Source organism: Oryctolagus cuniculus, chromosome 10 (assembly GCF_964237555.1).
Source record: "Oryctolagus cuniculus chromosome 10, mOryCun1.1, whole genome shotgun sequence".
Taxonomy (NCBI): domain Eukaryota; kingdom Metazoa; phylum Chordata; class Mammalia; order Lagomorpha; family Leporidae; genus Oryctolagus; species Oryctolagus cuniculus.
In genome coordinates this window covers 38278663-38567020 of record NC_091441.1, presented here as the reverse complement: position 1 = coordinate 38567020, position 288358 = coordinate 38278663, and the positions used below count along the sequence as shown (strand labels likewise).

Genomic DNA, 288358 nt, shown 5'->3' with positions numbered 1-288358 from the left:
TGCTGAGCTGGGATTTAAAAATAATAACTAATGATGACTTTTTTATCATTCTTAACAGATATTATAAAATGGATCCATAGATATTAATTGCATCCATTCCCCCAATGGCTATTGAAATCAAAGAGAACATGCTTACCAGCCTCATTTGATACATTAATAAACTAAATTTGCTAGCTAACTACATATGTAGCAAATCCAAGTGTATATCCCTGGAATCTCTACATTCAACCCAATATCCAATGTATTTTCCAATATACTGCCATATTTGCTATTTGTCTCAAGACTCAAAATCAAAATAGATGCCCTGAAGAAAATGAGCCACTTAGAATATATCATAGAGAAAAGAAAGCACATCACAAGTCAAAAAATGAACATAACTTTATTACAAAAAATTCAAGCTTACATATGATTAACACCTGTTTTAAAATCGCCTCTCATTTTTTCCATGAATTTGATAACAAAAAATACCTAAATATGTATTCCAATGAAAGCAACAAAGTGTTCCATTTCTTTTCTTCTTTCTTTTTACTTGATAGGAACTGAGAGAGGGAGAGACAGCACTCAATTTTGCACAATTATTTATATTTATTAATCATTTTTAGAAAGTTGCTTTAATTGGCTTGTACTAATTGCATACTGTAGGTGGGATATGGTTATGTGCGTAAATCTTTTAAATTCAAGCTTAAAATAAGTTGGTTTACTTCTTAGTTGTACTTAGGCTGTGTCCTCAAAATTTAAATTAAAATTCAATGTAAATATATCATATAATCATTAATTGAATTAGTTTAGCATATATATATTAAAAACACAAACTACACCTTGTTTATATGAAGAGATATGACTGACAAATGGAATTAGAGATGAATAAAGTGTGAATTTACTGATCTTTTGTTGTCATGACCATTGCGTGGATATAGAGGAGAAGGATTACCAAAGATTTTTCGTTTAATTTTATTTATTTGAAAGGCAGAGTTACAGAGAGAGAGAGAGACAGAAATAGAGGGAGAGAGATCTTCCATCTTCTGGTTTGCTACCCAAATGGCTGCAACAGCCAAGGATGGGCCCCGCTTAAGCCAGGAGCCAGCAGCTTTTTCTGGATCTCCCATATGAGTTTTAAGGATCCAAGCACTAGTGCCATCCTCCAAAGTTTTCCCAGGCACATCAGTAGGGAACTGGATCAGAAGCAGAACAGCTGGGAGTCTAACTCGTGCCCATAGGGTATGCCAGCGTTACAGGCTGTGAGTTAACATGTTATGCCACAATGTCAGTCCCAAAAGTTCATACTTAATGAATTTAAATCATGGTAACCCAAAAATGAGTAATGCAGAAAATTTAATATCCTGAAAATCTCCAGTCTACTCATTGCATCTCCTTATCTTCCAAAGAGCCCAGTGATTCCCATCATGTTGTGTCTTCTTTTCCTTTTCTCCACTTTTAATTTGTCTTTCCCCTGCTATTCAAACTTGTTATATGAAGGAAGCCCTGAAATCTTTATCTGATAGTATTCAATCTATTTTGGTTATGGTCCTAGGTTCTTCAAGGAGACAGCTCATGAGTGTAACACACACATCCAGCAGGTAACAAAAGGTAATAGGTAATATAATATTAGGCATTTTTAAAAACCTATTTAATATTCTCCTAATCATACTATGTATTGATCATTAGGGATATAGGACTCAAAATATCCTTCTGGTAAGCAAGCCTTGACTATCCCACTTACTAGCCACATAGACTCTGGTTAGCTACTTTGTTTGCCTCTATTTTCCCACCTGTGAAATATAAGTACCAATTTTATCTACTTTATGGAATTTTTATGATTCAATTACTGAATATATAATATTCTTGAAAGATGGTGTCTATCAGATTGTAATACTGTACAAGTTAAGTTATTTTGTTTTCAATGTAATAATTGCTTGTGTGTGAAAAATCTAGCAAATATTTGAGCCAGCATTTGAACTCAGATGACTACGAAAACAGCAATCAATCATTTTCTGATGATTTTGTTTGGAGATAATCACCCTCTATATGGAGAAGGTCTAAAGTTATAGCTAATAAGCTGAGATAATTTTGGAAACTGCTTCACACAGGGTATCTAGAAAAATATATGAACACACCAGCATCCTTCCAATTACATACCACAGACAGTCTTCTTTGTTTCTGTGCATGTGGGTTTAATCCCTTTTCCTAAATGTAGGTGTATGCCTTTTGTACCAAAAGTCTCAACTAAGATGCATATCACTGATGAATGCAGTTGCTAAATACATGTGTACAGAGATTACTCTTACAGTAATCTTGTCTCAGGGGAATGTGAACCCACTTATGGAAATAAACAGGAAAAAAGGAAATCCTTGACAACATAAATTAATTGTCATAAAAGCCCTAGCATTAAAGGAAGGTACTTGGGCTCTGCTTTCAACACATAACAACTTTGATTTAACATACTACACTTGATTATCTGCTTATACACATCAGAGCATATTTTAAGTTTCCAATTAGAGAAGAGATAGAGGTTTTGTTTGAATCAGGCGGAGTGACATTTGCAAGAAATTATAGGTGATAACAATAGAGTATTATACAAAAATTTCAGGCTAAAGATGAAGTATTTTTTCCAGATAGTACAGAAATAATCACAGTGGTAACTGTGAGTTATCAAGCCATGGTAAAATGATGTTTTGCATTCTCTGTGATGAGATAGCTTAGAAATATCTCCATCACACTACATTGAAATAAGCTCATTTTTGACTTGTGAAACTAGATTCTGGTTATCTGGGAAATACCCCTCTCCTTATAATGCCACATAAATTAAGTAATAATTTAGCCATGGTCTATACAGAACAAAACTGTTCTACAGTGATCATTAAGCACATACATTTTCTTGTTAAACTGAATACTCATTCAAACAGAGATTGAAATTTCACAAAGAGCTAATTCACAGGAAACATTGGTCACTATTGATAATATGCATCATCACTAGTTTTATAGATATTACATTTAATCTTCAGACTAGAGAAGGCCAACAGATATAGAATCCAGTAGAGAAAATAACTTCTCGAATTGTATTCCGTTCTTATGCTTCTTTAACTCTTAATTTGGTTCTGATTGGAAAGAAAAATCTCAGAAGATTCAGAGGTTCAAATCACATTAGCACTCAAAAGTTTGGATGTGTCTTCAAACCTCCTGGGCCTGAAAATATTGGCTGGAAATGCCACAAAAAAAAAAAAAAAAAAAAAAAAAAAAAGCTTCTTCACAGCATTTCTGGCAGTTCGACTCCTGCTCCTGGCTGGAAGTTCAAGTGCAGAGACGCATGAAATTGAACAATGATAATAATAAAAACTTTTCTGAAACCAGTTTGAAGCCTAAAAATGTTGAATTTTAGGTCTATCTAATCTGGGGGAATGGCTCAGGTACAATTTTATAGTCAAATAAGTCTATCTTCTTTCCTTCTTTTTCATTCAGTTCCCATCACATGATAATTTTACCCCTTTATTAAGGAATTCCAACTTCAGCATCACTGAACTGATACCTGCTAATTATTTGGCATTTGATTAGGTCATTGGTTGGCTTGCAAGACTTCTTTGTTCTGTCTTTTCTTTGTGAACAATGGGAAATTCAGCAACGGGAAATTTTGTTCCTCTCTCAAATAGTATGCTTATATATGCTGTGACAGAGCTTGTTAAAGTTACGGGGTAAAGTACAATGAATTTTGAAGTTTGTGTCTGCATTTCATTACTTCCACACTTTTTTCTTTGCATTATTAGTGAGGGATACAGTGTTATTGTCTACATCCAAAAACTCCATTTGGTCACTTCGGAAAAAAGAATCGGTAGAGAAAAAAAAAGACAGATACTTCAGTAGTAAAATAGTCATGAGAATTTTAAAATATGCTTGGCCCTCCATATCCATAGGTTCCTCATCAATGGATTCACCCAACTGCAGATGGAAAATATTCAGAAATAATTTCCTTTGTACTCATGCACATTTTCCCCTGTCATTATTCCCTAAACAATACAGTACAACAACTATTTACATACATTTACATTGTATTAGATATTATAAGTAATCTAGAGATGATTTAAAGTATATAGAAGAATGTGTGTGGGTTATATGAAAATTCCATGTCATTTTATATAAAGGATTTGAATATCCTTGGATTTTGCTATTTGTGGAGGGGTCCCAGAACCAGTTCCCTGTGAATACCAAGGAATAAGTGTACTCTATCTAATGCAGGAGCTGCAAAAAGGAAACAGACAGGACTTTATTTATTTGTTCCTCTTTCAGTCTGGTTCCTTTTGCTTCTCTCTAGAATCTCTACATATTATTTCTAAGATATGAAAAAAATTCTCTTAGAAGAGTAAAGGTGATTTGTTAAATTTCATAATCTTGAGACAGGGATGTTTACAGCACCTTTAACATAAGCAGATGTTACATGCTATCTCACTGTCATTCTCTCAAGAAATAAGGGGACCCTCCTCTGAAGCAAACGCTACTATGCTTACAAACTGAGAGATGCCCAGAGGATGTCTTCATGCAGAATCTCTCCATTGTGCCTGATACATGATTTAGGATGTTACAGATGGGAAGTAGTTGTCGCTCCCCCTCTTCGTGGAGGAGCAACACAGGACCCTGCGCTGTTCTTTCGTCTGCTCGGCCCTCCCCGGGTTTGCTGCTGGTTCTTCCCGGGTTGGCTACTATCCCTTCCACCTCCGTGGAAGGGCAGTTCCCCCTAGCCACATTCCCCACTTCCGCAGGGGAGCGGCACACCGCCGGCCGGCTTTCTCGGGGGCTGCACGGGTTCCCTTAGATGTTCCCCATAGATGTTCCTGGTGCATGCCGTCTCTCTCCTCCTTTATAGTCCTCCTCCGCCAATCCTAACTCGGCTGCCCACACGCCGAGTACGCTGCTCTCCAATCAGGAGCAAGTCCTACAATTTATTAGTTGAACTGGAGGCAGCTGTGCGGAAGCTGTTTACTTCTCTCCCAGCGCCATATTGTGGGAGAGCAGATGCATAGAATAAGTCTTAATTGCAGTAACTCAGTCTAGTCCGGTTTGCTCCCCACAGTAGTGAACAAAAATTTATTTATCTATTTTATATCTAAGATTTCATGCAGGCATTACCAAAATTCCTAATGTTATTTTCCAAACTCAATCATATATGGTCAGGTTCCATAACATGATATTTTTTTCAAGTTGTAAAATACTGAAGATCTTTTAATAATCCACTTGTGCATGGCATTTTGTCTGGTTGTGTAAGTGCTCTGTTCATTTTTCCTTCCAGACATATTCATTTAGTCAAGGATTATTTTTATATAGACGGATTATGGTGATTAGAAGTTTCCACAGGAGTTTGCATTCACAATAAATACTGATGATTTTAGCCTACTGGGAAGTTGTTTATAGCAGTTGTTTTCCTAGCTAGAGTCTATAAGTCTAGCTTTAGAAGCAGCAAGGGCAATAAACACTAAAAGAACTATTTTATGGGCGGTCCAGTACCTGGAATTGCTAGAAACAAGAGAAGGTAAAGAATCTGAAGAAAAAACCACTAGTGACTGGTTCCTACAGTGGGTGGCATTTGCCTTCATCTGTGGGATAACTGGACCAGGGGACTACAAATCCTTTGTGATACAAGACTTTCCTTACAAGACAGTTAATGCACCATCAGTCAGTTAGCAGGAATAGTTCTGTGTTGCAGTCTAGGTATGTTTTCATTCAGCTCATTTGCACTTCAAAGTAGGTGCAATTTGGACTATTTTCCTTTTGTAGCATATGAACACAAGCTGAGAAAATTTCTAAATTCATTTGCACAGAACATTCCTGGCTAGAGTCTGCTAAGCAGAGTGCTGCTAGTTTCCGATAGGTGAGTATTATTACTGTGAATAAATCCTCCCAGAACATGGGGTAGGGGTGCTACAGAAAAGCATGATTTGCTCTCTATTGGTGATAAAAGATTTTATTAACTGAAACATAAGGATATTCTGCTTCACAATGGATTTTCAAACATATTATCTTCAGGAAAATACTTAATGGTGAAGTAACAGGCACAGCCAGTCATCATCAGGGTTAAGAAATGTTTAGTAAATGGGAGAAAGGAAAATGTGATGAGAAAAGTGTGTTCTGTCTAGGTTGGGATAATATAGCTCAATGACTACCAGAAAGTACAGATGCCAGAGCAAAAGTATGCAGTTACAACTTTTTTAGTTCAAATATTGAGCAAAATTATCTCACTAAATTATCATGGGATAACTAAGGAATGCTTGTTTCTTTGCTTTGTTATTTTACTCAATTCCAGATTCTACTAAATTTGTTAAATAAACATTTATTTTGTGTACTGAAACCACACATCCCAAATTTCACAGGACAATCTAGCAAATAACAAAATCTATCCAACAATTCATTAATTCCACATAACTGTTACAGTCAACACAGCCATTCAGTAATCACTGCATTAGAGGATTTCACCAGCACTGACTTAGGAGCTAGTTATGTAGTTTCATTAAGTATTATCATATTAAAAAAGATCATTCATTTCATTGAATTGGGTGTTTTTGTAGGAATTATTATTTTTAAGATGTATTTATTTATTTGAAAGAGTTATAGACAGAAGTATAGACAGAAAGAGAAATCTTCAACCCACTGGTTCACCCCCCAGATGTCTACAACAGTCAGGGCTGTGCCAGGTTGAACAAAGGAGCCAGGATCTTCTTCTGGGTCTCCTAGGTGGATCCAAAGATCAAAGCAGTTGGGCCATCTTTAGCTGTTTTCCCAGATGAATTAGAAGGGAGCTGGATCAGAACTAGAGCAGCTGGGTTAGGAACCAGTGCCCATATGGGACACTGACACTGTACAGTGGCTTTATCCACTACCCCACAATGCCAAGTCCCTCATTCTTCTTGACATATTCAAAACAATTTATTTTTTATTTTTTTGACAGGCAGAGTGGACAGTGAGAGAGAGAGAGACAAAGGTCTTCCTTTTCCATTGGTTCACCCCCAAATGGTCGCTGCAGCCGGCGCACCACACTGAACTGAAGCCAGGAGCCAGGTGCTTCTCCTGGTCTCCCATGCAGGTGCAGGGCCCAAGCACTTGGGCTCCTCCACTGTACTCCCGGGCCACAGCAGAGAGCTGGACTGGAAAAGGAGCAACCAGGACAGAATCCGGCGCCCTGACCGGAACTAGAACCTGGGGTGCCAGCGCCTCAGGTGGAGGATTAGCCTATTAAGCCACAGTGCTGGCCAAAATATTCAAAACAATTTAAAGGGCATTGGAGAACATCCTCCCAAGCTTCTTCTGTAAGGCCACATTTCAAAGCCAGGAAAAGATACAAGAAAGAAAGACAAATATAGACCAATATTCTCAATGAAAATAAATGCAAAAATCTTCAACAAATTACTAGTTAATTGAATCCAAAAACACATCCAAAAATCATTCACCTAGAACAAGTGGGATTTATCCCTGGTTTGCAGAGGTGCTTTGATATATGCAAATCAGTAAACATGATACATCAAATTAACAAACTGAAGAAGAAAAACCATATAATTAACTTAAATGATATAGAGAACACATTTGATAAAATACAACAGCCTTTGATGATAAAGAAAAAAAAAATCAGGAGCCTCTTCTGGGTCTCTTGTGTGGGTGCATGAGGACCCATGGATGTGGGCCATCTTCTGCTGATTTTCCTGGGGCATTAACAGGGAGCTGGATCAGAAGTGGAGCAGCTGGGACATGAACTGGAACCCATATGAGATGCCAGTGTTGCAGGTTGCAGCTATATCTCCCAGGCCACAATGACATCCCCTGGAATTATTTTTAAGCTTTGTTTGTGTCAGGAACTGTGTAAAATATATGACCTATCTTAATAATTGCAACATTCTTATGGGCATGCACTAGCATTGTATCATTTTACAATTGAAAAGTGGGGCTCAAAAAAATTAGATGATTATGCACAGAGTTAAATCACTTGCACAACTTCTTATCAGGTCCCCTGATTCCAAGGTGAAAGCTTTCATATTACACATACTACCTTTCAGTTTGTGACACAAGATTACACATGTGTAATGTTACTTGAGATTCATGCCAGTGCTTTATTTATGGAAGATAATAGCTTCTCCAAATTGGAGAAACTCAGATTGTGATCATACTTATCTGGCTTCTCACATGATGTTTATCTTAATCCTCCCCAATTATTCTATGTGTATACTCATTCTCCAACATACATTTTTGTCTATCTTGGTCATTTTCTCATTGTTCCTTGAATACTGAATGCTCTTAGAGTTCCAGGTGTTGCCTGAAATGCTACCTCTTTCATCCTACATTCACCCTTGAATGTAAAGATTGATACTGTGTACCTACCTCACTTCTTTCTTCGTAAATGATTTTCCTTTCCCTATTTCATGTGAATTCACCATTAAATTGCATTCTGGGTCCGGCGCTGTGGTACACTTGGTTAATCCTCCGCCTGCGGCACTGGCATCCCATATGGGCGCCGGTTCTAGTCCTGGTTGCTCCTCTTCCAGTCCAGCTCTCTGCTGTGGCCCGGGAAGGCAGTGGAGGATGGCCCAAGTCCTTAGGCCCTGCACCCGCATGGGAGACCAGGAGAAGCACCTGGCTCCTAGCTTCGGATCGGCACAGTCACCGGCCATAGTGGCCATTCGGGGGCTGAACCAACAGAAGGAAGACCTTTCTCTCTCTCTCTTTCTCTCTCCCTCTCTCTCTCTCACTGTCTAACTCTGCCTAATAAAAAATAAATTAACAAATTGCATTCTATTATTGTCCAGTGCAGTTTTGGTAATCAGGGTTTTCAATAAATCTTTCCCAAATTTCATATCTGTATATATGATAATCTCATTCACATTGAGAAGGGATAATTATTTGTAATCTTCAATGACTACTAAATTTTTGCCATATATTTAATTGCCTTAGAAATACTCTGAAATAAAAGATTATAATGGCAATGTTACAGAAAAAAATGATGTTTTGAGAGATGAGTAAATTGTCTTGGATGATTGCTGCACCATCAAGAGCAACAAATATTTGACTCCAAAGCCCGAGTGTATCTCATAATATCCCAACTATGCTCAGAGATGATTTTGTTTTCACTGATACTCTCAATAGTTCATCTAACAATTTCAAAGATCTCCAATATAAGCAAAACAATTATAGAATGGTCTGAGGTTAGTTGCAGCAGTCTGAACTCCAGGCCCTTTGGGCAGATTTGGGTGGACATGGAAGCTTTCTTTAGATTGTTCTAATCCCAGCCTCTAGAGTGGGAATATATACATCAATGCAACATAGACTCCTGGTGGTCCTACCTGTGAGGAGACTTCACTTTTCTACCAGATGTTTGAATGGTAATGAAGCCCTGTGTTCCTGCAAAAATAAGGATATTTTAAGAGATGCTTACACAATGACATTTTTAAAGTTTGCATGCTTTCCTTTGTTTCAAAATCATTGCCACCATCAAATAAAAGAAACTGGTTAAATTAATCAGAGAAATTTTTAGACTAAACATCAAATTAAAAACAAAACTGCTAATTTAAGTTCCATTAGACTCTATTAGAAGCCACATCGATTGAGTCATTTAAAAGAGCGTGATCCCCTGGAGATGTTTCTGAGACAACCCAAGGCCAGGAGAGAAGCAGATGGAACTCACAGGGCCTCAAGCCTCTAATGTGGGTGATTTTTTTTTTTTCTGAATTCCCCCATTTTGCCTTCTTGTCAACAAATTCTGCCATCATTTCTCTCACATCTTTGCAGCATTTTCCAGAGCTGTTAACAGAAATCATTTCACAGAATGTGGGAAAGAATGTCATTTTGTCATTTTCTTGGGGCAGTAGTGAGGAAGAACAGGCAGTGTCTGCTTCCTAAGGTTTTCATGATTAGAAAACAAGAGGAGAATGAGGCCTGCCTGCTCATGGGGTGGAAGAAACAACTTTGCCTGGCAGCACTATGCAAAAATAGTGCCTAGAAACTCCTGAGTCAAACATTCTCCTTATTAACTAGAAGGGAGCACAGTTTGGGACCACACTGACACCCCCAAACTTATTGACACTAATGAGCAGTGTGAACTTAATCATTACATTATATCTGAGGAATAATGATCATCAGGTAACCTAATTCTTAATGCAGAAACTCCTTTTAATTACGGAATTCCTGTGAGATGGCCATTGGAAGCTCATTATTGTACTGAACTCTCTCTGTCCCATGGTTAGTCGTTTCATCTTTTAAGGAAGTCACCCTTTTTTATTGAGCTAGGACATTCATTCATTAGTATTTCTTTCACCTTTGAAGCACAAATAATAAACTGGTAATCATGGTAATGATGCTGCTGCTGATGGTGATGATGAGTGCATTGTCTTTCTCTATGTGCTAGGTATACACTAAAGCATGTGTGGGAGTTCGGTTTATCATCATGGAAATCACGGGTTGTAGGCATTCTATACACTTTCATTTTACAGAAAAGGAAGATTGCGACCTAGAATGCTTAGGTGACCTCCTTGAGGGACACAGAATTCATGGATGTTGAATAAAAGTTGGTCCCAGTTTGTTTAATTGCCAAACGCTACATAATGGATTCACACAGCAAAGCTTCTAGCTTTTACTTAACAAATTCAAAATCTACTGTCTGCTCATTCTTCTTTTCCCCAGGTGGCATATCCCAGATCCCTTAAGCATTTCTTAATTAGTATGATTTTCGGTCTCTGCATGATGTGGCAGATTTAATTTTAGGAGTTCCTAGCTTTCTTTACTATAGTATGACACCTTGGACTGGAAATATTATAGAACATAAACTTTGACATGTGCAGCATATAGGAGATTATGTTGTCATCTTCTGTCACTTGTCCTAATCCAGTGCTTGCATCTGCAAAAGTTATCAATATCAAATATAATGAAAAATAACAAAATCCAAACTCAAAGGAAATATTTACATTTGAGGAAAATCTACTGTGGCTTTCAGATCAAAAGGAAACATTGTATTTGTTTAAAACAATGTTTTCTCTATAAAACTGAATATAGAACTTAATTTAAATGATTCTCCTCATCCATTTGAAGATACAAAGCTATACTTCCCTTCATCTGCCAAAAAGTGTGGTGAATGTGCTCCTATTTCAGGTGCTCTGGGTATAAACATAGAGAGGGTACATCTTGTGAAATCAAACTTTCATTGTCAGCTATGGAAGAAGTTTTGCTAAGAGATAGATACTAGGCCTTTAGATTAGTCAAGAAGAGAAATATCAACTGGGAGTGACTGTCTTTACATGACATAGGAAAATCAGGTACCAAGGGATGCTACAGAGGAAAGTGGACTAATCCACAAATCTCACTGCTGGAGTCTTTGCTGAGACTCTCGGTAGCTCTGAAACTGATGTGGAAAGTGTGCTGAACAAGTATTGGTAGATGGAAATAGAAATTCATATGGTTTCAGTGAAATCAAACACACTGGCAAGTAACAAGACCAATGTAAATAGAGGCAACTATGCCAAATTAAAAAGGGAAAAGGGCAGGAATAGAGAAAGAGTAATAAAATTACATTAAGGTTTGAAATTGGGAAGTATATTTTTGCTCTTCTTTCCCCATTTCCCAGCATACAACTCCTAATATTCCTTTAATCTCCAAAATGATAAGCATTTTCAGAGATATAAATGAAGTGGGTGATGGCTGAGAGCAAATAGCTTAAGGAAGAAAACAGTTAACTGGAAAGACAAAGTAGAGGGTTGGGACTTGCATTCCCACCTTCTAATCATCAAAGACAAGAGAGGGACTGAAGGTGAAGTTCATCAGCAATGGTGAAGGATTTAATAATCAATTATGGGGTTGGTGCTGTGGCATAGTAGGCTAAGCCTCTGCCTGCAGCACCAGCATCTCATATGGGTGCCAGCTCCTTTCCTGGCTGCTCCATTAGCATTCAAGCTTTCTGAAAATGGCCTTAGAAAGCAGTAGAGGATGGCACAAGTACTTGGGCCCCTGCACCCATGTGGAAGACACAGATGAGACTCCTGGTTCCTAGCTTTGGATTAGCTCAGCTGCAGCTGCTGTGGCTATTTGGGGAGTGAACCAGTAGATAGAAGACCTTTCTCTCTGTATCTTCCTCTCTCTGTCTATAACCTTACCTCTCAAATAAATAAATAAAACCTCTAAAATGCATAAATAAATAATCAATCACTCAAATGGAATGAAGCCTACATAAAAATACAAAAGGACAGATTTTGGAGAGCTTCTACATTGCTAAATACATGGAGGTTCCTAGAAGTCAGAGTCCCTGGAAAGAGTCCATGTCCCTCCCCACACCCGCCCTTTGAATCTCTTTCCTTCTGGCTATTCTTCTACATCCTTTGTAATATCCTTTATAATGAACTGTAAACATAAGTAAGAGTTTCTCTGAGTACTGTGAGCCACTCAACAGACTAATTGAATCAGAGGACAGGGTTGCAGTAATCCTGATCTGTAGCTGGTGGGTCAGAAACTCAGGTAAAACACCTGGGGCTTGGAACTGGTTCTAAAGAGGAGGGGCAGTCTTGGAATTGATCCCCTAAGCTCTGGGATCTGCTGTTATCTCTTGGTAGATGATGTTGGAGCTGAAATGAAGTAGAAGACATCTGCTGGTACTCATTGGGTGTTCACTGGTTTGTTTGGTATGTGGAAGAGGATCCTTCATATCTGTTGTCAAAAGTAACAATAATGCAGAATGTCTTAAATTAAAAAAAAAGTACAACTTACCTCTTCATCTACTTCCTCAATTTTCTAGTCTGGGTTTCAAAGGTAATACTTTGTTTATTTATTTATTTTGCTTTTTATGGAGGTTACATTCATATTTTAAGCAACATGTGCATATGACTCCTTAATTTATCAAGTATAGGCATTATCATTTCATATACATTGAATGTGAAGATTTAGCTAAATTATATTAGCCCTATGTTCTATTTTCCATTTTCTACTCAATCCTTATGTCATATTTCAGCTTTTCAATGGTTATCATTGCAATTAAGCAATTTCTTTAGAAAACCTATCAATCAGTGCTCATTTCAGCAGCACATATTTTATATTAAATTGGAAAGATACAGAAATTGGAATTGCCCTGCTCAAGGATGGCATGGAAATTTGTCAAATGTCTCATCACTTTTATAGGGTATTATTCAGCCTTTAAGAAAAGAACAGGATTCTAGCATATGCTACAACGTTGATAAACTTTAAAGGCATTAAGCAAAGCCAAATCAATGAGGCAGAAAACAAATAGTCCAGTGTGGTACCTGGAATTGTCATATTAACAGGGCCAGAAAATAGAATCATGGTTTCTAAGTAATTGAGGGAAGGGGCAAGGAAGTTTTCATTTAGTGTGTAATATAGTGTCAATATGGGAAGATGAAAACGTTCTGGAGATTAATTGTGAAGATGGTTGTTGTTATAAGTTATAAGTCTCCACCAAAACTCAAGTTGAAATTTAGCTGCCAATCTATTAAGATATGGGAATTTTGGGAGGTGATTGGGCTATGAAGGCTCCACTCTCATAGGCAAGCTTGGTGACATAATAAAAGGTCATGTTTTGTTCCCTCTTACTGTCTTTCACTCCTCCCAGCTTCTACCATAGAATGGCATAGAAATCGATGCCTCGCTGGTTGCTAAGCCCAAGCCTCTGGAACTATAAGAAATAAAGTTCTCATATCCTGTTGCTGAGTAGCACGTATTCTATTACAGTTGCAGAGAATGAACTAAGACAGTTGCACAACAATGCGAATGCGCTTAATGCCAATTAAAACATAAGTAAAAGATTAAAATAATAAACATTGTGTTGCATATATTACCACAGTAAAATGTACAATGATATCTTTTTATTATTCAGCATCTGTACATATCTCTTGAGTAAAATTAACATGCTTCTTCATATCTTAACTTTCATCATACTAGAATGTGCTATACACAAACTTTCACAAAGATTCATAGAATTAACAGTTGCAGACATTGATGTTGTTCTCAAACAATATTTTTCTCTTCTCTTTCTTGTATGCCTTTGGAAGTTTAAAGGTTCGGAAACTTTCTTGGCTCTGGTAGCCATTTGATGAGGTTTGACCCACAAATCGGTAAGCCAGGAAGTTACTCATGCTCGGAACTGGGCAGTTAACTGCAGAGTTCTCATTCCTCTGACACAGTAACTGACAACTTTTAGATCGTGCTCTTTTTCTCTTTGTGCTCTGAAATTTCCAGACTAAAGGTTTAGCAGTAAGTTTCTTTCTCTTTTTTGTGTAATCTGAGTTCATATTAAATAGAAAGATTCATATCTTTCTTCCAATATGCAAAATTTCCTTTTATTTTTAGTATCTTTTTTTCCTTTCTATTTCGTACTCTCTCCTTTGAGAGCTTAGATTTGTTGTATGTTGGATATCATGGGTTGTTCTCCTCTGCCTTTCATATTTTATCACATATTTTATGTCTCTTTGTCCTTTGTGCTCTAGGTTTATGTTGAGTTCTTCAACCTTATTGTATTGATTTTTAGGTAGTATCTGTCAAATCTCTCTGAGACTATTAATTAGATTTTCTGTTTCAGTTTCATCTCCTCAAGTGGTTTTCTTTTTTTCTATCTCCACCAGAATAGTTCCATCATTTTGGTGTTACTGGTTTTCTTTATATTCCTGAATAACTTACTTACTCAAATTCAAAATAGGAAATATTGAGTTGGCTTTTACCAGGGAGTGAAGTAGTTTTCTCTGTTGCTGTATCAGTTAGACTTTGTTTCCTGTGCAAAATCTCTTCTTCAATCAGCAGCCTGAACTGGCCAGCAACACACTTAAATCACAGGGGAGCCAGGCTCTTTTTAGATTGCCAAAAGAGGAAGAATTTTTTTCTGTGGTGCCAACAACTAATTAATGCTTCTAACTCTCCCTGATTAGGTTGTAATATTTCTTTAATGTAAGCATCATCATTTTTGTTATGTAGATTATTATTTGCCTTTCTTGTCTTTTACATCTTGCCTCTATCAGTGGGTGATTTCTTGCATATTGGTTATACCAAGGATGTAGGAGAGAGAGAGGAGAGGATTATCGATGTGTTTGCTTCCTGTTCCTGAGACAGAATTTGAGACAGACCCTCTACTTCTGCCCATCTACTAATCTTGGTGCCCTTTTGTAATTTTTTTCATATTTAATCATTTTATTCCACAAAGGTAAGAGATTAATTCCCTCTTTCTCTGGTATCTCTTCCCCTGTTAATCCTGAACAGTAGATTCCACAACTTTATTTGGTCAATTTCAGAGTTGCCATCTACTTTTCAACTCCCAATAGTACTTCAAAATCTAATATTGGATGATGTCCTTTGCCCTATTGTCTTTTCTATTAAGGTTTATGAGTTTAATTTTGCTTTTATTCCCTCTATCATTTTAATGTGAATTAGAGAAAAAGGAAAGCACTTGACCACCATATTGAACTAGAAATCACTTTAGGCCTTTGCTAAAATAAAGGACTGTACTGCATTTGATGCATCTGCAATGCCATCCACTGTGCTCTCACTGAGGGCCATTGATATTGAGTTTGGATAGTTAGAACACAGGTGACATTTTTAGTGCTCCTTGAACATGAGGTACATTAACATATTTTAATGTTGTTTAAGCCATTGGAAAGAAGGCCATAGGTAAATGGAAGGCAGGTGAAAGACAGAATTTGGATCAATAGTAATTTCTCTTAATGCTATCTTTTTTTAAGAGAAAGAAAAATGGGCTTTGGAAAATGCTAGATATGACTGACCACAAATTCCATTATTAAGCTGGAATTAATTTAGTTGAAATAAAAATGAAAAACAATAATAGTTAGTATGAGTAAAACTAAAACATTTTAATAGGCTTTCTGTTTGCATTTTAGATGATGATGTACCACACAGAATTTCAAATTAAGGCTTTATTCTTATAATTTCTTGCTTTTATAAATACTACTCAAGTAATTTTCCTCAGTTCATTAAAGACTTCATATGGTGCTCCTGAAAAATATTTTCACAAGTTCATCTGATGAATTTCTTTGTGCTTAAACCCATCTTATGTTTGTTGTATAAATCTGTACATACTCAAAATGTCCAGCATTGGCAGCAGTATGGTTTTCAGAATTCATTTATACCAGCTTTGACTGTACTATTATAGTTATATGATCACTTCTCTTTACTCCACATTTCTTAGCTTTTTATAAAAGATCACACTGGTGGTTACAATCCACTTGGTTAGAGAGAAGGGGCAGGAAGTATTTTCTCTGATCTGAACTCTGTGCACCAATCAGATTGCATTTTTTTAAAGATTTGTTTCATTTATTTTTCTTTTTATTTAATGAATATAAATTTCCAAAGTACAGCTTATGGATTACAATGGCTTCCCCCTATAACGTCCCTCCCACCTGCAACCCTCCCCTTTCCCACTCCCTCTCCCCTTCCATTCACATCAAGATTCATTTTCGATTCTCTTTATATACAGAAGATCAGTTTAGCATACATTAAGTAAAGATTTCAACAGTTTGCACCCACACAGAAACACAAAGTGAAAAATACTGTTTGAGTACTAGTTATAGCATTAAATCTCAATGTACAGCACATTAAGGACAGAGATCCTACATGAGGAGTAAGTGCACAGTGACTCCTGTTGTTGACTTAACAAATTGACACTCTTGTTTATGGCATCAGTAATCACCTTAGGCTCTCGTCATGAGCTGCCGAGGCTATGGAAGCCCCCTGAGTTCACTGACTCTGATCATATTTAGACAAGGCCATGGTCAAAGTGGAAGTTCTCTCCTCCCTTCAGAGAAAGGTACCTCCTTCTTTGAAGACTTGTTCTTTCCACTGGGATCTCACTCACAGAGATCTTTCATTTAGGTTTTGTTGTTCTTGTTGTTGTTGCCCCCCGCCCCCAGAGTGTCTTGGCTTTCCATGCCTGAAATACTCTCATGGGCTTTTCAGCCAGATCTGAATGCCTTAAGGGCTGGTTCTAAGGCCAGAGTGCTGTTTAGGACATCTGCCATTCTATGGGTCTGCTCTGTATCTCACTTCCCATGTTGGATCGTTCTCTCCCTTTTTTATTCTATCAGCTAGTATTTGCAGACACTATTCTTGTTTATGTGATCTCTTTGGTTCTTAGTCCTATCATTATGATCAATTGTGAACAGAAATTGATCACTGGGACTAGTGAGATGGCATTGGTACATGCCACCTTGATGGGATTGAATTCGAATCCCCTGGTATGTTTCTAACTCTACCATTGGAGGTAAGTCAGCTTGAGCATGTCCCGAACTGCACATCTCTTCCCTCTCTTATTCCCACTCTTATATTTAACAGCGATCACTTTTCAGTTAAGTTTCAGCACTTAAGAAGAATTGTGTATTGATTACAGTATTCAACCAAAAGTATTAAGTAGAACAAACAAACAAAAAAAAAACATACTAAGAGGGATAACATATTAAGTTGTTCATCAACAGTCAGGGCGAGGGCTGATCAAGTCACCATTTCTCATAGTGTTCATTTCACTTTAACAGTTACATATAAGCAGAGAGAGAGAGAGAGAGAGAGAGAGAGAGAGGTCTTACATCTGCTGGTTCACTCTCCAGATGGCCACGATGGCTGGAGCTGCACCAGTCTGAAGCCAGGATCCAGGACCTGCTTCTTCCATGTCTCCCACTAGGGTGCAGGGGCCCAAGGACTTGGGCCATATATCACTGCTTTCCCAGACAATAACATAGATCTGGATCTGAAGAAGAGCAGCTGGGACCCATATGGGATGCCAGCGTAGCAGGCGGACAATTAACCTATTGCACCACAGTGCTGGACCCTTCTTTTTTTAATTTCATATTTTGCCTTAATTTTAATTAATTTTAACAGATCTAATATGATTTGTATATACAAGTCTAAGTTCATAATGGTATTCCTTCCTTCCCCCCCCTTTCTTCCCCCACACTTCTTCCTTCTACCTTTCTTTCCTTTCTTGTTTTGTTTTTTTTTTGAGATAACATATTTTAAATTTACATTGCAGTAAAAAGGTTTAAGACTTCACTGCATAAGAAATTTAACAAATAAAAACCAAAAAGACAAACCCTATTTTAGTCGAAACAGTCACAATTGATATAAACAATAATTGAATGGAAAAATGATCATTTCACCCATATACATGATATTTTTGGCAATTTTTATTCATAATTTCTTTCAATGAAATAAAACAAATAACAACATAACATCTACACATTTACTGTGAGGTTACACGATAATAATTAAGTCCATTTAGACTTTCAGCCATTTCCTCTCAACAATTTATAGAAATAAAAATTTTACACAAATTGCAATGCAAATAATTATACACTACATTTTTTTGTAACCTATTAGTTACCACAGATCAGAGAAAGGATATGGTATGTATCTTTTGGGGACTGGTATAATCTTTTTAGGACAGGCTTATTTTACTAACTAAATGGTTTCTAGTTGCATCCACTTTTTTGCTAAAGACAAGATTTCATTCTTTATAACAGCTGAGTAATATTCCACAGTGTATATATAAATAATTCTTTTTATCCAGTCATCAGTTGATGGACATCTGGGTTGATTTTATATCCTTGATATTGTGAATTGAGCTGCAATATACATGGGGTTACAGATAACTCTTTCATATGCTGATTTCATTTCCTTTGAGTAAAATCCCAGGAGTGGGACTGCTGGGTCAAATAGTAGAACTATTTTCAGATTTCTCGTGTATTGCCAAACTATCTTCCACAATGGCTGTACTAGTTTACATTCTCACCAAAAGTGTATTAGGGTACCTTTGTACCCACATTCTCACCAGCATTTATTGCTTATTGATATCTGCAGGAGAGAAATTCTAGCTGGAGTGAGGTGAAAACTTAGTGTGGTTTTGATTTGCATTTAACTGATTGGTAGCGATCCTGAGCAGTTTTATGTGTATCTCTTGGCCTTTTGAATTTACTTTTTGATAAATATCTGTTCAAATCCATTGTCCATTCCTTAACTGAATTGTTTGTTTTGTTTTTGAGTTTCTTGAACTGTTAATAGATTGTGGATATTAACCCTTTATCAATCACATAGTTTGCAAATAATTTCTCCAATTCTGTTAGCTGCTCCTTGACTTTGCTGAATTTTTTTTTTTTTTTTTTTTTTTTTTTGCAGTGCAGACGCTTCTCAGCTTGATGTAATCCCATTTGTCAGTTTGGGCTTGGATTGCCTGTGCTTCTGGGATATTTTCCAAGAAGTCTTTGCCTATTCTAATGTCTTTCAGAGTTCTCTCAATGTTCTCTAGTATTTTTTTGGTATTGGGTTATAGATCAGGTCATTGATCCATTTTGAGTGGATTCTTGTGTAAGGTGTAAGGTAGAGGTCTTGTTTTATACTTTTACATAAAGAGGTCCAGTTTTTCAAAAGACTTCCATAGCTTTGACAACTCATGACAAGAGCTTTGGGTGATTACTGACATGATAAATAAATAAGAGTGTCAGTTGTTAAATCAACAACAGCTCCATTTATTAAAGAGATAGTCCTTGCTCCAGGGATTGATTTTTAGCTCCTTTGTCAAAGATAAGTTGAGTGTATATGCATTGATTGAGTTTTGTAGTTTCCATTCTGTTCCATTTGTCTGTATGTCTATCCTATTTTGCTGGTACCAGGCTGTTTTGATTATACCCTTAGTATGTCTTGAAATCTCTTCTTGGGATGCCTCTGGCTTTGTTTTTTTGTTTAAGATTCTTTAGTTACTCAGGGTCTTTTTTGTTCTATATGAATTTTAGCATCATTTTTCTAAATATGATAAGATATCATTGGTATTTAGACATAGATTTTATTGAATTTAAAATTGGTTTCAGTAGGATGGACATTTTGATGATATTAATTCTTACAATCCAAGAACACGGAAGATTTTTCAATTTCTTTTGACTTCTTCTATTTATTTCTTTAATGTTTTATAAACATTTATTTTTTAAATATTTATTTATTTATTTGAAAGTCAGAGTTCCACAGAGAGGGGAGGCAGAGAAAGAGAGAGAGAGACAGAGACAGAGAGAGAGTAGTCTTCCATCTGATGGTTCACTCCCTAATCGGCCACAGTTGCCAGATCTGCACCGATCTGAAGCCAGGAGCCAGGAGATTCTTCTGGGTCTCTCATGTGGGTGCAGGGGCCCATGGACTTGGTCCATCTTCTACTGCTTCTCAGGCCACAGCAGAGAGCTGGATGGGAAGTGGAGCAGCCGAGTCTCTAACCGGCGCCCATTTGGGATGCCGGCGCTTCAGGCCAAGGCATTAACCCATTGCACCACAGCGCCAGCCCTGTAATTTTCATCACTGAGAATGTTCACCTTTTTGATTAAGTTTATTTGAAAATAATTGAAAGTTTTGTAACTTTTGTGAATGGGGTTGATCTTATAGTTTCTTTCTCAGCCATGGTTTGTCTATGTATAAAAAGGCTATTGATTTCTGTGTGTTAATTTTATATCATGCAGCTTTACCTGTTTTACGAGTTCCAATACTCTTTAATGGTCTTTCATTCCCCTATATAAAGAATCGTGTAATCAGCAAACTAGGATAATTTGACTTCTACCTGTCCAATTTGTATGCGTTTGAATTATTTTTCTTGCCTAATTGCTCCATCTAAAACTTCCAAGACTATATTGCACAGCAATGATGAAAGTGGGCAACTCAAAAGACTTCCATAGCTTTGGCAACTCATGACAAGAGCTTTGGGTGGTTATTGACATCATAAATAAATAAGAGTGTCAGTTGTTAAATCAACAACAGGTGTCACTATGCACTTGCTCCCCATATAGGACCTCTTCCTTAATGTGTTGTACTATGAGAATTAACATTAAAACTAGTCTTCAAACAGTACTTTATGTTTTGCGTCTGTGTGAGTGCAAATTGTTGAAATCTTTACTCAATAAGGTGTTGATCTTCTGTATATAAAGTTAATTAAAAATGAATCTTAATGAAGAATGGTATAGGAGAGGGAGTAGGAGATGGGATGGTTTGCAGGTGCGAGGGTGGTTATGGGGGAAAGAACAGCTATAATCCAAAAATTGTACTTTTGAAATTTATATTTATTAAATAAAAGTTTTCTGTTTTTAAAAAAGACAGTGGGTATCTTTGTCTGGTTCTGAATTTTAGTGAAAATGCTTCTGACTTTCCGCCATTCAACTTGATGCTGACTGTGTGTTTGTGGTGTATTGCCTTGATTGAGTTGAGGAATGTTCTTTCTCTACCAAATTTGCTTAAAGTTTTCATAATGAAAGAATGCTGTATATTATCAAATTCTTTCTCTGTATCTATTGAGATAATCATATGGTTTTATTCTTCAATTTTTTAATGTGATGTTTCACATTTATTGATTTGTGTATGTTGAACCATTCCAGATCACCAAGGACAATTCTCACTTTATGATGTTTAAGTTAGATTTGATCAGCTAATATTTTCTTAAGGATTTTTGCATTTATGTTCATCATGGATATTTATGTATAGTTTGCTTTCTTTGTTGCATCTTTTTCTGGTTTTGGAATTGAGGTGATGCTGATCTTATAAAAAAGGAGTTTGGGAGGATTCCCAATCTTTCAATTGCTTTGCAAGTATGAGAAGAATGGGAAATAGTTCTGCTTTAAATATCTGGTAGAATTCACCAGTGAAGCCATTCAAACCTGGGCTTTTCTTTGGAGTTTTTGGTTGTTTTTTTAAGATTTATTTATTTATATGAAAGGCAGGATTACAGAGAGTAAAAAGGAGAGACAGATCTTCCATATGCTGATTGAATCCCCAAATGGCCACAACAGCTAGAGCTGACTTGATCCACAGCCCAGATCCAGGAGCTTCTTCGAGGTCTCCCACATGGATGTAGGAGTCCAAGTACTTGGGGCACCTTCTGCTGCTTTCTCAGGAGCATTCGTAGGTGACTAGATTGGAAGCAGAGCAGCTAGGACTCTAATTGGTGCCCACAGGGAATGCTGGCACTGCAAATGGCAGTTTAACATCTTATGTACATAGTGCTGACCCTTAGGAGGGTCATTATTTTTTGGTTATCAGTCTGTTTAGGTTTTCTATGTCTTCATGACTCCATTTTGGTCGATTGTATGTGTCCTGGAACCTATCCTTTTCTTCTAGATTTTCTAATTTGTTGGCATATGGTTTTGTGTAGTGATTTTTGATAATTCTTTTGTATCAATTACCTTGTCACAAGGACAAAAGCCACCACAGCCGGTACTGGTATCCAGATGGTGCCTTTTCCCCACCAGTTGCCAGGCACCCTTGTTGGGGAATGAGAAAAAGAAATGTGCTTTTCCTTCGCTGGATTAGGTGGGTACCCTGGCCTTGGTAGGGCTGCAGGCCAGAATCAAAGTCAGTGTGCTCCAGCTCAGAGTCTGGCATTTTCTCAAGCCCTCAGCTGTGGGATTCCTTTGTGTTGTTCCTGCTCTCTGCTGCATGTCCATACTTTCCACACTGCTCCATTGCCTTCCTCCTCTTACTGAGGAATTTCCACTGAAAACATCTCCCCAGATCTCCCCTGGGTATATTGTGCCTCTAGTTTTTTTCTAGTATCTTCCCCTGTTGAGAATGGTTTTTCCCTATTCAGCCATCCTAGAATCCCCAGGCTTATATGAATGAACCTGTGGATCCTTGTGAATCTACTTTAGCCCGTGTGATTTACAAACTGCAGCTTGAGTTCACAGTTAAGCATTTGTGTATGGAGATATTTTACAAAATTAATAAAAAATATTTCAATTTGAACTTTGAGTCTCATCCCACTCACACATTGAAATAACACATGAATGTTTCATGAGTTGATCAAAGATCTAATAAATAGGTATTATGTAACGCATTTTGTTAAATATACAATCGTAAATAGCAACTAGTTGCTGTAGTTGGAGAAATCTGATATGTGACAAGTGAGTGAGAGATAAGTACAACTGTAACGAATAAATGCAAGTGGAATGGTATGTCACAATGTTTAGTAGGTGGCAGAAAAACATTATGACTGAAAGGATACAGGATATTTATGGCTGGAGTTAGTGAATAAAATAACTTTGCACTCTGACTCTTGCTGCCACATCATCAAGATCACTCTCAGTTCTATTGGAGAGTCCATGGGTGATTAGAGGTGACAAGGACAACATTCCATACAGTTCTATCATGGCTGATAGTAAGGAATATGGTAGTTTCTATTTAACAAATATCTGCTGAGGGTGGCCAGAAAAGAAATCCCTGTTCATCACTCTTGTTCGCCTCTAAAATGAGAATATTTTCCTAATAAAAATATTTCAAATTATGCCATCTGGCAAGTCATCTTGCATTATTATAAGTCCAAATCTTTCCATTGATTTTCTTCCAGAAGAATTTGAAGATACTATTGTACTCATTCAATCCTCTTTAAAAGCTAACAGGAATCATGAACCACCACTAATCCTTTGGCAGAGCTCTGTGTGTTTCTTTAGACAACTTTGCCTTTTTTAAAAAAATCTGTTTATTAATGTGTTAGGTCATCCACCTACAGTCTATTTCATTTATGGTAGAGTTTTCCATTTAGGCATCTTGCCAGAGGAAAGGTCATTTTGTGATTAATGTCACTCATCTTATTAGAGAAAACACCTCAACCACCATTATATTCTACTCAGCAGAACTGATGCTTTTCCCACTGTCATTACCTTCAGTGTTCAAAGAATCTGGAAACTTCCTCCATTTCTAGCTTCCAAATGCAGAGTGAGAGAAGGAAATGTCTTCCAGCAAGAATAGAATACAATTCAGGGTGCACCACTGAAACACAGACAAGGCCAATTGGGACCCGCTCAATTTTTGAATTGCAAGGCTCGATGAATTGTGAAGGGGAAAGAGACACTACATCTAAGGCTGTCATACTGAACACTGCACAACTTTTTGGGGTGACATTCAAGACTATAGTGAATGAGACTCTCTGTAATCCCTGGAGTACTTAAACCACCTTTATTCTTTGGCTAAAACTAGTGAAACTGAAAAGTAGAATTATGGAAAAGTAGAATTTCATTGCTACACAGAGCAGAAAGTTGCATTGAGGATTCAGGCTATTCCATATTAGTAATGTTAGAATGCACATTAGAAAAATAAGAAATGATGTTTAAAACTGAAATACCTGTCTCATCCTATCCATAGAAATCAAATCTAAATACTTAATTATTTTATCAAAGATACAATAGACACATATCATTCTCATTAAATCTTGCTAAATATTATGAAAACTCAACAATAACTCCAAGCAATAGGAAGCTGGCATAGCCTTCAAATAAACCAGGGATCAAGCAGGAAAGAGAAATAAGAGAGATAAGATGGATTGAAAATGAGGCTGGTATAAGTTGAACATAGAGATATTTAGCCTTATACAAAACAAAACCCCAAGCTTTAATATAAAGCACATATTATGTATAATAGCAAGATAGTTGATGATAAAGTTCCTTATATTCACAGAGTATTCACATGTCTTTAAATATGTCTGTCTTATGTACTTGGATATGATATTGTGTGCTTTACACAGACAATAGACATAGAAATATATACAAAACATGAGCTGAGGGTTAAAATGTGGACAGATTATGGTGAAAGGCAAAGAAATGATAAATAGATGGATTTATGAATAGATAGGTAGAAGAGAGGAAGGAAAGAAGGAAGTAAGGAAGGAAGGAAGGAAGGAAGGAAGGAAAGAAGGAAGGGAGGAAATGAAAATGGACCAAATGTATTAATGGGTTAATAACCATAAATTTGAAAAAGAGTTGATGGGTTACTAAATGATTTTTTATTTAAACTATTAGCATCAAATATAAGGATAAAGCTCTTTCTATTTTCTGATGTTGTCATTAATATACTGAAATTTAACAAGTTAAATTTTAGTCAAAGACAGTCTTGTGCCTGATAAGTGTCACGGTGATGATTATGCAAAAGTTTACTTTAAGGTAATAATTTTTAAGATAAAAAATGGAAAGTAGAATTTTGCTTATATATGTGCTCATTGTGCTGCTAATTAATACAATTTTTTCCTTGTTCTATTTCATAATACACAGAACATAAAAGATACAGACCAAATTTTCTTACATAGGCATATAAGAATGTTCATATATCAAGCAAATGATAAAATTTTACACAAATGAAAGTACAAATCACTCTTTAACTGGCATAGAAACCCCCCCCCTCCCCATTCTTTAGTCCTCTCTTTGGGGAAACTCCAGAATTTGATTCAATCTGGAGTCATGTTCCACTACACTAGCTCCCAGAGCTAGCCAATTATCTATAAAGGTTTCTTCTTGGATGCCCTCAGTTAGTTCTGTTCATTCAATGGAAAACTTGTGGTACTGAATTTATTTTAAATGACAGGCAGAAAACTCTGTGCTATTTGAATGGCAACTTAACTGTACAATGTAAGTTATTTGATCTAACTTCCCTTAAATTAATTTAATTTAGTTGTCAAAGCTCAAAAAAGATGCTTAGTGTTTCTTATGTTTCATGTGTTTTATGCGATATCTGTTTGACATACAGTGGTGTGTGTGTGTGTGTGTGTGTGAGAGAGAGAGAGAGAGAGAGAGAGACAGAGGGAGAGAAAGAGAGAGAGAAACCATACAATTTTCTTATGCTTTTACAATGAGTATTTTATTGTTTTCTTTTGCTAAATTGAGAAAATTTATATTAACCTATATATATTTGTAAAATAGTATGTAATTTATTTTTATTATAATTTGGATTACACAATTTCTAATATTGTTTCTTAGAATTCCCAATGCATATTCAGAATTATATTGTATCTTATGCTTAGACCATATAACTCCCATGCACAGAACTACAATGAATTGAAAGAACAATCATCTCTGGTGTGATCTAACACAAAGATTAAATCAATTTGTCAAACAAATGTCACATCAAATATGATCATCTCTAATATTCCCAGTTCTGTGTAAGATATTTTAGAAAACATGAAAGCATAGGATATAGTGCTAGCACTGAAGAAAGATTTCTCAGGTTGGTATTTCCCACCTTGAGAAATCCAAGTCTTCACTTAGACACATACTATTAAAATGACAGTATTAGGATGACCAACAGTGATTTAGGGATTAAGAGAATATAACTGAGAAGACTACATAGGGATGTGAGAAGTGAAAAATCTAGCAGTTTAGTATGGGTGATTTCCCTCTGGAACAGGAGGGGAAATCTCATTTTTAAAATTGTAAAATAGATGACAGACAATGACTGAGAGCAGATAATGGGTGAGAACTCTTATTTAGTAGTAAATAGCAGTGTAATGGTAAAGATTCAGTGAAGGAAAGGGAAAATGTGGAGCAAAATGTAGGGGGCATGGCTACAGTCAAAGCTTTTACCTCAAACTGGAACATGGCTCTCTCCTAAGATAAAATTCAAGAGAATCCAAATCAATTTTGTTTCAACAAACTCTCTTGAATACTAGCTGAGATATAATTTCACCATTCACATGTAATTTATATTTTGGGACACCCTCCTGTATACTTCCTTAATTACTCCTCCTCACTCTGTATTCCACAGGTGGGTACCAAGGTGATGAGATCACAATACAAAGTCCTCCTGACTTTAGACAGATCTCTTAGTCCATTTTAGCAAAAATACTTTAGACTTGGTAGTTAACAAGTAGAGAAGTATATCTGGCTCACAATTCCGGTATCAGGAAGACCCAAATAGCATAAAGCTGGCATCCTGGTGAGCCCTCTGGCCTCCCTCTGCAGTCTGCTTCAACCCACAGCACCACAATGTGGTATAGAAGTAAGAAATGACACAGTCATGTGTAGAAGATGGATGTCAAGAAGAAGGGAAGGCATTGAGGAGACTGTTTTTATTACAACCAACTCTCATGGAACTAATGCATTCCTGCAAGACCTCACGTACTCCCTTGAGAGAGCATTAATTCACTTACAAAAGTGGAGGCCCTGGACCAATTATGTTTCACCAGGTCCCAACACTTCAACACCATTATACTGGGGATCAGACTGACAACACATGACTCTTTGGAGGACAAACCCTGCGCTGACTGTAGCAGTCATGTAATATAATTTTTTAGTATGTGAGTAAGAGGTGTCTGGATATCTAAACCAAAAATAATGGAATTGTTTTAAAATGTTAGTTTTGGAGCAATATTCTTCTTAATCATCAGCATGGACACCTAAGAACCTAGTTTTTTAAAAAAGGAGAGGAGGGAGGTGGCAGGGAAGTTTGAAGCAGAAATGGAAGACAGTAAAGAGATGACAAGCATTTCCTAAAGGATATGTCCAATAAATATTTAGAAGATATTCCTGACTTCTGTAGGAAGTTAACCACCAAGGCAACCAGTTGGTATGGAAGCTGCACTGATCATTACAGCAGGCAAGGTTAATATAGGAAAATAAGTTTAGTAAACTTGCCTTTGCACACAATTCTACTTGGGTTCAGGAGTTAAAGTTTGGTTTATATAAACTTTTTCCTGTATTTCCATACTACAAAATGGAACAACAGAGTCCAACACAGGAAAACTAAAAATTTTCCCTGTGGATTTCCATGCATATATAGTACTGATGGTAGAATTCAGATGTACACTGGCTTATATTGTTATCTGTCTTTGTTAGTGATCAGTCAACCACAATGCATTCTGAGTTTGTATCTGCCATCACATACAGATGTTAATAGAGTATCTCCTATCCTCAATCTAGTAAATGAGATAAAACTTTAATATATTAAAAAACAAATGTTTATTGAATTTGTCTCATACTTGGTAACAGATGGATGCTATCTTAGACCAAAATATTGCTGGTCATAAAGAGGGCATACTTAGATTTTTGCAAATCCTCCAAATTGCCTATATAGAAATGGTCCTGCATGTCCCTCACTTGTCCAAAATCAGTTTCCTATCAAGAGGCAAGCATTCAATAGGTATGCAACTAGACTTAAAGTTTTCACTGACATTTTTTTCCCTTTCATCTGTACAGGATTTTCACCAGAAACTTTATCTGGGAAGTACTACATATGTGTCAAAGGAGGAAGCAAAACCTCATGGAGGTGGCAGGGTTTAGCAGGTGACTGGATTTTTATTCATTTGTTATGTCTCCACCTAAATATTATTGGGGCTGTTCCTCAAGGACTGTGAAATTTCATACCTTCAAAATGCCACAGAGGCATGTCTTCCGCAAAGCACAATTCAGGATTTTAAGTGCTGGATGGTAATATATTTATTTAGTCAACAAATGGGCCAGAACATTTGCCCTTTCCTAACTGATGGGACCTGATTTGTCATATTCAAAGTGACTTTTCTCTGTTGGTCCATACATCCTCTTTCTACCTAGTAGAAAGACAGAGTGACAGTGATGGGGGTGCAGAGAGAGAGAATTAATCCCTAATCCACCGTGTAACCCACAAATGGCTGCAATAGCTGGGGCTAGGCCAAACTGAAGTCAGAAGCTTGAAATCCATCCATGGAAATCTCATGTGGGTGGCAGGAGCCCAAGCACTTGATCCATCATCCACTACTTCTCTGGATGCATTAGCAGGAAACTAAATAAGGAGCAAAAGTGCTTAATTATTTGTTTAGTATTTTTTTAGTTTCTTTCCCCCACTGGCATGCCTTCCAACACTATTGGAAGTAACACAGCCCACACACTGATGCCTACCAAAGCATTTACAGCAATGAAGATTGCTACACAGCAATCACCAAGTGAAAAGCAAGTTAACATAATTTGTTTGATTTCCAATGAATGCTAAAAACAGATATCTCAATGCTGCAAATAGCTATGAAGTGAGTCTAATACTAACATTCACACTTTGTATTCAATGGGCTGGATTAATTTGTATTTTCAATTATTTATTCACTCAAAAAATTGTTACTGAGTACTTGTTCTGTGATGGTCACTGTACTTAGTGTTAACTATTAAGTGCAATTATTTTCATGTGAGAACAAACTTTAAAAAGAAAGATTTATTTATTTATTTGAAAGGCAGAGTTATAGAGAGAGAGGAGAGGCAGAGAGAGAGAGAGGGGTCTTCCATCTGCTGGTTCACTCCCCAACTGGCCACAACAGCTGCAGCTGTGCCAGTCTGAATCCAGGAGCCAGGAGCGTCTGCCAGGTCTCTCACGCAGGTGCAGGGGCCCAAGGACTTGGGCCATCTTGTACTGCTTCCCAGACCACAGCAGAGAACTAGATAGGAAGTGGAGCAGCCGGGTCTCAAACTGGTGCACATATGGGATGCTGGCGCTTCAGGCCAGGGCGTTAACCCGCTCCACCACAGCGCCAGCCCCAAGACCAAACTTTTTCAAATGCCATTGTAATGCACAGCTTCACATAAGGTGCACCAACTCCTTCCAATCCTGTATGCAGAACTGGAAATATTTTCACATAATGAGATACTAAACACAAGCATGAAATGTGTATTCCCACATGGTAAATGTGGCTGAAAGAGGAAATTAAGAGGGTAAAATCAGGGCAGTAGTTGGCACTTGATAGGAAAAGAGGCAATTTCAAAATGGCAGCATCACTTCCTCTGATTATTAATAAATAAATATTGATGTTAATTTAGCTCTTTCCATCTTCAAATCACTTTACAATTATTAATTGGTCCTCTTAGGACTATTTGAAATATAATTTCTGAAGTTTGCCTTTAAGTAGAATTTTCAGGATGGTATTTCTTGGTTTCAAGTATAACATCTTTTTGTCACTTTATTTTATTTTTATTTTTTAATTGTCAGTAAAAAAAAATCCAGAATTTAAGTCAGAAAGATGAATGCAGCTATATGGACATTCCAGGGAAGATTATTTCAGGACAGTATAATGCCAGGAGATACTGGCATATTCCCATAACTGTGGACCAAGATCTTGATTCAGTTCCTGAAAGGTCATTGGCTAATATGAAGCTACTTTCAGATCATCAAATGAACCCCACTTTGGTGACCAAACTGTAGCATGGGGTATTTTATGCCAGAAATTTTGACTCAGCCCATGGTTATTTCCTATTGTCTGCTAATATCTACGCATCTTAGTTCTATGCTTTTTTTTTTTTTTAAAGAGAAGCATTTTCTAAATTCTAGATTTTTAACTGCCATTTATCCAATGTTTCTTAAGTTAGTCAATAGAAAATAAAAAGTAAAACTACAAAAATCATCTCATAGCTCATAGACTAACAAAAGGGCAATGGATTGATTATATGAACAAGCACACCACAGTATGCTTTTGTCTACTAATAGGGTTTGGTTTTTTGAGAAATTATGTTCCACAAAATTTAGGGGAAATGTACAAAGAACTCCCATATATCCTAACAACCCCTGTATCCCCATTTTGCAATTTTCCCTGGTTATTAACATCATACATTAGTGTGGTATATCATTAAACTTGATAAGGAAATATGATACATTACTATTAACTAAAGTCCATAGTATATGTCAGGATTCACCCTTCATGTCACGTATCTCATTTGTTTAGATAAATCTTTAATGACATTTAACAATATGTATCCTGTATTATACTATAATATAAAGCAATTTATCTTCTAATGTGTCCCAGTGTGTTGACTGGTTAGAGTTCACTTACCCTGTGACTAATCACCTTCATCCAAGGCATTCCTGCAGTTCAAAGAGTTTGTGTCCCCTGATTGCACAAAATGTTTGTACAACCCCAAGACACCTATATGAATTTGAGAATGGAATAGTGACTAGAGAGGTTTAAGTCAACCAGGGTAATATCCACACTATGAAGATGATTTGCAACTAGTTCCCAGGTAACCTGCCCTTTCCGCAAACATCTACCTTGACCAAGCAAATGTCTACTGTACATCAACGAGGAGCAAGCTTTGTGTCTCAGCACAATTATAGAAACAGTGATTCACAAGCTCATTGTTTGCCTCTACTTGAATTAAAAAATTGATTATGGGAATATAATTGTATTCCTTCAATCGATTATCAATAAGACTACTGCCAGCTATTCTTTATTTTTCAGTGTGATTGATAATCACACATAAGTCTGTTTTATTTGTTACATAACTTGATGCATGTAACCACCCTTTAAGGAAAGAATAAAATCTAAAACCAAACTCAAACTTCTGGAACAGCCAACAGTGGCAACATACTTCTAGGTTTCAATCCTCAGTTTTACTAGATGAATATAAACTTTAAATTTGATTCTCTAACCAAAATGCTTATTTTAGTTGATGCCTGTTTTCTTAGGTCCACTGGGCAAGAAGTCTCTCTGTCTTGTGACAATTGCATTTCAATTATCCTGACTTAAAGATAAGACTGGGATCCAACAGTTGGTGATGAAAGAAGAACATATGCAGTTTAACTCAACTGGATTCATAAAATATGCACTGGAACACCGTGTCTGTCATGTATCTTGTCCAATCAAAGAGCTGCTAGCCATTTCTTTTAGTTTGCCACATCTATCATCTCTTTAATTTCTGAGCTGTCCAGGATCATCACAGGATCCAGGAAGAATTTCCTTTATCTACAATATTATGAATATTTCTGTTAACTCTCAGAAGACAATCACTTAAATATTTTTTAAGATTCATTTTATCTATTTGAAAGACATTTTTACAGAGAGAGGAAGAGACAAAGAGGTCTTCTATCCACTGGTTCACTCCCCAGATGGAATGCTTTCTTGCAGATTATTAAACACAAATATGCTGGCTTATAGACATTACATTTTTTTAAAGATCCGGTGAACTTTGATGGGCCAAATCTTACAGTTAGGAAACAGAAACAGTCAACACAACTTATTGTTCCCCATAGCAAAATAGGCATAAAACTACATTGCAGTTATATTGCTAATTTTGTCTCCTATTCTCCAAATTCATTTTTCCAAAAAGATTTATTTATTTATTGAAAGTGAAATTTACACACACACACACAGAGAGAGAGAGAGAGAGAGAGAGAGAGATCTTCTGTTTAGTGATTTGCTTCCTAGATGGCTGCAACAGCCAGGGTTTGGCCAAGCCAAAGCCATTTTCCAAGAGCTTCATCCAGATTTCTCACATGGGTATCTCACAGGGGTCCATACATTTGGCCCATCTTCTGCTGCTTTTATCATACCATTAGTAGGGAGCTGGAACAGCTGGGACTTGAACCAGTGCATATATGGTATGCTGGCATCACAGGTGGAAGCTATATATGCTATGCCACAATGCTGGTCCCTATACTCCAAGTACTAAAGTTGAAAGAGACTATCATTTTTATTACTCTTGGATCCCTTAAATGAGGTGATCTTTCTCTGGCACATGATAAAATATCTATTGTTGAGTGAATTTGAAAGATAAAGATAAAAAAAAATAAAAATAGATATGGAGAGTATTGCTGGTATAGAAAGTCAACTTTCTGTAATACTTCAATGAGTTGGCTTAAAAAATTAACTTTATTGCCCAATCCTCATTCCTAATCAATTTGAAATGGCACAAAGAAGATGAAAGGAAGGAAAAGGTATATTCTTATGTCTGGTAATATCATACCATGAAATCTTGCTCAGAATATTACTTCTTTCTCAAATGCAGCCCACTTTTGTCCTTGAAGTCCTTCTCTAAATGCTGCATTAAATCACTGAGGGTACAGATACTGGTACTAATAAGAGTGATTCTCTATTTCTTCAACCAGCAGACCTATCATAATGACTGATAAAGGAAATTTCAAATTCCCATCAAAGAATATCAAATCTATTCAGAATATATGGTTTCTTGGAGAATCAAAGGAAAATGGCTTCATCCTTAGGGCATTCTCAGGAAAGCTGCTATGCTCCTACTACTGGGCCAGTTACCTTACTAGGACCCCCTTAGTAAGTCATATACCCTCTCATTTTCCCATAACACTGTATTTTAATTGCCTATGCACTTATTCATCTTTTCTATCTAGGCTTAGTTTGCATTGTGAAAAAGAGCCTGTTTGCCTTGCTTGATGTTTCATTCCTTGTGCTCAACTTGATGTTTGAAATATAATATGAGGGGAGGGAAGGCGGGAAAGTAACAGATTTAGAAATAATGAATTTTCTGTAAACCAGTCCTAGTAAATTATGGTTTAAGTATTTCTCCTAAAATATTGATTAACAAGAAAGTCCTAACCTGTTCGGAAAACAAAAAGCTATTTAGCAAGAGAAAATAGCAATTCCACAGATCTTTGAACCATCCTTGACACTATGATTAGCCTTGTTTTTCCATGCCCATCTGTCTTATATTGGATGACAATGGATTTAATGACCTCAGCTATAAGTTACTGCTCTGCTCCATGGATATCTAATCACCATAGCCCAATGTGAAGATAGCCCTTGTCCTTACGAAGTATGGTGCACTGCCTTGATTTGTATTATGTTTACTTGACGCCTTTTCCTTGGTTGACACTGTGCTTTTTGGACTACATTGGTTTTGTGTCTCTTCGGTCATCTGAGAGAGTTTAACTGGCTTGTGCCCTATGGGACTTGTTATTCATCCAGTGCAGACTGTTTCTGTCTACTTACTACTGCAGATTACACCTATGTCTTATTGCTCATACTAACTGATGTCAGGTATCTTGTTATATATTGCTACATTATTCTTTCAGTGGTTAGGAATAGGCACCCAATATGTTTAAAAATGATTAAAGCTATAAAGGTACAGGGCTTGCATTGGGGAACAGGGGGTTCAGACACCACTTGGGACACCTATATCCCTTATTGGAGTACTTTGTTCATATCCCAGTTACTCTACGCTTCCTATCCAACTTCCTGGTTATGTGTCTGGGAGACATAGGATGATGGCCCTCGTGCTTGGGTTCCTGCAATGTGAAAAACCAGGATGAAGTTCCTGGTTCCTGGTTTGGTATAGTCTAGCCCTGACTATTTGACTCATTTGGGGAGTGAATCAACAGATAGAAAAAATCCATCTCTCTCTCTTCATCTGTCCATCTCTTTCTCTCTCTGTCAAACTGCCCTTCAAATAAATCAATAAATAAGTAAACAAATAAATAACTCTCTTTTGAAAAGTAAAAGGATCTGCCACCCACATGGGAGACCCCAATGAAACTCCAGGCTTGTGGCTTCAGACTGGCCCAGTGCAGGCCATTGAGGCCATGTGAGGAGTGAACCAGCAGATGGAAGATCTCTCTTTCTCTGTCTCTCCTTCTCCTCTCCCTCTATAACTCTGACTTTCAAAATAAATAAATAAATCTTTAAAAATTAGATAAAATAAAATAAAATTGATATTCTTAATATATTCAATTCATATGTGCTTTCTCCAAATCTTGAAGATTTTGGATTTATTTTATTAATTTAAGATACTCAAGAAATAGTTTTCAAAAGCCATTGATTGTATGCCTATCATTTGTATTTTCATTGGATTTAAACAAAGCATTTATGCAGGTGTTTTTGTTTTCTTTTATTTTTACATTGGACACCAAATGCCACCAGATGCCATGGCAAGCCCTACACCCTTCCCCCTATCCTCAAACATGCAGATCTGGACTCCATACACATTGGTGTCCCAAATGACATCTCAGCAGTCGAAGGGTCAGAAACAAAAAGCTCCAAGTTCACGAGATTTAAAGGCAAGTTATCAGGAGCTGGACTGGAGCTCCAAACCATACAGGCTATAAGGTCAGAGCTTAACTGTTTTTTCATTTTATTGCTCAAGGACAAGAGAACTTGATGCATGAAACCCCAGCACCATAAACTGCCCACTGAGCTGGCCATTTCATCACGTATGGTTGCAAGTTGAGTACTGACCACACAATTTAAATCGACAGCCGCAGGGCCCTGGTGCGGATGTGAGAAGCAATGTCACACACAACATCTTTTTCCTAATTATTAGGACCTGGACAGGTGGCAGGAAGGGAATGAGGGGTGTGAGTGGGGGGAGAGGGAGGGGTTGGAGGCACAGTGACATTTCCCATCTCAGGAGTACAAGATTCATTACCTCTGATGAAAAGTCACCAGGCTGTGGTGAGTCCTGACATACTCTGTGACAGGAGAAAGTGACATGGCCGTTTGACATTCAGGGCTAGAAGGTTGCCGGTCTGTAATCACTAGTTAAAATTGAATCTTGTACATTGCACCCTGCCAGCACAGCTCAACTCTTGATAATTATTTGGATGCTACTGTATTTGGATTTTATTTCCCCAGCAGAGAGGGGAAGTTGGATTTATAGTTTACTGCTGGGTTAAGATTGGAACAGGCTAGATCTTTTTTATGGTTAATATGGCAGAGCCAAATAAATCTGGAGATGTTTTTTGTCCCTATTTTAATTCAAAACTACTTGGAAGGGGGAAGGGGAGCCACAAGGAATCAAAGGGTGCGTCTTCTAATTTTTCACAAACAAGCTGTGATTCTCTCTGAGCTAACATTTTCCTCTTATTTCTTCATACTTCATGATGCTTTAAACCAGCCATCTGGACAAGGAAGGGGTTGGAAAATACTATTTTGTAACTGCTATAGCCTAATTACCTATTTATATTTCAGGACTTAGATGGTCAATGTCAATTAAACACTCACTTTTCCTTTGCCTTAAGGTCAAGGAAAGGTCAAAAGACATGTTCACAGTAGGTCATCTTAGTATAATTACAGGGTGGACTTGAACTGTTGGAGTTGCAAACTGGCATGCTAGAATCCTAAACTAGAATGTTTACCTGCCCTCTTCTACTCGTGAAACATCTGGTCGTTGCAGAAGCACAGCCATTCACACCATTAAGCCCAGAAGGATTCCTGATGTCCGGCTTGACAGGCTTCATCCAGCATTTTGAGGAGTCACAAGCCAAACGTTTGTAGAAGGGTAAAGTGATCACCACATCTAACTTTATGTATGGAAAGAATAAGTGCTGTTGGTACATGAGGGGTCAGATATGCCTTGGAATGGAAAAAAAGAAAAATATCTGATCAAAGTTATCTTTACCACTAATATGCCTCAAGGTCTGAAATTCCAACATATAATTTAAATGAAAGCATCATACTTCCAAAGATTCCTAAACATATCACCATTCTTCATAGAGAAAATAATTCTCAAACTCAGTCAAAAATAGCGGTGAGAATATTTTCAAGCAAGGTGTGCAGGTTCTGAGGATTGTTATTCACTGTTATGGAGAATTCTTTGCTGGTGCCAAAGCCTGATTTCTGTAAATTGATTGTGGTCCAATCATTCACAGAAAACTTATGTCCACTGAATTAGTAGGATTGACATAGGAATCCAAATGCTGATTTACGTAATTTACAATGAGAACTAATAATTGAATAATATTTGGAATATGCAAATTCCAAATGCCCAGCACAAACACTAAGGTAACTGAGATAAATCCACAACAAAAGATGTCCTGGTGATCAATGAATAGGAGCATTGTGAGCACAATGCATCTAACTCCTTATTTATATGGTAGGTGTGGCTTGAATATGATCTTCACCAAATATGAGCCTTAACATTCTGAGATAGTGTCTTCCATTGAAGTCCCTTTTCTCTTGAGAAACACTAGGGTGGGTAGTGCCATCTCCTCCTCTCTGTCTTCTCCTTTGTTCGATGTTCTACAGCAAAGACCTGCCCCACTGCACATCACTACTGCACACGGAGTGTATATTTTGATATCACAGTTCAGCTTTCATGAGGCTGTCCTGTTCCTGCTCTTTAGTTAGATATTATCATGAAAAGGCCTCCAAAGGGGCACAGTTTACCTCACTTGTAGATATAAAGAATTTAATGTGAGCATGCTCATAACTTGCCTTCACTCCATTAGAAAGTACATTGATAAAGTGAGTACAATTTTAGGAGAGAATTTCTCATCTAAAGCATGGATTTCTGAACAGGGAAGACTCTGGTAAAGCAGCTGAGTTGGAAAAATTGGACAATATGGTGTTAGAATGAGAATACCTAGGACAAAGACATGAACAATGAAATGAGAATAGAAAACATTGTTAGAAGAGGGACAAAAACTGATATATCAAAGGGGCAGAAATTATGCCTTCTATTTCCCAGTAGGGACACTGTGAAAAGTGACTTGGATGCTATGGGGACTGAATAATGATCCCACAGTAATGGAACTGAGATATCTGGCTTGGTTTGATGTGGTGAGCTTAAATGAATACCAAAATTTGTTAAGTCATTTTGCATATCAACTCCTCCTAGTTGTAAGACTGGATTCAGTATAGTTTCTTTCTTCCTGTAAACAGCACCTCCTTCATTTTGGAAGAATAACCTTAGTGACTGTCTAGACCACAAGGCAAAAAGGCAAAGCAGAAACAAATAAGAGATGTGGCACACAGAGTCAAGCTGTTTCCTTTGATGCTGACATCCCATATGAATGGTAGTTCTTGTCCTAGCTGCTCTTCTTCTGATCCAGCTCCATGCTAATGGCCTGGGAGAAACAGCTGAAAATGCTGAAGGTGGCCCAAGTGTTTATACACCTGTCTCCCTCTTGGGAGACCCAAATGAATCTCCTGGCTCCTGACTTTGGCCTGGCCTGGGTCATCGCTGGCTGTTGCAGCCATCTGGCCAGCAAATGGAAGATATTTCTCTTTCTCTCTCTCTCTTTCTCTCTCTCTCTCTCTCTCTCTCTCTCTCTCTCTCTCTCTCTTGACTTTGAAAATAAATAATTGAATCTTTAAAAAATAAAGATAGAAATGTCACCATCACAATTGCTCATGGAAACCAGGGGGTGTTAAAGTCTTCATATCTCTGTGCTTGAAAATGGACCATTTCTTCTTCTCTACCAAACTGAATTCCAAACATCATGTATAATCCATTTCAATTTTCCTTCTTACTTGAAATATCATGACTTCATGTAGCAAGTAGAGGTGATTAGACTTGATCAATTTTGTGTAAAATTATCTTATGTTTTTGTGTTTGATTTTAGAGTTGTTTATGGGTTTCCTATTTCAACACTTTGCTTGAATGAAGAACTGAATCCTGCAAGGACAGAAGTTTTGGAGACGTAAAAGTATTCTTTTAACATTTTGGGAACTCAATAGTCTTCTCACATAAGGAAATGTGAATATGAGCCTCAAAGCTCTCTTCCGAATTGGATGAAATGCAAAAGGACTATGGAATATATCACAAGGCAACAAAAATGTTTGTTTAATTTACAGAAGTAAATTATTTTGTTACTTTACATATTTACAAAAATTATTTTATTTTCCTTTTTAATTGCTTATTTATTTATTTGACAAGTAAAGTGAGAGAGAGAGAGAGAGAAAAGAGAGAGAGGGATCACCCATCAATTGGTTCACTCCTCAAATGATCACAACATTCAAGTCTGGTCCAGACCAAACCAGTAGCCAGAAACTTCACTATGGTCTCCCACATGGGTAGAAGGGGTCCAGTTACTTTGGCCATATTCTCCTGCCTTCCCATGCACACTAGCAGGCAGCTAGATCTGAAGTCAAGTTTCTGGGACTCAAACCAGGATATCAGTTTAGAATGTTAGCTAAGTGTTGGCTTAACAGTCTGCTCAGTCTGCAGCAACAATTTTCAATGATTTTTGCTAATGTAAATTTTCCTCAAAGTTCTTCAACCAGGCTAAAAAATCTTGAAGATGATTATACTATTTTAGTTCCAGTTTTCCTTTTCCTGAGGAACAGTGGAAGACAGGAAGGAGCAATGTGTGTTTCTTTAATTTGCACAAGTCTGTTCAATATAATTTAAGTGAAATATCATGAGTGATATGACCCTAGGCTGCAGACACATGCTGGATATATCTAAGGATAGCAACAACAAATTAACAACACCAGCAAGAACTCAGCCCAAAGCAATCACATCAAGGTGTGGATGCACCTTTATGACTGAAACACAGGAATTCTGTACTCCCAGAGCATAAAATTGTATTTTTAATATTTTCATTTAAAATTTTTGCTTATTATTCAATTTGTTTGAATGGGACAGAGGGTGGGAGAGAGAGAAAGAGAAAAAGAGTTCTAATCAGCTGATTCTCACCCCAAAGGTCTGTGTCTACCATGGATGCAGTAGGCTGACACTAAGAGCCCAGGATTCAGTTCAAGTCTTCCACCTTGATAGCAGAGACTCAACCACTTGAGACATCATGGCTGCCTCTTGGGATGTGCGTTAGCAGGAAGCTGGATTGGGAGTGGAGGTGGTACCCAAACTCAGGCACTCTGATATGGCATGAGGGCATTCTAAGTAATATCTGAACGACTAGGTCCAATATGCCAATATTTTCACATTATAATATATTATAATATTTTATCATCAGACATCTTTCAAACATCACCTTACATACATATATTTCTCAAGAAGCTAGCTTTCTAGGGGCTGGCTCTATGGCGCAGCAAATTAATGCCCTGTCCTGGGATGCCAGCATCCCATATGGGCGCTGGTTTGAGACCCAGCTGCTCCACTTCAAATCCAGCTCTCTGCTGTGGCCTGGGAAAGCAGCGGAGGATGGCCCAGGTTCTTGGGCTCCTGCACCATCATGGGAGACCTGGAGGAGGCTCCTGGCTCCTGGCTTCTGATTGGCACAGCTCCGGCCATTGCGGCCAATTGCCAAGTGAACCATCGGATGGAAGACCTCTCTCTCTCTGCTTCTCCTCTCTCTATGTAACTCTGACTTTCAAATAAATAAACAAATCTTTAAAAAAAAAAAAGAAGCTAATTTTCTGGAACCTTCCATTCAACAACTCCTAGTTGTGAACCTTTCCCACAGCTCTTGATGCGATTAGCATTCTGGAATATTGAGCAGAAGTAATTTTATCATGCAATCAAGAATGCTTCAGTGAAGGTTACACGATAGTTAGCACTGAAAATTTAAAGAAAGGAAGTATATTTCTCATAGTCAAAGCCTGCAAATATTTAGGAGCTTTGTATTTTATATTGTTATAATCTTAATATTTGTGCTAGCATCCTTTAGAAGTTTATTGATTACCTGCATTGGCATTACACAAGTGGGGATAGGATAATCAATACCTCATTGAACCGGAAGAAAGGGAGCGAATTTGTCACAGCCTCAGGTGAAGCCCAAAGATTGGGCCACCGGATTTGAATAGATTTTCTTTACTTTTTTGGAGTCTGTAGGCACCTTAGAAGGAAGATTTTTCTTGCTGAGTAGGGTCTGAGGTCATTACTAGTCTCAGGATCATTAGAAACAGGAGTCTCCTTTTCCTCAAATTCCCCTTGGGAATGTCTCTAACAATAAGGCAGCAAGCACTTTCCTTCTCTCTTCCTGGGGATGTTAATTCACATGTAGAGGGAAAATGTGGGTTTGCCTTTTCTGCTTCTCTTTTAATCAAGGTGATTTTCTGAAATGCAACTGTAGAAAATATAGTCTTTTATTTTAGGATCAACAACAGTTTTTACAGTGTTAGGCAAACCTGAGCCCCTCCTTAAAATGTCAGGAAAACAAAACCTGTTCTCACCTGAAAGGCCTCTTCACTTGTCTTCAAAGGATTTTTTAGGCTGTTCCCCTTAAGCTGCTTTCTCCTTCTGTGCAAGTTTCCAATCCCATTCACAAACTGTTGCCATGGTAAATAATTATATCACAGATGAATTGTGTACACTTCCTTTTCATAGCTGGAAGAGAAATTGTAGAGGAAAGGGAAAAAAAAATAAAAATCCTTTAAAATTATAGGGGAGATAGCTGAGGAACGATTGCCTCCTCGTTAACATAATTAGCTCCATGAATTATAAATTGGTATTAGAACTTGCTCTTCATGACAAAAGGAGTAATTATATTTACTCATGTAAAATTAAACAATACCAAAAAATTAATGGGACTCACCAGAAGCTCTCTTGACATTATCATAAAATTCAGAGATTGGAATATCCCACTCTGAAGTGATTCAAGCGGTATAAACTTTAAGGCTGCTAGAATCTGTTCTGTAGAAATATATCTCCTGGCTACTTCATAATTGAACTCTCTTGTTCAAAAATAACATAAAAACATAAACACAAACACATAGCAACAACAAACAACCCTTAAATTGCTTCTTCAATAGATTGATGTACAGAAAAGATGAAATTTTCTGAAACTAAGTGAAATCTGGGTATAATTTCCCACAAAAGGATTTTTTTGTTGACTATTTCAAAGTAAGAGCCCTCAGAATGGAGGGTGACCCATTTATTTAAACAAGTTTCAAGTGTATCTAAAAATGGAGCTGATGTGAGAAAAGGTTGATTTGTTTAGCTAGCTTTACTAGAAAGATTTCTCATGGTGGTAGAAAAGCGGTAAGGTCTGTACGTGTTGAGCTACCCAAAGATCAATAATTGCCAACGCCTCATTCCAAAAGACTGGATGACTGGCTTGATTCTAGGAGGAGAGACTAAGTAGAAAGGGCTGCTATTTGCACCAACTATGTAAGACTGTTATAGTCACAGGCAATTTTGGTTCCTTGTAAAATTGTGGGATAATGTTTACAAGTCTTCTCATTCTTTCTCATTCTCTCTCTCTCTCTCTCTCTCTCTCTCTCTCTGTCCAAGAGAATGGTTGAAGTTCTAGAGCTTATCACTCTTATTATCTTCTAGATAGTAATATTTGGTTCATTGCTCCTATATATTTTCACAATTTGCGTAAATGTTGAATTTCCTATGTTTCCTTAGTTTGGCCAGATTCTGATGTAGTACACTAGAGTTCACTTTGCAAGCTAGACACAGATTCAAAAGGCAATCACATTTCTCTCAGAAAGCAATTTCTATGGGATCCAATCACTTTCTAATACTCTGTGAATTATTCTAAAACATCCACTCACTTCTGTGTGTCATTGTGTTAGGCATTTATACCACTGTTCACTCTTGTAAAATATATGCCTCCTTTAAAATATATGACTAATTGGGCCGGCACTGCAGCTCAATAGGCTAATCCTCCACCTGCGGCACTGGCACACCAGGTTCTAATCTTGGTTGCTCCTCTTCCTGTCCAGCTCTCTGCTGTGGCCTGGGAGTGCAGTGGAGGATGGCCCAAGTGCTTGGGCTCCTGTACCCGCATGGGAGACCAGGAGAAGCACCCGGCTCCTGGCTTCGGATCAGCACGGTGCGCCAGCTGCAGTGTACTGGCCGTGGCGGCCATTGGGGGGTGAACCAATGGTAAAAAGGAAGACCTTTCTCTGTGTCTCTCTCTCAATGTCCACTCTGCCTGTCAAAAAAAAAAAATATAGATAGATAGATAGACAGATACGATTAATTGAATAAATTAGCTCTCTCATGAAGCTACTGGCTCAATTCCATGGCAGGGGAAGAAAATACCCATGCCTGGGTAGAATCCTGGTATTCTTCAATAAATTTTAATTTATGTATTCATTCAGCTACTAAGTTTTCTTATAGAAGTTCTAGAGCATGCACAACTGTACACTGCATGCTAGCAATGGGGGAAGGAGAGCAACAAATAACATCAAAAGATGCCCCCTGTGCTTTCAGAATTTATGAATCCTAGAAAGTCAGTCTATCATTTGGAATAATGTGTAGCCAAAATGATGTTTACAATGAATCCTTAAGAATATGACAAACTGATTAAATCATATGTTAAGAGAAAAGGCAAGATACAAAATTGCTATTCTAATGATGCCTGGTATGTGCATATGGTGTAGCAATCTGTCACTGCTTTGCCTCCTGGCTATCCTTCCCACTCCAGAACTTCCTAGAGTCCAGATTGAGTCACTTTACTTTTGGGAGTATTTTCTAGTTGTCTCTCAATTTGCATCTCAGAATGTTAATTTAGGCCACTTAATCAGACAACCCAAGGAAGGTTATACCTCAAGGAGGAATCAGCAACTCACACCAGAGTATCATTGAGGGTTCTTATCAGAAGGCAGATAGTGGATGACTCAGAAGGGTTAATTGAGGACAGATTATTAAAATACAGAAATAAAAAATCAATAGAGTTTAGAATAATCAGTAAGGATAATACAGTGTCCCAGGACTAGCTACAATGGCATTAATTACCATATTCTGAAGCAGCAAGGGAAGTAACTGGAAGCCACAGATTGAAGCAAGATCCTGTAGGAGAGATGAACAGAGCTGGAGCTATGGCATTTTGTATAAGCACACAGCCGATACATGGCAATGTACCCAGATGTGAAAAAGAAGAATGACTATCCTCAAGTCATCTGCCCTCTGGTGTTTTGAAGGCAATTTCTATTGGCCATACTGAACAGAAAGCTAGAGGGCCTGTGACCTGTAATTCAGTTCATGAAAATTGGTCCCATGGGACACAGAGCAACACTGGAAGAGTGTGAAGTGTGGATCTAGAAGGACAAATAGAAAATAGATCACACAAATGAATAAACAGCTGAGACCAAGAGATAACTTGTCAAAATATTAGCAAAATTTTCACCACAGAAAACAAGGTATTTCCAAATGAAAAAAATCATTTAATCTATTTTTTAAAATTTATTTTGGAACTAGAAGTATTATTGAAAAATATGAATCACACATTTAAGTCAAGTATTTATTAATCATTTGTTAAAACCCAAGTTACCTCATGAACAAGATATTTTCAAAGGCAAGTTTGTTATATGAACATATATGAGAATGAATAGTGGGTTTCTCTGAGAAAATTTTCTCTATCATTGGTAATATCCTTGATTAAATTTTCTGGTCTTTGCTCATAGTATTGCTTTCTCTACCTCTATGCCTTCCTTCTTGAGCACCCAATAAGGTTGGTCTTATATTTTGTTTATTTTTGAATAGTGTGGCATGGCTTACAATTACTATTTATTGTTTATAAGCAACTCATTAAGCATATATGTAATAGTTATTTACTGCAGCAAAAATTGATACTCCAAACATTTGTTTTTGTTCCTCCTCAACAGACTGATATAAAATATATAATAGAAAAATATTGTTGTTTGGATTTATTTTGTAACAGGTCATATTAAATTTTACAGTTTTAAAAATGACTCTCTGCTTTGTTTCCTAGACTATTTATTGAATATATATGATAGAAATCTCTGCTTAACTCTGTTTTTGTTGATGCTCTATAATTACATCAAGATTTTTTACATTTGTTTATTTTCATTTACTTTAGAGGCAGAGGTTGGGGGAGCTAGTGCAAATACCCACAATAGCTAGGGCAGACCAGGTGGTATACAGGAACCTGGAACCCCATGTGGTCTCTCACATGATGGGCAGGGACTCAAGCATTTTGGCGATCATCTGTGGCCTCCCAGGATGGATTAGCAAGAATTTGGATTGGAAGAAGAGGTGCTGTGACTTGAACCAGAACTCCAATATGGGATGTAGACATCCCAAATGGGAAGCTTATCCTATTGTGCCACAACGTGTGCCCTTCCATAAAGATTTTTTTTGATAAAATTTTTATCAAATATATGTTTATATATCATATATATATATATAGAGAGAGAGAGAGAGAGAGAGTAATGTGTTCCAAATGTGATGAATATTGAGGGCCACTAAGGAAGAAACTAGAGAGGTTATGGAGGGGAGAAGCTGCTATAATCTAAAAGTTGTACTTTGGAAATTTATATTTATTAAATAAAAGTTGAAAAATAAATAAAACAAGAAACAGAGATGCATTTTTAGATATTATATATAATTAAGCCTGATAATACACAGACAAAATAATGTCAAGTCCAGAAATTGAAAATGCTTGGCAACCCTAATAGTACATATGTACCACTCCCAAGGTGAGCACCACAGATGGCTCAGAACCCATCAAGAGTGGGAAACATTTAGCTCATGGGCTGTACAAGGATCATGGAATCATTTGGTCTGTCCCTTCCAAGGCAACGCAGGAAGGACTTGAAATTCTCTAAATCTATAGCAGGCCAAATTTTAAGTTCATAATTTCATATGTCTAACAGATGATATAAATATTCAAATCCCTTGCAGAAAATGGGTTTCCCACCCTACTACTAGATCTTGACAATTTTATAATCTTGCTCTTTCTAGTTCTATCAACATTCCAATTCCAAGGGGTCAGAACAAAAGCATAAGTTCTGCAAATGCCCAAATTATCAGAATTATTTTTCAGCCTGTCATATTCCAAAGGAAATAGCTTTTAGAAATTATACATTTGACTCTATAGTAAGTTAAATGAATGAGTTTTCTTTGGTATTGTGTTGGCGTTAAATAGGTGGTGCATGATTCAGAACTATAGAATTTGAATACAAAATATTACTTGATGCTTATTCATAATCATTGAAAGTCATCAAGAAAAGGGATTTGAAGTAGTAAAGTTTAATTTTATAATAGTATCAGCTATGGAGTATTTGATGACTACTGGCAGATTATTACCTGGTTTGAACTTGTTAAAAAGCCTAATGGGCTCTCATTACTACTCCAATGTTACAGTTTAAGAAACTGAAGTTTCAGAGAATTGTAAACATTACCTAGGCTCACTCAGCTAATACCAAATATACACTCTGTGCAATAGTAAGTATCATATATGAAGGAGATAAGTTCACAGTAATTTTATAAAATAAGTATCACATTAATGTTTGAAATGAGTAAACTGGATTGAATTTGCCAAAACCATCTGGGTGCCAGGTTCACAGCTGAGATTTGAATCTAAGGCTGTGAACTTGTTGAGCTAGATGATTTTTATCCTATCATCAACGAAGTATCTAATATCCCCATGACATTGCTTAAAAGTGTCAACATGACTTATAAATAAAAACTCATACTATATTTGACTTTAAGTTCTTTGGATCATAAATTGATTCTTCTATATGGTTCAATTTGTTCCAATTCTAGGCTGTAAAAATAAGAACACAATTCTCACTGTTATCCACCAAAAATCCAAACAAGGAAGTTCAGCTGAATCAAATCCACATGAGCATCTGGAAATAATTGATAGTAGTCATAGGGCAAAATGAAAGTGATTATCAGGGGCTGGTGCTGTGTCATAGTGGGTAAAGCTGCCACCTGCAATACCAGCATCCCATATGGGCACCGGTTCAAGACCCCGCTGCTCCACTTCTGATCCAGCTCTCTGCTATGGCCTGGGACCCACGTGGGAGACATGGAAGAAGCTCCTGGCTTCAGATCGGCACAGCTCCAACCATTGTGGCCACTTGGGGAGTGAACCGGCAGAGGGAAGACCTCGCTCTTTCTCTACCTCTCCTTCTTTCTCTGCATAACTTTTTCCAATAAATAAATAATAAAAAATAAAGTGATAATCAGATCATAATCTATAGATAAATAATAGATTGCAACATTTGAATTAATACTGCGTATGCTTCAAAGCCCCTCATTGGCTGGATGCTGAGTATCTACCTTAGTAACAAGTGTTGCTGGAGATCTGAGTGGCATGCAGGCTGGCTGCTTGCCTGCTGGCTGAAATCCTTATCAGGGCAAGCTCCAAAAAAGAAGTTATTTCACCTAAAGCCTGTCGACTCCTATTAGATCACCATGGGCATTAATTTCAATTTTCATGTTTCTGCACTATAAAAAAATGAACAAAAAAAAACTTAGTATGTGCCAAAGCTTGGCTGCCAACTGTTGGGAAAAAAATTTGATTTCTATTGAATACTGCACTTTGGAATGAAAGAAAACATTGTCTAAATGAAGCTGAGGCTTTCAGTCACCTATGCCTATATTACTGTGAAATCAATTATGTTGGGCGCTTTGGAAAGTTACTGATTGTAGCAAATTGAATGGCCTTCATTTCAGCATAATTTGGAGAGGTTGATGTAATCAGAGACCTTACACCACGATGAGATACAAGAATCGTGATATTCTGATGGGAAAAAAAGCCACAGTGGTTAAGCTTGTTTCGAACCTTCCTCTTACTAGCTGTAACGCTTTCCTAAGTACAAATGAAATTGTTTTGATGAAGGCAGCAATGGTTTTGAAGGGATGTGTGAGGGGGTAAGGGTGTGGAAATATGATTGCTGGAAATCACACAATTGTCATCAGATGCAAGGAGGCTGCAGGATCTAATCCTAGGCCTAATCACCTGCAAATGAAATACCTTAATATCAAATCTTGAGATTTGCCCCAGAGCTGAGGTTCAAGTGCAGATGTGAGGAGAGATGAACTACTTAATTTTTCTTCCCAAGTAAATGTTTGTTCTATTTCATTACTGGGGAAGTCTAGAGGCCCAAATAATTGGTCTTCAAATTATAATTTTTAATATTCAATTTTTAAGGGCAGTGAAACATTCTTGGATCAGGAAAATCTATGGCAGATTTGGTTCCATTACATTTGCCAAAATGAAAAAACACAGTATGCATTTATGTATTGGTATAATTTACAGTATTGGTATATTTACAGTCAAGAAGTCCTACTTTGTAACACATTACAATGGTTACATCATTGCCCAATGCTGAGACTATATTATTTCCCCAAATCAACTACAATGTGACCATACTCAATCAAAAGTCCATGACTTAGCTGAGCATAAGTTACTTTGCCTTTGGGAGGTTCAACATGCTCAACAGAAATGTGCTTCTAAGATGCTTAAGATACATTCTGGCTCAGAACAGTGTGGCTTCTCCCTAGAGAGAAAGACAAGAGGACTATGCCCTTTCTACGCAAAATGTTTTGCATTTCTCCTTTCTTCACCAAATCCAAAAAGCCCAGCTCAAGAACAAAGCAGGTAAATTTTTTTTCTGAATGGTGAATGCTCCCTCATTTGGACATGACTCTTGTTCAGAGTGCAGACATCTTTATTCAAATGTGGAAAAGGATGTGGATTCAATCTTAACTCTTGCTTTGAATCTTTTGCCTGACTGAATCTCAATATGTTCATTTGTACATGAGATCTATTTTGTAGGGTTTAAAGGATTATTAAGTGCATTTATGCCAATAGGCATGGATTAAAAATGAGAATACATATTAGTTATTATTTAACCAAGTATGTGATCACTGCATGACCCAATAAAAAGTGACACATACAATTCACCATAACGGATCAATCCCCTGTCATCTTGTCTTCCTTACAAAACGTCTTCAACCATACTTAATCTCCAAATAAAGACACCAAAAACATTTTAATTTCATCTACTGTGGTAAACAAAAATCCTATGTAAAACCTGAAACGCACTAAAGCCTTCCCCTAAAAGAAGAGGTAAAGACCTTGAATGATGGTTACTCTTTTGTATACTCATTAACTTAAATATGATATGAAATTAGCAAAACTTAGAAACTGTGATGTATAGTGAATATATTTTATGTTATATGATAAGGAAATAAAAGAAAAAGTGTGTAATATGCACACACAAACATATATTTATAACACGTATTTATAACATCCACATATTTACAACAAAATAAAGAGGAAAACCTATGGCCATTATAGTCCACTTTTCTGTAACTGTTTGTATGACTGTAGCTTGTGTTTACAACTACCCTCTCCTACTACCCATTCTCTATTCCTTGTATTTCCTTTTTTGTAAAAGCATGCATTTCAGCTGTTGATGGTTATTTGCCTGATAGTTTATCCAAACATCATTCCTGAAGATTCTGGGCCGTAAGTAGTCCTGATGGGATTGGGTTGTTTCAATGTCCCATTGATCATAACCAAAAGACATGATGATACTAAGAGATGCCATGAAGAATCTCCTGTATTCCAGAGATTACCTCCATTGCGGAGTAGTAATCCAATTTCCCCCGGGAAGATGGACTCAATCACTCTAACCAATATAGTAATTTCCTTTACCTTCTTTGCTTGTTGTTTTGGACACGTAAAGAGTCCAGAGTGGCTGGGAAGTCTCTTAACTTCCAGTTCAAGGGAATGACTGATGTGTTCCCAGGTGGAAGCATTCTTCAGTTTGAAGTTAAGACCTCTAGAAAAGCAGGAAATGAGGTCGCAGGAACAGGAATCAAATATTTTGCTAGTGATTTATGAGAGATATTAATGAACGGTATCCTCATATTTTTAACCACTTGATTCTGGGACCCAACATTCCTGACTACAGGATCCTAACTATAGCATCATATAGTGGAAGCTAATTCAGAGAACATTCAGCTTTCTGGGTTCCTTCACCCAAATGCTTCAGGATATTACCACCTCCGTGGCATTGTAGTTGAGTTTTCAAAATGTCACTCCACAGTTCTATGGAACCAGCTACTTCAGAGCAGTGAGGAACATGGAAAACCAGTGAATTCAATGGACATGGGTCCATTACAACTCTTCTTTGGTTGTGAAGTGAGTTCATTGATAAGATGAAGTGCTGCTTGTAATGCTGTGACGATTAATGCAGCATTCTATAAGTCCATGGACATTAGTTTTATCAGAGCTATTCTAGCCAGAAAAGATATTCAGAATATGCAGCCATCCCCATGATGAAAGCAGTCCTGTGTTCATTTCAAGGAATGTTGCCATACTGGAGGGTTAGTGTTAGTCTCTGCTATTGGTAAGTGGGGCATTGTGGGGAGCAACTGGGAGCAACTTGGACTAGACTAAGTTACTGGAATTAAGACTTATTCTATGCATCTGCTCTCCCACAATATGGCGCTGGGAGAGGAGGCAACAGCTTCTACCCAGCTGCCTCTCACCAACTTGACAAGCTGCAGGACCTGCTCCTGATTGGAGGAGAGCAGCGTACTCGGCGTGTGGGCAGCCGAGTTAGGATTGGCGGAGGAGGACTATAAAGGAGGAGAGAGACGGCATGCACCAGGAACATCTAAGGGGAACATCTACCTGAGGAACACCTGTGCAGCCCCCGAGAGAGCCGGCCGGCAGTGTGCCGCTCCCCCGCAGAAGTGGGGAAGGTGGCAGGGGGAACCGCCCTTCCACGGAGGTGGAAGGGACGGTAGCCAACCCGGGAAGAACCAGCAGCAAACCCGGGGAGGGCCGAGCAGACGAAAGAACAGCGCAGGGTCCTGTGTCGTTCCTCCACGAAGAGGGGGAGCGACAGGGCATTTATCCTTAGCTGTAGCCAGGCTAGCCTTGGTGAGTGAAAGCATTTGTTGCTAAGCCCAGGTATAATCTAGTATATACTAAGTTAATCTTCTGTATATAAAAATAAATAAAAATGAATCTTAATGAAGAGTGGGAGGGGAGAGGGAGTAGGAGATGGGATGGTTTGTGGGTGGGAGGGTGGTTATGGGGGAAAAAACACTTTATTCTAAAAGTTGTATTTTCAAAATTTATATTTATTAAATTAAAGTTTTCTATAAAAAATCTCCATCCTGGACATAATAATCACTTTGTTTAAGAGACAATTGGACCATGATAGGGGTCCCTGAGAAAACAAACTGACTGATATGCATAAAACAAGCCATCCTATCTACTTGGTTATTAAAATACTCCTCTGCTGAGATCAATCTTTATTGAGCATTCAATGGGTAAGCACACATATTGAGGTTTTTGTGTCCATTCAAAAATGTCTATTCACATACCTCTTTATCATATTCTTGTGTCACCAATTTGCTAATTGTATTCTTTCCAAATCTCTGATCATTCAGCCAAACTATAGAACAGAGGCCATCAGTCAATTTATGATCACTCATCTGTCCATTTCTCCTTCCAAGAAAGTCAGTAACCAGGTGTACTATTTAAAGTTCTGCTCACTGGAAGATTTCCTTTTATCACTGACTTCTAGGGATGACTGTAGCCCAGTCAAGTTGACTCCTAAAGTTAAGGAATATAGAGTATTCACCTACATAAGGAAAAAGTGATATTCCCACAAAGATGGAATCTCATGTCATTATTTCTCCAATTGAGATCAAGAGCTGTGCCCATGTACGATCACGAAAGTTTACCATAAATCCAAAGTTACTCTCATTTATATACTGTTTGAAATAAATATCCTTGTCATTTCTGTAGGAAAAGCTTTAAAAATAAATACTTTATCCATTTTAGTATTTTTTTTTTGTTCTGGTACCATTGGTTGAACTCTGTAATTAACACACAATTATTCTTAGGTGTTTAAATTTTAACTGAAAAGTGATCCCTGTTAGGAATTTGGAAAACATTATGCTGAGTGAAATAAGCCAATCCCAAAGGGACAAATACCACTTGTTCTCCTTGATAGGTGACAACTAACTGAGCACCAAAACGGAAACCTGTTAAAGTGAAATGAACACCATGAGAAACGGTGACTTGATCAGCCCTCACCCTGACTGTTGATGAGCACCTTAATATGTTATCCCTCTTAGTATTTTTTTTGTTTGTTCTATTTAATACTTTTGGTTGAATACTGTAATCAATACACAATTCTTCTTCAGAGCTGAAACTTAACTGAAAAGTGATCACTGTTAAATATAAGAGTGGGAATAAGAGAGGGAAGAGATGTGCAATTCGGGACATGCTCAAGCTGACTTACCTCCAACGGTAGAGTTAGAAACATACCAGGGGATTCCAATTCAATCCCATCAAGGTGGCATGTATCAATGCCATCTCACTAGCCCCAGTGATCAATTTCTGTTCACAATTGATCATAATGATAGGACTAAGAACCAAAGGGATCACATAAACAAGAATAGTGTCTGCAAATACTAGCAGATAGAATAAAAAAGGGAGAGAACGATCCAACATGGGAAGTGAGATACACAGCAGACCCATAGAATGACAGATGTCCTAAACAGCACTCTGGCCTCAGAATCAGCCCTTAAGGCATGCGGATCCAGCTGAAAAGCCCATGAGAGTATTTCAGGCATGGAAAGCCAAGACACTCTGGCAAAAAAAAAAAAAAAAAAAAAACACCTAAATGAAAGATCTCTGTGAGTGAGATCCCAGTGGAAAGAACGGGTCATCAAAGAAGGAGGTACCTTTCTCTGAAGGGAGGAGAGAGCTTCCACTTTGACCATGGCCTTGTCTAAATATGATCAGAGTCAGTGAACTCAGGGGGCTTCCATAGCCTCGGCAGCTCATGACGAGAGCCTAAGGTGATTACTGATGCCATAAACAAGAGTGTCAATTTGTTAAGTCAACAACAGGAGTCACTGTGCACTTACTCCTCATGTAGGATCTCTGTCCTTAATGTGCTGTACATTGAGATTTAATGCTATAACGAGTACTCAAACAGTATTTTTCACTTTGTGTTTCTATGGGGGTGCAAACTGTTGAAATCTTTACTTAATGTATACTAAACTGATCTTCTGTAAAAAAAAAAAAAAAAAAAGAAAGAAAGAAATTATCAATTCCCAACTTGATTCTCACTGGGATTAAACATGACAATAGGTCTGATCTGATTTCATCATCATTTAAAAATTCATCTATTATTTTTCACTTTATGTTTCTGTGTGGGAGCAAACTGTTGAAATTTTTACTTAATGTATACTAAACTGATCTTCTGTATATAAAGAGAATAGAAAATGAATCTTGATGTGAATGGAAGGGGAGAGGGAGTGGGAAAGGGGAGGGTTGCGGGTGCGAGGGATGGTATGGGGGGGAAGCCATTGTAATCCATAAGCTGTACTTTGGAAATTTATATTCATTAAATAAAAGTTTAAAAAAAATAAATAAATATTAATCAACAAAATTACAGGTATTTGTAACTACCACAAAGATAAAATTATTTGAATAATGAAGTCTGGACATAGTCACATTTTTATACAGAATATACTACACCTCATCACTCTGTTGTAGCAGATTCTAATGGATTTCTACATCAGTTGGTATTCTTTTTTTGCTTTTGTACTGAGAAGACATAGACACACACATACACACACAATTTCAATACATCAGCTACATCATTCAATCAAGTATTTACTAAAATCCAGTGACAAAGCCTTAGATATGTTTGTGTTTAGAGATTATTTTATAATCATCTAGGGAAGAAAGTCAAATCATACAAAACTTTGAGAAAAATTATACTATTTAATCCATTGTTGTATTTTACATGATAGAAAAAATTATCATAAAGAAAAGAGTCAGATAGAGACTAAAATGTTTAACAAAGCAGGGGTTGGGTCAACAAATGAACCTCAAGGGATATCTTAGAGTGGAAAGAAAGTAAGAAAATATCCTTTGAACGTTTAAAACACGCATTTACACTATATTATGTGAATGTTCATGGTATAGATTAATGTTATTTTAAAATTCAATTTGAAGCAACTTATTTCTTGGGTTGAAACACAGTCTAAACTTATCCTAGCTCATTTTACAATTGATCAGAACACTTTTTTAAACACATCTAAGTATAAACATTAATGGAAAAAAGGAATTAGAGCTAAGTTTATTTTGGTGTAAAATAATTGAAAACTGTAGGTTTTTTGTAATACACATTTCCATCGTCTTTTTGAAGTGGTTTTTATGCATGAATTTCAAAACTATTTTCACAAAAATAGATTTTAATTACTGCTTTTATAATCCTTTTGAAATATCTTCATATAATATTTATTAATGTATATAATACTAATATATAAAGTATCCAAACATGCTTTTCACGTAAATCCAAAAATTTACTTTTATTTACTTTCTTCTTATGGGTTGTGCTATGATTATTGGATTGGAAAATAACTATATTGGTTACATTTATTTCATTCTATAATGCTGTACCAAATAGTCTCCAAAGCATAAATGCTATTTGTGCTTTCAAAATCAATTTGTTGCAATCTCAAAATTCTTGAGTTGTCTTCCTGAAAATGGGATGTATGAGGGATTCAACCAATTCTGTCAGAGAAATTCATTCCTAGGTTCCTAGGCATGTTTTCTAACATAATACTGAAAAGATCAGAGAAGAAACCTAGTATCAGTATGTTATTTCTCTGATTATATAACAATATAATATTTTTAGGGAACTAGAACATTCCATCGACAGAATAAGTCAACTCATGAGTGCTCTGTTAGTGAAAGTACTCAAAGAAAATGGGGTGTCCTACTTGCTTTTTTTTTTTTTCAGGTTGCTGGAGAAGAAATGGTAATTTAGACCAGGGTTGGGACTCTAACTCTCATTTCTTTCCCATCCTTATTTTCCAGTCTCTTGCTCAGCCCTCCCTATTCACTTTCGATTTGTTCATCTTTAAAGTAGACAGAATAAAACCTGTCTCATCTTTTGTTGGGAGGATTAAATGAATCATAACTTGATACCTAATTAAGTAAGCGAGATTGATTGAAGTCTACACCTCTCACCTCATCTGTTGTTTTGTTTTCAGCTTTCTTAAAAGGTAATCACTCCTAAAGTTTGTGATGAAGTTAAGTGTGAATACTTCCAAGATTTTCCCCTGATTCCCTTTGTCAAAAATATTGCTCCCTCAACCAAACGTGTAGGTTTACTTGAACATCAGTGTTACTACTTATCATTATCTAAACATTTAATTTCCTGTACTTCATTGTCAGCTTCTTGAGAACTAGGACCATAGGACACTCACCTCAGTATCCTCAGGAAATGAATGACATGACAACAATATTGTGCATCATTGAAAACTAAAACATAGCAGCTTCTTTATCTGTGGCTCTTTTACTATTTTTAATCATCTTAGGTCAAAGCTACTATTATGATTACTGCTTTGTAAAACAAACAAAAGCCAGAAGTAAAACCCTGTTGTTTACAAAGGTGAACTTGCTATAATTACATAATTGCCAAGAACTTGACACTTATTTATTTTGAAATAAGACCATCTGATTCTGTATCTCATCTCTTAACTTGCTATGAATGTGGTATCTTCACCTGAATCTAGCCTTTGTTTGGGGTACAGTTTTCAGTTCTGCAATAATAAACCTGTTTATCTTAACTAGACATGGAAGTTAACTAGACATGGAAGTTGACATACTGCTTTTGTATTTTGGGGTTAGTAAACAACCAACCAACAAACAACAATAAGAAAAAGCTAACCAGAAGAGAATGGTGTCATCTGGGAAAGCCTAGAACCAAATACAACCACAAACATCTTCTAGTAGTAGAAAGAAGTGTTAGTGGAGGGAATCAGCAGGAAGACAGGACACTGAGTCAAGAAAGAATAGCACCAACGGTGTCTAGACAAGCCTCCAGTATCAGGCAGATCTAACAATGAGAAGGGCAAGGACCTTAGCAGGGTAATGGAGCAAGAAAATGTCTCTGAGTAAGAACCATATTTATAAATCTGGCAACATGGTATTTGAAGTGAATTCCAAGACTGCTCAGTCTCTCAGAGGGACTTATTAGGGGAAAGTAAATTTCTGCCCTTGTTAGGAACTACCAGGATACTTCAAAGAGTTCGTGGACAAATGGAACTAAAAGATAAGTATATTTTTCGTGCAAAAAATTCGAATTCATGAATTGTCTTTTTCTTACTAAGCATTTCCATGAACTCTACAGATTCTTTGTACCCACGGATTTCATTTTATGTTTGCACCCATTGTAAACTTACCTTTTAATTAAATTTTCCACAAAGTTTTTGAAATACCCTCTTATGTTTTCAGACAGGGACAAAGGTTGAGTATCAAGCAGTAATCTATTAACCACTTAAGATCAAGAAGTCACTAATGGCAAATTAGGGTCAAGGCAAGTACCTCCTATGTGAGAAAAAAGTACAAGATTAGAGACAAATTACAATCAATTCTGACATGATGCCAAGCACTGCTGAAATAATTGCATAGTATAGCCAAGATTTGGTGGAGTTTTAGTTGGGTTTGTTATGTTAATGTAATCACAGTCTTCTTGGGATAAAATAAACAAACAAAAAACTCCAAAACTAGGCATATAAACCCTGACAGGCATATTCTGTAAAGACAGTAAAACCAATTTACTGAATCCTTGGGAAAAAGGAAGGGAGGAAAGAGGGGAATGTCATTATGTTCTTACTTTGTAGGTTACATGTAGATTCTTAGATTATAGAGTGCATAATATCTGCAAATCACATTGAATTTGTTAAAATCTAATTAAAAATGAAAATAAAAATGCTAAAGGCAGAAATAAAAGAAATCAATATTAAAATTTAATACAAACACCCAAAAGAGCTGCCTGTATCCAAGATTCAGTCTCTGACAGACAAAGCAAAATCAGAGTTTACAAAGACAACATTGGTATTACTGCTTCGATTATCACATTGTTTTTCAAATTTAGCATTTCTCAAAATCACCCCAAGAGCTTGTTAAAGCACAAATTTCTGTGCCACCTACAGAGTTGCTTATTCAGAATATCAGTGGGGGAGGTTCCGTACATTAGACACTAACAAATCTCCAGGTGACATTGATAATATTCATCCAGAAATCACAATTTAAAAATCTTTGAATTAGCGTGAAACTCTTCTTAAGAGTCACTAAGGAAAATATGACTAGTAAAAATTTACCCAAAGACACCCACACTAAACAGGGAGTAAAATACAGGAGTGAGAACAGACTTATTTCAAGGTGAGATTTCTCAGTGCTACAAGAAAATTGAGAAGTCTCAAAATCTACTAGATTCACGAATTTCTGGATTCTAAACTTTGCCTGTTGATATTTGGGGCATGCACTTACACCTGCCAGACTTTTAGGCCTGGAATCTCATTTAAATTTGTAATATACAACTATATTATTAGATGGACTTCTACTACAACTCCATTAATCTACCCACATGACATCATTAAATCTACCCACATAACATCATTAAACTACATCTTCTCATGAAAGTAAAGCATCCTTCCAAACATTTTTGATTTTTCTAATTATGCATTTGAATTTACCTAAACATTTTGAAACAGATATTTAAAATAAGAAATAATATTGGTCTTCAATAACGTGGTCTTGAACAGAGGTGTTAAACAGAGATATGGGGCACAGTCACATTTCCACAAGGGGTTAAGATAAGTCAGGATTCTTTGTTACCACTAATGACAGAGTTCAGGAGCAGGTGTCCGACATTAATCCACATAGCCTCATGACGTTAATGGGAGTCCTGTGGCTTCATTCCCAAGTACCACTTTGAACATTCATCCCAAGATATGAATTAACACACTGTAGTTCCATCACTGCTGGGTCTTATTGCTTAATTAATGTGATCATAATGACAGTGGGGGACTCTAAATTTTCTGTCACTTCATGTCCTATAAAGTTTCAATAGAGTAATGAGCTTCATAAGAAGATGGGTCATTTGCATGTAAGATTTTAAGTGAGAGGCTTAGAGGCAATGTCCACCATTAAAAAGAGGTTATGCAAAGATATTGGCTAAGAAAGACATATGATGTACAAGAAATTTGAATATTTATGATGAGCATCTCTGGGCTAAATTCTGAAGAATTCATTTTCAATCAGTTGTACCATGTCTCTATTATACTCCAAAGAGAGAAACAATCTGTTAGCTTGACACAAATTGACTATCAGTTTTTTTTTTTCCTTTCAACAGGTGATTATAAACTCTGTCTATAAGCAAAGTCTTGTCCTGTAACTTGCTGCATATGGTGGAGTAGGGAAGAAATTGTTCAGTGAAACACGCCACAATTTCCCACAAAATCAAACAGAAACAAGTTCTTTCAAGTTCTTAAATTTACTATTTTTTCATTGCCCTTATCCTCTTTTACCATTGGTAAAAATTTACACTAATGTTCTGTATTCACTGTTTACTTTCCTTTTCCCTAGCCTGTAACCTCATTAAAGTGTTGTCCTCCTTTAATTACCCTACCACTCTGTATCTTTTGACTATTTCTTACTAAATAACCCATTAACCAAAGCATACCTCCAGGTTCTATCCTGACCTTCTTCTCCTAGGCCTCTTCATTACTATTTTTGGGATGTTGCATGCATTTAAAAACTTAACCTATAAGACTCAAGGAGAGGAGACCCAGAGAAGTACATTAGAAATCCAGAGAGGAAAGTGTGTGATCCAAGATATATTGACCAGGGCAACCTCTTCTGTAATACACAGTAAGGCAACACCAGAGATTTCTTTTTTAAAATAATAGCTAACACAAATAGATACAAATAATTTCATCTTTTCAAGAGATCCTGCAGCATGCCCAGTCACATACAGAATTATTGGCTAAAGGAAAATAAAACTATTTAGAAGAGCATTTCTTGGTTTCTCCATAGAATTATTAACATTTGTTTCTAGATGAATAGGTTCTCTGTGTAAGCATTCTATTTCTAGACTTGAAGGTTTTGTGTGTCCCATTTCCAAGTTGAAGATGCAGGAAAAAAGGAGAATATTGATTTTCTATAATGCATATATTTACAATGTAGTGAAAATGGCTGATTGCTTTAATCACATAGGTTGACCATGAAGGAGACTCAAGATTTCAAGGTCTGGAGTGTTGAGTCACCAGCAAGATTGTCACTTGATGTTTCATATTATTTTCCTAGTATTTGGAAAATTAAATGTGAAAATTCACAAGAAAATACAAATGGAATTTTATGTACTGTGCTTATCATTCTGATCCCTTTTAAAAAATATGGATCTTATAATCAGATAGTTTTTAAATAAGTCAGATTCAAAGCAGAAAAATTTACCTCTACCTTAAAACATATTTGCTAAAGATTTAATGTGGTGTATTAGAGTAAAATTGACATTTCGAGATTTGATGATTGTTTACAGCCATCGTCCCTGTTGAGGAAGTGTTTTACTCTTCCCAATATTTGTTGTACTCTTTACTTAACGAGGGGTTAACCTTGTGATCATTAAGTAAACAGAAAATAGATCTTTGTAAAAATTAAGAGTGGGAATAGGAGAGATGGAAGAAGAAGGGTTGGAGCATGGGCAAGAAGGAGGGTATGATGGGAAGTATCACTATGTTCCTAAATCTGTGTATATGATAATCAATTATACCACTGACAATAAATAACATTTTTGTTGCTTAAACTCTCCCCACAGTGTATTTCATTTTTGTAGTAAATAATCTAATTCAATGTATAGTGCATGTTATTTAATAATGTAATGTACAATTTCAAAATTGCCATACCCATTCATCCTTTCTTGCAGATTTCTAAAACACATTAAAACTTCACATATTTCTTTGTAATTATTCTCTAATCAAAACTAATCTGAAAGCTAGTCTCTGAAGATGTCATCTCACATGGGTTACATCAAGTGTCCAAAGGGGGAAAGAGTAGATTTTTTTATGTTGTAAATGGGTTCAAGTATTAAAGACACAGTATAAGCATATGTAATTTATCAAAATATACATCAAGCATAATGATGATGTTTGGTACTTGTCAATATCTTGGATCCCTGGTAGGATACTAAATTTCTCATATTATCAGCAGAGCAAGTATTAATCATTGGTAGAGGGCTTAGCCTAACTACCAAGGAAGGGTAACCTATTGGAAAATTCATCATAAACACCCGTCTACAAAATAATTGAAAAATCCACTTAATTGGAGCTCAACCAAAGGAAAAAAGGAATCTATTCTGAGGCACTGACCCATTCACAAAGACATGGCTTCAAATTAGACAATAGTGCAGAACATTTTGTCTTAAAGCCTGAATCTTCAGAAGACTTAAGGTGGGGAACATAATAAACAGAAGAGTAGTTTTATCAAAAACTTTTGGGGCCTTTAGTAAGGCGATACACTATTAAAATACTCAAAGTAACTATATTGTAAAGTGGAGAGAGGTGAATCCCACTTAACCTTAGACATCTATAGATCTTGGGTATCCCCAGTTATTTACATTAAAACATTTCAGGAGATGGTGGTGCTAGTAAAGTGTTGTTTGAGCTCACAGTACCCAATATCACAATGAGAGTGCCAAAAGTGAAATTCCAAAATCTACAGAGGAGCAAGACTTAGAAAAGCATGAATTTGGTTTAAAGGAAGTTCTGAAATGACTGACAGAGTGGGTGTTATAAACAGATGAGATGCAACTTGCAGATTCTTAAATATACTCTTATGTGCTCTTCTGGGAGTTTTAACCAAGAGTAGACAGAAGATGCAAATTCATCATCTATGATTTATTGCTGTGCATGAGAAATCTTTTGTACTCATAGGTGATAGAACTGGAGAAAATTTAGCTGCTACACTAAGAAGCTTTGTTTTCTACTATTTGCCTGTGAGCATGGAGATTTATAAACTGTGTAGTATCTGTTTGAATTCTTTTTACCATCCCCAGAATTCAAAATAAATATTCTAGAATGAGTACTTTCTTATTTTTTTAAAAGATTTATTTATTTATTTGAAAGTCAGAGTTACACAGAGAGAGGAGAGAGAGAGAGAGAGAGAGAGAGAGAATCTTCCATCTGATGGTTCACTCCCCAGTTGGCCGCAATGGTCAGAGCTGTGCTGATCTGAAGCCAGGAGCTTCCTGCAGATCTCCCACACAGGTGCAGGGGCCAAAGGACTTGAGCCATCCTCTACTGCTTTCCTAAGCCACAGCAGAGAGCTGGATTGGAAGTGGAGTAGCCAGGTCTCTAAGCAATGCACAAATGGGATGCAGGTGCTTCAGGCCAGGGCGTTAACCCTCTGTGCCATAGCACCAGCCCTGAATGAGGGCTTTCTTAACTACCTTAGTTCTCTAAGATCTGACTCTGTTCTCTTAATTTGCATATCAGTTCTGCACTGTGTCATTCATATACTGAGCTCATTAAGGTATTTTGTGGTGTTGTCCAGAATGCTTTAAACTGCATATTTAATCTTTTGTTTCACGTGTGTATGCTCTAGCTTTCCCACTAGACTACAAACTCTTTGAAGTTGTTGGGACTTGGCTTTCTTTGTTTACCTCAAAATAGTTTCTTCTGTGTTCTAACAATGGTAGACTATCAAAAACCCTTAAATAGATCTATGAATGAAATATTTAATTTTCCATCACTAAAGCTATGATGGTCTTCCACTAAGACATGCCCAGTTGCTGTTCCATGGTTTGGTTTATCTATTTACACATATTGTAGCCAAGAATACATAAATGACTGAATTTTTCATCTCAGTAGGGTGCAGCAATTCCCTGGGACAATTTCTTATTTGTCAGCATTGCATTTGTGTATAAGTGCATAAAGAGAAGTGAAAAAAAAATGGACAAAAATCTGCTGATAAATTTAAAATTTTTCACTAAAAACACAGCAGTAAAACAGCTGAAGCTCAAATGTAGAGAATCATGTCTCCTGAAAATAAATATCCCCCAAGCTCATAAACACCAAGGCTAGTGGTCAGGAATGAACAGATGTTTATTGCCTCATGCACCCTCTGCTACTCTGGGATAATCTCTTAAATATCCCAAATCCAGTTTGAATTTAAATTAGATTCATATTTTCTTTCACGATTATTCCATTAAAAATATCATATGATTAGCCAATTAAATGGAGGGAAAAAAATCAGTAGGAGAGCAATCCCCTTTAATATTTTCAATTAAGATGTAGTGTGGCCAATAAAAACGGCTTACATTTTCATTTTATGGGTACCTATGGAGAGCATTATGACACAAATGACTCAGAAGAAGGTAATCGTTTCAAAATATATTGTAGTGGAAGACTGTAAACAGTGCAGTGTGTTAGCTTACAAGGGATGTGATGAAAATATAAAGTTTTTTTCCAAAGGGGATTCATGTTTATTTTATAGTCTTTTAGGGTGCTTGTGCCTGCCAATTTACGGCACATATTTCTAAAATGCCACAGACTGTTCTCTCCTAAGGAAGGGTGGGGAGGTGAGGATATACCATTAGGGGATAATATGTTTTTAAGAAGAGAGTCATGTAGCAACTATATCCTATCTGTTGCTAGATTTGAAACAGAACTTTACCAGGGCATAGCATAAAATCTTATTTTCTTATAGGATCATAAGGAGAAAGATGAAAGGGCTACTAATGTCAAATGTACCAGAAATATCAAAAATTTCTATTCACAGAATAGTATCAAGTATTTTGAGGTGTATAACCACTTATGCTTGGTCTGAATTATTTGATTTTTATGACTTCTCTAGATTATGTGATTCTGATTAATAAACTTAATCCTTCTGAGTAATGACATTATAGAACAGGGATTTTTAATGCTTTTTTGTATATAATAATTTATTGAATGAAGCTGGTAGTGGTTAAATTCTCATGACACAGGGAGGTCCTCAAACATTCTGTATTAAAAAAAAAAAATGTGTATTGGGGCTAGTGCTGTGGCATAGCAGGCAAAGCTGCCGTCTGCAGTGCTGGCATCCCATATGGGCACTAGTTCAAGATCCGGCTCCTCCACTTCAGATGCAGCTCTCTGCTGTGGCCTGGGAAAGCAGTAGAAGATGGCCCAAGTCTTTGGGCCCCTGCCCCCTTGTGAGAGACATAGAAGAAGCTCCTGGATCCTTGCTTCAGATCTGCACTACTCTGGCTGTTGCTGACAGTTGGGGAGTGAGCGAGCAGATGGAAGACATCTCTGCCTCTCCCTCTCTTTCTGTGTAACTCTGACTTTCAAATAAGTAAATAAAATCTTTTTAAAAATATGTATTGTGGCTTTATTTAGTACTTGCAGATTTGATTTTGACTAAACAGGGACTTTTATTCATCTATAAAAACTGCCCAATGGTATGCAGAATACCTTTCAACAAACTGAAGCAGCAATATAAAAATAAACAAACCAACTATAGATGAAAGATATTAACTGATCATAAAATTTTAATGTTTAAAAATCTTTAATTAAAATACTATGTCTATGTACTTATCATATCAGATACTGTACTAAGACTTTAACACGCATGGCTTCTCCCAAATTTCTCCGAGTGCCGTGTTGGTCTATAGTTGATCCGATGGTTATATGTACTTGTGACTGTTTTTTAAGTACAGGGAATAACTGAGTGAATAGAGGTGATCAGAAAACCCTTCCCATGTGGAGCCTATAATCTATTTCTTTTTAACATATTCAAAATTTGATCTTCAGGTACTCGGTGTCTGTTGTTTCGGGTGAGTATGATGAATTAATAATTAATAATTAATTATGAACAAATTAATAATAAACATAAACTTTCTATTTAACTGTGGGTAGTGCTCACATAGAATCAGCCTATGTTTTCAATATACCTTTGCGTTTATCCAGCAATTATATAAATGACATCAGTAATTTGTGTAAATCCCATAATATAAGGGATAAATTATCTTTATTCTTTGTATACAGAAAGATCCAGAAGAACACTAAGGTTTTTGAGATAATTATTTTTGTCCACAGGCAAAAATGAATTCTAGAATATTTTTTGTATTTGTTTCTATGCCCCTCCACAGCTAGTTTTACATTCCCTGAAACATTGTGCTATCTTATTTTCAAAAGTTGTCAGGAAGTATCTTCAGTTTATTCACTTTACAGAGTTGAAACATCATTCTTCTGAGGAAGATTTTCATTTTCTTCATGATCAGGTTTTAAGTGGAAATTTATGTCATGCTGAAAGTGAAATTTCAAGTCCAACGCTATCAGGAAGTTGTTTGAGGCCATGGGCATCTTCACAGTTGCCCTTGACATTATATCACATAAATGGTTAATGACACTATCCACATCTACTTCAACGTTGTGCTTTTTACTGTCTCCCTTTCACTCCTCCCTGAATTTTTTTTTTTTTTCTCAATCAAGATGCACTTGGTAAAATTGACGTAATGTTTGTTGGCCCAGAATTGCTGTTTTGGAACTGATCAATTTTTTTTGGTTTATTGTACATGCTTTATTAAAATGATTCTTGTATTTACAATATCTGCAGAGTCCCTTCCAAGGTGCTCTCCCACACATCCAGCCACAGCCACACAGACATCCACACCACAGCCCCATGCACCCACACCAGTGAGATGTGAGGATCAGACTCCTAAAATTAGGCAGCTGTTGGGGGATAAGAGTTGATTGGTTTTTCAATTTTTTTGAAAAGAGAAAAGCATGGGGAATGCATTTGGCCATTACAATGTTAACTAAGTTTGTGTATATTAACATATATGGCAGTTAACACTGAATATTCCTTTTACATTCTTTACACACAGAATGATATCAAGATTTTGCGATCGACAGAATATTCTAACTTCAGTCTCAATGCTGCTTGTAGTGACTTCTGTATTCATATAGGGGCTTTCCCTAAAAATAATTCAAGTCTATGTAAGTGAAATAAGGCACAATTAATATTGATTTGACTTACGGGAAGGGATGGAATAAACAGGTTTCAAATGATCTCACTGTTGGAGAATTAACTGACTTAAACCCACTTGAAATCTCATCTCCCAATTTACAAAGATTTCTTAGAAGCATTTCTTTTTCTTTCCTCCCCTGACAAAGCCCAAACAGAAATGTTTGGGAATTCATATTTCCATTTCTCAGTAGCCTAAAGTACTCAAATTGATGTGCAACCCCTACCTTCCCTTGCCACAGTCTCTTCCCTCATCAATGCTAAAATAAACACAGCATGTGAAACAAGAGTCCCTTGCGTTTTGAGGAGATTTGTACACTTGAGTAGTAAATACATATCTGGTTGTCTTTGATATTTGAAAACTCTAAAAAAAAGAATGTGGGGGAAAATGATTATTTTAACCAATGTGATTTGAAGAATCTTCATCTAATATGCACATACCCAATCACCACCCCAACACACATGCATATGCCTTATAAAAGACTAGATATTATTTCTATCTTGTCTTTTATCTGTTTGTCATGATTTTAGATTTTGAGCAGGTTGTAGTTTTTATTGAATGGAACTGTGCACTAAAGGTCACAATTTCATATGGAATATGCTCCCCAGTCCTTGGTTTATTCATCTGTACCAGTACCAGTTATTTTGTAAATGGAGCCTGGGACTTCCGTCTTTTGAATCTTTCTTGCATCTCGTCCCTCTGCCATTGGAGATATCGTCAAGATTGGTAAATTGAAAAACGATCCAGTCTCAGAAGCAGCGAACATTCTCAGGATGCGAAGTCCAAAGACCATCTTTTACTTTACATTTTCTGATTTGTTTCCATAGTGTTCAAGACAATATCTTTTTTAGCCTTATGAGTAAGTTTGTAAATATCTCAATAATTTCCTATCATATTACCCTTTACTTCTCATATTATATTAATAATTACATTTTACTTCATTCCATTATTTCACATTATTCTATATGTATACTATAACCAAGGAAGTTGCTGTTAGTATATGTCTTTCAAAACTTTGTGTTAGTTAAATGAAATGAGAACATCAAAAATATGTAGTCTACTATTATTGACCTGAATTCAGGCTTTTTTTTTAAATTACTTGGGCTTGACAACAGACTGCTCAAAATTGAGTAAAATGTACTTTTGACAAAGAAATTTTATTCTTTTCTTGACATACAAGCTTGTAATATATTTGAATGAATCAATGGTTGAACAACTGATTAACCGGATATCCTGAATATGGATCATTATTTGAGTGAAGTTGAACACATCACTAACCTAAAACATTCTGAGTTTCAGAGTATATTTGATACATCTATAAATTACAGAAAATAACATTCTATGACCAATCAATTTGTGAAGAGAAAATGAAATAATTCAATGAAAATATTTTTAAAAATATGGTTAGGTTCCATATGGTTTGATAGTTACATTAAAAAAGCATATTTCGGGTCGGCGCCATGGCTCACTTGGTTAATCCTCCACCTGTGGCGCCGGCATCCCATATGGGCACTGGGTTCTAGTTATGGTTGCTCCTCTTCCAGTCCAGCTCTCTGCTGTGACCCGGGAGTGCAGTGGAGGATGGCCCAAGTGCTTGGGCCCTGCACCCGCATGGGAGACCAGGGGGAAACACCTGGCTCCTGGCTTCAGATCAGTGTAGTGCCAGCAGTAGCGGCCATTTGGGGAGTGAACCAATGGAAGGAAGACCTTTCTCTCTGTCTCTCTCTCTGTCTATAACTCTACCTGTCAAATAAAAATAAAAAAAAAATTAAAAAAGCATATTTCAATGTGTTGCTTACAGATGAATAAGAATAATTAAATATAAATTCCCTATTTTTCTGGTATCCTCCCATGATCAAAATCAGAGTATCCTTTTCCTTTTCACTCCTCTTAGATTCCATGGATGAATCTTAAATACATTTACTACTCATACAGCTACATATTATATGACTTTATTTAGGTAATATTCTGCAAAAGGATACACATTTACAGTTGTTATGGTGTAGTAAAGGACAATAGATTGTTTACAAGGGACTACTTCAGAACATTTTCTCAGTGGTAGAGCACAGCAGTATGGTTCCATGATGGTGAAGCCCTTCACTGCCAGAACTTTGTACCTGGTGACTCTGGGAATCCTGTGTGTGACAGGACAGGAAACTAACATGGACAAGAGTCCATGCTTGTGTGAAATCCATGGAACTGTTCATCACAAATGTTACATTTTATAGTATGAAAAAATCAATCAAGACATTGGAAGAAACCAAAAGGTAATTCATACTGTGAGAAAATGCATTTTACCATATTAAGAATTTGTGAAATTCCTGCACTGAACATGGTTATACAATAAAATACTTAAACCAATAAAATTTGGAAAAGTGTATATTCCAATTTTTTTTTTTTAATTATGGGGCCAACATTGCAGTGTAGCAGGTTAAACTGCTGCCCGCAACACCGGAATCCCATATGGGTGTCAGTTTGAATCTCGGCTACTCCACTCCCAAGCCAGCTCCTTAACAATGTACCCGGGAAAGTAGCGGAAGATGGCACAACTGTTTGGGCCCTTGCACCCATGAAGAAGACCTGGAAGAAGCTCCTGGTTCCTGGCTCCTGAGTTTGGCCTGGCCCAACCCTTGCCTTTGTGGCCATTTGGAGAGGGAACCCGTGGATGGAAGACTTTCTCTGGTGTGTACAATGTGATCCTTGAGTGCTTGTTCTTTCCAAGTGAAGCTGTGAGCAGGAAAATCCACATGAAACTGAGGCAGCTGTCCCCTAAATGCTCCTAAAATTTCATATAGACAAAGCACAGCAAAACAAGGAGAAACAGAACAAGCCAACCTGGTCATAGTCACAGAGGTTAATTTTCAGTTTTCAGAATTTCAATTTTAAAAAAAGAATAAAGTATGCTTCACAGTAAAATTAAAAGAAAATTCATGGCGAAAAGGAATGTAGTTTACTCAAATCATGAGTTTGTAATGAGAAACCAGAAATCACTGTTTTTCCATTATTTTTCTTTTCTATCAAAACATTTACCCAAATTACATATAGAAAAAAACAATAACTACAAACCCAGAACATTTTGCCCAGTAAAGTTTGCATTCATAAATGAAGGTGAAATAAAGACTTTTCAAGAAAAGAAAAACATGAAGAATATGTCACCACCAACCAGCCTTGTAAATGATACTTAAAGATATACTACACAAAGAAACAGAGAAAGAAAATAAATGTCATGAAAGAATGTGAAAGCAGAAGATCTAAGTGAGAGGATAGAAAATGATATTACATATAAATTGAAATCAAAAGTAAGTAGGAGTAGCTGTATTCATATCAGAAAAAAATAGACTTTAACACAAGAATTTGCTAAAAGAGATAAGGAAGGTCATTATATAATAATTAATAAGATTATGACTGTGGTAAATGTATATCCACCCAATGATATGGCACCCGGTTTTATAAAAAAATATTAATGAGTCTAAAGGGAGACAGATTTCATTACAACAATAATGTGGGGAGTTCAACACCTCACTTTCATCAATGGACAGTTCAACCAGACAAAAAAATCAACAAACAAAGCTAAGCTACACTATAGACAAAATGGACCTAATAAATATCTACAGAACATTCCATGTCACAGCTGCAGAATACACATTCTTTTCATTGGTGCATGGGACATTCTCTATGATAGGCCATAAAACATCTCAGCAAATTTTCAAATAATGAAATTGTATCACATCTTTCCTGACTACGAAGGAATGAAGCTGAACAACAAAAGAAACTTTAGAAAACATTCAAACTGCCTGTCTCACTTCAGATAAGGCTCCCTTTTAATGGCCTGGAAAAACCAGTGGAAATTGGCCAAGTATTTGGGTCCCTGTCACTCACATGGGAGACTGGGACAAAGCTCTTGGCTCCCGGTTTTGGCCCTGCCCACCCCGGGAGAGTGAAGCAGTGCATAGAAGAAGATAAGAAGATCTCTCTTTCTGTCTCCCCCTTTCTCTGTAGCTCTGCCTTTCAAATAAATAAAATAAATCTTAGAAAAAAATTTTTAGTTGAAAGACAAAGCTGGAGAGAGAGAGAGAAGGAGAGAGAGAGAGAGGAAGAGACACACACACACAGAGAGAGATATCCTTCATCCACTGGTTCACTCCCCAAATGGCCACAAAGGCCAGGGCTGGACAAGGCTGAAGCCAGGAGCCAGGAGCTTCCTCTGGGTCTCTTATGTGGATACAGGGGCCCAAGCTGGGCTCCGAGAAGCTGAGGGAGGTAAGGCCGGGCCCTTCCAGCCAGGGCCAGGGGAAACAGGCACCCAAGAAGCCGGACAGGTTGGGGAGGGCTCCTCCCAAACCAGGTGCAGCCAAGAAGGTCCCCAAGAAAGGCAGGAAGGCCAAGGCCAAGGATGCGGAGGCCAAAATGGGCCAGGCCAGAAAGGCATCCAGGGAGGTTAGACAAGGCCACGCAGGCCTCTGCCAGTCCCAGTGTGTGCAAAGGGAAGTCCAAGATCAAAGGTCACGTGCAAAGCCAAGGTCATGCCAAAGCCCATGGGAGAACCAGCGCTGGCAGCAAGAGCTCCAAACCCATTGCCAACAAGGTCAAGAATGGTGTCACCTCCCCAACTGGAACAAAGATCATGGCCAAGGCCCCTCTAGGAGTGGTCCCCGGGATGGGGGCGGGGCCCAAAGCCAAGGCCACCACCCCCGCTAAGGGCAGTGGGTCCAAAGCGGGGCCTACACCCCTATCTGGGAAGCCCGAGGGCCCCAGGAGCCCAAGAAAGGCTGGCTTGCCCTCTAAAGCCCTGGCATCCAAGGTGTCGGGCAAGAAGGCCAAAGCCGAGGGTGCACGTGCGTGTTTTTATTTCCCACGGAGCTGTGCTCTATCTCACTGCCACCTATTTATTAATAAAGGCTTTGTTTCTTCTTCCTTGCAACAACAACAACAACAACAACAACAACAACAACAAAAAGAGATCATCAGCTGCTTTCCCATGCGTACCAGCAAGGAGCTGGATCAGAACTGGAGCAGCAGAGACTCGAACCCCAGAAACGTGTCCACATGGGATGCCAGTGTCAAAGGTGGGGCCTTACCTGCCCCGCCACAATGCCGGGCCCCATCCTGCAGTTTTTACATCTACTGATTAAACATGTTATTTGGGAGCTTCTGTAAAGGGGGTACTTATCCCTGCACAATACTCTTTAGATAAAAATAAACATTTAAGTATATTTAACTTATTTATAATTTAAAAGAATCAAAATTCTATGAAGAGGGAGAAATAAATATTCTGCAGGTAAAATTATATAATGTGCTATTCTTGTTTTTAATAGCACTTGACACATAGTTATTTAGTAAAACATGAAACCACTGCACACGCAACTTAAAATTCATGTTCCCAGCCAACCAGATATTCCTGAAAGTATTTATCATCCTTCTTGGTTTGTAGCCCTGACTTTCAAATTAATAAATAAATATATTTTTAAAAAAATACAAGCATGTGAACACAAAACAACATACCCCTGAATAAATAGTAGGTCATAGAAGAAATCAAAAAGGAAATAAAAATTTGTTTTAAATGAAATAAATGAAAAAATAACTTATCGAAACTTATGGGATACAGCAGATGCAGTGCAATAAGTTTCTATATAAAAAATTGGAAAGGTATCAAATAAATGATCTAACAATACATCTCAAGAACCTAGAAAAACATGAACAAACCAAATGCCAAATTTGTAGAAGGAAAGAAATATTAAAATAAGAAAAGAGAGAGAGGTCTTCCATCCGCTGATTCACTCCCCAGATGACCACAATGGCCAGAGGTTCTCCGATCCGAAGCCAGGAGACAGGAGCTTCTTCTGGGTCTCCCACGTGGGTGCAGGGACTCAAGGCCTTGGGCCATCTACTACTGCTTTCCCAGGCCACAGCAGGGAGCTAGATCAGAAGTGGAGCAGCCAGGTCTTGAACCAGTGCCCACGTGGGATGCCAGCACTGCAGGTGGTGGCTTTACCTGCTATACCATAGCATCGGTCCTTTGGTTGCCCTTTTCTAATAACTATTAAAAAAGGTGTATTCAACTATCCTATATTGATAATGTGCCTTTTACACGTATCATTTAAAAAAGATATATTTGGTTTATTTGAAAGGCAGAGTGTAAAGAGATAAGGAGAGACAGAGAGAGAAAGACCTAGAGCTCCATATAGGTCTCTCACATTGGTTGCCGAGGCCCATGTACTTGGACCAACTTTGCTTCTTTCCCTTATGTTAGCAGGTAATTGAATTGAAAGCACAGCACCTTGGACAGCACTCTCATTTGAGATGCTAGCATCAGAAGTGGTCACTTAACCCCACTGCACCACAGCATCAACCCGAAATTATTATTTCTTCAATGGTTTAATCCACTTTTGTTTTACATTTTCACACTATATTATTGAGGACAAGAGATTTGGTATTTTTTTTTTCCTAATTATCTCTATAATCATTTTGTTGTGTCCCCATAATATTGCTTTTACAGAGCAGATTGCTATTAACTTATCTTGCTTATGTTTTATTTTACACAAGTACTATCTACATGTGTATTATTTATTTTCCAAATATTTAGAAACCTTCAGAATATTTCTATAATTGATTGATAATTTCTTTTTGTTGTGATAAAATAGTGACATAAAATATGACAAATTTTTTGTCATTCTATTTTTTAAATTACACACAATTTTTAATTGTCCAACTGTGGGGAGCAACTCGGACTAGACTAAGTTACTGGAATTAAGACTTATTCTATGCATCTGCTCTCCCACAACATGGCGCTGGGAGAGGAGAAAACAGCTTCTACACAGCTGCCTCCAGTTCAACCAATAAACAGCAGGACCTGCTCCTGATTGGAGGAGAGCAGCGTACTCAGCATGTGGGTAGCAGAGTTGGGATTGGTGGAAGAGGACTATAAAGGAGGAGAGAGACAACATGCACCAGGAACATCTAAAGGAACATCTAAGGGGAACATCTATCTGAAGGAACACCTGTGCAGCCCCCGAGAGAGCCGGCCAGCGGTATGCCGCTCCCCCGCGGAAGTGGGGAAAGTGGCTAGGGGGAACCACCCTTCCACGGAGGTGGAAGGGTCGGTAGCTAACCCAGGAAGAACCAGCAGCAAACCCGGGGAGGGCCGAGCAGACGAAAGAACAGCGCAGGGTCCTGTGTCTTTCCTCCACGAAGACGGGGAGCGACATAATGGTGCCGTGACTCAGATAGGAAACCTTGGAGGAAACTTAGGAGGGAAGAAACGGGAAGAAGTGGAAAATACCGGAGAGAGAGACTAGCAAAGAGCCTAGGGAAAAGCCGGACAGAAAAGGTGCCGGAAGATGCTATCGAAAGCCTAGGCATAGACTCGGATATGGACTGTGGGAAAGAAGTTAGGATTTAAAGTGAAAGCAAGAAGAAACTTAGATACGGACTGCAGGTTGAAAGTGAAAGTGAAACCTATAAGAAACTTAGACTTGGATACGGACTGTGGGGAGAGGCCAGGAGAAATGAGGGAGGAATATTGTTGGAAGAAAACTTAGGGAAACATACCAGGTAGAGAAAAATGTTAGGGAGGATGAAGCCGCGAGTGCAGGCTGAAGTGGAGACGTAAGCTATCTTGGGATTCTTCAAGTCAGCCCGGGGAGCAAAAGGCGAAAATCTGGAACCAGAGGCAGAGACGTGGGCCGCCAGGTTGGAATTCGCCAGGTTAGTCCGGGGAACTTGGACTGAATACTGGTGGTGGAAACGTGAGCTGTGCTGTGTGACTCGTGGAAGCCGCCACGCCCAGAGAGAGCGCGCGGGGCACAAGTAGATAGGGACCGGGGCTAGCGCGAGGCCATGGTACAGACACGAAGGGGTGCGGAGACCGCGGAGTGCGCACGCAAAGCCGGGAAGCCGCGCAGATGAGAGAAGTGCGGGCTGAAGCGGCTCAGAGCCGGGAAGCCGCCGAGAAGCAGCCTCGGGGTGGGCGCCAGGAAGCCGCGGGAAGTTTAGAAGTAAAATGAGAGAAATAGGAATGCTGGCAGAAGTAAAATAGGAGAAATAGGAATGCCCAGAGATAGAGAAATAGAGAAAAATAAGGCCTCCCCACAACACGGCAATGAGAGAGCTTGGATTCGGTCTGCCTGATTAGGCGATAAGCACCAGCAGGCAGCTCGACCAGAGTATGAGCTGCAGGTCACCGAAGATAGGCACGAACCAACACCAATAAGTCTCCCCACAATACGGCAATGAGAAGGCTTGGATTCGGTTTGCCTGATAGGGCTTGTAAGCACCTGCAGGCAGTTCTAGCAGAGCAGAGCATGTGCTGCAGGGCACCGAACTCAGGCACGCATCAGCGCCTAAAAACCTCCTCACAACATGGCGAAGAGAGGACCCGGATTCAGTTTGCCTGATTGGTAGGGCTTGTAAGCACCTGTGGGCAACTCTAGCAAGCAGAGCAGAGTGTGTGCCGCGGGGCACCGAAGACAGGTGCGTATCAACGCCAAAAATAAAAAGAAAGGGGGATCTGTGGGGAGCAACTCGGACTAGACTAAGTTACTGGAATTAAGACTTATTCTATGCATCTGCTCTCCCACAACATGGCGCTGGGAGAGGAGAAAACAGCTTCTACCCAGCTGCCTCCAGTTCAACCAATAAACAGCAGGACCTGCTCCTGATTGGAGGAGAGCAGCGTACTCGGCATGTGGGTAGCAGAGTTGGGATTGGTGGAAGAGGACTATAAAGGAGGAGAGAGACAACATGCACAGGGAACATCTATCTGAAGGAACACCTGTGCAGCCCCCGAGAGAGCCAGCCAGCGGTATGCCGCTCCCCCGCGAAAGTGGGGAAAGTGGCTAGGGGGAACCGCCCTTCCACGGAGGTGGAAGGGTCGGTAGCTAACCCAGGAAGAACCAGCAGCAAACCCGGGGAGGGCCGAGCAGACGAAAGAACAGCGCAGGGTCCTGTGTCGTTCCTCCACGAAGACGGGGAGCGACACCAACATTTAGTCTATTTGTGTATTTTGGTGTTATTGGTTGACATATTTCATTAAGTTAAGTTGGTGAATATTGTTCAAGGAAGCAGGAACTTCTTCCTTTTCTCCCACGTGGATGAGAAGGGCCCCAGAACTTGAACCATCTTCCACTGCTTTTCCCAGGCCATTAGAAGGAAGCTGGATTGGAAGTGGAGCACCTGAGACACTAACCAGTAGCCATATGGGTTGCCAGAGCTGCAGTCACTGGCTTCACCCATTACACCACAACACTGGCCCTGTTATGTAGATTTTATGACAGTTTCTTCTATCAGTTATTGAAAGCTTTTTTCCAACTTTTATTTAATAAATATAAATTTCCAAAGTACAACTTTTGAATTATAGTGGCTTTTCCCCCGATAACCTCCCTCCCACCCACAGCCATCTCATCTCCCACTCCCTCTCCCATCCCATTCTTCATCAAGATTCGTTTTCAATTATCTTTACATACAGATGATCAACTTAGTATATACTAAGTAAAGATTTCAACAGACTCACCCATACAGACAAAGTATAGAGTACTGTATTCAATAACTGTGGATGAATTTAATTCTCTTTGATTTTTAAAACTTAATTTATAATATTCTGAAATTTTCTTATCAGATATGTAACCACTTAGGTTTGCTGTATCCTCGTGTTCTACCAAACTCTTTAAGATTATGACATGACCTTTATACCTCAGTAGCTTTTATCCTCTATTATCCACTTTCTCTGATGTTGATATAGGCATTTCAGCTTTATTATGATTAATATTAGCAACTTTGGAGCCAGTGCTGTTTCATAGTGAGTAAAGCAGCCACCTGCAGTGCCGGCATCCCATGTTGGTGCCGTTTCGAGTCTCAGCTGTTCCATTTCCGATCCAGCTCTCTGCTATGGCCTGGGAAAGCAGTGAAGATGGCCCAAGTGCTTGGGCCCCTGCACTCACTTATTGGAGATCCAGAAGAAGCTCCTGACTCGTGACTTCAGATCAGCACAGCTCTGGCTGTTGCAGACACCAGGGGAGTGTACCAAAGGATGAAAAACCTTTCTCTGCCTCTCCTTCTCTCTCTGTGTAACTCTTTCAAATAAATAAATCTTTTTAAAAAATATTAGCAACTCATTTTTTACCTATCTTTTCACTTTTCCTTTATGTAACCTAGTACTGTCTGCTATTTACAGTACCTTTCTAATATACAGAATATAGCTGTCTTATCTATTTATTTTATCTAAAATGGATTTGTACTCTTTATATATAATGTGATTACAGATATAGTTATGTTTAAATCTTTTACCTTGTTATTGACTTTCTATATGTCCCAAATATCATTTGTTCTCCTTATTTTCCTTCTTTTTTAATGAATTAATGTTTCCTATTTTTTTCATTTGTTGACTTATTAGCTATGACTGCCTTTTTAAAGATTTACTTATTTATTTATTTGAAGAGCCGAGTGACAGAGAGAGAGAGAGAGCCAGAGACAAAGACACAAATAGAGAGATGTTCCAACCGTTGGTTCATTTCCCAAATGGTAGCGAAAGCCAAGTACAGACGTGGCCAAAGTCAGGGGCCAGCAACTCCAAGTTTCCTGCATGTGTGTCATGCTGCTGCCATCCTAAGTGCATTAGCAGGAAACATAGCAGCTGGGACTCCACCTGTACTCCAACATGTGATAGTGATATTGCTGGCTTAATCTGCTGTGCAACAACACAGGCCCTCAGATAGGACATTTTGAACTTAATATTCCCCTAAGATTTATCATGTTCATATTCAAATTTTGATGATTTACCTCCTACTGTTACTATATCAGTTTTCATAAAATATAAGAACTTTATAACAGTATACTTTCATTTCTATTTTTCTATTCTTGGTCCTATTTTCACACATATCTACAGTAGCACATTACTAATTTTTAGTGGTTATCTTTTAAAGATACTAACATGAGAAATATTTGTTTGTTGGAGTGTTTAGTTACAGTTTGGGGTGCTTCTTATTCCTTTGGATAACCTGCTACCATATCTGCTTCCCTGACTCTTCTTCCTATTGGGCTTCATTTAACATTCCTGGAAGTGAAAGTCTGATATTGAGAAATTATTTTAGTTTTTATTTGTTTAAAAAAGTCTTCAATTTACTTCAGTTTATGTTCATTGGATATTGTTTTGTTTTTCTCCTTTCAGCACTTCAAAGATGCTTTCCTTATTCTGGAGAGATTCTCAGATACTTGCTTGCCTATGAGTAATGATTGTCTTTCCCTCTGAAAAACTTTTTTCCCCAGAAACAAACTTCATGCATTTCATAAATGCAACTTTAGGAACATAGTGATTCCTCCCACCATACCGACCATGCCACCCACACTCCCACCCTTTTTCCTCTTCCCTCTCTTATTCCCATTTTTATGTTTTTACTAAGATCTATTTTCTGTTTTTTAAGATTTATTTATTTATTTGAAAGGCAGAGTTACAGAGAGGCAGAGACAAAGAGACAAAGAGAGAGAGAGAGATCTTCTATCTTCTGGTTCACTCCCCAATTGGCCGCAATAGCCAGAACTGTACTGATCCGAAGCCAGGAGGCAAGAGCTTCTTCCAGATCTCCCACCTGAGTACAGGGGCCCAAGGACTTGTGCCCTCTTCCACTGTTTTCCCTGGCCGTAGCAAAGAGCTGGATCAGAAGTGGAACAGCCAAGACTCAAACCGGCATCCGCAGGGGATGCCGATGCTGCAAGCTGTGGCTTTACCTGCTACACCACAGTGCCATCCCCAAAATCTATTTTTAATTGAAACTATTATTTGCTATTGATTTTTGAGAAATCTGACTACCGTTTACTGTGGTCTAGTATTATTTCATTTCATTTTGTGCTTGATATCTGTTGAGTTTCTTAAATACACAGGTTTAGAATTTTCAATAAATCTGGAAAATGTTGACCTCATTTATTAAAAATACTTTTTTCTCCTCTCCCTTTCTTCCTGCCATGTAGCCCTTCAGCTGAAGTTTATTCACAGATCACTGATGCTGGGTTCACTTTTAAATTTTTTTTCTATTTATCATTTCTTATGGTTTCTCTTATAATTCACTGATAGTTTCATCTACAATATCTAATCTGTCCATCTTTTACAGTTTTTTCATTTCAGCCTTACAGTTTTTATCTTCACAGTTCAATTTGCATCTTTCAATGCCTTATATATCTCTATTAATTTTTTGAACAGATATAATATAGGAAGGTACTTCAAAAAGTTTATGAGAAATGCAATTAAAAGATAACTTATTTGGTGCAAAACTTTTTGAAATACCTCAGAACTATATTCTAACATCATCACTAATTCTAGTTATCTATCAATGTTGATAGATCAGTTTTGCTTTTTTATCATGGGTTGTAATTTCCAGATCCTTTGCATAATAATTTTTCATTGGATGCCAGCTACTATGAATTTTATTATTCAGAGTGGTAGATATTTTGAAATTCTTATAATTTTGAGCTATCTTTTAGCACATAATTGAATTGCTTGTAAACACTGAAGTTTTTTGAGTCTTAAATTGTTAGGATGTACTGAATTAAAGGCTACTTATTTTCCACCCCCAACACAAGACCTGTCTGGTTATTACAGTCAATGTCACACAAATTATGAAGATTTCCGGTCATTCTGTTAAGAATAGAAACTATGCACAGGTATTTTAGTGTCACCTGCTCTTTTGCTAATTCTTTTTATTAATGTTTTCCCTGATCTCAGATAATCATCTCATATTTAAGCCTAGATCTTTAGCTTATTTAGTACTCAATCAGGACCAGCGTTATGGTAGAGGTTAAGCTGCTCCCTTAGAAGCCCACATCCCATATGGGTGCAGTTTAGGACTTGGCTGCTCCATCTCTGGCCCACCTCCCTGCTAATGTCCTGGGAAAGCAGTGGAAGATAGTCCAGGTCCTTGGGCCTCTGTACCCATGTGGGAGACCTGGATGAAGCTTCCAGGTCCTGACTTTGATCTGGTGATCCAGCCCCAGCCTTTGGGCCATTTGGGGAATGAACAAGTAGATGGAAGTTCTCTCTCTCTCTCTCTCTCTCTCTGTGTGTGTGTGTGTATGTATGTAACTCTGCCTTTCAAATAAGTAAAAAAAAAATCTTTAAAAATAAAAAGTGAATATTAACATTCAATATTCCAGCTACAGCTTCCTGTCAATGTGAACCCTTAGAGGCAACAGATGATGGCTTAAGTACTTGCAACCCTTATACTCAGTTGAGAGCCTTGGATTGTGTTCTGGGCTCTTTGCTTTGGCCCAGGTAGCCCTGGCTTTTGCAGGCTTGTGGGGAATGAACAACTGGATAAAGACTGCTGTTTGTCTATCTCCGTTTCCCTCTCTCTCTCTTCTCTCTCTCTCTCATCTCTCTTTCTCTGGCTGTCTCCCTCCCTTTCAAATAAAAATAAATTAAATAAATGAATTAATATTTTTAAAAATATTCATATCTGCTGGTGTTTCAGTTTTCTCCATATTTTGTCTCAACTCCCAGCAAGTCCTGAAAACAATCTGCTTTGATCTTCCTGCACTCTCAGATATATCTTTCCCCTTTCCCCCTCAGGGTATTTGTCTTGTTTTGCCTGTGGTACAGCTTAGAAATTCTTTTTTTAGCAGTAATCTGGCGATAAATCAGTAATCTCATTTTTAACACCTAAATTTTAAGAAACTTCTATTTCTTGTCATCCAATGTTTTTAAAAATGACTTTATTTTCTCATGAACTTTTCATTTTCCTTTTTCAAGAGAGGAGCTGGAGATCAAGCAGAATGAGGATTTGGTTGCTATTTCTCCGTGTTGGCCAGAAGCAGAAGTCCAGATCACCAGACTGGTATAATAGTTTTTAAATGACATCATTTCTGTTGGAATAATAATACAACATTTTACTTATTTGGGAGTACTGCTATATTCACCTGTTATGAAACTGTCTCTTTCATATAATAGAACCATTTTCTTTTTGCTTAGAATTCCTTTAATAAATGCCCATACTCATCTTTTTAACTCCTGACAATTGTTAAAAATATTTCTCAAAGGTGTCTTGGCCTCTTGTGTATTCCTTGAACATAGGCTGGCTTAAACTGGAGTCTGTAATTAGCAGCTTTTTATCACTATAGTGAAACACTTGAATCAATGTAACTTTATAGAGTAAATATATTTATTTTGGCTGATAGTTTTGGAAGTTTACATTCCAGGATCAGACAAGTCCCATTGGCTTTGCTTCTGGTGATGGTGTTCTTGTTGGCAGAGTCCTTTGGTGGGGCTGAATAACACACAGCAAGAGATAGGGAGTATGCAGTTCTGTCTGAGTCTGTCTCAGTGGTCTCTGATAAATTCCCTCAGATTCAATCATGGAGTCCCACTAATGACCTAATCCATTCAACTCACTTTTTAAAAGTTTCACATCTAAACACCATAATTTGATCTGATTGTCACCCTATTCATACCATTAACTTATGACTTGGGGACTTAAACTTCTATATGTGTTCAGGGGCCAAATATTCCAACCATAGCAGGGTGCTCTAATTTTATCCAGTTATATCATGACTATAAGTATTCTTTGTATGAAGATTTTGTGTTTGACTTCTTTTCTTGCCTCCAACACATAGTGTGTTTTTTAAGTATACTTTCTACTCTGTAAATAAACACAGTTTTACTGCAAGTGAAACTTATGAATTGAGTTCTAACATTGGGCCAAATGACAGTAAATGATATCTGACCCTAACTGCCTCAATTATAATTTCTATGAAATTGGAAAGTGTATTACTCTGCTAAAACATATATAGTAGTTAAAAATATATAACCTTAAATGACAGCTGAGAAATATATAAACAGAAAATACCTCCCAAGGATTTCACGTAAAGATAGGAGTCCTGTACCAAGTGACAAGCATCCTTTATGATCTTTTCTCTCAGAGGAGAATAAGAATCTAATTCTGAGCTTATCAAGAGAAAAAAAATGCATTTAATTAACACCATAAGGCAGACAAACATAGCTCAAGTGATCTTTATCTCTGATGTTTGCCTTGGATGCTTTCAGAAATAGAAAGCTTTCAACAATTTCATGCTTTTTGTAGTACTCCTTTAAGGTACCTTCAGGCATCATACACATAAGCTACATGCATAATATGACTTTATTTACAGGACACTTGCTGGGGCTTGTAAGAAGCTGTGTTTATATTATTATTCAAATACCAAAATGATTACACGGTGTTACTTATGTAAGCACCTCCGGGATACACTTCTCTTCTGTGAAAAGTAAAGTTTAAGTCATTCCCACGAAAAACATCATTGTAACTCCTTCATGCAACTAGATATACTTCCACAAGAACTTCAGAAACTAGTTGAATTGATTCAGTAGGTAATTACTGACATTTTTACTTTATTTGTTACTTTGTTGACATGAAAACAAAATCATAAAGTGAGAAACTTTACTAAAAATAAGAAAAATTGTAATCCCTAATTTGGCAAGTATTCTAGGAGATAAATTTTGATCATCTTCTATGTGTCAGGATATAAAAATAAATCTCAGGAGTAAAGCAGCAAACAATACTCAAGAGTATTTTATTGAGACTCCAGGGATACAGGCCATAAGAAAATAAACAAACAAATCGATAAACCAGAAAAATATCAGATCAATGCAGATAGAGATTTTTTAAAGAGTGACTTCACAAAAAATCCTGATAGACAACTTAAGGCTAATTCTAAATGTATAATTGTACTCAATATTTATGAATAGATGTGATTTAAATTAAAATCTAAATTTCAAGTATTGAGATATGGAATTATAACTGGAAAGAATTTTTAAGCAAATATAATAGCTCATTCAAAGACCCTGAGGTAATATATTATTCAGCATACACCAAAGTGATCATGGTTTAACATATACAAAATTACTTATCAGAGTGCTTTTCCAACAGGGGTTGGCAAGTTTTCTGCTTCATAAAGTCTCTTAGAATCTCATGCCTAGGCTTCACCTGACTGAGATGCTACCATATTTTGGCTATACCATGTGTAATACAAGGCCTTTATGGATGTCCATGGAAGAAAAGAAAAACTAGACAATCAAATATGTTTTTCACTGAATTAGGTTGAATGTGAAATGTCACTTCCGCATGCCATTTAAGGCTTATTCATTTGAAAAGAAGGTTTAAAAACACAACTTCACATGCTTCATATCATAGAAGAGCTGGATGTTGTTGTGACCTGATATCTACACTACATAGGGCAGTCATTTGAAGAATTTAAGCATCACAATAAAACTGGAAAGTGCTAGAATGTAGAATTGAAGAAAACAGGGTATGAGATGAAGTTGAAGGTTGAAGTCAAGAGATAGTTGTTTGGCTTGAAACCTAAATGCAATTGGGAGATAAGGGATGCTTTAAAATGACCATATGATGTGGTTTTCATATGTAAAATGTCAGTTTGGATGGTACATGGGAAAAAGATAATGGGCATAATAAAGGGCGGAGTCAGTAGAAGTCAATTTCTTTTAGAAAATGGGCTGGTACAAAATCTCAAAGATGGAGAGAGGTAGATTGATTCACAGTGTGTTTTAAGGTAAAATTGAAATGAGCTTCTAATGGATTGGTCATGGGTCAGGATAATGTTTAGATTTTTATCTTGAGCAATGATATGATGCCTGTTTACTGTGATAGGAAAGGCATGTGTGGTTCACATTATAAATCCACGGTTGTCTTTTGAGTATTCTTTATAGGTATATTAGAGATCCTTAAGGTTATGTCGAATAGATGCTCTTCCTAGTGATTCACAAAGTCAGTGAGGATGGATATATAGATTTTGGCAATTCAGCTTATAGATAGTGACCTTCAGTCATAGACAGAAAATTTATAAAAGAAGTCTTGGGGTGTTATAAAATAGGTTTATTGTTAAAAGGAGACAGAAAGTAAGCAAATGGTCTGGATTATTAATCCTTTCATTTCTCTTATTGTTACTTGCATTTTTTCTGGAACAAACTATACACATTTTCATGATGACAAACAACATGGTAAAGTTTCCAGGGAGTGAGTCTTAAAAATGGCCTTCCCTACTCCCTAATCAATAAGAAAGTGTTTTTAAGACAGCTGCTATTTTCTAGTGCAGAATACATCTCAGCATTTCCAGCTGAGTGGCTCTGGAGGCTGCTTCATGATTGCATTTTATGTTACTTATTGAAGGGCCCACAATTACTATGCCATCTTTCACAGCAAAAGATGATTCTGCTGACCCACCATTGGCAAAGCATACGAACTAGAGATTGGGTTTTATCCAGGTGTTATCTTGCCTAGTTTCTTAAGGAACTAACCAAATACTTCTTAGTAAACCCCATTTACTCAAATTTTATTCATCAGGGGCAAACTGAAATCCCAAGTTCAGGAAAATGCCTCCATGTTGAGTTCTCTCATCTGACACTTGTATACTTACATAGATTTTTTATTTTGATGTGAATGTATGTAAAATGTAAATTCTTAATCTAATATTTGGCATTTTTATGCTTTATCTTTCCCAGAAAATTACTAGACTATGTGAATTCAGCTTTAGGTTTTACTCTAAAACTCCCTAAGAATTTGGTCTACTTTGAAACCTATAAAAGTTATTCAATTGATTGTTTTCTGAGTGTGTGTCTGTGCATGGTGTTGGGCACTTGTATCTTGGGGTTTGTGTATGTGTATGTGTGAAGGGGAAAGAAAGAACAGATGTGAAGATATTAGGTCCATTTTTGAAGCACAGCATATGTTTTAAAACATTTTACTAACAGCAATAATGTCTGTGGTTTTGAATAATATGAAATTCAAGAATTACCTTACATTCATTCAAAATAGTTATAAATATTTTGGAATTTTTAGTAAATTAAATCTTATAATATTACTTTTGAACAAAAGAAGTTCAAACACTGGAAATTTCATGATTTAATTGAGCCTATTCAAAATTTCACATATTGATTTTTGAGAAAATACATAGGGGAATTTCTCGTATTTAAGTGATTCTAAACACATGATGTTAATTGACTGCTCAGTAATCCCTGATATATTAATTTATTCAATCACTCCAAAATTCATTTATTTGCTTCTATTTTCAATTGTTAATAAAAATTGGTTATTCTTCCATGCTATTCCTTGTCAATATACCTGATAATCATTTGCATATAATTCTGACAAGGAGTCATGAGTTTAAAGAATAGTATAATTTCAGCTGGCGCTGCGGCTCAATAGGCTAATCCTGTGACGGCGATGCCAGCACCCCAGGTTCTAGTCCCGGTTGGGGCACCGGATTCTGTCCTGGTTGCTCCTCTTCCTGTCCAGCTCTCTGCTGTGGCCCGGGAAGGCAGTGGAGGATGGCCCAAGTGCTTGGGCCCTGCACCTGCATGGGAGACCAGGAGGAAGCACCTGGCTCCTGGCTTTGGATCAGCGCGGTGCACTGGCCACAGTGCAGAGGCCATTGCGGGGTGAACCAACGGAAGAAGGAAGACCTTTCTGTCTGTCTCTCTCTCTCTCTCACTGTCCACTCTGCCTGTCAAAAAATTTTAAAAAATTTTTTAAAAAAAGAATATTATCATTTCTAAGTTTCTTGACTCATTTTGACAAATATATGTTTTGAATTACTATGCTAATTTACTCTTCCACTGGAAGGGAATGCAAAAAGCATATAAGTGTACCATCACTGTACCTTTTCTAAAGCATACAAAAATTCTAGAACTCGGGGAGCATCAGTGTGGTAAAGTAGGTTAAATCCCTACGTGGGGCACCAGCATTGCACATGGGCGCTGGTTCAGGTCCTGGCTGCTCTACTTCCTATGCATCTCTCTGTTCATGGCATGGGAAAGCAACAGAAGATGGCCCAAGCCCTTGGGCCCTCGTTAATCATATGGGAGACCTGGAAGAACCTCTTGGTTCCTCGCTTTAGATCAGCCTAGCTCCAGCCTTTGCAGCTATTTGGAGAGTGAACCAGTGGAAAAAAAAGCTCTTGCTCTCTCTCTCTCTGTGTGTCTGTAACTCTGTCTCTCAAATAAATAAATCTTTAAAAATACTCTGGAAGTTACTTATTTTTGTTCACTAATTATGGAAAATATTTTTCACGTTTTAATGGATTTTTTAAAAATTTTTTTGACAGTTAGACAGTGAGAGAGAGAGAGAGACAGAGAGAAAAGTCTTCCTTCTTTTGTTGGTTCACCCCCAAGTGGCCGCTACAGCCAGTGAGTTGTGGCCGGAGCGCTGCACTGATCCGAAGCCAGGAGCCAGGTGCTTCCTCCTGGTCTCCCATGCGGGTGTAGGGCCCAAGCACTTGGGCCATCCTCCACTGCCTTCCTGGGCCACAGCAGAGAGCTGGCCTGGAAGAGGAGCAACCAGGACAGAATCCGGTGCCCCAACCGGGACTAGAACTTGGGGTGCTGGCGCCGCAGGCAGAGGATTAGCCTAGTGAGCTGCTGCGCTGGCCAATGGAATTTATTAATACATTAGATTCTCAGGGTCACAGCAATGCATGGAAAGTACTACAACATGATTTGCATCAATTATTTTGTTAATGTGATATAAACACAAAGATACCTAAGTCAGCATTGTGATGTAAAATGCTTGAGAGATAAAGCATCACATATGTGCACCAGTTTGTGTCCTGACTATTCCACATCCAATCCAACTCCCTAAAGTCCTGGATAAAGCAGTAGAAGAAAGCTTGAATATTTGTGTTGCTACCACTCACCTGGGAGACACAGATGGAGCTCCAGGCTCCTGGCTTTAGCCTAAACCAGGCCCCCACCTCTGACCCCTCATTGTTCCATCTTGGGGAATGAAACAGCAGATGAACAATCTCTCTCTTTCTCTCTGTTTCTTTCTCTCTATATGTAACTCTTTCAAAGAAATACATTTTTTTTTGCTAAAATATCAATAGATCCTTAAAAGTATAGTAATATATATAATGTATATATTAATATATATTATTATAAATGACAATATATTATATATAGTATATAGTAAATACATTGTATATAGTATTATATATAGTAATATATTTATAAATATTAGCTAACACAAATAAAGGAAAAATTATATCCTTTCTATTTGGGTCTGGTTTATTTCCTTTATCATAATGATCTCCTGCTATATTCCTTTGGTTACAAATGTCAGAATTTCATTCTTTTTTTGACTGAGCAATATTCCATCATTAATGCATATCACAGTTTCTTTATCCGTTCATTAGCAGACAGACATATAGATTAGCTTCATATCTTAGCTATTATGAATTGAGTTGCTATAAATATGTGAATGCAGGTAACTCATTAATATGCTGTTTTCATTTATTTTGAATGTATCCCCATGAATGTGATACCTGATTCATATGGTAGATCTACTTTGTTTTCTAGGTATCCCCATACTGTCTTCCATGACTGTACCAGTTTACATTCCCTCCAACAATGCATTAGGGTATTTTTTTTTTTAAATACATTGTCATCAGCATTTGGTAGTTTTTGATTTTTGGATGATAGTTATACTAACTGGGTGAGGTGTTACCTCATTTTTGTTTTTATTTGCTTGGGTATCCTGAGAATATTTATTTTATGTTTCTGTTGGCCATTTATATTTCCTCCTTTGAAAAATGCCTGTTCATTTGTCCATTTCTTAATCAGATTGTTTAATTAATGTGTTGAGTTTCTTGGAATCCTTATCTATGATGGATATTATTCCTTTATCAAATGCATAGTTGGAAAATATTTTCTTCCATTCTCTTATTTGCCTCTTTGTTGATTAATACCTTTATCAAACAGAAATTTCTTAGCTTGATGTAATCACATTTTTCCATTTTTGCTTTTATACTCTGTGGTTTTGGGGTCACAATATCTCTATATTCCATCCACCCAGGCATGTTCACCACACAGAACACCAAACTACTTCATAGGGTGTACCCCAAAGCCTCTGTAGGATCTGTCCCCAGCACTTATATAACTATGAGTTTCTACAGTCAGACCTTGTGCAGGAACCAGTTCCCAGCCTGTGTTTCTCTCAGTTCTATAGCCAGGGACCAGAACTATCAAAGTCACAGGGTGTAGGGGATCTCCTCTCTGCCCTACAAGATGCCCCAGCCCTGGCATGAGCTGCCTACTGTTCCCCAAGTCAGGTCTGAAATGACTGAAGTCACACTTCCGTGTATTGAGAATGGCACTTTACTGGGAGAAAGGGAGAGAAGCAACAATCTCCCTGCACAGTACACAGTAGTTGCTCAGCCCCCTGCTAGTCTCCTAGGCCAGATTCAAAACAAATTAGTGTTGTGGAACTGTCCCTCAGTCACTAAGTAAAGAATTCAATGAAAAAAAAAAAAAAGAAAAAAAAAACTATTCCTCAACAGTAGATAAAAAGCTATAAATAATAATCAAATATCAAAATGTCATTTTTGCTTATGTATGTTATAATTTTTGTATGCTTAGTGACCACAGGTCAGGGGAAAATACGGAATTTGTCTTTTTTTGGACTGGATTATTTCACTAAGTATAATGGCTTCCAGTAATATGCATTTTGTTGCAAAAGACAGGATTTCATTCTTTTTTCTGGCTAAGTAGTATTCAAAAGTGTACATATACCACATTTTCTTTATCCAGGCATCCTTTGCTGGGCATCTGGGATGATTCTAGACTTTATCTATTGTGAATTGAGCTGCAATAAACATGGAGAGTAAAGATAACTCTTTAATATGATAATTTCATTTTGTTTGGGTACATTCTATGTTGGGAAGTCTTAATTAATGTTTCATTCTCTGTCTTGGTTAATGGTCTGTTTAGGTTTTATATGTCTTCATGACTCAAATTTGGTAGATTATTTGTGACCAGGGATATATCCATTTCTCTAGATATTCCAATTTGTTGTATTGTCATCTTCATTCATTTCCAGAAATTTGTTGATTTTCCTTTTGATTTCTTCTATGTCCCACTGTTCATTCCGGAACATATTGTCGAGTCTCCATGTGTTTGCCTATTTCCTAAAGATTCTTAAATTCATTTCCAGCTTCATTTTTTTGTGGTCAGAATAGATACATGATATGATTTCAGTTTTTTTGAATTTGCTGAGACTTGTTTTATGGCCTAGCATATGGGCTATCATAAAGAAAGTTTCACGCACTGATGAAAACATGTCTGTTCTTCAACTATGGGATGAGGTGTTCTGTAGACATCAGTTAGGTCTACTCGGTCCATAGTGTCAATTAACTCAGTTGTTTCTTTTTTATTTTCTCTCTAGTTGATCTGTCCATTGATGAAAGTTGGTTGTTGAAGTCCCCTATTAATATTGTATTGGAGTTTATTTCTCCATTAAATCTGTTAATATTTGTTTTAAGCAGCTTGGTGCCCTGGAAGGATATATATTTATTATAGTCACATGTTTCTGTTGAATTGATCCCTTAATCATGAAATGATGCCTTTCTTTGTCTCTTTTAACAGCTTTTGTGTTGAAGTCTATTCTGTTTGATATTAGAATGGCCACACCTGCTCATTTTGCTTTCCATTAGCGTGGAATTTTTTTTTTTTTCATGCTATCACTTTCAGCTTGAGGGTATTTTTGTTGATGCAGTGTGTTTCTTGTAGGCAGCAAATGGATGTGTCTTGTTTCTTAATGCATTCAACCTGTCTACATCTTTTAATTGGAGAATTTAAGGATTTATATTTAAGGTTACTATTGATCAATAATGACCTTGCCCTGCCCTTTTTCCTTAAATATGCCTATTGTTTGTTTGTATTTCCTTTGTATTTTCATTTTTACCAGGAAAATTTCTGCCAACACGTTCTTTCATAGTGATGACTATCTTTCTGTGTTTCTGTGTGTAGCACTCCTTAAGCATCATTTGTAAGGCTAGATGAGTGGTGACAAATTCATAAGTTACTTTTTGTTATGAAAAGTATTTATTTCATATTCATTCATAAATTAGAGCTTGTAGGGTACAGTATTATGGATTGACAGTTTTTTTTTTCTTTTAAGACTTGGACTATATCTCTCCATTCTCTCTAAGTCTCTAAGGTTTTGATGAGAAATCAGCTGTCAATTTAATTAGAGATCCTCTGAAGATAATCTGGCATTTCTCTCATGTGTATTTTAGGATCTTTTCTATATGTTTTACTGTTGAAAGTTTGACTACAGTGTGTCATGGTCAAGATCTTTTCTGATCGTGTCTATCTGTAATTCTATGAGAGAGAGCCATTGCAATCTCTTCTTGTGTCCAGATGGCACCGTTTCCCTGCTAGTTGTTGGGCATTCTTGGTAGGGGGTGGGGAGAAAGAAATGTGCTTTTTATTCACTGGATTTTGTGGGTACTCCTGCCTCCTCAAAGTAAATGTGGTCCTCAAAGTTCTCCCTCAGGCAATAACACCAGTGGCATGGGCTGCTGCAGACTGCTCTCACCTAACTCTCCAAAGCAGGCATCTCCTCCATCTCCGGGCTGTGAAAATCGCGTGTGGTGTCCCCACTCACTGCTGCACATCTGCTCTTTCCATGCTACCTCACAGTGTCGCTCTACTTTCTGTAGAATCTTCACTGTAAACAGTGAGAGGAGGGGGGAGAGAGACAGAGAGAGAGAGGAGATAAAGAATGAGATATGTTCACTCCCCAAATGGCCACATCAGCTGGGGCTGGGCCAGGCTGAAGCCAGGAGCCAGGAACTTTGCCCCAGATTTCCACTTGGGCACAGAGACCCCAAGGACTTGAGTCATCTTTTGTTGCTTTTCCAGGTGGATTATCAGGGAGCTGGGTCAGAAGTGGAGCAGCCAGAACATTACCCGGTGCCCAAATACGTTGCTAATATAACAAGCTGCAGCTTAACAATGCTACTGTGGCTTAGTGGGTTAAGTCTCCACCTGCAACAGCATTTTTTTCTAATATGGTATGAGATAAACCTCTAATTTGATTCATTTTTCAAATACTTCCTTATTTTTCTAATTCTACTTTTTATTTGTAGTGGTTATTATCTTTATTGCATATGATGCTGCACACAGACACACCTATTTCTGCACTTGATCTTAGCAAAAAGGCCAAGAATCAATTTCTAAAGAGCAATTTATTTTATTGTACCTTAAAATGTGATTGTGTTGTCATTTTATTTAATGTAACTTATTTAATCATCTAAATATCTAGAGATAAAATTTAATCACATTATTAGTTTTCAAATAATAATTTGATAAATATTTTTATATAATTTTTAAAAACCAATACATCAAATTGAACTCCCCTTTCCTCACTATCACTCTTATTTCATTATGTCCACTGCTTTAAATTCCATATATTTTTAATTTAAAGCTTATCTCTGTATACCTTATGTAATTTTCTGCTTATATAATTTAGACATATTTTTTGTAATGATAATTTTATGGCTTTCTATCAATAACAATCTTTAATGCTATACATGTCTCATTGAATCACAGCTTCTTGAAAAAGTTCTTACAACCAAGATGAGTACAAATATATTGAGAATTCTTATATTGTATGGTCATTGTTAAACATGAAATAAGTATGTATATATTATTAAAGTATTTGTATTTTAGTTACTTACCATTATTGTAAAACATTTTAACAAACATTAAACTTTTTGAAATGTAAGTATGTTTTTATTGGCATTTTTATGAAATATGCTTATATTTTTCAAATGATTTTAGATTTTCTAGTGTAATATTTTCAAGCAATCATGGGATAAAGATTATTTCTTTAGAATGACTTGCTACATTGTTAAAATTATTCAAGTATTTTATTAAATATATTTAATACATATACATAAAGAATGAAGCTAGGAGTGATTGCTATCTATGTAAAGTAATTTCAATAATTAATTGCAGATTTTTGAGATTTTCTTATGTTTTCAAAGAAATTACATTATAAGGAAATCATTTCCAATTTGATTATTTTAAATAACACAATGATAAACTATAATCTTTCTGGAAAGCTAAATTTACCATAAGTTTGTCTACATCTTTTAATATTTATGCATTATTTATCTTTTTCACTGCATATGGCAATTTATATTAATCAGAAACTCATAAATTTCTTTTTTTAACTTTTATTTAAGGAATATAGATTTCCAAAGTACAGCTTATGGACTACATTGGCTTCCCCCCACACCCTGATGACTTCCCTCCCACCCGCAACCCTCCCCTTTCCTGCTCTCTCTCCTCTTCCATTCATATCACGATTCATTTTCAATTTTCTATATATACAGAAGATCAGTTTAGTATACATTAAGTAAAGATTTCAACAGTTTGCACCCCCATAGAAACACAAAGTGAAAAATACTGTTTGAGTACTCGTTATAGCATTAAATCTCAATGTACAGCACATTAAGGACAGAGATCCTACATGAGGAGTAAGTGCACAGTGACTCCTGTTGTTGACTTTACAAATTGACACTCCTGTTTATGGCATCAGTAATCTCCCTATGCTCCAGTCATGAGTTTCCAAGGCTATGGAAGCCTTTTGAGTTCTCTGACTCTTATCTTACTTAGACAAGGTCATAGTCAAAGTGGAAGTTCTCTCCTCCCTTCAGAGAAAGGTACCTCCTTCTTTGAAGACCTGTTCTTCCACTGGGATCTCACTCGCGATCTTTCATTTAGGTTTTTTGTTTGTTTGTTTGTTTGGTGTTTTTTTGTTTGTTTGTTTTGTTTTGTTTTTGTTTTGTTTTGTTTTGTTTTGCTTGTTTGTTTGTTTGTTTTTGTTTTTGGCCAGAGTGTCTTGGCTTTCCATGCCTGAAATACTCTCATGGGCTTTTCAGCCAGATCCGAATGCCTTTAGGGCTGATTCTGAGGGCAGAGAACTGTTTAGGACATCTGCCATTCTATGAGTCTGCTGTGTATCTTGCTTCCCATGTTGGATCGCTCTCCCCTTTATTTATTCTATCGGTTAGTATTAGCAGGCACTAGACTTGTTTATGTGATCCCTTTGACTCTTAGTCCTTTCATTATGATCAATTGTGAACTGAAATTGATCACTTGGACTAGTGAGATGGCATTGGTACATGCCACCTTGATGGGATTGAATTGGAGTCCCCTGGTATGTGAAACTCATAAATTTCAAAAACTTTATCAATTTTTCAAGAAATACAGGATAAAGTGTAAACATTTTGTGGATGAATTTTTCTTATTCTTAGTTAGAAGTGTTTTAGTTGTGAGAAATTTTGTTTTAAACAGAAGGTTTTTAAATTAAATTTACACATTCTGTGTTTTTACTTTACATTTTCATTAAGGATTTCATATTTCCTATGTATTAGACTATTTATTTTTCCTAGACTGCCTGGCAAAATGTGTATTTCAGTATTTTTTCTGTTTCTGTTTGCTAATGAAAGCTCCATGGGCCTATCAATGTATTTTGGCAAAACCCAATTCATTTTGATTATACTTTTATTTTCAATTTAGTTTAAAAAGTCACTTAATGGTTATCCTTTACTATTGTTTCGATTATCTGTGACTATCTAAGTTTATTGCATATTGGTAAAGTTGACATCATTTCATTTGGTTGTTGTTTAATCACCCTTTTGCCTTTGTTCTTGTTTTTTTTTTTTTCTTTTTATTTGTTGAACTCTTTATTTAATGGCACATTAATGTAAACTGAAAATATGCTATCTCAGAAATGAAAGCTTTAAAAAGAAAATCACTTGAAGATTTAGCATTGTGGTGCAATGGGTTATTCCACCATTTGGGATGCCTGCTATGGGTGCCTGGGTTTAATTTTCTCCTCCCCTTCGATTCATCTTCCTGGGAGACAACAGATGATGGCAAGTTATTGGGTTCTTGACAACCCATGTGGGAGATCTGGATGGAGTTCTAGGCTTTGGCTTTACCCAATCCTGACTGTTACAGGAATTTGGAGAATGAATCAGCAGATGGAAGATCGCATTATCTGTCACTCCCTCTCTCTCTGTTGTTCTACCTTTCAATAAATCTTTTCTACAAGTCATTTAAAAATACAAATGGTTATTGTCCATTTTGTTCTGACTTTATCATTGATTCTGTTGTGCTTCGTATATATGAATTCTTTCATTAGTTCCATTGTGGAGATGATAAATAATTTTGCTGAAGAAAAGTGAATAATTTGGACATAGTTATAACAAGATGAACACAGAATTTTAAAGTAGGCAGCTTCATATTGTAGTGTGGCATGCTCTCATTTAAAAAGATAATCATCAGGTGTAAATGTTATTTTATTTAATTTTAATTTATTATTCATATGTGTTTCATAAACTATTGGAAATTTGTGCAATTTAAAATTAGTGGATTTTAAGGACAGTGTTTGGTGAGTTTGACAAACACATAAACATGAAAATTTCTATTAATCCACATGTTTCGTTGAACAATTTTATAAGGCAGTTTCCATGTCTCAACCAGTATTCTGATTTATGTCAATTTCAAGTCTTAGACTTCATATAAATTGAGTCATCTTCTTTACCTAAAGATTTCATATAAACTGAGTCTTATTTCTTTTGTCAGAGATAAAATTTGACATTCTATGTATAGTTGCATTTACCAGCAGTTCATTCTTTAGTTTTCAACTGTTGAGGAATATACCAGGTTGAGATATGACGTAATTTTGTTTTCTTCCATTTTTGTTGAGCATTTAAATATTTCCCAGTTTATAGTTACCAGAAATAACGTTTATTTTAGGATACATATTTTTATTTCCTCATTATTCAAGAATATAGGTAACAATTTTATGCAGAACTTTAAAAACAAAAAAGCAATAAACCTTGTTTACTTCCAAAATGTTTGCAACATTTGTAATTCCAACTAAAAAAAAAAAAAAAAGAGGAGATTGTGTGGTCATTCTATTTCCTCAATGATATTTGAATCAGAAATTGGAGTATTTCCAAAGTCTAGGGGGTTTGAAGTGGTATCTTACTATAATTTGAATTTACTCTTTTCTGATACCTAACAATAACAACTTCCTTTTTTAAAATTTTTATTAATATAAAGAGAACATGTTTCATGTATTTCACAGATACAATTCTATGAAGATAACCATAATTATTCCCCTTGTTCCCTTCATCAAACCCCTGCTCCTTCTTTCCTCTTTTCCTTTAATTTTGCAATAACACTTTTATCTCATAGATAGAATTTTAAAAGCACAATGATACTTCCCACTATACCTTCCCTTCATCCTCCCTCCTATCCTCCATTCCCTTCCTTTCCTATTTTTCTTTTAATTTTTACAATGACATACTTTCAATTTTCTTTACAATCATAAGCTTAACCCTCCATTCCATAAAGAATTCAACAGTAGTTAAGTATATAAACCACTGTTTGTCAAGAATATAGACAAGGACTATAAGCATTCCTGTAAAATGTACTTGTTGGCTATTACTTTGCCTTCTTATATGAATTTCAAAAATGTTTCTCATTTTTCTCTCTTTAATGCCCTGTTGAAGTTCTCAATATATTCTGATGAAATCCTTCATCAAACATATTTAAGGACCCTTTTCCCCAATCCATAGACTGAAGTTTTATTTGGAAGAGCATGTGTAATGTGCTTTGAGCATACTTCACTTTCCTTGCTCTACCACTTTATCATGAATCAATGTTATTCATGTTTAAAGAAGGCAGTCACCCTGATAGCTAAGACAACCATGCCCCACATCATAATACTTGGGTTTGATTTCGGACCCTGACTACCTGCTAACACAGATCCTGGGTAGCATCAATGGTAATTGAAGTACTTGAATTCCTGTCACCTGTGTGGGAGATCTGGATTGAGTGCTCAGCTCCCAGCTTTGGCTGCAGGTAGGCATTTGGAGAATGAAGCAACAGATGCATGCTAACTATTTGTCTTTCTCTCTGCTATTCAAGTAAATTCATTTTTAAATGTATTGATTTTCCTAGGATTTACAATATACACTTTTTAATCTAATTTCCAACTCCAATTAACACTATATTCAAGTCTATTATAACAATGTTCCCAGTGGTGATGACTCAAGTAATTGGGTCCGTGCCATGCATGTGAGAGACCTAGCCTTCTGCTGTTGGTCCTGATGCAGCCTGGCTCAGCTCCAGTCTTTGCGGGCATTTGGAAAGTGAATCAGCAGATGGAGGCTCTCTGTCTCTGTCTCTCTGCCTTTCAAATGAATGAATAGACTTTTAAAGAAATCATCATCATTTTTAGGACATGAGATTTAAATTAGCTTTACCTTTCCCCATGTCCTTAACCAGAGAATAATGAAGATCTGATTATTGTCCCTATGTGATCTCACTGTTCTCAATAAATAGTTCAAGGTGGGGGACATCAGCTGTATTAGATCAGAAACCCCCATAGACATAACTGAACAAAGTTTTGCTTTCTCAAGTTTTGCTAAGGTGATAGTATGAATCTTCAATTACTGTTGACAATTATCAATCGCCATTTACAGAATGCCATTCTGGGAGAAATGTTAAAACATTAGAATCCAGTGCTGGGAGATGGGGGAAGGAGAGGGAGAAAGAGTGTGGAGAAGAGGGAGAAGTCCTAAGCTCTAAACATCCTGAAGCTAGAATCAATGCTGGGTAACTTAACTACATAAAAAGAGGTAACTGGCAAAATTTTTCTGTAAATGGTAAGATAGGAGGTTTGGAAGGCCAGACTGCCTTTATATCAGTTACTCAATTGAGCTGTTATCATATGGACACAGTAATAGACAATACACAAAGAAATGAGTGTGACATTATTCTAGTAAATCTTTATTTATAAACATAGTGACGTAAGGCCATAGTTAATATAAGAAAATAAATTGAATTGTACTTTTTTTGTTATACTTTTGTGTATTTCTTTTCAGTCATAGGATGCTTGCCTTAGAAAAAGTATTTCAGAATCTTATGTATGAAAAGTGAACCTTCCATGACACATCCTCTGCACCACTGAACCTGCACTTCTGCTCTGCTTCTTATTCTTTTTCAAGTAAGTGCAGGATTATATTGGGCATAAGAGAAGCAGCAATGTTGTGGCTCTTAGGACAATAATCTATTCATTTAAGAAAAAGTAGTGTTCTTGCAGCAGACACAAAGCAGCTTTGTTCTCTGTTACATTTCCTACTACTATGGGGGTGGAGATACTGTCTTCCCATTTTATTTCCAGAGGACCGGGCTGCTTTTCTTAGGAAGTGAACAACAGTAGAGCCACCTATTATTTTCTCAACCCAGCTCAACTGTCTTTATACATAATGGCAAATCTTTTTCAGGTAATAGCAAAAGATTTCCTGTCAGTTGAATTTTTTAGGGGTGATGAATTTTCAATGTTTTCCTCCTTCTTTCTTCAAATATGTTACAGTAGGAAATGTAAGGTGTTTAGAGCTACTGCCCCAATGCTGTTTTGGCCAAGACATGTTTTAACATAATTAAATAAACACATTGCACAAATTTGTGGCATTTTTGAGTCTAAATTTGTGGGAAATAAAAGAGAGATGAAAGGGCAAACTGGCAGAAATCAAACTTTCCTTGAAGCTCACAGCTTCTCCATACTCTGAGCAAACATATTAGAAAGGGTCTGATTCTGAGACAGGTGCTAGGCCCAGTAATTCAGGAGCGCATGCATTATCTCAACCAGGGGAATGAAAATAAAAGAAGCAGCATTAATCAGAACTCTAATCAGTGAGCGATACAATAAGGTTGATCTCACCTTATTCAGTTAGAAAAGCTCACATTGAGGCAATATCCAAGTAGTCACCATTTTCATACTGATTGTATCAGGAAAAATGAGGGTAATGATTCAGTTTTGGCAGCTGTGGTGTTCTCTTGTAAGAGAAACTAATAAAGGGACACTAAATCTTGATATACTTATCACATTTGGGCTGTCAGTAGTATATAATCTTTTCCAAAGTTTCTTGGATTTGTTCAGTGTAGCATATTTCATCAGGAAGATCAGTTCCCCTCACCCCACCTTTGAGAGCTTTGCCTCAAGAAAAACTTGACATGATCACAGGAAGGTAACTAGTCGCTGCTTCATAAACAATTTATTTAAGGATTTCCAAAAACGTTCAGATGAATTCACATACACACACATTCCTCTCTCGACACATTGACATCTCAATTTAATTTAGCTGGGAACAAAGTAGCTGCACATTTGTAGAAATGCTTGCAATACATATTTTTATGCATGTATAATAGTATGTTTTTTAGCCCAATACCCGTGGTCACTCATTTTCTCATATGACTTTGGGAGAGTAAGAAAAGTGGAAAAAAATAACAAATAATTCAGTTCTGAAGTGTAATACAGACCAATAGAGACAAACATGTGAATATGCTGCACATGTGTGGGGGTGTTAAGAAAATTTGTCTCGCCGGCGCCGCGGCTCACTAGGCTAATCTTCCACCTTGCGGCGCCGGCACACAGGGTTCTAGTCCCGGTCGGGGCACCAGATTCTGTCCCGGTTGCCCCTCTTCCAGGCCAGCTCTCTGCTGTGGCCAGGGAGTGCAGTGGAGGATGGCCCAAGTCCTTGGGCCCCGCATCCGCATGGGAGATCAGGATAAGTACCTGGCTCCTGCCTTTGGATCAGCGCAGTGCGCCGGCCGCAGCACACCAGCCGCGGCGGCCATTGGAGGGTGAACCAATGGCAAAGGAAGACCTTTCCCTGTCTCTCTCTCTCACTGTCCACTCTGCCTGTCAAAAAAAAAAAAAAAGAAAAAAAAGAAAAAAGAAAATTTGTCTCAAGCTGCAGTTGAGGGAGACAAATACATTCAGTTTTATACTTCGTTGTGAGTTGACTTCATTTCTTAAGGACTGGGCAAGGCAAGCCATTATGAGGAGGTGCAAATTTTATTGTCATTCTCAATGTACGTGTGGAATGATTGATAGGGCTACTTACTGATGGTTAATCTTTCTAACAACACAAATAGAATGGAGTAACTAATTGTATTTTTGATTCCATTTCTCTTTCATCTGTTCCATGTAAATTTCTTTACACATAGCTTCTCATTGTACTGAATTTAAGAGCTGTTTTATCACTACAAGTAGTCTCTCTGAGGGAACTATTTTTCATTAAAGGACCAAGACATTTTATAATGCACTATCCCAAGGGTTTAGTCTAAAGGTCTTTGGCTACCTACATCCCTAAAGATCATTGGTGGAACCTTTTGTTTTACGATTTCAGAGGTGAGAAATAAGAATCCAAAGGTATAGTTTTCCCCCAAATTGTACTTAATTGTCATTAGGGCCTCTGCTGTCTTTGAGTTCTTCCCAATCTATACTTGATAAGAACTATCTTTTTATTCACAAGTGCTTCTTCACCTCCATGTAGATGAGTTTTGAATTCACAGATGTCTGACATCTCTGCTTTAATAGCAATGTTTCCTATGTCCATCCTTTAAGAACTAGCAGTATTAAAAAGATCTCCCATATGTATAATGGTATATTTATCATATATAATCTTGCTATCAGATTTGGTCTAGGTCATAGAATTATATAAAATATGGATTAGTTTAATCATAAGATATTTCTCCATTAGAGGTGTGACTGAGTTTGTAGTGTCATTTGTAGGTAGGCCATTCTTAGGACAGCCTGTCTTTGTACTGTTCCATAACATGCAGAAGTATGGCAAACTTCTTATCAGTGCCCAGTAAAGAAAGAAACCAGTCCACTGCTCTGATGATGAAATGGCATGTGTATCATCAACCTCATTTTAGTGCTACTGTTACTGTTGTGGGTGGGTAGTACCAATAGTGGGTCTGATTTCTGTGGTGTTATTGCTTTACCATATTCATGCAATGACAGTGAGGCACAGTGCTGTTTACTCCTTTCAAGAAAATGAGAACCCAGATGTCACATCCAGTGCATTCTGAGGTAAGAGGCTATGGTTGTGTTTGTACACGTGAGTGTCTGCTAAGTGCCTAAAACAGACTTTTTGAAGCCACAATAACAAGACCCAGATGGAGTTTCAGAATCCTGAATTCAGCCTGTTACAGTCCCAGCCATTGGAGCCATTTGGGGAATAAACCAGTGGGTGGAAGATCTCTATGTGTATGTATCTCCCTCTATCTGTGTAATTCTGCCTTTCAAATAAATGAACAAATCTTAAAAGGGAGGTGGGGCAGCACTGTAACTCAGTGAGTACTGTGAGCTGCTGTCTGCAATGCCTGCATCCCATATGGGAGCCAGTTTGAGTCCCGGCTGTTCCATTTCTTACCCAGCTCCCTGCTAATTCACCTGGGAAAGCAGTGGAGGATGGCCAAAGTTCCTGGGTCATTACACTAAAATGGAAAACCCAGATGAAGCTCCTGGATCCTGGCTTCAGCATGGCCAGTGCTGGTTGTTGCAGCCACTTGGAGACTGAACCAGTAGATAGAATATTTCTCTCTCTCTCTCTCTCTTTCTCTCTCTCTGTTTCTGTCTGTCATTCTGAGTTTCAAATATACAAATACACCCTCAAATAAATAAACAGATATTTTAAAAGAATAAAGTCCTGTATGGGGTTGGCATAGTGGCTCAGTGGGTTAAGCTGCCACCTGTGACACTGGCATCTTTTATGAACACAAGTGGCCCTGAGTACTTGGGCCCCTGCCACTCATCTGGGAGACTGGGACGGAGTTCTAAGCTCCCAGCTTTGACCTGGCCCAGTCCCCGACTTTGCAGCCATCTAGAGAATGAACCAGCAGATGGATGATCTCTCTCCCTCTCTCCTTCTGTCTGCCTTCCAAATAAATAAATGAATTTTTAAAAGAATAGTGCTCTGGATTTTAAACTGGAAATAAAAGCCTAAAATGAAGTAAAACCCGTGTTCTTTGGAGTCCTTTTTAGGATTGTGCTTATAGTTCTAGGTGGAAAAGTGACTTGCCAGCATCTGGTCAAGTCTTTTGAAGTGTGAACACAAACCGGGTACAATTATGTCTCTCTTGTTTCAATAAAAGCTTGAGACATGTGCCACAGACTGCATGTTCAGTGCAGCAGTTAAAACATTACTTGTGATTTCCCCATCCAATGCCTGAGTGGTGAAAAAACGTCCTGCAGAAAGTAAGTCTACCAAGAATATGAAATTTTTACTATATTTTACCATCATAATTGTAGTGAATAGTTTACAATTCACTAAATCTTTCCTACATTCTAAAGTTGACCTGTTCCATTTTAAGGGATAGATTTGAGGAGGTTGTTGTTTTTAATACAATTTTGTTTTGTTTGATACTTAATGTGTTTAATCATTATTGCTGCTGGCTATTGTTCCTTTTCATGTATTTTAATACTTTAATCAATGGGAATTTTATTGGTACTTGTACCCTGAGGCTATTGAAAGTGGAGGGTGCAATTTTATAAATATACAATTGAAATAAGGAAAAATAAAACAGATGGGCATGGAGACCATGTGGGTAATAAAATGATAAAATCCTTCAGGAGCTAGATAAAAAGTTAGGGCTATTTCTAGATGATTGTTGGCGTTCTCCTCCCTGAGTGAAAGAAGTTTGTTCATCTGCTGTTCACTGCATTTTTTCATGCAATCATTCTCTCCTGTTTCTCCAAAAATAATTTCAATTCCAAAATTCCATACGGGATATGACTCTACATAATCATAATCTCTTGCATACCTGGACTATGTATTGCGAATATAATATTTATGTTGTATTTTTGTACTTGACTTATTAAATATAGTACATATATATAAATATAGTACACTGATGGTTTACAGTTTCTTTTGTTTCATACCTGAACGCAAATTTCATCCTTTTTATGTATTTACCTCCTCTTTGCCAGACAGGTTTCAGAATCCTGAAGTAGATATCATATAACCAGCATTTTGATATCTGATACATCCTTCAGGAAGTAACAGCTCAATTTCTGTAACCACTTGAAAAATATCTGTGATTAACTGGAAATCTATGTGTAAACCTAACATCTTAAATTGTAATTTCATGCATTTTCATGAAATTTTTGAAGATCTCTTTACACATGGATCTCAAAATTTGCTGTGCCAATACAAACTTATCTTTTAATTATCTTTTCCCTGAACTTTTTGAAGTTTGCTTACATCTTTTAAAAAAAAAAAAAAAAGTAGTAAAGACCATTAGTTCTCTAAAATTTTTGTTTATTCTTCTCCCCCGACCTCCAATTTCCAGCAGACACAAAGAAACACACTGATCTCTTAGGATCCTTTAATGACAATGGTTATCTGTCTTTATTGTAAAATGAAATTTAGGATGGTGTACCGGTAAAACGTTTGATGAAGCTGACCTTTTGATGAAGAAGAAGTGTCTACCCTCTCCTAATCATGCTGAACGTTGCATTTCTTTTAATGACTCCACTTAGAGCAGCAGGAAACAAAGTGATCATCACCAGCAGGTACTTAGACAAGAGTGAGGGGTTGGATGTGGACTGGCTCTATTAAAACTTTGCTGTCTAAACAGAGCTTCCTGGAGCTTAAGTGCCCATTGCTGCAGAAGTCAGGATCCCATCTGCAAGTGCACAGCAAACCTCACAGCTCTGTCTAATGAGAGGAGCTTTATCAAGGAGACATCCTTAAATAGATGAAAGATCCATGGTATCTAATGGACAATTAGTTAACTTCTTTCTTCAGCATTTTTAAGCATCTGATAAATGGAGAAAAAGAGGAAAATGTTCAACATGGAAAGGAATTTAAAGCAATCTAACAAAATGAATTTCAGGTTTTCATTATTTTTAATATTATTCTGCTTCAAATTAAAACAATTGATGGCCATATGCAGTTTGTTTTTCCTTTGTTTCCATTTGTGGGAAGTGTGGTCAGTGTCATGCATGTGGTTAGAAAATATGTGGAACCAGTCTTATAAAAAATACATTGAAATTAATGAGTGAATACATTCCAAACATCACCAAATTTAGTAAAATAGTGTTCAGTAAAATTCAATCTGGAATGGATATTAAGTTCACCTGTTCAGTTTTGTTACTCTTCTGAGGTTCAGAGAAGATAAGTGTGTTTTTTAATAAAGCATGTTTTAAAATCCAGGCTCCATGATTTTTTAGTTTAATATTTTCTCTTCTCAGTGCACTATTTTGTTTCGGGACTTTGGGAAAAATATAATTATGGTATTACAGATTTGGTTTACTTAAATTAATTCATATTATTGAAGGTAAACTATCATTAATGAGTTTTAATTTTTTTGCCTCACACTAGGCTAGTTTGCTTTAGTTGCCTATAAACAATGTGTATGAGAAAGACTTGAATGCAAAACAATAAAATACAACGTGTGAAGACAGAACAAAATATGTGAAATGGGTAATAAGTTTGCTTAGCCAAGTAAGAGAGATTACCATGAGCTAGCCCACCTAGGGAGATTGTGGAGTAAGAAAAGAACGCCTGGAAATCCTGTGATTCATTGAAGACTAGGAATTTATGGGAGTGTAGTGTTTCACTAACTGAATTAAGAATAAAATTTTGTCTCTTTTTGTTTGCAGGACAGCCTTAGAACTGATTTTCTGCATTAGAGAGTTATGGTTTGATGTGCTGAATGAAATATCAAAGACTGGATTTCATTAGTTAATATTAATAACAATAACACTGTTCTATTTTTTAATCTTCTGGAGTCCTAAATAAAATCCCATGAGTTGGGAACACTACTTTTTGTCCCACATTATTGATAAGGAAAATGAGGAACAGACAGAAGTTTTCCATGAATATATGCCTGAAAAATATAGACTGGCAACTATTAAATTATATTCTGAAGGTACACAAACATCATTAAAATGTACATTGCTAAAAAGCTGAGATTAGCCATTAAAATAACATCTATCATCATGCAATAGTTTTCTCAGTGTGAGAATCAATTTTACCCTAAGATTTTCTGATTCTAATACTGCTATAGAATTCACTCTATTAAAGTCTCCTTTCAGCTCATTCCCAAAGGTTGGTATTGATGTTGGCTGCTCCTGAACTTGGAGATGTGAATAAGCCCTAGAGAACAATGGCTGTCATTAAAAAGTTGCCATCTGTCTTTTCTTGATATCTACTGTGCTGTGTAGTAAGTCACAGGATTTCCCTATCCTTTCAGTGACAGCTCATGGTAAGATAAACTCGCCATGATAAGATAAATGGCAACTTTTTAATGAAAACCTCTATGTGTGAGCTGCTTGGTTAGGTTACAGTGCCTCAAAGTGCATCTCATACCTTATTCTCTAATATCAAAACCAATGACCTATTCTTCAAAGGATCTTCTTTTCAGTTCTGTAACCTACATGATTTACAAAGTCTCCCCCCTACTTTTTTTTTTATTTCCACTCAGAATGAGACCTTGAATGATCCTTTAAACTGAACTTCTAGCAAGTTTTTTGGACTGTTTGGAAAACAAAGCCACATTTTTCTTTCATTATTTTGAAAATCATGTTTAAGTGAAATTGGTAAAGTAAGTTGAGTGAGCAATTTTTATTTATTTGAATTACTTCCCTTTCCATAAAGGAAAACATATTTTTAAAGGTGGGTAGACTTGCATCCAAAATTGTTCTAATCTATTAAAGGCTATGCTGTAACTGGCTGAATGGAGATTTCTACAAGTCTCTACCTACCTACCAGTTGGATAAAGATGCACAACACAACTTGGTATTGATGCCACAACAGCATAGGGTACTGACTTGTCACAAAACCGTTTCCTTTTGATAAATTGTTACTGCTACTGAGTGTCTGGGTATTTTTCAGACTAGAAGGTAAAAAACAACCTCATACATCCTTTTACAGAAGTTAAAATGGTTAGGAGAACAGTCAACAATTTATAAGCCATCTATAGTAAAACTTTGTGAAACAAAAATATTAGTAATGCTGTAAATGTATGCGTTTTACTTGTAATAACTGAAAACCACTTTTAAATCCCCAAACACATTAGCTTATGTCAGACCAGTCATAGGATCTATAAAAAATATTTTTTTCTCTATGAACATCACAAGGTCTCAGGGCCAATATTAAGAACTTAAATTTCTAGATTTACAGACAGATGGAGATGGGGAAGGTATAGATAAAATTATTCACTCTATCATGGGCTGAACACTTGAGATTGAATTTATGTTAAAGTATCATTAAATTGCTATAGAGGTTTCTATTGCTTTCCACCACTTTAAAAGTTAGAGGTTTAATTTAAATCAAAAGATAATTATATTTACATTTTATTTAGAGTTTTGACTAAGTCTAGTTTTGTTCCACAAGAGTTATTAAGAAAGTCTCTTATGTAATGAGTAACTGAGTGATGAATATGAATATTCACTCCAGAATTATTTACTGAGCATTTGTCATCTACAAGCACTAATCTGGTGATGGATATTCAATTTTGAATAAATGACAAATTTCTGCACCTGATTTGATCAATCAAAGAAGTGACCAATAGAGAACAAAGTGTGACAAAAACAGAAGTCAGAAAACAATAACGTGGAATATAGTGGAAAATAGAATGAAGTAACAGTATATGGTTTGACCCTACAATTCGTGGATGTGTCATTTATGTTGATATCTGATTATGGGAAGAGGTTCAATGGGGGTAATTCCAGATAGAAGTTCCAGAAAACTCAAATGGCAATGCATATTACAAGCCAGAAGGAAGAAAGGGATGTCTGTGATCTAGAACATTGCCAATAAGTGGAGGGCTTAAGAAATGCTACACAAGAAGTAGGTAAAGGTGACATTTGTGGCCATGAATAGCATATAAAGAATCTGGATCTATTCTGAGTGTGACTGGAAAAAAAAAAAAAAAGGATGTAAAACATTGTATAGCATTTCTTTTGCTGTTGTGTGGAGAATGAATTGCAGAAATGTAAAGGCAAACGTAGACAAAGAAAAGTCAGTTGCACTAGTCAGTGATCAATATTGGTTGATTGTGTTGGAAATGCAAGAAAGTGGTGAAATTATGAATTTTGAAAAGACTGAATCATATTTGCTTCTTGATAAATGATGGGGGAGAATAACAGGAAAGAACGATAACCCTGTGTTTTATGTGTAAGTCCAATTTTCAATGTAAAAGTATAAAGAAGACAAAATATATTCAGAGAAACTATCTTTTTATTTGTTCTTTGGCTTACATTTGATGTTTTGGATGATTGAATGAGCATTAAAGTAAGAATGGTAAGTAGGCAACTGAATATGAATATAGAGCACAGGGGGAATCTAAAGGCCAGAAATAGAAATTTATATGGTAGAACCATGTTTAGGAAGTTAAATGATATGGGATTCATGCATTCACCTAGGAAATGTTTGTAGGTAAAGGGACATTTAGAGGTCAGAATTAAAAACTGGTGTAGCAAAGTTGACTCAAGCAGAGTAGCCAATAAAATAGGCAGAAGAGCATTTGGGTATGATTTCAAGGAGTCTTGAAAATTAGTTGATAAATATTACCTAAAAGGGCATCTGATTATGTAATGGCATAGGAAAGTCAAGTAAAGGGAAAACTGAATGCTGACTTTCAGATTTGGCAAGCAATTATACATAGTGTGTACATACTCTCACACATAAAGCAGCTTTCGAAAACTCATGGTTCTGCATTACATTGCTTCCTACAGGACTCTAATTTCAGAGTACTCACATGCTGGTTCTTCATTTGGTTAGTAAATTAGATCACCTGAATGAAATCCATTCCTGTTGTATTTCTGCTTATGATTATAGCTTTACAGATGTAAAAAAACACAGACCCCCTCAACAGATAAAGTTATGTAGGGACACCGTTGTGGCTCTCAGGCTAAGCTGTTGCCTGCAATTCTGGCAACCCATATCTGAGTGCCACTGGTACTCCCATTTGCTCCCTTTATCATCCAACTCCATGCTAATATTCCAGAGAAAGCAGTGAATGATGGCCTAAGTGTTTGAGCTCCTCCCATTCATATGGGAGACACAGATGGAAGTCTACGTTCCTGACTTTGGTCTGGCATAGTCCTGACCATTGCACCTATTTGGGGAGTGAACCAGGTGATGGAAGGGAAAGCTGTGTCTGTGTACCTTGCCCTGCCTCTATGTCACTCTGTCTTTGAAATAAATAGATAAGAAAATTTAGTCATATAAAACAGATAAGCTGTTTCTCAAATGCGTAAGTCTAATGGGAGGACTTTGTGAACCCTCAGGTATCCATATAAATAAAGTAAAACTTATCCTTACAAATACTAAATGAAATAAGGAAAAATAATAATAACCTTTTCTGCAAATAGTATAAATCTTATTATGTCTTCTTGACCCAACAACATCAAAAGAGAAACAAAGAAACATTTGGAGACGAGAGATATGTCTATTACCTTCATCCTGGTCGTAGTTCCTTTATAAAGACTTATTTGTTTATTTACTTGTTTGATTGGCAGTGTGACCAAGAGGGAGGGGGAAAGGAGGAGAGCGATAGAGGAAGATATTTCCTATCTGTTGGTCCATTTTGTAAATGCCCACAATGGCCAAGGCTGGTCCAGGTCAAAGCCAGGAGCCCAGAATTAAATCCATGTCTTCACTTGAGTGGCAGGAACTGAATCACTTAGGACATAGTTTATTGCTTCCCAGGTACAGTAGCAGGAAGGTGGATTGGAAGCAGAGGAAACCTTATCCAAACCAGGACTCCAATATGGGATGTGGCTTCTGAAGTGGAGGCTTGACCCACTGCCCCATAACTTCCTCTCCTGTCATAGTTTCTTGAGTGTATGCATATGTCCAAACTCACCAAATGTTAACCAGCTAATATGTGCATTTTTGTGTATAAACTACATACCTCACTAAAATTGCTTAAAGCATAAAAAAACTAAAACCTCATATTTATAATGAGTGAGATGATGAGGGTCCAATTTCAGAGATTTTTTTATTGGTATTAGTGTTTGTTTCATTACAATTTATAGAGAAGAGTCTGTAGTACTTTGAATTATCCTTTTAAGTTAATTAGTTGTATCCCCTATTCATATACATAGTATATGGTTATTTTAATATGAACTCCTTCTAGTTGTTAAAAAAAGTTTACTATAATACAGTATGCCATGCTTTGTTAGTAGTAGACTCATACATCTTGTGTTTATCAGACCTCTTGGCTGCATTATTTTTTTCTTGCGCTTTATTTAATCTTGTTGTTTCATTCTGGCCCTAGTGTCAATAGGTAGATTTAGACAGATGATAGATAGACAGAAAGATAGATGGTAGTCATACAACCTAGGTGCAAAATAGCCTATACCATCTGGATTTGTGTAAGTACACTCTATGCTGTTCAGACAATGACAAAACTGCCTAATGATGCATTTCTCAGAATGTGTCCTCATCATTAAGCAAATGCATGACTTCATATTTGAGTTCAATTTCCAAATTATGTGTATATATTACGTTCTTATTCAAAAGAGTATCTACTGATTCTTTGCACATAATCAAGAATTTAACAGTGTTGTAACAGTGTTGGATTCAGAAATTTGACAGGTGAAAACTGTAAGCAAAAATTTGAATGTGTTTCTCTCCATTTGACGAGTATATCCTGATGAAAATTTTTATCAATAGCTTTCCCATTTACTGAAGTTATTATTTAGTATTATATTATTTAGTTTTATAAATAGTTTAGAACCACCTTAGAATAATCAGTTAACTGTTGCTTGTGTAAAGAAAGGAGAGTTTTAATTTTAATAACAATACTAAACACAAAAATTGGCAAGTAATGAAAAGTTGGGCTAACAATAGAAAATACAGTCTTCTGAAGCCTGAACATTTGGAATCATTTATTTCCAAGATTTTTCTCTAGTTCTTTCTCTGTACATCTCTCCTTTTTTTTTCATCTTTCAAAATTTTACAATTTTTTCTGTATGGGGTGTAATAGACATAATACTCAACGAGGACAATCTCCTATAGAAATAGCAGCCGTTTAATTGAAAGAAGACTTGAGCTTCAGTTCTGCCTCCGCCTCAAATAAACTTTGGATTCTTAGTGTAGCTATTGAGACCTGTATGTTTTCCTCTTTTCTTTTGTGACAAAACAGCTCAGATTAGAGAAGTCATTCTTAAATTTTGGAGAGCTCATGAGCATGGGTTAAATGTATGGATCATGTAGTTACAAATTCACAGCTGTTTTGCATGTAGTCTCAGGTTCATAAGAACTTCTGGATTGGAAGGTAGCCAGGTTTAATGTTCTATGACTTTAGATACCACATACAGCAGAGGGACAGGCAAGGAAAGAGATGTTCAATCCTTCTGCAGTTAATGAAAATGTATTTTCCTACACTAATGGGTAGTGCAAAAAGATGGTTTCTGTTAACCATAAAGGTTGCCAAAAAGTCGTGCTCATATTCTGGAAGAACAGAGATCTGACTCACATTGATTTATGGATCTCGTTGTGTCTTTGCTTGATCAAGTATGAATTTGTTCTTCTTGCTGAAATAATACAATATATGCTACTGACTGTCACTCCTGGAGCATGGCAGGGATTAGTTCCAATCAATAGAGAGAATGTCCTCCACCCCAGCCTTCACACAGGATTTTGTGTCACTTTGGTCATTGCTATCTAAAAATAAATTCTAAGGAGGTCTTTTCACTTTTGATTAATTAAGCATGATTCAACACCATGATCAAAAATCTGAGTATCATATATCAGTATCTGAAATCACCATATAGACATTGAGCTTTACCTTTACATACAAAATTCAGTAACTGACATAAATTCTAAATCCTTAAAATGCAATCATAGAACTATATAGGAGCTTACTAGATGATAGTAATTTTCTTTGAACTTTTAAAAAAAGATTTTTTTTTTTATGAAAGAGTTACAGAGAGACAGAGACAGAGGGAGAGAGAGGTATTCCATCCACTGGTTCACTACCCAAATGGCAGCAACGACTGCAGCTGGGGCCAATCCAAACCCAGGGGACAAGTTTCTTCTGGGTCTCCCATGAAGATGAAGGGGCCCAAGCATTTGGGCAATCTTCTACTGCTTTCCCAGGCCATATCAGAAAGCTGGATCAGAAATAAGAAAGCCGGATCTAGAACCTGCACCCATATAGAATGCCAGCATTGCAGTTGGCAGCTTTACCCATTACGCCACGGCACCAGATCTCTTCTTTTAACTTTTTTGTGACCACTAGACACAAGGCAAAGAAAAAGAAAAAATTAGTTATTCTACCACTGTTTATTTAAATTACATTAAGGCAAAAGCAGATGTAAAACACATATTTAAAGCATTATGACTACTTTCCATTGCCATGTCCGTGACAGAAGTGCCAAATATATTATGAATTTTGACAAGCAGTTGGTCTCTCTCAAATAGAATGATGATGCACTTCCTTGCTGTAACAAAGAACTGTCATTTGTAAGGGAGATAGTAACTTATAAGTGAAATCTGTGGTGATTATTTTTATTAAAAGAAATGGGAACACCTTTTGAATTCCAGGCCATCATGTTTCTCAAGTCTTGATAATAATTGCTTCAATAAATGGATAAATGACTCTTTGGATAACTGGATACCAGTTCATTAAATGTTCATGAGGTTGAGGTTGATTCGACTTTGTGATGCGTTACAGGAGTACTTCTAATTCCATGAACGTGTTTCAAAAATGAATTATCCTAGTTCATGGGATGACTGCAAGGGAGGTTATGGATAACAGAAAAAACTCTTTTTCTAATTGACAAAGCAGTGGTAATGATGGTCCCTGACCAAGTCAAACAAAATTAAACAAAACGTTGAAGGTGTTTCCCACATTAAAATGGTTCTTTTTAAATTTTTAGGGTCTCTTTTGAACAAATTATTAGGTAGTATATGATATATATTTATATACATTTGTAATTTTATATTTAGATTTACATTATAAATGTACATTATATTTATATATTTATATTTATATTATATATGAGTTAGTATGTGAGACGCAGATATATATATATATACACAAATATATATTTGCAGTGTCTAGTCTGGGTAAATATATGTATGTACTCAAACATTTAACATTCATTTTTTTCATACAATACATACATTATCTATAATCACCCTATGAGGCAATAGAAACTCAGAAATTCTCACTTTTATTTGGCTCTATAGCATCCCCTAATTTGTGCCACTTCTCTTTGCGGCCAAGTATATGTAGCATCATTTCGGAGAGAACTGATGTTAATGAAATTAACTGGTCACACATTGGAGCATTTATTGAGATCCTCTGGCCGTACATTTCCAGATCACAGTTGAGAAAGAAAACAACCTGTAAACCAATGAGGAAGTGCATGAAAACCTGCAAGGGCAGCACATTTTTTTCTAATATCATCTCTTCTGGGAAACATTACCCTCCTGTGCTCTTCCAGACCATTGATTCCATTCTGAACCCATAAAAAAGAGATTATAAATCAAGAGAAGGAGGTACTAGTAGAATACTATGGATGGTTTATAAGTTATTTTGTGAACAAAATTGAGCCCATTAGAGCTGCTGAGCAGCTTTCTACCTCTAATCATTTTTTCCATTAATGAAGTGTTTTGCCCACTCTGGATAGAGTGGTATGATTTTTATTGCAAGATCATCTAGAATGTTAAAGCATCAAGCGGGATGTGCTTACCAATTGCTACCTCCTTCTTATGTCTTTTATATTTGCCAATATCTCACAGGGATACCCTTTCCCCCTGATGCTTTGCCAGGGCATGATCCACTGGTTAAATCTTTCTAAAAAGGAGCAAAATAATAAAAATCATAGAAGACTAAACGTTAGTAGACCTGGGTTCTAATCTTGTAAATCTTCAGAAAAAAAATGGCTTAACAAAACTGAGCATCAGTTTCTTTGTAAGAACAATGGTGAATATAAAGCCATAGGACTGGGGCAGACGCTGTGGCGTAGTGGACTAAGTCTCTGCCTGTGATGCCAGAGTCCCATTTAGGCACTGGTTCAAGTCCCAGCTGCTCTTCTTCTGATGCAGCTCTCTGCTTTCGCCTAGGAAAGCAAAGCAATGGAAAATAGCCCAAGAACTTGGGACCCTGCAACCACATGGGAGACTGGGAAGAGGCTCCTGGTTCCTGACTTCAGATTGGCTCAGCTCCAACCCTTGCGGCCGTCTGGGGACCAGATGGAAGACCTTTGTGTCTCTCCCTCTCTGTGTCTGTAATTCTATTTCTCAAATAAATAAATAAAATGTTTTAAAAAATATAAAGCCATGAGACTATCACAAGATGTTGCACAGAAAAAAAATGAGATCACATTTGTGCAATTTTTCAAAATCAAAAATTACTTTTGAATATAAAAGCAAATTGCATTATCATCACTTGTTTCCCTATTATTTTCATTCACACTTATAATATTATTTCCCACTATCTTATTCAAATGAACCCTATGTGTATATTGAGATTCTCATTTTAATCCTTACTTGTTATATTCTTACAAGGGCACTTTGAAAGTGTGGAAAGTGTATATTATGAAAAAAAAGTTCGAAGATTTCAAATTTTTGTACCTAAATAAGCACCTTTTAATTCCATGTTGCCAAAAAATTTTTGAAGCCCTTTCATATTTCTTTCTTTTTTAAAATATTTATTATTCATTTGAAGGACAGAGTTGAGAGAGAGAGAGGGAGAGAGAGAAAAAGAGAGAAAGGGAGAGAAAATGAGACATTCCATCTGCTGAATCATTCCCCCAAATGTGTGGGGGAAGCCAAAACCAGAAAGCTGACACTCCATCCAGGTCTCTCCTATGTGTGGCTGGGTCCCAAGTACTTGAGCCCTCCTCTGCTGTTTTCCCAGGGGTATTAGCAGGGAGCTGGATTGGAAGCAGAGCAGCCAGGACTCAAACTAGCACTATAATATAGGATGCTGGTATTGTCATGTGGCAGCTTAACCCACTGTGGTATAACACAAGCTGTGATACCTTCATATATCTAGGTTGATATGGCATTAGCTGTTTCTGAATCTTTGGGGCTATGTCCTGTTCTAGGTAACAACTTCTCAGCTTCTTATTGGAACCATGCTTTTCCTTACCCAAAGTCCATATCACTTCTTACTATCTGAGAGATCTTTACTTTACTTTAGGGTCATTTCACATTACTTCAGCTTCATATATTTGTCCAAGGATTGGCCTGCAATAAGATTGACTGCTACTGTTGAAACACAGCTTCATACTTTTTTGTACTTGACACCATCTGGGAAGCATATATTCTTGGGAACTTCTTAGAGTCATCTAAGCTCAATACATGCCTAAAGAAAAAAATCTTCACAGAGTTTTCAGACCCCAGACAGAAAAAGCAAAATCATATTTTGATGAACTTGTTTAAAACCCTTTATCAACCTGACTGAATCCATATCTGCCCCTATACTGTTCAGTTATATGAACCAGTAAATTTTTTGCTTTTCTGTAGGTCATTGTTTGCTGTGCTTGCTGTTATTGGCAAACAAATTAACTCAAACACATAAAATAAAGGCAATTTTCTGAAAAGAGGTAATTTTTACTGTTTCTGTGCATCAGGCATTCTCACAAGAGCTTTACACACACACATAACTCATTTCATCTCATACACAACTCTTTGAGACAGGCACTTTTTTTTTCTTTTTATTTACTTATTTTATTTGAGAGGTACAGTTTACAGAGAGAGAGAGAGGCAGAGACAGAGAGAGAGACAACTTCTTTCTTCTGGTTCACTCCCCAAATGGCCACAATGGCCATTGCTGGACAAGCTCCAACTAGGTCCCCCACATGTGTGCAGGGACCCAAGGACTCTGGCCATTATACACTGCTTTGCCAGGTGGATTAGCAGGGAGCTGGATTGGAAGTGGAGCAGCCAGGACTCAAACTGGCACCATTTTGGGATGCTGGCCATGCAGGCAGCAGCTTTACCTCCTACAACACAGCATCAGCCCAGATAGACATTATTTTTATTCTCCAATTAGACATGATAGAAATAGTAGGCAATTTCTCAAGGTCACACAACTAGTAAGGGTAGCCAATATTCCAACAAAGAGATTGTACTTTTTTTTATTTAATGTGGGCCATATTTTAGTGGAAAGTTTCTTAGAATCAAGGATCAAGAGAGCCACTTAAGTAATGAAGATTTGGACAGTCCAAGATATTTTAATTATGCCAATTCTGCCCTCGCTCATTCCTCTGGCATGCAAACCTGTGGAAGGAGAGATCCAAAGAAGAGTGGAAAATTGACTGTAGGACAATGAGAATTAAAGTGAAATTGAAGATTTCCATAGTGGCAAAGCAAAGAGAGAAATTTCCTTCTGATTACATAGAGAGATTACAAAGCCCATAGTTTATCTCTGAATGGAATATGGATATTTGGATATGGATATTTGGATTTTAACAGTTCCAGAGTAGTTTCTGACATTCTTATTATCCTTCCATTCGGAGTGTTCCTCTCAAATCTGACAGTGATTCTCTGCTCACTCAGGTCTGCAAACAGAGGAAAGATCATGATAAAGAACCCAGGAAAGAGACCAAAAGGAGTGCTCCATGCAGCTTTACCTTCACCCTGGGCCCTGGTGGAAATTTACAAATCTAGAAGAAAGTGGTTCTAAAGGCTCTAAGGGACTTTTATAATACTTTCAGAAAACTTGGGGACTCATTTCATGCAGGGCACACCTTTCACAATCCTGGCTCAGCTCCCCTACACTAGTTATAAATGTGTAGCATAGTCCGATAGGGTTCACTTCTTTGTTCCCAGGTGGTTACATATCATCACTCAAAGGAATCACTTAAAATAACATTGATACATGAATTATTTTCCCTGACCAAAAGGAAGCTCTTTCCAGTCAATTGACACTCAGTCTTGAGTGTCTGAATGTCTTAGAGTTAGATTATTAGAAAATGACATTGAAAATGGGGAAGGCTTTTTTTTTTTTTTTTTCCTTTTCTCATCATCTCAGTCACTTTAATATATGGGTGAAAGCATTCTCGGGGACTCTATCAACTTTAAATAAAAGTTTAACAGGAATTTTCATTAAAAATTCAGAATAATTTTCAGTGTCAAATTCTAATTCTAGTTTTCATCATAACTACATTTTAAATAACAATAGGGTCAGCACTGCAGCTCACTTGGCTAATCCTCTGCCTGCAGCACTGGCACTCCTGGTTCTAGTCCCGGTTGGGGCACCGAATTCTGTCCTGGTTGCTCCTCTTCCAGTCCAGCTCTCTGCTGTGGCCCAGGAAGGCAGTGGAGGATGGCCCAAGTGCTTGGGCCCCTGCACCCGCATGGGAGACCAGGAGGAAGCACCTGGCTCCTGGCTTCCGATCAGATCAGCGCGCTGGCCGTAATGTCCACTTGGGCGATGAACCAACGGAAGGAAGACCTTTCTCTCTGTCTCTCTCTTTCTCACTGTCTAACTCTGCCTGTCAAAAAAAATTAATAAATAACAATAGGAATTCCCACCTCCTTTTCTATAGCACAGAACCAATGCTGCCTTCAAGGGGAGAATGAGGCACTGATTCATGTCCTTATTATACCTTGGCTGGAATGTTGCATTTCATGACAGTCTTTCTTGACTGTTTACCTAGGCAATAAATCTTGGCATTACATATACTACATCTCTCAGGTTCAAGACAACTGCACAGAGGCTCTATTGCTATTATAAACCTTTAATTTAAAAATCTATAATTAAAGAAGAGGAAATACGTTGTTTGAGTCTTAAAGTGCTGGAAATTTTCAGGCACTGCAACATTTAACTGTACTTGCTCAAAGTAATAATAATTTCAGAGGTGAGCAAAACAGTGCATTGAGACAACGGCTCAAATATAACAAAATCCACAAGAGGAAACATTGCCTCTTATCTAGGGAATCATACCTCTGCTTGCATGTAACACTGGTGGGATTCTTATCTCTAAGATAAAAACAAGGATGCAAAAATCAACTGTAAATATTTTAGGAAATAGGAGGTACCTCAATAGGCAGATATTTTGATGACCCTTAAATACTGATCCTGATGCCACTGGAATTTTTCTAATTAACCACAGTTTTATCGCTGAAACTAATCAAAACCAATCATTACTGGAGTTAAATCCTTATGTCTTTCGCCCTACACGGACTTCTGTATTTCAATGAATGTTTAAAATGGTTATCTGGGCAAGACTTTGGCTCGATGGTTAGGTTGCCCAGGACATCCATATTCCATATTGGAGTGCCTGGTTTCGAGTCTCACCTTTGATCCTTATTCCAGCTTCTTGCTAATGCACATCTAAGAGTCAGCAAATGTGGCTCAAGTAGTTGGGACACTGCCACCACATTGAATTCTCTGGATTTTATTAAATGCAAAACATGTTACTCATAGAACCTCTTTTTTTTGTCTTCAAGGAATATTTAATAATGTGGGGGAAAATAAAACTGTTCAGTAAAATAAATTGCATACATACATAACATGATATGAAGTTCAATTTTTAAAAGAATGCAGACATACATATACAAATGACCAAGATGAAACAGAGCAAGTACAAAGCAATAATGGATTGCAAAGTTCCAGATGATTTTTACTTTCTCCATATGGTTTCCTATTTTCTGCAATATTAATGCTCCTATTCTCGGAAAAATTTCCTGGTAATGGTTACAACTAAAAGGGAAAAACTTGTTAAAACCTCTTAAAAAGTTACTTAAAACATGAAAGAAAAGTTACCCGACTTTAGTATAAATGAACTAAATATGACAATTTAACTTATTCTCCAAATCTGAAATTCAGATCAAATTCAGATGTGTCTTTATTATTCGAAGCTGCACCGTGACCACCATATTGTTCTTCGTTTTATGTAATTGTCATTTGCTGAACGAACTATATCCTTTCAGAAGGGTAAACTTGCAATTCTCTCAAAACCATTCACATTCTCTCCAGGTGATCTAATTTTTCCTCTTTAAAGAATCAACTTCTCTTCAACTGCAACTGCCAAAATTATTTCTAGCTGTAATCTTTCTTCTGTCTTCCAGAATTACATTGCCAAGTTCTTTTTTGTTTTGGTTTTGTAGATTTATCTTAATTTTTAATTTTAAAATAATTTTAACCTTACAAAAATGTTTCAACATATTACAGAGGAGTCACAGGTACCCTTCACTCAGTTACCTGTAACATCATCATATTTTTTCTAACTATATTTCAGTTGTCACAATTAAAAGTTCAGCTTTGATACCAGACTGTTAATCCAGAATCCACAGACATCAATTGCACTTCTCCAGTTTTCAACTAATGTCCTTTCTCTGTAGAAGAATCCAATCTGGGTCACTACATTGCGTTTAATCAAGTCTCTGTCCCTCCTGGTATATAACAGTTTCTCAGTCTTCATTTTGTTTTGTATGACCTTCACACTTCTGATTAGTTACTTTGTAGAATGCTTCTCAGTTTTTGACTGGTGTTTTCTCATGATTAGACCGGTATTGTGGAGATTAGGAATGAACACCATAAAAGTGATGTGTCCTTATTTCATCGTATCTTACATCTTATTACTTGGGATGTTAACCTTGACTACTTCATTAAGGGTATTTTTATTAGGTTTCTCCATGGAGAAGTTATTATTTTTGCTTTCAGTTCTCCACCATAAGCCCTTTCCACACTGAAACAGAGGAAGTTTCTGTTCCTGTTGAGAAAACTATGAAAGAATTTTTGAGTGTATGTTAAAAGAACTACATATATTTTTAAATAAATGAAGAAATAAGCATTTAGGGGAGATGCTTTGAAGCTAGGCAGATGTCTTGTTCCTAAGTTTTGTCTGATAGTTTTAGCATTTATAATGTATCTCATTTACAGAAATCACTTTTGTGATGTGTGAATGGTGATTTGTCTTTATTTTAATTTTCCACTTTCTTTCTACATTATTCTATGAGGAAAAGTTGTATCATTTATTTATTCATGTACAGATATATTTCTTTAATTATATTTAGATGGACAATAACAGTCACTTTATTACAGTTTTGTTGATTAAATGGATTCAAGTGTTGCCTTTTTGGAGGTCTTTCCTATTAGCTCCTACGTCTTTCTGATATGTGATCATCTTTTCTTTTTCACTTATGGTACTTCTGTAGTTTCTATCACCACTATGTTCTCAAAGGTCTTTGGAATTTTCCTTGTCCCGGTTCTAGTGTCAACCATCACTCCATGGGTCCTTCTAGTGAAAAATGGTATTCAGAGATAAGCAAAGCAATAAACATAAATACTACATAGTAATATTTGCAAAAACAAAAGTACATTGGAACATGTAGAAATTGTATAAATATGTTCTTTTATGTATTAGTTAAAATATTTTTGGAAATATTTATTTATTTGAAAGACAGAGAGAGTAGTGTATACATGCACGCATGCTCACACACACACACACACACAGATTTTTCTGTCTGCTGGTTACTCCCCAAATGCTGGGGACAGCCACACTGATCCAGGCTGAAGTCAGGAGCCAGGAACTCCATACAGGTCTCCCAAGTGGGTAACAGAGACTAGAATACTTGGGCAGTCATCCATTGCCCTGCCTAATACAAAGAGCCTGGATCTGACACAGAGAAGCCATGATTTGAACTGGCATTCTGATATGGGATCCTGGTGTTGGACATGACAGTTTCACCCACTATGCCCCAATGCCAACCAAAACATAGAATTAAAAATTAAATAAGCAAAAGAAAAGAATTTAGATTATAGGTGTGATAGTCTCGAAGTCATTTCATGGGTAGGTATGCTTGGGGCCCACACAACTGAATACACTTCAGGTTGTACTCAAAAAGAAGACCCTTGCATATTGCATTTTTATAAGAGATTCAAGAGTGGGCAGGTTTTTCTGCTGTGCCAGTTCAAAATTGACTACCTAAAGATTTGTGAGTATCACAACCTAAACCTAAATTTAAAATACTGGCCGGCGCCGTGGCTCACTAGGCTAATCCTCCACCTTGCGGCGCTGGCACACCGGTTCTAGTCCCGGTCGGGGCGCCGGAATCTGTCCCGGTTGCCCCTCTTCCAGGCCAGCTTTCTCTGTAGCCAGGGAGTGCAGTGGAGGATGGCCCAAGTCCTTGGGCCCTGCACCCCATGGGAGACCAGGATAAGTACCTGGCTCCTGCCATCGGATCAGCACGGTGCGCCGGCCGCAGCGCACCAGCCACTGCAGCCATTGGAAGGTGAACCAACGGCAAAGGAAGACCTTTTTCTCTGTCTCTCTCTCACTGTCCACTCTGCCTGTCAAAAAATATATATATATACTATACAGTATAATAGTATTCAAATGACTCATATGGTAATTTGATTCTTACCTAGAAAACTTTTATTTAAGGTATACAAACTTCATGTATTTCATGTGTTCAAATTTAGGAACATAGTGATTCTTCCTACCCTACCCTCCCTCCTGCTTGCTCTCCCAACCTTCTTCCTTCTCCCTCTCCCATTCCCATTCTTATTTTTTATAAATATTTGTTTTCAGTCAACTTTATACTCATAAGATTAACCCTACACTGTTTGTTCAACTGATAGTATGAACAAAAAATGAAAAAAACCCTATTCCTCAACAATCAAGATAAGTGATATTCAAAATCATGGCATCTCAAAGTGTCAATTTCACTTCTATAGATTATCTTTTAGTCCCTCTATTTGTTACCACAGATCAGGGCAAATATATGATATTTGTCTTTTTAGGGTCTGGCTTATTTCACTATGTATAATGGTTTCCAGATCTTCCAGACGACTGGGTTCTCCCTCAGATATGCTATGCTGTATAATACTATTCAAATAAGTTGTATTTTATAAATTATAATTTCACTTATTTTTATTAGTGGAAACACTAATATCCTGTGACAGCATAATGAGATAATGTATGCAAAATATAATTTTAAATAATAATGATTTCATAAGTTCAAGACACTATTATTATTTTTTTAAGATTTATTTATTTATTTGAAAGAGTTACAGAACAGCAGAGGCAGAGAGTGAGAGCAAGAGCGAGAGAGAGAGAGAGAGAGAGGTCTTTCATCCACTGGTTCGCTCCAGAGATGGCCTAAATGGCTGAAGCTGGGCAGACCTGAAGCCAGGAGCCAGGAGTTTCCTCCAGGTCTTCCACACAGGTGCAGGGGCCCAAGGACTTGGGCCATCTTCTACTGCTTTCCCAGACCATAGCAGAGAGCTGGATCAGAAGTGAAGCAGCTGGGCCTGGAACCAGCACCCATATGGGATGCCAGCACTACAGGCAGTGGCTTTTACCACTATGCCAGAGTCAGCCCTCACGATTATGATTTATTACAAATTCTTTGTGTGTATTTGTTGACATTTTCAAAACTCTGAAATTAAGATTGAAGTGTGTTTGAATTTAAGCGATCATTTTCATTTTTTCCATTCTTAGTGCAATATTAAATAATGATTCATGTTATAACAGAAGGTATCTTCAAATCAGTGACAATTTAGAAAATTATAATTTTTATAATCTCAGAAAGTTAAAGTGCAATATCTCATAAAAGAAATATTTGTATAAACTGAATGAAAAATAATAATTCTAAATTGAAAACAATAGAGAAGAAGCCAAAAAAGAAAGACTAGATGAATAGTACACGTGCAAGCACAATCTTATTTCTTGGTAAGTACGACAATACTTCTTGGGATTAAATAAAACGAAGTGTTGACAGTCTCATTTTGCTTTAAAAACACTAAACATCATATGGTATTAGACTCTTTAAGTATTAACATACTTATTAAATTTAAACTTTTATACCACTTTTATATACTTTAGTATATATTTGATTTTCTTCTCATCCTCTGCTACCTATTATGTAAGCAGGGCAAGTATTTATTTCCCCCTTTCACAGATATTGAATCTGAAGCCCCCCAAAGTGAAGTTATGAGCCTCAGTTCACAGTGTGTTAATATGAGTTGAGAATCTGAACAGGATTTGATTCCTAAATCAATTTTCTTTCAGCCACCCCAGGCATAATTTTCTCTGAGTACACTCCAGAGGTGCTAAAAGCCTAAATGAGAGGCTTTCTGACTCAGCTTCAAAGCGAGGATAACAAAAAATCTGGATAGAACAAAGAATAATGCTTAGTATAGTATGAAACACAAAACTTTATTCCTGATCTGCCTCCCTTGCCCCCTTAGTGTTTCTTTTTTTAAAATCAATTAAAATTCTTGGTTCCATCTAAGGCACCCAGTGTTATTCAATCTCATACCTAGTGCATGGGTTCTGTAGCCATTGGTGCTACATGATCACACAATTGGTAAAGTTCCTAAGAACAAAATCTGCTAATGTTTTAAAGATTTACTCATTTATTTATAAGTGGTAATTAAGAGAGGGAAAGAGATTAGACAGAGAAAAAAATAAACAGATATTTCATCTGCTTTGTCATTCGGCAAATGGCCACAACAACCAGGGCTGGGCGGGACCAAAGTCCGGAGTCAGGAACCTCCTCTAGGTTTCCCACATGGATGCAGGGGCACAAGTACTTGGGCCATCTTCCACTTTTTTGCCACCACATTAGCAGGGGCTGGATCAGAAGTGAACAGCCAGGACTCTAGCTGGGGCCCAGATGGAATGCAGGTGCCACAGAGAGTGGCTTGACATGCTTAGCCACAGCACCACATCCCAGATGTAATGAATTTTATAAAATTCACGCTCCCATGCTACGTGTTTTACGTTGGTTACTACATTTCACCATCTAGAAGCTAAGTATCAGAATCAATTTCAACTCTTGACTGCATGTGTGGAAACACAGAGCTATTTCTAAAGCACAGTGCTGCTTCCTATTTGAATAATAAGTAAATCTAAATAAAAAATACACTTCATTGCTAATGAAATCATAGATAAGATTATTTCATGGATAATATATGATAAAAGTTGATTATAAATAGTAAAGTTATTATTAAAGTAAATTAAAATTAATATAATCCTTGTATTCCACAAACACTCAGGACAATTTATTCTATTTTTCTGTCTTCAACCATTATGTAGATGAAAGTGACTGGGAATTCCAAGATGGCTGAAGAGAGGAAAAATGTGCTGATTTGACTAGAGGAAGTTAACAGAAGAAAAGTGGAGAAAGTGCACTCCCAGGGCTGGAGAGAAATTTGCAGTGGAAAATCTATGGAAAGAAGAGGGAAGTGGAGCAGAGTGGAAAGTGAGCTGTGCAGTGGCAAGCTGGGACACGACCCATGCATGACTCCTGCAGACAGTGGCTTGAGGAGATGTCAACCTCTAGGAGTGAGGTGAGAGCACACTGTGGCAGCTCATGCCACTGGTAATATTGCCTAGGGAAGAATCCTGTGGGCCACACATTTCAAGCAGAGTGCATAGTACCCATCTAATCCAATGAAAGAAAAGCACATTTCTTTCTCCCCATCCCCCCCACAAAAGCACACAGTGGCTGGCAGGGAGAAGGCCCATCTTGACCCCAGTAGATGCTTCTGCAGCTTCTCCTTCACACACACTGCCACTCCAAAATCTGCATTCCTCACTGACTTTGAGTCTAGCTGGGAGTGTTGGCAGGGGGTTGGATACCCACGTAAGACTGTGAGGTGCTATCATTAGTTGAAATTATCACAGGCTCTGGGGCTCAAACTGCCAAGGCAGAGCAACCACCAACAGCTGCCTCTGGGAACGTCTCCGCTCTCTCCACAGTTGGGGCAGGCTCGTGTCACTGAGAGTGGATCCTCTGTTCTCTGTGATATTTGAGCCTTGTGTGCTGAACCCTTACAGGTGAAAACAAGTCCAGCCCCAGATGCCAATTCCAGTCTTCTGGCAAAATATTTATCCCAGAAATAACAGAATTTGATGTCAATTTACTTCTTAGTAAGCATGCATTAATCTTGCACACTGATGTCTACCATGGGATTTTATTTGATAATTTCTATCAAGCGCTTTTTTTTTTTTTTTTTTTTTTTTTTTTTTTTTTTTTGACAGGCAGAGTGGACAGTGAGAGAGAGAGACAGAGAGAGAAAGGTCTTCCTTTGCCATTGGTTCACCCTCCAATGGCCGCCGCTGCAGCCGGCGCACCGCGCTGATCCGATGGCAGGAGCCAGGATCCAGGTGCTTTTCCTGGTCTCCCATGGGGTGCAGGGCCCAAGCACCTGGGCCATCCTCCACTGCACTCCCTGGCCACAGCAGAGAGCTGGCTTGGAAGAGGGACAACCGGGACAGAATCCGGCGCCCCGACCGGGACTAGAACCCGGTGTGCCGGCGCCGCAAGGTGGAGGATTAGCCTATTGAGCCACGGCGCCGGCTCTCTATCAAGCGCTCTTAAAAAAACTTCTCTATTTTTGTCACCATTGCAAAATATCTCAGCAATTAATAGACAGTCTAAGAAGTGCACGGTAATATAATTAACAATGTCTCTGGCAATGTCAACTCACCATTAAAAAGTGACTTCAAATGTAAATCTAACACATGTCTACACAACTTTATCTCTACACTTTTAGTCCTTGGCTTTTTAAATTTTAACCTCAAATTGAAATGTATTTTTAACCTATGCAGAAGTTTTGGTACTACACAATTTCTTTTTATTTATTTATTGAGTGATAGAGATACAGAGCTAGAAAGAATGCTCCTCTCTGCTGGTTCACTATGCAAATGCCTGCAACTGTTGACACCAGACCAGGCCTGGGCTAGGGTACAGTCAGGAGATGGAAACTCAATCTAGCTCTCCCACATGGGTGGCAAGAACCCAATTAACTGAGTCATCTAAACTATATACCAGGATCTACATTAGCAGAAAGCCAGAGTCAGGAGTTGAAGCTGAAACTTAGGCTGCATACCTACCCCTTAATCTCAGTTTTGAGTGCTGATTTTATCAAACTCCTCAGTTTATGGAATGTACTCATTATCAGTGATACAAGGCTATTTCTTTAGATTTCATTATTTTTTAGCCCAATCTTCATTTCTATTCTATGCTCATTTTATTGGCACCAATTTTCAAGATAAGTATTATGCATAAATGCATATTTTATATGTATATTTGCATAGATGCCTTGTAAAATATATACCAACTTTATACCATTTTATATATTATATTGAAAAATAGACACAATTGTATTCTTGCAATTTTTCACTCAATTCTTTTCCATTTCTCCAGATTGCATATAGACTTTTGAGTTTTTAATTTTAATTATTCTATGGTATTATGGGCTGAATTGTGTCTCCACTAAAAATTCATATGTTGAAAAGCCAATCCCCTAGTACCTCAAAATGTAGACATAGGATAAAGTCATTAAAGATATGATTAACTTAAATGAAGGCTCTCTAAGAAGAGAAAGGGTCATGCTGCTCACAAGGAAAGTGTCATGTCAAGAAGCGTGAGAGTAGTGGTCTGCAACCCAGTAAGAGACATCAGGAGAAAGTATCACTGATGTAAACTTGGCCTTGGACTTCCAGCCCTCAGAACAGTGAGAAGATAAATTTCAATTGTTTAATTCACATTTTCTGTAGTTCTTTGTAATGTTAGTCATAGCAAATTAATATACATGACATTTCAATGTACTTATGAATTATATACAAATATGCAAATATATATGTGTCTGATAGCCCTCAGATCTCCAATTCTGGTAGTAGTCACCTTATGACCAACTCTCTGCAACCACAGATAGTATTGTGATAAACATATTCTTCTGTACAAGGGATTTTCTAGGACATATATACATAAGGGGAAAAATTAAATAATATGGTATTCACAAGCAATTTTCCTAAGGTAGTTTATTTGCTCACATAAATTATAGGAGAATTTATTTTCCAGATACACTGAGACAAGAATTTTAGCAACATAAAATTAAGCAATATAATTTTATTCATGTCCTCTCTCTCTCTCTCTCTCTCTTTCTCTTCCTGTTCTCCTCTAGAGTTTCCAATGCCTAGGAATCACTTCTGCATGGCTGTTATTGCTATGGCTTTGTATAATATTTTAATATTTGTAGGGTAGAATGAAGTCTACATTTTTTTCTCAATTCCAAAATTGACTTAGATAGTCATAGACCTTTATTAGTTCACATAAAAATTAGTATGTTTCCCAAATTTTTCAAAAAGTCAATGGCAATTTCTTTCGAAGAAGCATTAAATTTATTTATTAGCAGTTTTATAATCTTAAGCCATTTTATCTAAGAACATCTTAAATATCTCCATTTGCTCATGTGTTTTATATTCTTCAACATATTTTAGTATGTTCTTCATAAAAGTCTGTTTATTATCTTTTAACTTAATTTTCAGCAACTTTGTTTTTTTTAAAAAAAGATTTATTTATTTATTATTATATGAAAGGCAGTGAGTTATTATTTGAAAGGCAGAGTTACAGAGAGGCAGAGAGAGAGAGAGGGAGAAAGAGAGAGGTCTTCCATCCTCTGGTTCACTCCCCAAATGGCTGCGATGGCCAGAGCTGAGTAGATCAGAAGCCAGGAGCCTCACACTTCTTCCAGGTCTCCCATGCAGGTGCAGGGGCCCAAGGCCTTGGGCCATCTTCCTCTGCTTTCCCAGGCCATAGCAGAGATCTGGATCGGAAGTAGAACAGCCGGGACTTGAACTGGCACTCATATAGGATGCCAGCACTGCAGGCAGTAGTTTTAACCACCACAGCAGCAGCCCCAGTCTACTTTATTTGCTATTATTTCAGTAGTTATTCGTTGTGCAGAAATTTTATATGTTCTTTTACAAATTGATACTATGGTCAACTACCATAACAGAATCACCAAATTTTTCTAACAGAGGTTTTCTTGATTGCTGTGTATAGGCAATGTAAATTATATTGTATTTAAAAATATATTTCTTTCTTAATAACATATGGAAATATAAGCATATATTTGTATTATACATATGTAAATGGTAAAGTTTAAATTTTATGCATTAGTATGGAAATGCAATTGGTAATTCTGTCAATATCTTTGTTTTTTCACTATATTAGAAGGATCATGGATTCATCTATTTTATCTCTATATATGTATGTATGTAGCTATATGTTTGTATAGGCATGTGTATATATATACACATGAGGGTCCTTTACAAATTCACAGAAAGTGGAATTAACATGAATATTATTTTGGTGCAATTTTTCATAATAGATTGAAAGTGTGTACTATGAAAAAATTTTGCAATTTTAAAAAATTGCCCTAAAAAATTCATACTTTCAATCCAAAGATCTACAACTCCCTTCTATAGGATTTCATAGTTAGATTTAGAAGAAGATAGATAAGGAAGTCAAAATTTCAGTGTATTTTCTAATCTGAAACAAAATTTAGCTACAGCTTCTGGAAGAGTCATCATTTCTTTAGGGTGTATGCGTGTAGTGTTTGTGTATGTGTGCATCAATGTTATCTAACTTTTGTTCATGCACTTCGTGATAAAATAAAAGCAGATCCAACTTTCTAATTTTTAAAGCTATGAGAATTATGTGATTTTCTAGCATTTACCTGCAAAGAAAAAAACAAAACAAGAAGTAAACATTCATAGTTATACTCATTTCAGAGCAGAATGGAGAGATTGCACACAATCCCTGCCTTCATACTTCCTCACCAATAGTTACATGTACTTACTTGATCATGTTTTGACTACATTGTCAGAATATTATACTAGTATTCTCTGAATAGCCTGACCTTGTAACAAACAGTTCAATACTAAAATTATTACAATAGTATGATTTTGCATGTCATATGAATAACATTTTAGTGAGGTTACAAATACATTTAATTGCAATATTTAAAAATACCTTGACTAACTTAATGATCACTCTAAGGTCTAAAATTTGAAATAAGCTAAATAGTTCCCTTTAGAATGCCATTATTTTCTCTTTCAAAGTTTAAAAGTATTTTGCTAAATTCTACTATTGCCTATATATTGAGAACTTGAGAAATTTTTGTGGCCAATCAATTTTCATTCAGTGTAAGACAACTAAACAACCATAACTACAAAGAAACTCCAAGGGCCTTTATATGAAAAATTTAGAATATCACAGATTATTTTCATTCTCTGTTTCCAGTTTCTTTGACTACTCAAACAGTAATTCATGCCAATAATATACTAGCGGAAATTGAAATTGATTGTTATACCTATATTCAGATTTTATTTTTTTTCTTTTACAGATTTATTTATTTATTTGAAAGTCAGAGTTACAGAAAGAGAAGGAGAGGCAGAGAGAAAATATCTACTAGTTCACTCCCCAATTGGCTGCAACAGCCAGAACTGGACCAAGCCAAAGCCAGAAGCCACGAAATTTCTTTGGTTCTCCCACATGGGTGCTGGGGCCCAAGCACTTGAGCCATCTTCTGCTGTTTTCCCAGGTCATTAGCAGGGAGTTGGATCAGAAGAGGAGAAGCCAGGACATGAACTGGCATTCGTACTGGATGTTAGCATTGCAGGCAGCAGCTTCACATGCTAAGCCACAATGCTGATCCCTATGGGTTTATCTGGAAAATCAAAAGGAACATTCCATTTTCTCTTTTGCAGGTAATTACTATACATTACCTAAAAGTATATATAACTACTACATTTTATAAGTTTAGAAATTATATGTAAATGTCATAGAAGCACTACATCCAACTACCTTTAAGATACTAAGGTTCTGGCCAGCGCCGCGGGTCACTAGGCTAATCCTCCGCCTAGTGGCGCCGGCACACTGGGTTCTAGTCCCGGTCGGGGCGCCGGATTCTGTCCCGGTTGCCCCTCTTCCAGGCCAGCTCTCTGCTGTGGCCAGGGAGTGCAGTGGAGGATGGCCCAAGTGCTTGGGCCCTGCACCCCATGGGAGACCAGGAGAAGCACCTGGCTCCTGGCTCCTGCCATCGGATCAGCGCAGTGCGCCGGCCGCAGCGCGCCGGCCTTGGCGGCCATTGGAGGGTGAACCAAAGGCAAAGGAAGACCTTTCTCTCTATCTCTCTCTCTCACTCACTGTCCACTCTGCCTGTCCAAAAAAAAAAAAAAAATACTAAGGTTCTACATTCCACAGTTTAATTCATACTTAAAGCACACCTCTTTCAGGCACATCTAAGACTTACTTGGCAATTATTTACTCACAGTGCACAGATGTTTTAATAATGTAATTAGTTGTTCAATTTCATATTATATATAAAAATATTTCCTATAGAGTCTGTTAGCAATAAGATCAGCTTAACTCAGAATGTTTGTATTTATTCTCCTAAGAAAGTACAATGCGGTCCGGCGCCATGGCTCGATAGGCTAACCCTCCACCTGCAGCGCCGGCACCCCAGATTCTAGTCCTGGTCAGGGTGCCGGATTCTGTCCCGGTTGCTCCTCTTCCTGTCCAGCTCTCTGCTGTGCCCCGGGAGTGCAGTGGAGGATGGCCCAGGTCCTTGGGCCCTGCACCCACATGGGAGACCAGGAGAAGCACCTGGCTCCTGGCTTCGGATCAGTGTGGTGCGCCAGCCGCAGCACACCGGCTGCAGCGACCATTTGGGGGTGAACCAATGGAAAAGGAAGACCTTTCTGTCTGTCTCTTTCACTGTCCACTCTGCCTGTCAAAAAAAAAAAAAAAGTACAACGCTACAAGAAGAATGGGTGAATGCACACAAAGACAGACACACTCTAAAGGGGAGAGGGGAGAGGGGTGGTGGGAGCTTAGACAGGAGGGAGGGTAGGGTGGGAAATATCACTATGTTCCTAAATGTGTATAAATGTAGTACATGAAACTTGTATAACTTAACAAAGTATTATAGAAGCAAAATTTTAAAAATTTAGGTGACAAAAAGCAAAATCCCAACAAAGAAAAAAAAAATTCTTCCTTACTTGTGTGTGCATGCACCACCAACATAACTGAAAAAGAAGAGAGTCTTAGAAGGCTACAGCCAGCCTACAGAGAGGGAAGAAAGGAAATAAGAGTGGTATGTTGGAGGGGATTCTCTGAGTCCCATGGTAAGTAACTGATCCCTGCAGGTCATGGCCTTACATTGAATGGCACCTCTGTAAGCTAGCTGGAGGTTGAAAAAAATGAAAAAAATGAGTGGAAAGGTGTTGAATTATAAAAAAATGTAGAAAGCCTAGGAGCTGAGAGAAGGAAGAAAGGGGTTTATCCCTTGACACAACCACCAGTGAAGGAACAGAAGGACCTGAATTCTGGTGGCAAAAATGTGTTATGTGTTTGCTTAAATCTTGAAGCAAGGTAGTCAAGGCTGGGCAGAGGGGTCATATTTTCCAGAAATGGGCCAGCCCTGGCTCTATTGAAAAGGACAATATTGAAGGAATGAATCTTGGCTGCTTCTCTGACTCCTCATCCTTTTCCACAGGGACCATTTGCATTGATTGCTTTGGGGAAAAAAAATCAAAAACTCCTTTCATTTTACTGCTAAGTATTCAAAAAAAGTAAGTTAACACAGAGGCCATCTTTAGGTTGTAAGAAAGGTAAGAGAAATGGGAATTGGAAAAATTGTAGCCCCTAACTGTGTGGGAGAGAGTGTGCAAATGAAATTCTCAGTGTGAATTTTATAGAATATTTTTAAGTCCATGAAGCAATTGTAGTTTAGAAGAAGGCCAAAAATGAGAACCACAGCAAACTACAAAAGAAAATACCACAAAACAAGAGACCATAGCATGCTGAAAGAAGTAAAAAGAAACTTCAGAGAACTAAAGGAAGAAATGCAAGGAAAAGGAAAAGGCAAGCCCATTTCAGAAATGAAGACTAAACTAAAATGAGCACAAAGGAAAATATATATTGCTTTAAAAACTAAACAGGATAAGAGTAAGAAAACAGTACACACTAAAACAGAAATTTTAAAAGGGAAAACAGAGTAAGGAAAATAAGAAATGTCTAAGACAAAAATAATATCTGGTGAATGCTTAAGAATCCTGTGTAAGTGAAACAAAAACAACACATCAGAATAAGGTACATAAGTATGTTATTAAAGAAATTTTTCATAATTGAAAATGAATCTTGAGGTGAATGGGATGGAAGAGTGGGAGATGGGGTGATTGTGGGGGGGTAGGTTATGAGGGGAAAAAGCCACTATAATCCAAGCGTTGTACTTTGTAAATCTATGTTTATTAAACAAATTTTAAAAAAAGAAATCTTTCAGGGGCCGGCGCTGTGGTTCACTTGGTTAAACCTCCACCTGCGGTGCTGGCATCCCATATGGGCGCCGGGTTCTAGTCCCGGTTGGGGCACTGGATTCTGTCCCAGTTGCTCCTCTTCCAGTCCCGCTCTCTGCTGTGGCCCGGGAGGGCAGTGGAGGATAGCCCAAGTGCTTGGGCCCCTGCATCCGCAAGGGAGACCAGGAAGAAGCACCTGGCTCCTGGCTTTGGATTGGCGCATTGCCAGCCGTAGCGGTCATTTGGGGAGTGAACCAATGGAAGGAAGACCTTTCTCTCTGTCTCTCTCTCTCAAAGTCTATAACTCTAACTGTCAAATAAAAAAAAAGAAAAATTTCAGAAATAATATAAATATTGTGGCTACAAATTCAAAGTTTATGTGATATCCCAAGGGAAGATGGCCCACAGTGGTCCACAATGATCTGAGAGTAAATATGAAAAACAATTGAACTTTAAACATACCATATCCTTTATCAGTGACACACACACAGACACACACACACACAGACACACATCAAAAGCATCAAAAGGAAAACAACGAGCATTGTGCCTGAATTCTCAACACTGAGGATCAGTGCAAAAGCAATGAGTAATATCTATATGATGTTCTACAGGGAGTAAAATGAAGACCCAAATTCTTATATCCTAATAAACTCTTTCTCAATGAAAAAGGCTTATAATAGGTTTGACCATGAGGAATCTGAAGGCATACTTTCAGAGCTTTCAGAAACACCCAGAAGTTAACAGCAAAAGAGTCAACAGATCAAAACAAACTTAGATGGGCAAAGGAATGATAATGAAAATAAATGTCAGTGATTTGCAAGTGTAGCAATGATACAGTTAACAAAAATTGGAACAGGTATAAAAAAAGATAAAAAATGGAATAATATTTTATCTTGCCATTTAAAATTAATATTAATTTATCTGAAAGGGAGAGAGGGACTAAGAGAGACTGAGTCAGACAGAGTTCCCATCATCTGGTTTACTTGCCAAATGCCTCCAACAGTCAGCGCTGTGTCAGACAGAAGCTGGGAGCTAGTAACACAATTCAGATCTTCCTCTTGGGTGATCAGAGCCCAGTTACATGAGCCATCACTATGGCCTTACAGGGTCTGTATTTTCAGGAAGCTCTAGTCAGGAACTAGAACTGGAAATTAAACCTGGTAATCTGAGGTGTTATCAAGTGTCTGAACTGCTAGGCTAAATGCTTGCCTATACTTCATTTTTAATAGCTAAAAGTCAAGCATACCAGTAAATACTGACAAATTAAAAAGCATATTTTAAGCATATTTAAAAATACAACTTAAATATAAGAAAAATTATTTAGGGGTCCATGCTGTGGTGTAGCAAGTTAAACCACTACTTGCACACCAGCATCCAATATTGGAGTGCTGTTTCAATTACCAACTGCTTCACCTCAGATCCATCTCCCTAATAATTCACCTAAGAAAGCAGTGGATGATGGCCCAAGTACTTGCACCCTGCCACCCTGGTGGAATGCATGGGTAGAGTTCCTGGTTCCTGGCCTCACCCTAGCTCAACCTTGGCTGTTGCAGCCATTTGGGAGGTGAACCAATGGATGGAATGAATTTTTTTCTATTTATCTATCTGTCTCCCACCCTTTCCATGGGCCTTTCAAATAACTAAGTAAATAAAAGCATCTTTTAAAAATATTATTTAATAAAATGGATTAGGTAAGGAGAGTAGAAATTATCAAGATGAAAATTGAAAATTTTGTGTTGCTCATTCCAAGATACCAACAAGATACTACCAAAAGAAAGAAAACTAAGGATATTATACTGATGGGACCAGTAGAATAAAAGCAAACTTTTTGTTTCAAAACTTAGAGGGGAAAAAAGCTTCAGAATGAAATACTTACAGAAATTTTTAAAAAGACATTAAAAAAACTTTTCTCATATCAATAATTGAAAATAGATTTAAAAAAGTAACCTCATAAATTCCTTCAATTGGCTTCCAAAGAAAATTCCTAGTCTATATTGTGGAACAAAAGGTATTCTTATCATGAGTTATTAAGAAAGTAAAAATGATAATTAAGAATATAAAAATGCAGACATGACAAAAGGTCTACAGGAAAAATGCAAAGCAAAAGAAGGAAGGAGTTATGTTTTTCCAATCAGATGAAGTAGAATACAGACAAAACACATAAAACATGATAAGAAAGATTATAATTCTAAGTTCATCACATTTATGAATATGTGAGCACAAAATATAAAACAGAAACTTTCATAGAAGAAACAAAACAACCAAGCAAAACAAGATCTTGTTTTAATCTAGGACACATCAAGGGGACAAAATTTAATTAAAAATGTAGAAAACTTAACATAATAAAGAAGATATATTTGTTCAATGTGTATGTTAAACAGTGAATGTAGCATTTCTTCAAGTGACAAAAGAACATTCTCAAAATCCTTCCATGTATTAGGTTCCAGTAAAATAATAATATCTAAAATACCAAAATAATAAAAATGACTGATTCTGCTCTTAATGCAATAAAATAAAAATAAAGTATGCAATCAGAAATCAATAGCTAAAAGTCCTTATAATCAGCAATGGAAAGGAAGGGGGAGTCTTCTCTTAAAAAATGTTTGTGTCAATCAAAAAAAGACTGAAAAAAGTGTATAAAAGTTATTTTGAGTTACCATATATTGAAATTTAAAAGGGTTGGCCAAGGAAAGAACCCACAGAGGAAAGTCCGTATACTAAAATCAATAAAGGTTTGAAAAGGAAAATAAATTAACTGTTTTTGTTTACCTATAACTTTTAGCTTTTTTTATATGAAACATTTGTATTCAATGTTTCTTGCATGTTAGAATCAACTGCAGAAGTTTTAATACATAGTTCCAAATGCTAGCAGTTTGAATTAGCTCAATATCAATAGAAATAAATTCTAGGAATAATAACTTCTCATAAAAAATAGCAGTGTAGGGCAGGCATTGTAAGCAGAGCTAAAACATCTGCTTCTCATGTGGGAGTTCTTGGGTCCTAAATCCATCTTCCTGCTAATGCAGACCCTGAGAACCTCAGTGATGACTCAAGTGATGAGGTTCCTGCTACCTATGTGGGAGACATAAATCGACTCCCCAGCTCCCTCCTTTGGCCCTCAAAACAGCTTAGGGTGACATTTAAGGAATGAACTAGTGAATAGGAGTGTTTCTCTCTCTCTCCCTCTCTCTCTCTCTCTGGAAAACATGATGTACAATTTTTAAAAGTAAGCACAAGTTTAAGTTTTTAGAAAAAAATAGAATAACATTTAAGTTACCTTAGGATAGTATAAAATTTTTAATCTAAAAGTAACTCCCTGTATTCACTATTGTTTAAGTGCTGAAAATAATGTTAAATGATATTTTTGAAGACTAAAATTTTACATAGATTGTGATCTTATTGTTTAAAATATATACTTACTTTCCTATCATATGATGGATGGAGGACAGTAACACCAGAATTAATTCAGGGTAGATGTTCATGTGATAAAATGAGTGCTCATTTAGCTCCTTTTTCTTATTTGGGCTTGGATGAGTCTCTTTTCTTCTAAATTCTGCAATGACCCTCTTTCCTCTGTTTTCAGAAAACTATGGGCATTGAAAATGTGAGCAGTTCCAGATGTATTGAAGCAGCTCCACTTTGACTCCACCCAGTCAAAAAACACGTATTATTAGATTAACCCAGATGCTGGCTACAGCTGGATCCTCATATCCATGGATTTGAGCCTCTGCTCTGCTACATGGGCAGTAAATTGTCATATCGAAGACAGCCTGAAAGGAAGTGTGTTCTAGTAGATAGAATTAAACCCCATAATGACAAGACTATGAATTATGTTCATAATGTAGTAACTTACTTTCTTTTCAACTTTGAAGAATAATTTAACTTATGTGTTTCAGTCCCATTAAATTGATGGTAATAATCTCTTTGTTAACAAAGTGCTTTGAAATCACTGTGTGACAAGTAATATATTACAAAAAGTATTCTTATTTCATCCTGCATTGAACCTCTCAGGGAAAAGATCTATGCATCATTGTGGGTATTTCAATGTACAATGTTGGCCAAAAAAAAAGGGAGGGTATGATTGAGATGATATAAAAAACACCATAATGCTCTTCTGTAAGTCAGTGTTATGAACTCACCTTGAGTGCTGAATTGACTAACAGTATGTTCACATCAATGGAATGACAAATGTAGGGAAGTTCCACAGAAAATGCATTGAGACCCTATCTGTGAATGAGGGAGGGAAAATAGGAGATAGTAGGACTTAGTACATAAAATTAGGACTCTATTTCAAAGTAGCCAATAGGCTTGCAGGAAGTACATGTAAGTGAGGAGTAAGAAAGCGTGTTTCTATCTTACAAGGACTTTAAGTTTCATTGAAAGATTCATAGTATACATAAATAGAAATAAAGTTTTACTCAGTTCCCATCATATAATGGAACTCATTATCTAAGTCGTGTCAGAGAGAGAAGACATAAATTAAAGATAAGTTAAAACATAAGTGGGCTTATATATATATATGTACATATATATATATATATCTACAAGCATATATACTTGAATTGCTTGAGATATGAATGTCTCCTTTTGATATGAATGTCTGCAGTGCAGAGTCATATTTGTATCAAGACATTGATTGCTTTGATGCCTCCCTGGGAGATAATGCTTCTGTTCCAGGAAAGCAGAAGCTGAACAGAAGCACATCTTTAAATTAATTACATATTCTTATTGTTCCAATATAAAAGGAAAAAAGGAGTGGAAGTGTCTATCATATGTGATAACATAAGACCAACCAAGCAACATCTGAAAAATATTTGTTAACTCTAACATACTATGTTGGTATTTCTAAGCTGCATTCTCATGTAGACTCTTTAGGAAACAAAACTACTATATTTGTTCTTGGCTTGTTAAGAAACCTGCACCCATAACTAGGAATATAGAACACTTGTTATGACATGATTCTAAAAGAATTCAGGAAATAGGATTTCCTACTTGTGCTTTGTGGGTGGCATAGTATGACATAGTATCAGAGTGAATTGTGGTAGATATAGCCCCAAACCCAATTCACCCTTTAATAGTGAGCTTGTTTCAGCATTTTTCTACATATGTTACATCAAAACATTTGTAAATAGGAAGGCAGAGTTAAAATATACTTTGAGAATATAAATATATAGTCAACAAAAAAATGAAACAATTAAAGTCAGTCAATAATTACCAAATTTATTAAATAGTCACCGAGAGTATTACTCATTCATTACTTGAGTAATATCAGCAAGTTAGAAAGTTCTCTAACTATGAGATTCTTCATGTTTCATCAGGATACTAATGGTCACTTCAGGTTCTAAGATTACTACAGACGCACCAAGGATCATACATAACCTTTATCTATACCTTTCTTCCCACCCATGTTCTTCACTAGTACTACCATTCAAGACAATAGCACCAAGATGAGCATTTACAGATTCAATTAGTCTTTAAGGGCTTAAGTGCTCAATATGCTTTAGTTCTTTTAATGTCTGAAATAAAAAGACTTGGTAATTTTATAGAAGTGGGTTATATGAACCATTTAATGCTAATATAGATGTTAGTGATCAACTTTTAAATAGTAAGTTATACTAAAACTCTCTTATATTCTTCCTAGCATTGTGCTTTATCGCCTATATTTTCATGTTGAAAGAAATAAAAGTAGTATTTTGATCAAATTATGAAGAATGACTACAAATTAGAATCATGCATGAAGAGGAGCTATCATTTTGGCTACAACACAAGGTATTGATTTTCTATCATAATCCTACATTTTTTAAATTCTGCTTGAATTTGGCCACTGAGGGATAAGAAGCCTTGGATGTTGCTGTAAAATTTGAAGAACTTCCCAAAGATTGTTAGAGTCCAGCAATTCCTCTTGGGGCATATAATCCAGATCACTGGCTGAAAAATAGACAGCAAATAGTTATAGAATGGAAATTATTCTTCGAAAGAGATAAGCACTTTGGATTTTCTTTTTATTAATTACCAAGCACTGTTTAAAACAGACAAGGGAAGACTCTGTATTATGTAAGTCTCTGTTTTATTTCAGCAGAATGTACCAAAAAGGGAACAGATCAAGTGTAATTGGTTGTCATATATCTTGGTATAAATAAGAACATCAGAGTTAAAAGAAATAAGTAGTGTCTCATAAGCTGTGTAGGGTCATCTTCTTCTATCACAGAAGTCCCAAAGTGCTGTTTCACACTAGATATATTTGTTTTGAAACAAAATTATTTTAGTGAAAATTGCAATTCATACATATTTTTGGTGCTTGCCTCTACATATTTTTTTAAAATGTATCTCTCTTCAATTTTTGCATACTTCTCTAGTTATCATAAAAGATATAAGGGCAAAGAAACTCTACATAAAGATTTTCTAGGTTCATAAAGAGATTAAACCACTCAGTATATAGAGTAGATAGCAACAAAGACTTGGTTAAAGAAACAAAAATGTATTATTAAAATGAAAGATTTTTTTTTCAGTTTTACCACAACTTTCTGATTGACTTAGGCACTGTATCTCACCTGGAAAAGACATACACTTAACTAATGTATTTCCAGAAAGCAATTTCTCTGTTTTTAGGCAGAATACAAAACAGAGGAGAATAGAAGTAACAAAGAATTCAGAAAATTACCAGGAGGTAACTAGATATTGTGGGAAAAGGAAATAGAGTTAGACAAGTCAGATTGTGTGAGTGCATTGGAGTAGAGTTACAGATAGAAAATTATTATTCTAATGGTATTTCTAAAGGGTGAATGAAAGTAACTAAGGGAAGGTGGTAATATTTTATTAAACCCAAGTACAAAATTTATTTTTAAAAATCAGTTATCCTTCATGACTATAGCAATATGTTTCACCAGCTTTTTTCTCAAGGAATCAAAAATGTGGTTTAATTCACACATACACATGGTTAAAATTAATAAAAGAGTTAAACAAGATTTACACGTTTCTATAACTACTTGCAACATACTAGCTCTTTAGTTTTCTGTAGACAGCAACTGGTTGTCTGATAATATCATTCAGTTATGACACCAACTACCTAGATTTAGTGCCAACCTGCAGTATAGGAACTGTACCACAAGACAGCACCATTACTTTGGTGCCCAGCACAAGAAGAAGTTACCTAGGTTGCCTATACTTTTGAACAAATTGACAAAAAATCAGAGGTTCTTACAACCTCCTCTTTGAGTTTGGTAATTTTCTATAACAGCTCACAGGATTCAGTGGGAATACTGTGCTCTCTATTCCCAGTTCATTTTATTGGTGATTACAAGGATACGAGTATCACCCCAAGGAACAGGTCCATAAGGTGAGGTCTAGAAGGACCCTGGGTTTAGAGGCTTCTTTCACCCTTCCAGAACATGGATACTTTCACCAACCTGTAAGATCACCAAATCCTGTAGTCTAGGGTTATTGTGAAGATTCTGTGATGTTTTTGTGATCTATTAAATAACTGAGTAGTGGTGATTCTCATCTCCAGCTCCTTTCTCCTTTCCAGAAATGGGGAATTGGAACTGAATCATGTGATCCATTTGTCTGACAAGGAACTGCCACTCTATGAGTCACCTCATTACCATGAACTCCAGTACGATTGGAAGTGGCTTATTATGAGTAACAAATCACACTCCTCTCAACTCTATCACTCAGGAAATTCCATGGGCTTAGAGATATGCGCCAGGAAGAGAGGACTCAAAAGATGTTGCTATCATCCTTATTATTCAAAAAGTCACAAAATCCATTGGAGCTTTCAACCAGGAACCCAAGATAAAGACCCCATATATGTCTTTTTCTGTATCACAACATCACCACAAAAAGTAAATAGTTCAGAATTTAAGTTCTTCAACCTCATCATTTGGGGACAAAAGTCAGGGCAGAGTTCTGAAAAAATGGTATTTCTTTGAATTTTTTAAGAAAAAAGCAACTGTAGTAGCTAAAATGAAATAATAAACGTAAGAGATATATTTTAAATTAATATTCAAATGATTTTGAAATATTCAAGTTGAGCTGCTGTGAGCATCAGTAATTACACCAAAAAATGAGTAAATGTTATAATTATAACTGCAGTAAGGAAGGAATTCTGCACAGCATATTTATCAGCAATTGTAGTACTTTTCTTAAGGGTAAAAGCAACATGTAAACTTCTCGATTTTTATATTTTCATTGTGATGTTTCAGTGGCTGAGGTAGGAGACCATACAAGAAGCTAGCTCCACAATTGTTGGCCTGTTTACATCAAATGTGATAATCTTATATTAATACATTTCCTGGATTATACTGTAGGGACATAAACTGCTCTCCATAGCCCTCTGTATTTTTCAAATCAAACCAATCAGCTAAAGAAGTATGGGTTAGAATCACTATTCTCCATTTATTAGCCCCAACACAATTCTAAAATCATGTTATTCATATTGCAAATATTATGCCTAGGGTAATAAATTTAGATTTATAATAGTGATTGGGAGAAAGAATTACAGAACTGCTTATTTCTCTGCCAATTTATAATTCTATTACTTGCAGCTAGACTCAACTTAAATTCTGACTCTTGACTCCATCTCTAGTCTCAGCTTTGATCTCCAACATAACTGTGCTCATTGCTATATTTCTGGCTGATTCATTGTCTCTCTTGCCCAGTTCTGTATTTTATGATTTTTCTATTGAAACATTGCATAAAGTTTCCTACAAGGTAAGTACAACTACTCAGTCCTATGTTCTAAATTATCCTTCATCAGATTCTGCAAATATCTAGTGATTTTCATAGAAATGCCCTCAAATCTCATTAATGATTCCAATTTATTTCTTCCATAACTTCACTTCATCTATTTAATGCAACCAACTCTCATGTCTATTACTATTTCTGGGGTAACCATGCATCTGACCAACCCACCATCTTCTATCTGTCAATACAACTTCATTCTATAATTTACACCTTTGTTTCAACTGATTTATTGAACTCTGTCTTGTCAACCCAGTTTGATTCACATTTCTTGAAAAAGACAATTTCTTAAATTTTTTGTAGTTTGCCATATTCTACCTGCCATATTGCAATGTTATGAAGTTGAGTACATATTTGTTGAGTGAACAAACAGGGAAATAAGCAGTTGAATTACTGAGTCTCAGGACAGCAGAGGACTGGGAGATTCTTTGAAATTTAAATGTCTAATAATAAACACTGATAGACTGAGAAAATTTGCTTTTTATATTTTATAATTGTTATGATGATTTAGTGCAACATAACAATAAAGTTAAAAATTTCCCTGGGATTTTAATGGAGTTTATAATCTAGTAGAAGGAGTAAGAAAATAAATAAGTAAACACTTAAATAAGCAAGAAGATTTAAGATTAATTTTTACTACATATATTATACATATTATATATCTTGGTTTACTGATATTTTAAATTCTGCAATAGGATATAAATATGAATCTTTTCCCCAACCACTGGTTTCAACACTGCCCTGCTAAGTCTCCTTTTCCTGTCCTTTAATGACATCTTGAGCAGAAACCATAACTTTCCAGTTGATCCAGCTATAAGAATTCAAGCCAGTTTAAAACTCTAATCTGAAACTCAATTTACATTGCATTTCTTCCCCTCTCTCTTGCATGGTCTTACACCCAGGGCCTGGTTGTACTGACTAGAGGAGGAAAGTAAATATTTTGGCCTTGGTAGATCTCAGCCTATTCTAATGCAGCTTGCTTCAACAAGGGGCAGTTTCCTTAGATAAGGTGTGAATCAGTCCTGGATACTTCTCTAAATATATTCACTTACCTTGATAAAAATGTGTCATCCTTGCATTGTGAGGAACCCTGAACCTTCTATAGATCCTGTCATTTCTCTCCTGTTCTCTCCTTTACTGACATAGGCACAGGGCAGCTGTCCGGTCTGATGCCAAGTCATACATTCAAAAGTAAGCGTGATAGGACCCAAATTATAGGAAGAGTCCCTTAAGACTCCCTAACTTTGGGCTGGACAAAAAGGTGAAGCAAGTAACTTGCTCCTATTTTGAATATAGCATTTTCTTTCAGATCTGCCAGCCAACTGACTCTTCTTTAAAAAAAAAATATTTACTTGAAAGGCAGAATGGCAGAGAGTTAGACAGAGAGAGGGAGATTTTCTATTCATTGGTTCACTCTACAAATGGTAGCATAACCTGGGGCAGGGCCAGCCTGAAGCCAGAAGCCAGGAACCACATCTGGGTTGGCTTCATGAGTTACAAGAACCCAAGTACTTGAATCATCAGCCCTGCTTCCCAGATACACTAGAATGAGCTTGCTCAGAATACAGAATACCCAGGACTTGAACTGTCACTCAAATATGAGTTGTGGGTGTTTCAGGTAGCAGCTCAGCCTGCTAGTCCACAATGCCTGCCGGAACAACCCTATTGTTTGAACTTTGGACTTTAGTCCTCAATGCTTAGGCAACAGATATTGACCAAGTCATTATATCTATAACATCATGATACAATAAATATATTTTGTTCATGGATTCCAGCTCCTGGCCAGAGCTTGTAAAACCTATGTTTATAAAGTGATAAGAGCTATAGGAACATATTCTGTTGTAATATTTGTTTTTGTCCTGGGTTCCTAAGATGGCTAAGGAGAGATAAATGTGTGAGTTTGTGTGTATGTGTTATTCATAAATAACCTCTTTGAACCACATTGCATTTATGCAAATGAGGTGGCTTTTGGAAAGCCTCCTAGGGATAGGATGCTGTTGCCAATAGAAGCATGTAATTAGAGGGTTGAAATTTTCAGCCGTTCTTTGATGGCCCCTCAGAGAGTGGAAAGGGGCTGGAGACTGAGTTAATCCCCAATGAACCATGATTTAGTCAATCAAGCCTATATAATGAACATTCCATATAACCCCTAAGCTGGGTTCAGAGATTTCCAGAATGTGACTACATGGATATGATAGAAGGGAGACCCACTGAGAGGAGATGGAAGCTCCACACCTTTTCCCTATATCCCTTGCTGTCTCTTCCATTTGGCTGTTTCTCAGTTGTTTTCATGTGTTCTATGAAGCATTCTAGCAAATTGTCAACCATAGAAAAGGAGTCATTATTATCCCTTATTTTATAGTCTGTCTGTCTGATGAACTAGATGATTAAATCTACAATGGGCATGAGAAGTGGGGCTCAGTGTGACTGACCCTTAATTTGTATCTGTCATTAGCTCCAGGTGTAGTGTCTGGATTGTATTAAATCATTGCACATTCTGTTGATGCTCTGAGAATTGGAGACTTGGTTAGTGTAGAAGAGATGTAGACATTTGGTGTTAATAGTGCTATTGATGCAAAAGAAAAAGTTTTCCTTTTTAGCATCTGTTTCTCTTTCTCCATCTTCCCTATGAATTTAGTGAAGTTTAACATACTTTTCAGTGTTGCTATTTGCTTGATTGTCACCATGAAGACAGTAATCAAAGATTAAATGATACCAATAGATGCCAACAAGGGACAAAGATTCAAGTCTATAACTGCATGAAAATATTTATGGATGGAATCTCAGCAATGCTATGTCCCATATTCCCTTAAACTCATGAAAAGAGCATTTCCCAGAAAACCTGATTGGCAGTAAAAATTCTCTGAATCTTTAGAGAAATTTCCCATTTTCTTGCATGCTTCTAGTTTTGGAGATGATTATGGCCCAATAGTCTGCCTAATATCAGATTCAAGTAACTGAGGAAATACTGAGTTATCACAATGAAGCTAGGAATGTTAAAATTATTCCTAGCCAGATTGCCTGACTTTGCATCCTGAGGCCTGCCTAAAGTAGACTCCTGCACCGCTTTCTTATGGTTAGACTCTGATTGGTTTAGCAAATACATTGTTACTTGTGTATGAGAAAAAAAAAAAAACAACAATGAACTTTGCAATAATAGCAATAGCCTACATAACATGCAATTTTCAGGGTTTGGCTAAAACTGCTGCAGCCAGAGGAGGGGTGAATCCTTTTCCTGTAAAAAGCAAGCAATGAAACAGGTTTGTTTCTTTTACACTTCCTATTTTCTTTCTCTGAATCTTGTATGCACAGAACAATTTCTGAGAAAAATGACACCAAATCTACCAACAGAGGGAGTAAAACAAAATGTGAGTTTCATGTATGTTAGTTACACTGAAATCATCCAGGTATAAAAACATTTTCCCCTTAACTACATGAACAATTGGCCTTAAAGAAAGCAAGATAATAGCAAACTTGTAGACTAGTATTAAACATCTTACATTTTGGAGGCTATTAAGTAACTGAAGTCAAAGTTGACACAGGAAAATGAGAGAACACAGTTCAGTGAAAGACTAATTTTCCAGGTCCACTTGAAAATAAAATTTCCGAATGTATGAGTTACATCAAAGTAACATTTGCACTGGAGGTTTAAATGCCAATATATTCATTTAATCTTCATATCAAGTATGTATATGATTAAACACTAATATCTCCATTTTGCAAAGTTGGTAATATATGATTAGTGAATAATAACAATATGTTTACAAAATGAAGAAGTGATGGAAATTGAAATCAAAACAAGATGAGCTCAGTATAGAAAGGCAGGCTCTGAACAGCTATAAAAGTCTGCAAGAGAACCAGGCCCTGAGCCTAGTTTAACACTGTTGTCTACCAGAATGTGTGGTGAGCCCACAGGCTCTGAAGGTAGTCAGATTGGTTTAAACCCAGACTCTGTCACCTGCTAGGTATGCTATTGGATGAGTTCATGCAGTGCTTCATTTCCTATCTGTCATTTAATTCATAGGGATGGGAACAGGTTACAAATACATTATATAGATAAGGGAATGCACTTACAATAATTCTTGACATGCAAACAGAGTTCAAAGTATTGCATGTTAATATTTCCATTAGATAACAATAAAGAACAAGGAACATCTAAATTACCATTGCTAATCCTGTCTAAGCATTCACATCTTGGCCATTTCTATTGTGGCAGATCTTGAGTAGTCAACTCTCAGTCTGACTTCCCACCACCAATAGTAAAACTTACCCAAAGAGCATCCTTGAAAAACTGTAAATATTATCATTCCTGTGTAAGTTTAAATCTCTAATTGACTTTCGAAATCTTATGATAAAATAAAAGTGTTGAGGCAGGTGTTTGTACTAGTGATAAAATATCCATACCCCAAATCAGAGTGCCTGAGACCTGGCTCTGGTTCCAATTCCAGCGTCTTGGCAAGGCAGACCCTGGCAGGAAGTACAGATGATGGCCAAAATAATTGAGACCCAGCCACCCACACTGGAGACTTTGCCACAGCACAATATTGGTCATTGTGGAAGCTAGGGGAGTGAACCAGTAGATGGGCAGTCTCTCTCTCTCTCTCTCTCTCTCTCTCTCTCTGTCTCTCTCTCTCTCTCTCTCTCTCTCACCGTGTGTGTGTGGGGGGTGTCTATTCCTACATCATATCTTTCCTTGCCTCTCTGCCTCTTGTGAAAAGAAAAAAAAAATAATAAAGTACAAAAGCCTTAGCAGGGCACCTGTGGCTCTGCATGATCTTGTGTCACTCATATTTCAGTTCCATTTCACATAATTTGTGCTTGCTTACAAGTGAAAAATAATGACAAAAATATCAACAATCTCAATACTACTCATTAACTCCACAGGCACTTATTGAATGGCTACTCAAGTTTCAGGTGCCAAGGGAGCATAGAACAGAAAGAGCCAGGGGTCCTGTCTCACACATGTAAATATTAATAGACATTCACACTATATCCACTCACATCCCCCTCAGTCATTCCTTTCCTTTACAAGCAAGCATCCTACCATGCTTGCTTTTTTCAGAACTGCCTTTTTCAATTAGTCCTCTAATGGCTTAAATTTGACTTTTGCCTTAACTCTGCTGCTCAGATCATAAACAACCTCTGTGGCATATCCTGACAGTTACATTTCTAATATGAATTTCCTTTTCCTTTTTTTATTAAGACAAATGAATAACATAAAGAAAGTATGAGAGATAGATGGAGAAAGGGGAAGGAGGACAGAAGGAGAGAGAGAAACAGAGACAGAGAGAGAGTGAGAGAATGGGACAAAAATCTATGCAGCTTAAAACAAAAACTACACTGCCCACACCCCCTGCTGTTTAGCTAATACTACAGAGGATTTATGGAAAAGACATGATTTCCTTACATAGGCACTGCATTTCTTCTCCACAGAAATCTTTAATGAAAGGTAAAAGATTTATGCAATCTGAAGAGAGACAAGAGTATGCACTGCATTTCATTATTTTATTTCCTTGTTCCTCCCCACTTGGAATATTGGATGTGAACACTCGAGGTGGAATAGCCATCCTGCAATCCTGAAATGACCACAAGGTTGGGGGAAACCATATGCAGACAGAAGAGAGATGAAAGGAGTCTGATGCATCAATGAGGCTGTGAAGCAGCTTTAGGGCCCCTGAATGTCCTGTTTGTGGCCTTCATCACATGAGAAACTGATACATTTCCCAGTCTCATGAAGGCACTTAAGAGGCTTCTCAAACCCTATGGAGACATAAAAATAAACTTCTAATCTAACACAACAATTATATCCCTCTGCTGTCCACTATGTCAGTATATTTCATTTCATCTGTGAATTCTAGATATATTAATGAACTTTTCCATCATTCCTCATATTTACTCTATTAGCACCACTGCACTGTGTATCCTTATACCAAAACATGTTTGGTTTCAGCTGGCAGTTTTTCATCTGAAGATCAGAGAATGAGAGGGTAGGTTAGCATTTCAGTCTACACAAATATATAGTCATTTTATTGATAGAAATGTCTCATCACCACCTGTTTGAACTTCTGCAACACACTCCTTGCCAACTAACACAACTTGCCCCATCCCTGCCAACTTCTGTCTTCAGATGAAACATGTAATGTCAGACCTTTCCTTTGTAACTCTTATGGATTTTCATTTCATCAAAGACAAAATGCAAAGTTTTTGGTATGCCTTCATTAAGGAAGATTTTTCCCTTCATTTCTGGGATAATCCTGAATACTCCAAGCACTCGCCTGCTTTCCTACCTATCATTTCTGTCAGTTTAATCTAATTAAATTCTGTCCTTTCTTAAATTTCCCCCTTCTCAGATAAACTTTTTTTCCTTGTTTTTGTTCTAATGTTACCAGCCATCCAATTTGTCTTATCCTACCCTTTAGAGTCATGGTACTTGTAATGAATAGAGTTTAACTATTTATTTGTGACTCCACCTGCCTCGATGTATCAGGAAGATAGTGTCTACCTTGTTCTTGGTAATATTAGTGGTGGTAGTACAGCGAAAAGACGGAATCAACAAATTTTTATTTTGGTGCAAAATTTTTTGAAATTTATCTGTACACAGGATCTTCAAGAGAGTTCACGGAGATGCAGACACCGATTAAGATTCCAGTATTCTATATTTAGTATCTGGGTCCAACAGCTGACTCTGGGTCCTGACTCCAGCCTTCTGCTAGTGCAGACCCAAGGAGGCAAAGATGATGTCTCAAGCAGCTGGGTTCTTGCCACCCACATAAGAAACCTGGACTGAGTTCCTGGCTCTATCTTCAGCTCTGGCCCCTGTTGTGGGCTTGTGGTGAGAGAATCAGCAGATGAGAGTTCTATCACTGTCCTTCTGTCAGTCTCTCTATCTGTCAAATAAAAAATGAAAATAAATTTTTGAAAGTTCATAAATTGTATAATATGAAAAATCTAGATTTCAAAATTTATCCTTTAATGCCATTTTCCATGAATTTCTTGACGTTCCCTCATATAATAAATATCCATTGACTAAATAGGTTAACATAGAAGAATCACTGGTTTCACTATTTGTTGGAAAACAGATTCTCCATCAAAATAAACAGATAATTTTGCTTTAAAATGTAGGATAAGTTTTAGCTTGACTATGCATGGAAGATGCCAACATGTTTGATGATTGGAAACATAATATTTTACCTATATTCACCTCTAATTAAGGCAATTGGATAATAGCCAAGATATTTCAATGAAGATAACATTGTACAAGAAATTTCTTCAACTAAAGATTTGCAGGTCAGTGCCACAGCTCACTAGGCTAATCCTCCGCCTTGCGTCGCTGGCACACAGGGTTCTAGTCCCAGTCAGGGCGCCGGATTCTGTCCCGGCTGCCCCTCTTCCAGGCCAGCTCTCTGCTGTGGCCAGGGAGTGCAGTGGAGGATAGCCCAAGCACTTGGGCCCTGCACCCCATGGGAGACCAGGAGAAGCACCTGGCTCCTGCCATGGGATCAGCGCAGTGCACTGGCCGTGGCGGCCATTGGAGGGTGAACCAACGGCAAAGGAAGACCTATCTCTCTGTCTCTCTCTCTCACTGTCCACTTTGCCTGTCAAAAAAAATAAAATAAAATAAAATAAAATAAAATAAAAGATTTGCAGGGGAGCCATGAGTTCACCTTGTAAAGTTTAGTGCTCCAGTGTAGCACAGTTTTAATCTTGAGCAAACTGCTTACAGAAGTGATTCACTGTTCTAGTATAATATGACCATTTTTATGCACTAATGATTACAATAGCAAATACATTAACAATGGCAGTCATTAGCATGTGTGTAATATAAGACACATACACTTCCCAAAATATTTTCATTTTCATTATCACTTCCAAATAGTTTCCAGATTTCTTCATGCAAACAACCCTGTGCTTCTATTTCAACACTTAAAAATATATTCAAAATACACATACATGGGTAGATATATGTATAACAAGGCACATATGCACAGAAACACACCGCAGAATATTAGATCAAATAAATAGCATCTACCAGTATCTAGCAGAATTATAGCTTGGTATTTTGTCCAAAAGAATATTGTTCTTTTACTGATGAATTTTGTTCTCATGCAGGCTTTGCATACCCACTCCATCCCTTCCATTTCCCTGACACACATGCAACTAGCATTTTTCAATTTCTGGCTTGTGCTTGCACTTTTGATTACCAAGGTTGAAAGTCACAATGTACTTATTTTAATTAAATAAGTTAACTGTTCCAAAACAAATATTTGAACACATAAACAAACTGTTTCTTAATTTAAAATATTCTTAATTGGATAATAGAAGTTCATTTACCTTGTGCCAAGGAGGTATTGATGGGCATTTGCCAGCGAATGTACATCAACCATAATTTATGATTCATACAATCATAACAAATGATAATTCCCATTACATATGACTAGAAATTTTATTTTCTCAAACTTTACTGTCATCATAGGCCAATGTTAGAGTGTTTAAAAATTTTATCTTGAGTAAAATGAGTTAGCTTCCTTAACAAAGGGGATTGTTATACTCTCTGAGGGCAGCTCTGGGCTCTTATGTAATATGATGATGATAACAGCCTCAAATTGCCCTCCTATTGGGTGAACAGGGATTCCCATAGTCAGTGGATGAAATGGGACTATAGATCTGGACCTGGAGTCCTAGGAGAAAAAATAAAAAACAAAAACAAAAACAAACTAACAAAAGAACTGTGTGCTTTAAGTTTAATGACTGGGGATTGGATTCTTTTCAAGTATTTTGAGAAAGAGTTGAAATTACAATCCATCACTCTCTTTCGCTCATTTACCATTATATGTGGGTGAGTGGGGGATAGTGAGCAATAAATTACACTACTTAGAGATGTAGGCTAAGCCATTTGGGGGGCAGCTGTGTCAATGAAGTACACACATAACATCAGTTTCCCATTACACACATCATTCAGAGTCATATATTACTCAGTATAATGGAAAAGGGGGAGACAAAACTCTAAAATGAATAGAGAAATTGAAGTGCAACCAGAACAAGTCGCAGCTGAGCCAACAGCAGCGAGCACAGTGAAACATTTTGTCAGTTCTCTTGGAAAACAAGTACTTTTGGCTTAAATGACCCTCGATGTCACATCCCAGAAAGCTGAAGACCAGCTGGGGTGCAAGAATATTGGAAGCAAATTTTTCTTGCTATTCTCAGGTAATTGGAAATAAATAGACAACTGCTCCCACATATCACCCTGTGGATTGTGATTTTGTTCGGAGTTTTGAAGGTGAATTTTTCTGTCTGTTTGCATTGACTTTGATGTGGATTTTTCAAAGTAAGTGTGATAGGACAGTCATCATGTGGGTATGTCATGAGTGCACCAGTGAGTATCTCTTAAAGCTCAAATAGGGGAATAAAAAATCACCTGCTCAATCTTCCCTTCTGCCTGATTGTTAGCACACATCTATTAATACTAGGTAACAATGGCTTCAAAATGACTGCTCAGTCAGCCTTAAACTGAAACTTCAAGCAGAGTGAGGGTTAGTTCTGGTTTACTCAATAGAAAAGTTTTCAAATATTTGCAATTGACTATTTTATGGTTGTAACAGAATCAAATTACTATTTCCCTCAGAAGACAGGCTGAGAAAAGCATCATCGTTTACTAAGATAACTTTTCTTAAAAAAGATACTTTTATTTGTTTGAAAGTCAGAGTCAGAAAAAGGGAGGGGAACGGAGAAAGATCTTCCATCAGTTGGTTCACTGCTTCTGATAGCCCCAACGGCCAGAGCTGGGCAAGGTCAAAGCCAGGAGCCAGGAGCTTCATTTGGGTCTTCCACATGAGCACAGAGGCCCAAACACTTGGGCCATTGCTGCTGCTTTTCCCAGGCCATTAGCAAGGATTTCGGCCCAAAATGGTAGCAGCCAGGACATGAATCAGTGTCCATATGGGATGCTGGCTTTGCAGGCTGCATCTTTACCTGTCATACCACGATATTGGCTCCAGGATTAATTTTTTAGTTCACATAAAATACATACATGCAATTTACCCATTGATAAGGGGATGGTGTATTTTTAAAATGTATCAATTATTTTGCAAGATGCAAGTAATACTAGTCAGGGATTACTTTGCCAAACTCATTGTATAAATTTGGAAAGAACTCACCTGGTACTATTTGTAAAAACTTAGATTTTAACAATTAGATAAAGAAAGGTTTCAATAAACTAAAACCATATCTTAATTTCTGAAAGAACCTGATATAATGTTCATTCAAAATTTAAATTTTTGTTTGCAGTGTTTATTTAAGTGGCTTTGTACTGGGTGTGTTTTCTCTTGCTTGCTTGGTGTTTGTGTATTTGTGATCTTTTATTTCTTTCACTAATACTTTCAATTTCTCTTTTCCCCAAAGTGTTTATTGGCACCCTAATATGAATATGAATTACTAAATTTGCTTTTATTCAACCCCTTTTCTCTCTCATCTTTAGAAATTAATATTGTCATAAATTACATGAAGTTTAATGAAGGCATATAAAAATAATTTAAAAATTTTAAAATGTGCAATCACAAAATATTCTTATGTCGTTCCCTTGTCAATTTCATTGATAGCTGTTGCTATAACACATTATAAAAAGGAAGAAAATTAACCATTTTTATTATTGTAATGCTTTTCTTTCTTATTTCTTTCTGGTTTCAGTTATTTATTTTTCTTAGACATTGTAATAGTTACAGTTGTGACTTTAGATAATATTATTCTGTGACTTGGGTTATAAGGTTTAAAAAATGTCTATTGTCTCTCATCCATAAAAAATGACAAGAGTCAACCTGTTTATAGTGACTCTGGCCATCTGTTTATTTCCATGTTGTCACGATTTACATTAAAGTAAAATTTGTTTTCTGTTATCCAAGAGCAGATCTGACTTTGGTAGAACTCATAGTACAGCCATTCTTTTATTAATTTAAATATGAAAATTATAATTTAAAAAATAGGAAGACATCATTTCTTATGATAGAGAAATCACAAAAATAGGAATGTCAAAAAGAAAATAAATGCAAGTTTTCAAAAATCTAACAAATATTAGTTAGGGTTCTTTAAAGAGTAAGAAGCAATGGAAGATATATAGACAGATGTCAAATAGATGGCTGATGGAATTTCTTTCAGGATTGGTTTCACAGGATTGTGGCTCTGGGAAGCCTTTGAACAGGCAAAGCTGGCAATGCTGGGATGTTGGTAGAGGTCTCAGTCTAAGCCCAGAGGTCTCAGAACCAGTGAAGCCAATGATGAATTCTCAGTTCAAGATCAAAGGTCTAGAAACATAGAGGCCACTGGTGTTAAATCCTGGAGTGAATCTCTTCTCCAAACACCACCACAGACACACATAATAATAATACTTCACCAGTTCTCTAGGTATTCCTTCAGACCTAAAATCAACCAGCCCATGAAGGAAATTGTGTATTTTTTATTAACAGCTGGACCTATCTACTTTTGTAATGCTTGTGTCCCTCTATCTTCAGGTGCATATTCTTTGGACACCTTTTCCAATGAAAATGACTTTGAAAGATTTTCTATAACATGAACAAAGATATAATTCAGTTTGTTTTATATGGATCTTTTCCTTATAATCACAAGTTTCTTACAGTTTCATAATTTGTTACAGATTACAAAGTCATCATCTTATACATGAATTTATACTATATCTGTCAAATCTAGGATAACTTTTATAAGAATATCTTTCATTCCAATCTAGAAGATTTCAGAGCATTTCAACTTTTCTTGAATCATGACTAGACTATTTTAAATGAACTCATTTATTAATCTATTTGTCATTTGTGTTTTGTTTGCTTTACTGACATTCAATTTGATCTGGAGCCTTCAGATTTCAGGACAAGATATGCCACTATGTACATCAAGACACAATTCACAGTTTCCCCACACAACTACTTATTGTTTACAGCATTAATACAGAAATACAAACAGAATTTCTATTTCATTTGATTACTACCAAAAACATTTTTAAAAATGAACAATGTGTTTATAATTGTATATCCTGAATACTGAGTATATTCCTGAAGTGAGAAAATATACACTTTTTACTAAAGCTGATGGAATGTTTGATAAATGAAAGGGGTTTGAAGCTAGCTTCCAGTTCTATCCTTTTAAGCCAAGTTCTCTCTTACTACCCACACATGTCTGATGATTATTCACTTACATTGCCTTTGCAACATTGCAACTTTACATGGAAAACAGTGGGTTGTAGATATCAGACAACCCCATTATTGTTCATGGACGCAACAGTGAATCACAAGAATGTAACACTCAAAGTAATATTCCCAAGTCAATTTCCCTTCAGTTGATTCCCAAAAATGTCTGCTGTTTTTCCTGTCAAGAGAAAGAAGTAAAGCTTTCAGAAGTAAAGCTGAAATAGAGATGGAAGTTTGTTGGTGGTTAAAAATACTCCCATCTTTTTGCAAATTGTAAAATGTGTGAACACGTGAACACAGTGTTAGCAACTGCTGGCCTTCAAACACAAATACATGGCCTTGGAAGCTGTTTGTGAAAGTGAGGAATTTAACACGAGCTCTCACTGACTTCAGACAGTTGTTTTATTTTTTGTATTATATTTAAATGGATTTTATACTCATCACTTATCCTTTTATTAATTATCTCTAATTTGTTGCCTGGTTGAATGCACTATTTTTAGTTGATATAACTTAGTTTCCTAATCTCTTTATAGCTTGAATGTATTTATCTACCAACTGAACTATAACCTACCTGACAGTTCTGACTGAAAGCAACATACATAACATATCACTCTCTGTTTACTTGGAATGTGAGTATAATTTTCCTACCTGCACAAGAGAGATAATTCTTCATCTTTTCGCTTGTAGGTCATCACGGATTCTTTCTTACTTTTGAAATTCAATAATATTGGCATGATATATCCCTAGCGTGATACATATCAATTTTCACTGAGAAATAATTTCCTTTAACAATTTGTAGATCTTTAGGCTTTATTTTTATCTGAAAACTTTCTTGACTTACATCTATTGTCATACATTGATTATGTTTCTGAGGGATATCAATTGATTATATTTTCTTTGCCTCAATATTTCAGATTTATGCTTATATAGAAAATACTTTATAATTCTATTTTAAATTTAATTTTTACTCCCCTTAAGGCTTATTTTATATTTCTGAATATATTTCCAATATTGATTATTGCATAGTGTATTCATTCCTTGTTTATTCTTTCTTTTATTTTTTCATGTCTTTCTTAAGTCATTAAAATCTAATTCTGTTATTTTGATATTTCTTCCTTGAAATCATTGCATTCCATCTTTGAGCTTTTATTTATAGGAAATTTTATTTTGTTAAAATTTTTGTATTTTTTCAAAATATTTCTTCACAAATTAATCTCTTCTGTGTACTTTTTTGTCCTAATCTTAACCTGTTTTTAATAGACTGAAGTCTTGTCCTCAGTATAGAAATCATGTGACTATTTTGAATCCTTATGCCTATGAATCTGAGTGTATATCTCTGAAGACTAGAAAAAGCTGAAACCCTAGGAGTCTTATGGAAAAGCAAAGAAATTCAGTTGATTTTTCACCTCTCCTTAACATCATAGTGGGCCAGCTATGCGGCTGCTCACAAAAGCCTAATGACACATCTTGCTGCAATGACAGGTCATCTTTCAAAAATATCACATCAGTACACTCTGTCTTTCTCCTTTAGGTATTGCATGATGCCAGATGAAACCCTAAGAAACTTCAACCACTGAGTGCATACTCCAAGTCTCCATATTACAAAAGCAGAACGTTTACTCCAGTCATCACTACGACACCTCTGGAGAACATGCTCTTCTCTAGTACTCTTTGTGTTGTACAGCACACATATCCCTGCACAGCCTCTGTCTTCAACTCATCCACTCATTGCTTATAAAATGGGAGTTATTTCTGCTACACTGGGATTAGGTTTTGAGTACACTCCTAAATTCATCACAAAGACATATTCTCATTTTTCCTGTTGTTTACATTTGATAGTGTGTTTCTGTGTGTGTTTTGTGTGTGTATGTGTTGAAGGGGATCAAATATATTCTTTTTCTGTTATAATAAAGCCAGAATGCTAGATGTAGATTTTTGGAGACAGAAAATGGCTCTGAAACATGGCTGAACTCTTGTCCTACTTCATTCTTTTCATCTGAGAGTACAGATACATTCCCCTGGTTTTCTCATTCATTTGTGATGACCCACGGGTACATATTAGTGTTTGGGAGCTGATTTTATATGTCTTTTTAAAAATTTACTTTGTCTAAAGTAATTTAACTTATTTTCCCTCATAACTTTTCAATTTTTTTAAAGATTTATTTATTTGAAAGGCAGAGTTACAGAGAGGCAGAGGCACAGAGAGGCAGAGGCAAAAAGAGACAGAGAGGTCTTCTATCCGCTTGTTCACTCCTCAGATGACCACAATGGCCTGAGTTGTGCCGATCCAAAGCCAGGAACCAAGAGCTTCTTCCAGGTATCCCACGTGGGTGCAGGGGCCCAAGAACTTGGGCCATTTTCTACTGATTTCCCAGGCCATAGCTGAGAGCTGGACTGGAAATGGAGCAGTCAAGACTCAAACCAGCACCCATATGGGATACAGGCATTGCAGGCAGCGACTTCACCTGTTAAGCCACTGTGCCCCATAACTTTTTACTTTTGTACTTACAGATTCTAGTTTTCATTAATTTTTCTAATTACAAACAATATATTTACAATAAAATTAAAACAAAACAATTTTCTGAATATACTTTGCATTGAACTGGGATAAGCCACTTTGGGGTTTTCTCATCCCATATCTGAGTGTCAGGGATTGAGTCCTTCCTTCTCTTCCAAATCAGTTTTCCACCAATGTACCTGGGAGCAGTGGATAACAGCTCATGTTCTTGGTTTACTGCCACCCTTGTAGGAGACCTGGCTGGAGTTCTTATCCTGTAGTTAAGGCTTGGCCCAACATTGGCTGTTGTGGATATATTGGGAGTAAATCCGTGGACAGAAGATCATCTGTCTCCTTCCCTTTGTGTCATTCTGCCTGTCAAGCAAATATTTTTTTAAATAAATCCATGTTCCATTTTAAGTTTTTTTTCTTTATTTGGTGGTGGTGAGGAGGCTAAAGAAAGAGATCTTCCATTTACAGATTCACTCCCCAAATATCCCCAACAACCAAGGCTCAGGCACACTGAAGCCAAGAGCCCAGTAATCAGTTGGCACCCCTCCATGTGTGTGTCACAGACCCAAGTACTTAGGCCATACAGTGCTAATTGCCAGAGTACACAGTATCAGGAAGCTACAACTGGAATCAGAGATATAATTCAAATCTAGGCACCCTAAAATGGAATACAGGTGTCGCATGTGGTATTTTTTTTTACTTTTATTTAATGAATATAATTTCCAAAGTACGGAATATTGATTACAATGGTTCCACCCCCATAACTTCCCTCCCTCCTGCAACCCTTCCCTCTCCCTATCCCTCTCCCCTTCCATTCACATCAAGATTCATTTTCAATTATCTTTATATACAGAAGATCAATTTAGTATATATTAAGTAAAGATTTCAACAGTTTGCACCCACACAGAAACACAAAGTGAAAAATACTGTTTGAGTACTAGTTATAGGATTAAATCTCAATGTACAGCACATTAAGGACAGAGATCCTACATGAGGAGTAAGTGCACAGTGACTCCTGTTGTTGACTTAACAAATTGACACTCTTGTTTATGACATCAGTAATCACCCTAGGCTCTTGTCATGAGTTTTCAAGGCCTTTTGAGTTCGCCAACTCCGATCTTATTGAGACAAGGTCATAGTCAAAGTGGAGGTTCTCTCCTCCCTTCAGAGAAAGGTACCTCCTTCTTTGATAGCCTGTTCTCTCTGCTGGGATCTCACTCATGGAGATTTTTTTTTTTTTTTTTTTTTTTTTTTTTGCCAGAGTGTCTTGGCTTTCCATGCCTGAAATACTCTCATGGGCTCTTCAGCCAGATCCGAATGCCTTAAGGGCTGATTCTGAGGCCAGAGTGCTGTTTAGGACATCTGCCATTCTATGAATCTACTGCGTATCCCACTTCCCATGTTGGATCATTCTCTTTTTTATTCTATCAGTTAGTATTTTCAGACACTAGTCTTGTTTATGTGATCCTTTTGACTCTTAGTCCTATCATATGATAAATTGGGAACAGAAATTGATGACTTTGACTAGTGAGATGGCATTGGTACATGCCACCTTGATGGGGTTGAATTGGAATCCCCTAGTATGTTTTTAACTCCACAATTTGGGACAAGTCCGATTGAACATCTCCCAAATTGTACATCCCTCTCTTATTCCCACTCTTATATTTAACCGGGATCACTTTTCAGCTAAGTTTCAATTCTTAAGAATAATTGTGTATTTTTTGCAGTACAGAAACTTCTCAATTTGATGCAATCCCAATAGTTAATTTTGGCTTTGACTGCCTGTGCTGCCGGGATCTTTTCCAAGGAGTCTTTGCCATTGCCGATATCTTGCAGGGTTTCTCCAATGTTCTCTAATAATTTGATGGTGTCGGGTCATAGATTTAGGTCTTTAATCCATGTTGAGTGGATTTTTGTGTAAGGTGTAAGTAGGGGTCTTGCTTCATGCTTCTGCATGTGGAAATCCAGTTTTCCCAGCACCATTTATTGAATAGACTGTCCTTGCTCCAGGAATTGGTTTTAGATCCTTGATCAAATATAAGTTGGTTGTAGATATTTGGGTTAACTGCTGTGCCAAACACTGGTCCTACTAAGTTTCATTTTAGTCTAATATAAATATAGGATTTTTTTACAGCTTGAAGTAAATAATAAGTTCAGAGAATGTCAGAACTGTTATAGTGTATTCAAATTCAATGACATATTTCCAGAACAAGAACAATGGAGACTTCAAATTTTTCTTAAAAAGTCAATATTTAATTTAAAAGTAAATGGTTAGATGAGTAGTTTAGAAAAATCATTATACATTTATTGAATAATTACATACAAGAATTATCTAAAACAGGGTTTTATTTGTAGTCTTTGACCAACAAGAGTTAGTTCCTTTTCCTACTCAATGAAGCTTGGACCAACATTTTGTCCAGGGTAGAGAAGTGATTAAAAACAAACAAATAAAAAACCTCAGAATACTATACAAGGATTTGTAATTAGGCTTCAACATTATTAAAAGATTCTGCAACGTCAGCAAAAATAGAGACATTTAAAGATGTTTCCTGTCTCTTCTCTCATGCTCTGTAAATGTATCTGTTGGGACCCTCTGAGCTCACATTCCTGTCTGCCAATTGCCAACTTACAAGCAAGCAGAGAGCTGACGCTAAGAAGACCTGACAGCACAGAGCAGAAAAGCACCAAAAGAATCCTATGCCCCTGAGTGGCCTTCTGGATATAGACACTACATGATGCTAAAAATGAGGACATAGCATAAGAAGGCATCATTTCAGTGACCCTGGAGCCAGTAGGATTAGAAATAAAGCAACTGTCAGAACAAGGGTCTTCTGTATCTTTCATGAATGGTGTGGCAATTTTAGTGTAATTTTATGTCATTCCTAAATCTGTCTTCAAAACAAAATAAAATTTACCTAGGTATATATAATCTACCTTTTTATTTGACATTCTCCCATCCTACAACTATAAGCCTGTACCCTTTATGAAAGATATTCACTGCAGTATAATTGTTTCTATGAATGTATTTCACTAAAGACTGAGTCTCAGTGAATACAACAAATAGGTTTATGGGTGAAGATATAATTTCCCTCTGATGTCAAATGATACTCAGTGGGTGTCTGAAAACATCTTCCATGTAGGAATTTTCATTAAGGAAAAGTATAAGAGAAAATGTAATCACACTAACATATATTCTGTATTTGTTAAAATATATGGAATACCATTAAGTATTTTATGATAAAAGAGGAAAAAAAGAAAATAGAAAATCTAAAATTTAAAACTATTTATTTTCCCTGCAGTGAGTTTATACATCTTCAGGAGACTCTAGACAAAAATACACAAAACTATTATAAACAATATTAAAGTTTTTCTCAGAATTATTTAATTATCAGCCATATAGATATAAATGAAATAAATATCAATGTGAACATGACTATTTTCTGACAAATTTAATAATGATTGTTCTGTGATTGGAGAATCCAATATTTATAAATGGCCCAGATATTTGGGAGCCATATGCTAAATAAGCACAGAATTATTGAACTAGTCTTTGAAGAAAAAGGACTAGGTAGATATTACACATTTTTGCTTATATAAATATAATGGCCTAGATGAAAAAACTAATAATCTGATATAGATTCCATCTTTGTAGATGCAACCAACCAAATTTCTGTTACTCAAATAATTGTTGAAGGGAGGAGTGATGTCAACAAGATGATGGAGGAGTTTTCAACTATCATTTCTCCTCAGTACACTAATCTTGACAAACACCCGTCAATGAGAGTATTATTGTGAGATTTTGGGATTACATAAAAGAAATTCCAGCACATAATTAGAGCAAAAACTCCAAACAAAAATAAGCTTTTTGAAGGTTAAAAATAATATTTTATTTTTCTTGTGTCACTCTTCCCCTGAAGCAAGAGAGGCCCCATAAAGTCTTCAAGGAGGAAATAATTGGTTGTGAATGATGAGCCAGGGACTGCAATTGTGTGGGATGCTACCCGTGAATTGTACCTCCATCTTATCCCACCCACAGGATCAGTGTGGCTGAATAGCTAGTAGAGATTGAAGCAGGGAAGTAGTACAAGGATTTAGAAAAATCAAGACACAGAATTCAACAAAGTGCTGTATAGTGTACTATTTCACGGGTTTCATCAGGCACTTCATACATGATCCACTTGGATGCCAGCCTAGAGAGCTCCTAACTGGCCCACAGGCAAGACCAACACATTGTATGCTTCCCCTCCACACATAAGCATAGTTGATTCCCCACAAATGCCAATCTGATGGTGAATACAAGCCTTTGTAGATATTTCAGGTATATTTCAGTCAGCTAGATAGAATCTGAGGGATTAAAAGAAGGAAAACAAATGAGCATTTGAGGCACAGTCCTTGGGAGAATAAACTGGAGACTCTCAAAACCTAATTTGGCTTTACAAGATCTAGAAAACACATAATGTGTTAAGAACGCTTTCCCTTCTATGAGAGAATAGGAATAGCAGAATGTAAATACCCATATAAAAAGTATGAGAGAGTCACAATCTTTTGCCATACTGATTGGTGAATATAATCTTCTCCAAAATCTAGTCAGTAAATTCAGGAGATAGTGGTGTCTTCAAATCTGAAATCAGGAACAAAAACTTCAAGGAACATAAAAAACATAACATGTGATACCACCAAGGGAAGCAAATAATTTTCCAGTGACTGATCTCAAAGCAAATATCCGAAAAAAAAATTGAAAGTAATTGTTTTAAGTAAGAGTGTATAGCTACAAAGAGAACACAGAGCCAAAATTGTAAGAAGAAAAATAACACATGCATAAAATGAAAACTTAATCAAAGTAATAGGGAACATACAAAAAAGGAGCATATGGGAATTCTTAAGCTGAAGAACACAATGAATGAAATTAAAAATGCAACAGATTTGAAAAATAAACTTTGTTACTGTTGAAATCTTTACTTAATATATACCAAACTGATATTCTGTATATAAAGAGAATTGAAAATGAATCTTGATGTGAATGGAAGGGGAGAGGGAGCGGGAAAGGGGAGGGTTGTGGGTGGGAGGGAAGTTATGGAGGAGGAAAGCCATTATAATCCATAAACTGTACTTTGGAAATTTATATTCATTAAATGAAAGTTAAAAAAATAAAAAGAAAAATAAAAAAAGAAAAATAAACTTTGTTAATCAGAATAAAGAACCTATGAACTTGATAACAAATCTTGAAATAATCCATTCAATAGAGAAAAAGGAAGAAAAAATTGAAAAGGAATGAAAGATGTGTGTTAAATTTATGGAAAACCACTAAAATAAATATTATATGCATTATGAAAGTTTCAGAAGACTAAAAGAAAGGAACAGAAAGGAGCAGAATGTCCATTTAAAAGATTATGGATACTGAGATACATGAGGCTCAAAAATCCCCAGTTTCAACTCAAATACTTCACCTAAACCATTTATAATCAAACTATCACATATTACAGAAAAAATAAAGCAACCCGCCTCACACAAGATAATCCAGTAGAAGATAAATGATTTTCTCAATGGAAATCTGGTATGTAAGGAGAGAACAGAATGACATACGCAAAGTGATGAACCAAACAAACAAAACACTATCAACCAAGAATATCTTATTTAAACTCCCAAATGATTTAATATCAAGCCTGATAGCCATATGTAAAGTGAAAACCTATGGTAGATATACAAAAGATAAAAGCAAAGTAATCACAATGTATTATTATAGAAAATTAGGAAATCATAGACAGATTAATATAAGGAATAAAGTAATAAGGGAATTAGCAAATTGTTAGAAAACAATTAACCAAATGATAATAAGTCCTAACCTATCAACAAACATTTTAAATATAAATGGACTTAATTCTCCAATCAAAAGTCATAAAGTGGCTACATGGATTAAAGACAACAAAAAACTATGATTCATTTTATGTTGCCTGTAAGAAATGTTGTTTAGTTAAAAAAATACTTATGTTGAAAGTAAAAACTTGAAAATAAATATTCTTTGGGGTTGGCATTGTGACTTAATGGAGTTAAGCCAAGCCTGCGACACAGGCTTCTCATATGGGCACATGTTTGATCAAACTCCTTGCTTATGCTCCTAGAAAGGCAGCAGAAGATGGCACCTCTGCACTGATATGAGAGATCTGGATGAAGACCCTGACTGGCTTCAGATTGGCCCAGCCTTAGCAGTTGTGGTCATTTGGGGAGTGAACCAGCAGAGCAGAAGATGACCCTCTCTCTCTCTCTCTCTCTAGATGACTCTTACTCTCTCTCTCCCTCTCTCTTTCCTCCTCCATCTCTCCTTCTCTCTCTCTCTCTCTGTCTATGTAACTCTGCCTTTCTTTTTTTTCTTTTTCTTTTTTTTTTTTTTTTTTTGACAGAGTGGACAGTCAGAGAGAGAAACAGAGAGAAAGCTCTTCCTTTTGCCATTGGTTCACCCTCCAATGGCTGCCACGGCCGGCTCGCTGCGGCCGGCGCACCGCGCTGATCCGAAGGTAGGAGCCAGGTGATTCTCCTGGTCTCCCATGGGGTGCAGGGCCCAAGCACTTGGGCAATCCTACACTGCACTCCCGGGCCATAGCAGAGAGCTGTCGTGGAAGGGGGGCAACCGGGACAGCATCTGGTGCCCCGACCGGGACTAGAACCCTATGTGCCGGCGCCGCTAGGTGGATGATTAGCCTAGTGAGCCACAGCGCTGGCCTCTGCCTTTCAAATAAATAAATAAATCTTTGAAAAAAAAAAAGGAATGTACTATACAAATGGAAACCACATTAGACAAAATAGATATTAAGTGAAAAACCATGAGAAGAGACAAAGAAGGTCAATACATAATAAAAAAAAGTCAATGAATCAGGAGTACATAATATTTATAAACATATTTTGAGCCTAATCTCAGAACACTTGTTTGTATAAAGTAAATATAACAAAACTAGAGGAAGAAATACTTAGCAATACAATAAAAGTAAAGAACTTTAACATCTCACTTGTAACAGTAAATAGATCAACAGACAGAAAATTAATAAGGAAATACTGGATTGAAGTGCCATTGAAATCAAATGAATCTAACAGATATATATTGAATTCAATAGCATTCAACAGCAACAAATTGTCCTTGTGCACACATGAAACATTTCTTAGAAAATACAATGTTAGCTCACAAAAAAATCAAGAAATTTATTAAGATTCATATAATATGAAGTGAATTTTCAATTTATAATGTAAATTTAAGGGAAATGGAAAATTCAAAACCATATGAAAATAAAAGGAAATACTGTTGAACATTTAATGTATTGACAGATAATAAAGAAAATTAAAAATAATAGAAACAAAATATAAAAACAGGTTATGAAGTAAAAAAAGCAGTTTAAGAAAGGAAATTTATAAAAATAAGCATTCACATTAAAAAATTCAAATAAGTGCCCTAAATTTACATTTCAAAGCACTGGAAGAAGAACCAATTAAGCGAAAAGTTAGCACTGGGAATGAAATCTCAAAGATTCCAATGATATAAATAGCTAAAATAGCAATAGAATGATTGATGCAACCATGAATTAGATCTCAGAAAAAATAAGAAAAATTGACTAACTTTCAGCTGGACAGATGATAAGGGGAAGGCTCAAACAAAACTATAAATGAAAGAAGAATCATTTCAATTGATATTATAGAATTATAAAGATACACACAGAAATAAATAATTGTATAAAATAAACGGATACATTTCTAGACATAATCAATCTTAAAGTACTGAATGATAAATAAATGCAAATTCTGAGCAGACAATAGTGAGTACAGATACTGACCTTTTAATGCAAAACATTTTACCACCAGCACCACCAACAAAAACCCAGAATCTGATAGCTTTATTGGTAAACTCTACTAAATATATATAAGGATAAATTAACAAATCCTTCTCAAATTCTTCCAAAAATTTGAAGAGGAGAGAAAACTTCACCAATATTACAAAGGGTTCTGACATTGTGGCATGGTGGGTAAAGCAGTTACCTGATCCCATATGAGTGCCAGTTTGTGTCCTGGCTGCTCCAATCAAGCTCCTTGTTAATGGCCTAGGAAAAGCAGTGGAAGATAACTCAAGTACTTGGCTCTCTGCCACCCACGTGGGAGACCCAAATGAAGCTCCTGGCTCCTGACCCAGCCATTGGAGCCATCTGGTTAGTGAACCAGACCACAGAAGTTCTCTTTCTATGTCTGCTTCTCCCTCTGTAACTCTGGCTTTCAAATAAATAAGTAAATCTTTTGAAAAGAAAATATTATATGAAACCAGCATACATTGACAAAGAGTTATTTATTTATTTGAAAGGCTGAATTATGGGGTGGGGGGTGGGAGTGGGGGGAGAGAGGGGGAGAGAGAGAGAGAGAGAAGGAGGTGGGAAACCTCAACCTCAATGAAGTTTCTAGCTCCTGGTTTCAGCCTGGCCCAGCAATGGCTGTTGTGGCCATTTGGGGAGTGAACAAACTAATAGAAGACCTCTCTCCCTATCTCTCTCTCCTTCTAACTCTGCCTTTCAAATAAATAAATTAAGCCTTAAAAATTAAATATAACTACCAAAGTAGTTATATTGAGACTTAATAGTCTCAATTCTGAGTATTTATTCAAAGGATAAAATCGCAATCTTGAAGAGATATTCCCAATCTTCTTTTCATAGCAGCATTATAAAGATATGGACAAACATGAACATCCATAACTGAGAAGTGAGTAAAGATTATTTCATTTAGATATAAAAATGTATACATAAATAACTTGAACATTATTTAGTTTTAAAATGGAAGAAAATGTTGCCTTTTGTGACAACACAGATGAATCTGGAGCACATTATGCTAAATTAATTAAACCAGTCAAGAAAGACAAAATTGGCTGATACCATTTATATATCAAATCTAAAATGTAAAACTCTTAAATGGAAAATAAAAGGCTGGTTCCCAGGGAGTAGTGGCTTCATGAATGAGATATTGGTCAGAGGGTACAAAAATGTTCAGTTAGAAGAGATGTAATGTCTGGCAATCTAATATACAGGGTGGTTACTATAGTTAATAATATTGTATATTTGAAATTTGCCAACAAGGGACTTGTAAAAGTTTTTTAGAGAATTTATTTGACAGCCAAAGAAACAGAGAGGGGCCACTGTTGGGGCATAGCAAGTAGAATCACTGCCTACAACCCCATCATCCCATATGAACCCGTTCGTGTCCTGGCTATTCTACTGACAATTTAGCTACTTGCTCATGGCCTGGGAAAAGCAGCAGACAATGGTCCAAGTGCTGGGGCCCCTGGTCCCGTGTGGAAACCCAGAAGAAGCTCATGGCTCTTGGCTTCAGCTGCCCCAGCCCTGGCTGTTGCAACCCTCTGGGAAGTGAACTAGCAGGTAGAAGACACCTGTGTCTGTCTTTCCCCCTCTTTACACAACTCTAACTTTCAAAAAAGTCAATAAATCTTAAAAAAAAAAAAAAAAAAAGCAGAGCAAGACAAAGATAGCTCCTACCTGCTGATTTATTTCCCAAAGGTCTGTAATAGCTGGGATTGGACCAGGCCAAAGACAGCAGCCCAGAACTTAATCCAGGTCTCTCACATGGGTGGCAAGAAGCCAATTACTTGAGCCATCACCACTGTTCCCAGGGTCTGCATTAGCAAAAAGCTAGAGTCAGAATCCAGAAGTGAATAGGGTACCCAGTTACTTGATAAGGCTGCACAACTTACAACAGGCATCTCAACAGCAGAGTTAAATAGTCACCTCAACAGAAGATGTTAAATGTTCTGAACGCACAGATACTGACAATAGGGAGTAATTATGAAAAGTGATTAATATGGTATTAAACAACTGTGATAATTATGTTGCAATGTGTATATATCAAGTCATCATGTTATTCATTGGATATATAAAAAATTTTTGTTTTTCAATTATACATCCAAGTTAAGGGCAACTCTGTTCCTAATAGCAGCTTCCTAATAGCATACACCCTGGGAGGCAGCAAATGATGGCTCAAGTAGTTTGGCCACTGCCACTCATGCAAAGATCTGTATTGAGTTCTAAGTTCTCTGTGTTAGCCTGGCCCAACCGTGACTGTTGTAAGAATTTGGGAATTTGGTTAGTGAATAAAAGGTCTCTGTTTATTTGTATGCCCCTCTCTCTCCTTCTGTCCTTCAAATAAATATAAATAACAATTTTTAAAATTAAAAAAAAACAAAATATTTTTCAAAAAATGTCAGAAATTTATAAAACCATTTGTGAAAGAACAATTTATTTATAACAAGAATTGTATAAATTTTCTGATGGAATTAGAATAAAAATTAACTCCTGGAATTTTACCCAAAATATATCTTAGTGATGTGGAAGAAATCTGGTTACATTTTTTATGTTTTCTTCATAGAAACTATGCTATAGAAACTCTTGGAGTTAATATGTTCTAGTTACACAAGTACACATAAACAGATGATAAGGACTTAAGTGTGTGAAGGATATAGCCCTAATGGCACACGTCTAGGATATCCCAATATTTTCTGTGCTTTGTGAAAAAAGCAAGTGGCTTTCTAGTTGAAACAATCCATTCGTGACCTGGTATGCCACACATGAACATGGCTTCTCAGATTGCAGAGTCCAATCCTAGTGACTGTTCACAGGTAGAAGCAAAGCATACCATGTTTGTGCTTTCCACAGTTTTTTGTGAGTAGAAGTAGGGAGCAGAAAGAGGGATAGAATAATTGGGTTCTACTTCTAAACTAATTATAATATAAGCTGAGTTGTATTATGATTTATTTTATAAATACTTTGGAAAAGACAGTGAAGTATCATAACCTGTCAAATGGCTGGTTGAAAATTTTATATGCATTTTAATATGTCAATTTTATATGTATTCTAATATGTTTTTATTAGAAGGCAAGAACAGAGCCAAACTATCTCCACCATGATAACTCCCTGGCTGATAAGAGCTGAGGATCAGTCCCTCTTAATAAATGCGAAGATGGAAGAAACTAGTAATTAGTTCTTTCAATTGACCTCTGGTCTCAAATTAATATCACTTCGGAAGAGTGTTTCCTTAAGTGTTAGAAGGATGGTGCTGCTCCCCACGTGTCTGAGTTTGAGTTATTAAGTCGTGCAAGTTACTTTCTCTTTTATCATGTGGGCTATTTTGGGTGTTATATTATACTTTGGTGTTTGTTCTGGACATATTTTTTTAATGCAATTTGTTATTTTCCATGTTTCTAGAAAAATGGTCCTTCTTCGTTCCAGCACACAGGCACACAGGATTCCTTTCCTCAGTAAAAGCCTCAAGGTCCATGTGGTTAGTGTATGTTTTTTGCTTCTGGTGAACAAGGGACAGAGAAAGTAGTGACTAATATCAGAATCATGAGTGAAGATATGTTTTATTCATAAACTTTGCACCTCCAGTGAAATTAAAAGCAAAGTAAAGGGTCGAAGCTGTGAACCCTTTTTCCTCGAGCCTGTAAACCAATAAAGGCTTTATATTAGCTATCGATATCTATCTCTGAGTTGCCTTAATAACATCTTATTCCCTGTTTTCACCAGCCATCAATAATATTTCTGCCTGCCCGCTCAGGCCCCTATCTCTGCGTGCAATTGCATTATAAGGGTCTATAAGCCCAATTTGCTTCACATTCTTATTTTTGGAAAAGGCTCGCTGGCTTTTGTAATGAGAGCAGCTGCCAAGAAGGCTTGACAGAATTTGTGGCCCATCTGGCTTATAATCTTCACTCAATATCGCAGAGGCCTAAACTCTGAGACCTGCTGATAAGCCCAGGCGTCCAGGCAAGCGACGGCAGCCTTCTCTGTGATTTCTCATTAAGGGCAGGGACATCTCTCTGAGAATCTCTCATATCCTGGATATCACATAATTCCTTTTTTCATTTTCTAATAAGTACAAGAAAGTTGTATTTTTTTACATGATCATATCTCATACTCAGATATGGGTGAACAGCTACATTTGGAAAATTTTGACATTTGAGTATTTGGTTTCCTAAAATATTTGTTGCTATTCCCAAAGAAAATCAAATAAAGAAAATGTCACTAAATAAAGTAGAAAGTATTCATCTTTTATATAATGATTGTAATCATTTTAGGTTTTAGAGATGGTTCTTTCCCCACTATTTTTTGTATATACTTTCCATCATAGTGCTATCTGTGGCTCTAGTGGTTTATGGCAAGCAGGAATAGAATCAATAGCAGAGTCAGTGACTTAGGCAGCATTGATTGGCCTCTTTTCTTGGTGACTGAACAAAAGAGGGAAAAAAGATAAAGAGGGGTCTATTGGGGAGAATGCATTGAAAGTATCCTCCTCCTCTTCCCCTGCCTTGCCTATGGGGGATGCATTTTAGAAATAATGTAGAGTTCTTTTCAATCCCCTCTATCCTGCATGGATTTCCCTCCTTGATCTCTTATAGTGTTTATTGTCCTTTGTGATACACCACTAAGTATGTCAGAAGAAAAAGAAGATATACTCCTTGTCCTCTGGAGTTTACAACCAGTGGGGCTGAATTTATTGGTTTCTAAACTACCATTGGGAAAACTGTTATGTCCTCAGGTAGAACCATAGAAAGGGATTCTGTAGTCTGGTAGATGTGTGTCTACCACTGCCATTTAGTTTGGAAACTTGGCAAGGCTTTATTTATTAGGCTGTTTATCTTCTTTTCCTTATATAAATTGCTTTTGCTATAATTCCTGTGTTTTGCATGTATTTTTGAAAAACTTGAGACAGTACTGACAACACTGTGAACGAAAGCATTACATAGGAGATAACATGAATAATAACTCATTGAAAGAAAATATAGTTAAGGTGCGAAACTGATTAGTTGTAGGACAAAAGATTGGATCATTCCAGGAATCAGATATATCTGTCAATTTTTTCTCATCAATTATTCAACAAACATTGATTGAGCACAAACAGTGTATCAGGTGCTTTAAATGTCGTTAAGTAATGTAATTTTCATGAGTTTGAAACACAACAATATATTCTGCCAAAAGGAGGGAAGAGACCAAAACAGAGGGTTCAGTTTCATGGTGAAGAGAATCACTAGCCTTAACAACATGCTGAGGGAATGCATCAAACAAACCAACATTTGAAAAATATACTTAAGAGATTCAGAATGAAGTGACCAAGGGAACAGTCAATAATGTCCTGAGACACAGTGCAGATGTCCACACTTCACAGAGCATCTGAAAAGACCTCATACAGGAAGAATTTGCTGTACACCATGAATATAGCCAGAAACAATTCCTGTGAAGAACCACAGATTCCATAATTTTGGCATTAGAAATTCACCTTGCTCAGTATCTTGGGAAAGGTCTGGTTATTAAGAAATAGAACTCATGGAGGAGTCTGTCAGGTATGAGTGCAACCTAGATATGAGAACCTTTCTTTTTAAGAAACAGGTTCTAGATTTTGTGTTACTCTCATTTTATTACCTTTTGAAAATTACTTAATAAAAGTAACTTCTAGAAATACAGAAACTCTTCTTGGTTGAACAAAGCACAAAAGGAATAATATTGAATGTTGTCTTAGGGACAACCATTTGGAACTATCATGGTTGCTGATAGAACACTTAATTCAATATCTCACCCTTCTCTACAGTATCCACATTCTCAAAATCTGGAAAACATCATGCTGAGTGGAATAAGCCACTCCCAAAGGGACAAATATCATATGTTCTCCCTGATCAGTGACAACTAACCAAGCACCATAAAGGAAACCTGTTAAGTGAATTGGACACTATGAGAAACAGTGACTTGGTCAGCCTTTGTCCTGACTGTTGATGAACAACTTAATACTTTATCCCTTTTAGTATTTTTTTTTGTTCTACTTAATACTATTGGTTTAACTCTGTAATTAACACACAATTATTCTTAAGTTTTGAAATTTAACTGAAAAGTGATCCCTGTTAAATATAAGAGCGGGAATGAGAGAGGAAGGAAATGTACAATTTGGGACATGCTCAATCGGACTTGCCTCAAATGGTAGAGTTAGAAATGTGCCAAGGGGTTCCAATTCAATCCCATCAAGGTGGTATGTACCAATGCCATCTCACTAGTCCAAGTGATCAGTTTCAGTTCATAACTGATCATAATGATAGGATTAAGAGTCAAAGGGATCCCATAAATAAGACTAGTGTCTGCGAATACTAACTGATAGAATCAAAAAGGGAGAGAACGATCCAACACGGGAAGTGGGATACACAGCAGACTCATAAAATGGTAGATGTCCTAAACAGCACTCTGGCCTCAGAATCAGCCCTTAATGCATTCAGATCTGACTAAAAAGCCCATGAGAGTATTTCAGGCGTGGAAAGCCAAGACACTCTGGCAAAAAAAAAAAAAAAAAAAAAAAAAACACAACAACAACTAAATGAAAGATTTCTGCTATCGAAGAAGGAGGTACCTTTCCCTGAAAGGAGGAGAGAACTTCCACTTTGACTATGACCTTATCTAAATAGGATCAGAATTGGCGAACTCAAAAGGCTTCCATAGCCTTGGCAACTCATGACAAGAGCTTAGGGTGATTACTGACACCATAAACAAGAATGTCAATTTGTTAAATCAACAACAGAAGTCACTGTGCACTTACTTCCCATGTAGGATCTCTGTCCTTAATGTGTTGTACTATGTGAATCAACAGTATGCCTAGTACTCAAACAGTACTTTACACTTTGTGTTTCTGTGTGGGTGCAAACTGTTGAAATCTTTAGTTAATATATACTACATCGATCTTCTGTATATAAAGATAATTGAAAATGAATCTTGATGTGAATGGGATGGGAGAGGGAGTGGGAGATGGAAGGGTTGCAGTTGAGGGAAGTTATGGGGCGGGGGAGGGATGGAAGCCACTGTAATCCAAAAGCTATACTTTGGAAATTTATATTTATAAATAAAAGTTTTAAAAAAAGCTTAGTTACAATACCATTTACTTTTTTACTATCTCAAATGACCATGAACTTCACTGTTTCCCCATATATTACCAACTTCCATTATCTGCATTGTTTATTTTTGTGTCACTTGAAAATATACTAATTTTTCAATATCTTATCTTTTGGGAAATGTGTTATTAGACTTGTTCCCTCCGTGTTAGACTACAGTTAGACTGCAGTTACTTTACTATAGTTACTCACTCAACACTTCTCACTTAGTATATGAATTGGAAGCATCTGACAAATAACTGATTAATTGAATATTTAACAAAAGCAGACTGTTTGATTTTTAGAGTTCTATACCTAGTAACTGTAGTATCCAACCACAGAGAGTTCTGAAAGTTTCACTGTAAAAAAAAGTAGCTTTCTAATAATAACTACTTGCAAAGCTAAATGGTGCCTAGAGTGACTCAGATTTTTCCATAAATAGATTTTGCAACCACTAGGTTTGTGAACACATCTTTCAGCATCCAGAACAGTTTTTATCATGGTATTAGTATATTGCACTTTGTTTTCTGATACAGACATAGATGACATTGAAATTTTCAAAGAAAATGAAATATGAAAATCCTGAATGAAGGAGCATGTATGAGACTATATCCTCTCTCCTGCATGTGAATAAAATCCAGCAGCTTTTGGTTGCTCAACTGCATGCGCAAGAATTAATTTCACACTGTATTTCCCAGAAATTGAAGACAGTTAATTGACTTTATACAACTGATATTGAAACTTTTTTCTACTTCATGCCCCATTGGATGGGAAAACTACCGTTAGTTGGGCTGAGGGGCTTTTCTGAGAAGAGGTGACATATCAGTAAATATAAGACTCAGATCACATCCTACATAGTAGTCTCCTTTTATCTATGGTCTCATTTTTCACAACTTCAATTGCTTATGGTCAGCTGATATCCAAAAATATTCAATGAAAATTTCCAGAAATAGAACAATTCTTAAAATTTAAATTGTGCTTTGTTCTGAGTACTGTGCTGAAATTTCATGTCTTTCCATTTTGTCCTTCCTGGGACATGGATCATGCGTTTGTCCAGGATATTTATACTGAGCATGCTACCAGGCTTTCAGTCACATAATAGTCATCTCGATTGATTGATGATTATTGGGGTACAATAGTGCCAGTGTTCAAGTAACTCTTACATAGCGTTCTAAAACTGTGATGTAATGCCCACATCAGTCAGTTCCCTTCATCTCATAATGCAAGCGTTGCATATTCTCATATCTTCACAACAAGAAGCATGAGTACAGTACAATAAGATATTTTGGGAGAGACCACACTTGCATATTTTTTCTTATGACGTACTGTTATAATTATTCTATTTTAGTATTAGTTGCTATTGTTAATTATTTTTTTGACAGGCAGAGTGGACAGTGAGAGAGAGACAGAGGGAAAGGTCTTCCTTTGCCATTGGTTCACCCTCCAATGGCTGCCATGGCCGGCACGCTGCGGCTGGCGCACCGTGCTGATCCGAAGGCAGGAGCCAGGTGCTTCTCCTGGTCTCCCATGGGGTGCAGGGCCCAAGCACTTGGGCCATCCTCCACTGCACTCCCGGGCCATAGCAGAGAGCTGGCCTGGAAGAAGGGCAACAGGGACAGAATCTAGCGCCCAGACCTGGACTAGAACCCAGTGTGCTGGCACTGCAAGGCAGAGGATTAGCCTATTAAGCCGCAGCGCTGGTGATATTATTAATTATACCCTTAGTGTGCCTAATTATCAAATTAAGCTTTATCATAGGGAAGTCTGTGTAGAAAAATACATAGCATATATAGGATTCTGTAATATTGATTTCATATATATACTGGAGTTCTGGAGTTCTTGTATTGCATCCCTTACAAATAAGTGGAAATGACTATTTTTGTTAATTCCTATTTTTATGTCTATAAATATTACAGATAAAAACATCAATAAACAACAGAATCATATATTTTTCTTCTATGACATAAGTATTCTCAAATTCATAAATTTTTGAAATTAGAAAGTATTTTAGAAATAGGGTTCAAGGGCAAGCATTGCTGACTTTACCTGCTGTACCACAATGCCTGTATCCCATATGGGTGCTAGATCAAGGCCCAGCTGCTCAACTTCCAATCCAGCTCCCTGCTCAGGACTGGAAAAAGCAATGTAGGACATCCCAATACTGGGGCCTCTGCCACCCATGTAGGAGATCAGGAAGAAGCTCCTGGTTCCTGGCTTTAGCCTGGTTCAATCCTATCTGTTGCGGCCATTTGACACATGGTAAGCATCAGGATGTATCCGACACTTCTTTTCTTTCCTTTTTAAAGTGTATCTTGAAAATCTCTCCCTCTTGGCTGGTGCCACGGCTCAGTAGGCTAATTCTCTGCCTGCAATGCCAGCACACCGGGTTCTAGTCTCGATCCAGGCGCCAGACTCTGTCCTGGTTGCTCCTCTTCCAGTCCAGCTCTCTGTTGTGGCCCGGGAGTGCAGTGGAGGATGGCCCAAGTCCTCATTTTACAATATACACTAGTTTGTTGTGAACTATAGTCTCTACACAATGCTATGTAACATTGGGACATTTTTCATTTAATCTAACTCTGATTTGATACCATTATCCAAAATTCCTCTATTCCACCATCTCACCCAGATTCTAGTAATCACCATTCAGTATTTAGATTGAGGTTTTCTTCCTTAGTGTCCACATATAAAGGGCAGATAGCATGTAGTATTAGTCTTTCTGTGTCTGGCTTATTTCACTGAACATGATGTCTCTGGTTCCATGCATTTTGCTGAAAATAATGAAACTTCACTGTTTTTATAGATGAGTAGTGTTCCATCATGTACACATGGCACATTTTCTTTATCCATTTATCTGATGATGGATATCTTGTTTGATTTCATATATTGGCTACCATAGGCAATGCTATAATATACATACTGGAGCAGGTATCTCCAGTAGTGGGATTTCTGGATCATAGGGCAATTCTATTTTCAGTTTTTTAAGGAATGTCCATGCTGTATTCCATAGAGATTGTACTGATTCACATAAGACTGACGATAGAAGTTCCTCCATCTCCACAGCCTAGCTAGAATATGTTACTTTATGTCTTTAATAATGGCCATTCCAACATAGGTGAGGTGCTATCTCATTGTGAATTTTATCTGCATCTACCTGATATCTGATGATATTGAGCATTTTTGTGTATTTGCTGATCTTTTATATTTCTTCTTTTTGAAAACTGTATGTTCAGGTCATTTACACATTTCTTAAATAGATTTTTTTTATTATTATTCTTGAGGGTTTTTTTTAGTTCCTGACATTTTCTGAATCTCAATCCCTTGTTGGATAAGTACCTTGCAAATGCTTTCTCCCATTCTGTTGTGTATGTCTTCATTTTACTGATTACTTCCTTGCTATACAGAAGCTTCTGAGCTTGATAAAATCTATTTTGTCTAGTTTTGTTTTTGTTGCCCGCACTTTTGGAATATTATTCAAAAAATCACTGCCTACATCAGTGTCTCAAGGTCTTTCCCATATGATTTATTTTTTCTGGAAATTTCATAGTTCCAGGTATCATATTTATATATTTGATTCATCTGGAGCTGCCTTTTGTTTCTGGTGAAAAGTAGGGATCTCATTTCATTTTTCTATATTTGTACATGTAGTTTTGCAAGCACAATTTATTGAAAAGATTATCCTTTCTTTCAATATATGTTTTTACCACCTTTGTCAAAAATCAGGTGTCTGTGTGTATGTGATTCCAGATTCTCTATTCTGTTTCAGTGGTCTATATCAGTTTTATACCAGTATCATGATGTTTTTATTACTACAACTGTGCAGTATGCTTTGAAATTAGGTATTGTGATTCTTTCAGATTGATTTTTTTGTCTCCTCAGGAATAACTTTGGTCATTCTGGGACTTTTGTGGTCCCAGATGAATTTTTTTTTAACTTTTATTTAGTAAATATAATTTCGAAAGTACAGTTTATGGATTACAATGGCTCCCCCCATAACTTCCCTCCCACCTGCACCCTTCCCATCTCCCGCTCCCTCTCCCATTCCATTCACATCAAGATTCATTTTCATTTATCATTATACACAGAAGATTGATTTAGCATATATTAAGTAAAGACTTCATCAGTTTGCACCCACACAGAACATAAAGTGTAAAATACTGTTTCAGTACTAGTTATAGCATTAATTCACATTGGACAACACATTAGGACAGAGATCCCACATGAGGAGTTAGTACACAGTGACTCCTGTTGTTGACTTAACAAATTGACACTCTTGTTTATGGCATCAGAAATCTCCATAGGCTCTTGTCATGAGTTGCCAAGGCTATGGAAGCCTCTTGAGTTCGCCTACTTTGATCTTATTCCAACAAGGTCATAGTCAAAGTGAAAGTTCTCTCCTCCCTTCAGAGAAAGGCACCTCCTTCTTTGATGGCCCGTTCTTTCTACTGGGATCTCACTCACAGATCTTTCATTTAGGTCCTTTTTTTTTTTTTTTTTGCCAAGTTGTCTTGGCTTTCCATGCCTAGAATACTCTCATGGGCTCTTCAGCCAGATACAAAATCCTTAAGGGCTGATTCTGAGGCCAGAGAACTGTTTAGGACATCTGCCATTTTATGAGTCTGCTGTGTATCCCACTTCCCATGTTGGATCGTTCTCTCCCTTTTTGATTCTATCAGTTAGTATTCGCAGACACTAGTCATGTTTGTGTGATCCCTTTGACTCTTAGACCTATCATTATGATCAATTGTGAACTGAAATTGATCACTTTGACTAGTGAGATGGCATTGGTACATGCCACCTTGGTGGGATTGTATTGGAATCCCCTGGCACATTTCTAACTCCACCATTTGGGGCAAGTCAGATTGAGCATGTCCCAAATTGTACATCTCCTCCCTCTCTTACTCCCACTCTTATATTTAACAGGGATCACTTTTCAGTTAATTTTCATCACCTAAGAATAAATGTGTGTTAATTACAGAGTTCAACCAATAGTATTAAGTAGAACAAAAAAATACTAAAAGGGATAAAGTATTAAATTGTACATCAACAGTCAGCACAAGTGCTGATCAAATCACTGTCATAGTGTCCATTTCACGTCCAAAAATTCCTTTATTGTGCTTGGTTAGTTGTCCCTGATCAGGGAGACCATATGATATTTGTCCCTTTGGGACTGGCTTAGTTCACTCAGCATGATGTTTTCCAGACTCCTCCATCTGGCTGCAAATGACTGGGTTTCATTGTTTTTGACTGCTGTATAGTATTCTACAGAGTACATGTCCCATAATTTCTTTATCCAGTCTACTGCTGATGGGCATTTGGGTTGGTTCCAGGTCTTAGCTATTGTGAATTGAGCTGCCATAAACATTAATGTGCAGACTGCTTTTGTATTTGCCAATTTAATTTCCGTTGGGTAAATTCCAAGGAGTGGGATAGCTGAGTTGTATGGTAGTGTTATTTTCAGGTTTCTGAGGAATCTCCAGACTGACTACCATAGTGGCTTTACCAGTTTGCATTCCCACAAACATTGGGTTAGTGTCCCTTTTTCCCCACATCCTCTCCAGCATCTGTTGTTGGTAGATTTCTGCATGTGAGCCATTCTAACCAGGGTGAGGTGAAACCTCATTGTGGTTTTGATTTGCTTTTCCCTGATTGCTAGTGATCCTGAACATTTTTTCATGTGTCTGTTGGCCATTTGAATGTCCTCTTTTGAAAAATATCTATTGAGGTCCTTGGCCCATCTCTTAAGTGGGTTGTTTGTTTTGATGTTGTGGAGTTTTGTGATTTCTTTGTAGATTCTGGTTATCAACCCTTAATCTGTTGCATAGCTTACAAATATTTTTTTCCCATTTTGTTGGTTGCCTCTTCACTTTCCTGACTGTTTCTTTTGCAGTATAGAAACTTCTCAATTTGATGCAATCCCAAATGTTAATTTTAGCTTTGACTGCCTGTGCATCTGGGGTTTTTCCAAGAAGTCTTTGCCATTGCCAATATCTTGCAGGGTTACTCCAATGTTCTCTAATAATTTGATGGTGTCAGGTCGTAGATTTAAGTCTTTAATCCATGTTGAGTGGGTTTTTGTGTAAGGTGTAAGGTAGGGGTCTTGCTTCATGCTTCTGCATGTGGAAATCCAGCTTTCCCAGCACCATTTATTGAATAGACTGTCCTTACTCCAGGGATTTGTTTTGAATCCTTGGTCAAATATAAGTTGGCTGTAGATGTTTGGGTTGATTTCTGGTATTTCTACTCTGTTCCATTGGTCTATCCATCTGTTTCTGTACCAGTACCATGCTGTTTTGATTACAGCTGCCCTGTTGTATGTCCTGAAATCTGGTATTGTGATGCTTCTGGCTTTGTTTATGTTGTACAAAATTGCTTTAGCTATTCGAGGTCTCCTCTGTCTCCATATGAATTTCAGCATCATTTTTTCCAGATCTGAGAAGAATGTCTTTGGTATTTTGATTGGTATCACATTGTATCTATAAACTGCTTTTGGGAGAATGGACATTTTTATGACATTGATTCTTCCAATCCATGAGCATGGAAGATTTTTTCCATTTTTTGCTATCTTCGTCTATTTCTTTCTTTAAGGTTTTGTAGTTCTCATCGTAGAGATCTTTAACGTTCTTACTTAAGTTTATTCCAAGATATTTGATTATTTTTTAGCTATTGTGAATGGGATTGATCTTATAAGTTCTTTCTCCACCGTGGCATTGCCTGTGTATACAAAGGTTGTTGATTTTTGTGCATTGATTTTATATCCTGCTACTTTGCCAAACTCTTCTATGAGTTCCAATAGTCTCTTTGTAGAGTTCTTTGGATCCCCTAAATAAATAATCATATCAGTTGCAAAGAGGGATAGTTTGAGTTCTTCCTTCCCAATTTGTATCCCTTTAATTTCTTTTTCTTGCCTAATAGCTCTGGCTAAAACTTCCAGATCTATATTGAATAGCAGTGGTGAGAGTGGGCATCCCTGTCTGTTACCAGATCTCAATGGAAATGCTTCCAACTTTTCCCCATTCAATAGGATGCTTGCCGTGGGTTTTTCATAAATTGCTTTGATTGTATTAAGGAATGTTCCTTCCATACCCAGTTTACTTAGAGTTTTCATCATGAAAGAGTGTTATATTTTATCAAATGCTTTCTCTGCATCTATTGAGATAATCATATGGTTTTTCTTCTGTAGTCTGTTAATGTGGTGTATCACATTGATTGTTTTGCGAACACTGCATACCAGGGGTAAATCCCACTTGGTCTGGGTGGATGATCTTTCTGATGTGTTGTTGCATCCTATTGGCGAGAATTTTATTTAGGATTTTTGCATCTATGTTCATCAGGGATATTGGTCTGTAATTCTCTTTCAATGCTGCATCTTTTTCCTGCTTAGGAATTAAGGTGGTGCTGGATTCATAGAAAGAATTTGGGAGGATTCCGTCTTTTTCGATTATTCTGAATAGTTTGAGAAGAATTGGAGTTAGTTCTTCTTTAAATGTCTGGTAGAATTCAGCAGTCAATCCATCCGGTCCTGGGCTTTTCTTTGTTGGGAGGGCCTTTATTTACTCTTTCAATTTCTGTCTCAGTTATGGGTCTGTTTAGGTTTTCTATGTCTTTCTGGTTCAATTTAGGTAGGTTGCATGTGTCCAGAAATCTATCCATCTCTGATAGATTTCCCTGTTTTTTGTCATACAAGTCCTTGTAGTAATTTCTGAAGATTCTTTTTATTTCTGTGGTGTCTGTTGTTACGTTTCCTTTTTCATCTCTGATTTTGTTGATTTGGGTCTTTTCTCTTCTTTTTTTAGTTAGTTGGGCCAATGGGGTGGCAATTTTGTTTATTTTTTTTTTCCAAAAAACCAGCTCCTTTTTTGGCTGATTTTTTGTAATTTTTTTTGGATTCAATCCTGTTGATTTCTTCTCTGATTTTAATTATTTGTCTTCTCCTGCTAGATATGGGTCTGGTTTCCTGCAGTTTTTCTAGATCCTTGCGATGAATTGAAAGCTCATCTATTTGGTGCCTTTTCAATTTCTTGATGTAGGCACCTATTGATATAAACTTTCTTCTTAACACTGCTTTTGCTGTATCCCAAAAGTTTTGGTATGTTGTGCTGTTATCCTCATTTACTTCCAGAAAGTTTTTGATTTCTCTTTTAATTTCTTCTATAACCCAGTGTTCATTCAGGAGCATGTTGTTCAATCTTCATGCGTTTGCATATGCTCTAGGGATTCCTGAGTTGCTAATTTCCAACTTCATTCCCCTATGGTCTGAGAAGCTGCATGGTATGATTCTAATTCTTTTGAATTTGCTGAGACTTGCTTTATGGCCTAGTATGTTGTCAGTCCTAGAGTAGGTTCCATGTACTGCTGAGAAGAATGTAAATGCTTTATGTGTAGGATAAAAAGTTCTGTATATATCTGTTAGATCCATTTGGGTTACAGTGTCGTTTAAATCTACTGTCTCTTTGTTGATCTTCTGTCCGGTTGATCTGTCTATTTCTGAGAGTGGAGTATTGAAGTCCCCCAGTACTATTGTATTGGAGTCTAAGTCTCCCTTTAAGTCCCTTAACAAATCTTTTAAATAAACCGGTGCCCTGTGATTACGTGCATATACATTGATAATTGTTATATCTTCCTTTTGAATTGATCCCTTAATCATTATATAGTGCCCCTCTTTGTCTCTCTTAACAGTTTTTGTGTTGAAGTTTATGTTGTCCAATATTAAGATGGCTATGTCCGCTCTTTTTTCATTTCTGTTGGCATGGTATATCTTTTTCCAGCCTTTCACTTTCAGTCTCTATGCATCTTTGTTGGAAAGATGTGTTTTTTGTAAGCAGGAAATAGATGGGTTTTGTTCCTTAAACCAATCAGCCAATCTGTGTCTTTTAACTGGACAGTTGAGGCCATTAACGTTCAATGTGACTATTGATAAGTAGTAACTTTGTCCTGCCACTTGCCAAAGATATTTTCTAATATATGCTTTGAACTTCCTGTGATCTTTTGCTGTGAGGTTCCTCCCTTTACCTTCTTTGATATTGATGACCGTGTTTCTTTTTTGTTTCTGTGTGTAACACATCTTTAAGCATCTTTTGCAGGGCTGGACGAGTGGCGACAAATTCTTTCAATTTCTGTTTGCTATGAAAAGTCTTTATTTCACCTTCATTCAAAAATGAGAGCTTTGCAGGATATAATATTCTGGGCTGGCAGTTTTTCTCTCTTATTACTTGGGCTATGTCTCACCATTCCCTTCTAGCCTGTAGGGTTTCTGATGAGAAGTCTGCTGTGACTCTAATTGGAGATCCTCTGAGAATAATCTGACGTTTCTCTCTTGCACATTTTAGAATCTTTTCTTTGTGTTTCACTGTGGTGAATTTGAGTACAACGTGTCATGTTGAGGATCTCTTTTGGTCATGTTTTCTAGGGGGTTGGAGAAGGACAGAGACATCCTGGTACAGGAAGCTCATAGAACCCCTAGTAAACATGGTCCCGGATGAATTTTGTGATTTCTTTGTCTCATTCCATAAATAATTACATTGATATTTTGATTGATAGGGATTGCATTGAATTTGTAATTCTTTCAAACAGTATACACACATTAATGTCCTTAAACTTCCAATCAATGAACAAGAGGTATCTTTCCTATTTACTTACTTATTTATTTTTGCACACCCTTCATGATTTCTTTCATCAGTGTTATATAATTTTCATTCACTTCTTTGATTAAAATCATTCTAAAGTTTTTAAAATTGTTGTAGCAATTGAGAAGGGTATTTCTTTCTTTCAACACCTTAATTATATTATAGCATTCTCTTCTCATCAGTATGATTTCTGCTGAGAAGGCTGCTGTTGGTCTAATAGTCTTTCTTACTTGACATTTTTTCTCACTATCTTTAAGATTCTCTTATTGTCCTTACTTTTAACAATGTGACTATAATATACCTTGGAGAAGGTCTTTTCAGGTGGAGTGTGATTGAGTTCCTCTGTGCTTCTTATAACTGAACATCCATAGCCCCTTCAAGGTTTGGGGAATTTTGAATTGTTATATCATTACTAGTTTCTCAATAATTTTTCCATCTCTTATATTCAGGTTTCCTTATAATTGAATATTTGTTTTCTTAATAGCATCCCTTGTATCTAATAGGGTTTCTTTACTTGTTTTAGTTCTTTAATCTTACCTGGATTTTGTCAAAATTTTTTTTTCTCAAGATCAGAAATTTGTTTTTCTGTTTGGTCTACCTGTTGTTGAATGAAACTCTGTTATTATTTTTAATTTTATTTATTGATGTTTTCAACTATAAGTTTATGATTAATTCTTTTGAATTATTTCTCTTTTTTGAGTTTCACAGTCATATTAGACTTCATTTTTCTCATTTCTTTGAATTTTCTATCTGTGTTGTATCTAATTGAGTTTCCCTAAGATCATTATTTTGAATTGTTTTTCAGGCATTACATAAATTTCTTTCAAATAAGGATCTATTTCTGAAGAACTGTTGTGTTCCTTTGGAAGTGTTAATGCTTCCTTACTTCTTCATGTTCCTTGTGTGCCTACATTGACATCTGTACATATGGTATAGCAAATCCTTCTTGTTTATGTAGTAGCATCTGTTGGAAAAGACATCTTTGGATGTAATGTTGGGTGTCAGTTGAGAGACTGCTTTGTCTTTAGTTCTAGGTGAGCCAAGAAGTGCAACCTGTGAGTGATTTCTTCAGTAGTATCTAGGAATGCAAAAGTTGTCTAATCTGCAGCAATTCATGGAGATGGTATTACAACTTTGAAGTGGAGGTGGACTCCAAAAGGATGTGTCTTCAGCCACCAGAGAGTTGGATGTCTATCGCACCAGAGTTTTTGATAGCAAGAATAAGATCCTATTGCTGTGGGACACAGAGCAGTCCATCTCATTGTCCTACCACAAAAGCCTGATGATGGTGGGATTTGTGGCATCAATAATTGTGGTCGTGGAACTGTGTGATGTGGATGGGATCTTCTTCCTCAGGTCCTGTTTGGTGGGTGTGGGTTATGATGGGATTTATAGCACCACAGTCCTAGTCCTAGAATTAAGGAATGTGAAGGGGACTGTGCATCAGTTCCACAGGTTGAACACAGATTATGCTAACATTGTACACTGGTAGGTGTGAGTCTGCAGCTATTGAATGAAGGTTGGGTCTTCCCTAGGTCCTGCAGAGTGGGTTCCAATGACTCTGAGGGATATATTATCAATAGAATTGTCAGAGCTGCAGCATAGGAAGTTTAACTTGTCCAAGCTCCACAGGAAAAGCATAGATTATGCTGTAGATTGTGCACTGGCAACCGTGGGCCAGTAGAATGGCAATAAGGTCTTCCCCAGTTCCCACAGGGCAGGCATAACTTTGCTCAGGACTTTTACAGCCATTAACAGCAATCTCAGAGCTGCAGGATGCTCTGCAGATCTTACCCAGATCTCATGTTTTACATTAAGGTTATACTGTGAATTTTGCACTGCCAGGCATGTGTCTGGAGCATGAAATTAGGTAGTGTCCCATCCAGAGAACTCAGGTATCCGTGTAGAATATACCTCCAACAGTAACAGACTCAGAGCTGCAGAACTCAGGATACCTTACCTGCATCTCATAGGTTGATCACATTTCTATGCTGGTGATTGTGAATTAGCATATGCAAGCTTAGATCAGTGGTATGCAGATAAATCCTTTCTTAGGTACCACAAATAAGCACAGGTGTCTCTGGGATTATAGAACAGCTGCAGACCCAGCACTGCAAGTCTCAGAGGATAATTTACTCAGGTCTTTCTTGGTGGTCACATATTATCCATGGAATTATGAACAAGCAAGTGCAGGCCTGGAGCCAAGAAATGTAAATAGGACCTATCCTAGTCCCCACACAGGAACACAGGTGTTCATGTGACCTATAGCACCAACAGTCATAGTCCAAGAGCTGCACAATGCAATGGGGTTATTACCAAGTTCTCTTAGATAGAATGCCGATTACGCCGAGTATTGTGGACTGGCAATAACCAGCCTGAAAAACAGGATTGCAGATAGGGCCCTCCATGTCCCGCCAGTGACTGTGAGTTAATTTAAGGCTTTCAGCATCAACACTCAAAATCCTAGAGCTGCAGAACACAGCAGGGAAGACTTCCATTTCCCGTAGGCCATGCAAGAGTGATTCAGTGAGTCTGGTGTTTGTACTCAGGCCGTCCAGCACCCTGTGTGAAGAGGTGAAGAAACGACTTCCTCAGATTTAATCCTCTGTGCTTGTATACCAGCTGCTGTTGAAGCTGAGTCCCAAGAAGCACAGGAAAACTTACTTAGACCAGTTGAGTGAGCGCGTGTGGCTCTGGGGCTTGTTCCCACAGCTGCTGGATACAGAGGTGTCTGCTCACTGCCCTGTCGAGCACTTTGGCTCCAGCTCTGGGGGCTTCTGTGAGTGTCAAGGCTGCTTGCTGTCCCTTAAGTCAGAATGAAATTAGTAATTACTGTGCTGCAGCAGCACGGGTTTGGGAGGTAATCTGAGTGACTTTTTTAGAGCAAAATTGGTACTCAGAGCCCAGTCAGATTTCTAGACTGGATTTAAATCCAGAGAGCTCTGTGGGATTTGGAGCTACTCATCTTCAGTGACAGTGAGGATCGCAAAGCCTTCTGTTTAGCTCTGCCCAGTAAGATGGAGACCCCTCGTCAGGGAGCCAGTATTGATGTGGCATGCTTTTTCCCCAGTTTGTGCTGACTCTCTGCATCTGTGCTGTATAGTATTCCCCTCCTTTCTTTTTTGAAGTTTTCCCCCAGTCAATCTCCTGGAAACATGGTCCTTCATTTGTTGTTCTCTTTCTTATCTGTGGCAGATCTTACTGCAAGTCTTCTCCTTTCAGCCATCTTGGATCGGTCTCCATGGTCACTTAAGAAATAATATTTCCCTTACAAAGGTGAAGAAGCAGTAAAATTCCTATATATTCCTTTATTTGTTCTTCCTAAGAAGCTGCCTCATTTGGGTTGAACTGAAGATGTTTTTGGATTGCAATCCTTGTTTGACTTTATGGAACACTAATGGAGGAAGATGTAACTAAAAGTTAAAAATAAATAAATAACAACATCAACAGGAGACAAGTGCCCTGCAATTGGATGTCAGAAATTTTTCAAAGAGTTCTTAGCAGGAAACCTCCCGCTGAGAGGCACAGTCTGAAATCACTTCCCAGGAGAGTGGCTCTTAGAAGCTGGATGTACTCTGCACAGGTGTTATAACAAGTGCTGCCAACTGTATCCTCAAGTAGGGAGAGTGCCTCCGTAATTATTCTGAAGCCTTTAAAAATCAGACATTCACCTGGGAGCAGAGAGAGAACAGCATGTATGTAGAGAGGAAACAGCAACGGCTTTCCAAAACTAATAGAATACTTGTTTATGTATATATATTTTTGCTTTCCATGTTTTTATTATTTATTACTATTGTTGTATTCTTTTTTAAAATTATTTCTTTAGTTTCTTACTAGTGTGCCCATGGCATAGAGTAATTAAATATCCTGTGATGTTCAAAAGGAACATATCTCTATAAATGTAGAATTATTTGATCCTGTGAAAACCTTCACTTTTCTCATAAAGCAAGCTCCAAATTTGGATACAAACTACAAATGCCAACCTCTTCCTAAAGATTAAACTGCCCATTGCAGTTGGAGTGCATAGAACAATAATATGAGTAACAGTGACATTGAATTGTAGGAATTTATATTCTAGTTGTATCCTCCTTGTACAGACTACTAAACTGAGAATAAATGTCAACCAAAAATGGAGAGAAAGCAGAAAAGAGAGGGGGAGAGAGAGATATCAAGAGATTACCTGGAGTTTCTACATTACAGGTTGTCTAAGAGAATCAGCCCAAAGGATGTATGTAAAAGCTTTTAAAAGCACAAGGTAGTATTATTCTCACCAAAGTAGGTTTTGGGAGAAATGAAACCATATTTAAACTTCAGCATCCCTCTGTATATTGCACTTATTCCCCTACTCCTTCTTACATTTCTAGCTAAACCGTACAATTATCAACCTCCTCCAGCAGAATCCTGTAATATGTCCTGCTGGATAAGGCTAGTATGAATTGCACTTTGTTTTATTCCCTAATTATTTCATATATTTCTTACCTTTCAGGGAGCAATATAGACTCCTTTACTTTTTGTGACTCCTTCTGCATGTGGCAGTGCTGAGTGTTCAGAGAATTCTTCATATTATTTTAAAACCAAAAATTAAGAAAAATGTTTTAAAATGTAATAGATATAATACAAAATATTTCATTCTTCTCTGGCTATATGGGAGGTCATTCTCCCAAAATGTCTAATTTCAGTTTTAGCTGTCTTCCAACACTGGGTGGATTCATGATAAATTTTGGAAATTAAACTATATATATATTGTTGGTCTTAGGGACTATAAACAAGTGTCTAAATACATAAGATCAATTTAAGAGTAATGTAATGCACATGTCACACAAAAAACTGATCTGTTTCTTGCAAGACATACTAGATGAGACAAATATTTATTCCACATTTGTGATTTTTCTATTTCTTCCAATCCAGAGACAAATAAATGAAATAAAATTCTCTGTTTCGTGCTTTCTCTCATTCTCTCTCTCTCTCTCTCCCCCTCCCCCCTCCTTCTCCCTCTCCCTCTCTGTCTCTCTGTCTCTCTCACACACACACCACAGAATAGTGATTTTAGTCCTTTAATTTGATGACTAATGACTAATTTCTGTGTGAAATCCCTTCTTTCCTGGGCTCTCACAAATATTAAGGCCTATCCCTTTTAGTATTATGGTGTTATAACCAAAAAAGTGAACACTGTCTGTTCAATTTTGCCTCTTTTACATTCTTAAGTTTATTATTAATGGGCATTTCACTCATTATGCAAACATGGAATGACAGGGACTTGATGACCTCAGGTCAAAGCCAAGGATAGAACAAGCAATTTGACCCAGGACTGTAACCTTACTCAAGCTTAATGAGGATTAGTCCGCATCTCATCAAATTGTACCCCTGGCAGTAGTGACTTGGCATGATATTAGAGACTTGTCACGAAGACTTCAGATTCTGTTGGTTCACAGTCACTTCCCAGGATTCATGATCAGGATTCTTATGCACTTATCTACAACCTATAGGTAACAAGCTGATACAGTGTACAATACTGTGCTATGTCATGGGAGGGAGCTCCTAAGAACAAGGATTTGAAAGTCACTGTCAGCTGGGTTCTGTTCTGAAGGTGGAGAGACACTTACACCTGCTTTGACGAAAGAAGGGCAGAAAGAAGCGTAATCTAACAGTTCCCAACTACAAATAAACACCATTAAAATTGCCACCAAACATGTTATTAATATACCTAATGATAGTAATATTCACAATTTATCTAAATCATTCATATAAATAGAGTTAACATATACCATTTATGCAAATATTATCATATGATACCATCCAGGGCATATGTAGTAGGTTTATTACTGTTATTATTATTATTTTTATATCATTACCTGTGATCATAAAATTTTACTGAGTTAAGATAAATTAAATTTGTAAGTAACCATATATCTATTAGGTACCACATATTCATAAAATTCTGCTTAAAAGGAGCTTGGCATAATTGTAAGGCATACACTTATTTGATTTACCTAGTGTTAGCACAGGGATAATGACTTCAAATGTGGGTATTTTTATGATCAGCAGCTATGTTAAAAATACCCATGTATATAGACAAATACTGCACTGCAATATGAAGGGATAAAAAAGCTATTGTATGGGAATTTTTTATTTTTTTAGTTTAAGATGTCGTTTTTAGTTGTAATACACTTGTCTTAGTTGACTTGAGCTGCCACAACAAAACACCATACATTGAACGATTTAGGAAGAGGTAAATTAATTCATACAATTTTGGAGATGGGAGTTTGATACCATTGGTGCCAGTATGATTTCTGGCGACATATAAAATTAACCATCATAACTACTTTGTGTTGAGAACTGATACCCCTCTTAATTATTTTTATACAACTCCAAATAGGTTTGGATGAATAAACATTTTTTCTTATCAAGTATGAAACACTGGGATGGGCACTTTTACACTCAATATTTTCACAGCGCACAATATCATATTTTATAAAAATGAATTTTATTTGAATTAATATCATCTTCACTGTATAAATGAGAAAGTTGAAATTCAGCAGGTTGAATTGATTACATGCAAATCAATAACCAGGACACAGACTTAGGTAGGATATGTTTTTATATATATTTCTGTGAATGAAACTCTGTGTAATGATAAAAGGTTTAATTACAGCTGCCCATTTAAAGAACATTGTTAGACAACATACCATGTATAAGTTTTAAGTAAATCATGTCATGTCATTCTCTTTTACACAAATAAGCAAACATGAGCATGTGTGTGTTTATGAATGCACACATATACATATACACACTCCTGTAAGCAGGAACATTGCACATGAGATAACTGAATTTAGAATTCTTAGGTAAATTCATTCTTATCAAATAATTAGTGAGTAAAGTGAGATCTAATTACTGCTGAAATCCACATGTGAGACTACTATACTATTCTGACACTCAAGGTATTACGCAGAATACCAGTGTCTTTCAACCATTAGGCCCAGCTTATTTCCATCCACATAGAAAATGCATACCATAGTGGAAATTCCATACCCATCAGGAGGTTTGACATGAAACAAATATGACTGTCTTAGGTCCACCATGAGGACCTGACATTTTTATCACAATATCCTCATGTATTCATCCAGCATTCATACATGTTCTAAGAGTTGCGCTGATTGGGGCTTCTGTATTTCAGTTCTCCACAGTGGAGAGGAAGCTCCAATTCAAACTTCGCTTCCTAGAGATTGATTTCCACTCCTAATGAGTCCAAACAATGGCCTTGATTCAGTTTCAAGCTAAGAAAACTTCCTTGGAGCCTTATTGCCTGTCTGTGGGGATCACTTCCCCAGATTAGCTTCCTTTGACCATAATGTAAGTTCCATGGCATGAAAACATTGTGTCAAGTTGTTTGTTTTTACTATTATATTCCGAGTGCCTATAGCACTACCTGACACAAAGAAAATACTCAACAAATAATAAATAATTTTTGAGTGAATGAAATGATGTAGTACATATTCAGTGGCTATTTATTTGCTGTAAATACTATAATGTAGACAGATGACCTCTATCCTTAGAAGTTCAATTGAATCCAGTCAAAACTCTCCAGGGGGCCGACGCTGTGGCGCAGTGGGTTAAAGCCCTGGCCTGACATGCCAGCATCCCATATGGGTGCTGGTTCTAGTGCCGCCTGCTCCACATCCAATCCACCTCTCTGCTGTGGCCTGGGCAAGCAGTAGAAGATGGCCCAAGTGCTTGGGCTCCTGCACCCACATGCGAGACCCAGAAAAAGCTCTTGAATTTGGATCGGCACAGCTCTGGCCGTTGCAGTCATCTGGGGAGTGAACCAGCAGATGGAAGACCTCTGTCTCTGTCTCTACATCTTTCTGTAACTCTTTCAAATAAATAAAATTACATTAAAAAAAAAACTCTCTAGAACAGCAGAGGGGAATGTCATTTGGTCTGGCCCTGTCCAAACAACTGCAGGACAGACCTGAAACTTGGGAAGTCTACACCAGCCTAATTTTTAAGTTGAGAATGTTTCGTGGTCCTCAAATTATGTGATAAATATCCAAATGACTCTTGGAAGAAAAAGATTCCCTACCCTACCCCTGCAGTTTATATAATCCCCATACAATATAAATTATCCCAAGCTTGTATGCCAACTCTTTTTGTCCAGTCATGATTCCATCTTCCTTTTGTACAGCAAAGTGCATTCAAGGTTTTCATCTATTAGCAGTTTCATGTTAATTCCATAGATTATTGTTAGTCCTGAACAATTTTATTAAACAGAATATTTTTGGAATCCTGCACTCTCATACCATCTTAATGGGAACTGTCTAGTTAGCTTCTTCCAAGTGTTTAACTTCAGCTTCCATTTGGCTTCAATGTGATGTTTTATGACAGTCTACTTAATAGTACAAGAAGGTAGAAATTATGAGAATAAAAATCCAGTAGTCTTCACCTTAGAATTTACAATGTGGCCCAAAGATGTCTTTCTAGCAATGTTGTCCCAAGCCATTCTGCAAGAATAGTTCATTTTTACAAATCTGAGTTTCTGTTTTTCCCCACTAATCACACATGTCCCCTACTATTTCTCACAAATCCAAATCCTATCTACTCTTTGAACTACACACCAACTCCAACTTCCTCTATGAGGATTTTCTAACTAATCGTTTAGCAAACGTTTTACTGAAAAATTCCCTCCAAGGTAACAACTATGCACTTAAAAAGTAGCAATGTTTAGCAGACACAGTCTATCTTCAAGAAAGTGCAGATGAAGGAGTGATTGTAAAAACTGTAAGAAGAGCCCCCAAAGAGTCAGAAGTGTGGAGAATTTATAGAAAGGGAAAGTTCCTTAATGCATGCCAGTAGAGATCACTCTGAAGCGGAGCTGAAAGTAATAAAAAGTTGATGCATATAGAGATATTTGGAAGAATATAAAGCGTGAAAAAATATAATGAAGTTGATATGAGCAACTACAATTCATATGATTTGACTAGTCTTTAAAAATTATGAAAAAAATGTCAGGAAAAAGGGTAGAGAGATCAACTGGAACTAGCTAATGGAGTAACATTAATGTCATCCCAAATAATGTAATTTGGAGGAAATATTGATTTTCTTTTATTCATGAATGGAATGATGCAAAAGGATCTGCAAGTTGGTGTTGTGGGGGTGATGGTGACAAAAGAATCAAATATAATGCTGACCCAGCATCAAGTTACAAGGGACTTAGTCTAAGTATCCCCAAATATTTCTAGCAAGTTTCTTCTAGCCTGATTGCCCTGGCCCAGTTAATATATCCATAGCCAAATCATTTCTGCAACCTACCTGAGAACTAATTCTAGAGGAGAAATAAAAATAAAAGAGCTTTTCTACCTCCATCTGAGGGACTCTCAGCGTTGAGTTCACTACCTTCAACACCATGTGAAGTATTACAGGTCCTCTGTCACCAAGCTGGTTCAACCCATCTTATCTAATCTATTCAACCATTTAACTCATTACACTACCTTCTACCCCTATCTAACTTTCCAAATCATTCTAATGTACTGTTTTAATGGTGCATGTTCTGGACGTTTTATCCCCCTTGGCTGCACCACTCCCCTAATGGCCACAGTGGCCAGAGATGAACTGATCAAAACCCAGAAGCCAGGAGCCAGGAGCCTCTTCTGGGTCTCCCAGTTGAACACAGGGGCCCAAGGACTTGGGCCTCTCTCCACTGCCTTCCCAGGTGCACTAGCAGGGAGCTGGACTGGAAGTGCAGCACCAAGGACTCGAACCAGTGCCCATATAGGATACTAGTGCTGCAGGCCAAGGCTTTAATTTGCTGTGCCACAGTGCTGGCCACAGGTCATTTCTCTTTTATTTTTGTCTGTCTGTCTGTGCTTTCATTCACCTCTCTCAGGTCTATGAGGAAGGACAGTTATCTTTCTTTCCTTCTTATCAGTTCCCTATTTGTATACCGCATGCTCTCAGCATCCTCAACTCCTCTGCAGTATGAGTCATCCTACTTTGTTGCTCCTGATTCTTTTCCACTCCTTTGTCTTGGTAATGGTAAGGATGACCCCTCCCCTTTTCCATCAGTCTGTCTCATGACCATTCCATAATTTTTGGAGCTTTTACTCCTGATAAATTAGTATCAATATTGATGAATTCCCTGTAAACTAATTGACCTCTTCACTACGCTGCCTTAGCTTCAAAATCCCATGGTTATTCCTAAATTTTGTTATCACCAACAACTACAGTCACTCTATTGCTTGACTGCAAACATAGCACTTTCTATTTAAAAAAAATTTATTTATTTGAAAGTCAGAGTTACACAGAGAGAGAAGGAGACACACACACACAGAGAGAGAGAAGTCTTCCATCTGCTGGTTCACTCCAGCTGATCCGAAGCCAGGAGCCAGAAGCTTCCTCTGGGTCTGCCATGAGGGTACACGAGCTCAAGAGTCATCTTGGGTCATCTTTCACTGCTTTTCCAGGCCGTTGTGGAGAACTGGATTAGAAATGGAGCAGCCGGGACTTGAACCGGAGCCCATATGGGACGCTGGCACTGCAGGCAGCATCCTTACCTGCTACACCACAGCGCCGGCCCCAACATAGTACTTTCTGAGCCCCGTCTTTTCTTTATTACTACTTGTCTCTACATCCTCACTACAACAACTCATATATTACTCTTGGGTTGAACAAATGATGCAAATTCATCCCACTGTCTTAGGTGCTTTGCAACAAGGGACATATGGCTCTTCATTGCTAAACTTATGGCTAAGGAATGTTCAACTCTCTCAATGCTAACTTATCTGGAAAAACAAAAGGAAAACCCACTATGATTTCACTCCCACTCTTCACCATTCAAAAGACCTGCTCCTTCACCCATTCTCTTTCACCTCAGAAAGCCTTAAATTCTCATGCATATTAAAATATGGATCCACTGGAGTAAATATTCTAAAATGTAAATTGGTTAATGACTTGGCTCTACCAAAAAACCTCCAATGGCTACTTATTATATTTTGAACAGATAGACTCTAGGCCCTCCAGGACAATCCCTGCTCACTCTCCACGGCCCCTCTCTACTGACCATCTTAGTGCTGCTAAGCAGCTCCTTCCTGCTGATCCTGTATGAAACTTTATTTCTGAGGTTTTGTTACCTGAAATCATGTTCTCTCAGATGATTCTAAGCCTTTAGTTTTCTTCCCAGTCATATCTCTGCAAAAAATCATTCTATGTGTCCTTTTCTGACCTGACCACTCTGTAAAATAACATGCCCTCCATCCTATAACCACTTCTCCTCCTTGAACTCTACTTTTTTCTCTGTCCTAATACTTATTAAATATATTTTTATCCTTTGGTTTATTCATTTATTTTGCCTAGTCCCATTTAAAATTATCCCCAATTAGATATCTCTTGGAATTACCTATAACTGCTACATATAAGAGTAAATGTTATTATTCATTTTGTGTGCAGATAAATAGTATCATGTAACTTTTTCTATATGGTCAATCTACATTGTTAACTAACTCTTGTTACTTTGATCTTTTTGTGTTTGTATTTCATGTCATCAGCTCTGGCATTAACACATCCAGTATCTACTTATTCTTCTTTTTAACTTCATTTGCAAGGCTTGCATTTATTCTTCTGGATACAGGAATATTGATGGAATGAAAAATTGATTAAAATTTGATATGATGTAAAACTTGGGGGAATGTAGGAAAGTAACTTACACATATAGCAGATATCAGTATCTAAAAGAACAAAGAATGTGCAGCCATTTAGCATAGTAGTTACAGGCCAGCGCCGTGGCTCACTTGGCTAATCCTCTGCCTGCGGCACCTGCACCCGGGTTCTAGTCCCGGTGAGGGAGCCACATTCTGTCCCGGTTGCTCCTCTTTCAGTCTAGCTCTCTGCTGTGGCAGTGGAGGATGGCCCAAGTGCTTGGGCCCTGCACCCGCATGAGAGACCAGGAGGAAGCACCTGGCTCCTAGCTTCAGATCAGCTCAGTGTGTTGGCCATAGCAGCCATTTTGGGGTGAACCAACGGAAGGAAGACCTTTCTCTCTGTCTCTCTCTCACTAACTCTGTCAAAAAAAAAAAAAAAGCATAGTAGTTACAACTGTGATGATGACCTCTGCATTCCATATCAGAGTGAATGTGTTCGATGTCCAACTCTGGCTCCTTACTCCGGTTTTCTGCTAATGCATACCCTTGGAAGCAGCATGTGATGGCTCAAATAAAGGAGTTCCTACCATCTTCATGGGGGACCTGGATTAAGTTCCTGGTTACTAGCTTTCACCTGGCCTTATTGTGGGCATTTAGGGAGTAAATTAGCAGATAGGAGATTCTCTCTCTTTTTCTCTCTCTCTCTGCCTTGCTGCTTCATAAATAAATAAGTAAATAAATAACATAAAAGAACATTTGCTAGATTTGAAATACATGAGAAACAGAAAAATGCTGCTTTTTAAAGCAATAAATTTAGATCAGCATTTCATAGCTCTGGCACTGTTAAGAAGATTCTTTGCTGTGGGAGCTTTGACTTTTTATCTCATTTACAACAATTAAAAAATGCTTCTAAATACTCTCAAATTTAATTCAGGGAAGCAAATTCATCCCACTGTCTTAGGTGCTTTGCAACAAGGGACATATGGCTCTTCATTGCTAAACTTATGGCTAAGGAAGAGCTTGCAAGATTGACTAGTTTCATCTCACTATGAAATTAAAGTGCACCAATCCATGCTGTGTATGTCAGTTCATACTCTTAACAGGTGACTCATTGAGATACTCCACCTCACATAGCCTGCTATCTCATACCTTTCAGTGAGCTCCACCAAAGGCAGGAACTCTGGCAACCACAGGTGGGGGTGAGAGCACTTCCCATCTAACTGAGTCAAAATTCTAGGTGGGGTAATTGTGGAATAATTAATCAATTTTGACTAAGTCCAGGTTTTCACTTTTTTCTTTCCTAGAATATCATTTCTGGAATATGACTCTTCCCAAAACTCCTGGCCATCCCTGGGCTCCACCACACAGTGAACTTGCTGATCTCTGAATTCCTAGTAATGATCATCTCTGATACCTAATACTCTATTTTTCTCTATTCTTTCAACTGTCCTTGAGGTCTCTTCCCAATTAGATGCCCTAGTTTTAATGGATAGATACTAATTTTTATATTTTGTTATTCTCCTACATCATTAGCACAATACCTATTAATTAGGACAGAATAAGTACTCAGTAGATAATCTTCATTAATTTATGTAAATGACCATAACATTTGTGCAAAATAACCTGATGGAATGGTCATTGGCCTGAGTCAAAAACTAAGATGCCTTCATTTCAAGGTCACAATGGTGGTAAAGAAAGTGCATATATCTGGGACCTAAGCTATGATTGAATTTGCTTTAAATTGAGATGTTTGGGGAACCATCAAAGACTTAGCTATGTCATTATGGACATCTGCTAAGAATGCTAAAGGTAAACAATCACCTGAAAGATATATTTGCTTGCAAGTAGTGGGAAACAGCAGCTCATTAGCTCTCTGCTTAGCTCGTTAACTCACCAGCTCGTTAGCCCTCTGCTCGTTAACTACTTAGCTCTGATTAGCTCTGCTCACTTCCTCCTCCTATCACTCACAGTGTGAATGAACTGTAAATCTGCCAGAGCAACAGATGGGCACTCTAGGTCCAGGGAGGAAGTTCAGGAGGTGGGGGACAGAGATTTCCTGGATTTTCTGACCTTGAAAATATTCCATTTTACTAAAGTTTGTGGGTTGTGGTTTAACTTCATCATGAAAGAAATTGGCAGTTTTAAGATGCATAAGAGTTCACTTAGATGGATTCCCTAGGATGACACAAATCTGCAATTACAGAGCCGTGGTAGGCTTGTTGGCAACGGTCAACATGACACAAGGGACTTCAAAATGCAAAGGAAGTCCAAGAGCATCTGTAATGAGTATCTATCAATGACTTGCTCAGCCCTGTGAGGGATATTATGGAGATTCCCAAGATGCTATTTAAGACAATACGTGGAAGACAAAAAATCTGACTTGCACAAATAGTTGGAGAACAATAAATCCTAGTTGTCAATCATAAATATAATTGTATGGCATTGAATATATGTACCTTAAGAGTTCAGAAAATATTTGACTTATCAATACCAAAAATCACTAAATTTACATTGTTATTCATATCAAATCAGAAATTTGACATCAATTGCCTTAATAACCACAATTGTCACATTGTGAGACATATGTGACAATTGGCTACATGACTGTAGCCAAAGCCAAGCCTTTCAGAATATTTGATTTGGTGGTGCCCTGCAACTTGTTGCTATAAGCTGGAAAATTCACTATTGATGATTCATTTATTATGGCTGACCTATTGTGTCTCCAAATCATGAACGGCAAACATTGTATGGAAATGATGACAAATGAAATGACACATCAGCATCTTCTTTTTCAACTATCCACACATCTATTTTTCCTAATCTGTAAAAACTCACAAAAATATCTAAGATTCAATCTATTATTAGTAGTTGATTCTAAATCTGTTGGCAGCATTAATGGTCAAGACTCTGGAAAGGGAACGGCAGGCAAGATGTTAAGTTTTCATAAAGTAGTGAAGAGCTGGAGTAACTACATTTTGAAAAAAGTGGCTCTATTTGGGGAGGCAGGCCCGACTGCCCATAAAAGCAGCGTCACTCAGGGGAAACCGAAACAGAACAGAACAGCTCGCTAGGTTCCCCATATAAGGAAATCCCCTGGGTCTGAACCATTCAGGAACAACTGTGTTCGATCAGGAAGTACCAGAGGTGACCCTAGCCAATGCACTGTTACCCCGCACCCATGGATGACATAATCCTGCTTTAAAAGAGGCTCCTGAGCGTGGCTCAGGGCCTTCCTTTGCCCTCCGCTGCCTGGTTGGTTAGATGGGGGTCCCTGTCGCTGCTCGTACTTCTGAATTAAACCTTGCTTTTGTGTTTCAGTGTGTTCGAGTCTCTGGCGGCGTTTGGGGATCCAAGGATCTGGGCACAACAGTAGGAGAAGACACAGAAAATTCATAGCCAGGATTGATAGCTTGGGAGAAAGAGCTAGGTAGGACCGTCCAGTAAAATTCCTGAGCTTTAAGAAACAATAGAGATTCTGGACACTGGAGTGAAAAGTGTCTTGCCGGGTTGAGAGTCAGATAGTAGAAGAGTGGAGGTCACACATAGCCAGTTTTTTCTGCCTTGCAGTGGGAAGGCTGACTAGTCCTGTCTGTAGCAGGGGTTGCTGTGGGCTAAACTGCCCTAACCTACCTACTAGGCAGTTTTAAGCCATTCAGATTTTTAAGCCATGGAAATAAACATGTACCTTGTTGCTACCTCATCTCTAAAAAATAAAAATGAATAAATAAAAATAGAAAATATGCAAGACCTTTCTTAGATGCCTGGGGCTCTCTTTTCTGCTGCAAGAACTTTTGAAAAAGAAAACATAAACAAAATATATTTCCTGTCTGCCCATAACAAACAGAGACTAAAAATACTGTTACAACTGTGCAATAGTTTAAGGTCAATGTATTCCCTCTTCATGGCTATGAAAACCTGACCTGCATAAGGCATTAAAATTCATAACACATGAAAATTAGGGAGTCCTGGAAGCACTTTCTTCTATATAAGTACAAATTTCCTCTGCCTACATCTAGCATTTAAAGGAAACCATCCAGATAATTAAAATGCCTATAAATGAAATGTCAAAGTTAAATGTTTTTTTTTAAGTCTTAATGCTTAGGCAAAGTGAAACCTTTATTCTAAAATAATATGCTTTAAATACTGGCGGTATCTTGTGAGGGAGCAGAATAATTAAGGCTTGCTACATAAAATGGGTCTACAGGTCTACGTGCCGCTCCTCTCAGTAAGTAACCTTTATGAAGGGGAATGCGATAATCAGTGTGTATTTTTTGTCTTTAAATACTGCCATTATTTTAAGTATGAATGTCGCTACTGTGGGTAAAGCTAACCATACGATGCACATGGAGTAAATTAATCACACAAATATAGAGAACAGAGTTGTGTTAGGCAGATTCAGATTTGTTTTTTGTGTAGTTGGCTTTAGAGTGTTTTTTTTTTTTCTGTATTAGTGTGATGAGTATTATTTATTCTCTTTCTTTCCTGCTAGGGATATTACCCTGACCTTGGCATAGATGCCATGAGGAAATGCCCCTGCAGGTTCTGTTGTCTGGCTTTGGGGCACTCAGGACGTAGCGCTCGGAGCTCCTGAGAGAGTTCGAGTATAATTCAGCCTCTTGGGCATGATGCATATCAATATAGGAATAGGCTGTGCATCTTTTATAAAGACTCCTATTGCTAACCAGGAAGTTTGTGTCAAACATTTACACATAGTCTATATGGCCAACCCTTTTGAATGTTAGGGTAATCAACCTCTCTACCTTTCACCTCCATGGGAGAAGCTCATGAACCATTAAAGTGGAACTGTTCTCAGCAAGGAAGCAAAGACACAAACTCAGGGTAGGCTCAGGGTTGTACTCTCTTAGCAGAAAACGAAAAGGAACATGATGTGGATCCTTAGATGGTATCTGATAGGATCGCACCATCTCAACCAGCTGAATCCATCTGTACCTCTCAGCATTTTTCATCAAGCAAGCCTACAACTTCCCTGGAGACTAGCAGCATTAGCCTTTTCCACCTCTTGCCCCTTTACCTGCTTGTGGGGAACTTCCCAGGAAGAGAACATATTTTTAGGAAGAGTTCTTAGTTTTGCAGAAGATAATCTTTACAAGAACTAGTTATTTCTTCCTCAAGGCCATTTTGCTTTGGCAGAGACATCCTGGAGACCTGATGTGAGATCAACATTACTGGTCATCAGTGAGGGACCTGTATCTAGTTGACACATGTCATATCTGCAATTATATATTATCCATCTATTTTAAATGTAGCCTCACACCTCATGTTGGAACAGTCTGACTTCAGTAGAGGAAGAGGCCAGAATCCAAGTCAGACTGAGGTTGGCCTGAGAGCCCCTGTAACAGAGGTGCAGCAGGGCAGACTTCAGGACCCTTGTCTGCGTGCATCTCTCCCTCACACACACACTCCTCTGTTTTCCTTTAGGCACTTATGGCTGGCATTCCAGCAGCGTGGAAGCTGTCCTGCTTTTCAACCCCTCTGCTTTCCCTACTTTATGTTTCAGATTAAAGATCCTTTTCCCAGAAAATCTTTCCCAATTCTTCCACTTCGTTCTGTCTCCAGAGTAGATGCTCTGCTTATGTGCATGCAGATTACACACGCTTCTCTTATCATAGTCACATTGTTAATTTTAATATTTTTCAACACAGCAAGTGTTGAGACCTTGTTGGTGTATTTGATCCTATACCCCAGTGTTTGTTGCAGAGTAGACAATCACTAAACACATATAACAAATATTGTGCAAATAAATAATAGGCTCAATATACTCTTAATATTTTAAAACATTTTATTTTGTTTTCTTGAGTTCTGAGAACACTTTTACTAAAACTATTCTTTCACATCTATTTACCCAGACAATAATCCCATTTTTATTTTTTATTTTTTATTTATTTGACAGGTAGAGATATAGACAGTGAGAGAGAGAGACAGAGAGAAAGGTCTTCCTTCCGTTGGTTCACTCCCCAAATGGCCGCTACAGGTGGCGCTATGCTGATCTGAAGCCAGGAGCCAGGTGTTTCTTCCTGGTCTCCCAGGTGGGTGCAGGGCCCATGCACCCCGGGGCATCCTCCACTGCCTTCTCAGGCCATAGCAGAGAGCTGGACTGGAAGAGGAGCAACCGAGACTAGAACCTGGTGCCCACATGGGATGCAGACATGGCAGGCGGAGGATTAACCAAGTGAGCTATGGTGCCGGCCTCAATCCCATTTTTATAAAGTGTGGTTTAGCTCATTCAACGAAAAAGAAACATTAACAGCAAACCTATAGCAAAGATTAGTCTAGTTACTCTTCCTTACATCATTTTGTGCCTGGGAAGACTGGTCTCCCCATTTCCTCTTCAACGTGCATATTGCCACCGCTGTTCCACTTTGGAGCTACAATTTGAAGTTTGACTGACTTTGAAGCTTAAGCTCTGATATTCTCCTTGCTGAGGATCAGCCTAAGTCCTCCTTTAAGTACTGCTGGCAAACAGAACAAAGGGAAAAGTGGAGGATCTACAAAAGCACAGGTCTCAGGGTCAGAAGTCTAAAACTCTAATCCTGCTTGTGAGCTTGGGCAAACCATTCCATCTCTAAGAATGCAATAGCCTGAACAGAATGTTTTAAAAATATTTCTGCAACCATTACTGTATGTTACACAGTCCAAATTATACCACTGAAAATGCTCATCATCCCAGAAACATCAGGTTTATTTGCTCTCACTTGACAGTTGGAGGGAATGGGTTATATGTGCACACTCACAATAAGCTTTCCTAGATCAAGTTTCGGACACTGTGTTTATTGCTTCGATTTTTAAAACAGTACTATCTATACATTGTTGACCCACAGAATTCTAAAAGGCAATATACTTAGGTTTATGTATTCCCCTAATATCCTGCTAAGAGCTTTGCAAGGAAGTGTTCATGCATATTTATTGAGATGCTGCTTATTAGCAAAGATTCTGTGAGTGTTAATAACGATTGGGGGAAAATGACCATTAAAATATATTCCAGCGGAGAATCAGTTTGGTAAGAATGGAAAGCTTAAATAATTTTTTGTTTTTAAAGCATTAAAATGCCCTTAGCAGCGATCAGATTTCTTGGTTTCCTGAAAGCTCCATACCCTATCGTTGGCATGTGGAGAGATGTTTGTTAGGCTGAGTTTTTATTGTTCTGCTGTGATAAGCCTTAAAACAGAAACAATTTCACCAGCAAAATAAAATCCCTAGCATAAACATCCTTTAAAAAAATATTTCATTTGATTGCAAAGGAATCATTTCAGTATTAAAATAATGCTTTTTCCAATAAATATGCTACAACGCTTCAAAAGTTCTCTGACTTCTTTAAAAGTGACTTTTGTCAAAAAATTCAATTTGGTTAGATCACAATATAATTCTATTATTTGCATAGAATGCTGACACACAAGAAAAGGAGGGCCTAAATTCCACTGTACTCTGTGTTCAAAGTTTTGTATCTCTTCATCAATGTCATCTAAAGCATCCAAAATGCACCATCCATCCACATACCTCATGGAAGAAAAGGGAAAAGGAGAAGTAGACAATGGAACTATCTTTATCCCAAATCTGTTCCTGATATGTAGAAAGAATTTTTAAACTTTTATAGACTTCAGGATGGACTTGAAAAGGCATATCAGGAAATTCAAGGAAGAAAATAGTGAATATGACAGTAAAAATGAAAAGACCCCGAATAAGAAACAGCAAAGCATTTCCCAGGTCTTTGACCAGATTAACTAGGAGGAGCAGGAAAAACGTTTTCTGGGCTTACGTCATTGCAAATAAGGAGTAGGACTCGGTGATGAGGTCAACATACTGGAAGTAACCTAAAGCAGACAAGGTAACCTGCTACATCAAATCCCATGCTATGACTGCAACATGATTCTTGTTTCCATGAATGCATACAGACATATAAACCCCAAAGTCATACCTTAATGGTATATGAGAATGGAAACTTAACCTGATTATGATGCTCAGAGGTCTGGCCTTTGGAAAATGATTATATTGGATCATTAGGGTGTGATTCTGGTGATTGGATCATGGCAACTTTAGAAGAAGAGAGAAAGAGTGATCTTAGAAAACCACCAGGAACCATACTCCAGTTACGATGTGATGCAGCCAAGGGGCCCCTCCTCAAAACCTGTACCAAAATCCTACTTGGATTTTGAACCTCCAGAACTCAGAGCCAAAATAAACCTCTTTTCTCTCCAAAGTACTCTGTCTCAATTCATTACATTAGTGAAAAACTGACAGATAGTAAAGTCCCTTGTTTAAAAGATGTGAAGTAGGATTTTTTTGGTCCATCCTAGCTACTTTGTTCTCTCTTCCTCCTCTTCTTACTTATACTAATGTTGAACTCAGAAACTAATCTGTACCTAAAGAATAGTGAACTATTCACTTTTCATAAATTTTTTCATGGGGAAAGGCACTATTGTTTCTTTTCTACAGAGCACATTTACTCCAAGTAAGTGGGATGTTGTGGAAAATGTTTGTAATTTGAATTTACTTAGATGTGTTTTTGAATCCTGACTTTATTTGTTGTGTTGAAGAACCTTAAAAATCAAACCAAGATGGAGTGACTTAAGCTAACACTATCAAAAACAAGAAGTCACCTTTGCCCCAAATAAAATTAAAGTTTAAAAATTATAGCCCTAATAACTAGTACTCAAACAGTATTTTTCACTTTATGTTTCTGTGTGGGAGCAAACTGTTGAAATCTTTACTTAATGTATGCTAAACTGATCTTCTGTATATAAAGAGAATCGAAAATGAATCTTGATGTGAATGGAAGGGGAGAGGGAGTGTGAAAGGGGAGGGTTGCGGGTGGGAGGGACGTTATGGGGGGGAAGCCATTGTAATCCATAAGCTGTACTTTGGAAATTTATATTAATTAAATAAAAGTTTAAAAAGAAAAAAAAAATTATAGCCCTAAACTTTTTCCCCCAAAGCTAAAATTAGGTGCAGCTATAAAAATAAGGGACCCTATGCTTAGCTAGCTGCGACACTTGTGCCTGGCTGTGCTAAGACCTAACCCAGTTTGTATACATCCTAACACTCAAATAACGGTGTGGGAAGCGGGACGCTGCTCTCCCTCCAGGGGAACGAAGGGAGCGAGACTTCGTCCTCCTCAGGGTGAACAAGATGACGCTGACAGGGAAAGGAACTGCTAAAGAAGTAAACGGCAAAATGGCAACGAGGTGCATGCCTCCCATGTGATCCCGTAGCTGATTGGATAGAAGACGCATGCCTTTCACATGATCAGCTCACAGATTGGACTGCTGTGTGCATGGACACTATAGAGCTTTTGATTGGTTGCTGCAGGTATATAAACCGTGTGGCTTTGTGCTGGGGGCGCTCTCTGGACTCCTGAGTTCAGCAGGCCCGTCTGCGCAGACGCTGAATAAATCCTCTTGCTTTTGCATCAGCTGGTCTGGACTCTGAGTCTTTGGGGTGTGCCTCTTGACGTGTTAGCATCCTCACTCAGAGGGTCTAACAGTGTCATGAGCAGATGACTTCACCAATGGGACCCTCAAGAGTTATTTATTTGTAAAATATAGTTAATAAATCCTAACACAACCAATGAATAATAAGGAGTAGTTACTACATAAGAGCACAATTTTATTGATGTGGGGGTGGTCCTGTGGCATGAATGTTGGCATATAGCACAATTAAAGATAAATAACCAAGGCCAGACATAAGTGCTACTGCTGTAAGTTTTTGAAATCAAATACATTAGAGGACTTCAGATTGTAAGGTCAGTGTGCCACATTGGTTTGAGGAAGGTGAGGAAAGGAATAGATAACAAAACAAGACAAAAGGAGATGATTAGTTCAAAAAACTGTGTCTAATTCCTAATTTTTCCAATTCTGAATCTGTGACTCAGCTCCCTTTGTGCCAAACCTTGCTCTAATTGTCACTTTCTGTTCTGGCCACACTCCATGCTGTGCTTACATAAGGAGTTTGTTGATTGGTGCAAAAGCCACTCCAGAGCAGAGCAAACCATGTCACTTAGACACTACTCTGCACTGTAGCAGTCTGCTTTGATGTTCAAGTTCCTCCTTAACCAAATTATGAATGCTCTATTTCTCTCCATTGCCACTGTAATGAACTTTAACAATAATTATATGCAGAGCTTCTTGGACTACGATTTTGTCTCCATTGGTGCTTGTACACTTCTGAATGCTGCAAACCCTGGAGGAAATATGGTAACACTTGGAGGCAAACAGAAAGGAAACTTCGCTTGACTGAGAAGCACAATGAGGGGTAGAACAGGGCAGAAATTGAATAACAGGGGAGTAGAACAAAGGGTGTATTTTTGATTAATTGAGCAGCCCAAATGTTTAGAAAACATTTTAAATCTTTGTTTTACCTCTTAAAGTCTAAACAATGTCAGATTCAGACAGAAGGCTTGAGAAGTATAAATATGATTGGATGCTATTAGTTAACCAAATTCCCCGAGATCCTGAAAAATATTTGGCTTTGTTTTCATGTATGTATCATTTTCCACATTTTCAGTGCCCTTCCACATGTTAACTACATGTCTCTTAACAAATTAGCCACAAAAACTCAAATATCTCAATTGTTTATCAAAATTTTTTTTTCTACCTTATCCCATTGTATGGAGTGGAAAGAAATCACAAGCAATCTGTTTATATGATTATCAGTTGTGATTGGCTTTATTTCTGTTCTCTTTATTAAAAATGAATAAGTCCTTAAAATCTATTTTTAGAAAATAAGATTATATAGTGACTAAAAGTTGCAGCTGTGGTGTCTTGGTCAAATTCTGTCATTTAGGACATGCATAAACTTTGATAATGTAGTTCTCACTATTCTAATTTTTAAAGCTGAGATACTAGCATTATCCTGTTTTAAAAATAAATAGCTGGCCAGCGCAGCGACTCAATAGGCTAATCCTCCGCCTGCGGCGCCGACACACCAGGTTCTAGTCCTGGTCGGGGTGCTGGATTCTGTCCCGGTTTCCCCTCTTCCAGGCCAGCTCTCTGCTGTGGCCCGGGAGTGCAGTGGAGGATGGCCCAAGTGCTTGGGTCCTGCACCCCATGGGAGACCAAGATAAACACCTGGCTCCCGCCTTCGGATCAGCCGGGTGCATTGGCCGCAGAGCGCTGGCCGCAGCGACCATTGGAGGGTGAACCAATGGCAAAAGGAAGACCTTTCTCTCTGTTTCTCTCATTGTCCACTTTGCCTGTCAAAAAAAAAATAAATAAAATAAAATAAAATAAAAAATAAAAAAAAAATAGTGATGAGGTTTGAAAGCATTGAATTCAATGCCCAACCTATATTAAAAACTAAAAAACGTCTCTGACATTACATTGTGCTGTGGCTCATAAGATATTCCCACTCTTGCTTTTGCTCATTTTGTCTCCTTCTGTTGTCTTTTACTTTTCCTCATTCTTTTTAACAATAAAAATCTCACAAATGAAAATTGATGCTGATTTATTAAATTTTTTATGTATTATTTAAGATCATTTTATAACAAGTTAATAATACCATTATTATAATTGTATAATAGAAACTGAGATAAAAAAGAATGTTTAATGTGGTTGATTATTGAGTTAATATTTTATCTAAGAAACATTGTATTTAAGAACTATGAAACCCTGATCATAAGCATATACCACACTGCTTCTTATCTTAATATGTGTAAACTGAGAGCAAGTTTTTAAAATACATTTTTACAAAATAAAGAAATAATGCATAATGATAAAGAGTTCAGAATTATAATGAACATTTAAATTTCAGTAGGTGGATAGAAGACCTCTCTATCTTTGTATCTCTCTTGTACCCCATAGCTCTTTCAGATAAATAAATTTTAAAAAATAAATAAATAAATCTTGGTAGAAGTGAGACTTAGAACTTAAATTTTTAGCAGATTGTGACAGAAAGGAGAAATCGTGCATGTTTAAGCTTCATAGACAAAGCAACAATAATTAAGAGAATATATCAGAATGGTATAACAAATGTCCTTGAGCTGGTGATGTTTACCATAGTCCCTGAAAGTAAAGACAATGCACCCTCCCTTTCCAGAAAAATGCACTTCACTCAAGGGTGTGAAGATAAAATAAGGCTCCCCAGCAAGCATAATTTCAATGTCCTCTCCTCTCCCTTTCGTTAATGACTTCCAGCTCTGCAAGTGAAGAGTGCCTTAGCAAATACTTCAGTCCATGGAGATTTTTACTCCCAGTTCTCCATCTCACTGATTGTTTTGTCCTCATGGAGATCCATGTGGTTGCTGGAATCATATTCAAGATCTCGTTCTACAGGATATAATGTTATACTTTTGCCAACTCAAGGATATATAAGTTTGTTCACTTTGTAAAAAGTTGTCTAAAACAAAGCATCAGATGTTATGAAGAACTGAGATGCTGATGTCAACACATGAAAAATGAGATGCCTAACAATGCAAGAATCCTTATGGTATAGATTTTAACATAATTATCAATACATTCCTTTCAGCTATTTTCCCATTTTAATTGCATACAGTTTAAGTCTTTGTTTTATGTAGCTATTTCTATGAGAGGAGAATGGAAGCAACAAGATGAAAATGAAAGAATTATGCAAAGGAATCGAAGCCTTGCCAAATACAGAATTTGTGGTTTCTACTTTGTGCATGATTTATGCACAATTACATTTTTCAATGTATTATCCTGCAAGCTACTTCACTATATAATCCCAGTTTGTCTTTCTGGTGTCTACATTTGGATTGAGATAAATAAGCTTCTTTTATTTTCATACTTGAAACCAATAAGTTTGTTGGGAGATGTGGAACTTTGTTGAGAGATTATTTTTTTTCTTTAAGCAGTATCCATGATTTCTTGTAATATTAGTTGGCTTGATGTTGAACTTTGTCAACATTCTGGTTGTTTTTCTCTCAATTTATGCAAATAAAAAAATAAGACCACTATTTGATACTCGTGATTAAATTTAAAATTTCCCTGGTTTATGGCTTAGCTGGGTCAACAGCTAGGGGAAAAAGCTGGAAAATATGCTATCTCACTGTGTATCATAGGATTCCTGGATGGAAAAAAGACAAGTTTTTTAAAAGTACCAGTGGAGGTCATCTTAATGACATATTCAACACCAAGATTGAATAATTATTGGGCTGAGGAAGGAAGGTGAAATAAAAATTGCATAATGAGAAGAAATATGTTTCCTCAAAGTGAGTAAATACATAAATAATGAATGAAGAAATACACATGGGTAAACAGCTTTTTTATTTTTAATTATTTCTGAAATATTTTTAAAGGCTTATTTGTTTATTTGAAGGGCAGAGCTACAGAGAGAAAAGGAGAGATGGAGAGAGAGAAAGATCGTCTGTCCGCTGGTTCACTCCCCAAAATGCTGCAATGGCCAGGACCAGGGCAGGCAGAAAATATGAAACAGGAGCTTCTTTCAAGTCTCCACCTGGGTGGCAGGGGCCCAAGGGTTGGGTCATCTTCAGCTGGTTTAACCAGGTCATTATCAGGGAGCTGTGTCAGAACTGGGGCAGCTGGAACTTGAACTGTTGCCCATGTGGGATGCTGGCATCTCAGGCAGAGGCCTAACCCACTACATCACAGCTCCATCACTGAGGCAGTTTTAGGAGTTATCTGTCCACAGGAAATAGGATCCTAAGATCAGGCTGCTAGGGTGGCAAATAGGTTGTTAAGATCATGACAGAATTGAATTTCTAGAGGATTCTAAAGTCATTATGTCAAAATAAATAAATAAATAAATAAATAAATAAATAAAATCATTCTGCCAGATTGGTTTGGGAAAAGAGATTGCGGATTCTAGTGTGAAACTTTGTTACCAGAAAACTTACTCATTAGGATAGAAGAGGAAATAGAGATCTTTGAAAGAACACCAGTGTTTAGAACAGAAACATATCCTGTTCAGAAGAACAATGAGTTGGGGATTTACAATGGTGAGCTACAACATGACTCTGAATGGGCTTCAATATACCCTGCTTTATGTCATTATCAATCTCGGGGTTGGGAAGAGGATAGGTACAAAAGAGTTAGGATGTAATATAGCTTAGTAGGAATTTTATAAAAAGAATCTTCTATTTTCTGGGACAGGAAATTATGATAAAAATTCAAATAATTGTCTGATCTTCAATTACTATCTGAGAGAGGATCTCGGTAACCAATACTCTGTAATCATACTTGACAGTTTGAGATTGTTACAAAAAGAATTCACCATTAGCTCCATCTGCATGAATAGCCTATAGATCACTCAACAATAGTATGTGTGTTCCTTTTTGTCTTATACTTATGTGCTTCAAATGCCTTTACACTCTAATGCATGAATATACAAACTTATCCACATTGTTTTGCCTTCCATTAATGATTCCATTCTTTTGGTATCCTTAGTTTCATTGAAAAAGAGATGGACTCATCTTTTGGTTTAAGATCTGTTTTAAACCAATGTCACAAAGAGTTTATTCTCAGATATTTTTTCCTATTGAAATCTCTGGAAGGTTGTATCTTCTTTCTCACACCTTATATTTATTTTCTGTTTTGTTTCACTTAGAACTATGGAATATCCAGTTAACCTCTGTGAAAACCAATTCTTCATATTGAACATAATTCAGGGTTGTACAAAAAGGAGGGAATCAGAGATACCCTAAACTACCACACAAAACAAATGGACATGAGGTGGAGTTCATAACATGAGAGGCCTGTGCTCATACCAAGATGTGGAACTCAGAGAAAGCCATTTGTTTCAAGATTCCCACAGTGATTCTAATGTCAATTAACACATGCCCAAATTAATCACTAATTTAAATTTTCTCTGAATATCTTTCAGATTTAAAAGAATGTCTTCTTACCTTGCCAAAAGATCAAATGGCTTAATCCTGGGGGAGGTTGGATATTCATACTCAGTAATTTATATGGGAAAATGCCATGCAATATATGTGAATATATGTGTGTATATACACCTGAGTGCACACCTCTGTGTGAACTTGACTATTAAGTCTTCCAAAATAAGTTTGCAAAATTCTCTGAGCAATGTTTAAAAAAAAAAACTGGTTACAATCAAACAAGTGCTACACTTAGAGATATGTGACCAACAACTCCATGCATGCATCAACATGTTGGTGTTTTGTTAAGTTCTCCCATTTCACACTGTATTGCTAAAGAGCATATTCACAACAGCTGCTCTAATTGTTGTCCTTAACTGCAGATGCGTCATTCTGTTGTGGCAAATAATTGGTATCCTAATAGTAACATTTTGACATACAGCAACTCCAGAGGAAAGATGAAGTGTCTGCTTTTGTTTGGAATGTGACTAACTGGGATGTGACAATTTGGTCAGAAAAATGAAACCTGTTGCCCCTTCTCCTTCTCACCTTTTTTGTTTCATCCTTTGTCCAGCACATTGTCTGTTGTGGGACACATATGTTCTCTGAAATAGAGCAGATAGGAACTCATGAGACCCCTAAAACAAAAATTACTCAGAAAATGAACTGATCCCTACCTCTGGAGGCAAGGTAGGCTTTTTGAGTTTTGGTCATCTACAGGCAAGAATTCAGGAATCAAAAAGGGGATGTTTCATAAAATTGTTAACAGAATCTCAATTCCATAAAATATTACTTGATTTACTGATATTTGCATTTTACTTGCATAACAGCAAACAAACTAGTAAGAGGGAAAAAATGAACACAAGCAATTGCAATGCACAGTGAAAACAGCAATAAGAGCATGACTAAATTAAAAGGTAAAAATGGAGTAGAGAATATTGAGGTATATAGTTTCAAAGAAATTTAATAAAACACAGAATTAATTTCTTTATTTTATTTTTTTTTAAACTTTTATTTAATGCATATAAATTTCCAAAGTACGACTTATGGATTACAATGGCTTCCCCCCCATACCGTCCCTCCCACCCACAACCCTCCCCTTTCCCACTCCCTCTCCCCTTCCATTCACATCAAGATTCATTTTTGATTATCTTAATATACAGAAGATCAGCTAAGTATACATCAAGTATGGATTTCAACAGTTTGCTCCCACACAGAAACATAAAGTGAAAAATAATAGATGATTTTTTTTAAATGATGATGAAATCAGAGCAGACCTATTGTCATGTTTAATCCCAGTGAGAGTCAAGTTGGGAGTTGATAGTTTCTTTTTTTTTTTTTTTTTTTTACAGAGGATCAGTTTAGTATGCATTAAGTAAGGATTTCAACAGTTTGCACCCCCATAGAAACACAAAGTGAAATATATTGTTTGAGTACTCGTTATAGCATTAAATCTCAATGTACAGCACATTAAGGATAGAGATCCTACATGAGGAGTAAGTGCACAGTGACTCCTGTTGTTGACTTTACCAATTGACACTCCTGTCTATGGCATCAGTAATCTCCCTATGCTCCAGTCATGAGTTTCCAAGGCTATGGAAGCCCTCTGAGTTCTCCGACTCTTATCTTGTTTAGACAAGGTCATAGTCAAAGTGGAGGTTCTCTCCTCCCTTCAGAGAAAGGTACCTCCTTCTTTGATGACCTGTTCTTTCCGCTGGGATCTCACTCGCAGAGATCTTTTGCCAGAGTGTCTTGGCTTTCCATGCCTGAAGTACTCTCATGAGCTTTTCAGCCAGCTCCGAATGCCTTTAGGGCTGATTCTGAGGCCAGAGTGCTATTTAGGACATCTGCCATTCTATGAGTCTGCTGAGTATCTCACTTCCCATGTTGGATCACTCTCCCCTTTATTTACTCCATCGGTTAGCGTTAGCAGGTACTAGACTTGTCTATGTGCTCCCTTTGACTCCCAGTCCCTCCACCATGACCAACTGTGAACTGAAACTGATCACCTGGAACAGTGAGATGGCATTGGTACATGCCACCTCGATGGGATTGAATTGGAATCCCCTGGTATGCTTCCAACTCCACCACTTGGGGCAAGTCAGCCTGAGCATGTCCCAAATTATACATCTCTTCCCTCTCCCATTCCCACCACCATGTTCAACAGGGATCACATTTCAGTTAATTTTCAACACTTAAGAATAACTGTGCATCAATTACAGATCTAAACCAGTCATATTAAGTAGAACAGATAAAAAAACTACTAAGAGGGATAATGTATTAAGTTGTTCATTAACAGTCAGGGCTATGCTGATCAAGCCACCGTTTCCCATAGTGTCCACCTCACTCCAACAGGTTTCCCTCTTGGTGTTCAGTCAGTCGTCACCGATCAGGGAGAACATATGGTATTTGTCCCTTTGGGACTGGCTTATTTCACTCAGCATGATGTGTTCCAGATTCCTCCATTTTGTTGCAAATGACTGGATTTCGTTGTTTCTTACTGCGGTATAGTATTCTAAAGAGTACATATCCCATAATTTCTTTATCCAGTCTATCGTTGATGGGCATTTAGGTTGGTTCCAGGTCTTAGCTATTGTGAATTGAGCTGCAATAAACATTAGGGTGCAGACCTCTTTTTTGTTTGCCAATTTAAATTCCTTTGGGTAAATTCCAAGGAGTGGGATGGCTGGGTCGAACGGTAGGGTTATCTTCAGGTTTCTGAGGAATCTCCAGACTGACTTCCATAGTGGCTTGACCAGTTTGCATTCCCACCAACAGTGGGTTAGTGTCCCTTTTTCCCCACATCCTCTCCAGCATCTGTTGTTGGTAGATTTCTGCATGTGAGCCATTCTAACCGGGGTGAGGTGAAACCTCATTGTGCTTTTGATTTGCATTTCCCTGATTGCTAATGACCTTGAACATTTTTTCATGTGCCTGTTGGCCATTTGGATTTCCTCTTTTGAAAAATGTCTATTGAGGTCCTTGGCCCATCTCTTAAGTGGGTTGTTGGTTTTGTTTTTGTGGAGTTTCTTGATCTCTTTGTAGATTCTGGTTATTAACCCTTTATCTGTTGCATAGTTTGCAAATATTTTTTCCCATTCTGTCGGTTGTCTCTTCACTCTCCTGACTGTTTCTTTTGCAGTACAGACACCCTCAAAAGAACATGACAATATTTCAATACAAGAATGTGAGGATGAAGAGATTAAAGAAATGCAAGAAATGAAATTAAAAAAAATTGATCATAGGGTTACTTAGAAGTAATCTGCAGCAAATTCATGAACTAAAGAATTCAGAGGCAGGCGTGTTGGCTCACTAGGCTAATCCTTCACCTGCACTCCAGGTTCTAGTCCTGGTTGGGGCGCCAGTTCTGTCCTGGTTGCTCCTCTTCCAGTCCAGCTCTTTGCTGTGGCCCAGGAAGGCAGTGGAGGATGGCCCAAGTGCTTGTGCCCTGCACCTGCATGGGAGACCAGGAGGAAGCACCTGGCTCCTGGCTTCGGATCGGCGCAGTACGCCAGCCGCAGCAGCCATCTGGGGAGTGAACCAACAGAAGGAAGACCTTCCTCTCTGTCTCTCTCTCTCACTAACTCTGCCTGTCAAAAAAAAATCAGAAAAATTTTCCCATGAAATTGAGAATTTAAAGAGAAGTCAAAAAATGAAGAATTCATCAGAACAAATAAAAATACATGGTGAAAAGCCTTAACAACAAACTCAGTAAGGCAGAAGAAAAAAAATATCTGAGTTATAAGACAAATTTCTGGAAATTTACAGTCAGACCAAAGAAGAAGGAGAAGAAGAAGAAAGAATTAGAAAAATAAAACACAGTGTTTCATATTTATGAGATACTATCAAATGACCCAACATACAGGTCTTAGGAGTTCCTGAAGACATGGAAGAAGAGAATGGATTAGAAGGTCTTTTTAGGGGAATAATTACAGAAAACTTCCCTAATTTGGAGAAACAAAAGGATGTCCAAGTACTGGAAGCACATAGAAACCCTAACATACATCATCAGAAAAGAGCTTCACCACAGCACATTGTAGCCAAATTCTCCACAGTAAAACATAAGGATTCTTAAATGTTCATGAGAGAAATGCCAGACTACTTTCAGAGGATTTCCAATTAGACTCACTGCTGACTTTTCATGAGAAATCCTACAGGCTAGGAGAGAATGGCAAGATATATTCCAAGCCTTAAGAGAAAAAGAGAAAAAGAGAAAAAAAAAAACTGTTAACCCAGAATACCCTGAAAAGTCCTCATTTATGAATTAAGGTGAAATAAAGAACTTCCATAACAAACAGAAATTGAAAGAATTTGTCTCCACTTCTCCAGCCTTACAAAAGACAATTAAAGATGTTGTACACCCAGAAACACAGGAAAATGGTCATCACTATGAAAGAAGGTTAATGCAGAAAAATTCCCAGTAAGAGTACAAAGGAAATCTAAAGGAAACAATATGAATATTTATGGGAAAATGGTAGGCCCAACTCATTACTTATCAATAGTCACCTTGAATGTAAATGGCCTCAACTCTCCAGTTAAAAGATATAGACTGACTGAATTGATTTAAAAATAAAATCCATCTATTTGCTGCCTACAAGAAACACATCTCACCAACAAAGATAAACACAAGCTGAAAGTGAAAGGATGGAAAAAAGATATTAGATGCTAACAGAAACCAAAAAAGAGCTGGTGTAGCCATCCTAACATTAGACAAAATACACTTTAACTCAAAATCTGTTAGAAGAGACATAGAATGGCACCATATAATAATTAAGGAATCAATTCAACAGGAAGATGTTACTACTATAAACTTATGTGCACCTAATTACAGGGCACCTGGCTATTTAAAAGAAATGTTAAGGTATTTAAAGGGAAACATAGACTCCAATAGAGAAGTAATGGGGGACTTCAATACCCCACTTTCAACAATGGACAGATCAACCAGACATAAGAGCAGCCAGGAAACAAGAGAGTTAATAGACCAAATAGACCTAATGGATATCTGAAGAGCTCTCCATCCTACAGTTCTAAAATACACATTATTTTCACCAGTGCATGGAACTTTCTCTAGCATAGACCATGTGCTAGGACATAAAGCAAAACTTAGCAAATTAAAAAAAAAAATCAAAATCATACCATGCATCTACTCTGACCACAATGGAATGAATTTCTATAACATATGAAAACACATGAAGACTGAAAAACATGCTCCTGAATGAACAGTGGGTCATTGAAGAAACCAAAAGAGAATTCAAAAAAATTTCTGGAAACAAATGAAGAAAACAGCACAACACATCAAAATTTATAGTTTCAGCAACAGCAGTGTTAGGAGTAAAGTTTTTAGCCTGGCTTCTATATTAAGAAATTGGAAAGGCACCAAATAAATGAGCTACCATCTCAAAGATGCATCTCAAAGACCTAGAAAAACAGCAGCAAACCAAACTCAAAACTAGTAGGAAAAAATAAATAATTAAAATTAGAGAAGAAATAGACGAAAGAAAAAATACAAAAGATCAGTGAAATTAAAAGCAGGTTTTTTGAAAAGATAAATAAAATTGACAAACCGTTGGCTCAACTAATCAAAAAAATGAGAGAGAGAGAGAGAAGACTGAAATCAATAAAATTAGAGATGATAAAGGAAATGTAATAACAGACACTATAGGAATAAAATAAAACATCAGAAATTACAACAAAGAGCTGTATGCCAACAAATTGAGAAGCCTAGAAGAAATGGGTACATTCCTGGACACATACAACCTTCCTACACTGAGTCATGAAGAAAAAGAAAACAAACAGACCTGGCCGGTGCCGTGGCTCACTTGGCTAATTCTCTACCTGCAGGGCAGGCACCCCAGATTCTAGTTCCAGTTGGGATCCAGATTCTGTCCCGGTTGCTCCTATTCCAGTCTAGCTCTCTGCTGTGGCCCGGGAAGGCAGTGGAGGATGGCCCAAGTGCTTGGGCCCTGACAACCACATGGGAGACCAGGAGGAAGCATCTGGCTCCTGGCTTCTGATCGGCGCAGCACCGGCCATGGTGGCCATTTGTGGGGTGAACGAACAGAAGGAAGACCTTTCTGTCTCTCTCTCTCACTGATTTTTGCCAGACATTTAAAGAGCTATCTCTAATTGTTCTCAAGCCCTTTAAAACAACTCACAAAGAGAGAATCCTCCCAAGCTCCTCCTGTGAAGTCAACATCAACTTAATTCATAAACCTGAAAATGGTACAACAAAGAAAGAGAACTACAGAACAATTTCCCTGATGAACATTGACACAAAAATCCTCAACACAGTACTAGCCAATCAAATTCAACAACATATCAGAAAGATCATTCACCTGGACCAAGTGGAATTTATCCCTGTTATTTAGGGATGCTTCAACATTCTCAAATCAACAAATGTGATATATCATATTAGCAAATTGAAGAAAAAAACTATGTGATAATCTCAAAAGATGTAAAGAAAGCATTTGATAAAATACAACATCCTTGCATGATGAAAATTTAAGCAAATTGGATATAGAAGGAACATTCCTCAACAAAATCAGGCAATTTATAACAAACCTATGGCCAGTGTCATACTGAATGGAGAAAAGTTGGAGCAGTCCCACTAAGATCTAGAACCAGACAAGAATACCCATTGCTATTCAATACAACCCTGGAAGTTTTAATCAGAGCCTTTAGTCAAAAGAAGAAATCAAATGGATACAAATTGGGTAGGATGCAGTAAAATTATCCCCATTTGCAGATGACATGATTATATATTTATGGGTACAAAAAGATTCCACAAAGAGACTATTGGAACTCTTAAAAGAGTTTGGCAAGTGATATAAAATCAACACACAAAAATCAACAGCCTTTGTATACACAGATAATCTCATGGCTGAGAAAAAACTTTCAAGATCAATCCCAGGGCCAGCAATGTGAGTAAAGCTGCTTCCTGCAGTGCCAGCATCCCATGTGTGTGCTGGTTCAAGGCCCAGCTGCTCAAGCCTACAGCTGTGAGACTCAGGTGTGCCCCAGCTTAGTGTCAACCTGGCCATTCAAAGGACTGCCTCCACCACCTGTCATCCAACCTTGGGCAGATAGTCAATAATAATATTCCAATAGTTCAGCAATAGAGTAAGAAAGTGAGCACAGGATTATGGCTAGGATAGTGTCAGGCTAATAAAACTTACCTGTGAGTATATCCTAATGGTTCCTGTTCTAAGACCAGGACCAGTGGGTGTGCCTCTGAACTAAACCAAATATCGGCTGGAAATCTATGTTTCTAGATAACTGGTGTTATGTCCTAGCCATTATTATCTGTGACTGATTACAGTAGTCTTGGAGCATTAGTCTACAGCAGTAACATAGGTGTGATCTAGCATTGCAGATTTTGTGGCCATGGGATTGCCCATTCCATTCCTTCCCCCAAACCCATGCAGCACAACATGGAGAATACAATTATCTGATTGGGGGAAGAAACAGAGATATATCCCAAATAATTGCAGAGGAGATTGGAATAAGGCCTAGAGTTGGATAAAATCTTTTGGTGCCTGACCACAGGCCAGTGACGTTAGACAAAGCATCAGTGTTTACCTTAGTCCAATGTAGATGCTTATGGAGATAAGCTACTCTTTCTGGACGTTCATCCAGTCAATTACAAATAGCACTTTTCCACAGATTTTGAACATCCAACCTTTGGCAGATAGTCAATAATAATATTCTGAGAGAGGTGCAACTTTTAGTGCTGAAACAGTAGCAATAGACCAATAGAAAACTTGTGACAAACCTTGACTTACAATCTCATCTAGTATTGAAATAGTATAAGTCTTTTCAGTCTCAGAGAAACAAGTAGACTGCTTAAAATTCCTGGAAGGACAGACATGAACAAAGAGAGATTATGAAATTTGGAATACATACATAACCCTTCAGTGTGCACATGACATGGTATGCCAACAAGCCCTAAAAATCTCAGGGATTCATAACCTCATCTAACAAACAAAACATGGTTCCAGAAACTGTTTGCATAGCAACTAGCAAAGGAAAACATTCAGATGTAGAATTAAAAATATCTCCTTAAAGGAAATTCAGTAAGTCCCAAGAAAACACAGAGAAATCGTTCAATACACTAACAAAGAAGCTTGACAGAGATTGAAGTAATTTAAACAAATCTAACAGAAATCCATGAGATGAAGGGTATACTAAGAAAAATTAAAAGTGTAACAAAAGGCAACAATAGCAGAATAGATCAAGTAGAAGAAACAAAGAGTGAGCTCAAATACAGACTACTTGAAAATACACAGTTGGAAAAGAAAAAAGAAAAAAATCAAGAAGCATGAAGAAAATTCACAGGAACATTGGGACAGCAATGATGGATCTAATTCAAGTTGTTGAGATTCACGGAAGACACAGAATGCAAAGTGGTAGAAAATTTACTCAAAGATATAATAGCAGAAAATTTCTAAATTTAAAGATACAAGCATCCAGGTGCAGGACAACGAAAGGCCACTAGTCAGAATCCACTCAACCAAATTTATCTGGAGGCATTTTGTATTTAGGCTCTCTAAGTTTAAAGGTAAAAGCAAAATTCTTAAAGATGCAAAAGAAAAGAAACAAAAGCATGCAAATATGCTCCAAATTACCTAAACATGTTTAGTATTACTAGTCATAAGGGAACTGCAAGTCAAAAACACAGTGAGATATCACCTCATTCTGATTAGATTTATTATAATCAAATGGACAAAAGATAAAAGCATTAGCAAGATGTGGGCAAAAAGGAAATTTTGCACACTGTTGATGGAAATGTAAATTTGTATAGCTATTGTAGAAAACAGTATGTAGTTTAAGGAAAAAATTGTAGATAGTACTATTATATCATCCAACGCTCCATCTACTGGGTATATATCCAAAGAAAATGAAGTCAGTCTGTCTAAAAGATATCTGCACTCCTATGATTTTTGTACTATTCACAATAACCAAGATAGAGAAAGAACTTAAATGCCCATCAACTGATGTATAAAGAAAATGTGGTATGCACATACAATTAAATACAATCCTACTATGTAAAAGGGTGAAATGCTGTCATCAGTGACAACATGGATAAAAATGGAGATCATATGTAAAGCAAAACAATCCAGGAGCAGAAGGGCAAGTACCTCAGGATCTCACTCATGGTTGTACTCTATAAATGTTGATTTCATCATAGAAGCTGCAGGTAGAGTTATAGTTACCTGATGCTAAGGAAAGTAGGGAGGAAATACTGGAGAAAAGTTGATTAATAGAGTACTAAGTTATAGCAATGTAGGAGAAGGAATGTCTGGTGTTCTATTTCACAAAAGCATAACTGTATATGAGAATAGTGTGCATATATGTACACATTAAAGCTAGAAGAGAGAATTTTGATATAATCTATGGTGAACAGTTTCATAATAAAGAGAAGATAAATATTTGAGGAGATATGTTTACCCTGATTTGAACATTATACAATGTATAAAATATTGAGGCATTACATGGTACCATACAAATATGTATAATTTTAATGCAAGAGCTATAATTTTAAAATGAAATATCTTTGGACTGTTATTCTCATAGCAAAAGTAACATTATATCATCTGAAGGATCATCTGATTATAGGAGTAGAAGACATTATGATATCAAAAGATTTATTAAGCCTATGGAATGAAATTCACAGAGAGAGTTTTCTTTGTTTGTTTTGGTTTCTTTTCTGCCTGTTAGGTCCTAGGACAAGCATGCCACCCATACTCATGATGAATTAGGCCAAACCAGGTTCTGGACAGAAAGGCTGGTAGCATTAAAGTTGATACTAATGTTAGATTCAGGATGAGATACTGAAGGTTACATTGTGGATTAGATGTTCAATATATGGTTGCCTTTGATTGCAAAAAACAGTGTTAACGTATTTTGTTGATTTTGAATGGAAGCTGCAGTATACCTAGATGTGATTGGGTCGTCTTAAAACAGCAGTCTGAAATACCCAGCGCTAGATTCAATTACATTTAAAAATAGTATAAAAAGCCTGGAGTGAGGGGTGTGGACAGGGAATGCAGAGAAGGGAAAAATTGTTTTTAGTAATTCCAAGATTAATTTCCTGCAAATCATGTAGTGAAGGGAAGTTATTTTTAAATTCATATGATCCTTTTTTGTCATAATAGAAACTGTGCATCTAAAAGAAGCTGATGGGTTGGTTGGTGAAGGTAAACACATTTCACAGAGGTTTTTATTAATTAGAGCAGCTTTCAGAAGGTAGCAGCCAGTTGTCTGATTTTTATTGTCAGTCATACAGATTAAGTTCTAAAACATGTAGGTAGGTAATTTTCAGCTACTGTTTTCAGAATGTTGTTATAAATTCTGGATTTGAGTGCAATTACACATAACGCTCCATCCACCTTTGTACACCAGTAGTTTCCTTATGATTAATGCTATTCCCAAGATTGCCAAAGAAATTAATAATTAGCTACCTATAGCCAGAAACACAGATAAGCCACCTGCTTTCCTTTCCCAATTCATTTCCTTCTTTTGTTTAATCACACAATGAAACAATTATCCTCCATTTGTGACATCACAATCACTCCCATAGCAACAGGCATCTTCTTCTAACACTTCGGTATGGGAATATGAAATTTTTGAAGGAGAAAGGACATATTTATATATTAATACACTAATAACCACTGATTTCTAGGAGAGAGAAATAGGAATAGGGATATCTCAGAGATAAGGCTTTCTTTTTAAATGTTAATTTTTCTCTGACTGTAAACTTCATCTTTTAACCCTTCCTCCCATTATTATCATCATACCTTGAGTGCTTACAGCTGAATACCAGTGCTTTGTGACCTTTCTGAAATCACAAGCCATCCTTTCTCTTTGTCACTGTGACAATGGGATGGATCAGATTCTTCCTGCAGACAATATAATGGAGTTCAACCGTCTATGGCATACACTAATGAAAAATGCTAAACCTTTTTCATCTCCGCCATGTGCCGCCACAGCACAACAGCAGATGCCCTGCCTGGAGATGTCCATATGGCAGGCGGGTATCGGTGATATTTCCTCTAATGTCAAGGGAGCAGGCTGCATGGAGAGGATGTTGTGGGTGCCATTTGGAGGCTTAGGTACAAGTGTATCAAGTGGGAGCCACTTTATCTGTCTCTGCCTGTCCCTCTCCACAGTGCCAGCTACTCTCTCATTAACAGACGAGTGAGTCTTTCTGTTTTGCTATTTCAGGAGCACTGGAAGCCCTTTCAACACCTCCTCCCCATACAGACAAGCAGTGCCTATCTATCCCCTTACAGATGTCTGTTGTTCCTTTAATAGGCTCCAAAAATTATTGAAATTGAAAAATAATGTATAAAATGCCAGGACGCTTGCTGCCTGAAATTCTTATTATACAGACATCAGTATAAATCTTGGTTATTACTCCTGTTTCTCAAAAAAATAGTACTTTATGCTGTACTATTGAGGGAATAGGGTAGCTAAAGTGGGATAGCATGGAGAGAAATAAGAATGTGCTTTTAAAGTTCATACCTGAGGGGAAGGTGTTGTGGCACAGCTGTTTAATTGCTTCTTGGGACATCCACATCCCCTATTGGTTTGCCTTGTTCAAGTTCCATCCTCTCTTCTTCCAATCTAGCTTCTGCTGGTGTGCACCCTAGGAAGCAGAAGATGGTGAGTCATATGGAAATCTAGATTGAGTTCCAGGCTTCCCACTTTTGTGTAGCCCAGCCTGTCTTCTGTCTCTCTCTCTCTCTCTCTCTCTCTCTCTAATAAAATGAAAATAAATTATTATTTTCCAAAATTATACCTGAAGACCATCAGTAATAATTTTGCTGGTTCATCCTCACTCACTTTTTCAAATTATTTAATTAAGCATATCAGGCTTATGAAGTGATATATGCCATTGATGAGAAGGACTAAGGAAGTAAACTGACCCTTCTGAGTGTGAAGATTGTAATCATTGGACATTCAGCAGCCAAACAGTATGTAAGTTACCATTCATGTCAATGGGATAATTAGATACATGTTAGCAAAAGATAATGAATTATGTAAAACAGAATGATGATATCATGACAATTCCACAAGCACATTCCCCCCACCTTTCAGATTCTTCTAATTCTCCACTTGGAGATCTTGTAAGTAGGAGCAAATGTCAGTGGGTTGATCCACACTTCTGCTATCATAATCTTGTTGTACTCAAGGTTAATAATGTTACGACAGTATAGGGTCCAAACTCCTCTGAATGAATCATGTCTCCGGAATCATTCTGGTTTGGTTTAATGTGATCAGTACTATTCCTTTACCTCCATATCACTGTCATATCATAGGTTACATAACAATAACAGGCTTCTAGTCAAATTCCAGGATGTTGGCAAACATTTGGATTTTTTTTTTTTGAAGGAAGGAAGGAAGGAAGGAAGGAAGGGAAGTGGAAGGAAGGAAGGAAGGAAAGAAGGAAGGAAGGAGGGAAGTGGAAGGAAAGGAGGGAAGGAGGGAGGAAAGAAAGAGTCCAAGACGAATGAACCTGGAAGGACTGCTCATGGCTTATGAAACACACTGAAGTTTGATTTCTCATACAGAGACAGACTCAGACTGTGCACTTGTATGCCAAACCAAAAAGCCAAATGAGGTAACTATATGAATAATTCCACCCAAATTTCCACCACCAGCAAAGCAAGATTGACAGCTAAGGTATTTGCATCAGTTCTACTTGTGTTTTTGAAATGGCATGAATAAATCCTGTAAGCCTCAAAGGTTTATTCTGTTTCTTTTTTCTGGGCATGCCATTGAATTAACACATAAATGTAAAATATCACGTGCTCTATCACAGAGAGTGTTTTAAAATTATGTCCCCTAAGGTTTTAGCCCAACACATAGTATAGTTTACATCTGCAGTGAGCAGAGTCCAGAGACTAAATCCTGTAGTGATTGACACACGAGTTTTATACCAACATAGACTGTGTTCAATCCCACCTTAGACAAATTTGTGAAATCCCAATGCCTCAATTTCCTAATCTCCTTAACAGAGACAATAGTATCTGTCTTATGGATTTGTCATAAAGCTAAATTAAGTAACATACATGAAATACCTACAACAACGTATGAACATGGTAAACCCTAAGCAATTTCATTAGTTAACTTCATGTTGCAGAGGGAAGCTGAGACTTAACACAAAACTAAAATAAGTTCACTGAAGACAAAAACTTTAATCCCTGCTCCCTCAAACACACACACACACACACACACACACACATACTAATGTAGTTCAGTGTATTACATAAAACTGGGGTTTAAGATAGTCCAATGGTATCTATTCTGAAGCCATAATCTGTGTAATCTGTGTTTGAATTATATTTTCAGGATTGATGACAGCCTTTTTTTTTTTTTTTTTGGAGCTGCTGTTGAACAACCCTTCTAGGACAATCGGCAGATGAAACATCATACTCCTAAAGTTGATAACAGCTAAGACATTTTATAACCAAGTACAAATTGGTTCTGGTTTCCTGCCAGTGGTTGTTCTGGTACATTGGATGAAGATTTGATTACTGACTGGCAAGTGCACTGTCTTGATGTGTGATCCCTGAGGTTTTAATCGTTTTGATCATATTCTTGTCTCACTGAAAAATGCATTTGCTGGCAATCACTCCTTACCTCATTACTGCCAACTGGCTCTAACCTGCTGTATTTCTTTCTTTTATTGCTTCCTCAATCTAAGTTTCATAACATAGCTTAAAAGCAGTCCAAGCTTCTTGACTACATACAATCTTGGTCATTGAGAAGATCTTACTGGAATTACACACTCTTTTGATGTTTACTGAAAAAAGGATTCCTAATAATTAATTACTTTCTATACTAATATCACAGATATTAGTATATATGTGGGATTTCTATATCCTGGGATTTCTACCATAATTCTAATGAGGACAAGAAGATATGATATTCATTTTCATTCAATCTACAATGTACCTTTTAGTTTACTGATAGATTCAGTTACCAAATTAACAAATCTTCCCTCAGTGCTTAATATATGTCAAGTACAGTCCAAGGTACTGGGCATACAACAGTGAACAAAAGCATTCACAGTCCTTGAATTCGTAGTATGTTTATTCTATTAAAGGGACAAACTTATCAACTGAACAAAACAATATAAAACTGTAGCAGTGACAATGTTCTAAAGCTCAACTGCACTCATCCAGGAGTGGTAGGAATATTTGACCCAAATTGGCAGTTTGAGGACACTTTCCTAAAGAAGTGGCGGTTGAAAGTTATGAAGAGAAATGACCGATTATAGGGGAAAGCATTTCATGTTGGCAACAGACTATGTGTCAATATTGAGAAATCTGAGAGGTTTCATCATACAGTCCAAAAGAAATTGAGAAAAAATCCTTGTCAAATCTTGAAGGCCAACTTATGAAGTGCCAATTAGAGTTTTAGAACCATGAGATTAGAATTATTTTAAGCTAACAAATGAGATTATTTATATTTTCATTTAAAAGTTATTACTATTGACTGGTGTCTATTTCCTATTGTTCACTCTGCCCTTCCACTCCCTCCACCCTTTACAAAATCTACAGTCTGCTGTTGCCCTTCTGGGAACTGAGGCCAAATTAGGATTGTAGACTCCATACCAATGTCAAATAAGTCATTTTATAAAGTCCTGAGTTTTGGTAAATTGAGGTGTTGACCAAAAGGGGACAACTATGGTGTCAGGTGTCCTAAGGCGACCCCACTTTGATGTTTAAGTGGATTATAACCTATTCTTATAACAGGAAACCAAAAAAGCAGGTGTGGGCTCAACCTAACCTGTTTTTCCAACTTCCAATTTTCTCTTGCTACCCATTGAACCTCCCCATGAAGTGGAACAGGACACCCTGAAGTATTGTTGGTTCAGATTAGGTGCTTCAAGAATCAAAAATAAAGTCACCTGAAATCTGCAAAACAAGACTGGTTGTAATTTAATCTTTTGAATTCTATTTTATTTTATTCCACTTATGCTAACTTTTTTTTAAAAAAATTTATTTAAGTTACATAAGTTTCATGTATAACTTACATACAGCTTTAGAAAGGTAGTGAACCTTCCCTCCCTCCCACCTAGGCTCCAACCCTTCCTCCTCCCTCTCTCATTCCCATATTACACTATAGGTACTCTATTAGTTACCCCTGATTAGGGAAAACATGATAGTTGTCTTTTTGGGACTCTCTTATTTCACTAAGTATAATGGTTTTAAATTGAATCAATTTTATTACAAAATACAGGTTTTCATTTTTTTTTTACCACTGTATAGTATTCGATAGGGTGTATATACTATAATTTCTTTATCCAGTCTTCAGTTGATGGGCATCTTGGTCAATTCCATATCTTAGCTATTCTGAATGGAGCTGTAATGAACATGGGGGTACAGATGATGCATTCATGTGCAGATTTCCTTTCCCTTGGGTAAATTCCCAGATGTGAGATTGCTGAGTCATATACGATAGACGTATTTTCAGATTTTTGAGGTATCTCCACACTGTCTTCCACAGCCATGGACAAGTTTACATTCCCAACAACAATGGATTAGGATACCTTTTTCTGCATCCTCATCAGCATTGTTATTTGTTGATTTCTATATGACAGCCATTCTAACTGGGGTGAGATGAAACCTCATTGTGATTTTGATTTGCATTTCTCTATTGGTTAGTGATCTTGAGAATTTTTTCAAGTGAATGTTGGTCATTTGAACTTCTTCTCTTGAAAAATGGCCATACAAGTCTGTTGCCCATTTCTTAACTGGATTGTGTATGCTGTTGTTGTTGAATTTCTTGAGCTCTTTATAGATTCTGGATATAAACCCTTTTTCAGTTGCATAGTTTATAAAAATTTTCTCCCATTCTGTCAGTTGGCTCTTCACTTTGCTGAGTGTTTTATGCAGTGCAAAAGCTTCTCAGCTTGATGTAATCAAATTTGTCTATTTTGGCTTGAATTGCTTGTGCCTCTTGGGTCTTTTCCAAGAACTCTCTGCATATGTCAATATCTTGCAGAATTTCCCCAATGGTCTGATGTAATTTGATGGTATCAGGTCACATTTTAGGTCCTTGATCCATTTTGAGTGCATTTTTGTGTAAGCTGTAAGGTAGGCAAATTGTTTCAAAATTCTGCATGTAGAGATCCAGTTTATCCAGCACCATTTGTTGAAGAGACTATCATTGTTCTCGGGATTGATTTTATCTCCTTTGTCAAAAATAAGTTGGCTGTAGATGTGCAGGCTGGTTTCTGAGATTTCTATTCAGTTCTGATGGTCTACACGTCTATTTTTGTGCCAGTACCAGGCTATTTTGGCTATAACTTTCCTGGAGCACGTCTTGAAATTTCATATTGTGATGCTTCCTGATCTACTTTTTTTGTATAATATTGTTTTAGCTATTCAGAGTCTCCTGTGTTTCCATATGAGTTTTAGGATCAGTTTTTTTCTAGATCTGAAAAGAATGTTACTGATATTTTGATTGTGATTGCATTGAATCTGTACTTTCAGTAGTATAGATATTTTGATGATATTGATTCTTCCAATCCATGAATATTTTTTTCCATTTTTAGTGTTTTCTTCTATGCTTTGTTTAATGTTCTGTAATTTCCATCATGGAGATCTTTGACATCCTTGGTTAAATTTATTGCAAGGTATTTAATTCTTTTTGTAGTTATTGTGAATGGGATTGATCTTAAAAGTTCTTTCTCAGCCATGGCATTGTCTGTGTATACAAAGACTATTGAGTTTTGTGTGTTAATTTTATATCCTGCCACTTTGCCAATCTCTTTTATGACTTCTAATGGTCTCTTAGGGGAGTTTTTTGGACTATATATAGTCCCCAATGTATATAGAATCATGTCTTGGCAAATAGGGATATTTTGATTTCCTCCTTTCTAGTTGTATCCATTTGATTTCTCTTTCTTGTTTAACGGTTCTAGCTAAAGCTTCCAGGACAATTTTGAATAACAATGGTGAGACTGGGCATCTTTGTCTGGTTCTTGATCTTAGGGAGAATGCTTCCAAATTTTCCCCATTCAATACAATTCTGGCCATGGGTTTGTCATAAATTGCCTTCATTGTGTTGAGGAATGATCCTTCTATCTTCAATTTGTTTAAGATTTTCATCATGAAAGATGTTGTATTTTGTCAAATCCTTTTTCTGCACCTATCGAGATAATCATATGGTTTTTGTTCTTGAGCATGTTAATGTGATGTATCATATTTATTGATTTGAGAATGTGAACAATCCCAGAAAATCAAGGATAAATCTCACTTGGTCCGAATGAATGATCTTTCTTATGTGTTATTGAGCTCAGTTAGCTAATATTTTGTTGAGGATTTTTGCATCTATGCTCATTAGGGATATTGATCTATAGTTCTCTTTGTTGTATCTTTTTCTGGTTTAGAAATTAAGGTGATACAGACATCATAGAAGAAGTTTGGAAGGATTCCCTCCCTTTCAATTTTTTTTAATTGTGTTAGATAAATTAGAATTAGTTCTTCTTTAAATGTCTGGTAGAATTCAGCAGTGAGGCAATACCATCCTGGACTTTTCTTTGTTGGGAGGATCTTTACTAATGATTCAATTTCTGCCGTATGTATTGGTCTTCTTAGGTTTTCTAAGTTTTCATGACTCAATTTTGGTAGTTTGTATGGGTCCAGGAAGCTATCCATTTTTTCTGGGCTTCCAATTTGTTGGCATGCATCTCTTTGTAGTAAATCCTGAGGATTCTTTTTATTTCCTTGGTGTCTGTTGTTACATTTCCTTTTTCATCTCTGATTTTATTGGTTTGGGTCTTTTCCCTTTTTTTTTAGTAGGGACAATAATGTATGGATTTTGTTTATTTTTTCTTTTTCCTTTTTTTTATTTGACAGGGAGAGTTAGACAGTGAGAGGGAGAGACAGAGAGAAAGGTCATCCTTCTATTGGTTCACCCCCCAAATGGCCACCACGGCCGGTGCGCTGCACTGATCCGAAGCCAGGAGCCAGGTGCTTCCTCCTGGTCTCCCATGCGGGTGCAGGAGCCCAAGCGCACCTGGGCCATCCTCCACTGCCTTCCCAGGCCACAGCAGAGAGCTGGACTGGAAGAGGAACAACCGGGACTAGGACCCGATGCCCATATGGGATGCCGGTGCTGCAGGCAGAAGATTAACCAAGTGAGCCATGGCGCCGGCTCCTATTAATTTTTTCAAAAACACAGATCTTCATATCACTAATCTTTTGTATCTGTTTCAGTTTTATTTCTTCTCTAATTTGTATTATTTATTTCATCCTACCAATTTGGATTTGTTTTGTTGTTGCTTTCCTAGGTCCTTGAGATGCATTGATGGCTCATTTATTTAGTGCCTTCCCAAGTTCATGATGTAGGCACCAATTGCTATAAACTTCCCTCTTAACAATGCTTTTGCTGAACCCATAAGATTGATGTGATGTATTGCCATCATCATTCATTTTATAATTTTTTTGATTTCTCTTCTGATTTCTTCTATGACCCACTGTCCGTTCAGGAGCATATTGTTCAGTCTCCATGTATTTACATATAATCTAGACTTTCTTGAATTGTTGATTTTCATTTTGATTCCATTGTAGTCAAAGAAGATGCATGGTATGATTTTTATTTTATTTGAATTTGCTGAATTGTACATTATGGCCTAGCATTTGGTCTATCCTAGAAAAAGTTTCATATACTGATGAGAAGAATGTGTATTCTGCAAATATGGATTGAAAAGTTCTGCAGATATCAGTTAGTCCATTTTGTTCATAGGGTCCATTAGCTTTGTTGTTTCTTTATGGATTCTCTTTCTAGCTGTCCTGTCCATTGATATAAGTGGGGTGTTGAAATCCCCCGTTACTATGGTATTGGAGTTTTTGTCTCCCTTTAGATTTATTAACACTTATTTTAAATAGCTAGACACCCTGTAATTGGGTGTATATAGATTTATTATCGTCACATCTTTCTGTTTAATTGATCCCTTCATCGTCTTCATCTCTTAACAGTTTTTGTTGGATATTAGGATGGCTACACCTGCTCTTTTTTATTTCTTTTAGCATGAAATATCTTTTTCCATCCTTTTGCTTTCAGTCTGCATGTATCTTTATTGATGAGGTGTGTTTCATGTAGGCAGCAAATGGATAGGTCTTCTTTTTTTAATATATTCAACCAGTCTGTATCTTTTTACTTGAGAGTTGAGGCCAATTACATTCAATGTTATTATTGATAAAAATGACTTGGTCCTGCCATTTTTCCATAAATATTAATATTGTTTACTTGAGATTTCCTTTATACTTGTACTGGGAAATTTTCTACCTTCATATTCTTAAATAATGACATCTCTCTGTGTTTCTGTGTGTGGCATATACTCAAGTACCTTTTGTAAGTCTGGGCAGGTGGTGACAAATTATTTCAAATTCTATTTGTTATGGAAGATGTTTATTTCACTATCATTCATAAATAAGAGCTTTTTAGGGTACAGTATTTTGGCTTGATTTTTTTTTCTATTAAAACTTTGACTATGTCTTGTCATTCTCTCCTGTCCTGAGGAGTTTCTGATAAGTCTGCTGTGAGTCTAATTGGAGATCCTCTGAATATAATTTGGCATTTCCTTTATGAACATTTTAGAATCTTTATGTTTTTCTTTTGAAAGTTTGACTACAGTGTGATATGGTGAAGATCTTTTCTGGTCATGTCTATTAGGAGTTCTATGTGCTTCCTGTACTTGGACATCGCTTTCTATCACCAAATTGGGGATGTTTTCTTTAATTATTTCACTAAATAGTCCTTCTAGTCCATCCTCTCTTCCTATTCCTTCAGGAACTCCTAAGACCCATATGTTGGGTCATTTGGTAATATCCCATAAATCTCCAACATTGTTTTGAATTTTTCCAATTTCTTCTTTTTCTATGTTTTTTTTATTCATTCATTTATTTATTTTTGTCTGACTGAAAAATTTTCAATGATTTGTATTCTAGCTTGGATATTCTTTATTCTGTCTCACAAAGTCTTTTTGTTAAAGCTTTCCACTGCATTTTAATGAGTGTCTGAATATCTCATTATTTGTATGTAAATGTTCACAATTTAAACCATCCACAGTCTGGAACAAGTATAGTGTCAAATATTTTGGATAAAGTGTATTCAAGTTCACAAGACTTGGGATAAAGCATAAACCATTAGCGTCAATCCCAGATTACATGAGGCTAATTCAAAGGTTTTGTGGAAAACCAGAATTAATGTATGAATTTATATTTGGTGCTAAAAAAAGAAATCTATGCATTGATTTTCCATAATACACATTTCCCCTGAGATTTTTAAAGCCCCTCATTTGTATTAGCTCAAAACACTTTTTGCATCAATATGCTTGTTTTTCCATTTTTTTTTTTACACAATGTTTTTGAACTACCTTTGCAAACTGGATGGATTATGGAACTATTTTTAGATATAGGAGATTATGTAAGATTATTTTACCAAATTATTTTTAATCTTTATTGAATTCAAAATATCTTTGAAATATTTTGATGGAGATGCCAGGTGAGTAGAAGCTTAAACACAACCTAAGGTCAGAGATATCTCACTTGAAGATATGTCTTTATGGTAATTGGTAATCCAATAGTGACAACTGGTTAACTTGATGAGGGAGGAAGCATGAGTGAAAACAGAAGGGAGAAGAGTACTTATTTTTCAGAGTTTGAAAATGTTTGTGTATTACTAATGGAGGACTAGGACTCGCCACTGAATCATGAATCCAGCTCTAAGATGGCCTAATGCTGATTAGAAGAGCATAGATAACTAGATAAAAGTTACAGGAGAATTGGGATGGTTAGGATGATTTTTCTGAAAATGCATTTATTTATTTTTTAAACATTAAATCTTTTTTAATGTTTATTTATTTGAAAGGCAGCATCATAGAGAAGCAGAGGAAGAGAGAGAGAGAGAGAGATATCTTCCATCTGCTGGCTCATTCCTCAAATGGCTGTAATAGATGGAGTTGGGAAGATCCAAAGCCAGGATCCAGGAGCTTATCTGGGTCTTCCAAGTGGATTCAGGGGCCTAAGGACTTGGACCATTTCTAGTACTTTCCCAGGCCATACAAGAGAGTTGGATAGGAAGTGGAGCAGCAGAACTCAAACCAATGCTCATATAGGATGCCTGCATTGCAGGTAGCAGCTTACCCACTAAACTACAGCATTGGCCCCCAGTCATCTATTTTGTCTACAGATTTGAAAATTTGGCAATTAGACCTTGATTTTATCTATGAATCAAGATAGTAACATTACACATTAATTTTAAACACTTTTTCCCAAAAGTAGAGCTAATAAATATGTGCTGCATAATGTTTACACTCTCTCTCATATGAAGATTCACTTGATGAAGTTTTCTCACAGCTTTTATTGGCACTTAAATTAGAATATTTCTGTTAAGGCAGTTCTCTCTATTCTCCAATAATCAGGTCATTGTTACTGTCTAGCTAAGCCCCTAATATGCTTTTAAAATATAAACTTAATTTCTTTGTCTTTAGTCCATTCCTATTCTTTGCTCATGTACATTTCTGTCAGATGCGTTGGCTCCCTGTCATTGCACTATCCTTGCATGTCTTCAAACCTACTTAATTATGTAAATCATTCTTTTCTGTTCTTTACTAGTTTCTTATCAACACTTTGAGTTCTCTTATATCATCTCCATTGGACATTCCAACAGCTGAAATGTTCCTAGTTTTATTATTTTTTTTACAATAGGGGTTCTTTTCAAAATTCAGGTATGGAGAGATAGGCAAAAGGTTATGAAGATAAATTTGTGAGTCACATATGAAAGAAGCATATTAATTAGTCCAAAGTATCAGGGAGCTCCATAAAATTATATAAACATAAACCCTTTGGCCTTCAATTTTCTTGCGGTTTACATTGAGTGTGAGTAATATGAGCTATATTTCAACATTTTGTGTCTCTTTCCAGTTTGGAAAACAACTAAGTATTTTCACAGAAGGATACATGAGGAATCTATTATGGAAAAGTAGGAAATGAAAGCATTATATAATAGAAGTCCATGCTTTCCTACTTCCCATCTTACCTCTCAGTGTTCTAGTAAATCACTTCTAATATTCACTTACCTGTTTTGAAAATTGAGACTTATAAAATTGCAAATACTTTTACTTTATAATAATAATGTCAATGGATTCTCATTGCTCTTATTGGTTGCTTTGAATATTTGCACGTATTTGAAATCATCGTATCACTTATGAGTCTCCCTTCTTCTTCAAAGATTTGGGCAATAGTCCTCCAAACCATTGTTAATGAATTCTATTAGAGTAAAAAATGACTCCTATTCTAATATTTCAATATATAAGGAATGCATACAAGGATATTCCAAAGAGTTTATAGAAAAGAGGCCAGATCTGTGGTGTAGCAGGTAAAACCACTTCCTGCAGTGCCAACAATCCATATATGTACCAGTTTGAGTTCTGACTGCTCCACTTTCAATCCTGCTCCCTGCTGATGTGCCTGGGAAAGCAGTGGAAAATGGCCCAACTACATGGGACTGTGAGTTCATGTGGGAGACCAGGAAGAAGCTCCTGGCTCCTGGCTTCAGATTAGCCCAGCTCCAGCCATTGTGGCCATTTGGGGAGTATACCAGAGGATGGAAGATCTCTCTCTCTCTCTTTCTGCCTCTTCCTCTCTGTAACTCTGGCTTTCAAATAAATAAAAAAAAATCTTTAAAAATTTTTTATGTAAAAATAAAATAAAAAATAAGTTTATTTTGGTGCATTTTTTTAAAATTTTTATTCAGTTTTTCCCATAACATATAATTTCCAAGAGCTTTGTGAAAACTCAGTAAAGTCTGCAGTTTGGATATGATACAACTTGATATTTATCAAAATTCAAATACAATAAAACATTAATTCAATGTATTTCATAGTACAAATTAAGTAGAAATAAGCATATAGCCTGGCGCCACAGCTCACAAAGCTAATCCTCCGTCTGCAGCACCGGCATCCCAGGTTCTAGCCCCGGTCGGGGCGCCGGATTCTGTCCCAGTCACTCCTCTTCCAGTCCAGCTCTCTGCTGCGGCCCAAGAGGGCAGTGGAGGATGGCCCAAGTGCTTGGGCCCTGCATCTGCATGGGAGACCAGGAGGAATCACCTGGCTCCTGGCTTCAGATCTGCTCAGCGTGCCGGCCGTAGTGGCCATTTGAGGGGGTGAACCAACGGAAGGAAGACCTTTCTCTCTCTCTCCCTCTCGCTGTCTAACTCTGCCTGTCAAAATTTTTTTTAAAAAGTATGCATATAGATAATTGTAACATAGGATAGAATAGAGATTCCTTACTTGAAGAACTTGTTAAGCTTCCTGACAGGAAGGAGAATGCTGTAGCGGTGAGAAAATACAAAGTCACAATGAAAGGAACAAATATGTGGTGGTCCAAAGGCTGAGGAGTAGCTAGATACTGGGAATGTGCTTCTTTAGTTGTGAAGCTGTTTTAGCACCCAGCATGGAGAGTAGAGTCTACAATGCCACTTAAGAAAGCTGAACCATATCCCTGGATGCCTAGAATAGTTAAAATCTGCTGTTATTAACAGCAATCTTTGATCTTTCAAAGTGTCTTATTTAGATAGCAGATTATGTGATCTGTCTGCACCAGACATGGTGCAGTATAGTTGAATGCTTTCTATAGTTCATCTTTCACATTACAAGTATTGGAAGGTAATGGGGCAGCCTCTGTGGCACAGGGTTAAGCCACCATCCATGGTGCCGGCATCACATATGAGTACCAGTTAGATTCCCAAGTGCTCCACTTCGAATCCAGCTCCCTACTTATGGCCTGGGAAAGCAGCAGACAATGGCCTAAGTGCTTGGGCCCCTTCACCTGCATGGGAGACTGAGAAGTTCCTGGTTCCTGGATCCTGGCTTTGGATTGGCCCAATTCTGGCCTTTTCAGCCATCTGGGGAATCAACCACAAATGGAAGATCTCACTCTCTCTTTCTGTAAATCTGAATTTAAAATAAATAAATTAACCTTAAAAAAAGAAGCATGAATCTGCCTTGCTAGAAAGGCCATATAGATACAAAAAGAGGCCTTTGAAGATCTCCAGCTGTTTCTCCTCCACCAGCCATCAGTGTCTTCCCAGTGCAGATGACATGTATCTGAGTGAGGAAGACTTGGAGACAACCCTAACTTCAGCCACTGTCTGACAACAACTCAATGAAACACCCTGAATAAGAGCTGCCTGACTGAGCCCAGTCATTTAAATCTCCCAAAAATTGTGAGAGAAAATAATACATGAGAGTCTTTTGTTTAACACCAAAATGTTTGGTATTAGATGGTCCAAGTATTTAGATAAAGAAAAACTTTTAGAAATTCACAAAACATGATTAAGTAGAGGCTAAAAAAGGCAATGGAGAAAATTCAAATACATTAATAAAATTGGAAAAGATAAAACGAAATTCAATATGAGATGACTACATAATGCATGATAAAAAATTTCCTGCAATTTCTTATAATTATTTCCCAATTTCGTTCTATACTTTCTAACAAACATAGTCAGTTTGACTTATTACATCATCAGGTCTGACATAAGGTAGACTCCTATGTTAGAGAGAAATGTTCCTTAGAGTCTTCATTTTTATGGGCAATGGGCACAGTATGGGAGAGATTAATTAAAGGATATAACAGACAAGGGATACTGAAGGCTTGACATATAAATATAACAAGGAAATCAAATAGTATAAGGTATGAATCAAAAATTAGAAAGGAAGAACATTTTACATGATACTGATGTAAAAAATAAAGAAGGAACTACCAAACATAGAATCAGAGATTATTAGTTAGTTCAGTAACTAAGAGTGGTGATTTCATTAAAACATAGTGGGAAACAGGAAGAAAAATGTTTACAAGAACAATTTCATTAGAAATTTTGTAAATACCTGCAAATCCAGAATGGAATACAAAGCAAGTATATTTAGAGTGAGAGTGCAATGCAGAAAATTGGTCGCATTGTAACAAGTTGTAAGAGTTGTTAGTCATCGCATTGGGGTGAGAGTTGAAATTATAAAAGTCAAAGATACTGCTTGGGAAAGATATTTGTGAGAGAAGAGAAAAATGGAGAACACAAAATCTCAGGAAAGTATGGATTAGTAAAATACCTAGAGAATGAACAGGGGAAAAAAGTAATAAAAAATAGAACCAATGAAGCAAAAGCAATCAAAATAAATGGATTATGTTTAAAAAGAGTGCAGATGCTGCGATGGAGGTGAATAGGTTCAAAAGAAAACCACTGGTCTTTCTTAATTAAATATTTTAAAATAACTTTAGAGACTGGCACTGTAGCATAAGGTTAAGCCTCCGTCTGTGGTGCCAGCATCCCCTATGAATATTGGTTCATGTCCTGGCTGCTCCTCTTCCAATCCAACTCTCTACTAATGGTCTGGGAAGTGCTTGGGCCCCTGCACCCATGTGGGAGATCCAGAAGAAGCTCCTGGCTCCTTGCTTCAGATCAGCCCAGCTCTGGCCAAAGTGGACATTTGGGGAGTGAACTGCTGGATGGAAGACCTTTCTCTCTGTCTCCCCTCTCTGTATTTCTGCCTCTCAAATAAATAAACATATCTTAAAAATAATGATAATAATAATAATTCTAAAGACAAATAACAAATCTAACAGTAGGCTTGGAGGGGATAAATGTATAATTTCTCATATATATATATATATATGAATTTTAAGCTAATTAAACCAATCGCAGAATATCTTATATTCCAACTATTAAATTATAATAGTAACTATTCAAAGCTTCTACGATTTTTCCAAGTGCTTTCTAGTTTTGAATGTAACAAAATGAATTAATTGAATTTTTTTTTTGTTTAGACTATGCTTCTGAGATTGACTATGTACTTTTGATCAAAATTAGAAATCTTTGACAACAGGCAATAAGTAGTCTAAGAGAGTTTTTTCCCTAAATTTTGATTTCTACAAATATAATAGAAGAGAAAGAAATAAAACAATTTCTGGCACAAAAACAAGCCAAGGGACCATAGGTTTGGTATTCATTTTCATTTTCATATGCTTACAGATATTAAAGGTCAAAAGGCAGATGGAACTTGATGCTGCTTAAGCTGTGACAATAGGACAAAATATAGCCAACCAGACACTGAAGAAAAAAAAAAAAAAAACAACACTAAAATCAAGTGGAGATTTTTCACAATGTGTTTTCCTAACATGTCAATTAAGTAGGTCAATTGACTTCTTAAATAAAATTCCAAACATGACATATGCAAGCACTCACATAAATGCACATGTATAATTATACATGTATGCATATAAATGTGTTAGTGTGACTCATGTATACAAAGTAATTCATGTGTTCCCCAGATCTTTCTGCAAATTATTTCTGAAAAAACTACTTCACATTCTACTATATTTTGTTGTACTATTGTCCCTGCCAGCAATACCTACAAACTGCCACTTAACTTTTCAACCTCATCCATTGTTCAAAATCCAACTCATATCCCTTTTCTTCCATATATGCCTCAGGAATTGACCATGTTTGTCTTGTTCACCACTGCATTCTTTGCACAGGGCTTGTTGAATAACTATAGGATGATTATGGCTTTCTTCAAAGAATAGAATTCACAAGTTTATGCCAACTCATTTGTTTTCTAAACTGTTAGGCTACAGATTCATTATCAGATTACCAAACATATATATATATATGGCTTGGACTTTTTTCACTTAAAACTATCTATTCTTCTCATGGGTCATTTAGAAGAATTCGAAAGATACAGTAAATTGAATTAAATTGTATTAAAATAAAAAATAAATGTCTCTTCCCAGGATTAACACAAATGTGAAACCTATGGCCAAAGACTTTGAGATAGGTGAAAACATCTGTTTCCAATCTTAGCTCTCAACCTAATTTCTTGATCACTGCTCTACCTTTTACAATAATTAAGTGAAGAGAAAAACTAGCAGTAATCCAAAATAAAACACACGAGAAACATAGCAAATGCTCCGAAGCATAGAGTGTATGTTTAGAGGTTAGGTGTGAATGGAATACTCACTGCCATGAGCACTCTTCCCCGATTTTGTATTAACCACACAGCCAGAAATAATGTTTCAAATGTCTACCAAAGTACAAGTATCTTTCTTAATCATGCTTCTAGTGTAATTATAATGGCCTGACAGGAAAGAACAACAACAACAACAAACATGGAATTGAAAACTGCACCCTTACTTGACCATTGTTCTGGAATGCAGAATGGATCTTTACAATAATGGAAGAAATGAGAAGAAAGAGAAGAATAGAAGGATACGTGTAGGAAGGAAAAGGGAGGAAGAAAGAAGAGACATAGCAAATAACTGTCTTAATCAGAGAAAATTATTGATTGCCTCAAATTTTCCAGCTTACTTAAATATTTGGTTAAGGGTTTTGCAGTGTGAGGGTAGGGCTACCTCTTCTAATGCTCACTAGAGCCATGCAAGGGCAGACCCGCTGTGTAGCCCAGGGCTGAGTTAATCAAGCTGGCTCTGTAACCAAGAAGCTGGCTGTGTCACTCTGTTCCCTTAATGTGTAGCAAAGACCCATTTACTTGTTTGATTTTGCTCCTTTTTGGTAAATAATTTACATAGTTTTGCATTAGCTCAATTTGCAAAAATTGAGCAAACAGTGCAATTTCCTGTAATTATGCCAGTGCAAGACAGAAGTAAAGTCTGGCTGAGAGAGGCTTTATCTGAACTGAAAAGACATTTGGTGGAAATGGAGCATGAGAAGAAAATGAAGATCTGCTTAAATTGGCTCTGGCCAAAGTGAGAAAGAACAGAACACAATTCAGCTAACAACATTCTAATCAAACTAAAAATCTTTGTTTTCTCTCTTATTATCTAAAAGATGTCAGGTGGGCTTACTTATACCACACATATGGTGTTGAAACAGATACCATTGTAATGCTTGTAAATGTGATTTTCTCAACTATAAATATATACGCTACTTCTTTGACTAAATTTCATTATTCTTTCTGATCCTAACTTTTATACATCTACCATTTATCTTCCATCCCATATTATCCTACAAGAACAAAATCACAAAATTAAAGATTCAGGTTAATTCTGTCAAACCCCCAACACATGCATGGTTCTGTTTAGATATGCCTGAGGGAATTTAGATAGAAGAGAAGGCCATGTATAACTCTGGGCATGGGGTAGCAGGATATGCATTTCAGCATCTTTGTCAATCTCTGATTTGTGGAAAGTTTGGATGTCTAAATGTCATAGCTTCGAACTGGAATATAGTCTAGAAAGGGATTGCTTCAGGGCCCGGCTGCTGTCTGTGGCAACAAAATCCCCTATGGATTCAAGTCCCAGCTGCTCCATTTCCCATATGCCCCTAAGTAATGTGTCTGGGAAAGCAGTGGAGGGTGGCCCAACTGCTTGAGCCCCTGCATATACATGGGAGTGCTTGATGAAGCTCCTGGCTTCTGGTTTCAGGTCTAGCCTTCTCTAACGTGACCATTTGGAGAGTGAACCAATGGGTAGAAGATATCTCTCTCTTCTCACCTTCTATCTCTCTGTAACTCCACCTTTCAAATAATTAAATAAATCATTAAAAAGAAAGGGATTGCTTGTGTGCTATTCCATTTGATGTTCCTATAACAGAACTCCACAAACGGAGCTGCTCCTAAAGTAAATGCCCTTCTTGCAGTTCTGGAGGCTGGGAAGTCCAAAGGCCGGGTGCCAGCAGCAGTCATGCTGTCATCCTCTGGTTGAGGCAAGAAAATGAGAGAGAGAGAGAGAGAGCACAAGACAGATGCCAAACTCACTTTCATAAAAAATAAGCTCACAATAATGACATTTATAGGCTCATGACCTAATTACCTCTTACAAGTGTCCTCTCTCAAGATTATTACTCTGAAGGTTCAATTTTCAAGATATGGGTTTTCCAGGATACATTCAAATCACAGAATGCTACCTCCGCTCCCCCCCCCCAAATTCATATCCTTCTCACAAGGAAAATGCATTCATTGACCTCAAAAGTCAACTTGTTCCAGCAACAACATAAAAGTCCGAAGTCTCATCTAAGTCAGATCCAGGTGAAACTCAAGGCAAACCTCATCCTAAAGCAAAGCAAATTCCTTTTAAGCTGGGGGCCTGAAAATAAATGAATTGCAAGCTTCTAAAATACAGTGGTTGGGTCAGTATTGTGGAAAAGCCAGTTCAGTCAGCACTTGGGACCCCTACATCCCATATTAGAGTGCTGATTGTAGTCTTGGCTACTCTGCTTTCCATGCAGATCCCTCTTGATGAATATGGGAAGCAGAAGATGATGTCTCAAGTAATTGAGTTCCTACCACCCACGTGGTAGACAGAGATGCAGTTCTTGACTCCTGGCTTCCACCTGGCTTACTCCTTGATGTGGTGGCCAATTAGGGAGGGAACCAGTGAATGGAAGACCTCCCTCTTTCTTTGCTTCTCTCCCTCTCTTCTCCTCTCCTCCCCTCTCCTTTCCTCTATTTCTGCTCTATTTCTGTCTCCATTCTCTCTCTCTCTCTCTCTCTCTCTCTCTCTCTCTCTCTTTCTTTCCTATTCAGTTAAATAAATAAATCTTAACAAGGAATATGCAATGGTTAGACTGACAGAGAATAGACATTCCCATTCCAAATGGAGAAATTGGCAGAAAAAAGAGGTAACTGTGGGGCCAGTGCTGTGGCATAGTGGATAAACCCGACACCTACAGTGCTGGCATCCCATATGGGCACCAGTTTGAGTCCTGGTTGCTCCTCTTCCAATCCAGCTCTCTGCCATAGCCTGGGAAAGCAGTTTTGTGAGTTGGCTCACAAAACTTCAGTCAACTTTGCCTCTATGGCTTTGTTTGCATCAGTTCATTCTTACAGGTGGGAGTCTTGGGCCTACAGCTTTCCAAGGCACTACAGATCTGGGATCTCATGGGCTGCCATACTTCCACAGCTCCACTGACATTGCCTGGAGGATATTCTCTGCAATAACCTTACTCCCATAATTCTGCTGTATGATTCTGTAGCGAGGGCTCTCTGAAGTAGGTCTACTCCTTAGGCAAGTCTCTTCTCAGAATGCCAGAATGTCTGTGACATCCTTCAAAAGCTAGATGGAGACCACTATGGATGCACAGCTCATGCCTTTTGTGGCTTTGCAAATCAACACCATGTGAACACCACTAGGCTTTTTGGATCCTCTGGAGTGGTGGCCTGAGGCACATCTGGGGTATTGAGTAGCATTGCACTGGAATGCAAGAATCAGAGTCCCAAGATGGCATTGAACAGAGGCCTCTGTACAAGGTCATGCAGCCTTCTAAAACTATGAGCCTGTGATGGAAAGGGAAGATGTGAAGATGTCTGAAAAGCCATGGAGGGCATTCTTACATTGTCTTGGTAAGTAGAGCATGGCCTACTTTTGTCTATAATAGTGTAGTTATCAAATGATCAATTGGTGTTAGTATTTTCTATCTTATTTTTAAAAGATTTATTTATTTATTTGAAAGTCAGTGTTACATACAGATAGAAGGAGAGGGAGAGGGAGAGGGAGAGAGAGAGAGAGAGAGAGAGAGAGAGGTCCTACATCTGCTGGTTCACTCCCAGATGACCGAGAATTATCTCTTAAATATGCTTTTTTACTGTGTACATGCCCAGGCTGAGAACTTTCCAAGTCTTTCTGTTAAGCTTCCCTTTTAATCCATCTTTAAATCTTTTCTCATTTTACTACAAATAGCCAAAAGAATCCATGCAGCACCTTGGATACCTTGCTGCTTTGATATTTCTTCTAGGGGACATCTTATTTCAATGCTCTTAAGTTCTGCCTTCCACAAAGCCCCAGGACATAGAAAGAATTCTACCAAGTACTTTGCAAATTGACAAAAATGATCTTTCCTCTAGATTCTAATATCTTGTTTCTAGGCTCCATCCAAGACCTCATTTGAATGAATTTTACTGTTTATATTTCTGTCAATGTCCTGAAATGACCACCTAGGTCAATTATATTCAGTTCTAGATTTTCCCTGTGTTTCTTGTCTTCTTTTGAGTCCCTTAATGAGAATTTCCCTTAATGGTTCCTGCATCGTGATAAAGACTTTTTCTAGGCAACTCCTCTACATTTTTCTAGTCCCTATGCACCACCAAGTTCCAAAGCTACTTCCACATTTTCAGAAATATGTTAGAATAACGGTCCACTTTTTGGTGCCAGTTTTATTTCATTTTGTATTGCTATAACAATAGTTCAGTTTGGAAACTTTATAAATAGGAATTTATTTCTTACAACTTTTGAGGCTGGGAAGTCCAATACCTAGATTGAGTTCTTGTTGCTGTGTTTCTATGGTGGAAGAGTGAAAGAATGAAAGAGGATGAGAGATAGAGCAAGGGGAGGACATAAATCACTTTTATAATAAACCATCTCTTACAATAAATACATTAATTCTTTCATGAGGACAGAATCCTCTTGTCCTAGCCACATTTAAATGTTCTCCCTCTTAACACTATTTGCATTGGAGATTAACTTTTCAACATATGAACTTTGAGATACACATTCAAACCACAGAAGCCTGCTTCTATAAATGAGAGAGAGAGAGAGAGAGAGAGAGAGAGAGAGAGAGAGAAATGCCATCATTCTGTTACCTTGAACTATTAGCTAAAGAGTCTGTTAAAATTTAATCCAAAATTACTGTGATTATTGTGATTTTGCTTGTTTATTTTAATTTGCATAGTATGGTGTGGCTACAACAGACATGTCAGTTTCTAGCTATAACTTTGCAAAAATCAATTTTTGTCTTGATACCTTTCTTTCCTTCTCTTTAAATAAAGGTACTACATCACATACTGTTTGAGTTCCCTGGCAAGTCAATAATTTTATCAGATGCTCATTATAAATATTTTAACTGATACATAGATATTATTTACTGTAAATATCTAAAAGAAAAGTAGAAACAATCACTCCTCATGTGATTTTTAAAGAAAAGGTCAGTTTTGAGTTCTGCAACCCAGAGAATGAGCTCCCTTTCTGAAAACTCAATCTGAATGTTTGCAAAAGTGTAAATTTCACTAATTTCCATTCTGCATCTGTGCATTTTTGTAGAATTATGTGCTTTTGTGTAAGATATAAGCATATTAATTATATACTTTACTGTACTATATATATTATTTCCACTTCTCATAATCAATCATTTCTTGCATTTATAACAATAACCCATTTTGCCATCTCACCTCAAATCTACATGATTCTAACAAAACTGTCAAATGTTATAGCTGATTCTCTCAACACATGGGTTAATCGAGGTCTGATAATCACATGCATTATTCTTCTGACTTCAGCCATCAATATGAGTTAGACATTGACTCTCAGCTAAATCCATCAGAATCCCCTCTGATGTATACATATGGCTTCTCAGGGAGGAAAATTCTGTTTTCCATTTGGATAATCTTATACAAAGTAAGTAACTCTCAGACTATTAGGAGTTGTGTTCTTCATTATGCTAGAATTTTCCAAAGAATCATCCCACTGAAGGAGCAGAGCTCAGGTGTGGACAGACAGCAGGAGAAAGGCATTGATTTGACCTGGGTCTTGCTGTGCACAAACTCTAATTTACCGTCCGGGGACTGCCATGATACATGAAGCAATATAATGACCTTTGTGAAAGATCAGATTGCTGTTCAAAAAAAAAGAACTTTCTTCCTAAATACTCTCTTCACGGGAGAAAGGTTTACTTTGCCTCTAATATTGAGTTCATCCCAACAACTTGTGTTGTCACTGGAATGTTAACAAATGTGATGTAAACAGTGCCTTAAAAGGTATTTGCGCCATTAGGTTTGTCCTCTAGAGCTTCCTCGATCACCGTAAAATGTGCTACTTACCCTTTCAGCCTGGACTTTATAATTTATATACATAGAACAGACATAAGCCTGACCCAAAGTAAGAAACCAGACTCAGCTTAAAGTTGAGTTCAACTTAGATCTGATGATATATATATTCTTGTATAAAAAATAAATTATCATTATTGTAAGTTTCTGAATGTGGAGGAGGCTAATTTGATACAGATTAAGAGCTCATATGTACCTTTTTAAAATATAAACTAATTTGAGTAAAGAGTCAGTTGCTTGCTACTGAGAGAATTTTGAATAGTACCCAAATTTTCATTTTTTTCAAAATAAACAATAGTCTGATGTTACATGAATTGAAATACTCTAGGATCTGTTTCACTTTTAAATGTTACTTTTTTTCTTTTTTAAAGATTTTATTTATTTGAGAGGTAGAGTTACGGACAGTGAGAAGGATAGACAGAAAGATCTTCCATCCTCTGGTTCACTCCCCAAATGGCCCCAATGGCCGGAGCTGTGCCGATCAGAAGCCAGGAGCCAGGAGCTTCTTCCGGGTCTCCCACACGGGTGCAGGGGTCCAAGGACTTGGGCCATCTTCTACTGCTTTCCCAGGCCATAGCAGAGAGCTGGATGGGAAGACGAGCAGCCGGGACTAGAAATGGAGCCCATAAGGGATGCTGGCACCGCAGGCAGAGGATTAACCTACTGTGCCACAATGCCAGCCCCTTACTTTTCAATAAATAGGAAAGATTTGAAAAGGTGTGAAGAACAAACTCTGAGACTAAAAGTGTGGAAAAAATCAGGGAGAAGTAAGAATCCCCTCAAGTATGAAGAATGGTCACAACTAGTAATTCAGCTGCTTACTCTGATTTTTTTTCAAAATTCACAGCATAAATTTGAGTAAGAACAAAATTGTCAGTTTTTCATCTATCTTCCCTATCCCTCAACCCTTCACCCCCACATTGTAGGTCAGTGTATACAAAAGACAAATTAAAACATTAAAGCTATTTTAAAAACGCAAAAAAATACTCAGATAAAAAACAAGAAGCCTATGCAGGTTTTGTCTGCAAACCGTTTTTTTGTCAAAATAAAATGTTGTTTTTTTTTTCCTTTCTTTAGTTTAATGCATCTCGCCAATGGTCACAACAGCTAATTGCCACATAGCCAAATAGACTGCTAATTGGCTCATGGAATTTTAATTGTTAATTAAGATTAGTGAAATCTAGCTCGACATGAGAATTGTTTTAACAAGGGAAAGTGACAACCTCATTGACATTTTGGTGGTTAGCCTCTGAATAGTCAATATGATCTCATTCAATGTGACTTTTCATTATTATTATTATTCATAGGTGTCTGGGTCAAGGTAGTTATATCCAAACCCAATATAAAGACTTATCTGCATCTCCAAAAGATCCTGTACTTTGAATTGAACCAGAATAGATTTAAGGATGATATCTCCAGTGGAAGGAAGACATGCAGGAAGAAAACTGCAAATGGATATTTAAGACCAGGACGATGATTCACAAAAGTCTTTCACACTGTTTAATTAGTATGTCTATAATTATTCCTCCTCCTACAGGAAGTCTGCAAAACTGTATTTTCCTATCTGAATTTAGGTGATACCTGGTATCCTATTCTGCTAATCAAACATTGTATAAGTTAGATGTGACTTCCAGGCAAAAGTCTTTAAAACTGGTAAGCAATGTGCTATCTATCTGTACCCTAGCAGGTGATTAGCAATGTCCCAAATAGTGCAGCCTCCGCTGGTATCTGATTGTGGATAGCATAGAACAAAAAGCCCTGCTGACCACTAATAGAGACATAGCATGAACAATAAATGAAGTTTTGCTGTTTGAAGCCACTAACATCATGGGGCTATTTGTAACCATAGTGTAATTGAGTCCTGAGTGACACGAAGAGCCTTAATATTTCAGCAGAAAGAATAATAATGTGAGGTAGAATCTCCTGGGCTTATTTTGCAATGAACTTCATCTCTTTTGCCCCTGTTTGTCCCCTACCCAACATTGGACAATAGATATTGAGAAATTAAATAACTCTTACCCCCATACATAATCCCAGTAAACTTATTCTATTTAATTTTTTGTTAAAACAAAGTTAAACATTGAATTACTCTTTGTGTATAAGTGAATGCATGGAATAGAAGATGTGACAGAGGATGTGGCTATATTAATTTTGGTTATTCTTGATGCTTTCTTCTTTTTACTGGTATTTTGCCTTTGTGTACTCCTTGGACAGCAGAAAAAAAGCACACTACCAAAAGCAATCTTTCACACTTAAAAGAAAGCCAATGTCCTGTCCTGGGTGTGTTGTCAAGAAAAAAATAAGCTGTGTCTCTCCAGTAACTGTGAAATTCCTTTACCCTCGAGAGGGCTGCTTCCTGTGTCTTGGCCAACTCATGGCTTTTTTTTTTTTTTTTTTTTTTTTTTTATAAATGCAGCCAGTGTGATCTCCAAAGAGATAAATGATGAATAAGGTAGAGGCTATTTATAGTCTGGCTAGGAAAAACAATTTCACTTAACAAGGATGCCAGTTAAAATAATTAATGTAGATCAAGTGGACATGTGAATAGAGGAGGCTGTTGGAAAGTGATTAAATAGACATCCTGATCCAGGAAGAAATACACCACTCAGATCCTGGGGAGTCATTTCTCTCAACAGCTGGGGCAGTTACTGGTTAGATACTCACCAAGGCACTGAAAGATCAGGCAAGGCTTTTTAAGATTTCACTAAATATATTTTAAATATTTCACATTGACCAAGACAAGTTTTGTATTTAAAACCTCTATTCTATTCAAATGAATGTCCCAACTCAGGGCAATGCAAATCAGAATGTTCAAACATTTGCCCATTTTAGTCTTATTCATAACCACATATTAATATTATAAAACAGAAACTCTACCTCAGAACTATTTCTTATTTAGTATTTGTAATTTTTATACCTAATGATTCTCTCTTCCTAGAAAAAAATACTTCAAATAATTTTGAAAAACTTCTATCTCAGTTTTAAAGTGCACAAAAGCATAATTTTCTTTACTGCACCTTGATCAGCCTGTTTAACAGAACTTCATTTATTAATAATGCAAAATGCATGGCTACAGAAAACATGTAAATCTTACGTATGTGCAAAACCAGATGACATTTCAAGGGGTTTAAATCATAGAATTTTATGATTCTCTAATTTCTGAGTGATATTGTCACATAAATGTGAATACATGCCAGTGCTGAATTCCTTACAGAAAGTATGGTTACAGAGCTGGAGAAATAGCAAGAGCTGGTATGTCATAAAAGCGATGAGACATCAGATTCCAAGACTAGAATTCAAAGGATCTGTCCAAACTCATGGACGCCCATGAGCATGTTTTATTTTTAATCTCCTTAATTTAACCATGTACAAATAACACTTACTGTAAAAGATTATGGTGAGGTAAAGTGATATATCATATACATATACCATAACAACAATAGATGCCCCATAAATATTAGCTGTTTTCCTGCATAGCCAATTCTAAGAGGAAATTGAATAAATGAGCAAGTGTGTTGAAAGTCAAGTTTTCTGAGGGCTCCTCAGCATTCCCACCCAGATGATTCCATATTGTGTGTGGCCTCAAAATTTCTGCACAATTTAAGAAATGTTTATCAAATAACCTCTAGTGATTTTAATTTTTTTTGATGTCTTCATTTAAAGGAATTGCTGACATCCAAAGCCACAAAAAACAAATACAGTTTTTATATTACAGAGTAGATTTCTTGGCTTTTATTTCAAAATGTCTTCTCCAAATATAAGTATGAAAATGCACGGGGAAGTTTAAGGTAATTTTGTATGAATTTATTCCAATAGGAAGCTGTCAGACATGGTTTTTATGTGCCCTGATCATGTGGCTATTGTTGATGATAGGTTTCTATAGTGAGAAACTGTTTTGATATGAGGAGAATCTCCTGAGTCAGTCAAGTTTCGCATTAACAGATGGAACCCAAGACCAAAAGTCCGAGGATACGGAACCCCACATCTAAAATTTTTGGGATGTAACCACAATGAACATCCCACATCTAAATTTCTGTTTGATGGAGGCTGAGTTTCATAGGGGTCAAATGTGGAGCAGAGGAGAGGATGATGGAATAACTCCAATATGGGTTCACAAACCCTTTCCTGGCTGTTCTGGACTGGATGAATGTAAAACAGATAAGCATAGTGATGCTTATTTTGGTGGAAAATATTTTAAGCAAGTTGTTTCCTTTTAAACTAAAGTAGACTGCTTATTGAGAAAATTGATATTTTACAATAGGGAAACTATATGTATAACCAAACAAATTGGCTAGGGGTATGACATTGTGTGAGGGGTAGGGAAGTACAGACCAGGGATATCAGAGTGGAAAACTCCAATGACTCAAAAAATTTGATGACCGCTATGAGAAAAGGGACAATAGAGAATAGGAATGAGGATAAGGGAGGTGTTTGACAAAAGCAGAATCATTTCAAGCAATTGTCTTACTGTCAACTCAAGCAATTTATGCCCCATAGCCTTTGGCATGATACAAGATATTTTCATGGGTGTTAAGATAGTGTCACTTTTTTTAATCAAGATACATGAATAATGTTTAAATAAAATTCTATGAACTGGAATAAGATTTTTTTCTCTGACTGATTGAAATTAAAGACTTTTTGATAAGCCTAAAGATAAAAATAAAAATAAAAATAAAAATAAAAATAAAAATAAAAATAAATATCATGGAAACCAGACTTTCCAATTTCATAATTTCCATCCCACGTTTTTCCTCACCACCCTGGATTTCTTTTGAGAATTTGTCTCAGCAGATGGTAGTGAGTTAACAAGTCTAGACTGTGGGTGTATATATACATTTGCATCTATATGATTATATAGAATAATTTTTCACTAAAATGGCATGCGTTATTGGGCCAAGCTCCAGAACTTTATGACTTCTCTCTATTCAACTGAATATGGCAAGTGTACAATTCACTCTGGCCACTACAAAAATTCTACCACAGCTGGAATGGAGAGCAACAGCTGCTTGCCAGCACACAGCAACATGGCACAATAGTTTAGAGTCATAAATGAAGAAGACAGCCTTCAATAGACTCTGCAGGGGGAATTTAAAGCAAGAGGAAGCAATTAGCTGAGCTGGAACAGAGCCAGAAAAGCAAGACAAGACTCTCCTCAACTTTGGAAAGAAGAGTGCAATTTGTGAAACATGTTTCCAGTCCAGGCTCACAGACCAGGATACTGAGACAGGAAGGAACTAGCCAAAAATGATCTCATTTGGAATGGGAAGGTGAAATGACTTCCTGATCTCAACACAGAATACCTTCCTTTGCTCCTAATAGATCTCTTATCCAAGTGCACATCCACCCCAACCTCATTTGGCTTATAAGATCTGACAAGATCACAGCTTGAGGGAGGAGATCTGTAACATTCTCTGACAGTGGTTGACTTGGCTTTTAATAGAAATGGGCAGAAATGGAGAGACCTTGTGCATTTGAACACACGAGATTGGCCAGCTTTCATTGTGAAAGCTTCTGAACCACTCTGTGGCAGCTGGAGAGAAGACCTATGAGGTGATCTGGAAAATACATCCTTTCCTTCTAATGGGAGCCACCACATTGCATCCCTTTAATTACACCGTGTCATGTCGTGTTCCCTTGTGAAATGACACAGAGGAACACGTGGTGACCTGGGATAACTGTGATGAATTGCATTCCATATTCTTACTTTGAAAGGCGTCTGATGTGGGGATCAGCTAGTTCTAGTGTCTCATGTCTGTGGAGTCATGGATGATTTTCTCACTGCCTATTGCATAAAATTATGTGCATGATGACAGAGGCTTTTGCCAGCTTTTATTTTATTTTTATTAATGGCAACGATAGTAATTTTGCACTACAAATAATAAAAATGATAATTTTACATGAATAAAGCAGCTTTCAAAGAGATTAACTTCTCATACTTCAGTTAGTGGGTGGAACTAACAGAGAAAGGTTCATCCTAATAATAGTTTATTTCTTAAATTTGAAATTCAAAAGATCATCGGAAAACAATAATTGGTTAATCAGTCATTTGGTAAGATTATTTACCTTGCTCATTTGAGGTTCTATTAAAAGCTAAAAGGAAGCATCTAGCTCTGCCCTGTGCAGTATTGTTGCCACTTGCTCATGTAAGACTATTTAAAAGTAAATCAATCTAGGCATATGTGGTCACCTGATTTTTACAAGGGTGTCAAAAACATAAAATATAGAAATGATAATCTCATCCACATATTTTTTGAGAAACTGAATATATACCTACAGAATAAAAAACAAATACCCTAACCTTATAATATACACAAATATCAACTCTAAACAGATTAAGGACAAATCTAAGAATCGAAACTAAAAATTCTAAAGGACAACATATGAAAAAAAGATGATCTTTGTCTTGGCAATGCTTTCATGGATAATAGCAACGACAAAGAGAACAAAAGCAAAAATAGAAAAGTAGGAGTCCCTGAAATTAAAAGAGGTCCATATAGCAAATGAAAGAAGAGGTTGGAAAGACAACCTATGGAATGGAAGAAAGTATTTGCAAGTCACATAACTGATAATTGATTAATTCCAAAATACATCAGAATCTCATACATCTCAAGAACAAAAAGCAGACAAAACAAACAAAAATCTCTAGTAACTGGGGACAGACATTATGGCACAGCAGGTTATGTCCCTTCTTGGAGAGTGAGAGTGAAGCAGAGAATAAAAGATATCCCTCTCTCTCCATCTCTCCATCTCTGTTTCTTTGCCCCTCAAACTCTTTGTCTCTCTCTCCCTGACTCTCCCTGTCTCTGTCACAGTGCTTTCTTTCAAATAAATAAAAAACGTGGTTTTTAAAAGTCCTCAATATCGGCCGGCACTGTGGCTCAATAGCCTAATCCTCCGCCTGCGGCACCAGCTCCCTGGGTTCTAGTCCCCGTCAGGGCGCCGGAATCTGTCTCAGTTGCTCCTCTTCCAGTCCAGCTCTCTGCTGTGGCCAGGGAAGGCAATGGAGGATGGCCCAAGTGGTTGGGCCCTGCACCTGCATGGGAGACCAGGAGGAAGCGCCTGGCTCCTAGCTTCGGATCAGCACAGCATGCTGGCTATAGCGGCCATTTGGGGGGTGAACCAATGGAAAAGGAAGACCTTTCTCTCTGTCTCTCTCTCTCTCACTGTCCACTCTGCCTGTCAAAAAAACAAAAACAAACACAAACAAACAAACAAAAAGTCCTCAATATCCAGTTTAAAATGAGTCAAATACTTAAACAGACCATTATCCAAAGAAAACATACAAATAGCCAATAGGTTTCTACAAAGATGTTGAATGTCACTAATTATTAGGGATATGTAAATAAAATAAAATCCACAATGAGATATCTCACACCTGTTAGGGTGATTATTATAAAATAAACAAAAGAAAAGTATTGCTGAAAATGCTGATGGGAACTCAAAATGATATTGTTGCTAGAGAAAACAACATGGAAATTCCTCAAAAAATTGAAAATAAAACAACCTTATTATTCAGCAATCTTATATCTGTGTATTTAGTGAAAGAATTGCAATTAAGATCACTGAGCTTTATTGTCACACCCATGTTCATTTCTTCACTATCCAAATGCTAATAGAGTAAAACAAAGCATATGTTCATCAATAAATAAATGGACAAAGAAAATGTAGTACATAATACAATATAATACAATCTTAAAAATGAAGGGACTCCTGAATATGTGATGACATGGATGAATCTTGAATAATCCTAAGTGAATTAGGCCTGCCACGAAAGGACGAACTCTGCATGAATCCATATATATGATCTATCTAAAATAGACAAACCCATGAAAGCAGAGAGTAAGGTGCTGGTTGCCAGAAGCTGGAAGGTGGGTGAAATGAGAAGTTGCAAGTCAATGGGTACAAAGTTTCAGTTATTTGAGATGAATAAGTTCTAGAGTTCTACTGAAGAGCATTGTGCCTATAGTTAGCAAGAGTGCTTTGCACCCTTGAACATTTTTAGGACAGTGGATCTCATGTTAAGTGTTCTTATCACAATAAAAAAAAAGAAAACAGTATATCAAACAATAAAACCAAACATTCAATTCCTCAGGTGCAGTGGCCACATTTCAAGTACTGCATCATCACATTTAGCAAGCAATTGCCATGTCAGAAAGCACAGATGGAACGTTTTCATCATGGCAGAAAATTCTAAAAGATAGCCCTGGATATAAAGAGAAAAATCAAGTTAGGAACATATTTCTAATTTCCACACTTATTTTCACATGTAAAATATCTGGATGATTAAATGTGTTTTCTCACTTTTTGTTTAGAACTTTTCATGACATAGACAAAGTTTAACTCATTCTGTGGTTATAGAATTGCACATTTGTTTTCTCTTAGATCATCAGGATTCATGATCTGTTTCCCCCGACCCCGAAATTTCAAGAATCAAAGTTTCTCTGCAACGCGAATGAGCACTACTAATAGGTGAAATCATCCTTTGGATTTAGTTTGTTTTTTGTTTTTTTTTGTTTGTTTGTTTGTTTTTGTTTTTGTTTTTTTTTTTCACCATAATGGAAGTCCACCTATAAAAAGCCCTTTGTCTTCTTCTCCATAGAGGAATCAGGGTACTTTTTAGTTAGGGAAAAGATTCACTCTTATATTATAATTTCTGAATCATAGCATTCACAACTCCATTTCCTATAAACATCAAATTATAGTTCACAAAAATGCAAAAGGTCAGTCCATTTTTATTACCCACACAAGAAATAAGAATAATGTTTATAATTTTAAAATTATTGGTGAAATATCCCTCTATGCAATAACAATAAACTTTTGTAAATCGCATCTAAGATACGAAATATTTTTCGGGCCGGCGCCGCGGCTCACTAGGCTAATCCTCCGCCTAGCAGCGCCCGCACACCGGGTTCTAGTCCCGGTTGGGGCGCCGGATTCTGTCCCGGTTGCCCCTCTTCCAGGCCAGCTCTCTGCTGTGGCCAGGGAGTGCAGTGGAGGATGGCCCAGGTGCTTGGGCCCTGCACCCCATGGGAGACCAGGAAAAGCACCTGGCTCCTGGCTCCTGCCATCGGATCAGTGCGGTGCGCCGGCCGCAGCACGCCGGCCGCGGCGGCCACTGGAGGGTGAACCAATGGCAAAGGAAGACCTTTCTCTCTGTCTCTCTCTCTCACTGTCCACTCTGCCTGTCAAAAAAAAAAAAAAAGAAATATTTTTCCTCGGGACCAGCTCCCTGGCATAGCTGATAAAGCCACCACCTGCGGCACTGGTATACCATATATGCACCAGTTTGAGATGGAGGATGCTCCACTTTTGATCCAGCTCCTTGATAATGGCCTGGGAAGGCAGTGGAAGATGGCCCAAGTGCTTGGGCCCCTGCATTCATGTGGGAGACCAGAGGAAGCTGCTGGCTCCTGGCTTCAGATCAGCCCAGCTCCTGCTACTGCGGCTATTTGTGGAGTAAACCAGAGGATAGAATCTCCTCTCTCTCTCTCTCTCTCTCTCTCTCTAACTCTGCCCTTCAAATAAATAAATATTTTTAGTAAATAAATATTGTTCAGTTATTTTAAAATATTGTATTGGCAGCACAGAACTCAGATTTTGTAGATCTACAGAATTATCATAATTCATCATTGATTTGTTGAGATAATAAAATTTGTATGAATGATAAATTGCATATTAACTCCTGAGATTTACCCTACCCCTAGAAATTAGCATTGCTTTTTTAATTGGAATATCTTACTGATGGAATTTTACATGGTAACCAATTCAATCTTCCACTTTTACTCTGCCTAGATATTACTCTGCAAGATATTTTACCTCTTTATGCTGTAAACATAAAATAAGCTTAGCATCCCCAAGTCTCAACACTACAATTCTGTGGGTAAATGACTACCTCAGTCGACCATCTCTGATACACCTCTGTCATCTCTTGGTCTTTTAAGAAACAAAGGAACTGGCGGCACAGTGGCTCAATAGGCTAATCCCCCGCCTGAGGCGCTGGCACACAGGGTTCTAGTCCCCGTGGGGCGCTGGATTCTGTCCTGGTGTCCCTCTTCCAGTCCAGCTCTCTGCTGTAGCCCGGGAGGCCAGTGGAGGATGGCCCAAGTGCTTGGGCCCTGCACCTGCATGGGAGACCAGGAAGAAGCACCTGGCTCCTAGCTTCGGATCAGCGTGTTGCGCCAGCTGCAGCGGTCATTGCAGGGTGAACCAAAGGAAAAGGAAGACCTTTTTCCCTGTCTCTCTCTCTCACTGTTCACTCTGCCTGTCAAAAAAAAAAAAAAAAAAAAAAAAAAAAAAAAAAAAAGAAACAAAGGAGCTAATTAATTATCTCACATTCAAATACTTAGACTTATACAGTGAAGGCACAACATACAACGACCCAGTTCCATTCCCTGGTAACATCAGCAGCCTGAGCCTCTCTTGCTCTAGTGAGAAAATTCAGCACCAATCATTGACCTGTCCTATCTCACTCTGCTTCTTTGAGAACATGTTCCCTTCTGTCCAAATAAATTCTATCCTATTTGCATAACTTTCATGAAATAATAGATTGATAAGTGTGGAAGTTACACTAATTATCTAACAAAATCACATACATTTACAGACAATCATGTCATTTTACAGATGAAGAAGTTAAGAACCAGAAAAGACTGGTGAATATTCAAGGTCTTCTAACCAATTTATGGCAGATTCAAGATCAGGTGCAGTTTACTGATTACCGTCCACTTTTTCTTAGAGTACTTATTTATCACTTTTATATTAAATACATTTCCTTTTAAAAAAGATTTATTTATTTATTTGAAAGGCAGAATTACAGAGAGAGAGAGAGAGAGAGAGAGAGAGAGAAAGTCTCCCATCCACTGGTTCACTCCCCAAATGGCTGCAACACCTGGAGCTGAGCCAATCTGAAGCCAGGAGCCAGGAGCTTCTTCCAGGTCTCCCACACGGGTACAGGGGCCCAAGGACTTGGACCATCTTCTACTGCTTCCCCAGAGCTTAGCAGAGAGCTGGATCAGAAGCAGAGCAGCTGAGACTTGAACTAGCACCCATATGGGATGCTGGCACTGCAGGTGGCAGATTACCCGCTACTCCACAGCACCAGCCACGGATTTATTTTCAAAGTTACATATACGTCTAGGTTCATTTAATAAGTAAAAGGTCCTCAGCATATCCTTTCAAAATTCTTATGTTTTTTGTTTTTATTTTTATTTGTTTTTCTTGTGTGGTGAGCCTTTTTAATTAGATATAGAAAGAACAATTGGTGTTTGAAATCCCTGTCATCTCTCTCTGTAATAGTGATAATGTCATCTAGAATGTAAGCAAAGGATTGGTCAGACATAAAACATGGGAATCTAGTTGCCCTTAAGTTTGTTGATTTTATTTATCTACCTGTTTGTTTATTATGCGTGGATTTCAACATATCTTATTCCAAAATAAACTCATACTACCTTGTTGTAATACATCTGAACAGGTTATAGTTTGAGATGCTAAGAAGGATAAGGCATCAGTTTGAAAAGTACCCTGTCAGCATTTATGTGAATTCTGTTAAAGTTGAAGGAAGAACAAACATCAAGTTTATGATGATGCTTGTGTGGAAAAATAGCAAAATCACTGGTGCTTTTCAAGAAGTTTATGAGGACAATGTCCCAAATAGCAGTTTGCATATGGATAACACATTTTAAGAAGGAATGAAACAATGTAGAAGATGGAGCCTGCAGAGGCAGACCACCCACATCAACTTGTAAGAAAAAAAAAATATTAATCTTGCTTATACCCTATTTGAAAGGTTCAACAATTAACAGAAGAAATAAAAGCAAAACCATAGACATATCTCTGGGTTCATTCTACACAGTTCCTACTGTTAAATTAAAGTGAAGCAAGCTTTCTTCTCCATGGGTACCAAAAGAGTTGTGTCCAGAGCATCTGCAGGTAACAGCAGAGTTGTAATATAAATTTTACGCAAAAGTGATCAATGTCTCTCTCTTTTTTTTTAAATCTAGAAAATCTTTAAAGGACACCCATTGATCATCGTTTAATGTTAAGGTTAAATTCCTAGTTCCTCAATATCTTAGAGATGAACTAAGCAGCTGGTGTTACAGCTTAGAAAAATGTCTTACATGTGTTCTATGGCCATACCACCCTAAACACACTGGATCACATCCAATCTCAGAAACTAAGCAGAGTGGGGCCTGGTTAGCACTTGGAAGGGAGACTGTGATGGTGTTTATACTGATAAACAGTTAATATTTTATATTTTTATCTTGTAATTCTATTTTTCCATGAACTGTTTGAAGTTACATCATTCTATATTGGATTTCACTTTAGGCTATCTTATTTTGTAGACTCAAATTCTGTATTTCAGGTAATTTCCTTGAAGTTCTATACAGACAATTTGTGGATACAACTTTGTTTCCCATGGAAAAGAGACAGTAGCAAACTGCCTATCTGGAAAGATCAATCAGATGATACATGCATGGTTAAGGTATATGCCTTGAATATTTTATTTTTCATAATAGTACATATATCAACATATACTCTCTAGTGATGAACAAACAACAAATCATGAAAAAGTACAAACAGACTAGGAAATGGAACATATAAAATGAGGTCAAGAAATATGGTGAATAGAATGAAAGGGACTACCATGTTAATCATAGTTGGAGAAGAGGAATGAATGGGAAAGCAAGTGCTGAGGCAATATTTAACTAGATCACAGGCTGATGGAATTCTTGATACAGACAGCAGATTCTAAATGCATGTATACTAATAAAAATCAGAACACTGAAGATCAAGAGAAGATCTAAACCACCTAGAAAGAACACTTGTTATAAATACACAAAAGCACCAGACTAACAATTAATTTAAAAAGAAACAATGAAGTCAAAAGAAAGTGAAATTGTATTTTAAATGGATTGAGTGTAATTACTATAGAAGCCTTTATACAGGCAAATTACCATGCAAGAATGAACCATAAATGTCATTTCATTTTTCAAACAAGAAAGAATGGAAAGTGTTTTTCGTGACAGATTGTCTTTACAGAATGTGTAAAGTATGTACTCCAGGAAGAGAAAATGTCTCTTGAAGGAAATTCTGAAAAATAAGAGTAAAATGTAACCAAGAATATTAGTTAAATATGAAAAAATGCAGAGAAAAATTTTATATAACACAATAAAATAATGTGCAATTTTACAGTTAAAAAGAATATGTGTTACATATTTTGTCATATTAACAAAAAACATTTAGCAATATTTATGATTTGTGATTTTAGTAGAAAAAAAGCTTTCCTAATCTGAAATACCAGAAATACTATTTTTCAACTCAGAAAATGCATATTCTTAACTCTATTTCTATTCAGTGTCTATAAATATTTACCCAGCTTAAGAAGAGACAGAGAGACAAGGAGAAGAAGAAATTAGGGATGAGGAGGAGAAAGAGGAGGAGGAGGGGGAGAAAGAGGAGGAGGAGGAGGGGGAGAAAGAGGAAGAGGAGAAAGAGGAGGAGGAGAAGGGGGAAAGAAGAGGAGGAAGAGGAGGGGAGAAATAGGAGGAGGAGGGGGAGAAATAGGAGGAGGAGGGGGAGAAATAGGAGGAGGAGGAGAAAGAGAAAGGGAAGGAGAAGGAGAAGGAGAAGGAGAAAGGAGAAGGAGAAAGAAGGAGAATAACAACAATTACCACCACTTCCATAACCACCAAGATGGATTTTCTAGCTCCTGGCTTCAGTCTCGCCCAGCTCTGGCTGTTGGAGGCATATGAACAATGAAAGCAGATGGAAGCTAGCTCACTCTCTTGCTCTTTCTCTCTCTCTCACCCTCTTTCTCCCTCTCTCTCACCCTCTTTCTGCTTTTAAATCAAAGTAAGCAGAAAAAGAAAGTTAAATAGTTAAAAAGTTAACAGTAAACACTTTTCACCTAGAATTCTATTACAGTGAAACTATCTTTAGCAATTGAAGTAGAGGCCGGCGCCGCGGCTCACTAGGCTAATCCTCCTTCTGCGGCGCCGGCACACCAGGTTCTAGTCCCGGTCGGGGTGCCAGATTCTGTCCCGGTTGCTCCTCTTCCAGTCTAGCTCTCTGCTGTGGCCAGGGAAGGCAATGGAGGATGGCCCAAGTGGTTGGGCCCTGCACCCGCATGGGAGACCAAGAGAAGCACCTGGCTCCTGGCTTCAGATCAGTGCGGTGCACCGGCCTCAGCGTGCTGGCCACGGCGGCCATTGGAGGGTGAACCAACGGAAAAAGGAAGACCTTTCTCTCTGTCTCTCTCACTGTCCACTCTGCATGTCAAAAAAAAAATTTTAAAAATTAAAAAAAAGAAATTGAAGTAGAAAAAGATTTTTTCTAAAAACACTAGCTGAGGAAATCCATCACTAGCATCAGTGATCTACCAGCAACAGCAAAATAAGTTTTTTAGAGGGATAAAAATAATATTGGTCAGAATCTGAGATCTCTTTAAAAAAAATGAACAGCATCAAGGAATGATAGTATTAAGATAACTTTTTAAAATAATTTTACCCTTCAGTGTTCTAACAGATAAGTATTTGTCAAAAACAATATCAGCAACAATGTATTTTGTAGTTATGGAATGCAGACACATGGAATGAATGAAATGTAGTAAAGAATTTGAGGGAGGAATTGGAAACACTTTATGAAAAGGTATCTATAGAGTGGGGTTTTAGCCTGGTGACTAAGATGTTGCATCCCTTATTCAAGTGCCCTGATTTGATTCCCAGCTCTAGCTCCAACTTCTTGCTAATGCAGATCTTGGGAGACATAGAAGAGCTGGATTATTTTCCCAGCTCCTGGCTGTGGCCCTGGTCCAGCTTCTGTTATTGCTGGCATTTGAGTATGAACTGGCAGATGGAAGTTTTGTCTCTATCATCTGTTGTCTCTTAGAAAAACAAATAAAAATTTTAAATGTATGGAATCATATAAAAGAATTATGTGAATGACTTTATGTTCACCAACTCGACAATCTTGATGAAATGGACTAGTTCATTGAAAGACATAAACTACCAAAATTCATACAAGAGGAATCATATGATGCTGTCAAGAATGAGTTGTAGAAAAAAGCCTATATTTATTGTTAAAATTCAAAAATAATAGCCTTCCAAAAAAAGAAAGCCCCTAGCATGTGTAATTTCCCTGATTAATTCTATGAATAGTTTATATAAAAATCCTAACTACTCTTTGTAATCTCTTCAAGAAAGTAGAATCAGAAGGGGTATTTCTGAACTCATTTTATGAGACTAGCATTTTTTTTCTTTTTTTTTAACTTTTATTTAATGAATATAAATTTCCAAAGTACGGAATATTGATTACAATGGCTTCCCCCACATAACGTCCCTCCCACCCGCAACCCTCCCCTTATCCACTCCCTCTCCCCTTCCATTCACATCAAGATTCATTTTCAATTCTCTTTCTATACAGAAGATCAGTTTAGCGTACATTAAGTAAAGATTTCAACAGTTTGCTCCCACACGGAAACATAAAGTGAAAAATACTGTTTGAGTACTAGTTATTGCATTAAATCTCAATGTACAGCACACTAAGGACAAAGATCCTACTTGAGGAGTAAGTGCACAGTGACTCCTGTTGTTGACTTAACAAATTGACACTCTTGTTTATGGCATCAGTAATCACCCTAGGCTCTTATCATGAGCTGCCAAGGCTATGGAAGCCCCCTGAGTTCACTGACTCTGATCATTTTTAGACAAGGCCATGGTCAAAGTGGAAGTTCTCTCCTCCCTTCAGAGAAAGGTACCTCCTTCTTTGATGACCCATTATCTTAACACCAAAATCAAATAAAATTTCATTATTTCTTATCACAGATGAAAAACTGTTAATTTTTGGTAAGGATGCAGGCAATAGAAATTTCATAATTTCTAGTGGAAATAAAAGTGGAATAGCCATTTTGGAAGACAGTTTGACAGTTTCTTACAGAGCTAAGCATACTCTTATCATATTTCCAACCAATGCTTTTCTTAGTATTATGCCATCTGATATAAAAATAAATGTTCTCAGTAATATCTGCATGCTATAGCTCATAGCAGCTTTATTCATCTTTACAAAAACTGGAAGCAACTAAGTTTCCTTCAACAGTTAATACATCCATAGAATTGGGTATTATTCAGCAATGAAAAGCTGTGAGCTGTCAATCCATGAAAACACATGGTTAAATCTTAAATGTATATTGATAAATAAAAGAAGCCAGTTTGAATGACTGTAAGACCATTGACTGGCAGGGAAAATGTGAGAAAGTGGGAAGGGTTGAATGGATGAAGTACAGATGATGTTTTAGGGCAATAAAACTATTCTGTATGATATTGTAATTGGGGATACATGACCTTGTGCTTTTGTCAAAACTCACAGTGCTTTACAGCACACAATGAACCCTAATGCCTTCAAAATTTTTTAAGAAAAATAATCATTTAGGCAGCTGGATCCTCTCAGGATAGAATGAATAACGTGACAACAGAGTCTAACTGAATTTTAAAAATATGAAACAACTTAATTGAATAATGCAAAATTGTATTCCAAAACAATTTTAGAAATCAGTAGATTTTGTAAGACTAAAGGTGAAATAATATGCACATAAGTGTTTTCATTGAGTTGATAATTAATTTTTCTATTGGGATACATATATGCACCAGAATCTGTCTTAAAATTGAATAACTGTATTCATGTACACTGGGTTGTGGGAGCCAGATTTTAAATACACACACACACACACACACACACACACAGAATCTTCCATCTGTTGGTTTACTGCTCAAGTGACCACAACACCTAGGTCTGCTCCAGCCAGAAAGCAATAGCCAGGAACTCCATTTGGGTCTCCCATGTAGGTCACAGGATTCCAAGGACTTTAGCCATCCTCTGTTGCTTTTCCAGGCACCTTAGTAGGGAGGTCAATCAGAAGTGGACTGGCCAGGATACAAACTGGTGCTCTGATATGGGATACTGCTTTCACAGATGGCAGCTTAATCCACTGTGCCTCAATGGCGGTGCCTGTTTTGGAGATTCTAACTAGTGCAATCAGGCAAGAAAAGGGATAAAATGCGAACAGGTTAAAAAGCAAATACTAAAGCTCCTTATTTAGCAGATAACATATTAACTATGTCGAAAATCTAATGAAAGCTACAAAATACACCTAGAAATAATAGATATATTTAATAGAATTGCCATGCAAAGAATTAATCTCCAAAAATCAACTTATTTGCCCCTACTGGCAATGAAGCTTTGGATATTTAAATTTAAAGATTAACATTTAGAATATCATTAAAAACGTGTGGTAATAGATGACAAAAACGTGAAGGACTTGTGCACTGAAAACTACAACATATTACTGTGCAAAATTAAAGAACACTTAAACAAAGGGAAGATACATTTTGTTCATGCATTAGAAAACTAAATCTTATTATACAATTGATTTTAACAAGTTGCTGCACAGATGCAACACAATTCAAGTTAAATATTTGTATCATTAACAAGCTAAATCAAATTCATAAAATAGTAAAGAATGTAGACTGGACAGAGCAATTTCAAAAATAATAAAAGTTAAAAGGCTACTCTGACCTCAATTCAAGACTTGTAAATATGAAATTATTAAGAAAGTCTTGGTATTGGTGAAGACATAGACAAGTGTAATGATTAAAGTACAGCCCAGAAGAATTAGACCTAAAAATACTCATTTATGGAAAACTGATTGTCATCAAAGGTATAAAGTTAATTCAGTGGAGCTTATATAGTCTTTCCAAGCAGTGATTCTGGAAAGATTGGATATTACATTCAAAGAAATTAACTTTGATCCATATCTCATAGCATATGCAAAACAAACTCAAAATTACTTATAGACCTAAAGGTTAAATCTTTATGATAGGAGATTAGGCAAAATCAAATCTTAGATTCAATTATAAATATATACACAAGAAAATTTGATATATTAGACTTAATCAAAATTAAAAGGTGAAGTCTTTTGACTGTTACTAAAATAACAAAATATAAGCTTAATCTTGTCTTAGAAAAAAGTACCATAGGGCCGGCGCTGTGGCTCAACAGGTTGACGCCCTGGCCTGAAGCACAGGCATCACATATGGGCACCGGTTCGAGTCCTGGCTGTTCCACTTCCATTCCAACTCTCTGCTATGGCCTGGGATAGAAGCAGAATATGGCCCAAGTCCACGAGCCCCTGCACCTGTGTAGGAGACCCAGAAGAGGCTCCTGGCTCCTGGCTTCAGATGGGCGCAGCTCCGGCTGTATCGGCCAGTTGGGGAGTGAACCATCGGGTGGAAGACCTCTCTCTCTCTCTCTTTGCTTCTCCTCTCTCTGTGTAACTCTGACTTTCAAATAAATAAATAAAGCTTAAAAATACTTATAAATCATCTCCAATAAAGAAATGTTCAATACATGTAGAACTATTAAATTTAATAATAAGAATGTAAATCACCAAGAAAACAACTGGGTAGAAATATGAAAATTATTCTGAACACACACTTCACCAAATATATGTGAAGAACAAGTAAATACAAGGAAAACAATCTGTGTAATGCATCTGTCATTAGTAAAATGCAATGTAAAACCACAATGAAAAGACACTCTACATTTGTTGGGTTGTCTAATATCAGCCTGATGATATGGTGGCACTGAAACTCTCATATACTGCTTGTGGGAATATAAAACAACAACACTAGGGCAACAGTTTGGCAGTTTTCTCAGTGTTAAGTGTTCATCTACTAACACATGACAGCAATATTTTATTTCCAGGTATTTACTAAAAAGAAACGATGAAAACATATGTCCATGCACAAAACTGAACATAAATGCTTATGTAAATTTTGTTTGTAATAACAAAAAGGGAAACAGTCCAAAAGTGCCTCTAAAGAAGAATGATTAAACAAAGTGTGATATATCTTATACAATGGGTTAACCACTCTGGAATAAAAAAAACGAACTGTTAATACAAGCAATAATGTGGGGAGCAACCCGGAATGGACTGAGTTACTGGAATTAAGACTTATTCTATGCATCTGCTCTCCCACAATATGGCGCTGGGAGAGGAGAAAACAGCTTCTACGCAGCTGCCTCTTGCCAACTTGAGTGCTGACCTCCAGGAGCTGATCCTGCTCCTGATTGGAGGAGAGCAGCGTACTCGGCGTGTGGGCAGCTGAGTTAGGATTGGCAGAGGAGGACTATAAAGGAGGAGAGAGACGGCATGCACCAGGAACATCTAAGGGGAACATCTGAGGGAACACCTGTGCAGCCCCTGAGAGAGCCGGCCGGCGGTGTGCCACTCCCCTGCGGAAGTGGGGAAAGTGGCCAGGGGGAACCGCCCTTCCACGGAGGTGGAAGGGACAGTAGCCAACCAGGGAAGAACCAGCAGCAAACCCGGGGAGGGCCGAGCAGACAAAAGAACAGCGCAGGGTCCTGTGTCGTTCCTCCACTAAGACGGGGAGCGACAAATAACATGGATAAAACTCAGAATTATTGTGCTGAATGAAAGAAACTAAAAAAAGGGTCCCTTCCATATGACTGCACATATGCAAGATTTTAGAAAACTCAAAGTAATCTATAGTAACAGAAAACAGATTCTTTATTTTTATTAATATAAAAAGAACCGATTTACTGTATTTCATAAGTACAATTCTAAAGATAACCATATTTCCCTCCTTTTTATTCTCCTTCCCTCAACCCTCTCCTTATTTCCTGTCTTCCTTTCATTTTTTGTTTAATTTTTGCAAATACAAAATTTCAATCCATTCCATAATCACAGGCTTCATGTACCACTAACCATAATATTCAACAAATAGAAAAAAAAAAAAAGACCACAGTTTCATAGGAGTATAAGCAAATTCTAAAAACAACAACAAAATCACAGAATGTCCATTTCATTCCTATACATTATGTTGTATTCTATAATAATTACTGTGTATCAGAGAAAACATACATTTCTTGCCAGGGGACTAGATGAGTACAGTGAATTGTGATGGGGCAACTACCTATGGGTGCAAGGATTTGGGAGAATGATGTTCTTGATTGTGTTTATGGTTGTATATGCATAAATATATTTCAAAATTAATCAAGTTACACACTTTAAGTATTGGTAGTGTATAGGTCAATTATAAGAGTATAGTTGTTAAGAAACAAGTACTTCTCAAGTCATTTCAAAATCTAGAGGGATTAATATGGTAAAATAGGGAGGCAGCATACTGCTCTAGGCTAGGGGAAGATAGTAAAAAAAAATGAAAGAAAAGAAAAAAGCAGACAGAGTGCACACTCAGGAGAGTCAGGGAAAAAACTGTAGTGGAAGTTCTACAGAAGGAAGCGTGATGCCATGGATCTACATGGACAGCACAGATGCACAGCCTGAGCACAGACACAACACAGGAACCCAACATCTGAAAACCTGAGAGAGTGCCAGCTTTGGAGTGAGGTGAAATCAGACTGCAGCAGCCCATGCCACTGGTAATATAGCCAGAGGGGGAGCCTGGCATGAGTCTGACCTATAGCTCTATGGGGGACAGGGTATCGGTTAGCCTAGAGGGAAAAAGGGGCACATTTCTCTCTCTCTGCCCACTGCCAAAACACCCGGCAACATCTGAGAGATATTTTGGACACATGTAACAGCTGCACCAGCTCTTGTGCCCAAGCCCAGCAACTGGCCAAGACAAGATATCATCTTGTCAGTAGCTGAGGCAGCAGCTCAGGTGTAAGTACCTAGTCACTGGCAAGGAGAAAAATCACTGTGAAATGAGAAGGGGCTGTGATCAGAGGCTCTTGGGTATGCGTGTGATTCAGAGTTTTTACCAGAAGGAAAAATATACATTCCCCATTGGCTTTGAGTCTGGCTAGAAGGAATGCTAGAGACCTGGGCACGGAGGTAGGACTGTGAGGTACCCCTCTGGGGTCTCTGGGACTCAAACCACCAAGGCAGAGCACCCATAGGCAGCTGGCTCTGGGAACATGTCTGCCTGTCTGTGGATGGGACAGGTTAACATGGTGGAGAGGATCTTCTGCACTTTGTGACTACAGGAGCCTTGTGTGCTGAGACTGTGAGAACACTGTGACTGCATGAAAGAGTACAGGATTTAGATGGGTCTCTGGGCAATCACTGTGAGTGAGCCCACATGTTCAGAGCTCAGAGCTCTCCAGCTGCCTGGGGTGGGTCATTGCAACAGGATCCATGTTCACACTGAGAACTGCATAGAATCTTTGTGTGATTCCTACAGCAGTGAAAATGAGTATTGCTTCCACTATGGGATAACACCAGGGCATTGATCACCTTGGAAGAGAGGAGGTGGGAATGTGATTATTCCAACAGAGGTGAGCAACTCTTCCCTGCTGATAAAAAACAGGAGCTCTATCATGCTCAACTTAGGTATCACGCCAGATACTCACTCCATCCTGGAGTACTGAACAGGGCTCCCTAGCCACACCTAGCACAAACCTCTAGGTAGTCATTGAAAGAGCAGATACTAAACTAAGCCACAGAGACATAGTGAAAAGATAAAAAACATAAAAGGAAAAAAACAACAAGTATTTCCATAAATGTCTAAAACTAAATGCAGAAATTCAAGAAACAAGAATAAGGAAGACAATGTGAACCCCTCCAAGGAGCACAAAAATGCTTCAATATTAGAATATGAAGATGAAGAGGTAGATGAAATGCTTGAAACAGATTTCAAAAGATTAATCATAGGACTAGTCAGAAGCAATGAGAAGCAAATGCACAAATTAAAGAAATCTATACACAACATAAATGAAAATTCTCCCATGAAATTGAGATTTTGAAGAGAAATCAAAATGAAATATTAGAAATGAAGAATCCCATATATCAAATAAAATATAGTGCAAAGCCTTAAAAACAGACTTGTAAGGCAGAAAAAGGAATATCCAAGCTAGAAGAGAAATCTATGGAAATGTATCAGACAAAAGAAAAAGAAGAAGAAGAAGAAGCAGAAATAATTAGAAAAATTAGAAACAATGTTGGAGTTAATATGGAATACTGTCAACCAAACATATGGGTCTTAGGAGTTCTTGAAAGTGAGAAAAGAAGGATGGATTAGAAACCCCATTCAGTGAAAAACTTACAGAAAACTTCCCTAATTTGGAGAAAGAAAGGTACATCCAAATAAAATGAGGCACCTTGAACTCCTTATATACATGACCAGTAAAGACCTTCACCATGACACTTTGTAGTCAAACTCTCCAGAGTAGAACACAAATATTCTAAAATGGACACAAGAGAAACACCAAATTGCTTTCAGAGGACCTCTGATTAGACTCACAGCTGAATTCTCATCAGAAACCCTACAAGCTAGGAAAGAATGGAGAGACAAAGTCCAAGCCTTAAGAGAAAAAAACTCTCAACCCAGACTATCATACACTACAAAGTTCACATTTATAACTGAAGGTGAATTAAAGACTTAACAAACAGAAATTGAAAGAATTTGTCATCACCCATCCAGCCTTAAAAATGATGCTTAAGGATGTGCCACACACAGACACAGAAAGAGAGTCATCATTATGAAATAATGTAGATGCATAAAATCTCCCAGTAAAAGTACAAAGGAACTCCAAAGCAAACAATAGGAATATTTACAGAAAAATGGAAGGGCCCAGTAGTTACTTGTCAATAGTAACCTTGAAATCAAATGACCTAAATTCTCCAATTAAAAGTTACAGGCTGCCTGAATGGATTAAAAACAAGAACCATCTGTTTGCTGTGTAAAAGTAACACACTTCACCAACAAAGATACATGCAGACTGAAAGCAAAAGGATGGAAAAACATATTTCATACTAACACAAAGTAAAAATAGGCAGTTGTAGACATCCTAATATCAGACAAAATAGGCTTTAACACAAAAATGTAAAAAGAGAAAAGATGGGCACTATGTAATGATTAAGAAATCAACTCAACAAGAAGAATGTGACTATAATAAATGTATATGCACTCATTTACAGAACACCTATTTATTTAAAAAATGTAATGGGGGATTTCGACACCCCACTTGCATCAATGAAAAGATCAACAAGACAAAAAACCAACAACAACAAAAAAGAATAATCTACACTATGGATCAAATGATCAAATGGACCTAACAGATATCTATGGGACCTTTCATTCCACAATTGGAGGCTACACATTCTTCTCATCAGTGCATGGAACTTTCTCTAGAATAGACCATATGACAAGCCATAAAACAAGTCTCAGCAAATTCAAAAAAATCGAAATCATACCATGCATCTTTTCTGACCACAGTGGAATTAAGTGGGAAATTCACAACTCAAGAATCTCTAGAATATATACAAACACTTGGAGACTGAACAATATGCTTCTGAATGAACAGTGGGTCATATAAGAAATCAAGAGAAATAAAAAAATCAGAAAACAAATGAAGGTGAAAATACAGCACATCAAAAGTTGTGGGATACAGTAAAAGCAGTATTAAGTTTATAGATATTGATGCCTACATCATACAATTGGAAAGGCAGCAAATAAATTAGCTATCAACGTATCTCAAGGACCTAGAAAAACAACTACAAAATAAGTCCAAAATTAGTAGGAGAAAATAAATAATTAAAATTGAGAAGAAATAAACAGAACTGAAACAAAAAAATACAAAATATCAGTGAAATGAAGAGCTGTTTTTTGAAAAAATAAGCAAGATTGATACACCATTGGCAACTAATCCCAAAAAAAAAAAAAAGAGAGAGAGAGAGGGAGAAGACCCAAATCAATATAATCAGAGATGCAAACCAAAATATAACAACATAAACCACAGAAATAAAAAAGAATCATCAGGAATTAATACAAAGAGCTATATGCCAGAACTTGGAAAATCTAACAGAAATGCATAAATTCCTGGACACATACAATCTAACAAAATGAGTTGTGAAGACATTGAAAACCTAAACAGACCAATAGCCAAGACAAAGATTGAAACATTAATAAAGAACTTCTCAACAAAGAACAGCACAGGGCTGGATAGCTTTATTGCTGAACTCTACCAGGCATTGAGAGAAAAACTGATTCCAATTCTTCTCAAGCTATACAAAACAAGGGAATCATGTGAAATCCCTTCAATGAAGACAACATCACCTTAATTCCTAAACCAAAAAAGATACAACAGACAAAGAGAACTATAGAATATCCCTATGAACATAAATGAAAAATCCTCAACAAAATAGCAGAGAATCAAATCCAACAACACATCAGAAAAACCATTCACCCAGTCCAAGTGGAAATTATCCCTGATATGCAGGGATGGATCAACATTCACAAATCAATGAGTATGATATAACACATTAACAAACTGAAGAATAAAATCTATGTGATTATCTCAATAGATGCAAAGAAAGCATTTGATAAAATATAACATTCTTTCATGATAAAAATTGTCAGCAAATTGGGAATAGAAGGAACATGCCTCAACACAATCAAGGTAATTCATGACTAACACACAGCCAGCATCTTATTGAATGGAGAGAAGCTGGAAACATTCCCATTAAGATCCAGAGCCACATAAGGATGCCCACTCTCACCAGTACTTTTCAATATAAATCTGTAAGTTTCAGTCAGAGCCATTAGGGAAAGAAAAAGAAATCAAAGGGATACAGATTGGGAATGAGGAAGTCAAACTATTCCTAATTGCAGGTATTAGGCTATATATATGGGAACCAAAAAACTCTACTAAGAGACTATTGGAACCCATAAAAGAGTTTGGTGAAGCAGGATATAAAATTAACACAAAAAATAAATAGCCTCTGTATACACAGTCAGTGCCAAAACTGAGAAAACTTCTAAAATCAATCCCATTCAAAATAGCTACAAAAAATTAAATACCCAGGAATACATATAATCAAATATGTCAAAGATCTATATGATAAAAATTGCAAAACATTAAAGAAAGAAACAGGGGGCCAGCTCTGTGGCAGAGTGGATTAAAGCCCAAAACTTCAGCCCCAGCATCCCATATGGGCACCAGTTCAAGCCCTGGCTGCTCCACTTCTTATCCAGCTCCCCACTAATGTGCCTAGGAAAGCAGTGGAGGATGGCCCAAGTCCTTGGGCCCTTGCAACCACGTGGGAGACCCAGAGGAAGCTCCTGGCTCCTGCCTTCAGATCAGCTCAACTCCTGCTGTTGCAGCCATTTAGGGAGTGAAGCAACAGATGGAAGACTTTCTCTCTTTTTCTCTACATCTCCCTACTTCTCCATATAACTGTGTCTTTCAAAAAAAGAATGACAGAAAAAGAGAGAGAGAGAAAGGAGAGAGGGAGAGAGGGAGGGAGGGAGGGAAGGAAGGCAGGCAGGCAGAAAGGCACACAAAAAATGGGAAAATCTTCCATGTTCATGGATTGGAAGAATTTATATCATCAAAATGTCATTACTACCTAAAGCAATTTACAGATTCAATGCAATCCAAATCAAAATACCAATGACATTCTTCTCAGATCTAAAAAAAAAAAAAACTGATGCAAAAATTCATATGAAACACAACAGACCTCAAATATCTAAAGCAATCTTTTACAATAAAAATAAAAAAGCCAACGGCATCACAACACCAGATTTCAACACATACTAGAGGACAATTATAATCAAAATACCCTGGTACTGGCAAAGAAACAAACACGAAGACCAGTGGAACAGAAAAAAAAACTTCAGAAATCTATCCATGCATCTACAACCAAATTAACTTTGACAAAGAAGTGAAAATCAATCCCTGGAGGAAGGACAGTGTCATTAGAAAATGGTATTGGGAAAACTGGACCTCCACATTCAAAAATATGAAACAATACCCCTACCTTACATCTTAGACAAAAATCCACTCAAAATGCATCAGTGACTTAAATATATTAACAATAACTTCAAATTCCTAGAGAAGATTCTGGAACTCTCCAAGACATTGGCATAGGCAAAGAGTTCTTGGAAAAGACTCAGAAGCACATACAATAAAAGCCAAAATTGACAAATGGGATTACATCAAGCTGAGAAGTTTCTGCACTGCATATGAAACACTCAGCAAAGTGAAGAGGTAACCAACAAAATGGGTGAAAATATTGCAAACTATATAACTGATAAATGATTAATATCCAGAATTTATAAAGAGCTCAAGAAACACAGCAATAACAACACAAACAACCCATTTAAGAAATGGGCAAAGGATTTGAACAGGCATTTTTCAAAAGAGGAAATTCAAATGGCCAAAAGACACATGAAAAGATGCTCAGGGTCACTAGTCATCAGGAAAATGCAAATCAAAACCACAATGACTTTTCACCTTACCCCAGTTAGAATGTCTTTCATACAGAAATCAACAAACAATAGATGCTGGTGAAGATGTGAGGGTAAAGGTACCCTAACCCACTGTTAGTGGAAATGTAAACTGGTCCAGTCACTGTGGAAGACAGTGGAGATACCTGGGATATCTCAAAATAGATAGGCCATATGATGCAGCTATCCCACTCCTTGGAATTTACCCAAAGGAAATGAAATCAACGTATGAATGATTGATCTGTACCCCTATGTTATTTGCAGCTTAATTCACAATAGGTATGATATGTAATCAATCCAGATGTCCTTTAGCTAATGTCTAGATAGAGAAATTATAGCATATATACACTATGGACTAGTACATGGTGATAAAAATAAAAAATGAATGCAACTAGCAGCCATTATACTTGGTAAAATAAGCCAGTACCAAAAAAACAAATATCATATATTTCCCTTGATCTGTGATAACTACTAGAGTGTCTAAAATATAATACATAGGAGTGAAAATGACCTTTTGAGATTTGATGATTGTTTGCAACACTTTTCTCTATGGTTGAGGAACAATTTTTCCTCATACTATTTGATGAACTGTTAGTTCTGGGTTAATCTTAGAAGTATAAATTCATCGGCACCGCGGCTCAGTAGGCTAATCCTCCACCTGTGGCACTGGCACACCGGGTTCTAGTCCCGGTCGGGGCACCAGATTCTGTCCCAGTTGCCCTTCTTCCAGTCCAGCTCTCTGCTGTGGCCCGGGAGTGCAGTGGAGGGTGTCCCAAGTCCTTGGGCCCTAAACCCTCATGGGAGACCAGGAGGAAGCACCTGGCTCCTGCCTTCGGATCAGTGCTGTGCGCCGGCTGCAGCGGCCATTGGAGGGTGAACCAACGGTAAAGGAAGACCTTTCTCGCTCTCTCTCACTGTCCAATCTGCCTGTCAAAAAAAAGTATAAATTAAATTTAAAATAATTTTTGTTAAAATTAATAATATGAATAGGAGAGAGAGGAGGAAGAAGTGCAGGAACATGGCAGGAAGGAGGTTAGGGTGGGAATAATCAATATGTTACTAAATCTGAGTAATAAAATCCATAAAAATTTGTATACCCTAAATAAAATTAAGAAAAAAAAGAAATCTATTGTTACCTCTGGGTAATCTGAGAAAAAAGGTAAGAATATCATGCAACATATTTAACTAAACTACCAAAAATATAATTTAATATATGTTACAACTGTTATGTGTCACTCTTCTAAGCTATAAAATTTATGCCACATAAAGCTATATCACTCTTATGAAAGAGAGAATATTATTTTCAACATTTCAATTTTATATATGACAATGATTTACAAAGAGACTGAGGAACTCTTTCAAGATTAACTGGCCAGTAAGTTATAGTTTCAGTATTGAGATCTAGTAGCTAGTAGATTTCAGAGTCCATTTAGCCACTTGTAGTATACATCCTCTCACAAAAGTCAACCGAATTTTTCACTGCATTCAAACATAAACACAATGCCAATCTGAGGACATCTCAGGAATATACATATGTTTAAAAATTAGGAAATCTGGGGCCGGTGCTGTGACATAGCAGGTAAAGCCGCTGCCTGCTGTGCTGGCTTCCCATATGGGTGCCAGTTCAAGTCCTGGCTGCTCTACTTCTGATCCAACTCTCTGCTATGACCTGGGAAAGCAGTGGAAGATGGCCAAAGTCCTTGGGCCCCTGCACTGTCATGGGAGACCTGGAAGAAGCTCCTGGCTCCTGGCTTTGGATTGTCAGCTTCAGATCTGTGCAGCTTCAGCCGTTGTGGCCATCTGGGGAGTGAACCAGAGGATGGAAGACCTCTCTCTCTCTCTCTATCTCCCTCTCTGCCTCTCCTTCTCCCTTTGTGTAACTCTATCAAATAAATAACACATCTTCTAAAAAACTAGAAAAATTATTAATGAAATTCAATATTTAGCAGATCAAAGGAGGAAATATGTAATATTCTTAATAAATATAGAAAAAAGTGTTTAGTAGTATTCAACTATCCTTCATTTTATCAAATTAAAATAAAAATATCTTACTTATAATGAGAATCCACCAAATCTGTATAACAAATATATATTGATGGAGAAAAGTTTAGAAAGCTTAGCTTTAAATTCTAAAGCAAAACAAAAATCCGCTGACACTATTTCCATTCAATATACTGGAGGTCTTGGTCATTGCAGTCATAGAAGAATAATAAAAGAGTTAAAGGATCAGAGTAGAAAGAAATTATTATTAAGATTGTTAATCCAGGAAATTCAAGACAGTCAATAGAAATACAGAATTAATGGTAGAGTTCATAAGGGCTGCTCATTTCTGACTCAATATTTAAAAATCAATATCATTCTTATAATTTAAAATATCTTAATATCTTAATAATCTTAAAATATAATCTTAAAATATATATATAGGAAATATTTAATCTTATAGAAGTATTCCAGAAATATATGTGAATAAAAATAAAATTTTGTTGCTGTAAACATGTATGATTGAATTTCTTTTTTTAATATTTATTTTATTTATTTGAAAGACAGAGTTACAGAGTGAGGTAGAGACAGAGAGTGAGGTCTTTCATCCACTGGTCCACTCCCCAGATGGCCACATGGCCAGAGCTGAGCTGATCCTAACTCAGGATCCAAGAGCTTCTTCTGGGTCTCCCAAGTGGGTGCAGGGTCCCAAGGACCTGGGACATCCTCCACTGTCTTCCCAGGCCACAGCAGAAAGCTGGATAAGAATAGGAGCAGCTGGGACTAGAACTGGTGCCCATATGTGATACTGCTGCTTCACACCGGGGCTTTAACTTGCTGCACTACAGTGCTGGCACTAGGATTGAATTACAATTCAACTGTGTATTGAAGGATTTCCCAAAAAAAACTAACAGATTTCCATATTTGTCATAAAATTCATATCCAAGATAATTTTGAAAAACAAAGTTGATATCAGTTGCCAATATTTAAAATATCTTCTTCATCAGATATCCTAAACTCCTTTACATATATGCACACATCTTGAACATACAACTTGTTCATCAATAAAAGGAAATACAAATAGCATACATTGCTAAATTGTTGCTATAGTGTTTTCCCACTCAGTATCTGAGTCTTCTGGATCACTTTTCCATTCAGAGTCCACAGTGCCCATGCTTTTCTCTAAAATTTCATTCCCTGTGTCAAGAGCATTAATGGGGCCCAGGCATTTGTCAGAGGTTGAAATATGACTTGGGATACCCACATCCTATATCAGGGTTCGAGGTTGAGTGCTGGTTCCCCTCCTGATCCCAGATTCTTGTTTCTGCATACCCTGAGAGGCAACAGGTGATGGCTCGAGGGAGTGGATTTCTATCACCAACATGTGAAACGTGTGTTAAGCTTATTGAGTTCCTGGCCCCTGCCTGTTGACTTCAGTCTGACACAAGTCTGGCTGTTGTGGGCATCTGGGGTGTGAACCAGTGGATAGTGTCTACCTCTCTGTTTCAAACAAAAGGAAATAAATAAATTTTAGAAATTCTAAAGAGTCTTAGATCATACTGATAGGTCTAAGAGTCAAAGGGACCACATAAACAAGACTAGTGTCTGCTAATACTATCTGATAGAATAAAAAAGGGAGAGAACGATCCAACATGGGAAGCGGGATACAGAGCAGACTCATAGAATGGCAGATGTCCTAAACAGCACTCTGGCCTCAGAATCAGCCCTTAAGGCATTCGGATCTGGCTGAAAGGCCCATGAGAGTATTTCAGGCATGGAAAGCCAAGACACTCTGGCAAGAAAAAAAAAATGACCTAAATGAAAGATATCTGTGATTGAGATCCCAGCAGAAAGAATGGGCCATCAAAGAAGAAGGTACCTTTCTCTGAAGGGAGGATAGAACTTCCACTTTGATTATGGCCTTGTCTAAATAAGATCAGAGTTGGTGAACTCAAAATGTTTCCATAGCCTTGGCAACTCATGACAAGAGCCTAGGGTGATTACTGACGCCATAAACAAGAGTGTCAAATTGTTAACAACAGGAGTCACTGTGTACTTACTCCTCATGTAGGATCTCTGTCCTTAATGTGTTGTTCAATGTGAATTAAAGCTATAACTAGTACTCAAACAGTATTTTTCACTTTGTGTTTCTATGTGGGTGCAAACTGTTGAAATCTTTGCTTAAGATATACTAAATTGATCTTCTGTATATAAAGATAATTGAAAATGAATCTTGATGTGAATGGGATGGGAGAGGGAGAGAGAGATGGGAGGGTTGTGGTGGGAGGGAAGTTATGGGGGGAAAAAGCCATTGTAATCCATAAACTGTACTTTGGAAATTTATATTTACTAAATAAAATTTAAAAAAAGAAATTCTAAAAGAGTCTTAATAGTTCTCATTTTCATTAACAATGAAATTGTTAATTTTTTGTTTTTGTTAATTTTTACCTAAGCCACTGATACTCATTCTCTAAATTTTAGAGTTTGCAATGTGTTCATCTTGCCAGGTGTCAACTGAATGTTTTCAAGAAATTATTGTGACCCATAGTATTTCCTCAAATTATTCTTAAATTACACACTGATGAAATTTTTAAAAATTTATTTATTTACTTTGAAAGTCAGAGTTACACAGAGAGAAAAGGAGAGGCAGAGAGAGAGAGAGAGAGGTCTTCCATTCGCTGGTTCACTCTCCAATTGGCTGCAACGGCTGGAGCTATGCTGATCTAATGCCAGGAGCCAAGAGCTTCCTCCAGGTCCTCCCTCACAGGTGCAAGAGTCCAAGGACTTGCACCATTCTTCGTTGCTTTCCCAGGCTGTAGCAGAGAGCTAGGTAGGAAGTGGAGCAGCCAGGTCTCCAACCACTGCCCATATTGGATGCCAGAACTGCAAGTGACAGGTTTAGCCGCCACGCCACAGCGCTGGCCCCCATTGATGAAATTTTTAAGGAATTGTGATTAGCCCATTATTCCTCCAGGAATAATAACTAAGTCAATGCATTAGCAGGCACATGCTATGTTTCCTGCCACAGATGTCCTCTGGCATCGAATGCGAAATGTATCCCAATTATAAAGAGCCAAAATGTAGAAAATGTGCATCTTGTAATTGTGAAATTGGAATCTGAATTCAAATAATATGATAAAGTATTGGTTTAATAAATTCTAATTTCCCATATCTCCCAAAAAGTAAATGAAAAAATATTATATTGTCTTTAAAATCCTATTACAAACAAACTTTTATTTTCATGTTTAATTAGCGGAGAATGGATAGGGGTTATTAAATAATTGAAGATATGTGTTCATTTGTGGATGTTGTATCATGAAATGTAATAATAAAAATGAAATTTAAAGCATTTAAACAACAAAAGTACCCATCAATCTTACAATGGGTAAGTAACCAGGTTTTTCTAAAATGAGTAATATAGAGGCATGAAAATGAATGCATCTCCATTACTCTTTTCAACAAAGACAAACCGGAAAAAACAAAACTTTATAAAATATATTGAATTAAAACAACAAATTACAAAAATTAAAAGGAATAAAATGTTATCTATACATAAATCATGACTTTAACCTAGTACAATATTCAAAAGAAAACATTTAAATAATTTTTACAAATTATGATACAATAAGTATAAAATTTTTAAAAGTGTCATTGACAGAAAAAATACATACATTTTAAAATAATGATATAAGAAATTAAAGTCATGGTAGGAAAGGAAGTGAGGGAGAGAGACATGGAGGGAAGGAAATACAAAGAAAGAGTAAGACAGCTTGTACTAAGAAGGGAAGAACCTGTGGTGGTCTTTTGAAGATGACGTATTGATTTTATCTTAGTAGAGAAATAAAAAGAACTATTACAGAAACCACGGAACTAAATAGTTGAACCTTCAATTTCAACATTTTGTATGACCTCTTTACTATAGAGTATGCTGATACTGAGGAATATATGAACAGTATTAGGATGAAAAACACTATATCAGTGTATTTGTTAGGGCATTTTATTTTTTCATAATAGTTGAATAATTTTGTTTCATGCCCCATATTGAGGAGATAATTGTTCAGGGTGTTGTGATTTAATCTTAGTGTAACAGAATCTTGTTCAGCCATTTATCTCAATAATACCCCAAATTCTACCTTGTCTTAAGTTGAGTAGTCTCTTTCATCCTCATTATTGTGTTTATATGCCCATCTAACAAAGAAGTAGATCCTAAAGATTTTGGTCATTCATCCTTGAAGGTTGAATTAATTTGAGTTCCTTTAAAGAACAGAGAGCAAAGAGAATTTCAGCAATAGCTGCCTGTTCAGTTTTTAAAAGACCTCAGTTGTAGTAGAACTTCCAATGGCTGTGTATAACACCTACCCTCAAGCAATATAACATTCTCTGATTTCCTTGCCCTTTATTAAGTAATATACATGTGAAGAACACATGAACCCATGAGAGCATAAAACAAAAGCATGTTATTGCCATAAAAGTTCCTACTCATTCTTACACTCACAGTCCATTTGTCCTTACTCTAGCAATTGTCTCTGAATTGGAAGTGTTCTCTGGATTTTTCCTGCATCCTTTGTTTTCCCAGCCAGACTGATGTAGCTAGTTTATGAAGAAGCTTCAACTCAATGGAGAGTAAATACAAAGTGTTATTTTTCTCCTGTCACTGACTTCAATTGTTTTGTCAGATGTGCCATTCCTGACTAACATCTCAGGTAGAACTCACAGCCTTTTGTTCAAGTTTTTGTTCACTTTAAAATATCAAAATTTCAGTGCTATTAAAACTTCCAAACTCTGACCCAATTTAAAATGCATCTCTTTCCCTTCCCTCAGAGGCATGCAGGCTCATGGAGCAAGGGCCATGGGGCAGAGATGAGGATTAGTGTGTGTACTTCCACTCTTCCTCCTATCCCAGGGCTCCTCTGTGCACAAGGAACATGTTCCTAGTCTGGGATACGCCACACCCTCTCTTTCACAAGTTGGATGCTGAAAGGGAGAAACTGGGCTTTCCAGATTTTCTTATGTGACTTGCTCTAACATTCATAGGGGAAGACAGATATCCCTTGTCCTGCTCCAGTTAGGATGAGTATGGTCTGCAAATACATGTGTGTGCCTGCTTGGTCTCTTTTTGCTTATTTCTCTTGTGCTCAGCTTCATCTTGATGTCCTTTGTCACTCAGGACACACTCAAGGAGGGACAGCCCTGACTCCTTTTACTGCCCCCCAGGACATGGTGCCCTCTTTTACCATATTGAAACGCTAGAGACTCTAAGGTTGTCTTCTGGGTCTTCAGTTTGTTTACAGTCTGCTACACTGTAGACTATACTCACAGTGCTATTCAAACTGCTCTCATAAAGCTTAGCCTTCAGAAATCTTCAGACAAGAATAGAGCATGAGTCTTTATATTCACACAGACCACTGAACTCTAGGGAACATTTGGGAAGTTGGGAAAGCTCTCACCAGATTCCTTTTCAACCATGTATTTGGGCTAAGGGTTACACAACTCACCGGGTCTACCTCCCAGTAAGGTGGCAGTCTCTGAAAGTAACACTTAGGGGAGGGACTTACCAGGTAGTACTCCAGGAAGCCTGAGGTGAGTGACTTCATGCCACATACAGTGCACTTCCAAGCAGACTGTTAATTCCTTCCCGGTTCTTATACCCTCCTTATGTTCACAGTAGAGAGAGGTTTGCTGAGTGGGATAGTGGTAGCAGAGCCCACTCTATCAACTTTTAATAAGCTCTGGAGAGTGTGTGGTCCCAGTCTTAATGAGACTTGGTCTTATGAGAATGTCCTTGGCATGTTAATCATGCCTGTGGGTCCTCAGTATTGGGATGAATTGCTAATTCTGGGATACCAAGAAGGATCCCAAATGTAGCCTGTTCTGCAATTCTATCTACTTGACAGAATCAAGATCAATGGCCTATTCCAAGGTTTCTTTAGATAATGGAAACTTGAGGAAGACCCAAATTCTGAGTCTCAAACAAAAAGTCCATAGTTACTTAAAACCTACACTGCATTTCGCCATGGATGTCTAGAGTTTACAGTAAGACATTTTGAGTTACGTTGTGCCTGAAATAAGAGCCAATAGTTATAGGTAAACTGACCAAAATGGAGTAAATTTACTTTTTCATTATATGTATGTCTCATATCTGAATAAGAATTATACTATTTCATATACTCACCAAATTATTTGTTGTACATTGACTTTCTTATACAGGAAGTTCTTTCAGGCCTGCACATTTAAGCTTGTCATCATTCTTGTGCAGATATTTACATTTTGAATAATTATTTTTTACTATTATTTTTAAGATTCTAAATCTCAACTTGTGTGTTTTATGAAAAAAATCACAGAGTGTGTTGGTAAGCCATGAAACATGCTTTGTTTTTTCTAAACCATTTATGTTAGTGAAACCACTTAAATCATAATATGGCTAGGATTTTCTGACTAGCCATATTAGTTTTTTTAAGATTTTATTTATTTATTTGACAGGTAGAGTTACAGACAGCAAGAGAGAGAGACAGAGAGAAAGGTCTTCCTTCCATTGGTTCACCCCCAAATGGCCGCTATGGCCGGAGCTACGCCAATCCGAAGCCAGGAGCCAGGTGCTTCTTTCTGGTCTCCTATGCGGATGCAGGGGCCCAAGCACTTGGGCCATCTTCCACTGCCTTCCTGGGCCACAGCAGAGAGCTGGACTGGAAGAGGAGCTACCAAGGCTAAAACCAGTGCCCATATGGGATGCCAGCGCCACAGACGGAAGATTAACCTAGTGTGCCATGGCGCCAGCCCTGCCATTTTAATTTAATAATTTGTAATTTAATATATAAGATTATTATTCTGGAGGTAGAACTGTCCACTTAAACTCTTTCTCCATTTCCTCTTTATCTTTCTTCTATAACTGTATTAATTGGAAAGTCTAACTAAATAAGGGATGTTCACTATGTGATTAAAATAATGTTTGATCCCTAAAAAAAAAAAAAAAAAAGAAAAAGTCTCTCTCTTTCTCTTTCTCTCTCTCTGTCTCACATTCTCTCTTGATCTCTGTAACTCTTCCTTTCAAATAAAACATAGATACATTTTTAAATAAAGGAGGAGCTGACATGCACTTCCTGAGCATAATACCTACTGTGTATGGGATGAACAGGTATTCCAAATTTCAATGCAGGGCTGTTCAAGTTATCAAAATATTTCTCTACAGCTCTAAATTTACCCTTCAATACATGATTCAATACAATACGAATAGGGGATTTTAACACCTCACTTTCATCAATGGGCTGATCAATTAGACAAAAAAATCAACAAAGAAACAAGAGAGCTAACTACACTATGGACCAAATGGACTTAATTGAAAAGATATTTTGAGCAAGAAATTAGTAAATCAGGAGTTTTAGTTAACAAGAAAATAGGAAATCTCCTGAAATGACTTCTGTTAAGATTCATAATTCCATTTAAACCTATAATAATTAAAATGATATTATAATATAAAGTAACTTCATAACTAACATTTAAATTAAAATTTCATAGGAATACAAATGAATATAATTTACTTGAATATGGTAGCATGAAATAAGAATACCATGACAGGTCACCAGTAAGCCATATTTTGTTATTTTTTAAAAGATCTATTAATTTGTTTGAACTACTGTGTGACAGAGACAGAAGGAGAGATATCTTCCACCTGCTGGTTAACTACCCAAATATCCACAACAGCATGAGAATGTCAGGGAGAAGCCAGGAGCCAGGAACTCCATTAGAGTCTCCCATGTGAGAGTCAGGGATTCCAGAACTTAGTCCATCATCCACTGCCTCCCAGGTACATTAGGAAGAAACTGGATCAGAAGCATGAAATATCCAAAACTCAACCAGGCACTCCAATATAGGATGCACATTAGCTCACTGTATCCCAATGCCTGCCCCAATATTTTGCTATTTTAAATACAATTCCAAAATCTTTATTGCTTATGAGGGATTATATAAATCATGGATCTGAAGACCAAGAGGCACAGAGTTGTGTTCTGAGAGTTAAGAGTAATATCATAATCACCAAGTGACTTGTTAAACAATAAATATCAAAGACATCCCCAAAAGAGTCTATTATTGACTGATATAATTAAAGAATACTTCACTGAAGTGGATTGGACCTGGAATAATTGGAATCTGGAGAATAAAGTGTTTCTATAAAGTGCTAGTTAGACAACATTGAGGGTATAGTTAGGACAACATGTAGTCTGTAGAAGAAATTACAGGAATATCAGTTTGGGAATATTGCATATACCCTCTGGAAGATATTTTTCTTACTATTGGGAAAATTTAATTTATAATTGATACTGACTAAGAGTTTTACAATACATGACTATTAAGTTCTTCTATGATATCTACAATGTCTTTCTCTTTTGTTGATTGTCCTATTCTTCTCCTTAGATAGTATCTTTAATCCAAAGAATTATATAACCCCAAAAGCTCCCAAAATTTATGAGTCTTTGAGTTTATTTGTTCGTTGACATCATTCTCTCCATTTTATAAGCAAAAGTTGTGGTGAACATCTTGGCACTATCACATATGTCCTGTTTTAAATTTCTAGGCTTGTACTTCCAATTGCATTTAGATTGCCTTACCCTGAAACATCTCTTACCTTTAATATGGCTGAGTATGAGTTGTTTTTGTTGTTGTTGTTGTTTTGTTTTGTTTTGTTTTCTTGTCTTTGCTTCCAGTTTTCTCCACTTGAGACTCATGGTTGTGGATCTGGCTGACTGTTTAGCACTTTGCCCTTATCTATTAATCTTGCCCTGGAAAGCAAGATGTGGTCTCTGACCTCAGATACAAGCCTTTCAGGGTGAGCCTGCTTCTTCACTATGCAGAGAATATCTCTTTCCTTGACATGCCCATAAAGAAATCAATGTGACCTGTGGAACTGCTGAGGCTGGGAGATGGAAAGGGTCTTCATTAGGCCAATCCAATCTCTAATCAGATTTTCTGAAGCTGGCAGTAGGTGATGTGGAATTATTACCAGTCTGCTGATAGAGGAGGCTGAGGGAATTCTGAAGAAAATGAATGCTTTCCCCCCACCCCCTACTTACCAAGGCTGGTTTAGTAACTCCTGCCTATTCTCTCCCATGTGCCCATGCCAAATTTCTGTTCTCTGTTAAAATCAGGCACCTTCTCCTAAAAGTCTCTTTTGCCTTCAGAAATCTTTGTTTCTAAATTCCACAGAGTTGTTAGATTTTTTGTAGAGTTACCTTCAAAAAGTATCTCAGAATATAGCCTTAATGAAATAAGGATATTACAGATAAAATTTAAACTCTTCATCAACATCTGGTTACATAAAAGTAAACAACCCTTTTATGACTGGGCAACTGAAAATGATACATGATCCTGTGGAATGTTCTTTGAATATCCTAAGATACACTTAGGATGAATTTCACTTTTGAGAAATTAAAGAATTAGATATGGCCAAATTTAGTATGCAATGTGCGGAATCCATCTACGTAATGTAATTTTGAGGGAAAAACAGGATTTGCTTTTAAAATATGATTGAAACTTAACTGGTCTTAATCATTTATGTGTCATCATTTCTGAGTCTTTACTTCACATGATACTTGTATATCTTATATTTCTGTAGTGTGCACAGCATCTCAACCAGGGGCATATCTGTTTCATTGCACATAATGTTGCAATTTGTTTGTCTGTTTTTTACATATCTTTATCTCCTTGTAGAGAGTAATGTTCTAGAATGCTTAAAATATACCATAGTCATCTTTGCACAATATTAGACACATAAAATATGTATAATTATATTTAATATTTAGATAAATAAATTATCTACAGATAATTGTATAATAATGATTTGGTATTCAAATAGATCCTTAGAAACTCTTCCAAAATTTTTCCTTTGGTTAATTTGATGGGGTGTTGTCTATTTCTGCTTAATCTTGTCATTCTGTGTTTTCCAAATCTTCTAAAAGGACCGTAGATTATTCTGTTAAATCAGTAAAAAATAAAAGTTAATAAAAAATACACTTATGAACAGTTCATAGACATTCTTAAAAACAGCATCTATACTTGGTCTTAGCCAAAAGGTCGAGAAGAGATGGATGACAGCATCAGATAGATGCAGAAGTATAGTCGGTTTGGAAATGTAGGTGTATTACTTGTTTTCCTGTCTTGACAGAATCATATGCAATAATTCATCATAATCTATGAGACACACCATACACAATCAAAGGTCTTTGGGGAGGATGGTAAATGCATGGACTTTGCATTTTTTCAATGAGGTCTGAAGTTCATTTATCTAAAAATTGAGTACAGACCCTCAATAGACCCTTCCATATGACAGAGGGCTGAAGTTCTATTTTTTTTCTTATTTATTTGACAGATAGAGTTACAGTGAGAGACAGAGACAGAAAGGTCTTCCTTCCATTGGTTCACTCCCCAAGTGGCCACAACGGCTGGAGCTGCTCTGATCCAAAGCCAAGAGCCAGGAGCTTCCTCCCGGTCTCCCATGCAGGTGCAGGGCTCAAGCACTTGGGCCATTCTCCACTGCTTTCCTGGGCCACAGCAGAAAGATGGACCAGAAGAGGAGCAACCGGGACTAGAACTGGCGCCCATATGGGATGCCAGTGCCACAGGTGGAGGATTAACCCACGGCACCATGGCGCCGGCACCTGAAGTTCTTTCAATCTGTCTGTGAGCAACAATCAGTCCAAATGAGAGCATAGGAAAGCTGACCCCATGTAGAATAGACTTCAGCATCAACTTTTTAATTCATTAAGTCTCAGCCTTTAAATTCTCTCTGATGATGGCAGTGCTGAGCATTCCCCTTCACAGAATGAATGGTTCCACAGCCGTAAGTCCCCTGTAGCTCATGCCAGAACATGGACAATGATTCAAAAGAATAATAGAATCTATTAATTTAGTGACATGATTTAATTTAATGTTGTGGTTTGATTTTTGCCTTCTTATACAGTTAGTGTGAACTAACTTTCTGAAAGCACTACCAGTTTATTCAAAACCTTTCTAGATGTTCTTTTATCTCACAACTGAGACCAAGCAAAATGGTGAGGGTGACAAGTAGTGTTCCTACCTGTGTCATCTTTCATTCATATGTTTCTTCCCTGGGCCCCTTGGACTTTACTGAATCTACACTCTACCTCATCGATAGATAGGATTGATGTAAACAATGACATCCATTCAAAAATAATTCCACCCCAATTCTGTTCATAGGGCTTTCTCTCTGTCAGAGAACTCTTAAACTTCTAGAAATTAGTAAATAAGGATATCATAAATTTTGGACACTTTCTTGATTTTTTTTCTTGGAGCTCCTAGTTCAGGGATAATCTCTGGTTCAGTTTCAGATAGATATAGAATGCTGTCTCAGTTCTCATATATGAAACTCAGAGTCCTAAACAAATAGATCCAAGAGAATCCCTTCTTTCCTTCCTTTTATTCAAAGATTGATTGATTGATTTGAAAGTCAGAGTTACAGAGTGAAAGAAAAAGAGATCTATCCACTGTTTCGTCAGGAGCCAGCAGCTTTGTCCAGGTCTCCCATGTGAATAGCAGAGGCCCAAATACTTCACAAGCTGCTTTCCCCAGGCAATTAAGAGAGAGCTGGATTAGAAGTGAAGTAGCCGGGACACGAACCAGACACAAACTGGTACCCACATGGGATGCCAGTCACAGGTGGTGACTTTACCCACTACATTACAAGGCAGACCCCAGAAACTTCGTATTCCTAATATTGGAAAATACCCCTTTTGGGGCTGGCGCTGTGGTGTAAGGGGTAAATCCACTGCCTGCAGTGCCAGCATCCCAAATGTGCACTGTTTTGAGTCCTGACTGCTCCACCTCTGATCCAGTTCTCTTCTAGGACCTGGGAAAGCAGTAGAAGGCCCAAGTTCTTGGGCCCCTACACCCAAGGTGGGAGACCATGAAGAAGCTCCTGGCTCCTGGCTTTGGGTTGGCCCAACTCCAGCAATTGCAGCCATTTGGGGAGTCAGCCAGCGGATGAAAGACTCAGTCTCTCTCTCTCTCTCTCCCTACCTCTGCCTATCTGTAAACCTGCCTTTTAAAGATAAATGAATGAATGAATGAATGAATAAAGTCTCTTTCATATCAGTACTGCCAAATTTCACATCGGTACTTACTAGTCCTTGAAAGTGTCAGCTACCATTTAGATTGAGTTTGAAGATATTTTTTACTTTAATGCTGATTTTGCTTCCCCACTCCCTCCTATATAATAACTTCTAAATTTAGCTCAAATGCTAATACTTTTTATAGATTTTCCATTTATTTCCCAAATGTCATAGAATTCTACCTTTTCTTCTACAGCACATCTCTTTCCTTTATGATACTCATTGATTACTGGACGGTTATAGTTATATAGATGTATGAATCAACCAAATTTTAAAGATTTAGAAAGTGGGACTATTTCTTTGCATGAACCCAAAGATTAGTATAGTTGCTTACCTGTACTTAGAAATTGAGTACATATTAGATGATACTCAGAGGTATTTTATCTTACATGAGCCAGTGCTTATTTGATAATAAAATGCTAATAATAGAATTTCATGTTACAAACAAAAGAAATATGTTAGGGATACTTATAGTTCCCATAACATAACTACTCAAAGAAATTGAATTATGAGTGGCTTTTGCTCTGCCAGGATTCAAGGCAAACTCTACCGGCATCTAATAAGATATTCTTCACAAGGACACACTTTGAAAACACACAAAGAAAAAGTAAGTAAAGGAAATGCTCATTAGTTTTGTGGATCCACTTACCTAATCATTATGTGAGTACAAACAAAGACTAGTGCAATGAAATATATGATTCAGTTAACCTACCAGAGTTGTCTATCACCATGAAAGGCAATGTTCTTTGGATGTGAAATAATATGTTCATGGTTTTCAGAAATGAAACCAGTTAACTAATATGTGTAATTTTATAAATGAGTTACAATAGATAATAAGCACTGTTTAAATATTCTCAAAATAAGTAAAATAATTTATTCAAAATTTTGAAATATTAATTAATAGCTTTTATGATTTAAGACCCAATTGGCCATTCTTATATTCATAAATTAATATAATAAGTGATTTTTCTCTTCCAGGAGGATGGACCAGGACTTCCTATGGCTTGGGCACCTGGAGAGCATAGAAACTCAACTTGAGAATGGCAATGGACTTTCAAGAAGCTGCAAAAATAGGCTGGAATCAGGTTGTGAAAGATTGTGAATTGACTTCAGTAGTAAAGAGTTTATACTAAGTTGAATCAGTGTACACAAGATTAATATGTAAAACATCATGGTACAACAAGAAAATGCCTTGTATGGCTTCCTGGGTAGAAAGTAGGCTTATGAAATTACACTAATACTTTAATTCAGAGAATAATAAAATTGTTTATAAAGAAGGAAGAGGAGACTTTTCTTGGATCAAGCCTTTCAAACACAGTTAAGGAAATGGATTCAATAAAGTTCAATGACTTAATGAAGATCACATACCTGCCAAATACCAAGGTGGAGAACACAACATGTATTTTAGACTTCCATGTTGAATATAGTAATCCTTAATCTGGGTCCAATAATGGCAGCTTTAGATATTTTATTTTCTAGCCACGCATTTAACTCCTGAACTCTTCTCATTGTCAGAGATGGCCATGCTAATTAACAGTGTGAAGAACCATTATGTTCCTAAAGTTGTATTTATGAAATGCATGAAGTTTATATTCCTTAAATAAAAGGTTTCTGGGGGAAAACAGATTAGAAAAAGAAATAAAGGTATGACAATAAGAACAATGCAATTACTTTTATGTCTATGGATCACATATCAGATTTTCACTAGAATAAAGAAAGACATAGAAAGAAAAAAAAATTCTCATGTACTCTAGTTTTGATAATCAACTTAACCTAACATGATTCAATGCTTATCACACACACACACACACACATTCATACAACTGAGCTTACCTCTTGTCTTCTGGACTCACCATGGTGATTATGTGATGTCTTTGCCCCAAAAAAGAAAACTATAACCAGGGAAATAATTTCATTCTCAAGATTAAAGACACATCAGCTAACATGAAGTCTAAGTTTCATTTCTTCATGAAGTTTTATCTTCTGCTCTTTAGTTCTTCTCACCTTTGCTTATAGTGTCAATTCCTATCCTAACCACCACAATTAAATACATGTTCCTATTTATAGATACTGCCTAAAATCTAGCTTTTCCCCTTTGCTACTGCCACTTGCTGAGACTTTGGGGAGCAACTGCATGTGTTCAAGTTCAATCAACAACTGGCTGGTCTGTTTTACAAAAATTGTAAAATGGAATCTACAGAACACTTTTTCCAAGGTACTTTTATTTTGGTACCAGTTTTAAATGAAAATTAGTCCCATGGTTAGGTTATAGTATTAAAAGGTAAACATTGATTCTCATCTATGACAAAGAAATTGTTAGTAGAAAAATGTTCTTTGATGACAACTAATTAGGCCAACAAACTAGGCTGGCCATGGTATTGGAATTTTTACCAACATATGTCCTAAATGCAATCATATTTCATCCTAATAAATTTAATAATTTACCTTGTATATTAATAGCCAGATTTTGGGATTCATTCTCTGTTTTCAACAACATACAAAGTATATCATATGACTGTTTGTCTTTTTTTTTCAAGTACTACAAATTGCCAATGAATCAAGTGGTTGTATAAGTAAAATATATATAATAGATATGATGCAAATTGGCACTAAAAGGTAATTAGCAATATCAAGCTGCTCTTTCAGTATGTCTGATGAATATTGAAGAGAGAATGAATATGAAGACAGCTAGGTGAAAGGAGATGTCAGTCAGGGGTAGAATTTTATGAAGATAAACACTAGAATTTGAACAAAAGGGGACTTCTAGGTGAAGAAGCAGCATGATCAAAAAGGCAGAATTGTGTTTTGGGGAGTGTGACTAGACTAGTGTAACTGGTGCAGAAAAGATAGTTTAGAAAATAAGTTCAGATTCCCCATGAAACAGTATGCAAATATGACAAGGTCATACGTGGGGGCAATGATGGCATTCAAAAAAGCCAAGCTGTCAAACCATTTCTCTGTCCTTGCAAAAGAGCATGTCTGTCAGGGAATTGTAAATGAGTTGAATTTGTGTAAAGTGTGCTCAGCCAGGAGACTTGGAAACAATCCAATGACCGCTATTGAAACTCTCCATCCATGGCTTTCTTGATGCTCTCCCTTTTTGAGAATGGTTTCCAACCTTTGTTCTGATTATCTACAACCTCTCTATTCACACTTTAAGGCCCATCTCCTTAGGGTGATCATCCCTAACTGCTCTCACCTTAATAGTCTCTGCATTTTCTGAATGTCACTAGTTTTGATGCTTGATTAGAGAAGATTTCAAATTAATCTGAGAGTGAGGCATCATATGAAGTAAAGAGGGCAATGCAGATTGACGTGGAGGCCATTTAGAAGAGCATTGCTGTATCCACATGTGAGGTAATGAGAAGAAAGATGTAGGTAGGATTGGAAAGGAGAAAGGGGACAGAAAAAATAAAATGAGCTGTTGGATATGAGGAAGCAAGAGAGAACAAAGTCCAAAATTAGTTTGAAATTTTTTTGAAGTTAGAGAATGACTTTGATACCATTCAGAGATCCCTGAAGCAGTGGTAAAGAAGCAGCAGTTAAAGGAAATAGATCTGAAGGCCTGGTTGGAGACAAAGCCCGGGATTCATGAACAAGGTTGCCCAGGAGCAGGAGAAGATTTGGGGTCTTTGGGAGGGGAAGATTGAGATGAGCATCAGGATTTTGGTACTATGGTTCCTTTTGTTGTTGCACATTGTATTTCTTTATTTTAAAATTATTTTAGTTATGTTTAATGTTTATTACTATAAAGGAACAGATTTCATGTATTTCATAGATACAAGTCTAAGAAGATAACCATAATGTACTCCCCCTCTCTCTTCTTTCCTCAACTCCCTCCTTCCTTTTTTTTTTTTTTTCTCTAACTACTATGGTTCCTATAGAAATAGTGTCTGTACTTTAAAATGTAAAAGGGTTGTGGTCTGAATTTTGTTTTCCCCCAAAATCATAGGTTGGAGCTTTCTTCCCAAAGTGATAATATTAAGTGGTGAGACCTTTATGGAGGTCATTAGATGAGTGTCCTTTTAGAAGAAATTGAAGGGCATGCAATTGCCCTCCCTCCCCATGTGAGGACATTTATGACAAACACATCCTCACTGGACAGCATATTCCAGACTTTGATCTTAGACTTCCTATGTTCCAGAATTTTAAGAAATAAATTCTACCTTTAGAAAGCACTCAATCTAGAGTGGCCATTAGGTGCAGCCATTAAGACCCTCCTTGGGATTCCTGTATTCCTGGCTCTACTCTGATTCCATCTTCTTGCTAATGTGCATCCTGGGAGATGTCAGGTAATGACTCAAGTACTCGGGTCTCTGCCAGTCATATGGGTGATCCAGATTGAGCTTTGAGATTCCAGCTTTGGTTTGGCTCAAGCCCGACTTATGGGCATTTAAGAAGGCAACCAGAAGAAGTGATATCCTTCTCTCTCTTTTTCTGTCTCTCTGCCTTTCAAATAAATAAATAAAAATTTTAAATTACCCAGTTTAGTACATTTTGTTATGGTAACCCACATGGATGAAGACAAAAGACCATCAGGTCATACAAGCAGTCACTTAATTAATATGTATTAATCAGTTTGTAACCGTGATTAATACTTTAGCTAATACACCTTTCAACATGGCGGGGGGGGATGAATTCTTTTGTTTGGTAGTTTAACCTCCCTACTCCAACAATTTTGTCAATATCCTTTCCTTTTTCTTTCTTTGTACTCATCTTCATTCCCAACTCAGAAAGTTCAATATCAATTTTCATATTTTGGGGAATTGAATCTATGATCTTAAATAAAAATTCCCTTCTTTGTTATTTTCACCTAATAGAAAGTCTTATAGGTAGGTCTAACAAGAAGCCTAGGTAGATAACATCATTATCAGTTTTTCAAGCCACTCCTTTCAATCGATTTATGTACCTTTACATCTTCTACTCTAAATATTAATATACTCTTCACACAAAAAATGCCTATATACACATAATAAATAAGAAGTTCCCGGCGCCGGCACACCGGGTTCTAGTCCCGGTCAGGGCGCCGGATTCTGTCCCGGTTGCCTCTCTTCCAGGCCAGCTCTCTGCTATGGCCAGGGAGTGCAGTGGAGGATGGCCCAGGTGCTTGGGCCCTGCACCCCATGGGAGACCAGGAAAAGCACCTGGATCCTGGCTCCTGCCATCGGATCAGCGCGGTGCGCCGGCTGCAGCGGCGGCCATTGGAGGGTGAACCAACGGCAAGGGAAGACCTTTCTCTCTCTGTCTCTCTCTCTCACTGTCCACTCTGCCTGTCAAAAAAAAAAAAAAAAAAAAAAAAAAAAAAAAAAAAAAAAAAGAAGTTCCAAACTTGAAGCTTTTGGGGATTTCAATTTGATTATTTTAAAAATAAAACTGCTGTCAGCTTTGTTTGTAGAGAGGGTTTAGCAGCTCTGTTTACTCTAAAAGTAATCACTTCTTGATTCAAACTGCTTCACCAGTAAATAGAATATCTTAGGACATTAATTATATGGGAGAGAAGTCAGCAAGAAGTAGCTGTTACAATTCATTACTGTACAAGAAATAGCAAGAGATGGGAGAAAATGTAAAGACGGAGATAATTGTTATTGCTTGGCTGTGAATAGGATTGGGATAGATGGATTGGAATTGGTTTATCTTTCTCCTTCATAATAAACTGAAACAGAGGCCAGAGAGAGAGGTTAAGGAGGCAGTCTGTTACCCACAGGTTTAATGCTGCACACAAAAGAAGCGCCTGGCAGCATCTTCTCAAAAAAAAAAAAACTATAAATTAATACTTTTATGTAAAACAGTTTATTTCTTGTGGTTCTTATAATTGAGCAACTATATTGGCTTATGGTTTACAAACTTTGTGGTGACCCTTCTAAACGACGATCTTACTGAGGACCACAACATATAAATCCTGCTCTGGGTGATACTGCAGTTCAGCGTGGCCTGTAGCCAGGTGCCTATGTGCTCTCTCCCTCCATTCACTTACCTTTTGCACCCTGAGCTACCCGTGAAGAGCTATGGCACCAAACACAGCATCGTATTAATAATTCTGATCCGAGTACTCTCATTCTACCAGTATCAAGTCCAAGACCCAGAGACAGCTCTTTGCTGTAACAAAAATTGTTGGATCGTGATGAAGTGGATTAAATGTCTCTTGGTTCAGATGTACTGTTCTTGGATTTAAAGCTACTACTATTTATTTGACTGTAATAATATCAAGGGAGGATTTCAATGTTATTAATACATAATATTCCATCTTTATTGTCAACAATTCCTCCATCTTGATCAAAGTTTATATAACACTGTACCCAATCACAGATAATGGAATATCTTATAGTATACAATGTGGCAGAGAGAGAAGCACCCAGATTTAACCTGGGAACCCATGACATTTGGCCTAGGCTTAGAGAACAATAACATCAGGTTGGAAATCATTTCAAAATCAGATGTGGTATAGACTGTACACACATCTGTTTTCTTTTGACTTGGTCTAGGTCCTCCTTACCATTTAGGAAGATAACATATTCATTGATGTGTAATTCCAACATAATTTCTCAAGAATATGTATGCAGATGCCATGAACAAGAGTGAAAATTTGTTAAGTCAACAACAGGAGTCACTGTGCACTTACTCCTAATGTAGGATCTCTGTCCTTAGTGTGCTGTACATTGAGATTTAATGCTATAACTAGTACTCAAACAGTATTTTTCACTTTATGTTTCTGTGTGGGAGCAAACTGTTGAAATCTTGACTTAATGTATGCTAAACTGATCTTCTGTATATAAAGAGAAACGAAAATGAATCTTGAAGTGAATGGAAGGGGAGAGGGAGTGGGAAAGGGGAGGGTTGCGGGTGGGAGGGACGTTATGTGGGGGAAGCCATTGTAACCCATAAGCTGTACTTTGGAAATTTATATTCATTAAATAAAAGTTTCTTTTTTGTAATAAAAAAAGAATATGTATGCACATTGATATGAAGGGAAATAAACATTATCCTACGATATTGTGAGATCCATTATAATGAAAGCTGTGAAGTATAACCTAGGCAAGGTAGACTTGCATGGTTTTGTAACTGAAGGGAAAGAGGCATTCACACTTTGTTTAGTAACAAGACAAAAGTCTTCCTAATGTAAGAAAATACAGAATGATACAAAAGAAGGTAAAAGGAGGAAAATAAAACGCCAGGGAAGGAAGACTGCTGATGGGTCAGACAATATGTTTATACCAGAGATCTGGAGAAGTAAAACCATGAAAAGGATGAGTCAAATACCAGTAACACTGATGAAGAGTAGACACCCCCACCATTGTTCACCATTCCGGGGAACATGGAATTCTGTTAAGTCTATCGTGGGCAGCTCTGGAAAGTGGGCTTGGGATTTGAAAGCAGACAATTACCTTCTGGAAGTGGTATTTAATCACTGTCTCTGTCTCTCGATTAGAGAATGGGCGAAGGTGTCATTCCTAAACCATCATTCTGGTATTCAAGGCATTACAACTTGCTTTCAGGGATTGGACAGATTGCCTTACCTTAAACTCAAGAGCCCGAAAACCGTTTTACACAGGCCTCTTTTGACTTTCCCAACAGGGGTTACATTCTCTTCACCCCTCCTTTTTGTTCCACCTTCCTAAATATGCCATAGATCTCAGAGAACAGAATAAGACTACTCAGGAAACACCAATTAATACCTTGTTTTTCACTGTAATTGATACCAACTGCAGGGAGAATCATGCTGTGTATATGTTGCATACGTGCTGAGTGCTATGGCTATCTCCTGATGTCTCTCTTTCCTGATGGCTGCACATGTCAGTCACAGTGTAACTCCTTGGGGAGAGGGTGGTGTGCACACAGCCATCTTCTCTCTCACACTGATGTTATCATAAACACTCCGCCACTTCTGTTAAAGTGTAGAAACTCTGGGATTGGAATTGTGTAGTATTTATCATAGTTATCCATGTTACGCCCTCTACTACCTCTGCCACTAGTTCAACAAAAGAATTTGATAAATCAGTCATTGGATTCATCTTGACTTTAGGTCACCTCTTTTTGAGATGGGTGTAATAATTCATAGCCTACTAATCCAACGGAGTTATTTATAGAATCAAATTACATAAATACATGAAAATTTTTATTAAAAAGTATGAAAAATGTAAATGTATAAATATCTGTTCTAATTATGAATACTAATAGATTGTAATTTTTCTGAGGGCTGGAATTGTAGCATAATGGGTAAATCTTCCACCTGCAATGCTGGCATTCCACATGGGTGCCAGTTTGAGTACTGGTTGTTCTACTTCCCATCCTTCTCTCTGCTAATGCGCCTGGAAAAACAACAGAGGACAGCCCAAGTACTTGCACCCTTGCACCAATGTGGGAGACTCAGAGAAACCTCCTAGTTCTTGACTTCAGATTAGCCCAGCTCTGGCTGTTGTGGCCATCTGGGGAGTGAACCAATAGATGAAAGATCTGTCTCTGTCTCTGTCTCTGTCTCTGTCTCTCTCTCTGTAAGTCTGGCTTTCAAATAAATAAACAAATCCTTTAAAAATTTTTTGTGTGATAGCTTTTCCATTATCTATTTCTAAAAAATACATACACATGATTTGACTCATGACTATTTTACTTTATGATGGTAAAAGAGCAATATGCCTTTAGTAGAAAACCTTATTTCAAAATTTGATACTTTTCCAGGGTATGCGATATTCTCATAATGCTAGGCAGTGGCAACAAGCTACACTTCTCAGAGAACTACTGGATTATGAGGATCAACAATCAGTTCTCTAGGGAATGCTGTTTTTAAGCTATAATGTTTGATAGGTTAGGTGTTTTAAAAGTGCTTTCACTGTATGACATTTTTACTTATGATGTGTTTATTCAGATATAATCCCATTGTAAGTCAAGGAATATCTGTATAATAAAAGTTATAATTTATTGCAATATAATTTAACTTGAAAATGTGTTAGGTGAAGCACGTTTACAAAACAAATGCTGTTTTTTAGTCTTTTAAAAAATATTTTTAAAAGACTTTATTTATTTATTTATTTGAGAGGTAGAGTTATAGAGAGAGGTTGAGACAGAGAGAAAGGTCTTCCATCCATTAGTTCACTTTCCAATTGGCCACAACAGTTGGAGCTGAGCTGAACCAAAGCCAGGAGCCAGAAGCCAGGAGCTTCTTCCTGGTCTCCTGTGTAGGTGCAGGTGCCCAAGCACTTGGGCCACCCTCTGCTACTTTCCCAGGCCATAAGCAGAGAGCTGAATTGGAAGAGGGGCAGCCAGGACACTAATCAGAACCCATATGAGATGCCTATGCTGCAGGCAGATGCTTAGCCTACTAAGCTACAGTGCCTGCCCCAGTCATTTAGTCTTTATAAAGTAGATACTAAGACTCTACATAGTCTATTTAACTTCTTTTTCATAGAAATTTTTAATCATCACAAAATTATTCATACACTGAACAACAGGAAGTCACTAATTTACATTTATAAAATTTAGGACGTGGGGCCAGCATTTTGGCATAGTGGATTGTCACCCCCTATAGTGCCTGTAGCCTATATGGGGACCAAGGTAGAGTCCTGGCTGCTCCACTTCTGATCCAACTCCCTGCTAATGTACCTGGGAAATCAGTAAAGGAAGTCTCAAGTGCTTGAGTCCTTGCACCCACATGGGAGATCTGGAAGAAGACCCTGGCTCCTGGATTTGGTCTGGCTCAGCTCCAGCCATGGTGGCCATCTGGGGAATGAACCAGCAGATGGAAGACTTCTCTCTCTGTGTCTCTTTCTCTATAACTCTGTCTTTCAAACAAATAAAATAAATCCTAAAAAAAGATTTGGGACCTTTCCTTTGTTAGAATCCTGTTATCAAGGAGTATCTCCTCTACGTAATAAAGTAGCAAATTTCTACTATGAAACAAGTAAATTTTTTAAAGTTCTGGAGATATGTGTATAAATATAAGATTAGTCATGTTAATGGTGTTGAAGTATGTAATTCAATGTCATTAATTCTATTCACAGTTCTGTATGACATTTACCCCTATTTCTAAAACTTCTATATCACCCTAAATAAAACTCTGTGCTTATTAAATAACAACTTCTCACTCTTTTTATCCTTCATTCCCTAGTAACCCCTAATCTACATAATATGAATATGTTTATTCTAAATATTTCATATAAATGCAGTCACAATATTTATTTGGCCTTTCATGTTTCAGAATTTGATGTTTAACATTTTGAGAAAATGTCAAACTCTTCTCTACACTAGCTGAACCATATTACATTGTCAACAGCAAGAACTCTAATATTTTCATATCCTTGTCAACACTTGGTGTTTTCCACTTTTGTATTATTTTCTTTTTTATTATAGCCATTTTAGTAGCTGGCAAGTATTATATAGTTTTGAATTGCACTTTGCTGATTATTAGTGATCTTGACTGTGTTTTCTTGTGCTTTTTGGCCATTTGTATGGCTTCTTTTTCAGGAATACTTGTAATACAAGTCTTTTAAGAGAAATTTTAGAAACTAGAAATGGAGATACATAGAGATACATATATTATATTTTAGAATGAAGGGAATGTCCGTCAGTGAGAAGAAATGGGCCAAGAAAGTAGTTCAGATAAAAAAAGATTTTAACCTCCATATCCCTGCTAATGCTCCTGGGAAAACAGAGGAAGATGGCCCAAGGCCTTGGGCCCCTGCACTCACGTGGCAGATATGGATGAAGCTACTAGCTCCTGGCTTTGGCCTGGCCCAGCCCTTTAGGGAGTGAACCAGTATATGGAAGATCTCTCTCTCTCTCTCTCTCTCTCTCTCTCTGTAACTTTGCCTTTCAAGTAAATAAATATATCTTTATTAAAAAAAGAGATTTTGACCATCATTTCAAGAAAAGAACCGCGAGAAAGTATACCCTTCAGAGATGCTGAAGATTATTTTAGTTGCAAAAATCTAAAAACATTTGTACAAATAGTCAAGTCGAAAGAAAAGGAGAATATTAAAAATGGATTTGGCCCAGACTTCTCCTCTCTGATGCTAAATTCTAAAGATAAAAGAATTAAGACTACACTTCATAAATTCTCATAATTTATTTTGCATTTCAAATTATAATCTAGAAATATTCTAAAGTAATTGAAGACTAACATAATGGAAAATGTTTTAAAATTTCTCTATTTCTCTCAGTAATTACTAGATTAACTGAGCTTCTTCCAGGTTTCCCACGTGGGTGCAGGGGCCCAAGGACTTAGGCCATCCATCCTCTGCTGCTTTCCCAGGTGCATTAGCAGAGAGCTGGATCAAAAGTGGAACAGCCAGGACTCAAACCAACACCCATAAGGGATCCTGGTGCTGCAGGCTGGGGCTTTAACTCACTGCACCACAGCATGGTCACCTCTTTCTACATTTTTTAAACTTTCCAATTTTCTTTCAAAAGTATAGATTACTTTATAAAGGAAAAAATCTATTAGAAACAGATATGCAATGTTAGTGAATTTCACCTATCAGAATTTATCCACTGTTTATGGAATTTGTATTTTGTGTAGCTATCTTGCAAAAGTGATGTGAGTAGAAACAGACTGACATTTTAGCGTAGCAGGTTAAGCTGCCACCTGCGATACCAGCATCCCATATGGGCACTGGTTTAAGACCAGGCTGCTCCACTTCCAATCCAGCTCCCTGCTGATGCACCTGAGAAAGCAGCAGAGGATAGCTCAAGTCCTTTAGCCTCTGAAGCAATGTGGGACACCCAGAAAAAGCTCCTGGTTCCTGACTTTGGCCTCGTCTAACCCTGCCTATTGAGGCCATTTGGAGAGTGAACCCATGGATATAAGATCTCTCTCTGTCTCTCTTTAATGCTTTCTCTGTAGCTCTGCATTTCTAATAAATAAATAAATCTTTAAAAAAAAGTTGTTTCTTGAATTCTGCTACAAGTCCCATATTTTAATGTACAAGAACAGCTGTACTGCTCATTTTAAATCACATAATGTTTAATATTTATTTTCAAAGATAAGACATGCAAATCAATAACATAATAAACTTTTATGATAGAGCAGTGTCACATTTTGTTATGCTTATTTGTAACAACTCATCATACTTCTATTAGTTTTTCATGAATAACATGCAAATATATATTAATAGCCACAATTTCCAGTTTCATTATAATATCATTTCCAAAGTCATTTAGCTCATTGTCTAGAAATAGGAAGTTATCAAAGTTTGAACCTCCAGAACTTATGAATTATAACCAGAAAAAGCGGAGCAGTATTTGACCTGCAATTATTGCCTTGGACAAGACTCACACATTCACTCCTGCACATGCATTATTCGTGAGCCTGTAACTGGATGGTTCACTACCTATGCCAATTGCTTTTAAACAGTTTGATTCATCAAATGTAGTCTGAAAAGAAGTTTCTTCCTAAGAAATTGAGAATTTAACTCCAGTCAGTGCCTTATTTTACCTGAAATTATGCAAACTTTCCATTTCTGATGACACCGAAAATGAAAATATGTCTAGAAAACGGTATGCTTCAGTCCTAAATAAATGTATATCTTTCAAATGACTGAAATAATTTTCTTTCTTTTCAAACATGGACAAATATACACACATAATTCTTAAAAGATGAAATCTTACCTAGTGTGAGTTATGCAACATGAACTAAGAAAGTAAGAAATATCAAAATAACTTCCTATAGTTAATAGCTTAAATATAAAATTTGCTACTAATTTTTCTTATACTCTTATTTATGATTATAAAATATTTATATTTGAGTAAGCTCCTGGGCTTCCTAATTTATACTCACAAATATACCTTTGGGTAAATCTTCAAATATTTTTGCTAATAGACAGGGATTATTTCTGTGTGTAGGTAGAATGCTGTGTAGGGGAATTGTCCAGGAATGGAAATTGTGCTACCAGCTGAAAGTAGTCAAAATCTTAACTTTCTGTTGCCAAAGTAGGATTTGGTTGTACTCACCCGTTCATCAGGTGTATGTTGAAATACAATGACTTCCCAAACATTGGATAAGGCAGCATGTTTCCAGAAGGAATGAGACATTTTCTCTGTTCTTAAGAAACCAAAAATCTAATGGAGGAAATCATGTCATAAGCTGATATTTATTGTCCATCTAGTATGTGCCAGTCTTTGTTTCAAATGACAGCCCAAAGGTAGGGCAGAGCTATTTGTCTCTGAAAAATGAAGAAGAGAAAGAATTTGAAGTGAGTCTCAAACGACAAGTAGGATGTCACCAGGTGAACTGGGGTAGAGGACACTTAATGGAAGAAACAGCATGTGCAAATTCATATCTGTGTTAACACAAAGGGAAAATTCAAACCAATTGAATAGCTGTTATCCAGAGAACTTGCAGCAAATAGGCAAGGCTGGGGCTGAGTATCCATAAGAGAAAGCTTGTGGAAAATTAAGAATTAATTCTCTTCTACGACAACTACAATGAGTAATAGACTACTTTTATTATTCAATTAAATACTTAACATAATATAAGAAATGTATTATTTCATTGTTTCACAGAAAATGGATGATAAATAAGAACAAATATGAAGCAGTATCATATGCAAGTTCACTGAGCTAATCAAGAGTAGAGACTCCAGAATTGTTTTTGCTATTGACCCACCAGACATACAAGATTTTATATGGTGTGCTAAGGAGTTCAAGCTTAGATCTGGTAATTGTGGACTGTTTTTAACTAATCATCCCTTGGGTTCTGAATGCCCATCTTCTTTGATACAGTCACTAATTCATTCAGATATAGTTCCAGGCCAATTATATACCAAGCATTATTGGTGATTTTGCATAGTCTATCATAGAAGATTGATGTGCTTTCCATATAAGCGATGAAGCCATGATGGAAACATTTTTATTAAGGATTGATGTACAAAAGTGGAAGATGAAAACTGTCATGGAGGCAAAAACAGAGTGAGCTAGGAAAACCATTACAAGAATTGAGACAATCTCTTTAAAAAATGTGTTGGGTTAGGAGGTGTTTTGAGATTCCAACATGTATCCGAGATGGTGAAAGAAAAAAAATAGATCAAGTATCTGTAACACAATAAGATTAAGACTATAAATTGGTTGCACCATGAGAAATATGGCAAAAGAGGTGGCTGGGGGCTGTATTTTGAGTTGTCATGTATTCCAAGAGATCTTTACAAGCCACAGAGAGTGGTACAAATTCAAACAACAGATGCACCTTTTCTTTCTTTTATTGTCCACACACTCTTTGTTAAATTGCTTGCACAAAAAGTAAAATTTTTAGTATACGGTCCAGATTTCTGCTTCTCTTGAAAAATAAAAAAAGGGATCTCATGGGACCAAATTAATGGATAATATTTTTATTTTTTGCTGAA

At 37.1% G+C, this 288358-nt stretch overlaps 1 long non-coding RNA gene across 1 annotated transcript; it reads left to right on the top strand.

Moving 5' to 3' along the window:
• Window positions 1–21222: 21222 nt before the first annotated feature.
• On the top strand, window positions 21223–34291 carry LOC103349329 (uncharacterized). Its single transcript, XR_007921480.2, has 3 exons — window positions 21223–22284; window positions 27930–28016; window positions 31150–34291. It is a non-coding gene; the product is annotated as an uncharacterized lncRNA (long non-coding RNA).
• The last annotated feature ends 254067 nt before the right edge of the window (window positions 34292–288358 follow it).